This window comes from Entelurus aequoreus, linkage group LG26 (assembly GCF_033978785.1).
Source record: "Entelurus aequoreus isolate RoL-2023_Sb linkage group LG26, RoL_Eaeq_v1.1, whole genome shotgun sequence".
NCBI classification, from domain to species: Eukaryota; Metazoa; Chordata; class Actinopteri; order Syngnathiformes; family Syngnathidae; genus Entelurus; species Entelurus aequoreus.
This window is the reverse complement of record NC_084756.1, coordinates 32775073-33063430: the sequence shown is the minus strand read 5'-3', so window position 1 is coordinate 33063430 and position 288358 is coordinate 32775073. Positions and strand designations below refer to the sequence as shown.

At 39.1% G+C, this 288358-nt stretch overlaps 7 protein-coding genes across 19 annotated transcripts in view; all 7 read right to left on the bottom strand.

The window, feature by feature from the left end:
- Positions 1-1557, bottom strand: part of aldh1l1 (aldehyde dehydrogenase 1 family, member L1) — a 71155-nt gene extending 69598 nt beyond the window's left edge. The window contains exons 1-2 of the mRNA XM_062037873.1: positions 1425-1557; positions 1280-1359 (exon numbers count right to left, since the gene is read on the bottom strand). The gene's annotated coding sequence lies outside the window, so the exon portion shown is untranslated. The remainder of the gene's footprint in view (positions 1-1279; positions 1360-1424) is intronic.
- Positions 1558-8187: 6630 nt separating this feature from the next.
- Positions 8188-35175, bottom strand: LOC133643600 (Krueppel-like factor 15). Its single transcript, XM_062038269.1, has 3 exons — positions 35030-35175; positions 27080-28191; positions 8188-8978 (listed from the first exon to the last, which is right to left on the bottom strand). The coding sequence occupies exons 2-3, from the start codon at positions 28051-28053 to the stop codon at positions 8810-8812; spliced, it is 1143 nt and encodes a 380-aa protein (XP_061894253.1). The 5' UTR covers positions 28054-28191; positions 35030-35175; the 3' UTR covers positions 8188-8809.
- A 7662-nt stretch (positions 35176-42837) lies between these two features.
- On the bottom strand, positions 42838-66825 carry si:dkey-156n14.3 (zinc finger protein ZXDC). Its single transcript, XM_062037830.1, has 11 exons — positions 66361-66825; positions 64783-66146; positions 59823-59975; positions 57631-57709; positions 56824-56954; positions 53716-53886; positions 50517-51298; positions 50299-50383; positions 50071-50228; positions 46907-47008; positions 42838-43950 (listed from the first exon to the last, which is right to left on the bottom strand). Exons 2-11 carry the CDS (start codon positions 65963-65965, stop codon positions 43864-43866), a joined length of 2931 nt encoding a protein of 976 aa, XP_061893814.1. The 5' UTR covers positions 65966-66146; positions 66361-66825; the 3' UTR covers positions 42838-43863.
- Positions 66826-72497: 5672 nt separating this feature from the next.
- On the bottom strand, positions 72498-121416 carry mtmr14 (myotubularin related protein 14). Its single transcript, XM_062037831.1, has 19 exons — positions 120685-121416; positions 114749-114897; positions 112335-112443; positions 108663-108738; positions 106898-106958; positions 106145-106267; positions 103120-103193; positions 99685-99755; positions 99531-99605; positions 95980-96046; positions 93778-93863; positions 90756-90832; positions 88347-88383; positions 86389-86459; positions 86260-86318; positions 83136-83268; positions 82895-83071; positions 79427-79633; positions 72498-73409 (listed from the first exon to the last, which is right to left on the bottom strand). The coding sequence occupies exons 1-19, from the start codon at positions 120817-120819 to the stop codon at positions 73229-73231; spliced, it is 1968 nt and encodes a 655-aa protein (XP_061893815.1). The 5' UTR covers positions 120820-121416; the 3' UTR covers positions 72498-73228.
- An 11270-nt stretch (positions 121417-132686) lies between these two features.
- setd5 (SET domain containing 5) lies at positions 132687-244241 on the bottom strand. Of its 10 annotated transcripts, XM_062038204.1 has the most exons (26): positions 243835-244241; positions 187044-187326; positions 181446-181548; positions 177922-178184; positions 174427-174485; positions 172040-172227; positions 171913-171951; positions 169740-170009; positions 167554-167702; positions 165348-165465; positions 165118-165227; positions 164749-164998; positions 162925-163005; positions 162703-162843; positions 162266-162619; positions 160416-160676; positions 154855-154972; positions 154475-154707; positions 152232-152288; positions 151633-152118; positions 151324-151416; positions 143339-143619; positions 143131-143252; positions 137815-137885; positions 133172-133687; positions 132687-132912 (listed from the first exon to the last, which is right to left on the bottom strand). In XM_062038204.1, exons 2-25 carry the CDS (start codon positions 187112-187114, stop codon positions 133175-133177), a joined length of 4431 nt encoding a protein of 1476 aa, XP_061894188.1. In that variant the 5' UTR covers positions 187115-187326; positions 243835-244241; the 3' UTR covers positions 132687-132912; positions 133172-133174. The 10 variants fall into 10 exon arrangements, with proteins under 10 accessions (XP_061894188.1, XP_061894187.1, XP_061894189.1 ...); XM_062038203.1 differs by having other exon boundaries at positions 132687-133687; XM_062038205.1 differs by having other exon boundaries at positions 132687-133687; positions 177922-178154.
- Positions 244242-245174: 933 nt separating this feature from the next.
- Positions 245175-258026, bottom strand: si:dkey-19e4.5 (UBA_like_SF and PTH2 domain-containing protein). Its single transcript, XM_062037619.1, has 7 exons — positions 257844-258026; positions 255009-255122; positions 251985-252056; positions 251806-251880; positions 251612-251709; positions 250397-250511; positions 245175-248649 (listed from the first exon to the last, which is right to left on the bottom strand). Exons 2-7 carry the CDS (start codon positions 255114-255116, stop codon positions 248563-248565), a joined length of 555 nt encoding a protein of 184 aa, XP_061893603.1. The 5' UTR covers positions 255117-255122; positions 257844-258026; the 3' UTR covers positions 245175-248562.
- A 5494-nt stretch (positions 258027-263520) lies between these two features.
- plxnb1b (plexin b1b) overlaps positions 263521-288358 on the bottom strand; it is a 198064-nt gene continuing 173226 nt past the window's right edge. For all 4 annotated transcript variants that reach the window (XM_062037858.1, XM_062037861.1, XM_062037859.1 and 1 more), the window contains 9 exons: positions 283001-283104; positions 282851-282935; positions 282599-282765; positions 280149-280309; positions 278597-278744; positions 278379-278443; positions 272263-272338; positions 270213-270287; positions 263521-264456 (listed from right to left, as the gene is read on the bottom strand). In XM_062037858.1, the coding sequence (XP_061893842.1) occupies positions 264352-264456; positions 270213-270287; positions 272263-272338; positions 278379-278443; positions 278597-278744; positions 280149-280309; positions 282599-282765; positions 282851-282935; positions 283001-283104 (986 nt within the window). In that variant the 3' untranslated portion in view covers positions 263521-264351. The remainder of the gene's footprint in view (positions 264457-270212; positions 270288-272262; positions 272339-278378; positions 278444-278596; positions 278745-280148; positions 280310-282598; positions 282766-282850; positions 282936-283000; positions 283105-288358) is intronic.

Genomic DNA, 288358 nt, shown 5'->3' with positions numbered 1-288358 from the left:
TCACGTTTGTATACCTTGATCCTGAATTCCTTCGTTGCTATTTTGAGTTTTCTTTTTCTCCTCCTCGGCAGAGTGATTTTGTGTTATTTAGTTTTACAGCCGGAGTGGTTAGATTTCAGATTTTCTTATAGTTCTTTCTTTCCTCAAATTTTTGAGTGACATTTTTTGTTAACATTTATTAGATTAGAGAAAGTGTAGCCATTAATTTCTTCCTCCTGTTGGGAGCGTTTTGTGTTTATATAAGTTTCATAGAATATATGTCGCCAATTATAGTTTGTCATTGTTTTTGTGTTCTCCTCCTGTCGGAGTGATTCTGGTGAAGTTGGTAGAGTGGCCGTGCCAGCAATCGGAGTGTTGCTGGTTACTGGGGTTCAATCCCCACCTTCTACCATCCTAGTCACGTCCGTTGTGTCCTTGGGCAAAGACACTTCACCCTTGCTCCTGATGGCTGCTGGTTAGCGCCTTGCATGGCAGCTCCCGCCATCAGTGTGTGAATGTGTGTGTGAATGGGTGAAGGTAGAAAAGCGCTGTACAAGTATAACCCATTTATTTATTTATTATTTTCGGTTGTTCCTTTTTTTTTGGAACCTTTTCCACCGACTAGTTAAGTTATTGTAGATTTTGAATTGCCCTGATTCTGGAGGTGAAAGGAAGCTTTCAAAATAAAAGCCTGCTGATATATTCCCTGCTCTGCATCTGAGTCCTATCCTTTTGACCAAGCTTGACAGAATGAAGGCGGTTGCCTGCTCATTTGGGAAGGTGAGGGTACCCTTTTTGTCGTTAATGACAAAGTCCAGTGCAGCCAGCAGCGCCGACCAAAGAATGCAGTCCTGTGGATTTGCCAAACATGTCTTTCCTACCCCCAGAGTAACCACGCCACTAAACCTTCTCATTGTCCACCAGTTACTCACACACACAGTTACTCGCATTACGACACAAGCAGGTACAAGCAATACCGTAGTAGGTGGTAGCAGAAAAAAATGACAAAACCAAAGGACTAAGCAACGAGAGAGAACTGGAAAAAAAGCAACTGTCCCAGTCCTTTAGCATTCTAGCCAAGTATGACCTGGCGCCTTTTGCAGCCACTAACACCTAAACGGCTGGCGGTGTGACGCACCTGACCCACACAGAGTGGAAATCAACAAAACTAAGTAAAAAGTCAGGAAAAGTAGAATAAAACAGCACAGTACCTGGCTTATCCAGAAAACGTACTGTAAAAATCAGAAGGGAGGGAAGGATGGAGTATAAGGAAATCTAAGAACGTTCCTGAGGATCGTACCTAAACCGCTGGACCAGGTACTGGAATCCTTTCACGTGCAAAGCCAGTTTGATTTCAGTTTCAACAAACAGAGCGAGGCCCTAAAAATGAATGATCAAAAAGTTCTATTGCATTTTGACGAAGATACAAACTTTGTGTAACGTACCTTGTCCTTAGGTAGTCACGATGAACCCTTCATGTTCGTGTTGTTGTTGACTTTATTCCAGCAGCTTCAACCATTCTGCCTTTTGTCTTTCAAGTGGGGATATGATGTCATCGCTCATATTTGTCCAGTTCCTTGATGTCTTTTACAGCATGTACTATGGCTTCTTCTGGTCCTCCTTTCAACACCATGCACATTTTACAGCTGGCGCTGCAAGGGTCTTGAATTTTCTCCTGTTTGCTTGAAGGAAAACTGCACATTTTTTCATGCATTTGAGTACCCTTTCAGAAAAAAAGAGGAAAAACTGATGAAAAAAAGAGGAAAATTCTATCGGCAAAAAGTGCTGCCACGCAATCATGGAAAGAAAAGTTGAACAATTTCCCTTGTGGATTTGTCTAAGTCTAAATCTAAGTTTATAGTCGGAATAAATTACTTGCATTGTTAGATGCCTTGTAATAGCAGTTTTTCACTATTTAGAACGCAAAGAAAAAGGAAAGACGTGTGTTCTTGTCTCACGTAAATGGGGGTTACATCACCAAAATGATTACCGAGCGCGGCCACCGCTGCTGCTCACTGCTCCCCTCACCTCCCAGGGGGTGGAACAAGGGGATGGGTCAAATGCAGAAGGTCATTTCACCACAGCTAGTGTGTGTGTGACTATCAGTGAAGATGATGGGCAAAATAGAAAAAGTGCAGTTGTCCTCTGGTGTGCTTGTATCCAAGTCAGGAAAGGATTTGGAAAGAAACAAAAAGAATGATGAATTCCTTATTCGATTGGCCTGAAATTAGAGTCAAATTAGTTGAGATCAAATTTATTTGTAAATGCATCCCAGGTAGAACAAAGGAAAAATAGGTACAATATACAGTATATTCATATGTACTGATATATTCAATTATGTACATAATTAGGGTTTGCACATAAAACACTGGTTGTGTTTTTCAAATCTGGTACAGATAATATTCTCTGTAAATCCAGGATACAGCCATGCAAAGTGGTCCATACATACATATTGACATACATTCATAGGATGTGATAACAGAACCAAAGCTGTGTTCAGACAGGCATTGAAGATTGAACAAGTGAATAAAAGGAATGAAGTGCTGTTGGATAAACGTATGGATTGAGCAAGTAGGATTGATAGCTTAGTGATTACATTTAGCACCATGTTGCGTGTCCAATGTGCTCAACAACTGTCTGGAGAGAAAAACCCTCACAGGTTTTCCAGTAGCAGAGCTTAGGGTACCTGTTGTGTCAGCTAAAAATGTTCATAATAACAATAAAAACAAAACAATGCAAAGACTGAACCATATCCAAAAAGCAGTTTGGCTTCCAAATAAGGAGCCAGTGGAACAGTAAGGCTTGACAATAGAAATACAAAACCAACCAAATGCACTTTAGGGGTGTCCCCGTTCAACTTTTTCACTTCTGATACAATACAGATATGTCAGACGATTGGCTGATACCGATATCGATCCGATATCAGCACGGAAAATACATACTTTTTTTACTACCGGTATTTTGTAGTGTGGATTTGTTAAAAAAGGCTTAATCAAGTTATATGCTGTTGTGATATACATACTTGAGCAAAGTCTGCAATTGACTATATACTATTTTTTATATAGTTTTTTGTACACTTCTGAGCATCATTTGCAAGAATGCCATTACATCAAATGTGCCAGTCTTGTCTTTTGTTGTGTCCTACAAAGTTTTTATGCTGTACGCATTGTAATTATTACAGCAGCTGTTTGATTGGAATGTGCATCTTAGTTGAAGTTTTTTAATTACCAAATTTGGAGGGGTTGAAATCGCCATGTAAAATCGCTAATGGTAATCCGTATCATGTATATGGCAGAGCCAATAGAAATTAGCATCGAGCAACCACGTTTCTTTTCATGCATTTCTTTCATATTGTCATCCATCCATTTTTCTACCGTTTGTTACTTTTGGGGTTTCATATTGTCATGTATGCCACAAATAAGTTATTTTGTATCTAATGTAAGTTATATTGACATACTGTATTTTCCGGACTATAAGGCGCACTTTAAGTAATTTTTTTCCCTCAAAACTCGACAGTGCGCCTTATAACCCGGTGCGCCTAATGTACGGAATAATTCTGGTTTTGCTCACCGACCTCGAAATAATTTTATTTGGTACGTGGTGTAATTATAAGTGTGACCAGTAGATGGCAGTCAAACATAAGCAATACGTGTGAACTGCAATATGATGGCAATATGACTCAAGTAAACAACACCAACATTTTATATGTTCCATTGAAAATATAGAACATTACACACGGCGCTCAAAAATCTATCAAAATGTTTTAGTACGACTTTGGTAAGCTATGAAGCCGCACCACTTGGTGGATTGTCGGCGCATTAAACATTGGAGTATTATTATGGTGTGTGTATAAGGTAAGACATATCTGGCGTTTTGTTTCACAATATTACGCAAAACCAACTTTTCTTACCTTCTGATACCTGCTGATCTGTATTTGGGATCTGCATAAATCCTGAAAAGTTGTGCGCGTCTGCCTTTGTAGTCCGTGCCGAGACCGTAGTCGATAACCTTCTTCTTTTTCTCTATCTTCTTGTTATGTGACATTCATCCTACGCTGTTGCCATTTCTAATATAAAGTAGTGTAAAGTTCCTACTTAAATCTGTCAGTAAACTCACCATGAAAGTGCTAAAACATACCGGTGTAGTGAGTTTACATTATTCACCCGAGGAAATTTAGTTATTAGAGTTCCGGTCGGACAGTTTTTCACGGGACACATTTCCGATGTTGTTGTTTCCGGATGAGGAGATGCTGCTCCGGTATTGATTGAAGTAAAGTCTGAATGTCATTAAAACAGTTAGCTCCATCTTTTGACACTTCTTCCACTCCCGTCCTTGCACGCTACACCGCTACAACAAAGATGACGGGGAGAAGACGCTGTGGAAGGTGAGCCACGTAAATAAGACCGCCCACAAAACGGCACATCTTAAAGCGACTGTCGGAAAGCGACTTGAAGATGATCTGTAAAACATCATCTATGCAACATTTTGACCAAAGAACCACCATTACATGTTATGTAGACCACAAGGAAGTCTTTTACATTTAGAAAATAAATTAATAATATGACTCCTTTATTGCGCCTTATAATCCAGTGCGCCTTTTATATGAAAAAAGATCGAAAATACACCATTCATCGGCAGTGCGCCTTATAATCCGGTGCGCCCTATGGTCCGGAAAATACGGTACTTTACTTCTATATTGAAGTAAGGACTTCTATAAATGGAGACAACTTGTTATCTGTCTGCTAAGCTAGCAAGAGGAGATTTTGGGTAGCAGAACAGACTGCCTGTATTGGAGATTTTAGATGCAGGCTTATATAATCCAATTTTTTGCTGATATCGGGGAGATATCCGGTATCAATATGAAATCAGGACACCCCTAATACACATGACATAGAGTACATCAAAAAGACGATTCAACTCCAATCAGAAGGCAATTTTCACAATCAATAAATCACGTTTGCATTTTGTTGTGTTGCGCCGATATCCTTCCTCCTTCTTTTTCAGTAGCATTAACCCATAAGAAGCCACTTCAAGTCAAATGATGGTGGATATACAGTACAAGTAACATTAAACAGGTTACATAACTACATAAGTAGTTGAATAAATAGATGAATGTTGGTGTATAAAACCATATGTTGGCGCATACACACAATTAAACTTCCTCAAATTCTTCTTCTTCTCCAGATTTTGGCGCGCTCTACCTTCCACATTTTTCACCCGATTCAAAGCGTTCCAACTTCAAACTCTTCAGCCTAGTCAGGAATCGCGGGCTTTCCCTTGACAAATTCCAAAAATTCTGAGATTTTCCAAAATGTCAAGTTTTCCGGGACATTTTTCCCATTCAAAATAAATTGGCCATTTTTCAAACTTTCACCATTTCCACATTTTTCGACTGATTCCAACCATTCCACCTTCAACACATTCCACCATCCTGGAAATCTAAACTACCTTTTTTTCCAAGTTAAAAAAAAAAATCCAGGATTTTCCAGAGTATCCTGGTTTTCCAAAGGTCTATTTCTACCCTTTTTTCTGGAGACTACTCCTTCCACATTTTTCAACGCACTTCAACCGTTCCACTGTCCAAACATTCCTCTTAATCTTAAATCTTAAAAAATCCCAGTTTTCCAGAAATTCCATAATACCATTTCTTAATTGTTACTACTTCAACATTTCTCGACCGATTTGAAAAATTCAAACACCAACCATTTCAACTCATTCAGACCATTCAAGTTTTTTACCATTAAAAAAAAAAATTCCCTCTTTTCCTGAAATTCCCATTGAAATCAAGGGGACATTCTTCAAAGTTCCACAACTCCCACAGTTTTCATCTGATTCAAAACTGTATCAAAATATTCAGCCTGTTTGGGAATTGTGTGCTTTACTTCAGCAATTCTACAAAAATTCCAGGATTTCAGTTCAATGTCAGCATTGGAGCATTCACACGCAATTCCTTCAGGAATTGCCCCATTTTTTACAGATTATTTTAAAATTTTCACGCTTGTAAAAATATGGGTCCCTTGACAGCTAAATACGGAAAGCGTACTTCTGTTTCTAAATACAAGACGATTCCGTTTTTCAAGGAACAGTTGGCAACTCTAATTTTAAAGCTAAATGCTAGCTAACATACACTATATTGCCAAAAGTATTCGGCCACCTGCCTTGACTCACATAAGTGCCATCCCATTCCTAACCCATAGGGTTCAATATGATGTGGGTCCACCTTTACAGCTTCAACTCTTCTGGGAAGGCTGTCCACAAGGTTGCGGCGTGTGTTTATAGGAATTTTCCACCATTCTTCCAAAAGCGCATTGGTGAGGTCACACCCTGATGTTGGTCGAGAAGGCCTGGCTCTCGGTCTCTGTTTTAATTCATCCCAAAGGTGTTCTATCGGGTTCAGGTCAGGACTCTGTGCAGGCCAGTCAAGTTCATCCACACCAGACTCTGTCATCCATGTCTTTATGGACCTTGCTTTGTGCACGGGTGCACAGTCATGTTGAAAGAGGAAGTGGCCCGCTCCAAACTGTTCCCACAATGTTGGAAGCATGGAATTGTCCAAAATGTTTTGGTATCCTGGAGCATTCAAACTTCCTTTAACTGGAACTAAGGGGCCAAGCCCAGCTCCTGAAAAACAACCCCATACCATAACTCCTTCTCAACCAAATTTCACATTCGGCACAATACGTTTGGCAATATAGTGTATGTAGCATTGTTTTCTATGAATTCATTGTATTTTAAAAAGAAATGATAATAAGCTCGCTTACCTGACACGCTGGGGAATAACCTAAGGGGGTCACGTGACTGTGACATCACTTCATGAGTTCAGGCACAACACATTTAAAAGTGATTTTACGGCTTCTTGTGGGTTAAACTGTTGCAGTAAAATGTAGCTTATTACGTGAGTAGCTTATTGAGGTGACACAATACACGTCTCATTGTCAATACAGCAGCTGTGTTTACACCAGGCCAGATGCAACTTCTTCCTATAAATTGGACAGACAGCAAATTGACTGTATCAAGAGCAAAAAAAACATGACAAATACCACTCATAGTAGTGCTGGTATTACAGTACTCTGGTTCTTCCTCATTGATCCAGGTGAAGTTCAGTCCTTCTACATTTTGCATAACGTGAACAATGTCCAAAACACTGGCGGCGTCCCAGCAGATAAAAACTGACAGGTAAGAGAACAATTCAGAGCCACAAACTTAGCAAGAAAAAAATAAGTACATGATTACATACTGCTTTTTTGTACTATAAATTAGAACAATTGCAGAAAAGGTTATACACAGTGGAAAAATAAGTATTTTGTGGGTTTATTTTTACAAAGATATGAACAATAAATCCGTTTTAATGGTAGCTTTAGTTTAAAAGATAGACAGAATGTAAAACAATGACATAAAGGTCATATGATTTGTATTTGGCTGAGGTGAATAAATGTTTGAATGAGGTATTGTGACCCCACAGAGTGGTTCTGTGCCCACGAAACACACACACGAGTACTGTACCTTGAAGGAAGTACTTCCAAACTCAACTCATTATGTATTTAAAATACACACAAACACGTTCTTCATCCAAACCTCTACACCACCATGGGCAAGACCAAAGATTGTAGACCAACACAAGACTGGACTGGATGATAAGTACTAGGGATGTCCGATAATATCGGACTGCCAATATTATCGGCCGATAAATGCTTTAAAATGTAATATCGGAAATTATCGGTATCGGTTTCAAAATTATCGGTATCGGTTTCAAAAAGTAATATTTGTGACTTTTTAAAACGCAGCTGTGTACACGGACGTAGGGAGAAGTACAGAGCGCCAATAAACCTTAAAGGCACTGCCTTTCCGTGCCGGCCCAGTCACATAATATCTACGGCTTTTCACACACACAAGTGAATGCAAGGCATACTTGGTCAACAGCCATACAGGTCACACTGAGGGTAGCCGTATAAACAACTTTAACACTGTTACAAATATGCGCCACACTGTGAACCCACACCAAACAAGTATGACAAACACATTTCGGGAGAACATCCGCACCGTAACACAACATAAACACAACAGAACAAATACCCAGAACCCCTTGCAGCACTAACTCTTCCGGGACACTACAATATACACCCCCCGCTACCCCCTAACCTAAACCCAGCCCCCCCAACCCCGCCCACCTCAACCTCCTCATGCTCTCTCAGGAAGAGCATGTCCCAAATTCCAAGCTGCTGTTTTGAGGCATGTTAAAAAAAGTAATGCACTTTGTGACTTCAATAATAAATATGGCAGTGCCATGTTGGCATTTTTTTCCATAACTTGAGTTGATTTATTTTGGAAAACCTTGTTACATTGTTTAATGCATCCAGCGGGGCATCACAACAACATTAGGCATAATATTGTGTTAATTCCACGACTGTATATATCGGTTGATATCGGAATCGGTAATTAAGAGTTGGACAATATCGGATATCGGCAAAAAAGCCATTATCGGACATCTCTAATAAGTACTACAACTACACAACTACAAGAGACATGTAACCTTTATACTTTCTAATAATACTTCTACACCAAGTACTAATCACTGTTTGTATTTGCATCAAAAACTTGTTTACCTCAATCCAATGCTAACTACAGTAATTTGATTGATATCATGTTATTGTTATACATTCTGTCCCTCAGTTGAAATAACATATGTATTGTTCATACCTTGGAAAGGGTAAATGTACACAATCAGCAGTGGATGAAATACTTGCGGTGTAAGTAGTACGTAGTGTACTTCACACGTCCTTCACAGTGTACTTCACACGTCCTTCACAGTGTACTTCACACGTCCGTGACTTCATATTGCCGAGCGGACTGCACGACCGCTTCGTGGAAAACGGTGGACTTTGACGTGTTTTGATAGATGGTCGCTGCGGGCAAACTTCTTGTCACACACGGGACATTGGTAAGGCTTGACCCCCGAGTGCGAGCGCCGATGTCGCGACAACTCGTCTGAGCGGGAAAATCTGTGAGGGAACAAAAGGGAGAAAAGTTTGACATTTTTCAAAAGCAAATTTGCTGGAAGGGTTTTTTAATTTGGTCCGTTTTCATTGTGTCAACACTATGGACAAACTAGCATGAAGGACTGATTACAACACGGGTGTCAAACTCATTTTAGATCGGGGGCCACATGGAGAAAAATCTACTCCCAAGTGGGCCGGACTGGTAAAATCACGGCACGATAAATTAAAAATAAAGACAACTTCAGATTGTTTTCTTTGTTTCAAAATAGAACAAGCACCTTCAGAAAATGTACAAATCCTAATGTTGTTGGACTTGTATCACAAGTTTATCAAGAAGATTAGCCCACGGGTGCCCAGAGTCTCCTACGTCAGGCAATACCACTCTGTAGTGGGCAAAGCCAAAATGGACCGTCAATGACCACAAATTTGTATTGACATAGAGTTGAGCGCAGCATTTATATATATGACCCAATTCAAACAACTTTCCCCACTCATAGTCTAAATCAGGGGTCCCCAAACTACGGCCTGCGTCCAAAATCTGGCCCGCGGGAAGTCCAAAGTTTAAAAATAAAAAACAAATGTATTTTATTTAATTTTGCACAGGGGTTAGTGCATGTGCCTCACAATACGAAGGTCCTGAGTAGTTCTGGGTTCAATCCCGGGCTCGTGATCTTTCTGTGTGGAGTTTGCATGTTCTCCCCGTGACTGCGTGGGTTCCCTCCGGGTATTCCGGCTTCCTCCCACCGCCAAAGACATGCACCTGGGGATAGGTTGATTGGCAACACTAAATTGGCCCTAGTGTGTGAATGTTGTCTGTCTATCTGTGTTGGCCCTGTGATGAGTTGCGACTTGTCCAGGGTGTACCCCGCCTTCCGCCTGAATGCAGCTGAGATAGGCTCCAGCACCCCCCGCGACCCCGAACGGGACAGGCGGTGGAGAGTGGATGGATGGATGGATTATTTTTAAAAATCTGTCCTTTGTAATCCATTTTCAACCACTTGTTACTCTCGGTGTGTCCTAGACAAATCATTTTGTCTAAAAATGCATTTTCCCATTGATAACGTGACGTCATCAGCCGCAAATGTGCTCTGTTTCAGTCAATTAGTGCGCGAGGAATATATACAGTCGTGGTCAAAAGTTGACATACACTTGTAAAGAACATAACGTCATGGCTGTCTTGAGTTTCTAATCATTTCTACAACTACAATTTTTTTGTGATGGAGTGATTGGAGCACATATTTGTTTGCAATTTGTTTAATGAACAATGAAGACAGCAAAGAAGAAAGCTGTAGGTGGGATGGGTGTATTAGCGGCTGGCCGCAGCAACACAACCAGGAGGACTTTGAGTTGGATAGCAGACGCGCTACCGTGAGTACGCAGCTTTGGCTTCCAAACATTTGATCGCTTGCCCGTACGTGCGTGCCGCTATGTGCATGTCACGTACGTAACTTTGGGGAAATATATGTGCTGTATGAACTTTACGGAGGTGAACGGTACTTTGGGCTGTGGGATTGAGTGTGTTGTGCGGTTGTTTGAGTTGTATTGGCGGGTTATATGGACGGGAGGGGGGAGGTGTTTGTTATGCGGATTAATTTGTGGCATATTAAATATGAGCCTGGTTGTGTTGTGGCTAATAGAGTATATACATGTCTTGTGTTTATTTACTGTTGTAGTCATTCCCAGCTGAATATCAGGTCCCACCTGCCTCTCACAGCATCTTCCCTATCTGAATCGCTTCCACTGCCCTCTAATCCTTCACTCTCACTTTCCTCATCCACAAATCTTTCATCCTCGCTCAAATTAATGGGGTAATTGTCGCTTTCTCGGTCCAAATCGCTCTCGCTGCTGCTGGCCATGATTGTAAACAATGTGCAGATGTGAGGAGCTCCACAACCTGTGACGTCACGCTACTTCCGGTACAGTTTTTTAAAGTTGCAAACTTTATCGTCGATGTTCTCTACTAAATCCTTTCAGCAAAAATATGGCAATATCGCGAAATGATTAAGTATGACACATAGAATGGACCTGCTATCCCCGTTTAAATAAGAACATTTCATTTCAGTAGGCCTTTAAAGTCCCAAGAGCAACTGTGCAGACAATTGTTTGTAAGTATAAAGTGCATTTGTAAGTATAAAGTGCATTGCACAGTTTTGTCAACGCCAGGATCAGGAAGAAAACGCAAGCTATCACCTGCTACTGAGAGAAAATTGGTCAGGATGATCAAGAGTCAACCAAGAACCACCAAAAAGCAGGTCTGCAATGAATTGGAAGCTGCTGGAACACAGGTGTCAGTGTCCACAGTCAAGCTTGTTTTGCATCACCATTGACTGAGAGGCTACCATGCAAGAAGGAAGCCTTTGCTCCAGAAGCCACACCTTAAGGCTCGTCTAAAGTTTGCTGCTGATCACATGGACAAAGATAAGACCTTCTGGAAGCAAGTTCTGTGGTCAGATGAAACAAAAATTTAGCTGTTAGGCCACAATACCCAGCAATATGTTTGGAGGAGAAAAGGTGAGGCCTTTAATCCCAGGAACACCACACCTACCATCAAGCATGGTGGTGGTAGTATTATGCTCTGGGCCTGTTTTGCTGCCAATGGAACTGGTGCTTTACAGCGAGTAAATGGGACAATGAAAAAGGAGGACTACCTTCAAATTCTTCAGGACAACCTAAAATCACCAGCCCAGAGGTTGGGTCTTGGGTGCAGTTGGGTGTTCCAACAGGACAATGACCCCAAACACACGTCAAAAGTGGTAAAGGAATGGCTCAATCAGGCTAGAATGAAGGTTTTAGAATGGCCTTCCCAAAGTCCGGACTTAAACCTGTGGACAATGCTGAAGAAACAAGTCCATGTCAGAAAACCAACACATTTAGCTGAACTGCACCAATTTTGTCAAGCGGAGTGGTCAAAAATTCAACCAGAAGCTTGTGGATGGCTACCAAAAGCACCTTATTGCAGTGAAACTTGCCAAGGGACATGTAAGCAAATATTAACATTGCTGTATGTATACTTTTGACCCACCAGATTTGGTCACATTTTCAGTAGACCCATAATAAATTCATAAAAGAACCAAACTGCATGAATTTTTTTTTTGTGACAAACAAGTATGTGCTCCAATCACTCTATCACAAAAAAATAAGAGTTGTAAAAATTATTGGAAACTCAAGACAGTCATGACATTATGTTCTTTACAAGTGTATGTCAACTTTTGACCACGGCTGTATGTATATATACATACATATATACACATGCATATATATACATACATACATACATATATACACATGTGTATATATGTATATATATATATATATATATATATATATATATATATATATATATATATATATATATATATATATATATATATATATTCTATTCTTTGGCAGCTTAGTCACAGATGACCATGCTAATTTACGCTTGTGTCAGACACTTATTTCGATTTGATGTTTAATTTTTTATTTAATTTATTTTAAAAATATTTAATAATTTAAATCGTTTTGTCATTCTATTTTAGTCAATTATTAGTAATATCTTTTCAGTTTTAATGAGTGTTGTAATTATAAAATGCACATATTTAATTATAATTTTCACATTTTAACTTGATGTTTTGTTGATACGGTACATTCATGTTTGTTGACAACGCCTAGCATGGCTGTACAAGCCAATTCTTGAGTGACAGTCCCTGTTGCACTTAGTGCAAACATGTGTAGAGACTTCATCCCGCTCCTGCTGTGCGATGGTATTTGCAGTACGTTTCCTCCTGTCTCTCTTCTCCTCTGCGAGCTGGCCTCTCCTCAAATCAGCCTCTGCAATACCCCGTCTAACCGCTTGACGCCAGATATTTCGGTTCTCCGCCTGTATCTCCCAGCTGTCTAAGGGAATATTACACGCCTTTAGATCTCTCTTGCATGCGTCCTTGAACCGGAGGGAGGGACGACCAACATGTCTGGAACCAGCAGCCAGTTGTCCATACATAATGTCCTTGGGAAGCCGTCCGTCCTCCATCCGCCGAACATGTCCCAGCCATGGAAGACGGCGCTGGCTAAGAAGAGAGTTCATGCTATGGATATTAGCCCGCTGAAGAATGACACTGTGTGGAATATAGTCCTGCCAACTAATACCAAGGATACGTTTGATGCATCGCATGTGGAAAGCGTTAAGTCGACGCTCTTGTCTCATGTAAGTAGTCCAGGTCTCGCTTCCGTAGAGTAAAGTGCTGAGAATGCAGGCCTGATAAACTCGGATCTTTGTATGTTGAGTAAGAGCGTTGTTTTCCCATACTCGCTTTGCTAGTTTAGCCATGATGGTATTTGCCTTTCCAAGCCTCCTGTCAAGTTCAACATCAAGCGAGAGTTTATTGCTGATTGTCGAGCCTAGGTATATAACATTTTCTACTACTTCTAAAGTGATACCATTCATCTTGATAGCAGGATTTGCAGCACCTTGAACACTGACATTAGTTTTCTGCAGGCTAACTATAAGTCCAAACTGTTCACAAGCATTCGCAAAACAGTCACTTAGACGTTGTAAGGCTTCTTTGGTGTTGGTAACAAGAGCAGCATCGTCTGCAAAAAGCATCTCTCGGATTAACACTGACCTCCTTTTGGTTTTCGCACGTAATCTTGCCAGATTGAACAATTTGCCGTCAGACCGTGTGTGTAGATAGACACCCTCAATGGATGTGTCAAAAGCGTAGGACAGGAGTATAGAGAAGAATATTCCAAAAAGAGTTGGTGCTAAGACGCAGCCCTGCTTAACACCACTGTTGATAGAGAAGGAGTCCGAACAAGATCCATCATACAAGATTGTTCCCTTCATGTTGGAATGGAAAGAGATCAACATGCTGAGTAGTTTTGGAGGACATCCAATCTTTTGGAGTAGCTTGAACAGGCCCTTCCTGCTGACAAGATCGAAAGCCTTAGTTAGATCTATGAACGTCATGTAAAGAGGTTGACCTTGTTCTCTACTCTTCTCTTGAATCTGCCTGACTGAAAATATCATGTCGGTCGTCGATCTTCCAGCCCTGAAACCACATTGGGATTCAGGATAGATACGATCTGCAAGTATCTGTAGCCTGTTTAGGATTATGCGTTCATGAACCTTTCCAACGATGTTCAAGAGAGAAATTCCTCTATAGCTATTGCAGTCACTGCGGTCCCCTTTATTCTTATAAAGTGACACAATGGTGGCATCACGCATGTCCTGAGGTACTCCTTCTTCCTCCCAGCAAAGACACAGTAATTCGTACAGCGGTTTAAGCAGGGCAGGCTTCCCTTGCTTGATAGCTTCAGGTGGAATGTTATCGTTACCTGGTGCTTTGTCAGATGGAAGTGAATCAATAGCTTTTTCAAGCTCTACCATTGTAGGCACTTCGTCGAGTTCATTCATGATTGGTAGCTTCTTCGTATAATTTAGAGCAGCATAAGAGACAGTTGTTTCACGGCTGTATAGTTCTGAGTAGTGCTCCACCCATCTGACCATCTGTTCTTCTCGATTGGTAATCTTCTCCCCTATCCGAGATTTAATTGGAGTAGTCCGTTTTACAGCAGGTCCTACTGCTTTCTTTATACCGTTGTACATGCCACGGATGTTACCAGATTCAGCACTCATCTGGATATCTTCGCAGAGCTGCTGCCAATAGTTGTTTGCACACTGTCTGGCAATGCGCTATGTGGAACAACGAGTACTCTTGAGTGTTGCAAGTGACTGAGCATTTGGACATCTCTTGTATGCCAAAAATGCTTTGCGTTTGGCCTCAATTGCTGGTTCCATGATTGGTAGATAGGCATTAAACCAGTCGTGACTAGTTCTTTCCCTCTTCTCAAAAGTAGAAATAGCTGTATTGTAAATTGCTTCTTTCATGGCGTTCCATTTTGCTGTAGCATTATGCTCCGGCAGGTTTTGAAGAGCTTGGTCCAGGGTTGATACATAATCATCCACCTTGCATGAAATTGACATCTTTGATGTGTCAATGCAGGCACGACTCTTTGCATTGGAGCGATGAATTTTACGGGGCTGAAGGCGCACCTTGGCGCTCACAAGGGCATGGTCCGTATTGCAATCTGCACTATGATAGCTTCTAGTAATAAGAATGTTATTTAGTGACGACCGCCTAGTGATTATCAGATCAAGCTGATGCCATCGATGAGACCTGGGATGTTTCCATGATACTTTGTGTGATGGTTTGCTCTTAAAAAAGGTGTTTGTAATGCAGAGGTTGTGATAGGCGCATAGCTCCAGCAGCCTCTGGCCATTTATGTTCATCTTTCCGATGCCATGGTGTCCCAAGCAAGATGGCCATGATGCATGGTCTGCGCCTACTCTGGCATTAAAATTGCCAAGGACGATTAAGCACTCATCTTTAGGAAAACCCTTGATCTGCTCATCAAGTTGCTCATAGAATCTATCTTTAATCTCCTCAGTTGAAGAAAGAGTAGGAGCATAGACACTGAGAATGTTCACTGGACCTGTAGCAGTGCTGAGACGGATAGACAGCAATCGCTCGGTACCTCCTGATGGAGGTTCCACTGATGCCAAAAGTGTGTTTCTGACTGCAAAACCAACTCCTTGCTGACGAGGCTCCTCAGGTTCTCTACCTTTCCAAAAGAATGTATAGTTAGCCTCTCTGAGAGACCCACTGGAGGCTAGCCTAGTTTCTTGAAGAGCAGCTATGCTGACATCAAGCCTGGCAAGCTCCTTATCTATGATGGCCGTCTTTCTGGCGTCATCCACTTCACCAAGGTCATCAGAGATTCCTGTACACATTGTTCGCACATTCCAGCTTGCTAATCGAAGAGCTGGAGTCTTCTTTCTTTTCTTGTTTTGTTGGTCTGGTACATAAAATTAACCGTCTGCTTTTCATGCCTTTGCAGTACACTAAGCTCCAGGCACCCACTGAAGCAGGCAAACGTTGGCGGGACGACACCTTTTTGACCAGGGGCTGCCTGGCTTAAGGCGGACGGTAGTCGATCGATGAGACACGATGATCCCTTCCACCGTCGAAACTGACCCGTGGCGCCCCTTTCCTACGCCAATTGGATGGGGGCTTATAACCCGTAACTGTCAGAATCCGTGTTGTATCCACACTTGGCTGAAGTGAAGCTGGAGTGTCCTCTCCAGAGCGTAAGCCTGGGCATTATATACGGAGATCCTGGGTTGCCCAGTCGTCAGGATCCCCCTCTCGGCCTTGCTGATAAAATCCAAAGGAATGCTGAGCATGACGTTTGGCATCAGGTTGGCTGCAGGAGCTGCCGAAACAGTGTTTGCAAGGCACCAATCCGCCTTCGGGGCTCCACTCCTGATTTTGGAAGGTTTACTCCTTTACACATGGTCGTTGAGTCTATATATATGTATAGACCTCCTCCGCCCTGGCCGTTTGCTGTTTTGTTCAGCTCATCCGCCCAACGGTGCAGTGTAAACACCAAGTCTACGGGTATTACATACCCAGGTTTGTAGTCAGAGTTGTCCTTCTCCTAGGAAGACGTCCGGCCAAGGATGTTGAGCTCTTCCTACCTTGCTAGATGGCCGATGGGCGAGTGCCCTTTGGCCTTTGGCGAATCTTGTTTTTACTTCCACCAGGGTGTCTAGCCACCCACCTCAACAGCCCCAGTTGGGCACCGATGGGAGTGCCAGTTGAGTCGCCGGCAGCCCGACCCTGAAACAAGTTGTACTGGATTACAGGTTACCAGTAGCAGAAGTTTCAGATGAAAGTTCTCTTTTTCTGGCCATTTTGAGCGTTTAATTGAGCCCACAAATGTGATGCTCCAGAAACTCAATCTGCTCAAAGGAAGGTCAGTTTTGTAGCTTCTGTAACGAGCTAAAGTGTTTTCAGATGTGTGAACATGATTGCACAAGGGTTTTCTAATCATCAATTAGCCTTCTGAGCCAATGAGCAAACACATTGTACCATTAGAACACTGGAGTGATAGTTGCTGGAAATGGGCCTCTATACACCTATGTAGATATTGCACCAAAAAGCAGACATTTGCAGCTAGAATAGTCATTTACCACATTAGCAATGTATAGAGTGTATTTATTTCAAGTTAAGACTAGTTTGAAGTTATCTTCATTGAAAAGTACAGTGCTTTTCCTTCAAAAATAAGGACATTTCAATGTGACCCCAAACTTTTGAACGGTAGTGTACACATACACACATTTACAGCCCGGCCCCCGGCCAAATTGTTTTAACCCAATGCGGCCCCCGAGTCAAAAAGTTTGGGGACCCCTGGTGTAAATTAACCGGTGGTGTGCCGTCAGGGCCAGCATTCTCTGCTGGCCTAACATAATGAGAAATCATGATCATAATTAAAGATACAATTATTTTTTTATTTACTTTCCCTAAATATCAAAATGTATTCATATTCATAATATCTTCCATGTAATTTTATGCTTGTTCCAGCACTGTTGTTTTTAAGTTAAATTTTGTATCCATTAAGAATTCAGCTAGTTTATGTTGCCATGCTGTACCAAATCTGCCCGGGGCCTTCAGAATCAACAATGCGGGCGCCCGTGCACTGTATGTGAACGGGCACATACAGTTGATAGACAGTTGCGACAGCCAATCAGATCAAGAGTTGTTGTCAGTAAGGCCTTCTAGATGGCCTCACGTTGAACGTGACATTTACGCGTCCTGTGATTGGATACTCACCGGGATCATTAGCGGATACATTTTAGAACACATACAGTTGATAGACAGTTGCGATAGCCAATCAGATCACAAGTTGTTGACAGCTAAGTAGCCTGAGACTGTGATTGGATACTCACTTGTCACTCCAAAGTGAGTATTCAATCACAACTTGCAATTTAGCAGGAAGCAGGAAGCGTTGCGCCGTAGCCAGACCGGGATAGCAGAGAAGAAGAACAAAACGTTGATTAGGTGGCATATATATTATTGCAAGGCCATTTTCAAGAAGGATATTTAAAGAGAAACTACATCTTGTGAGACCATGTCGGCCAACCCCGGAAGCTAGCACAGCTGTTCTGGCGATGAAATGGGGAAATGCTCGCCATTTCTACTCGAATAAGCCGACGACGAGGGGTACCACTGGCTTATACGGCGTCCAATAGGTGCTACAAATACAAAGTTCAAATATTACATTTTTTCACTTTTAATATGTTTTTTGCAATTTCAATTTTGACAGTACCACATAAAATATGTTTTAATTGCTGATGCGTTTTAATTGACTTTTAAATGTGCCAGAAAATTATTTGTTTTCTACACTGTTGATGTGATCCAATGCTCAGTAGTGCGTAAATGTGTTCCTGTATAGTATTTCTCCAGCAATGGTCATGTGGTGACAGAAATGATGGTATTTTGAGAGGTAATCATTGAAGTTGGACATCACTGAAGGCCCAGGTGGGAAACGCACGGCCCGCCACTGAAAATGAACTATAATCAACAAATAAAGTCAACATACCTCCTGCTCATTGAACTTCACTTGAAGTCATTTAAAATTACACATATATAAATCCTTTACAGTGCATGATGGGTAAGACATGCAAAAGACCCTTCGGCGCATTTTAGCTGCTTGATATTTCTGATTGATTACAAAACTTTAAGTCGTCAGGGAAGTAAACAAGGTGCGAGTCGAACTTTCACATACTCTTAATATTCAATGTTTTATCGTTTATACTTCATATTGTCGTCATGGTCTGACGTGGGGGGGTTAAAGTGAAAGTAGTGTAAGTTATGTGTTGTTGTTCAGTCCTTTATAGCTTGCTTTAAGCAATGCAAACTGAAGTGTTATTTTGGTACGAAAGATTGTTGTTAAGTCACAATCAACGCTCCACTGTGTAGCAAAAAAAAGTGTCGTAATGTATGCTGCAATGTGTGTATTCGTGTATGTGTGCACACATTTAACAGCGTATTGGCGATTACCCTAAAAAATATGGCTTTATCGCAGTTTGTAGTGTATTTTTGCAAGTTTGGCAAACTTGCCTCTTCAATTTGATATGAAATTATAATGCAGACTTAAAGCATTGTGATCGCAGATTACGTGTGAAAAACAGATCACTCTGAGACGGCACATATAGTTGTAATAAATAATCATTTTAAAAAAACTGAAGTTAGTGTAGTAATTTCAATATCAAATTTATTTAGATGCTTATTTAAGTACATTACACATATATTTAATATCTACAGTGTATATAAATATAAATGTATCATATATGTATATAATATATTAATATTATGTGTGTATTCGTACACATATAGGCTATAAACTGTATATGTGTGTTTATGTTTATATATTGATATTTTACATGCAGTCGGCTTTCGGCCCCAGCCAAAATGTTATAGCCCAATGCTGCCCCAGAGTCAAAAGGTTTGGACCCCCCTGGTTCATCTTGTTTAGCACTTAGCAATACAGCTACTTGATGCTTAGTGTTTCACTAAAGCTGGATCTGTTTAGCACACAGCTTCTAAACCTTGCAGCTCATCCTCCTTATATTCAGGCTCAAAAATATAAGGGTCTGAATCATCATTTGTCTCAAAGTAGTCTTTGTTGTCTCTCGCGAAGTCTGCCATGATTAATAGTGTTGTTGTTAACGGAAATAGCGAAGGTTGGGATGCGTCTGTTAAAATAATACGCCGCTGTATGCTTAAAATATACAAAATATGTAAATGTTATTACATGTTATCGAATGTGCCTGTTACTACATTATATATATACTTACAAAAACAAGATGAAGGTTTTTGGATGTTTTTAAAGCACTTCATAAGCGGAATAGAGCGACTTCCATTGGCTCCATTGTTTATTGACTCTTGCTAATGTTTATTTACGTGTTAGAATGCATAAAAAAAGAAAAACATTTGTTCTTGTCTTACATAAGAATTGTGAATGATAAACAAAATTTCCCCCAAAAAGTGCAGTTCCCTTTTATTGGGTGAAACTACTTCACATTTTGAATATGTTCTTCTTTTGTATTAGTTCAAACATATGTTATATGATTATACAATGCTGATGAAATATTGTTTTAAATGATGCCATTTATTCATTAAAGGTACAGTAAGTAGTATTCTGTCTTCTCTTCTCGCGTCGTCTTCCGCAGTGAGGACGTTCTTGTTCCACAGTCATGGTAACTTTTCAAAACGCCCTCTTTGTTTTCCTTCCACTTCCTCCCTTCTCGCCTCATGTGATCGCATTCAGCGCCAGACCTCCCTTTTTAGCACCGCCGCCATCTTTGTACATTTGTAAAATAAACATGTCTGCGCTACACTTCTGTACTCTCTTCCAGCTTGTCTTTCATTTGGGCGACCTCATTAATTATGCACACACGCACGCACACACACACGCAGACACACACGCACACGCACACGCACTTCTATCCAAACAGGGTCTCAGCCTTCTGTTCAGACAAGAGTTCTTTGTTGATGAGAATACAAAGGCTGGCTTATGGCATCATAGAATTCCAGCAAGCTGTTTGTGTCCAGCATGGAGGCGGTAAAAGGTTTACATTAATGGAACTCACGGTATGATATTTATTATTCATTAACCGCTAAATGCAGGCTTGAGAGGCTTGCTAGTAAAGAGTGTGTGTACAAAGTGTACATGAATGATATTGGTATGAAAGTTACACGTTTTTCAGAATACAAGCTGTATTGTTATGCTTTAACTTGCCAGCAAAAATTGGGGTTACGAGTCTCCCCACCACTAGTTGGCGTAGCGAATGTCAGAGTGAACCCTGTAAGATCCAAACAAAATCTCAGTTTTACACATTAGCTTATAGCTAGAGATGGACATAACTTTGTTTTCCAAGCATGGGAAGGAAGAAAGTGAGTATGCAGGACGGTGCTGGGAAGCTGTGTACGATATTCACTGAATTAAAGAAAGAAATCATCAAAAACACGACAGAACGTGTAGCGAGCTGACGTTGTGAAGCAGTTGGAGCAGAGCGCTGCTAGTCTGCAACGTACTGAAACAAACTTAGTCAACGTCAGCCAAGGGTGTTAAAGTAATAAATAAACAGAGAAGCTGCTGATGGTGTGTTTGACGGAGAAGCATCTGGAAGGAGAGACCGTAGACGACCACTCTCCACTGTAAATAATGTACATTATTATTACATTACTTTAAAAAAAATACCGTAGTTGTCTGTATTACAGAATGTTGTTTTTATTTTTTTAAAATATATCCGGCTTCCTCCCACCTCCAAAGACATGCACCTGGGGATAGGCTCCTCCCACCTCCAAAGACGTGCACCTGGGGATAGGCTCCTCCCACCTCCAAAGACATGCACCTGGGGATAGGTTGATTGGCAACACTAAATGTGTGAATGTGAGTGTGAATGTTGTCTGTCTATCTGTGTTGACCCTGCCATGAGGTGGCGACTTGTCCAGGGTGTACCCCGCCTTCCGCCCGAATGCAGCTGAGATAGGCTCCAGCACCCCCCGCAACCCCAAAAAGGGACAAGCGGTAGAAAATGGATGGATGTTAAATGTTAAAATTGTTTTGGGGGGACCAAACACCAATTAAATTGGGTTTAGTTATTGTTCTTTTTTTTTTTTTCTTTTTTTTTAATGTCCTGTCCAGCCACTCAGACAAACCATAATGTTGATGTACAAAACCCAAAACCAGTGAAGTTGGCACATTGTGTAAATTGGAAAAAAAAAAACAGAATACAATGATTTTAAAATCTCTATATTCAGTTGAATAGACTGCAAAGACAAGATACTTAACATTCAAACTGGTAAACGTATTGGGAACAGGTGGGTGCCATGATTGGGTATAAAAGCAGCTTCCGTGAAATACTCAGTCATTCACAAACAAGGATGGGGCGAGGGTCACCACTTTGTCAACAAATGCCTGAGCAAATTGTCCAACAGTTTAAGAACAACATTTCTCAAGCAGCTATTGCAAGGAATTTAGGGATTTCACCATCTACGGTCTGTAATATCATCAAAAGGTTCAGAGAATCCGGAAAAATCACTGCAAGCGATGATATTACGGACCTTCGATCCCTCAAGCGGTACTGCATCAAAAAGCGACATCAGTGTGTAAAGGATATCACCACATGGGCTCAGGAACACTTCAGAAAACCACTGTCAGTAAATACAGTTTGTCGCTACATCTGTAAGTGCAAGTTAAAACTCTACTATGCAAAGCGAAAGTCATTTATCAACAACACCGCCGGCTTCGCTGGGCCCGAGCTCATTGATTTTTTGATTGATTGAGAAGTTTATTGACATTTTAAAGAATTTAATCCATGTAATGCTTTAAAAAGGCAAATGGATGGCACAAAAAGCCAAAAGGTTGTTTCCATTATGGTCCATCTAAGATGGACTGATGCAAAATGGAAAAGTGTTCTGTGGTCTGACGAGTCCACATTTCAAATTATTTTTGGCAACTGTGGACATCATGTCCTACGGACCAAAGAGGAAGAGAACTATCTAGATTGTTCTAGGCGCAAAGTTCAAAAGGCAGCATCTGTGATGGTATGGGGGTGTATTAGTGGTCAAGACATGGGTAACTTACACATCTGTGAAGGCACCATTAATGCTGAAAGGTACATACAGCTTTTGGAGCAACATATGTTGCCATCCAAGCAACGTTATCTTGGACGCCCCTGCTTATTTCAGCAAGACAATGCCAAGCCATGAATTACAACAGCGTGACTTCATAGTAAAAGAGTGCGGGTACTAGACTGGCCTGCCTGTAGTCCAGACCTGTCTTCCATTGAAAGTGAAGCCTAAAATAGCACAACAGAGACCCAGGACTGTTGAACAACTTAAGCTGTACATCAAGTAAAAATGGGAAAGAATTCCACCTGAAAAGTTTCAAAAATTGGTCTCCTCAGTTCCTAAATGTTTACTGAGTGTTGTTAAAAGGAAAGGCCATGTAACACAATGGTAAACATGACCCTGTGGCAACTGTTTTGCAATGTGTTGCTGCCATTAAATTCTAAGTTAATAATTATTTGAAAAAAAATAAATAAGTTTCTCAGTTGGAACAATAAATATCTTGTCTTTGCAGTCTATTCAATTGAATATAAGTTGAAAAGGATTTGCAAATCATTGTATTCTGTTTTTATTTACCATTTACACAACATGCCAACTTCACTGGTTTTGGGTATTGTATTATTGATTAATAATAACATAGATTTGTTTTCAAATGTACGTATAATATTTATTAGCCTTTTTAAAGACAATATATGCATAGTTGCAGATTATGCTAATTACATAATGATGTCACATTGCCACTGTTTTGTTGGCAATTTGGGGGGAAACCTTTTTTAGATATGAAAAAGTATGAATGTTTACCAGTGGCTAAGAGTAAATAAGGATATTTGTTCAGTGAGTTTCAGTGATAGATAGGCTCCAGCCCCCCGCGAACCCGAGAGGGACAAACGGTAGAAAATGGATGAATGAAAACACGTTGAAATAGTTCAGTTTTAGCTTTCAAACAATGCTCCAAGTTTTTTCCATTATTGTTTATTTTTATGAAATGATTCATGACATATGTTGCATTTTTAAAGCATGCTTGTTTTCTACATTTAAATGCTTATGTTTTCATCCAGCAGTTATTGTTATTGATGTTCTTGCAGGCATGTGAACATTTAATATGTGTGTGTGTTGATACAAGTGTTGTGCAGCAGTTACCACAGCAACACAAATGCAACCACGCTGCCCCCTGTAATCTAGTCTGGCGCCTTCAAAAGGAAAACTAATCTAATCTACTTCTACAAGTACCTGAAAGAGTTGACCTTGTAGTTCTATATGATATGATATGATACATTACGATATGATATCTAGGGTGTCCCAATACGATATTGATATTAGTCTGATATCAGCAGAGGCCTACAAGCAGTCCTGCAGAGTGTTTACTTGTGCTAAGTTTGACAGCCAGTTAACATCTAAATGTCATCCAATAGCACACTAAGTTGGTATGTTCTTCTATTTTAGTCAAGTCATTTACAAAAGGAAAACATGGTAGGCTATAGGTTACAATGAGCTGGCAGCTACACAACAGCTAAGTATACAATAGCCCACAAGCTACACATACATGTCTTAATTGAACAATATTGCAGTCTAAAACAGCACATTTGTTATCAAATAGTTGCATACTACTTACTCATACAAAGTCTCCAAAGCAGAAGCGTTCTAGAAAGTATCAAACGTGTCCGTATCATTCAACTTACTGCGTCATGAGCTTAACTCCCTCAATGATTGAAAGTTATTAAAAACTTTTACCACTACACTAATTAATAATAATAAATGGGTTAGTGTTTTTTATACCTAAAATTGTTCTCTGTTTGACTAATTTCACTTGATCAAAACTTTTATAACATTCCACACTGCAAAATAATAAAAGTATCAATCAATCAATCAATGTTTATTTATATAGCCCTAAATCACAAGTGTTTCAAAAGTAGGTATGATTCCTGCTAATTTAGTATCGACACAATAGGCTCCAATATCCGTACCGCATTGGAAGTGAAAATGATATAGCATGATTTGATACTGATATGAAATTACATTTTATACGTCACATGATATGATATTATGTATAATATGAAATACAAGGTATAATATACGACATATTTATAATGTATGACATGATATGATATGAGATAATTTATAATGTAGGGATGTAACGATTCGTTTCTAACAACTATTTGATTCAAATCCTAATTTGATGTTGCCGACATGATTCACGGATGATATTAGTTTATTAAGAACAGGGGTGTCAAACTCATTTTCATTGAGGGCTGCTTTCAGAGGGCCCTTTTTAAAAAAAATTATTTTACATTACGCATGCGGGTAATAACCTGTGATTAATCATGATTAATCGAAATGCATTTGATTATTAGATTTTTTTTTTTATGTATAATTTGCTTTAAATTCATAAATAAAGGTGACAAGCAGATATTTAACTATATGTTTTTATCTCACAAAATTGTTTTGCAATACAGTATATAATAATATAATTGGCATGATCAGATAATATTAAAGTTTAAAATATGCATATTTTTTCTGTCAAAATTGAAAGAACGAATGCATTTAGTAAAAAAAATAAAAAAAATAAAAGGATTTTATTCAAACCAACTTTTTCCAGGCTTTTGCGGGCCACATAAAATGATGTGGCGGGCCAGAACTGGCCCCCGGGACTTGAGTTTGACACCTGGGATTTAGAACGATTCAGTAACTTTTTAGCAAAACAAATCAAACAGTGTGGCTATGAAATAAATGATGGATGAAGTTTCCTATATTCCTGTTATTTCTTGTAAGGGCAATGTATAAATTAATCTCTTCAGGTTAAATAAAAAGTAGGTTTACTTGGGAAATGAATGCAACCCAGTCTTTTCAGGCAAAATGAGCAGTGATTTGACCTGCTACTTCTCTCATTTTAATAGCACAGCAAAGTCACAACAAATGCAAACGCCACAACACAACAACATAAAGCCACAACACCACTATAAGCCAAAACACAACAACTATAAGCCAAAACACAACAACTATAAGCCAAAACACAACAACTATAAGCCAAAACACAACAACTATAAGCCACAACACAACAACTATAAGCCAAAACACAACAACTATAAGCCACAACACAACAACTATAAGCCAAAACACAACAACTATAAGCCACAACACAACAACTATAAGCCACAACACAACTATTAGCCACAACACAACAACATAAAGCCACAACACAACAACATAAAGCTACAACACAACAACTATAAGCCACAACACAACAACTACAAGCCAAAACACAATAACTATAAGCCACAACACAACAACATAAAGCTACAACACAACAACTATAAGCCACAACACAACAACTATAAGCCAAAACACAATAACTATAAGCCACAACACAACAACATAAAGCCACAACACAACAACTATAAGCCAAAACTATAAGCCACAACACAACAACTGTAGGCCAAAACACAACAACATAAAGCCACAACACAACAACTGTAAGCCACAACACAACAACTATCAGCCACAACACAACAACATAAAACTCGAAGCCATTTTATTTGGTACATGGTGTAACAAGTGTGACCAGTAGATGGCAGTCACACATAAGAGATATGTGTAGACTGCAATATGACTCAAATAAATAACACCAACATTTTATATGTTCCTTTGAAAATATAGAACATTACACACGCGGCGCTCAAAAATCTGTCAAAATGTTGGAGTATAACTTCGGTAAGCTATGAAGCCGCACCACTTGATGTATTATACTGTACTTCAACATACGAGTATTATTCTGGTGTGTGTATAAGGACCGCAAAATGGCACCTATTAGCAGCCATTATCTGGCGTTTTGTTTCGCAATATTATGCAAAAGCAACTTTTCTTACCTTCTGGTACTTGCTGATCTGTATTTGGGATCTGCATAAATACTGAAAATATGCACGTGTCCGCATTTGTAGTCCGTGCCGACACCGTAGTCGATAAGTTCTTCTTTTTCTCTATCTTCTTGTTATGGGACCTTCATCCTCCACTGTTGCCATTTCTAATATAAAGTAGTGTAAAGTTCTTACTCATATCTGTCAGTAAACTCGCCATGAAAGCGCTAAAACATACCGGTGTAGTGAGTTTACATTATTCACCCAAGGAACTTTAGTTATTAGAGAGTTCCGGTCGGACGGTTTTTCACGGGACACATTTCCGGCGTTGTTATTGCACGGATGAGGAGATGCTGCTCCGTTATTGATTGAAGTAAAGTGTGAATGTCATTAAAACAGTTAGCTCCATCTTTTGACACTTCTTCCACTCCCGTCCTTGCACGCTACACCGCTACAACAAAGATGACGGGGAGAAGACGCTGTCGAAGGTGAGCCATGTAAATAAAACCGCCCACAAAACAGCGAAAACTGAAGAGACTGTCAGAAAGCGACTTGAAGATACTCTGTAAAACATCATCTATGCAACATTTTGACCAAAGAACCACCATTACATGTTATGTAGACCACAAGGAAGTCTTTTACATTCAGAAATAATATGACTCCTTTAATGCGCCTTATAATCCGGTGCGCCGTATGGTCTGAAAAATACGGTAATATGATATTATATATGACATGATATGATATAATGATATATGATATGACATTAGTACATACAGTAGAGTACAGTAGTACTCACCGCCATCCACATCCCTGCCAGTTGCAGGCAAAAGGTTTTTCTCCCGTGTGTCTTCTCAGGTGAGCCTTCAGGTGACTGCTCTTTGTGTACATTTTGTTGCACCCAGGAAACGTGCATTTATGCATTTTAATAAGTTCTGCTACCGGGTTCTTTAAGAACTTCTGTCCCCCGACAAGAATCCCCGCCGCTTGGCCGCCGGCCGCGTGGTCCGCACCGCCGACGGGCTGGGCGGCGATGGGCAAAGGAGCGATGCGTACGAACTTGGAGGCCACGTGGAAGCTGGTCGAGGGCAGGGCATGAGGCACCAGAGCAAAGGTCTGACCTTGGATGTTGACCAAGACCTGGACCAAAGAGGGGGAGGGCTGTTTGAGGTGAAGAGGCTGGATCTGAAGGACCGTCTTCCCGCTGTTGTCCTCGGATGAAGTTCTGCACGACTTCTTGGAAGCTACGGTGGAAGATGAAGCTTTGTTGACGCTAACAACGCTTTGGTCTGAACATGTGACCTCCTGCGCCGTCTCAGAGGAAGACTTAAGTCCAACGTCTTCTTGTCCAATCTGTGGACCGCCTCCTTGCTCCATGGTCACTGCATCCATGTTCTCCTCCAGGAACTCCTCGATTTCCTCCAGTGTGGGCTGGAAGGACACCCCATGTTGTTTGTCCGTCACCGAGTCGGACCAAGAAAACAGGTCCACGCCTTCCTTCTTCACGGATGGACATTTGGCGGTGGCGCCCCAGAGGACGGAAGACGGCGCCTTGTCCTGGGACAGCAGCTGGTCCAGGATGCTGGTCTCACTGCTGGAGGCGCTGCCCAAGCTGGAGCTGAGGACCTGCGAGTTGGGGCTGGGGCAAGAACCAGGACTGGAGGACTCGCTCACGTCGTCCTCGGAAAAGTGCGACGGCATCACCTTGTAGTCCAACTCCGTGCCCGCGTCAGACAGCTGATGGCCGTGGGTCTTCTGTGAACGATCTACCATCGCTGGCTCAGTGCACCTTTGTGGTTTTAGCGAGAGAATTGTTGCTTTAAGATTTTGTGGGACAGTCGACTGATGGATAAAATGTGGATCATGTCTTTAATGTCCTTTAGAGCGTTGAGAAGGTCCAGCCAGGACGGACTAAACACAAATAAAGGACAAGAAGTAAGAATCAGTTATCAGTCAACTCAAAGTACAACCATTTTAATGAGTGTTATGTCATTCACATGAAATATACAAAAAGTCCCCTAAGTCTGGACACACTGGCAAAAATACATACATTAAACAATGTTTGAAATATAATATACATGAATAATATATGATATAAATGAATAATGCATTGTCATAGTTTTTGTCATAGTTTTCATTTAATGTATTCATTTTTTAAACGATGACGTAATTAGTTATATATTTCCAATGACTGAAAGCTTTATGTGTGAAATGAAACACTGTTTCTTTAATGTATATCATTAGTGGTGTATAATGTATATTATATGTTTAGGGTATATTGTTTATCATAAGTACAGTATATAATGTATAAGTACAATGTATAACGTATAAGTATAGTGTATATTTATATCATAAGTACAGTGTATATTGCATAAATACATTGGATAGTGTATAAGTACAGTGAACAATGTATAGCATAGGTACAGTATATAATGTGTAAGTACAGTGTATATTGCATATAATAGGTACAGTATTTAATGTGTAAATACAGTGTATAAGGCATATCATAAATACAGTGTATAATGTATATTACCAGTACAGAGTGTATTATAAGTAGAGTCTATATTGTGTATCATAAATACAGTATATATCAGTACAGTGTATAATGTATATTACAAACAAGCACAGTGTATGATGTATATTATACTGTAAGTACAGTGTAGAATGCATATAAGTACAGTGTATAATGTATTTTAGAAGAACAGTGTATAATGTATATCATAAGTACAGGATATATTGTATAAGTACAGTGTATAATGTATATCATAAGTACAGGATATATTGTATAAGTACAGTGTATAATGCATAAGTACAGTAAATAATGTACAGTGCATAACGTATGTCATAAACAAGCACAGTGTATAATGAATATTATAAGTGCAGTGTACAATGTATATCACATGTACAGTATATAATGTATAAGTACAGTGTATACATGTATATTATAAGTAGAGTCTATAATGGATATTATCAGTACAGTGTGTAATGTATTTTATAAGTACAGTGTGTAATGTATATCATAAGTATGGTGTATATAATGTATATTACTGTTTCATAAATACACCTTACGGTGCAACCTGGACACATCATCAGTGATTCTCCCGGGGTCATAGGGTGTTTCGGGTCTTAATCAAACACCCTCTCCCGGGCGACCCAGCCGAGGGTGATCAGTCCCTCGACTCGTGTCCAGGTAGCACTCCACGCCACGCGTCCCCCCTCCGATGGTCTGCCCCGGGGTTGCGCAGGTGGTGCTTGGAGGTTCCAGGCACTGTGGGGGGTGTCCGGGCCTGGGTCCTCCTCCGTCTCATCAGGGCCGTACAAGGTACTGGCCCTGTGCGTTGCTGAGGAAACCCGTGGTACAACGCACAGGGCCAGTACCTTGTACGGCCCTGATGAGACGGAGGAGGACCCAGGCCCGGACACCCCCCACAGTGCCTGGAACCTCCAGTATACTTAACGTATATCATAATACAGTATATAATGTATAAGTACAGACAGTGTATAACGTATACCATAAACAAACACAGCGTATAATGTATATCATATGTATAGCATATAATTTACAGTGTATAACATATCATAAACAAGCACAATGTATAACGTATATCATAAATACAGTGCACAATATAAAACATAAGTATATAAAGTATAAGTACAATGTATATCATAAGTACAGTGTACTATGTACATTATCAATACAGTGTATAATGTATTTTATAAGTACAGTATAATGTATTTTATAAGTACAGTGTATAATTATATCATAAGTACAGTATATAATGTATAAGTACAGATAGTGTATAACGTATACCATAAACAAACAGTGTATAATGTATATCATAAGTACAGCATATAATGTACAGTGTATAACATATATCATAAACAAGCACAATGTATAATGTATATTATAAGTACAGTGCACAATATATATCATAAGTATATAAAGTATAAGTACAATATATAATGTATAACATAAGTACAGTGTACAATGTACATTATCAATACAGTGTATAATGTATAACATAAGTACAGTGTATAATGTACTGTATATACGTACAGTATAATGTATTTTATAAGTACAGTGTATAATTACATCATAAGTATAGTATGTAATGTATCGGTACAGACAGTGTATAACATATACCATAAACAGTCTGTAATGTATATTAGAAGTACAGTGTAAAATGCACATCATACGTACAGTGTACCATGTATAGTATCAATACAGTGAATAATGTATTTTATAAATACAGTGTATAATGTACTGTATATAATTAGAGTATAATGTATCTTATAAGTACAGAGTATAATGTAAATTATAAGTACAGTATATAATGTATTGGTACAGTTAATATATATATATAAGTACAGTGTACAATGTATATCATAAGTACAGTATAATGTATATCATAGTGTACAATGTATATCATAAGTACATAATAAAATGTATAAGTACGGTGTATAATGCATATAGTAGGTACAGTGTAAAATATACTGTATGTTATCAGAACATTATTAGTGTTCGTTCAGTATTTTTATTAAAGTTAAGTTAAAGTCAAAGTACCAATGATAGTCACACACACACTAGGTGTGGTGAAATGTGTCCTCTGCATTTGACCCAACCCCTTGTTCAACCCCTGGGAGGTGAGGGGAGCAGTGAGCAGCAGCAGTGACCGCGCCCGGGAATTATTTTTGGTGATTTAACCCCCAATTCTAACCCTTGATGCTGAGTGCCAAGCAGGGAGGTAATGGCTCCCATTTTGTTTAGTCTTTGGTATGACTCGACCGGGGTTTGAACTCACGGCCTACCGATCCCAGGGCGGACACTAACCACTAGGCCACTGAGCAGGTTATCAGTGTTGTTTATTAGTAGTAGTAGTAGCATTTTTATGTTATTTGCATACTTGCCAACCCTCCCAATTTTTCCGGGAAACTCCCGATTTTCAGTGCCCCTCCCGAAAATCTCCTGGGGCCACCATTCTCCCTCATTTTTCCCGGACAACAATATTGAGGGCGTGCCGTGATGGCACCGCCTTTAAACGTCCTCTACAACCTGTCGTCGCGTACGCTTTTTCTCCAAACAAACAGCGTGCCGACCCAGTCACATGTTGTATGCGGCTTTACAGACACTCGTAAGTGAATGCAAGACATACTTGATCAACAGCCATACAGGTCACACTGAGGGTGACCGTATAAACATCTTTAACACTGTTACAAATATGCGCCACACTGTGAACCCACACCAAACAAGAATAGAACAAATACCCAGAATCCTTTGCAGCCCTAACTCTTCCGGGCTACAATATAAACCCTGCTACCACCAAACCCCCCCCATCTCCTAAATTCGGAGGTCTCAAGGTTGGCAAGTATGGTTATTTGTAGTCTTATTATTATTTATTTTTATTGTTATCAGTTGTGTTATTTTTGGTTGACGTTTCAGCTGTGTTTATCCTCTTTTTGCCTTCTTTCTATCATGTTGTTTATCTGTATTATTACAAACCCCGTTTCCATATGAGTTGGGAAATGGTGTTAGATGTAAATATAAACGGAATACAATGATTTGCAAATCATTTTCAACCCATATTCAGTTGAATATGCTACAAAGACAACATATTTGATGTTCGAACTGATAAACATTTTTCTTTTTGCAAATAGTCATTAACTTTAGAATTTGATGGCAGCAACACGTGACAAAGAAGTTGGGAAAGGTGGCAATAAATACTGATAAAGTTGAGGAATGCTCATCAAACACTTATTTGGAACATCCCACAGGTGAACAGGCAAATTGGGAACAGGTGGGTGCCATGATTGGGTATAAAAGTAGATTCCATGAAATGCTCAGTCATTCACAAACAAGGATGGGGCGAGGGTCACCACTTTGTCAACAAATGCGTGAGCAAATTGTTGAACAGTTTAAGAAAAACCTTTCTCAAGCAGCTATTGCAAGGAATTTAGGGATTTTACCATCTACGCTCCGTAATATCATCAAAGGGTTCAGAGAATCTGGATAAATCACTGCACATAAGCAGCTAAGCCCGTGACCTTCCATCCCTCAGGCTGTACTGCATCAACAAGCGACATCAGTGTGTAAAGGATATCACCACATGGGCTCAGAAACACTTCAGAAACCCACTGTCAGTAACTACAGTTGGTCGCTACATCTGTAAGTGCAAGTTAAAACTCTCCTATGCAAGGCGAAAACCATTTATCAACAACACCCAGAAACGTCGTCGGCTTCGCTGGGCCTGAGCTCATCTAAGATGGACTGATACAAAGTGGAAAAGTGTTCTGTGGTCTGACGAGTCCACATTTCAAATTGTTTTTGGAAACTGTGTACGTCGTGTCCTCCGGACCAAAGAGGAAAAGAACCATCCGGATTGTTCTAGGCGCAAAGTTGAAAAGCCAGCACCTGTGAAGGTATGGGGGTGTATTAGTGCCCAAGACATGGGTAACTTACACATCTGTGAAGGCACCATTAATGCTGAAAGGTACATACAGGTTGTGGAGCAACATATGTTGCCATCCAAGCAACGTTACCATGGACGCCCCTGCTTATTTCAGCAAGACAATGCCAAGCCACGTGTTACATCAACGTGGCTTCATAGTAAAAGAGTGCGGGTACTAGACTGGCCTACCTGTAGTCCAGACCTGTCTCCCATTGAAAATGTGTGGCGCATTATGAAGCCTAAAATAGCACAAGGGAGACCCCCGGACTGTTGAACAACTTAAGCTGTACATCAAGCAAGAATGGGAAAGAATTCCACCTGAGAAGCTTAAAGGCCTACTAAAAGCCACTACTAGCGACCATGCAGTCTGATAGTTTATATATCAATGATGAAATCTTAACATTGCAACACATGCCAATACGGCCGGGTTAACTTATAAAGTGCAATTTTGAATTTCCCGCTAAACTTCCGGCTGAAAACGTCTATATATGATGTCGCATGTGCGTGACGTCAATCGTTGAAACGGAAGTATTGGTACCCCATTGAATCCAATACAAAAAAGCTCTGTTTTCATTTCATAATTCCACAGTATTCTGGACATCTGTGTTGGTGAATCTTTTGCAATTTGTTTAATGAACAATGAAGACTGCAAAGAAGAAAGTTGTAGGTGGGATCGGTGTATTAGCGGCTGGCTGCAGCAACACAGCCAGGAGGACTTTGACTTGGATAGCAGACGCGCTGGTTGACGCTAGCCGCTGACTGCACGGATGATCGGGTGAAGTCCTTCGTCCTTCCGTCGATCGCTGGAACGCAGGTGAGCACGGGTGTTGATGAGCAGATGAGGGCTGGCTGGTGTAGGTGGATAGCTAATGTTTTTAGCATAGCTCTGTGAGGTCCCGTTACTAAGTTAGCTTCAATGGCGTCGTTAGCAACAGCATTGTTAACCTTCGCCAGGCTGGACAGCATTAACCGTGTATTTACATGTCCATGGTTTAATAGTATTGTTGATTTTCTGTCTATCCTTCCAGTCAGGGGTTTATTTCTTTTCTTTTTGTCTGCATTTGAGCCCGATGCTATCACGTTAGCTCAGTAGCTAAAGTGCTTCACCGATGTATTGTCGTGGAGATAAAAGTCACTGTGAATGTCCATTTTGCGTTCTCGACTCTCATTTTCAAGAGGATATAGTATCCCAGGTGGTTTAAAATACAAATCCGTGATCCACAATAGAAAAAGGAGAAAGTGTGGAATCCAATGAGCCAGCTTGTACCTAAGTTACGGTCAGAGCGAAAAAAGATACGTCCTGCACTGCACTCTAGTCCTTCACTCTCACTTTCCTCATCCACGAATCTTTCATCCTCGCTCAAATTAATGGGGTAATCGTCGCTTTCTCGGTCCGAATCTCTCTCGCTGCATTGAAAACAATGTGCAAATGTGAGGAGTCCTTCTTCTGGTGACGTCACGCTACTTCCGGTACAGGCAAGGCTTTTTTATCAGCGACCAAAAGTTGCAAACTTTATCGTCGTCGTTCTCTACTAAATCCTTTCAGCAAAAATATGGCAATATCGCAAAAATGAGCAAGTATGACACATAGAATGGATCTGATATCCCCGTTTAAATAAAAAAAAATTCATTTCAGTAGGCCTTTAAAAAATGTGTCTCCTCAGTTCCCAAACGTGTACTGAGTGTTGTTAAAAGGAAAGGCCATGTAACACAGTGGTGAACATGCCCTTTCACAACTACTTTGGCACGTGTTGCAGCCATGAAATGCTAAGTTAATTATTTGCACAAAAAAAATAAAGTTGATGAGTTTGAACATCAAATGTTGTCTTTGTAGTGCATTCAACTGAATATGGCTTGAAAAAGATTTGCAAATCATTGTATTCCGTTTATATTTACATCTAACACCATTTCACAACTCATATGGAAACGGGGGTTTGTATTATTAATATTGTAAATATGTCCATAAGAAAGCGACCACCACTATCCACGCGCCACACTTTGGGCACCGGCCCCGAATGCACGTGAGGAGCCTCGTGGCAAAGAGCCAGGACTGCGCCCCGCGTCACGGAACGGTCCTCGTGCTACCGGAGCAGCGGCCACGCGTCTCGCCTCCCACTCGAGACACCGACGACCGTGTTTTACTCTCTCGCTGCCGCACTCACGACGTCTTACCGCCGCATCACGCCCGCACGTCACACACACACACACACACACACACACACACACACACACACACACACACACACACACACACACACACACAAACACACACACACACACACACACACACACACACGTCCTACCTTCCTTCCGCCGCATGTGTTCGGCGTTCGTCCTTGAGAATGTTCCAGAAGCAGCGGCGAGACTCCGCCAGCGACGTGTACCAAATGAGCGTCACATGACTGCCAGTGTGTTACATAGTGTTACAGTGTGTGTGTGTGTGTGTGTGTGTGTGTGTGTGTGTGTGTAGAGTAAAACAACATGGAGTAGCGCGGAAGGCTCGTCCCCTCTCTGCCTTCCTATTGGTCCTCAGCGGCGGGATCCTGTGGACACGTGACAGCATGTTCACATTGATCAACAACCACGCTATGTATTTATATCTCACTAACACGTGGCATGACAATACTCACGTATACAAATGTGAAACTTAATTTAAAAAAATAAAATAAAAATGTTTTATCCAGGGTGATTAAAAATGATCTGTAAAATGTAAAAGCTTTATAACTTTGTTCCGATTTTTTTGTTTGTTTCATTGTAAACATTGATTGATTGATTGAGACTTTTATTAGTAGGTTGCACAGTGAAGTACATATTCCGTACAATTGACCACTAAATGGTAACACCCCAATAAGTTTTTCAACTTGTTTAAGTCGGGGTCCACTTAAATTGATTCATGATACAGATATATACTATCATATATACCAGACCTGGGCATTCTGCGGCCCTTTGTGCGTCCCTGTCCGGCCCGCGTGAGGCCAATTATAAATTACAAAATAAATTTTAAAAAGTATCTATGTCGAGTGTGCAATACAACGGTGCTGCTTTTGTTTTGAAAATCGTTATTTGTATTACTTCCGTGTGGACGTATGCGTGATTGTGAGTGAATGTGAACAACTGCAATTACAAAATAAAGTTGAAAAAACATCTATGTCCTGCGCGCAATACAACTGTGCTGCTTTTATTTTGAAAAGTGTTATTTATGGCCGTGTGTCCGTGTGTAACCTGCGAGTGAAGGTGCACATTCAGCGACAAGTGATGCACGCTTTACACCCGAGACGCTAAAAGGAGAAAAGTTGATGAGGAATGGCGTGTTTCCAACAAGACATGAACTGCAAAGCAACGTTCCCTCTAAGGTGCGTGCCTGCGCAATTGCGCACTGCTCAAGCGTCCGCTGCGCGCAGCAAATATATGCCGCGCACCAAATCAAATCCCATCTGAATTCTAAACAAAATAAACATATTTATTCTATGTAATTTTGCAATGCAACTTTGAGTGACAGTGACAACAAGCGGCCCTAACGGTGTTCAATTGAACACCATTCAATTATTGTAACGTCTATCGAGATGCTTCGAGGACAGGAATTATATCGATCACTTTATTGAACAAAACTGTTTATATTCGGACATAACCACACCAAAAACATGAGTAAAACAATTCTATCTGGAAAAACTAGTCATTTTCTGCCGTACAAACCAGGCCAAAAGCAACTTGTCATCTGTCACCAACACACATAGCACTAAACCACTGGTGCGTTTATGGCCACACAAAAAGTCGGACAACTCAAACACCACACAAAGTTACACTATGACTCCTCAGTCATACGTGTGCTTATTTTACTGTCATTTATTATTAATGTTAATTTATTTATATTAGTCATGGAATGCTGTTACACACACTATGTTGAAGTATTACTATTATTATTAATTATTATTATTATTATTTTTATTATTATTATTTATCTTACGGTATATATCAAAAATAATATTGAGCAAAATTTAATTGAAATATTGTGGATGTGGCCCTCCAGCAGTGCTCGGGTAGCTCATGCGGCCCCCGGTAAAAATTAATTGCCCACCCCTGATATATACTATCATCATAATACAGTCATCACACAAGATAATCACATTGAATTATTTACATTATTTACAATCAGGGGTGTGGAGGGAGGGGGGGTGGGGGGGGATATGGACATCAAGTAGTGGACATAGAGAGAGAGAGAGAGAGAGAGAGAGAGAGAGAGAGAGAGAGAGAGAGAGAGAGAGAGAGAGAGAGAGAGATCAGAAGGCATAAGAAAAAGTATCTGCATTTGATTGTTTACATTTGATTATTAGCAATCCAGGGAGGGTGTTAGTTTAGGGTTGTAGCTGCCTGGAGGTGAACTTTTATTGCGGTTTTGAAGGAGGATAGAGATGCCCTTTCTTTTACACCTGTTGGGAGCGCATTCCACATTGATGTGGCATAGAAAGCGATACAGCATGCATAGCGTAATTTTCGGACTATAAATCGCTTTTTTTTTTTTTCATAGTTTGACCAGGGGTGCGACTTATACTCGGGAGCGACTTATAGAGATGCGCGGATAGGCAATTATTTCATCCGCAACCGCATCACAAAAGTCGTCATCCACCCGAACTAACATTTTATCAAAACCACAACCGCCCGCCACCCGCCCGTTGTTATATATCTAATATAGACGATGCAAGGCATTATTAGTGAGGTTAGAAAGCTTTTGCCTGTTAAAGAAAGGAGACTGATCCAATGCAGCAGAGACATTCAATGCGTGCCACGCATTAATATCTCTTGGCCATGCATTAGAGGCTAAGAGATATGAATGCGTGATAATCTTATTTATCATTATTATAATATTATTGTCATTTCCATTAAGAAAGTGTTGACTATTATTATTTTTTTCCCCTGGTCTTCAGTATTCCCTTTTTTAGTTTGCTGCTGGCGTTGCCATCTTTTAATTTTTTTCTTCTTCTTCTTCTGTTGTGCTGTGTCACGCCAAATGTCTTCCCCCTACAAACACCCCTCCTCCCCCATTTACTTCCGTGGTCATGTTTCCTCTTACGTCATTGACAGCGATCGATAGCACTTCAGCTTTGACTGCCCGTCGCTGGAAGGATACTTCGTCTTTGACAGCTGCTGGAATCTGAAGAAATCGATTTTTTTTTTTTTTTTTGTACAGGCGCGAAACAGGACAGTCGCATGTCGGTTAAGGACCCCCGGCAACTTTGTGACTTTATTGGACGCAGCCCCGGAAGTAAATGGGGGGTAAGGTTTTTGTAGGGGGGAAGAAATTTGGCGTGACAGCTGCAGCAGTGCCTGATGAATAATTGCCTGTTTCAAAGAGTGCTGCTCGTTTTTCCTATGTGGGTAACAACATTTAAATATGTATATATATTTTCGAATTGGTTCAACCACCACCCACCCGAATCTATTTAAAATCTATTTTTTTCGTCATGCATCCGCCCGACCCGCGGATTATCCGCGGTTGTGTCCACAAACCGCGCATCTCTAGCGACTTATGTGTGAAATTAACACATTACCGTAAAATATCAAATAATATTATTAAGAGACTAGACGTATAAGATTTCATGGGATTTAGCGATTAGGAGTGACAGATTGTTTGGTAAACGTATAGCATGTTCTATATGTTATAGTTATTTGAATGACTCTTACCATAATATGTTACTTTAACATACCAGGCACCTTCTCAGTTGGTTATTTATGCCTCATATAACGTACACTTATTCAGTCTGTTGTGTCACAAGGTGTAGGTGACAAACCCCAAGATGCAGAGACGGCAGGCTTGGTGCAGGAAAACATGATTTAATTTAACACTAAAACAAGAACAAACAAAAGGGTACAAACAAAAGGCGCGCACAAGGCGGAGAACAAACTTGGCTATGAGCAAAAAATAGCACAAAGGCTAACTGCGGACAAGAAACAAAAACACTTACTGTGACACGAAGGAACTATGACATGAGCAGAGTGAACAGAAGTAGACACAACTACAACGATAAGTATTAATGACATTGACAATCAATACTCCAGCACTGACTGGAGGGCAAAGCAGGACTAAATAGTAGCTGGCTGATTGACACCAGGTGTGGCCAGGTGCCAATCAGCCACAGCTAAGGGGACACAGCACTCAGGGAGACAAGCAGGAAATAAAACCAAAATAAGAGCGCTTACAGGAAATAAAGACAGACAGAGGAAAAACTCAAAACATAACTAAACTGTCAGTGACAAACCTGATATGTTGTTCACTATTCTTTATTTATTTTAAATTGCCTTTCAAATTTCTATTCTTGGTGTTGGGTTTTATCAAATACATTTCCCCAGAAAATGCGATTTATACTCCAGTGCGACTTATATATGTTTTTTTCCTTCTTTATTATGCATTTTCAGCCGGTGCGACTTAGTCTGAAAAATACGGTACTCTTACGGTGTGTAGTGTAACATGTTTAGCTATTCCTCGTCCTCCTGTGATAATAAAAGATAAAAAATGCTTTATTAAGGGTGAGTAAAAATGGTCTGTAAAATGTAAAAGCTTTATAACTTTGTTCTGATTTTTTGTTTGTTTTATTGTAAACAGCATGCTTTACTTTACTAAAGCATGCTGTTTACAAGCTGGAAGGGTTTTAGCAAAGCAAAGTTCCTCCAGCCAGTGTCAGTGTATTTGTTAATACAATTAATTTGTTAAGGTTCTCCAACACGGGGAACCTTACCTGGCCCGGACATGGAAACGATTGACAGATTGATGGCTCTTTCTCGATTCTGTTGTTCACGGTTTTTTAATAATGTCTTGACTTTTTACACAAAGCATACTTATAAAGGGTATTTTAATTCTAAAATCACATTTCTTTCATTTGAAGAAAATGAAATCCGTGTGTATGTATTATGTCACATACTGTACATCAAAATAAACATCTTTTTCTCACAACATCCAGTGTTGGGATTTTTTCAAATGTTAAACAGTAAATATTCATATCAATTTAAATGCATTATTTGATTTATAATAATTTAATTTTAAACTTGAATTGTTAAGTTTATTACATGAAAACTTCATAAAAAATGGTGAGTAAAAATGGACTGTAAAATCTAAAAGCTTTATAACTTAGTTCCAATGTTTTGTTTGTTTTATTGTAAACAGCATGCTTTACTTTACTCAAGTCATGTTGACGGTTTTTTAATCACTAACAAAGCATATGTATAAAGGGTATTTTAATTCTAAAATCACATTTCTTTCATTCGGAGAAAATGAAATCCGTTTATGTTCACCTATGTATTATGTCACATACTGTACATCAAAATAAACATCTTATTTTCACACCATCCACAGTGTTGGGATTTTATCAAATGTTAAACAGTAAATATTCATACAAATTTAAATGTATTATTTGATTTATAATCATTTAATTTTAAACTTGAATTTCCCTGAGGATCAATAAAGTACGGAGCTAACTATAATCTTAGAAAAAATGTAATTTAAAACATTTGTACGCACGTACAACACTTAAGCCCTTCAGTATATCAGTATGTGGGATTAAATGATGGAATGGATTAAGCAAAGAACTCAAACAATGTACTAATATGATCCACTTCAAGAAATTTAAAGAAGAAGAACCATGATAAACATTCTGAATTTATCTCATCCATCCATTCATTTTCAAGATAATCTTACTCATCTCACCATATGAAATATAACTTACTTCACCAATTATTATTTATTTTTTATTGTCATTACTTATGGAGTATATTGTGAATAAATTGAGAACAGGAAGTGAACAAAAGTTTTAGCAACTGCTATATAAAAGAAAAGGGGTAGGATTAAAAAAGCTCTGCTTCTTCCTACTCCTTTTCGAACATGTTGAATAGAGAAACTGGAAATTGTGATGTATCATGTTGTATGCATGCATGTTCCAAATAAACTCAAACTATATATACTTAAGTATTATATGTACTGAAAATGAAAGTGTTGTTGAAGAGAAGTCAACATATACTATTTAAAAAGTGTTTACTTATCATTCGGTCAACACCAAAAAAAGTATATCGGCTACATAATTAATATAAGCTTAAGTCATTTTACTTATCTTTCAGAAGTTTGGAACTTCTTTCATCTTGTTTTTTAATGTTTAATAACTATCTGTAACTAAATAACTTAGTCCAAAATAACAAGTTGTAGTTTATTGTTGTTGTTGATGTCTGTGGCGCTAACCTGGGAAGCCGGAAATGACGCAGTCAAGTCTGGTCTGGGCATAACTTCCGGTTTAAATTGGCGCCACACACAACCAATCATTCGCCTTCTTCTTGCGCTTCTGTGCAGTGATTGGTGCGCGTCATCAAAGTACTTCCTGCAAATGTCAAGAATGAATAACAGCGATGAAAAATATCCTTCTTTTTAAAAAATATATAAATCACTTATTTATTTACAAATATAAAAATACAACAACCTAAATACAGTAAAACAAACAAAAATAATAATTATTTGTACAAAGGTAAGCAACAGGAGTCGTGTCGTACGTGAGCCTGTGTTGTGATTCAAAGGTTGGCCAAAAGGGAGCAGTAAGGTTTTACCTACTATTTGAAAACGTGCTGTGTCATTTTGTAAAATTTGATTCGTGGGATGTGGACGCCAATAAAAGGAGGATTTTATTGAGTCGTTTCACAGTACCAAAAACGATCTTTTCTTTAAGATTTTCCACATAAAACATTTTAAGCAGTACGCATGCGCAGTTACAACTTTATAGCCCACCATTTATATGAGCTGATATTTGAGTTCCTAAATTCACTATATTGCCAAAAGTATGGTGTCCAGCCATCCAAATGATCAGAATCAGGTGTCCTAATCACTTGGCCCGGCCACAGGTGTATACAATCAAGCACTTAGGCATGGAGACTGTTTCTACAAACATTTGTGAAAGAATGGGCCGCTCTCAATGATTTCCAGCGTGGAACTGTCATAGGATGCCACCTGGGCAACAAATCCAGTCGTGAAATTTACCTGCTCCTAAATTTTTCCAAAGTCACCGGTCGGCTTTATTATAAGAAAAGTGAAGAGTTTGGGAACAACAGCAACTCAGCCACCAAGTGGTAGGCCACGTAAACTGACAGAGAGGTCAGCATAGTGCAAAGAGCTCAGTTGCTACAGAGCTCCAAACTTCATGTGACCTTCCAATTAGCCCACGTACAGTACGCAGAGAGCTTCATGGAATGGGTTTCCATGGCCGAGCAGCTGCATCTAAGCCATACATCACCAAGTCCAATGCAAAGTGTCAGATGCAGTGGTGTAAAGCACGTCGCCACTGGACTCTAGAGCAGTGGAGACGCCTTCTCTGGACTGATGGATCACGCTTTTCCATCTGGCAATCTGATAGACGAGTCTGGCTTTGGAGGTTGCCAGGAGAACGGTACATTTCAGACATTTGGTGGAGGAGGAATTATGGTGTGGGGTTGTTTTTCAGGAGATGTGAGTTATTGTGAGAATTTGTGTGTTAGGAGCGGGCCCCTTCCTCTTCCAACATGACTGTGCACCAGTGCACAAAGCAAGGTCCATAAAGACATGGATGACAGAGTCTAGTGTAGATTAACTTGACTGGCCTGCACAGAGTCCTGACCTGAACCCAATAGAACACCTTTGGAATGAATTAGAACGGAGACTGAGAGCCAGGCTTTCTCGACCAACATCAGTGTGTGACCTCACCAATGCGTTTTTCGAAGAATGGTCAAAAATTCCTATAGACACACTCCGCAACCTTGTGGACAGCCTTCCCAGAATAGTTGAAGCTATAATAGCTGCAAAAGGTGGACTGACATCATATTGAACCCTATGGGTTAGGAATGGGATGGCACTTATGTGAGTCAAGGCAGGTGGCCAAATACTTTTGGCAATATAGTGCATATTCACTATATAGTCACACCTTAAGTTTCTTAGCCTGGAAGTCCACATGTGCTTTATTCCACTTTCAATGTAGTAGTGTGTACTGTACGTGCATCTCATTTATATATGAAACATTTGGACACTGTCCAGGAGAAACAAATGTTCTCTTACAAAGCTTGGAAAATATGCTTTTTTTCATCATTCTGCTGCATGAAAGAACAAATGTGATTGTGCTTGAAATTATTTTATTAGCTTTCAACTTAGTATCACTCAAGATACAACACATGAATATATTAACTTTTTTTTAAGAAAGCTTTTACACAAGTCATGTCCAAAGTCCAGCTTTTGATTTATATTTTTGTTAACTGACTTACAGCTCATTCCTAAAATAAAATTAAACGTGGCCCGCATTCAGACGTTCCAAATCATTAAGGATTGGGGCCCAAATAAAAAAATTAAAAAAATAAAGGTTGCAAGATGCTGATGAGATAAAGAATCATACCTATATAAAAAAAAAAAACAGACTGAGATGTAGGTGTTTTTTGTCACTGTTTGAAGTATTTTGGTTTCATCCAACAAAAAAGAAAATAACTCCCCTTCTATATTTTCCGTATTGAAAAAGGTTTGCCATTCCTACCTTATACTCTCTGAAGCAATCTATTTCAACTGGCTGAAGAAAAACAGGATTCAGCCACATTGCAACCATCTGTGTCACTTTTAAGGCAGACAAGTAAAAAGCAAACAATGAAACGACTGTTAATCAATTTTTACAGAATTGAGCGTTATTTGTGTATTATAGGATTGAACAACTTGTTAATACATTAGCAAATAAGCTCATTTGATTAATTTCCACAGCAGGTCAGTGATGATCCTTCAAAGTATGTTTGGACGTAACAGCTGGCCAAAGTGCGTCCTTGCAGGTTGGTTTTTTTTAAATTGGCCCTCAGACTATTAAACAAAAGCAAATTGTGGGGTGTAAAAGTTAAAAAGCTCAAAATGGACTTGCATTCTATGATTCCTCAGACTTTTTGGACAAGAATTCAGTGCCTTCTCGTGTGATTCGGGCTGAAAAAGGAAAAAACAAAAGCACTTCCTGTACTCCAGGAGAAAAGGTAGCCAGATTCTTAAGGTGCATCATCAACAGGTTTGTACTTGGTCTCTCGGCCAAAGACGGCTTCATAAAGCATTAGAATTAAAAAAAGACCATTTAAGGTTGCAGCATTTTTCTGATGTAAACATTGAATGTGACGTCTGTCACTCCAAGTCTTGAAGGTTGATTGTGCTTCCTGTGAACTGGCAGTTGTCACACACATTGTTTTCCTCGATGACAACTGTGGGCTCCTGTGGGAAAATACAGTACAGAACATTAATTACTGTATTTGGGATGAATGATATGGCCTAAAATTGATATCAAGATATACATTTTATTCTCCTGCAATAACAATATACGTCACAGTATATTATTTGGCATATACTGTAAATAATAGAAGCATTTCAATTGACATTAGTGTTGGATGATGCAATACCAAGTAATTACAGTAACAGTGTTGGTCATACCAATGCTGATACATCATCATTTCAAGATCACTGAATGATCACATTTTGATCACAAATATAATCAGGAAAAAAAAAAAAAAAATTAAAAATATTAAATGTATTTCCGACTATTGGCTCTGGTTTAAATCTTTTGGTTTTTGCCTTTAAAGGCCTACTGAAATGAAATGTTTTTATTTAAACGGGGATAGCAGATCCATTCTATGTGTCATACTTGATCATTTCGCGATATTGCCATATTTTTGCTGAAAGGATTTAGTAGAGAACAACGACGATAAAGTTTGCAACTTTTGGTCTCTGATTAAAAAAAGCCTTGCCTGTACCGGAAGTAGCGTGACGTAGTCAGTTGTTCACCTCCTCATATTTTCCTATTGTTTTCAACGCAGCTAGAGCGATTCGGACAGAGAAAGCGACGATTACCTCATTAATTTGAGCGAGGATGAAAGATTCGTGGATGAGGTACGTTAAGAGTGACGGACTAGAGTGCAGTGCAAAACATATCTTTTTTCGCTCTGACCGTAACTTAGGTACAAGCTGGCTCATTGGATTCCACACTCTCTCCTTTTTCTATTGTGGATCACGGATTTGTATTTTAAACCACCTGGGATACTATAACCTCTTGAAAATGAGAGTTGAGAACGCGAAATGGACATTCACAGTGACTTTTATCTCCACGACAATACATCGGCGAAACACTTTAGCTACTGAGCTAACGTGATAGCATCTGGCTCAAATGCAAATAGAAACAAAATAAATAAATCCCTGACTGGAAGGATAGACAGAAGATCAACAATACTATGAAACCATGGACATGTAACTACACGGTTAATAATTCTCAGCCTGGCAAAGCTTAACAATGCTGTTGCTAACGACGCTGAAGCTAACTTAGCAACTTAGCAACCGGACCTCACAGAGCTATGATAAAACATTAGCGCTCCACCTACACCAGCCAGCCCTCATCTGCTCATCAAGACCCGTGCTCACCTGCGTTCCAGCGATCGACGGCACGACGAATGACTTCACCCGATCACAGATGCGGTTGGCGGCTAGCGTTGGCTAGCGCGTCTGCTATCCAAGTAAGTCCTCCTTGTTGTGTTGCTACAGCCAGCCGCTAATACACCAATCCCACCTACAACTTCCTTCTTTGCAGTCTCCATTGTTCATTAAACAAATTGCAAAAGATTCACCAACACAGATGTCCAGAATACTGTGGAATTATGAAATGAAAACAGAGCTTTTTTGTATTGTTTTCCGTGGGGTACCGATACTCCTGTTTCACTGGCTACGTCACGCGCATACGTCATCATCCAAAGGCGTTTTCAACCGGAAGTTTAGCGGAAAATTTAAAATTGCACTTTATAAGTTAACCCGGCCGTATTGGCATGTGTTGCAATGTTAAGATTTCATCATTGATATATAAACTATCAGACTGCGTGGTCGGTAGTAGTGGCTTTCAGTAGGCCTTTAAAGCTCACCTATGTCCAGGGACTAATTTCAAACATAAAAAAGCTTGTTGTAAAAATGAGTTGGAATTTCACAAGAAAAACATCACACTTTCACAAGAAAAACTTAGAATTTTGGCAGTAATATAATAAAAGTCGTAATTTTACAAGAAAAACTGAACATTTTTGCAATATGATAAAAGTTGGAATTTTACTCAACAGTCGCAATTTTACAATAAAAGCTTAAAATGTTGGCAACTATATGAAAAGAGTCGTAATTTTACTCGACAAAAGTCACAATCTTATAAGAAAACTTTAAAATGTTGGCAATATTATAATAGTCGGAATTTTACTTGGCAAAATTATGACAAAAGTCATAATTTTCACTATTTTACAGCAACAAAAAAATTGGCAATATTGTGATAAGTCACAATTTTATATGACAAATGTCACCATTTTGCATAAAAAAGTAATAATTTAACATAAAAAAGTAATACTTTTACAAGAAAATATTGCAATATTACAGAAAAAGAAAGAATATGAGAAATTGTTCCCAATTTTATAAGAAAAAAGGCGACAAATTGTGAGAAAAATACAGTTTTTATTTCTTTGTTGAATTTTTGGTTTGTAATTAGTTTCTAAACTTCGTTATTTACTTTAAGTTATTACAGTATGTCTCTATATACATATTTATTTTTAATACATTTTGGCCAAAGGGGACGCATTTCAATTTCTTACACACACTTATTACATATGTTGGCCAGAGGGGGAGCACTTTTAAAACAGATACACAGTCAATTTGAAAAATACCTCCTTTTTGGGACAACCCTCATTTTGATAGATTTCACCACCAGGGGTGCAAATGACACATTCTCTATTAGATGCAATGGTTTTCCGTATGGGGACTATGATTTCGGTCCTAACTTGTTCACCGGTCCTCATTTGGAAGGTACTTTTCCTTGTTGATGTCTCAACAAGAAGGGCGCGCGCACACACACTTCAACATGCAATATCACAAAATAACGATGGGAATAAAAGCTCTATCGTCGGCGAAAATGATATAATGTATATCAAATTCTGCACCAGAGCTGACAAAAAGGAAGAGTGTTTATAATCAAGTATGGTCTTCTCGCTCTCTGCATGCCTTGGTTAAACTGACACATAACAAACGTAACCTATGCTTTACCTTTTCACTTCTATCAGTCTTTCATTAGCAGTCAAAGCACTTTTTTAAGGAAAATATGTGTGTCTCCTACATGCTGTGAACACAAACAAATGCGATAGAACAAAACAGAAAGTACCTGTAAAATGTTGACTGGTAAGTCAACTGTGAGCTGAGAGTGAGAGGAGGATGTCTGCGAGCTGAGCTGAAAGGCCAGTTCTCCATCAGTGGCTGGATCATCCTGAATAATCAATAACACAAATACTAAACTACATACTAATGTTGTCTAATGCAGTAAATCTCAAACTGTGGTACGTGTACCACTAGTGGTCCTCGAGCTACGGCAAAAACTTGATTAAAATACAATTTTTTTTCTTTCTCTATTCAAACAGTGTTACTGTTAAAAATGTGTGGCCAAAATATTAAATATACTTGTATAATAAAACCTTTGCCTTGTTTTTAATTAATATTTTGGCCTACTACAGTACAGTTTGAGAACCAGTGGTCCAAAGTATCCATACTTCAATACCAAGTAAATACCAACACCCTAAAAATACATCAATACTTGCATTTCTTGGCATGTGAGCACTGGGTTGGTGCAGAAAAAGAAAGGGGTCTTAAAAAAATGATCCAGTGTTTCCATATATTTACTTATTTGTGAAAGCCTGTCATAAGTGCAGACGTGGCGCTTCCGGTTTGCCCTCGCTTATAAACAAATAATGGAAGTGGGACATAAATTGGCTTCACACATGCCTGGTTTACCAAAGAATAAAACACATAGCAGAAATGACCTGTGATACACTTTAGCCACTTTGTTGCTATGTTTAGCCAGTAGAGGTACATATCAAAAATGATAAAAGAGGTGTATCTTACATTTAGCATTTATTCTCTAATAAAATATGCAATCCTGAAAGTACTCGCCACGCAAGTGAGAGCTGAGTCACCACCACAGATAACTTGGAAAGGTTCATGTTTAACCGCAGTAGTTGATTGTGCTCCTCAGTTGTTAACTTAGTAGAGTTCAGGCCATGATATTGCATTACATTAGGATTGCACTATATATATATATATATATATATATATATATATATATATATATATATATATATATATATATATTTTTTTTTTTTAAGCCAATACAGAAAATAATATTTCTATCTATCATTTTTTAAAATGTACATTAATTGTTGTTTGTGCAGAACTTTCTTAACGGATGGCTTTAGGGCAGCTTCTTTAGGAGCAAGCAACTCTGTAGGTTTTCAAAACACAGTCAAAGCGATGCTGGCTGATAAGGTTTGATGTGGTTTACAGAACATTTGGTACAAAGAGCATGCAAAATATTTTCCTCTGAAACAGTGACCCACATAATCTACGCCAGGTTTGTTTACAATGAGCTAAGGAGAGGTTTACCGCTCGAAGAGGAGAAAAGAAGCGCTTCATTTGCCCAAACTAAACCCCCTACAGTACAGTACAGGTACTCTTGCCTCATTAAGTCGTTTCTATTTTAAATGTATTTATTGGTGCTACTTTTTAGTGTTATGGGATTTATCAGTAGAATGTCATAATTATCAGCCCAATAAATATCTGTCGTTGGCTATCTCAGAATTGAATCGCAAATTGGATAACATCTCGGAGAGGGTTTGCACTCTGCAAGGTAAAATTATGATCCATTTGGGAGCCAAAATGGACAATTAGAGCTGATAAATAATTGGAGTGTTGTGCTCGCTTTAACCAAAAACAATCCTTATCTACAATTCGACTTTGTCTGCAAACAACCACGGCAAGGTCGTGCTGTAAACTCCCCAGTGAGACCAGTGCAGCGAAAGATGCCCAGAAAAATCCCTTCCCCCTTCTTCAACTGGGATGTTGACTCTGTTCCGTGAACGCGGAGTAGAGCGATATCCAGGCCTACAGACATGACACACACCCATGGACTTCACACAGTTGCGGACACATACCCCCACCCCACGCCTTCGCCGCTTAACTTCTCGCAGTGGGATGGTTTACGGGGCATCTTCCTGATGGCTGCAGCTTCGGGTTTTTTTTGTGGTGACATGTGTTCATATGTGCCCACTGTTGCTCAAGGTTTGTTGGTCTGCTGTAGAGATGCGCGGATAGGCAATTATTTCATCCGCAACTGCATCACAAAAGTCGTCATCCACCCGCCATCCACCTGAACTAACATTTTATCAAAACCACAACTGCCCGCCACCCGCCACCCACCCGTTGTTATATATCTAATATAGACGATGCAAAGCATTCCTGTTAAAGAAAGGAGACTGATCCAATGCAGCAGAGACATTCAATGCGTGCCACGCATTAATATCTCTTGGCCATGCATTAGAGGCTAAGAGATATTAATGCTTGATAATATTATTTATCATTGTTATATTATTATTGTCATTTCCATTAAGAAAGTGTTGACTATTATTGTTATTTTTTTCCCCTGGTCTTTAGTATTCCCTTTTTTAGTTTGTCGCGTACCACGTTTGCAGCCGGCGTTGCAATCTTTTTATTTTTTTCTTCTTCTTCTGTTGTGTTGTGTCATGCCAAATTTCTTCCCCCTACAAACCCCCCCCCCCCCCCCATTTACTTCCGTGGTCATGTTTCCTCTTACGTCATTGACAGCGATCGATAGCACTTCGGCTTTGACTGCCCGTCGCTGGAAGGATACTTCGTCTTTGACAGCTGAAGAAATGGATTATTGTTTTTTTTTGTACAGGCGCGTGCGGGTTGAGGACCCCCGGGAACTTTGTGCCTTTATTGGACGCAGCCCCGGAAGTAAATGGGGGGGGGGCTTTTGTAGGGGGGGAAGAAATTTGGCGTGACAGCTGCAGCAGTGCCAGATGAATAAATGCCTGTTTCAAAGAGTGCTGCTCGTTTTTCGTATGTGGGTAACAACATTTAACTATGTATTTTTTTTTTCTGATTTGGTTCTACCGCCACCCGCCCGAATCGATATAAAATCTATTTTTTTCATCATGCATCCGCCCGACCTGCGGATTATCCGCGGCATCTCTAGTGTGCTGGTCTCAAACTGACCCCCAGCACCCAGCCATCTTAGCTTGGTTGACACGTGATGGAATAGAAGCAATTAGTGGCGACCCATTAGTTTTCTGGTTCTGTATAGCCCTGTAACTGTATTGTATGTCTGCTTTTTTACTCAAATTAAACGTTGTATTTTTTTTTGTGCAACAACAATAAAGCTATTCCATTCCATAATTCATGCTGCACCCCTGCATTACACAAAATGTGCTCAGGTAAATGACATTACACTGGTAATGGCATTAAATGTAATATCACCTGTAGCAGCTGAATTTGGACATATTGGGCCCCAGTGACAGGGTCACGCAGAGTGAGGCCCCCATTAGCAGGTGTGGCTCCTTCACCGTAGCGAGCACTTGACGGAGCGCAGGAAGATTTGGATCCTTTTGCTTTTCTCTGACTTGATCCCAAGACACCTGGATTTTGTTGAGAGACATACCAATGAATAATACAGCGAGTCAGCTTTTGTTTATCGGTTGGTGTTACCAGAGGAGCCGCAGGGCGCAGTCAGCTTCTTCTTCTTGGCCAGCTGAATAGCTCGGTAGTCTGTCCTTGCTGAGCCGCCACTATCCTGAAGGAAAAGACTTCTCATCAAATATTTTCTGTGCAAGGTATCACAGTCACTGCACCTCTTTTCATTTGTCTTCGGCCCATTAGAAAAACAAAAATATGAATAATATTTGGGTCAAAGCGGAGTGGCTTACCATGAAACTGCTGGGTGATACTGCAGGGATTTCAGTGTCTTTCTGCAGATGAAAGCTGTTGGTGTGACCAGGGAAAACAAACTGTGTGAGAACTTTGGCTCCTTCCTGACCACCCAGTACCTCCACACAGCTCAGCAGAGGCCCAGACCCCGCCGGGCCACCAGCCTCCACCCCCTTGGAGGGTGACGACAAAAGTTCAGAAATCGGGGCAGCTGCCAGGGTGGCAGTGGCCTCTGCGCTAAGCGCACTGGAGGAACTAAGCGGGTGCTGAAGGGTGGGCTCTATAGGGGTGCTGGGACCCTGCATGGAGAGAGACGATAGAGTTCCCAAGGCCTCTGGTGTGACACTTTGCACGTCGTCCAAGTTGAGGGTGCCCTGAGGTGGGAGAACATCTCCCACGGTGCCTTCCAAACTCTGGTGGGGAGCCATGTCGATACCGGGTGCCAGGATCAGAGGGTCCGCACTTTTGGTCAAAGCAGCACCAGTGGAAGTACAAAGAGCGGTGCCAACTGTAGAGGGGTCGATTGTGAGGATGCCTGAGTTAACCAAGGAGAGGTCCATGGTAAAAGTGCCAGTGGAGATGTTCCCACCAATAGGAAGTCCCACCCCAATGCCAGTGGATGTGGCGGATACAGGAACATTAGAGAAGAGTGAGCTCAGGTCCAAGTTCGTCAGCTGCTCGCTGCCTGCTATACCTGGCCCGGCAACCATCGCTGGGGTATGGCTAATCAGCTCACTGCTTGGGGTCAGGGTGGGCGTGGTCTCCATCTGGTTCAGAACATCTAGAACAGAACAGAGGAAGGTTAGTTTTTATTGAATGTGTAAAGAGCGACCAAACATGCAAAATAAGTTTTCTCCAGGTTTACTGTGTGTAATACAGCGAAACCTCGATTTACGAACCCCTCTATCTGCAAACTTTTCAATTTAAAGAATTTTAGATCTAGCCAAATATGCCTTGTGTGTGAACCATGTCTCTGTGGGCGAACGCTTCATTCAGTCATTCATTTTGCATCACGCCTGCAGGCAACAAGCAGGGCGCAGCATTTTTGGGAAGGCGAAGCCCTCCGCGTCACTTGCTGCCCGGGAGACTACGAGTCACTTCTCAGGGTTTCAAAGTGTGTGCCTTTTTTTCTGTGATTTTTTAGTTTTTTGACAAGTTTTGTTCATTTTGCTAATTTAAAATGGGTCTCAAAAAGCAACAGATAAGCGTAGAAAGAAGGGAATCGCTGTGGAGTAAAAAAAAAAGAAAAAAAAAAGAGACTATTAGCAAGGATTTGAAGATAGCTCTCTTTTAAGCTAAACACACTCAATAACTCAACAGTGACGTTTTGGTGAATTTACTGAGGAATTTGTGAAACTGAAACCAATACAAAAAAAAAAAGAAGCCATTTTAAGTTAATAATACTAACACAGACACTCGTGAATGGTCAAGAGTTTCCTTCTATTTTATTTCTCTACAGAGACATGGAAAGTGACACATTTCATTGGTTCTCCATCGAGTAAGCAAACGCTGCTCTTCTGCTTCTGTTGTGGCGGGTCACTCACAGACGAGGATACGGAAAAAATACACTGCGCATGTGCAATCTACCATACCTCCAAACATTGAACTGGTGATAAAAAAAAAAAAAGTTTTGACTCCTATTTTCGATTTTCAATCAATTCGGCTAATGGATAACGATCCATTTTTTACATAAAATTACACTTTCTCCGTTTTTTGTTATCAAACCCAAAAAACGGAGAAAATGGATTTTTATGTAAAAAAATATTTTTCTAAAAGAAAAACGGATGGCTGCACGTACACAGACCGTATTTAATACCTAGAAGAGTTTTTATTATTTATTTAGTATTTTGTTCAATCCCAGGCTGTGACTTAAAGTTTAAAGGCTTTGTAGATACACAGACAGAGTCTACAATGTTATGTGTTTCAAACTGCACCAATTTTCTTCCTCAGAATTTTCAACTTACTTCAAAGTGTTTTGTAAAGAGGATCATTTTTACATGTACATATTCAGAATGTGTGTGTTCTACTTTTGGCCAAAGTAAAACAAAGAAAACAATCTGAAGTTGTCTTTATTCTTTAATTATTATGCCATAATGTTAAAAAAAAAAAATCCATAAATTGGCGCACCGTTTTATAAGGGCTCAAAGCATAGGAAAAAAGTTGCGGCTTATGGTCCGGAATTTGCGGTAAGAGGAATTTACTTTCTTAAATGTTTATTATTGTAGCAATATGCTTGTTAAAGTTAAAGATTTTTGTGATTTCTGATCGTTTGTGGGTACCAAAGGGACTTCTGTGTGTGTGCGTAGGTAGGCAGAGAGGCATGTATTGCATAAATGAAATATATTAAATAGAAAGCTGATCCGTCACCCCCTTTTTAGGTTTGACTACTCAGTGGCCTAGTGGTTAGAGTGTCCGCCCTGAGATCGGTAGGTTGTGAGTTCAAACCCCGGCCGGGTCATACCAAAGACTATAAAAATGGGACCCATTACCTCCCTGCTTGGCACTCAGCATCAAGGGTTGGAATTGGGGGTTAAATCACCAAAAATTATTCCCGGGCGCGGCTACGCTGCTGCCCAGTGCTCCCCTCACCTCCCAGGGGGTGATCAAGGGGATGGGTCAAATGCAGAGGACAAATTTCACCACACCTAGTGTGTGTGTGACAATCAGTGGTACTTTAACTTTAATATACAGTACTGTATAGCAATTTATATTGTGTAAAAACCTTCATTAAAACATGGACTTTGGTCAAGACTGACTTAGACTTAAACTTCCTTTTTATTGTCATTCAAATTTGAACTTTACAGTACAAATAAGAACAAAATTTCGTTGCATTAGCTCATGGTAGTGCAGGGTAAAAAAGCAATAAGGTTCAGATATAAATAAATAGATTACTGTACAGATAAATATATTGCATTTCTGCATATGCATCCACGTTTATGGATGTATGTTGTATTGTCTTTTTATTCCAGCGAGTCAATCCGTTTTTGGGGGGAATTGAGGGGATTATTATGATGCGTTCAAGAGTCTTACTGGAACCCATTATTCATATCTACATTGTTTCTTATGGGGAAATTTGCATCAGTATACAAACTTTTCGATTTACGAAGCCTGTTAAAGAACCAGGTCCTACTGTATAATGGACATTTTTTTGTAGAAAGAACACATTAAGAGTGTTTTGAGAGCGTGAAGGCTACTCACCAGGGCTGAGCTGGTGTTGTTTCAGCATGTGGCTCTTCAAGCTGCTGCGGGAGGAGAAGTGCTTGGAGCAGCTGGCTACAGGACACCGCGTTCTAAGTGTGCTGCCATCCTGCTTGTGTTTCTTGGAGTGGATGTATAGGCTGCTGCGAGCTGAAAATCGAGCACTACAACCTATAGAAAATAAAAATGACAACAGTACAATTAACCTACTTAAAAATATATATTTTCAAAACTCATCAAAACTGTATTTAGCTAGTCAAGGGTGCAAAAGTTACTGACATGCTGCATAATGGAAAGAAGCAGGTTGTTCCTACCCATTAGGTAAGAAAAGTTTGTTTTGCATCACAGGTCCCCTTAAATATTTATTAATTTCCCCATTGGAGAATTACGTGCAGTTCTTCGTTTGTTTGGAAAAACGTTTTCTATTTTGGTAGCTTCAAGTACCTTTAAAACCATTTCATACTACTTATTTCCCTCTTTGCAATTCATCATCTTTATTGAATGGTATTTGGGAAAATAAATACACTATAAAAAATGTTGACTGTTCTTTGAAAGGGTTTCAATTAGGGCTGGGCGATTTGGCCTTTTATTAATACCTCGATATGTTTAGGCCATGTCACGATACACGATATATATCTCGATATTTTGCCTTAAAGGCCTACTGAAACTCACTACTACCGACCACGCAGTCTGATAGTTTATATATCAATGATGAAATCTTAACATTGCAACACATGCCAATACGGCCGGGTTAACTTATAAAGTGCAATTTTAAAATTCCCGCCACACTTCCGGTTGAAAAACTCCTTTGGATATGATTTATGCGCATGACGTCACAAAATCCACGGAAGTGGTTGGACCCCATCGACCCGATACAAAAACCTCTTGTTTTCTTCGACAAAATTCCACAGTATTCTGGACATCTGTGTTGGTGAATCTTTTGCAATTTGTTTAATGAACAATGGAGGCTGCAAAGAAGAACGTTGTAGGTGGGATCGATCGGTGTCTTAGCGGCTAAGTACAATACTTACAGCAACACAACAAGGACTACTTACTACGCCTAGCCGATGCTAGCCGCCAAACCCACGGATGAAGTCCTTCGTCGCGCCGTGGATCGCTGGAACGCAGGTGAGCACGGCTGTTGATGGGAAGATGAGGGCTGGCTGGCGTAGGTGGAGCGCTAATGTTTTTATCATAGTTCTGTGAGGTCCGGTTGCTAAGTTGCTAAATTAGCCTTAGCGTCGTTAGCAACAGCATTGTTAAGCCTTACCAGGCTGAGAATTTTTAACCGTGTAGTTACATGTACATGGTTTAATAGTATTGTTGATCTTCTGTCTATCCTTCCAGTCAGGGGTTTATTTCTTTTGTTTCTATCTTCATTTGAGAATGATGCTATCACGTTAGCTCAGTCGCTAAGTGTGTCACCGACGTATTGTCGTGGAGATAAAAGTCACTTTAAATGTCCATTTCGCGTGCTCGACTCTCATTTTCAAGAGGATATAGTATCCGAGGTGGTTTAAAATACAAATCCGTGATCCACAATAGAAAAAGGAGAGAGTGTGGAATCCAATGAGCCAGCTTGTACCTAAGTTACGGTCAGAGCGAAAAAAGATACGTCCATCACTGCCTCTCTAGTCCTTCACTGTAACGTTCCTCATCTACGAATCTTTCATCCTCGCTCAAATTAATGGGATAATCGTTGCTTCGAATCTCTCTCACTCCATTGTAAACAACGGGGAATTGTGAGGAATACTAGCTCCTGTGACGTCACGCTACTTCCGGTACAGGCAAGGCTTTTTTTAATCAGCGAGCAAAAGTTGCAAACTTTATCGTCGATTTTCTCTACTAAATCCTTTCAGCAAAAATATGGCAATATCGCGAAATGATCAAGTATGACACATAGAATGGATCTGCTATTCCCGTTTAAATAAAAAAAATTCATTTCAGTAGGCCTTTAACCTTGAATGAACACTTAATGCATATAATCATAGCAGTATGATTCTTGTTCATACTGCATTAATATATGCTCATTTTAAACTTTCATGCAGAGAGGGAAATCACAACTAAGTCAATTTACCAAAACTGTATTTATTAAACAGTTATTAAGCAGTGGCACAAACATTCATGTCATTTCCAAAACAGAACGCGCAAGATTGTCAGAGACATTTTTAAACAAGCTATTAGTGCACTTTTGTGCATGTCACTAAGATGGCATATGAAAACAACACTAAATTAAAGTGCACTTTTTGTACAGAACGCCACTACAATATTATAAAACAGATAAAGTGCACTTTTGTGCATGATGTCACACAAGCTATTTCAATAACTGTCAAATAAAAATGAGCTGCATAATAGGAAATCAATTAGTGTATGTCCTTCGCTATGTGGTAGGTTCCTGCGGACGTTATCTCCTTCTGCTGTTGACTATTTTTTCATACGGTGTTGATGTGGGAATGGAAGACGCCAGGCTCAATTGGGTCAGTGCTGGTTGCTTCGGCATTTTGTGGGTGTGGCACCGGCCGGAGATGTTGACATGCGGAGTTTCAAGCACTCTTCATTCTCTAGCGGGTGACTTTTCAAATGATGCTACATATTAGCAGTGGTGCTACTTTTCGTAGCAACGCTTCTGCCGCACACTTGACATATTACGATTGTCTGTTCGACATCTTCCCGCTTGAAGCCAAACCACCGCCAGACGATGGACCCCGTGCTGTTTTTCTTGGGAATTAATTCTTCCTTCATTTGTTACCAGATTCGCACCTTCTTTCTCTCGTATTACCGCTCCGCTAGCATCACAGAGAATGTTACCCATGCCGCTACCTCTCTGCTCCGCGAGGGCGTATACGTATGTGACGTCTGTAACAAGGTGCGCTTGTTTTATCTCTCTGTGAGAAGGAGAGACAAGAAAGAGTGAAAAACGCATGTAGTGTAATGCCCGCAGCTAAAAGCAACTGCGTGAGAATGTATACTCGAATATCACGATATAGTCATTTTCTATATCGCACAGAGACAAACCCGCGATATATCGAGTATATCGCCCAGCCCTAGTTTCAACTAACTAAATCTGCAGTGGATTTGAAAATAATGTACATTTCTCATTTGGGTTACCTTCAGCATGGCACTGGAAGGGCTTGGTGCCCAGGTGAGTGATGATGTGACCTTTGAGGTGCTCTGCTCGGGTGAAAGACTTCCCACAACCTTCCTCGCTGCAGATGAAGCGTCGGTCGTCGTCATGTTTTCTGTTCAGGTGAAGAATACAGTTTAAGTAAAACAAGAGTAAATGTTCTTCATACTAGATTTTTTTAAATTTTTTTAAGTTAACTAATGTGATTTTTTGAAATGCAAATGATACCGCTCCTCTGAGCAGCAGGAATAGACAAACATAATAAAAGGTGTTTGTGAAATCCCCTGCTGATTTTGGTGCTAAATTAACCACAATATTAGTGACACATATTTACCAACATATACTATTCATGTTTAGCTAACTTTTATTGCAAATACATGCAACACTGCTTGCACTATTTTTTTATTTATTGTTTCTTATGTCTGTGCAGCATTTTGGCCAACTAGGGTTGTTTTTAGATGTGCTATATTATTGAATAAACTGAACAAATTATTCTTGGTTCCAAATATTGGTTATTGGCTCATCGTTATTGGCCCTAAAAAAACATGTCAGTTGATCTCTAGTTAGTACTTGATTTCATGCATGTGTTGCAGCAGCATCACTTCCAGATGCTACAAAACTACAGGACATGCCAGGCATGTCATAAAGAAATGAGTACCACTAAAAAGAATAGATGGTGATATGTTAACGCAACTTCCAACAACCGTACTTGTGATTATCTATAATTACAAGGTGACTTTTGTGTCTTTCTATGGGCATTAACACGATACTGAAGGTGAAAGCTTACTTACCGTTTGTGACGAAGCAACTTTGACATGCTCGTGAAGGTCCAGCCGCAGCCTTCCCAGTCACAAACAAATGGCCTCTCACCTGCAAAAGGGGAAAATGTATGCTCATAAAGGACACGTATGACAAAACAAAATCAGCAATTACAAATTTAAAAAGGGTCATATTATGATTTTTTTTCTACATTTAAAACACTTCATTGTGGTCTAAATAAAATGTAATGGTGGTACTTTGGTCAAAATGTTGCAGAATACACTGTTTTGTGGGTGATCTTATTTTCGTGCTGAAGCCCTCCTCGAAGCCAAGCCTCCTTCGACCGCATCTCCACCCTAACAGCTATTTAGGGATGATGTTTGATAAGAAATTATCGCGTTCGAGCCTATTATCGAATCCTCTTATCGAACCGATTCCTTATTGATTCTCTTATCGAGTCCAGATAGGTTGTTGTATATGGAAAAAAACAGACAATATTTGGTTTAACAAAAGCTCACTTTTATAATATAAGAAAAAATAAAATCTAATAAATTAATAAATATTGACTGTTACCCCCCTAAAAAATAAAATAAATAAATATTGACTGTTGTTACCCAAAGTATATTAAGTGGGATTTTTCAGAAAAACAAATATATAAAGTAATACAAAAACAACCTTTCTCTGTGATCACTATAGGTGTATAAATAATAATATAATGTTAAATAAAATCAGTCCCTTGGGCACAAAACTGAAAATAATACAGCTCTCCAAAAAGTGCACTTCTGCTGCTATTTGACATAACTGTTTGTTATGATGCTTTGACATTTTTGCACTTTATTTATTTATTGAAATACATTCTATGAAGAGAACAGTTGTTTGCAAATGTGGTTACAATGCTAAAAAAAATGAAAAGTTAAAGCTAAAAAAAGAAATACACTTTATTGAGTTAACATTATTTCTTTATAGGGGGAAAGATGTGATGTTATGAGTTAGGGAATATATAAATTACACTACCCAGCATGCAACGGGAGTGACGAGCATGCGCTGTAGCCCCGAAAAGTGTTGTTGCATGTCGCCACCCGGCAGCTAAGAATGAGGTTATGAGCACGCTGTGAAAGTAAACGTCAAGAACTCAGCCAACACGCCTCGTCTGCATTATTTATAATTAGACAGACAACACATATACGGTGTGATTTTGTTTTGTTTACAAGGAAAGAAAAACAAAAATTAAAAAAGGGACATGTCATATATGTTGTATATATATGTATGTGCTGCGGTTGTTTTAAGAACGTTGCAACAGCTGCCGTAAAGGAGGTGCGTTGTTAGCCTGGTTGCTATGTTTCCGGTTGGTGGTAAAAGTGTTTGTCATGTGTTTGTACCCTGCTCAAATCTCTCAGTAAAGTTATTCATTGGATTATACCTTTGTTTTGAACTTTATTACACCTTGGAGCGCTTTTTCCGGTTCATTTTTTTCCTGCTTTCGCTATCTGCGCCTAATGACTGAGCTACTTGACGTCATTTCTTGTGACGTCACACGGAGCATTTCTGGTCGGGACGGGATTCGTTCCCAGGGATTCGAATAAAGAACCAACTTTTTTTCTTTACTATAGTGGTCTTGATAACGGGTACCGGTTCTCAAAAAGGGATTCGAGTCCGAGGACTCGGTTCTTTTCTTATCGAACAACCGGGGAAACCTGTTTCGAGTATCATCCCTACAGCTATTACTTTTCAGCACTTCCAAAACAAGTCGACTGACAGATACAAGTTAAAACTATACGCTACTATTAGCATGCATGTGCATGTATGGGTCAGTGTACCCCACAACAAAAAATTTTTGAAAAATAAGGAACTTATTAACTACAACTTTGGACTACAACTGAATAAAAATGGTGGACTTGCGCAAAGCTCTTCGGGTAATTTGCTACCATATATGAAGATATGCGCTGATGTAATTGGGGGAAAATATGTCACAATCGTCGCGAAGGCCAAACGACTTGTTTTGAAAAAGGCAAGTGTTTTATAAATTGTTTGGGTTCAATACCCTTATGAGCATTACATATATAGTCCGGAAAATCGGCGGAAAGCGATAATCGACACACTGACCGTAGTGCGATTAAGTCTGTCAATTTAAGCCACATTACTCTGATGTGGTCAATTTAAAAGACACAGGGATTTAATTAAATCAAATCAACAATGTGACAGTTCTTATGGAAAGTCAGCTTACCGGTGTGACTCCGCAAATGGATCTTGAGGCGACAGGCCTTGTCATACATCTTGCCACATCCCGGGTAGGTGCAGGTAAAGTGGCCCGTTAGTCTGAAGTGGGTGCGGTTGTGGGAGAAGGAGGCACTGAAGGTAATGAACTTTTTCTCACAGCCTTAAAGAAAGAAAAAACCAACAACATATTTTATAAAGACAAGTATATTCACAGGTGAGGGATATACAGTACGTACTGTACATACAGTAGGGGTGTAACGGTACATGAGTCCGTAATCGGATTTTTCGATAAGGAAATTTTGGTTTGATACGGAGGCACGCATCAAGTGTTTATATAATACTTTAGTGCTATCATTGATTATTTTCTAAAATCTGATTAATAGAAAATATAAAAGTTGACAGCAGTGTTGGCGCTAGGAATTTTCAAAATGGGGTACCATGGACCACATCACATCATAAAAATGAGGTCCCGCAGTACATTTTTGGGGTCCCACTTTTTTGTAAGCGTTTTGAAAACAAATGACAAATGTATGCATTGTCCTGTTATATCTCACATTCTATATTGTGTTTTGGAAAAAGGTTGTCATAAACGTTACTTAACTCATTAAAAAAAATAATAAAAAAAGAAGACAAATTTGTATACATATGTAAATGTATCAGTTATAAACATTCATTCACTTTCTTCTTTCTTTCATGGATCTAAACTTTACCGCTGCCAGTAGTTTTTTCTATGTTTTTATTTAATAAGTTGTAGGTGTATTTATTTCTGTATAAAAGTGTAAAAAGTGTTTTGCTTGGGTCATGAAATGATGATAATGGTGTGCCAGGGCATACATACATTTTATATTTAACGCTTAAATCTCTGGAGTCTACATCAACTTCAGATCTATCCCTCATTTCAAAATATTTTAGTTTTTTTTATGTTGTTTTTTTGTTTGTTTGTTTGCCGGCCTTTTTTGTCAAACAAAACTATGTTTTTTTATGGCAAACACACAAAATATGCAAAATCTTCCACCAAAAATATTTTTCAAAGTGGAATATTTGATGTGACATAATCGGAACATTGGATAGGTCAATAATTCATAATAACATTGATTTTGATTCAATATTATGTTTTGAGCAATGACAAGTTTGAAAGAAAAAAAAACAGCTTTGTTTTATTAGTCAACATTGCAACTTTTTCTAAATTACATTTCACCTTTAAGCTTTTTTATTTCACTTTTCTTATGTTTCTGTTTATTTTAATAGTATTTTTAGAATGTGCCGTGGGCCTTTAAAACATTAGCTGTGGCCTGCAAATGAAAAAAAAAAAAAATCTGTGTCCTTTCTGATTTCAATGCGTTAAAAAGACACAGAAAGTGCGTTAACGCCAACACTGCTTGACAGCATAACAAAATAAGTCACACTTATATTCTGTAACATTCACAGGTAGAAATATTCAAAATAACCTCTTGTATATAATGTAAACATAAATAATGCCTCAAAACAAGTTAATTAAATTCAAACAAAAAACAGCAGACGAGCTCTCGCCCTGCACAGCTGTTTTGCGTTTTGTAGTGTCTATATGGGCTTGTAGATCGTTGGCCCCTTTATTTGCCACAGATATACGTTCCTGCTTTGCACACAGTGCATTCTGCTTTCCATGTGTCACGGCCAGGACGAAAACACGGATACTTTTCCCGCAAATCATCCGTGAAGTTGCATTTACGTTTCGGCTTCTCTCTTGTGTTCTGTCTGTCTCTCCACTCTCTCTCTCTCTTGTGTCTGTCCCCCCCCAAACCCCTCTACATCCCACCCCCCGGATGGTAAATAATGTAAATAATTCAATGTATATACTCTGATGATTAACTTGTGTGATGACTGTATTATGCTGATAGTATATATTTTTTTACCATGAATTGATTAACGTGGACCCTGACTTAAAAAGTTTAAAAACGTATTCGGTGTTACCATTTAGTGTTCAATTGTACGGAATATGTACTGTACTGTGCAATCTACTAATAAAAGTTTCAATCAATCAATCCACTCCCTCGCTCTCTCTGTCCCTCCCTCACAAATGCTGCTGCGTGTGCACACCTTCACAATTTGTTTTCTTTTTAACCCCTTCTTAATCCTGAACGTACATTGAAAAGACACACAACCCTAACTCAAAATGCCGGACATTTGAGGCGGGGCGAAGTTGGTAGAGTGGCTGTGCCAGCAATCGGATGTGTTGCTGGTTACTGGGGTTCAATTCCCACCTTCTACCTTCCTAGTCACGTCTGTTGTGTCCTTGGGCAAGACACTTCACTCTTTGCCTCTGATGGCTGCTGGTTAGCGCCTTGCATGGCAGCTCCCGCCATCAGTGTGTGAATGTGTGTGTGAATGGGTAAATGTGGAAATACTGTCAAAGCGCTTTGAGTACCTTGAAGGTAGAAAAGCGCTATACAAGTATAACCCATTTATCATTTATTTATTTATTTAAGAAACCCAGCCCGGACAGCCCCGCAAAAGAGGACATGTCCGGGGAAAAGAGGACGTATGGTCAGTCTAATTAAATATTCAAACATAGTGTTAACTGTTCAAACTGTGTGTAATGTTACAGTGACCAAAAATATTAAATATACTTAGTAAATAAAACCTCTGCCTTGTTTTAATGAACACTTAGGCCTACTAAGCTACTGTATTTTTATGTTGGTCATTATGGTGGCTTTTGGAGAGCCAAGTGTTTTCTGAAGAGGTACTTAGTAAAAAATGTTTGATGTCAGAAAACACTTGGTTCTCCATGTTTATTGTTTATTGAGGATCCCCATTAGCCGACGCACAAACTCCAGGATAGTCTTCCTGGGGTCCTTTTCAAAAGTTCAAAGTAAAATAATACACAGATCCAGTTACAAAACCTACACAAATCCAGTTACAAATAAAAGAAAGGAAAAAGGAAAATACAATTCTCAAAATAATAAAAAAATAACAGATCCAGTTGCAGAACATACGCAAATCCAGTTACAATAAAAGAAAAGAAAAAGGGAAAGAAAAAAAAAAAAGTTCTCAAACTGATAACATGAAAGATTAAAACTCTTAAGTCTAAAAAGTGACTTTACATGTTTCTTAAAGGCCTACTGAAAGCCACTACTACCGACCACGCAGTCTGATAGTTTATATATCAATGATGAAATCTTAACATTGCAACACATGCCAATACGGCCGGGTTAACTTAGTGCAATTTTATATTTCCCGGGAAACTTCCGGTTGAAAACGTCTATGTATGATGACGTTTGCGCGTGACGTCAATGGTTGAAGCGGAAGTATTCGGACACATTGTATCCCAATACAAACAGCTCTGTTTTCATCGCAAAATTCCACAGTATTCTGGACATCTGTGTTGGTGAATCTTTTGCAATTTGTTTAATGAACAATGGAGACTGCAAAGAAGAAAGCTGTAGGTGGGATCTGTGTATTAGCGGTCGGCTGCAGCAACACAACCAGGAGGACTTTGAGTTGGATAGCAGACGCGCTATCTGACGCTAGCCGCCGACCGCATCGATGATCGGGTGAAGTCCTTCGTCACGCCGTCGATCGCTGGAACGCAGGTGAGCACGGGTGTTGATGAGCAGATGAGGGCTAGCGTAGGTGGAGCGCTAATGTTTTTATCATAGCTCTGACGAGGTCCCGTAGCTAAGTTAGCTTCAATGGCGTCGTTAGCAACAGCATTGCTAGGCTTCGACAGGCGGCACAGCATTAACCGTGTGGTTACAGGTCCAGTGTTTGGTTCGGTATCTCCTGATAGTAGTATTGTTGATCTTCTGTCTATCCTTCCAGTCAGGGGCTTATTTCTTTTGTTTCTATCTGCATTTAAGCACGATGCTATCACGTTAGCTCCGTAGCTAAAGTGCTTCACCGATTTATTGTCGTGGAGATAAAAGTCACTGTGAATGTCCATTTTGCGTTCTCGACTCTCATTTTCAAGAGGATATAGTATCCGAGGTGGTTTAAAATACAAATTCGTGATCCACAATAGAAAAAGGAGAAAGTGTGGAATCCAATGAGCCCTTGTACCTAAATTACGGTCAGAGCGAAAAAAGATACGTCCTGCACTGCACTGTAGTCTTTCACTCTCACGTTCCTCATCCACAAATCTTTCATCCTCGCTCAAATTAATGGGGTAATCGTCGCTTTCTCGGTCCGAATCGCTCTCGCTGCTGGTGTAAACAATGGGGAAATGTGAGCAGCCCTTCAACCTGCGACGTCACGCTACTTCCAGTACAGGCAAGGCTTTTTTTTATCAGCGACCAAAAGTTGCGAACTTTATCGTCGATGTTCTCTACTAAATCCTTTCAGCAAAAATATGGCAATATCGCGAAATGATCAAGTATGACACATAGAATGGATCTGCTATCCCCGTTTAAATAAAAAAAATTCATTTCAGTAGGCCTTTAAGTCTATAAAGTGACTTTACATGTTTCTTAAATGCTTTTTTACTGGGAATCCCACCATAACGACCAACATTATAAAATACCATAGCAGGTCTAAATAATCATTAAAAACAAGGCAGAGGTTTTATATAACAAGTATATTAATATTTTAGCCATTGTAACATTACACAACAGTAACGCTGTGTTTAAATATCTAATTCAGTGATTCTTTGGCGTACCAATTAATCAATCAATCATCTAGATCACAACAAATTGTTTTAAACGTAGATTCCTGTAAATCTGTTTAGTAATACTATTAGCTCAGGTTGTAAGGATTAAGTTTGGAAGTTTTTGGGGTTATTTGTGACCGGTGGCAGCTGATGACAACACAGCACGATTTTAATCACTTCATGCAGACCTGTGTGTGTTTTAACACTTTTTAGTAAAGGCCAAGAGGATGCCCATGATCAAAAATGTGCATTTGAAACCTTTAGAAATGAACCATACTTAGCTAACAAGCTTCATGGCTTCAAGAAGCTTCACTCGGCCATCACAAGGTCAATTAACGTGTGTTACCTGGAAAGTCGCATTTGTACGGCCTCACTGGCTCAACGTGGACTTTCTGGTGATTGCTGAGTCGGGTGGCACTGCGGAACCTCTCACTGCAGATCTCACAGATGAAGGCGTCGTCCTGCTGATGGACTTTGGCGTGGGCCTTAAGGTTGTAGATGGTGGTGAAACAGCGGCCACAGCCTTCATACGGGCAACTGTGTGGCCGCTGCTTATTATGAGACTGAAGGTGCCGTTTGAGTTTGTAGGAAGTGGTAAAAGACCAGGGGCAGCCGTCAACCGTGCACTGGTATGGGCGAGGGTCTTCATCGTGATCCAGGAGGTGGACCTTCCGTTTCTGCCGTGTGTCAAACGTACTGGAGCAGCCCATTACCAGGCACGGGTAAGAAACCATCACTTTCTTGGACCTGACAAGCGGTCCACATTGAGAGTTTGTGGCTTTAGAAGGGAGGGTCCCTACGTTGGTCTGCTTTACCTGCTTGGCCATTCCGCATGGGTGAAAGGAGCTACCGGAGAATGGCGAGGGTGTGTTGTCCCCCAGGGCCGGATCAGAGTCGCATCCGGACAACCCAGACCTGGTCTCCTCCTGGTAGCCGGAGCTGGACACGGCCAACGTGCTGATCTTCCCGATGGCCTTGGTGCCGCCGTCATAGTTGAGAAGAACAATATCCTCATGGTCCTTCATGCCTAAATGCTCCTTCAGGCTCACCATGTCGTCCTCCTTGTTGTCATACCCGTCCGGTGGGGCAGCGAGAGTCAAAGTTCCATTTTCTATGGTCACGATGATGCTTTGATTGTTGATCATGATGGTCCCGGAGAAGCTCTCGTTCTCTGGAGGACTCGCAGAAAGGCTGCCAGAGTTGGTGCTGTCCTCAAGCCTCGTAGAGTCCAGAATTAAATCCGCGTCCATAGTTGCCTCGACGTCTGGGTTTCTACACATTAGTTCGTTGGTCGGCTCGTTCCGGCCCTGAAAAGAAAGCTCCCGCCGGGCCTTGTTTTCGGTACATATCTGTCCGCATATCTTCTCGCCGTACTTGTTGGTCAAAACAACGTCTTCGACTGTGCGGTAGAAGCCGGCCTGCTTCGGCCACCCGCGGGCTTGATGTTCCACCTCGTCCGCTTTCTTCACGTCCTGCGTCTCGTTCGAAGCGCAAACAATTGCTTTATTATGTGCGCCTCCGAACTCCATGGGGCTCACGAGAAGTTGGCTTCGTTCGGTCTCACTTTCAGACGACGAGCCAAGTCGGCGGCTCCACTTCGTGTCATCCTGGAAGACGCTGGGAGGTAGTCGGTGTCATTCCTGGGCGTTCCTCTGCCGTCTTGTCGGGGATTCTCCGGCGGTGGCAACAATGGCGGCTGCCGTAACCCCGCTGTTTTGTACGGTTTCTGATTATTATTATGTCTTTGCTTGTATGGAAATGTTGCATACTATAAATAAAGGTTCATATAAAAAAACAAAAATAAAAAAATAATTTAAAAAAACATGGCGGCTGCCGTAAAGCTGCCGCCGCTAACGCGCACCTCTTCTTCCTCTTTTCAACATTCCAACAGTTTCGGTGCTTTTAGCTCTCAAACGGGACTTACCGAAGCCAACACGTCGTGTCTGTGTTCACGTCACGAAGTAACCCACTCGGTCTGTCGTCCACGCCGCGTTGCTGCTTTTGCCGGTGGGCGAAGCTTCACCCTCGCCACCATTTTACGCCAATGGCTCATGACTTTCATGTTGAAATGGAGGCGATCCCACTTCATGGTCGTGTCACACTAACAGCCTGCTCTTCAACAGACGAGGGGAAAAGAGTGAGGGGATGTTTGAGGCACAAAGAAGGAGCCCCTGAAAGTCCATGTTGGAATCCCTGTAGCACGCAGACCCGCCCTTGTCACCACCAGCGCCATTAAGTCCACCAACTACTGCCCTTACCCGCCAACGATGTCATCTAATCGGCCACGTCCTTATAGGAGTGACGTGCGGGACACATTTAGGAGGAAATGTTGTGGTTATCACAGGAGATAGCTGCCACATAACTATGAACTATGCTCCAAATGGCACCATACTTCCTTTGAGCGTATATAGGTCACAGGTGTCAAACTCAAGGCCCAGGGGCCAAATGTGGCCCGCTGCATTATTTAAATGTGCCCCACCACATCATTTAAATGTGCCTCTCCCACCACATCATTTTAATGTGCACCACCACATCATTTAAATGTGCCTCTCCCACCACATAATTGTAATGTGCCCCACCACATCATTTTAATGTGCACCACCACATCATTTAAATGTGCCTCTCCCACCACATAATTGTAATGTGCCCCACCACATCATTTTAATGTGCACCACCACATTATTTAAATGTGCCTCACCCACCACATAATTTACCCACCACATCATTTAAATGTGTCCCACCACATTATTTAAATGCGCCTCATCCACCACATTATTTAACAGTGCCTCACCCACCACATAATTTACCCACCACATCATTTAAATGTGTCCCACCACATTATTTAAATGCGCCTCATCCACCACATTATTTAACAGTGCCTCATCCACCACATCATTTTAATTTGCCTCATCCACCACATTATTTAAATGTGCCTCTCCCACCACATCATTTTAATGTGCCTCTCCCACCACATTATTTTAATATGCACCCCCACATCATTTAAATGTGCCACACCACATCATTTTAATGTGCCTCACCCACCACATCATTTAAATGTGCCACACCCCTTTTTTAAATTATTTTTTTTAATGTATTTTATGTATTTTTATCTATTTATCTATGTTATTATGAATTTGCACTAAATTAGTTTTGCATACAATTTTGTTGTACAATGTACAATGACAATAAAGATATATTATATTTTAATGTGCCTCTCCCCCCACATCATTTAAATGTGCCCCACCACACCATTTTAATGTGCACCCCCACATTATTTAAATGTGCCCAACTTACCACATCATTTTAATGTGCCTCACCCACCACATCATTTTAATGTGCACCCCCACATTATTTAAAAGTGCCCAACCCATCACATCATTTTAATGTGCCTCAGCCCCCACATTATTTAAATGTGCCCCACCACATCATTTTAATGTGCACCCCCACATCATTTAAATGTGAACCCCCACATTATTTAAATGTGCCCCACCACATCATTTTAATGTGCACCCCCACATCATTTAAATGTGAACCCCCACATTATTTAAATGTGCCCCACCACATCATTTTAATGTGCACCCCCACATCATTTAAATGTGAACCCCCACATTATTTAAATGTGCCCAACCCACCACATCATTTTAATGTGCACCCCCACATTATTTAAATGTGCCCAACCCACCACATCATTTTAATGTGCACCCCCACATTATTTAAATGTGCCCAAACCACCACATTATTTTAACGTGCACCCCCACATTATTTAAATGTGCCCAACCCACCACATAATTTAAACGTGGCATCCCACACAATTTTAATGTGCCCAACCACAACATTTTATAGTGGGCCCCCCAACATTTTAATGTGCACCCCCACATTATTTAAATGTGCCCCACCAGATCGTTTTAATGTGCCTCACCCACCACATCATTTTAAAGTGGCACCACACACAATTTTGTGTGGTGAAATTCTAATGTTGACCACCCCTTAATTTTAATGTGACACCCCACACAATTTTAATGTGCCCCACCACATCATGTTATAGTGACCCCTCAATAATTTTAATGGCCACCACCATATTTTTGCTGTGCCCAACCACATCATTTTATAGTGACCCCCACCATATTTTTAATGTACTCCCTGTCATTTTGATGAGCCCCACCACATTTTATAGTGACCCTCCCATCATTTGACTGTGGACCACTCCTTACATTTAATTTGGCCACAATATAATTTTATAGTGTGTCCCCCCCCCACCCCCCTTAATTTAATGTGCCCCACCACTTCATTCTAATGTAGGCCACCCCTTACTTTTAATGTGGCACACCACACAAGTCTAATGTGGCATTTTATGTGGTCTGCAACATCATTTCAATGTGGCACTCCACATCATTTTAAGTGGCTGACAAGGTCATTAAAGTGACCTGCCAAATGATTTTATGTGGCCCAACACTTAGACAACTTAGACTTAGACAAACTTTTATGATCCACATGATCACGTCACTTTTGTGGCCTGCGAAAGGATGGAAATAAAAAGGCCCTTTCTGGTTGTTTTTGTTTTTTCAATGTTTACAGAAAACTGTTGCATATGTTCTACACTCTAATACTATATGATGTTCCAGCCATTTTGTTTTGGTTTTCAAAAACAAACAATTATATAACTACTCATCAATTTGTCAAAAATATAATAATCAAAAAGAGTTGCATTTGTAAATTATGTCACAAGGCTATTATATGTTAATGTTCAGTGTTACATGTGGCCCAATTAGGGCAGCAATAATTGCGATGTGGCCCTCAATAAAAAAATGAGTTTGATACCCCTGGCATAGGTGCTTACGATGTGACGTTCGCGAAAATCATATATATATATATATATATATATATATATATATATATATATATATATATATATATATATATATATATAGGTATGTGTGTGTGTATATATATTTCTAACTACATTCCATTTTTTTGCTTTGTTATTTAAAAATACACAATTTAAAATGTTTGCAGACTCGTTAAATATATTTACACAAAGTATTAGGTCAATGTATCTGATACCAGCCGGAATTTTACTTAGTAAAATCGTAAAGTAAATCAGTGGTATCGCACTTTACCAGTGTTATGTATTAAGAATGTTAATTTTTGGATAATAATCATGAAATGCAGTTACTAGATTACATACATGCTAATAAAAAGTCTACAAAGATATATATATTTTACAGACAAAAAGTTGTCCAATTTATCCCATGCTTGTGCTACAGCTCATTGTGCAAAATGTGAATGTTTTAAGGTGAACTAAATGTGATCTCTGACCTCAGGACGCCTACCCAGACATTCAACATACAGCTCATGAAAAACAAGATTTTTTAAATTTTCAGTCAGTAGGGCCAAATCAATTATATTAGAAAATAATATAATGGAAATGACTGCTGTTATTTCATTATTATAATAAGAAATTGAACTTATGTCAGCCCTAGGACAGGTGTGATGCTGGTGTGGTGACAGTGTGCACGTCTGATGTTGCTCACTGAAAGCTCAGCGAGCAACAGACAGACACATGAAAAAATTAGAGGGAACATTTGCAAGCAGCATCATAACTATTCCCTTACCCGCCTGTGAGATGTGTGCTCAAAAAAGATCGAAAGTCCAAAGTCTAAAAATGTGAACACTCTGAATCAGCAGAAGTGCCATGTTTATTTGAGTAGTCACTTTTGGAGAGCTGGTGGGCAAATGAGAAAACATAAAAAAAAACAAAAAAAAAACAACAACATTGTAATTTTCCCAACTTTCAGAAAATGTCCAAATCTAAAAAAAATAAAAAATAGAAAAAATAAAAGCATACAAAGCCCTTTCTCATTGGAGTCTTGGCATGAGGAAGTAAGTGCATTTCTCCAAATAGTGACTTTCCTTCGGCCGTAAGACACACAAGCGATTGTGATATGATTATGATGTCATCAACCCATATTGTTTATTGCAAAGCTAACGATGCTACTGCTCAGTTCGGAGAAGAGAAAAAAAAAAAAAAAGATATTCGAACAATTCCTGAAACTAAACATTTCACATGAACCACGTGAGCGCACCTGAACCGTTGAGCCAAGGTCTCGAGAAGGGATCAGTCGTTCACGGACACGAACACAAAAAGCACCAAAAGCATCCTGAGGTACAAAAGCCATCAAAGCTGGTGACTAAAATTTGAGGAGAACATCAACAAAATGTCAAACAAATCATGTAACCCATACAGAGTCCTTAGAATACGAGTGTCTGGATGACAACCCCCCCCCTTCAATTTACACAACAGCTTTCCTGACGTACAGTAGCAACATAGGTATTTGATCCCCTGATGAGTTTGTAACGTTACCCCCTTACAAAGATATAAACATTTCTTATTTGTCACAGAGAGACAGAATGCAAAAAAAACTAAATTTGAGCCTCAGACCTCCACCAGGCCTTTACTTACCAATATCAAACAAGTCCTGAATGCAGACGGTGATCTGGATCAGCCCCGAAATCTCATCACGAGTTCCTTATCCCATTTCTGAGAGTTTCGTCAAAATTCAGCCATAACTTTTGGAGCCATCTATAGCGGAATGAAAGCTACAAAGTGAAGCCTCTCTTTGTCTCTGTGGGTGGAAACGGGATAGCGAGCGCACACACACAGAAGACAAACGTAAAGCAACACAGTAGAAAGTATTAGGATCAGGCCCAAAATCAAATCAGTTGTTCCTTATCCTGTTTTTGACATTTCCAGAAAGTTTAACGAGAATCCGTCCATAACTTTTTCAGTTACTTAAAGTGGAAAGAAAGAAACAGAGCAAACTCTCTTGTCAGCCATCCACAGAAACGTAGAAATGATTTGGATTGGGCCCAAAATCTAAACACTTGCTCTTGATCCTATTTCAAACATCTGGCCATAACTCTTGTGAGATATTTTGAAGACTAACTGACTAACTGACCGACAGCAAGGATGACATAACTTCCTGTAATGAGTAGCAAGCGCTGTGACCTCACAAAGTGGTACGTCCATGAAAGTGAGTCCTGTTCTTTTAAGAAAGTACTCCTGATCTTAAAGAGCTGTGAAAGGAGCTGGAGTGGATCATCAACAAGAAGCTTGGTAAGAAAGAGAACACTATTTGGGCAAGAAACGGTGAATATTTACTGTTAAACTAATTCTCTTTGACATTCTGTCCCTCTACTCTTCACATCTTTGTAAGGGTTCAACGCACTCAAGCAGCAGGGGGTCCAAGACCTTTTTGTATACGAGTATCCTCAATGGGATGTCCATGAAGACATGTCAGAATGAGGATGCCAATTTCGTCACAAGACAATAAGTGCTGAGTTGGTCTAAATTGGCGTTAAATCCAACAGAAGGCAATAATGGAGTCTGATCACACGCCCGTTTTGTTACATTAATGAAAACCATTCCCTCCCCAACTCTGAAGGCGGTAAACAGATGAAACAATCCAAGAAAAGGACAGACAAAGATTAGTGATTAAGAAAACCTGGATGTGGGGGAGGGGCTTTGAGGTGAGCGCCTGGTCAAATTCAATTCACAATCAAATTGTGATTCTTAATCATTCCAATTCTAAATCGATTCCTAATTTTAAAAACATCGATGGATTAAAATCATTTTTTAAAAAAAGGAAACATTTTTGCTTTTCCAACCTATAACCTCTTTTGAAAAAATTAAATAAAATAATTTATATATATACACATATATATATATATATATATATATATATATATAGTACAGGCCACACCTTCTCATTCAATACGTTTTCTTTATTGTCATGACTATTTACATTGTAGATTGACACATCAAAACTATGAATGAACACATGTGGAGTTATGTACTTAACAAAAGGTGAAATAACTGAAAACGTGTTTTATATTCTAGTTTCTTCAAAATAGCCACCCTTTGCTCGGATTACTTTTTCGCACGCTCTTGGCATTCTCTCCATGATCTTCCAAGCACACCTGTGAAGTGAAAACCATTTCAGGTGACTACCTCTTGAAGCTCATGGAGAGAATGCCAAGAGTGTGCGAAAAAGTAATCAGAGCAAAGGGTGGCTATTTTGAAGAAACTAGAATATAAAACACATGTGGAATTATGTACTTAACAAAAAACTGTGAAATAACTGAAAACATGTTTTATATTCTTTATATTCTACTGCTTTGCACACTCTTGGCATTCTCTCCATGAGCTCAAAGCACACCTGTGAAGTGAAAACCATTTCAGGTGGCGACCGCTTGACGCTCATCGAGAGAATGCCAAGAGTGTGCAAGCCAAGGGTGGCTATTTTGAAGAAACTAGAATATAAAACATGTTTTCAGTTATTTCACCTTTTTTGTGTTAAGTACATAACTCCACATGTGTTCATTCATAGTTTTGATGTGACAATCTACAATGGTCATGAAAATAAAGAAAACAAATTGAATGAGGAGAGAGTGTCTAAACTTTTGACCTGTATATATTCTACCAAATAATACATTGCGAGAATCGATTTGAATCGAGAATGAATCTGAATACAATCGTCACCCCAGAAATGGGATTGAATAGTTAGGTGCCTAAAGAAAAAAAGCCCCGCCCCCATAGAGCCACCATCCAATGGGGTAAACATAAAGGTGATTGGAACCAGACTCCATGAGAGGGTTTAGACCATGTTCAACTTGTTGATGGACTGATGAAAAGGTGACATAAGAAAAGGGTGATTTTAAGAGGAAAAGAACTTCCTGTATGAGGGATGTTTGGCACTTTACTGTCGTCCACAGTCGATTCCGAGAAAAGGCGGTCAGACGATGGCGTTGGTACTTCGAAGGCCGACGCCACGGGCAAACTGCTCGAGGAGGCCTGAGATTGCGGCGGAGGGGCTGGACACCACGGACTTCAGACCTACCGTGGAGCTGTAGGCTGCCAGGAAGGTTTCCCGTACCGCTTCTAGACGGGCCTGACGCTCGGAGGGCAAGCAACGCCTGTGTTGAGGAACAAGGAGGTTTGGTTAGCAAACACCAAGATGCAAACCACTGAAGAAGTCTAAATGGAATGATAAAAAGTGAATGAACAACATAAAAAGCAAAACAAATGTTTAAAATACAAATGATCGTTCTTCCGTCTTTTTGTTGTTCTTTTACGTCGCATACGAGATCTTAAAGATACTTTCAGATAGCATCCTTCTTCACAAAATACTCAAGTGAAAGTAAAGAATATGCTGCTTTAAAGGCCTACTAAAATTTTTTTTTTTTATTTAAACGGGGATAGCAGATCCATTCTATGTGTCATACTTGATCATTTCGCAATATTGCCATATTTTTGCTGAAAGGATTTAGTAGAGAACATCGACGATAAAGTTCGCAACTTTTGCTCGCTGATAAAAAAGCCTTGCCTGTACCGGAAGTAGCGTGACGTCACCGGAGGAAGGACTTCTCACAATTCCCCGTTGTTTACAATGGAGCGAGAGAGATTCAAAACGAGAAAGCGACGATTACCCCATTAATTTGAGCGAGGATGAAAGATTCGTGGATGAGGATTGTTAGAGTGAAGGACTAGAATGCAGTGCAAGACATATCTTTTTTCGCTCTGACCGTAACTTAGGTACAAGCTGGCTCATTGGATTCCACACTTTCTCCTTTTTCTATTGTGGATCACGGATTTGTATTTCAAACCACCTGGGATACTATATCCTCTTGAAAATGAGAGTCGAGAACGCGAAATGGACATTCACAGTGACTTTTATCTCCACGACAATACATCGGCGAAACACTTTAGCTACGAGCTAACGTGATAGCATCGTGCTTAACTGCATATAGAAACAAAAGAAATAAACCCCTGACTGGAAGGATAGATAGAAAATCAACAATACTATTAAACCATGGACATGTAAATACACGGTTAATGCTTTCCAGGCTGGCGAAGGTTAACAATGCTGTTGCTAACGACGCCATTGAAGCTAACTTAGCAACCGGACCACACAGAGCTATGCTAAAAACATTAGCTCTCCACCTACGCCAGCCAGCCCTCATCTGCTCATCAACACCCGTGCTCACCTGCGTTCCAGCGATCGACGGTGCGATGAAGGACTTCACCCGATCATAGATGCGGTCGGCGGCCCGGAGACGGAGGAAGTTAAGGTGAGTTCGGCGGCTAGCACGTCTGCTATCCATCTCTCAGTCCTCCTGGTTGTGTTGCTGTAGTCCGCGGCTAATACACCGATCCCACCTACAACTTTCTTCTTTGCAGTCTTCATTGTTCATTAAACAAATTGCAAAAGATTCACCAACACAGATATCCAGAATACTGTGAAATTTTGAGATGAAAACAGAGTTTTTTGTATAGGATTCAATGGGTCCGTATACTTCCGTACCAACCCTCAACGTCACGCGCATACGTCAGCATAAAAAAACGTTTTCAACCGGAAGTGTGACGGGAAATTTAAAATGTCACTTTATAAGTTAACCCGGCCGTATTGGCATGTGTTGCAATGTTAAGATGTCATCATTGATATATAAACTATCAGACTGCGTGGTCGCTAGTAGTGGCTTTCAGTAGGCCTTTAAAGCAGCACTAAGTAACTTTTCAACCATTTTAAAATAGTTCAATAACTTTTGGGATGATACAAAACCCAAAACCAGTGAAGTTGGCACGCTGTGTAAATCGTAAATAAAAACAGAATACGATGATTTGCAAATCAAAACCAAAACCTGAATGTCCCTTTCAGCATTAATGGTGCCTTCACAGATGTGTAAGTTACCCATGCCTTGGGCACTAATACACCCCCATACCATCACAGATGCTGGCTTTTCAACTTTGCGCCTAGAACAATCCGGATGGTTCTTTTCCTCTTTGGTCCGGAGGACACGACGTCCACAGTTTCCAAAAACAATTTGAAATGTGGACTCGTCAGACCAATCCTGCTTCATTATTTCGTCACTTCCTGTCTGGTTTATTGCAACTCCCTATTCTTTGGTCTCCCCTAAAAACTATTCCGTAAACTCCAACTAGTTCAAAGCGCTGCTGCCCGTATACTCACCAGAACTCCTGTCATCAGTCATATCCTCCCTGTTCTTTACCAACACCACTGGTCTCCCATCAAACACCGCATCAACTACAAGATCCTCCTTGATACAGTCAAGGCTATCTACAACCCCGCCCCGCCATACCTGTCTCACCACATACACATCAACATTCCTACCCGATCCCTCAAGTCTTCCTCCTCCATCAACCTGATGGAGAAGGAAGCCCGCTTGTCCACGATGGAGTTAAGAGCCTTCAGCCACTGTGCATCTCATCTCTCAAACTCCCTCCCCCCAACGCCAGGAACATTGACTCTATCATATTTTTTTAAACCAACCTCAAAACCCACCTGTTTAGGCAGGCCTATGCTTGACACAGGTGTCTGCTTTCAATGTTTTAATTTGAGTTTTGCTTTAAACTTTACTTTTTCATGCTGCTTTCATGTCATGTACGGCGACCTTGAGTGCCTTGAAAGGCGCCTTTCAAAATAAATGAATTATTATTATTAAATAATCAAATTAAAAATTCCGTATTTTCCGGACCATAGAGCGCACCGGACTATAAGGCGCACTGCCGATGAATGGTCTATTTTCGATCTTTTTTTCCATATATAAGGCGCACCGGATTACAAGGCGCATTAAAGGAGTCATATTATCATTTAGGGCACGTCCGACCGGTAGGAGGCCACGGGGAAGACCCAGGACACGTTGGGAAGACTATGTCTCCCGGCTGGCCTGGGAACGCCTCGGGATCCCCCGGGAAGAGCTGGACGAAGTGGCTGGGGAGAGGGAAGTCTGGGTTTCCCTGCTTAGGCTGCTGCCCCCGCGACCCGACCTAGGATAAGCGGAATAAGATGGATGGATGGATGGATGGATATTATTATTTATTTTTTTCTAAATGGAAGACACTTCCTTGTGGTCTACATAACATGTAATGGTGGTTCTTTGGTCAAAATGTTGCATATATGATGTTTTACAGATCATCTTCAAGTCGCTTTCTGACAGTCGCTTCCGGATGCGCCATTTTGTGGGCGGTCTTATTTACGTGGCTCACCTTCCACAACGTCTTCTCCCCGTCATCTTTGTTGTAGTGTGTTGAAGTGTCAAAAGATGGAGCTAACTGTTTTAATGACATTCAGACTTTACTTTAATCAATAACGGCGCAGCATCTCCTCATCCGGAAACAACAACACCGGAAATGTGTCCCGTGAAAAAACGTCCGACCGGAACTCTCTAATTACTAAAGCTCCTTTGGTAAATAATGTAACCTCACTACACCGGTATGTTTTAGCGCTTTCATAGGCGCTACTTTATATTAGAAATGGCAACAGCAGAGGATGAATGTCCCATAACAAGAAGATAGAGAAAAAGAAGAAGCTTATCAACTACGCGCAATTTTTCAAGATTAATGCAGATTCCAAATACAGATCAGCAGGTACCAGAAGGTAAGAAAAGTTGCTTTTGCATAATATTGCGAAAACAAAACGCCAGATATGTTTTACCTTATACACACACCATAATAATACTTATATGTTGAAGCACAGTACAATCCATCAAGCGTGCGGCTTCCTAGCTTACAAAGTCTTACTAAAACATTTTGACAGATTTTTGAGCGCTGTGTGTAATGTTCTATATTATCAAAAGCACATATAAAATGTTGGTGTTGTTTAATTTAGTCATATTGCCATCATAGTGCAGTCTACACTATCTCTTATGCATGTCCCATTCCACTGTTATGCCGATGATGTTCAGATCTATTTACCTCTTAAGGCCACAGGACAGGTCGCACTTCAACCACTCCTTGACTGTCTGACTGACATTAAAGCATGGATGAGTGCTAACTTCCTCAACCTTAATGAGAGCAAGACCGAGATCATCATCTTCGGCGATACATCTCCAGTCTCGTTTGTCAGTGCTCTAGGTCCTCTGGGTGTAAACATCCGGTCCTCCGTGAGAAATCTCGGAGTGATCTTTGATAGTGCCTTCAACTTCACCAAACAGGTCAGCTCAGTGGTTAGTACCAGCTTTTACCATCTCAGAACCCCAGCAAAGACCAAGGCCTATCTCTCCCAGAGCGACCTGGAGACTGCTATCCACGCCTTCATCACACACGGGCTAGACAACAACAACAACTCACTGTACGCTGGCATTGATCAGGCATCACTCCGCCGTTTGCAGCTTGTGCAAAACGCGGCTGCCCGTCTCCTCACCAGTACCAAAAAACGCGAGCACATCACCCCAGTCCTGGCCTCACTCCACTGGCTCCCTGTCCGTCACCGCATTGATTTTAAATTACTTTAAATTTTTTAAAAATCCTTAAATAGTCTGGCCCCACAATACCTGACCGAGCTGCTGCATCACCATACCTCGTCTAGAGCCTTGAGGTCAGCTGACCAAATGCTTTTGGCGGTCCCCAGATCCAGGCTAAAGACCAGAGGGGACAGAGCCTTTTCCGTTGCCGCCCCTAAGCTCTGGAACAGCCTTCCCCTCCACATTAGGTCAGCCCAGAGCCTGGGGGTCTTCAAAACCCTCCTTAAGACCTACCTCTTCTTGCTGGCCTTTGACCCGAGCTGAGTCCACCCACTAGGCCACCATTTCTAGTCCCCCCCTCCCACCCCTTCGCTTTAGTTTTATTTTTCAATTTGTCACACTTTTATTATTATTATTCTGCAAATTTTTACTTTTTATTCGACCCCTTTTACCGTATTGCACTATCTTGTTCAGCCCATTCATTGTTTATGTTCTTTGTTTGGTTTAGTTTTTTGCTCTATGCTTTTTTTTAACCTGTAAAGCACTTTGGTTCAATTTAAAAGTTGTTGAAAACGTGCTATATAAATAAAGTTGACTTGACTTGACTGCCATCTAGTGGTCAGACTTATCATTTCAACATGTACCAAATAAAATTGCTTCGAGGTCGGAAAGCAAAACCAGAATTATTCTGTACATTAGGTGCACCGGGTTTTAAGGCACACTGTGGAGTTATAAGAAAAAATACGATTTTAAGTGCACCTTATAGTCCGCAAAATACGGTAAATGAAAATGAATAACTTTAATTGAACAAGTGTTTTATTATTATTATTTTTATTCTGCAAATGTTTACTTTTTATTCGACCCCTTTTACCGTATTGCACTATCTTGTTCAGCCCATTCATTGTTTATGTTCTTTGTTTGTTTTTTTTGTTTGGTTTAGTTTTTTGCTCTATGCTTTTTTTTGAACCTGTAAAGCACTTTGGTTCAATTTAAAAGTTGTTGAAAACGTGCTATATAAAAAAAGTTGACTTGACTTGACTTGACTGCCATCTAGTGGTCAGACATATCATTTCAACATGTACCAAATAAAATTGCTTCGAGGTCGGAAAGCAAAACCAGAATTATTCTGTACATTAGGTGCACCGGGTTTTAAGGCACACTGTCGAGTTTTGAGAAAAAATACGATTTTAAGTGCACCTTATAGTCTGTAAAATACAGTAAATGAAAATGAATAACTTTAATTGAACAAGTGTTTTATTATTATTATTTTTATTCTGCAAATGTTTACTTTTTATTCGACCCCTTTTACCGTATTGCACTTGCACTATCTTGTTCAGCCCATTCATTGTTTATGTTCTTTGTTTGTTTTTTTTTGTTTTGTTTAGTTTTTTGCTCTATGCTTTTTTTTAACCTGTAAAGCACTTTGGTTCAATTTAAAAGTTGTTGAAAACGTGCTATATAAATAAAGTTGACTTGACTTGACTGCCATCTAGTGGTCAGACATATCATTTCAACATGTACCAAATAAAATTGCTTCGAGGTCGGAAAGCAAAACCAGAATTATTCTGTACATTAGGTGCACCGGGTTTTAAGGCACACTGTCGAGTTTTGAGAAAAAATACGATTTTAAGTGCACCTTATAGTCTGTAAAATACAGTAAATGAAAATGAATAACTTTAATTGAACAAGTGTTTTAGCACGCCTCCACCAGAGGAAGCAGCTGTACTCACATGCGCCCATTGGGACCCTCCTCCTGGAAGCTGAAAGGCAGGGGGGAGTCATAGGGAGCAGCCACGGCAGACGAGGTGGAGGATGCGCAGGCCAGAGGCGGCGGCAAGGGAGGATGATCATGGATGCTGCCGCAACCTGATACTATCTGCCAACTGCCGTACTCTGTCGACAGGGAAGACCCAGAGCGAGCGTAGTCTGCTGCTAACCTGCAGGAGGACGGGACAGAAAGCGCTTCCATCTGTGATTGGTATTTTGGCTTTAATGTATCAATTTAAGCAGAGAAAAGGTTGCTGCTCTTCGTTTTTAAGCCTGTCACACATCGAGTGGAGCCAAGTGAGAAACCCAATCGGAGTTTCCAGCGTTTACTTTGTCAATGTCTGTATGAACTTAAACTGTAAAAGCATGCTTATGATATACTTTTATTCTTCAAAACTTCCATATTTCCCCTTTAATTTAGGAAACTCACACGGAATGGGCATTGTTGACGCTATTGCCTCTTTGGTGCTATGTTTAGCAAGAAAATATCCTTAATAGTATTAATAAACTAGATTAATAATATAATTGCATATTCAATAGCATCACCATACTGTATCTCGATATTGCTAAATAATGTTGGAAACCAAAGACTGCTGAGCAAGAAATCTAACTAAACAACGAAACAAAATAGAACTTCACACCATTAAAACTGCAGACATGAACGGTAGAGGACAGCCACATATTTGCAACAGGAAATCAACTGCAAAAACTGAAGTAATTATTTTTCTCATTAACGTCATGATCACAGCAATACGGCACTTGTTATTCTCAAATCAAATACAATACCTAGCAATGCACAAGTAAGTCCAACATTGTTTTTCACAGATTAAGGCGTAATAGGTGGGCCCCTCCAGCTGTAAAGACATATTTTCTACTTTAAAACATTGTGAGAGTACAAGTGAGTAACTTGAATAGCCGACGTCGGTGAAGATGAATAGTTCAAATCAGTGGTTCTCAAACTTTTTTCACCAAATACTACCTCAGAAAATAATTGTCTCTCCAAGTACAACCTTAATGACCAACATTAAAATACAGTAGAATAGTAAGCCTAAGTATTCTACTACTATATATTCTAGTATTCTACCTAAAAAATAAAGTGTACGGGCTATAGAGCGTTTTCTATTCGGGCTCCAGTACTATGGAATGCCCTCCCGGTAACAGTTAGAGATGCTACCTCAGTAGAAGCATTTAAGTCCCATCTTAAAACTCATTTGTATACTCTAGCCTTTAAATAGACCCCCCTTTTAGACCAGTTGATCTGCCATTTATTTTCTGCTCTGCCCCCCTCTCCTTCGTGACCACAGATGAAGCGCTAGCTGTCCAAAGTCGGGACCCAGGGTGGACCACTCATCTGTGCATCAGTTGGGGACATCTCTGCGCTGCTGACTTGTCTCCACTTAAGATGATCTCCTGCTGGCCCCACTATGGACTGGACTCTCACACTATTATGTTAGATCCACTATGGACTGGACTTTCACACTATTATGTTAGATCCACTATGGACTGGACTCTCACACTATTATGTTAGATCCACTATGGACTGGACTCTCACACTATTATGTTAGATCCACTATGGACTGGACTCTCACACTATTATGTTAGATCCACTATGGACTGGACTCTCACACTATTATGTTAGATCCACTATGGACTGGACTCTCACACTATTATGTTAGATCCACTATGGACTGGACTCTCACACTATTATGTTAGATCCACTATGGACTGGACTCCCACACTATTATGTTAGATCCACTATGGACTGGACTCTCACACTATTATGTTAGATCCACTATGGACTGGACTCTCACAATATTATGTTAGATCAACTATGGACTGGACTTTCACAATATTATGTTAGATCCACTATGGACTGGACTCTCACACTATTATGTTAGATCCACTATGGACTGGACTGTCACACTATTATGTTAGATCCACTATGGACTGGACTCTCACACTATTATGTTAGATCCACTATGGACTGGACTGTCACACTATTATGTTAGATCCATTATGGACTGGACTCTCACACTATTATGTTAGATCCATTATGGACTGGACTCTCACACTATTATGTTAGATCCACTATGGACTGGACTCTCACAATATTATGTTAGATCAACTATGGACTGGACTCTCACACTATTATGTTAGATCCACTATGGACTGGACTGTCACACTATTATGTTAGATCCATTATGGACTGGACTCTCACACTATTATGTTAGATCCACTATGGACTGGACTCTCACACTATTATGTTAGATCCACTATGGACTGGACTGTCACACTATTATGTTAGATCCATTATGGACTGGACTCTCACAATATTATGTTAGATCAACTATGGACTGGACTCTCACACTATTATGTTAGATCCACTATGGACTGGACTCTCACACTATTATGTTAGATCCATTATGGACTGGACTCTCACACTATTATGTTTGATCCACTATGGACTGGACTCTCACAATATTATGTTAGATCAACTATGGACTGGACTCCCACACTATTATGTTAGATCCACTATGGAATGGACTCCCACACTATTATGTTAGATCCACTATGGACTGGACTCTCACACTATTATGTTAGATCCACTATGGACTGGACTCTCACAATATTATGTTAGATCAACTATGGACTGGACTCTCACAATATTATGTTAGATCCACTATGGACTGGACTCTCTCACTATTATGTTAGATCCACTATGGACTGGACTCCCACACTATTATGTTAGATCCACTATGGACTGGACTCCCACACTATTATGTTAGATCCACTATGGACTGGACTCTCACACTATTATGTTAGATCCACTATGGACTGGACTCTCACACTATTATGTTAGATCAACTATGGACTGGACTCTCACACTATTATGTTAGATCAACTATGGACTGGACTCTCACACTATTATGTTAGATCCACTATGGACTGGACTCTCACAATATTATGCTAGATCCACTCGACATCCATTGCACTGGTCATCCCTGATGTGGGATCTGATCCGAGGATGTCGTTGTGGCTTGTGCTGCCCTTTGAGACACTCGTGATTTAGGGCTATATAAGTAAACATTGATTGATTGATATTCATGAAAAACAAGACAGAGGTTCTATTTAACAAGTATATTTAATATTTTGACCACTGTAACATTGCACACAGTTCAAACAGTAACACGGTTTGAATATTTATTGATTATTTGGCGTACGACTCGATGGATGCCTGCGTACCACAGTTTAAGAATCCGTACTCTTTAGAACACTATTTCTCTTAAAAGAGTATAAATCCACTCCATCCTATTTCAGTATTTTTTTTTAAATAATTGACTACACTTGTGTGCATGTTGGCTTTAAAAACATTCTTGTCACAGTCCTTGTAAAGCAGTGCAATTTTCCCAGATTCTGTTGGTTCTACTCACCTTCGGCCAGGGACAGCCAACGGGCTGCTGCCAGTGCGTGTGACGGCATGTTCCGAATGGTTGGAGGAGGAGGAGCTGGAAGACCTGGCCTCACTGAGGGGGTTTGGGAGCGGTTCATCTAGAGGGTTCGGTTTGGCCCACACGACCATTTGAGGAGAGGAAGTGGTGCCTTTTTTCCTAAGGAGTCAAACAGTGAGCATAAGATGCCACAGAAGATCTAATACGAGTGTGTGGTACCGACCAAGTGGACAGTGGAGGCTGGCTGGTGAAGAGGTCCACAGTGTCGCTGGTGAAGCTGGAAGCTACACCTGCCTCTTCAGTGATTAGCGAAAACTCACTGCTCAGACTGGTTACACTACCACGATCCCTGGACTCTGGAACAACACATCAGGAAATGAAAAGTCAAGTTTTAAAAAAACAGAACAGCTATTTCAAGCCACAATAAAAACAGGTAGAAAATACCACAAAGAAAATACACAGGGTTTAAAATGTAGTTTTTAAGTTGTTATAAATGATAGACTAATTACACTCAGCCTATTGATGAATAAACATCATACAAAGCCAAATATGAAAGCAACATGTCTTTTTGTATGATGAATTGTATGTTTTAATTATTTTTTGTTAATGTCTAATGTTTGTGTACCAAAACTGTGTAATGTTATTCTGTATGCATGCATTTATCAGGTCAGGGACAGACGCGGAAGGAGATTTTTACAACAAAGTTGTAAAGCTTAGTGATACATCAGATAGTAGGTGGGTTTTTTTTAACCTTCGCGTTCATATTTCGCTGTGTTTGTTGCATTTCCTTGATTGTAAAATATGTGGATGGAGAGGGGGTGTGACGTTCATATGTTGTAAATATTCAGTGTTTTATCGTTCATAGTTAATATTGTAAATCCCACATTCTTTATTTTCATGTACATTCTGGGTGTCTCATTCAGTAAAAACAAAATTAAATGTCATTCAGTTTTTTAAGGCGGTCTGTCATAACAATTTTAGCATTCAGACATTATTGTGAGGTTTGTATTAGTGTTCCTAAAAATAGATATGCCGGCCCCAGACACATTTTTTCCTGTAAATTTGGCCCCGAGGCAAAATAATTGCCCAGGCCTGGTCTAAGCTGTCTATAGCCAACATTGAAGGGAAACAGCAAAGTGGCCACTATAGACAGGTGGCCACTATACGCAGGTTTGAACTACAGTTGTGCTCATAGGTTTACATACCCTGGGAGAATTTATGATTTCTTGGCCATTCTTCAGAGAATATGAATGATAACACAAAAACCTTTTTTCCACTCATGCTTAATGGTTGTGTGAAGCTATTTATTGGCAAACAACTGTTTTTACTCTTTTTAAATCAAAATGACAACAAAAAAAAAGTACCCATATCATTCATATGCTGAAAATTTTAATTTCCCCTCGGGGATTACCAGTAATAAAGTATTTCTGATTCTGATTCTCTGAAGAATGGCCAATAAATCATAAATTCTCCCCGGGTATGTATACTTATGAGCACGACTGTATTTTGAATTTTTCGACCATCTTGATTTTTTTTTACCAATACATGCGTTACATATAGAGTGTGTGATTGGGTAATACATATGCTTTGTAGACAGGCATAACAGCCAAATAATAATAAACACATAAATAAGTAGAAAAGCACTGGGAGAGCGCACGCGTGTGACGAACGTTCAGCACTATGTGTGAAAACGACACATTTATCAAGCAAGAAGTGTGTTGTGGTGCAGATTCACCAAGAAGAACACAGCATACAGGTCAGATTGAAAGGATCATACGTCTTTAGTCTTTTCTCTACCTCTCTCTCAGCCTTCTATCCTTTCCTCACTTTTGCTATTCTTTCCTCTCCTCTCTCAGGGCTCGAATTTAACCACGGCAACTGCGACAAAAGCCGCGACCGCCCTCGTCATTTGCAGTGAGCCCTAAAAAATGTACCAACATCTGCGGCAAGAACATGCCGTGACCGCCCTTGACTTTTTACTTGTTAACGGACGAGGGATGTAACAGTAAACAGTGTAATGAGAATTAGCGATAAAATTCCAGACGGTTAGTAATACCGTCTAGTTTTTTAATTACCGAAAAAACGTCATTTATTAATGCATTTTAGGCAACATGAAGTCAGGGGCATGCGCACTAGCGTGGTTTGGCTTGATAATCATGGCGGACAAGCGACACAGACTTTGCTGCGGAGATTTCCCCTCAAAGAGGAGCCAAGCACTTGTTTTAACGTCATTTTCCCTCGCTTCCCGCCGTGCATTTAAGAGCGCACAGCTGTGTTTAGATGGAGAGAGGTGTGGACAATATTGGAAACACTTGTCCCCACTCTAAAGGTATACAGCGAAAAAGAAAACTATTTGATATTTTGCAGCAGGCGATGTGTCGTGAATGTTGTCACAACTTGTTTATAAAGTCTTTACTTTGTTTACTGGCATGTTCACTCATCCTTTATTTAACTGCAAACTGTATCAGTGTTCAAATAACATCAATACTGGCTAAAAATGTTTTGTCATCTCATCGAACTGAACGAAGGCTGTGAAGATTGTGTATTCAATGTGAGAGGTGTCACTCTTTATTTTTGTCGGCCAAACTGTTGTACTGAACCAAGAGAAGAACAAAGCTTGTTTATTAGACTTCATCTTCATTAGCCAAACTGCTTTGTTTTTTATTTTAATATTAAAAAGTAAACACAAGGTTTTTATACATTACTTGTGTTTTTTTCACGTCACAAGGGTATTACTTCAAAAACCATTCATGTGACACAGCATTTTGTTAATGTGTTATTGTGTATAGTTAATTCCTATATCACATCTGCTCAAACTCTTAATGGATCTGTCTCGATACATCATCTACATGTACATATAAATGTACATAACTGAAAAATAAAAAAACCTCCCTCTATCAAAATGTAAAAATAAAGATAAAGGCATGCTTTGGAGCTCCTGCCTCCAAAGAAAATAATGATTGCCTTGGTGCCCTAAAATACGAGCCCTCCTTTAAGGTAACAGTTTCCTTGACCTTAAAAAGTTAAAATTCAAGGCCTGCAGAACTGATCAGGTGAACTATCTACACCTGGGCCCTGGTGCAGTGTTTTATTTGAAGTGTTTTTGTCACAGTTGTTTTGCCAATGAAAGTGTGTCAAGTGTGTAAATAGTCCAGTCTCCTTTGCTTTGTTGTTGCTTTAAAGCCGGGTCGTGACATCCTCACATTCATTCAACGACACATTTTACGTCTTTCTATAGTGAAACTAGTTTGTGAAATGTGTCTGTGGAGGGGCGATTGCAACATAATTGTTAACGCTGTTCACATGCATGTCTTTGTCCGAGCGGTGATTAACTTGAAGTGACTTACTTAACTGGCAGAGGTCCTCTAGGGTGAAGTCGCTCTCCTTCAAGTGGGAGTTCTTCCTTCTGCAAGCAAGGAGCACGATGAAAAACAGCAGCTCGACATCAGGATGGCATGCATGAACATACAACACACCTCTGTTTTCGAACAGCAGAGAATTTCTCTGAGACAATGTGCTTCAAAAAATTGAAGCAGAAAAAGAAAATCTGAAAGAGAAAGAATACTTTGGTCAAAGGGAGGAACACCAAATTAAATGACATACATTTAGGTTCATTGTTAGCGTTGAGCGGCCATTTTCATTACCAACCACAACCCTTCTGTCAAATATGTATAAGTAATTCATCAAGTCATTTTTTATTATTTTATTGTCTATTCTTGCCAACAAACTGAGAATGAGACAATGATTGACAGTATATGATTTCAAATGGTTTAGGAACAAAGACATTTGTTTTTTGTATTTTTAAATGTTCTGAACAACAAAATGTGTTAATACAGCCTTCAAATAACTTTTATACAATTTCATGTTTTGTATGTTTTAGTTTGAAATCTCGCCCCAAAGGCCGCATTTTCGAAAGTTTCCACCCTGCCTTTTTTTTTTTTTTAAGTGAAAGATATAAAGTATGCCAAATAAGTATTTGATCTAGGGCTGCAACAACTAATCGATTAAATCGATTAAAATCGATTATAAAAATAGTTGGCAATTAATTTAGTCATGGATTCGTTGGATCTATGCTATGCGCTGAGGCTACGTTTTTTTTATTTTTTTTCCCCATAAACCTTTATTTATAAACTGCAACTAGGGCTGCAACTAACGATTAATTTGATAATCGATTAATCTGTCATTTATTACTTTGATTAATCAATCTAAATCGGATAAAAGAGACAAACTACATTTCTATCCTTTCCAGTATTTTATTGAAAAAAAAAATAGCATACTGGCACCCTACTTATTTTGATTATTGTAAGCTGTTTGTACATGTTGCAGTTTATAAATAAACGTTTATTAAAAAATAAAAAATAAAAAATAAAAAGAATAAATTGCCTCTGCGCATGTGCATAGCATAGATCCAACGACTTGATGACTAAATTAATCGCCAACTATTTTTACAATCGATTTTAATCGATTAGTTGTTGCAGCCCTAACTGCAACATTTACAAACAGCTGAGAAACAATAATCAAAATAAGTACAAAAACAGCGCCAGGGCGGCGCTGAGGCCATGTCTCATGAGGTGGCAGTAAGCCAGCCAATGATGTGCCATGTGCAGCTCACGTGACGACGCCGTCTCCTTTGCCTGGAAAAATTTGAAAAATGGCGGAGGAAAACAGCTCAGCGGGGAAACATCTTCAGGTTATTGCTTCAATGGAGAAAAGTGTACGACCTAAGTCGTCAAAAGTGTGGGAACACTTCACTTTAAAGACTTCAAAAAAGACCGTTTCCTTTTGTGAGTAACGTTAACGTTATGCCTTTGTTGCAACGCGGGGCTGATAATGTGTCTCCGGCACTTTTGACTCCGTTTTGAGGGAGAAAACGCACGGTTACCAATTTGGAAATAAACGTAACGGACAGAAATATCTCAGGTTGGTTTCATAATGGATCAATGTAGCCAGGCCCGATAAAGCTATATAAATCTATTTAGATTTGAGTGACGCTTTACTATAACTAAACGTTATGAAGGTGCTGGAATATTTCATGCTATTATTCAGAAGCAGCCTAAAATGAATCATTTATTATTCACAACAGAAACGTGTACAATATCTGATTCAGTTCTGATTGATGAGTTACATTTCTGTGTTATTATTGGTGTATGCTGCATCCCCAATGTCTTATTTATTTGGCAAGTTGAAAGAACATGGTGCCAGTATGCTGTTTTTTTCCAATAAAATACTGGAAAGGATAGAAATTTAGTTGGTCTCTTTTATCCGATTAATAATCGATCAATCGAAGTAATAATCAACAGATTAATCGATTATCAAATGAGTTGTTAGTTGCAGCCCTAATTTGATCCCCCGTTTGTAAGCTGACCTCCTTACACTCAGTCCATCATTGTTATGGTCATACAAACAGAGAATGACAGAAGAAAAGCGAGTGTACCTCCTCCCCCTTGGAGAGTCGGTCTGGCAGCATGTGACTGCAGATAGAAACAGAACGATGGAACATTGTTAGGAGGAAGTGAAACAACATGGACGTTGCATTTGTAACAAGGTCCATGTATTTGAAAAGAAGAACTTTGTGAACATATGTAATGCATAAAGAGCTACATTACCGTTCAAAAGTTTGGGGTCACCCAAACAATTTTGTGGAATAGCCTTCATTTCTAAGAACAAGAATAGACTGTCGAGTTTCAGATGAAAGTTCTCTTTTTCTGGCCATTTTGAGCGTTTAATTGACCCCACATATGTGATGCTCCAGAAACTCAATCTGCTCAAAGGAAGGTCAGTTTTGTAGCTTCTGTAACGAGCTAAAGTGTTTTCAGATGTGTGAACATGATTGCACAAGAGTTTTCTAATCATCAATTAGCCTTCTGAGCCAATGAGCAAACACATTGTACCATTAGAACACTGGAGTGATAGTTGCTGGAAATGGGCCTCTATACACCTATGTAGATATTGCACCAAAAACCAGACATTTGCAGCTAGAATAGTCAATTACCACATTAGCAATGTATAGAGTGTATTTCTTTAAAGTTAAGACTAGTTTAAAGTTATCTTCATTGAAAAGTACAGTGCTTTTCCTGCAAAAATAAGGACATTTCAATGTGACCACAAACGTTTGAACGGTAGTGTATACGAACATCTATATTGTATAAAGAGCTACAGTATGTGAACATCTATATTGTATAAAGCAATATGGGCCCTATTCTTCAGTTTGTGCTTAAGTGATTTTTTTTGCACGGCTGAAGTTTTGCACCTTTTTCTTGTGTGTATTCTCCCTATCTAGCCCGCGGACTCGCCCACCCCGCGTAAATCATGCAAATGTGCTTAAGTCGTGAATGAAGGCGAGCTCACTACCAATGATGTGGATGCCTTTTTTTTCTTGGTTGCAGGAAAATTGCGGAAGTTGAAGTTTTTCCAACACGTGTGAAAGTCGTAGAAACCTGTGTAAAAGATAACACTAAATTTGAAAACGTCGTATTATTCCAGGCAGTGCTTGTCACTTGAACGTGTGTCGCCATGGTGATGTAGTGCGTGTATGCACACTGCAACAGCTTCTTCGTCCTGGCTGGATGTGAATAATAATCTGTAGATTAAACTTTGTTTACTTGTTATTATAAGCACCCTGTTATTGGTGATGTTACTAGTTCTGTTAAGTGTGAATATTTGTGAAGCCGTGACACGTCAGCTGTTTGTGTGTCCCCGTGTGCTTGCACGGGATGCGTGACAGCTGACAGAAACCGTCAAAAGAAATTAATGGAATCAATTGATAGAAGCTACATTATATTTGCGATTTCTATTAAATAGTCGCATAATTCAATGATCACAGATGCAGATGAAATCGCTGCATTGAACGTTTGTACCAGGATGTTGAAACATGGCAGATATACACGGAGTACCCTTCCACTGGGGTCGCACTCACAAGACTAAAGTGTGTATTTGTGCTTTGTTAGTTAATACAGAGTAGCATTATGGTCCCTTTGTCTTCATCTCAATGGAAGTTTCCAGGTTTGTCATTCAAAGCATTCAAAATAGATTTGATAGTTTGCTGAGAGTTTGGTAACATCATCATAGCTGTTTTTGGACTCATGTTTGCTTTTTCTCTATGTGTGTATTTCAGTTCCTTTCTTGTGACCTTATTTTGGAAGTTTCACTTCCTTGTGCCGTGCACAGGCTTCCACACCTGCTGCCTGATTGGCAACCAGGACGCACCTGTACCCGGTTGTCGATCAGTCTCCTATTTCAGACAGGGTTGGATCATTGCTTTGCTTTGCTTGACGTACACGTGTTGTTCCCTTGACAAAAGAAGCTCCGTGCCTTGTGCATCTACTTTTGCACTCGCCTTCTTTTTTCTTCCACCGATCATTTTGTGAGACAGTTTTCTGTTCATTTATCGCCTTCTGTTTATATTAAATAACAGTATTTTTTCCTCACAGTTTGCCTCCCGCCTCTTCCAGCTTCTGACAAGTTTCTTTTATAATGTTATTATGTGTGGTGCACACTGCATCCAACACTTCAAGTGCAATATAATAATACACCTTCAAGGAGCGCTGGACTTATTCCAGCCTAAGAGGCGTATAAGAACAACACTACTTAGGTCGATAGGAGAATACGTGGAAGGCCAGATTTGAAAGGCAATGCCCAAATTTGAGGGTTGCTCCATTCAAAGTGCACATCTCGAATGAAGGCGCGCACTGACAGACTAAAGTCGAGGAGAAGAAGGCTGTGCAGCCAGAATCAGAATTTTTTACTTAAGCACTTGGGAGAATAGGGCCGGAACTTAACATCTATCTATATTGTATAAGGTGCAATTGTATAGTGCAATTATATAGTGACTATTACTGATTACCCAAAGAGAAACCAGTCGTAAGCAATGGTCAAATAGAGGATCTGGGCCGGCTCCAGACTGGCGTGCACAGCACCATCCTGTGAAGATGACATTTAATTATTGACACCAGTTTGATTAAAAAGAGAGTAGAATGTATCATTCAATGAGACTACAAAGACATAGTAGAATACAGTACAGTATCATATAGCATAGTAGAATATAGTCACACAGTATAGTAGAATGTAGTAGTAGAGTAAAGTAGCTTATAGTATAGCAGAATATAGCAGTTCAATAAAGTAGAATATACAGTAATAGCACAGAAGAACATAGTAGTACATCGTAGCATTGTAGAATCTAGAAGTCCAATATAGAAGAATAGTAGATAGTGGTATAGTATAGTAGCATCTACCACCCTCCTGGCCTTTATTCTGACTTTATTAGCAAATCTTCTGAGTTTGATTCTGACTTGGCGACTAATGCAGATAATATCGTTATCATGGGTGATTTTAATATTCGTAGGAATAATCTGTTAGACCCTCCAAGCGTGCCGCTCCTGACTATAATAGGCAGTTGTGGTCTTACACAAATACGAGAACCCACTCATCGCCACGGTAACACCTTGGATCCCGTTTTAGTCCAGGCTGTTTCCACCTCTAAAGTCATGGTACTCCCATATACCAAAGGAATGTCCGATCACTACCTCATAAAAGTTGAAGTTATGAACCATTGTCAATGTTCTGATAATGAAAAATGATTTAGCATCCATAATATTAGCGCTAAGACAACCACAACTCTCTCAAGCCTACTGCCCTCAGCAATGGCACAGTTCCCCAATTATGTGGGCTCTATCGATAAATGAAAAAGAGGCGCACCTCCTGGTTCACAGGAGAAATCAGAGCTCTCGACCAAACTAAAGGTTTTCCGTCAAACTTGGAATGATAGTTTAATAACCTACACACCTTTGCCTTAGCTAAAACATATTACTACTCCAATCTCATCCGTCTCAATAAAAATGATCCTAAATATTTGTTTAACACAGTAGTATTGTTAACACAACAAGGACCGTCTACCAGTAGCTCCAATCACTCAGCTGACGACTTAATGTACATGTTTTCTAAGAATATTGAGCTCATTAGAAACAAGATTAAAGACACCACGTACAAGCTCCAACTGGATTCTATACATATATGCATTACGGCAAATGCTCCGCGAAAAAATCTCTCATTTTAAAGAGGTAACGTTGGAGAAACTCTTGTGACTCGTTAATGGGACAAAACAAACATGTCTACACGACTTACTTCCTGGGAAATTTATTAAGGAGTTGTTTGTATTATTAGGACCATCAGTGCTAAATATTATCAACTTATCACTCTCCTTAGGTACTGTTCCCCCAGCATTTAAAACAGCGGTTATTCGTCCTCTGCTTAAAAGACCTAACCTCGACCCTGACTTTCTTCTTAACTACCGGCCGGTGTTGCACCTCCTGTTTTAACTCTAATATCCTTGAAAAAATGGTTGCACGGCAACTAAATGAACATTTAGCGTCTAACAATCTTTTTGAACTTTTTCAGCCAGGTTTCAGAGCTAATCATTCTACTGAGACAGCTCTTGCAAAAGTGACAAATGATTTGTTGCTAACTATGGATAGCTATGGATGGCCTTGATACCATTAACCACAACATTATTTTAGACCGCATGAAATCTCGTATGGGTATGTCAGAATGAACTTTTTCCTAGTTTAGCTCCTATCTCATTGAAAAGACGCACTGCCTACCCCAGAACAATGTAACTTCTACGTACATTAAGGTTTACCTGCAAGATCCCTCAAGGATCGGTTCTTGGTCCTGTACACTTAAGCAACTATATGCTGTCGCTCGGCGTAATTATACGCAAATATGGTGACATCCAACTTTACATGCCATTCAGGTGCGATTAAGGTTTTTTTGTTTCTAATGCACAAAATATCAAAAAGTTCAGCACGGTCTTATGTTGTTGACTATATTGTGCCATATGGCTCGTACCGAAATCTACGTTCCAAAAACATCGGCTTGTTAGTGACCTCCAGAGCCCAAAAAAAGTCTGCAAGCTCGAGAGCGTTTTCTATTTGGACTCCAGTAATCTGGAATGTCCAACCAGCAATAGTTAGAGATGCTACATCAGTAGAAGCATTCAAGTCCCACCTTAAAACTCATTTATATGGCTTAGCTTTTAAATAGACCCCTTTTTGGACCAGTTGATCTGCCGCTTTTCTGCTTTGTCACCCTCTCTCCTGCCTGGAGAGGATAGCAGGTGGCCGTGGTTAATTTGTGGCGAGGTACCAGTCTGGAGGAGGTGTTAGCTGACCCAAAATGAGACCAGAGATGGACCACTCGTCCTTGCAAAGCTATGGACATCTCTGCGAAGCTGCCCGGATGAGACTGGAAGACGATTCACCGCCCCCATGACTATCTCTTGGTTTCTTGATGGACTGGACTCCCACTTAATTAGTTTATCAATGATTTAATTTAAAATATCTAGCGCAGCTGGGATAGGACAGGGATAAGGACAAGCAATAGAAAACTGATGGATGGAATTTTACAATTGGGGGCGGCGTAGCTCAGTTGGTAGAGCTGCCGTGCCAGCAACTTGAGGGTTACAGGTTCGATTCCAGCTTACGCCATCCTAGTCACTGCCGTTGTGTCCTTGAGCAAGACACTTTAACCATCTTGCTTCCAGTGCCACCAACACTGGCTTAAATATAGTTTAATTGTAGATAATGGGTTTCACTGAGTAAAGCGCTTTGAGAGAAAAAGCGCTCTATAAATATAATTCACTTCAATTCAACAACTGTACCCACTCAGCATCCGTTGCAGCCGGTCACTCTGGAAGGGGTTCCCTACTTCTGAGATACCTTTCAAGGTTTCTTATTTTTCCCCCATCTGGGTTTGTTTTTTAGTTTTTCCTTGCCCAGATGTGGGTTTGGATCAGGGGATGTCGAGACACTCCTGATTAAGGGCTACATGAATTCAATTTGATTGATTGATATAGCGGAATATAAACTTACTGCCCAAAGAGACAGCCTGAGAAGAGAAACAAAGAGAGGAGTTCGATCCCAGCCTGATATGCAGTGCACAAGAAGACCATTGTCATCTGTAAAAAAGAAAATATGTACGTTAAATCCAAATTTATATTTCAAATGTAATGATTTCATTGTATTAGCATTTTCTGTCATTAATCATTGTGACTCCCTGCAAATATTTATTATAGGCAACCCTGCTAGCCAAAAGTACCTTTTAGCAGCTACTTATTTGTATTAAATGTCAATGCATTCAGTCATGCGGCTGCCCATGTCCATGTTGAACATTGGATTACATGCTGACTTGATCATGTTTACAAGGATATCAACAGTACAGTGTACTCTCCTCACTGTGCGGTTCACTTGCTACAGTCTCAGGTATGTAATACAATTTCAAATGATACCACTATGGCAACAACTAAAGCTATTTGACCTATGTTTGCTCGCACACTATTGGATGATGGCGACCAACCTGAGCACCGTGTTCAATCCTGATATCTGACTGACCATTGCATCAGTCTCCTCTGTTAGCAGTGTTGCTCTGTTGTGTATTAGTGACATTTCTGTATAATAATCATAATTATTTATCTATGATGTCGCCTAAAGGAACTAGCTTTGGCAAGCTTCAAAGCCATTAGTCTAAGTTAGCGCTTTTGATTGATTGATTGATTGATTGAGAAGTTTATTGACTTCTTAAAGGATTGAATCCATGTAATGCTTTAAAAAGGGAAATGGATGGCACAAAAAGCCAAAAGGCTTGTTTCCAATGTGGTCCATTACATATTCATCACATTTGATAATTAAATAATAAAAGATATATAACCTGTAACATGTATATAAAAAATTACATGAAAAAAATGTATAAATTATGTACATATACACAGTGTACATGTCAGGTGATTTGAAAAACAATATATACAAAAAATGGAGGGGGGGGGGGGGTTATATACACTATGTACATGACAGTATGTACATGATGCACATGTTGACTCCAAGAGTGTGCAAAACAGAATGAGAAAATATATATACACTATAACCACATATAAACCTGTTTGACGCTTCGAAGAGTTGCTGGGGATCAATTTTGGTTCAGATCAGGTAGAGGTTGAGCTGAGCCATGATTTTATGGCAGTTTTAAAATTTAGTAGGGAAGTCCAAATTTTAAGGTCTGTTGGTAGTGCATTCCACTGTGTGGTGGCAAAATAGTAGAATGCATTTTTTCCACTATTGTGTCAATGATCAGCATATATGTTGCATATTAATGAAAACAGATGCAAAATGGATTGCACGCCTTTTTCTGCTCACTTAACGGACGCAATCCGATATGCACAGTAGATCAGCTTTGCGTGTGATAACAAGATGGCACGTGTTTTAGTACACGCAAACCTTTAGTAAAGCAGGCTCTTAGTGTTGGACTTGCACTTTTCTTAAAATACACACTGTAAACCAAGGGTGTCCTTAAATGGCCAGGGGACATTTTTGGCCCACAGTTTTTTTTAAATTGTGTTATTAATTAGATGTTTTATTTGATGTTACATTAATTCGCATTGCCACCTTTAATATAAAACATATATAGCTTATAATACAGTACATTGAGATAAATACAAACTTCAATGCAAATTTTATCAAAGTGGCCCCCACATTATGTTTTGCTGTTTCTTACCTAAAAATGAACTGAACTGTAACCTTAACACCGATGTACGTACCAACTTGTTTTAATGTTATTTTTATTCAAAACAAATGCATAAACTTCAACCTGGCTTTTAAACTTTTGGATTTCTAAGGATGCAGCCCCATCACAATGTATCGAGTACAACCAGCTTATAGGCTGCGATGTTACAACTGCGATGTTAACTTGCAATAGTTCAATGATTTGAGACTCCAGAACAAACTAATGCATGGTTGAGGCACAAGAAACCTCCTGCAAGAAAACTTGGAACATTCAACATACAGATATCGGAATGCTGAATGTGAAAGAGCAGTGAATAAATTCATATACTTTGCAAGTAATTACCCTTCTTCTTTTTCATGTATTTGTATTTTTTTCCTAAATTTTATTCCTTATGGTCTGAGAAATGTCTTAAATTTGACTCGTTTAAACTCTGAATTAATATTTTTATTTGATTGAGTGAAAAAAATAATAGTTTGTGACACAATTAGTCAGTAAATGTGTGACAAAACAAAGCATACCATCACTGTTGATGATATGCAGCAGCAGCTTCAGGTAGTTTTGTGTCTGCTCCACCAGATCCCAGGACTGAAAACACACAAGCAGGGAAAACATACAAAAGGCTCAAACAGGAGCAAGTGACATGTTTAATTAATCATGCATCAATAGAATTTTCCATTGATTGTTGAAATCCAATATAGATGTGGGATTGCATATTTAAAAGGGGTTATATTATGATTTTTTTCTATATTTTAACACTTTCTTGTTACATACATACATTACATAACATGTAATGGTGGTTCTTTGGTCAACATTTTGCATAAATCATTTTTTTACAGACCATCTTCAAGCCGCTTTCTGATTATCTCTGCAAGTTGTGGGTGGCATGGCTCAGATGGTAGAGTGGCCATGCCAGCAACTTGAGGGTTCTGCGTTCCGCCATCTTAGTTACAGCCGATGTGGCTTTGGGCAAGACGCTTCACGCACCTCGTGGTTAGCGCCTTGCATGGCAGCTTCCACCATCAGTGTGTGTGAATGGGTGATTGTGACATGTGATTTAAAGTGTTTTGGGTATCGTGCAGGCAAAGTAAAGCGCTATATAAATAGAGACCATTTACGTGCCAACGCTCCCCTCCAGGCTAAGCCTACTACCCTGTAAACTGTGTTGTAGTTTTTACCGCTTACATATGGAGTCTACTGACAGATTAAGTTAGAATCATACGCTACTTAGTATTAGAAATGGCAACAGCGGAGGATGCATGTGCATGTGCGAGCCAGTCTGCCCCACAACAAGAGGATAGAGAGAAGTAAGGAACTTATTGACTACACTATAACTTTGAACAACAACTGAATTAGAATGGTGGACTTTGCGAAAAGCTTTTAGGGTAAACCAGGGGTCACCAACCTTTTTGAAAGCAAGAGCTACTTCTTGGGTACTGATTAATGCGAAGGGCTACCAGTTTGATACACACTTAAATAAATGCCAGAAATAGCCAATTTGCTCAATTTACCTTTAACTCTATGTTATTATTAATAATTAATGATATTTACACTTAATTAATCGGTTTAAAAGAGGAGAAAACACGAAAAAAATGACAATTAATTTTGAAACATAGTTTATCTTCAATTTTGACTCTTTAAAATTCAAAATTCAACTGAAAAAAAGAAGAGAAAAACTAGCTAATTCGAATCTTTTTTGAAAAAATTTAAAAATAATTTATGGAACATCATTAGTAATTTTTCCTGATTAAGATTAATTTTAGAATTTTGATGACATGTTTTAAAAAGGTTAAAATCCAATCTACACTTTGTTAGAATATATAACAAATTGGACCAAGCTATATTTCTAACAAAGACAAATCATTATTTCTTCTACATTTTCCAGAACAAAAATTTGAAAAGAAATTCAAAAGACTTTGAAATAAGATTTAAATTTGATTCTACAAATTTTCTAGATTTGCCAGAATAATTGTTTTGAATTTTAATCATAATAAGTTTGAAGAAATATTTCACAAATATTCTTCGTCGAAAAAACAGAAGCTAAAATGAAGAATTAAATTAAAATGTATTTATTATTCTTTACAATAAAAACAATAAATTTACTTGAACATTGATTTAAATTGTCAGGAAAGAAGAGGAAGGAATTTAAAAGGTAAAAAGGTATATGTTTTTAAAAATCCTAAAATCATTTTTAAGGTTGTATTTTTTCTCTAAAATTGTCTTTCTGAAAGTTGTAAGAAGCAAAGTAAAACATTAATGAATTTATTTAAACAAGTGAAGACCAAGTCTTTAAAATATTTTCTTAGATTTTCAAATTCTATTTGAGTTTTGTCTCTCTTAGAATTAAAAATGTCGGGCAAAGCGAGACCAGCTTGCTAGTAAATACATAACATTTAAAAAATAGAGGCAGCTCACTGGTAAGTGCTGCTATTTTTAGAACAGGCCAGCGGGCTACTCATCTGGTCCTTACGGGCTACCTGGTGCCCGCGGGCACCGCGTTGGTGACCCCTGGGGTAAACCTATACCATATATGGCAGACCTGGGCAAATTAAGGCCCGGGGGGCCGCATGCGGCCCATTAAACTTTTCAATCTGGCCCGCCAGACATTCCCAAATAATTTTTTTAGATCTTTAAGATGGAAACTGTAGCTGCCACTATGATGTGCAGTGATGTTTTCAAATGACCGTAAGTCTTGAACTATATAAAGTATTTCAATGGTTGGAATCTGCACTTTTGCATGATATACTAGTTACTATGGTCATCTAATTAGTTATGATGGTCATCTAATTAGTTAGTATGGTAATCTAATTAGTTAGTATGGTAATATAATTAGTTACTATGGTCATGTAATTAGTTATGATGGTCATGTAATTAGTTAGTATGGTAATCTAATTAGTTAGTATGGTAATATAATTAGTTACTATGGTCATCTAATTAGTTATGATGGTCATCTAATTAGTTAGTATGGTAATCGAATTAGTTAGTATGGTAATATAATTAGTTACTATGGTCATCTAATTAGTTACTATGGTAATCTAAGTCATAGCAGCTCAGACGAGGCACCAAGCAGTGTGGGTGGGGAGCGTTTCCACAGAGTGTTTCCAGAGCAGCCAGCCTGAAATGTGGGTGTCAGGGACAGACACGGAAGGAGATTTTTACAACAAAGTTCTAAAACTTAGTGATGTATCAGATGTATCAGATTGTAGGTGGGGGTTTTTTTACCCTTCACTTTCATATTTCGCTGTGTTTGTTGCATTTCGCTTGATTGTAAAATATGTCGATCAGAGGGGGGGGTGACGTTCATATGTTTTCAATATTCAGTTTTTTATCGTTCATAGTTAATATTGTAAATCCAGCATTCTTTATTTTCATTTACATTCTAGGTGTCTCATTGGGGCAATCCGGTATAGCTCGGTTGGTAGAGTGGCCGTGCCAGCAACTTGAGGGTTGCAGGTTCGATCCCCGCTTCCGCCATCCTGCCGTTGTGTCCTTGGGCAAGACACTTTACCCACCTGCTCCCAGTGCCACCCACACTGGTTTAAATGTAACTTAGATATTGGGTTTCACTATGTAAAGCGCTTTGAGTCACTAGAGAAAAAGCGCTATATAAATATAATTCACTTCACTTCATTCAGTAAAAAAAATGTAAAATTCCATTCAGTTTTTTAAAGCGGTCTGTCATAACGTTTTTAGCATTCAATCAGACATTATTGAGAGGTTTTGTATTAGTGTTCCTAAAAGTAGATATACCGGCCCCCAGACACATTTTTTTTGTACATTTGGCCCTCCGAGTCAAAATAATTGCCCAGGCCTGATATATGGAGATATCCGCGGACGTAACTAAGGCACAATACGTCACTTAAGTCTTAAACTCCAAATGGCTCGTTTAGAAAGAGGCAAAAGGGTTTTAATAATATCCCCGCCACACCTTCATGGTCTGGATTAAAAGTTGCGGATAGCAAACACACAAAAACAGGCACCAACAAGTAAGAAAAGTTGGTTCTTCATAGTATGACCCCTTTAAGCCACATGAAATTAATGTTTAGCTTGCTGAAAGAACAAAAGAGGTCACCTGGTACTGAGCCCAGTCGATGTTTAGGTTTTTAGTGAAGCATGGCGGGATTGTCAAAGGAGCGTCCACAAAGTCCTGCCAAGGACAAACAATGATTGGTCATAAAAGTGTTCCAACTGCTACCAGGAGGGTAGAATACATGTGCACTGGTTACCTGGTTCCAGTTGAACACCAGGCCCTCAGCCGTGTAGTCCCTGTCCTTGTAGTCCTTAAAAAACTCACATCCTGAACACAAATTGAACACATGCTTATGAAGCAACAACAAAGGAACATTCAACACAAATACTCAGCTCCACTAAAAAGAAAAAAAATTCACAGGACTGAAGTTATACTAAACCAGGAGTTGGCAACCCAAAACCTTGAAAGAGCCATATTGGACCAAAAATACAAAAAAACTCATCTGTCTGGAGCCACAAAAAATGAAAAGTATTATAATGAAGGCAACACATGATGTAAGTGTCTATATTAGCCTACTATCAAAATGACTTTAAAAGCCTTACATAAGTGTTATAATGAAGACAACACATGATGTAAGTGTCTATATTAGCCTACTATCAAAATGACTTTAAAAGTCTTATATAAGTGTTATAATGAAGGCAACATATGATGTAAGTGTCTATATTAGCTATATTAGCCTACTATCAAAATGACTTTAAAAGTCTTATATAAGTGTTATAATGAAGGCAACATATGATGTAAGTGTCTATATTAGCCTACTATCAAAATGACTTTAAAAGCCTTACATAAGTGTTATAATGAAGACAACACATGATGTAAGTGTCTATATTAGCCTACTATCAAAATTACTTTAAAAGTCTTATATAAGTGTTATAATGAAGGCAACATATGATGTAAGTGTCTAGGGGATGGGTCAAATGCAGAGGACAAATTTCCCCACACCTAGTGTGTGTGACAATCATTGGTACTTTAACTTTATATTAGCCTACTATCAAAAAATGAGGCATAATGATGCCATATGTACATACAACTAGCCTGAATAGCATGTTAGCATTGATTAGCTTGCAGTCATGCACTGACCAAATATGCCTGATTAGCACTCCAACAAGTCAATAACATCAACAAAGCGCACCTTTGTGCATTCACGCACAGCATTAAACGTTTGGTGGACAAAATAAAAGACAAATAAGTAGTGGAAGATTTTACATGTAAACAAACTGTTGCGTCACAGTCCACACTATGGTGAGGTGAAATTAGTAGGACAAAACTATGTTCACCAAATAGTGTCATCAGTGAAGCATACACACAAACATTAAACAGTGGGCTTTCTAGCGATTGGGAAGGTTTGTGTCATGTTTGTCCTCAAACAAAAAACATACTAAAACAAAAAAAATATTTCCCCCCCCCATCTTTTTCCATTTTCAATCCTTTTTTAAAAATGCTCCAGGGAGCCACTAGGGTGGCGCTAAAGAGCCACGGGTGGCTGACCCCCGTACTAACCCAATTTTATTGATTGACACGGCCTAAAATGACAGATTGATTGATTGATTAAAATGTTCTTAACGTGCGGTGGTAAATGTGTTGGAACATAAATAAATGTTTAAGATGGATAAATACTTTTCAAGTGTATTTCAAGTGTGTGTCTTTGGCAGTGTTACTTTCTGTTATCATAATTATTTACAATCATTATTAGTTATAATGATTTAAAACAGTAAAGCAATTTCACAGTGAACTCTGAGTATGTGATTTACTACCATTTAGTGTCTAATTTTAGATCTGTGTGGTATGAAACGAGTAAATCATCAATACAGTATTTGTTTTCCAATTCTTGTTGAAATTCTGTTCTTTTTGAGGTTACAAGGAACTCTTTAAACATTAAAAACAATTCATAGAATCACATGTTGATTCAATATTATTGAAAAAAAAAATCAGCCTCAAAACCCTGCAACTTTTGCTGCTGCTTTCTGAAAAAGCTGTTCATTTTAAGTTCATTTCAGCCATAACTATCACCAAAAAAAATTCTCAATTCTGAGCAAAATATGATCTAATCACAAAAAATAAATAAAAAATACAATACTAGTACTTTGTTTTTCCACCGCTGGCTTTTACAACATTTTGCAGTCTATGAGAAGATGGACTTAACGAGTGACAAACATTACTCTTCATCAATCTTGATCCAACTTTCTCTGATTGCTGTTGTCAGATCAGCTTTGTAAGTTGGAGTCTTGACATTCACCATTTTCTTCAATTTACAACCCTACATTTTCAATTGGATTGAGAGCCGGACTATTTCACCTTATGTATCTTTCTTCAAGGAAAGTTTGCTTTTAATGAAGCTGTAATGACAGTCATCTCCACAGTGCCATCACCTGACATACAGCTCCATATTATCAATGACTGTGGAAATGTGCATGTTTTCTTCAGGCAGTCGTCTTCAAAAATCTCATTGCAACGGCACCAAACAAAAGTTCCAGCATCATCACCTTGCCCAATGCAGATTTGCCATTCTTCACTGAATATCACTTTCATCTAGTCATCCATTGTCCACGATTACTTTACTTTAGCACAGGGGTGTCAAACCTAAGGTCCGAGGGCCGTATCAGGCCCGCAAACAGCTTGTATCCGGCCCGTGGGATGAGTTTGCTAAGTATAAATATTAACCTGAAATTTTTGAATGAAAGAAACAGCTGTTTTAAATGTGCCACTGGATGTCTCAATAGCAATTCTTTGTATCTTTGTAGAGGATGCTACATATGTACAAAATAACCACACGATGTTAGTACATCAGTCGAGGCAAATGATCAAACTACATAAATAACATCCTGTAATTTGATTTTGATATCATTTTTGAATCTTGATAGATTGAAAAATAACACCAATGAGTTGACTGATGAACATTATCACATAATTTATTCAGAAAATATAAATAACGACGATTTAATTATTAACCGCAACATGGTAAGTGTAAAAAAAACCCAACAACATTTGATTTGTACATTTTCAGAATGTGCTTGTTTTTTTTTTAAACAAAGAAAACAATTTGAAGTTGTCTTTATTTTTAAGTTATCGTGCTGTGATTTTACCAGTCCGGCCCACGTGGGAGTAGATTTTTCTCCATGTGGCCCCCGATCTAAAAGGAGTTTGACACCCCGGCTTTAGCCCATTGGAGTCTTTTTTTATGTTTAGGTGTTGATGACGGCTTTCGTTTAGCTTTTCTGTGTTTAAATCCCATTTTCTTTAGGTGCTTCCTTAAAGGTCAGTCACAGACGCTGATTCCAGTTTCCGCCCATTTGTTCTTCATTTGTTTTGCTGTGCATTTTCTGTTTTCAAAACATATTGCTTTAAGTTTTCTGTCTTGGCGCATGGATGTGTTCCTTGGTCTACCAATATGCTTTCATTTTGCAACCTTTTTAGAACGCTCTTTTGCATAATAGAGCGACTCCCATTGGCTCCATTGTTAGCGGACTTTTGCTAACGTTTATTTACCAGTTAGAATGCATTAAAAAAAAGAAAAACATATGTGTGCTTGTCTCACTGAGGATTGTGAATGATAGGCAAAATTCCCCTAAAAGTGCAGTTCCCCTTTGAGAGCGTACAGGAAGTTATGAATGACATTGCCTGCTTATTTTACCTGGGTAAGGCACAGAGAGCAAAGTGAAGTCTGCATAGCGTTGGGCTTTGTCTGCCTTCTCGGAAGACGTCACACTGTGGCAACATAAAAGGAGAGAAATGGCTTCATATCAATATACAATAACGATAGTTAATATCACATTTGCTGATCAAGGATTCCAGACTTGGTTCTGTAGAACGCTGTATTTGATTACTCAGAAGTTTATTCTTGTAACTTCATTTTAAGAACCACATTGCTGTAGTCATCCTGTTTGTTGTCGTTCTTCTTTTACCAGTGATGACTTGTGGAAACACAACACATGAGCATGACTACACAAGTCAGATAAACGTAAATGCTGCACTGAAAATGTGTAATTACGATGCAATTGTTCATATACAGTTGTGGTCAAAAGTTAACATACACTTGTGGCCAAACAGCTCAATTGACAAATGACATCACATGGACAAAGATAAGATCTTCTGGAGGAAAGTTCTGTGGTCAGATGAAACAAAAATTGAGCTGTTTGGCCACAATACCCAGCAATATGTTTGGAGAAGAAAAGGTGAGGCCTTTAATCCCAGGAACACCATCCTACCGTCAAGCATGGTGGTGCTAGTATTATGCTCTGGGCCTGTTTTGCTGCCAATGGAACTGGTGCTTTACAGAGAGTAAATGGGACAATGAAAAAGGAGGATTACCTCCAAATTCTTCAGGACAACCTAAAATCATCAGCCCGGAGGTTGGGTCTTGGGCGCAGTTGGGTGTTCCAACAGGACAATGACTCCAAACACACGTCAAAAGTGGTAAAGGAATGGCTAAACCAGGGTAGAATTAAGGTTTTAGAATGGCCTTCCCAAAGTCCTGACTTAAACGTGTGGACAATGCTGAAGAAACAAGTCCATGTCAGAAAACCAACACATTTAGCTGAACTTCACCAATTTTGTCAAGAGGAGTGGTCAAAAATTCAACCAGAAGCTTGTGGATGGCTACCAAAAGTGCCTTATTGCAGGTAAACTTGCCAAGGGACATGTAAGCAAATATTAACATTGCTGTATGTATACTTTTGACCCAGCACATTTGGTCACATTTTCAGTAGACCCATAATAAATTCATAAAAGAACCAAACTTCATGAATGTTTTTTGTGACCAACAATTATGTGCTCCAATCACTCTATCACAAAAAAATAAAGAGTTGTAGAAATTATTGGAAACTCAAGACATTATGTTCTTTACAAGTGTATGTCAACTTGTGATCGCGACTGTAGGTTTAGAAAAGATGGTAACTTTTAGAAGGGAATTCTGTAAAAAACTAAACTTTTTGGAAAGTTCAAAGCGGAGTGGTACATCAGGATACGAGTGCCCCGGCTTACGTTAGCTCGTATCCCTAAAAACTAATTGTTAAGGGAATGTCACTGTGAACCCTATAAGAAAAAGTGCGCGTGTGACGTGGAGCTTTGTGCGCAGGCGAGTCACTCCACCGACCAATTCTGATCACATTTTACGTCACACTTTTTTGTAATGTGAACAGCTCCATAAAAAGATCAGATTGAACAAATAATGGGAATTGGGCATAATGTTCTGCAGTGTGAATGTACCCAAACAGTGTGAAAAATGTGACATGTTGGCATTAGAAGGCAAGCATACACCTGTATACAGTGCTTGACTTTACCCACATTCTTTTATGTTACAGCAGGAGTGCCTATTACGTCGGTCGCGAGCTACCAATCGATGGCGAGGGTGTGTCAGTCGATCTCCAGCCAGGCATTAAAAAAATAGACATAAAAATGAGCGATCATCAATCTTCACCAAGACGTCATTATCGTCACTTGATTGACATTCACGGCACCCGAGGGTCTTGTGAGATGGCGCACCTGAAGGACTCTCAGAACATGGGAACCAAAATTATCTGATTGAACTCTTTGGCGTGAATGCCAGGCGTCATGTTTGGAGGAAACCAGGCACCACTCATCACCAGGCCAATAGCATCCCTATAGTGAAGTATGGTGGTGGCAGCATCATGGTGTGGGGATGGTTTTCAGCGGCAGACTAGTCAGGATAAAGGGAAAGATGCATGCAGCAATGTATAGAGACATTCTGGATGAAAACCTGCTCCTGAACTTGTACTGGGGCGACAGTTCATCTTTCAGCAGGGCAACGACCCAAAGTACCCAGCCAAGATATGAAAATAACGGCTTTAGGACAACTCTTTACAGAGTCCTTGAGTGGCCCAGCCACAGCACAGACCTAAATCCGTTTGAACATCTTTGGAGAGATCGGCAAATGGCTGCGCAACGACGTTTCCCATTTAACCCGATGGAGCTTGGGTAGGTGTTGCAAAGAGGAATGGGCGAAAGGGCCAAAAGATGCCAAGCTTGTGGCATCATATTCCAAAAGACTTGAGGCTGTATTTGCTGCCAAACGTGCATCAACAAAAGCTGTGAATACTTATGTAAATGTATTTTTTTTAGAGTGTTATTTTTAGCACACACACACACACGGTAGACTACTTGTTATCGTATTTTTTTATATACTATGTTTGAATTTTGTTTGTTAATTTACTGCTTTAGGTGAGAACCTTGCATACGCCTTTTTGGGTTTCTTTTGTCACCTGCACTTATTTCTTATTACGTATTTCTCATTACTTGTCTCTGTTTTTTTACATTTTTACAATGTTACCTTTTGTACTGTTTATATTGTGCGAATAAATAAATACAAAAAATCTAATAAATAATACATTTGCAAAAATTTCTAAAAAATAAAAGTTTTACATTATTATTAAGGGGTATTGTATTTAGAATTTTGAGGAGAAAAATGAATGTATTCCATATTGGAATAGGGCTGTAACAAAATAAAAGGAGGAAAAAGTGAAGCACTACGAATACTTTCCGGATGCACTGCAGCTGGCCATGTAGTGTGTGTGTGTGTGTGTGTGTGTGTGTGTGTGTGTGTGTGTGTGTGTGTGTGTGTGTGTGTGTGTGTGAGTAAGTGTTGCACACATTGTGCACTGTGCCAAACATATGATACACATGTGGGAATTCTTTCTTACTTTAGGCCAAACTTAACCTTCTTATTCTCCACCATGAGGTCGCAGATGTAGCCAACTGACAGGTAGCGCAGCAGCTTGATGTCGTGACCTCTGACCTTGTCAAAGAGCTGGGAGTCCCCGTTCCTGAAGACGAGGAAAGACGTGTGTGACGTGCATCAGTGTGACTAGCAGCTTCCTGGAATAATAACAATAATACTGTGGAACGTGTTTATGTCCACACACATCACACCATATGCGTCGACATAAACGGTTGTTGCCAAAACCAAAACATTCACTTGTGACTTTGTCTAGACATAATGACAATGAGTTCTATTAAAGTGTTTTTCTTGACATGTTTCTCCATGTATTTTCATATTTTAAGCTTTTTATGGGATGTTTCGACTTCAGTGATAATAAAGTTAGTTAGTTATGGTACATGCGCAAAATCTTTCATCGAAAATAAATGTTGTTACTTGTTAGTTGCCATGCTTTTATTTTGCACTAAACAGGAAGTGAGTGTTTGCATGTTGTAACGTTGAATATTTACACAGAACCGGTAGTTATGTTGCTGCTTAGAGATAATGATGAAGTCACTAATTAATGGACCATTTTTTCATTGACTCTCACATTTTATGTCGACATAAGTGGTGGACCATGTATGCCGACGTCGATTAAAGCGGGTACTTTTTAAGACAAGATGGAGCAGGACTTGGTGAGTTTCACATAGACGGGTTGTCGACATAAGCGTGTTCCACTGTATATTGTTTTGTTTACCTGACGGCGCTCTCATCCTGAGGAACCTCCTCTGACTCCGCCCATGTATCATCACTACCTCCTACAGAATATACATGAAACACGTTAGTCAGTATACAGAAGAAATACAAGTGTGTGTGTATGTATGTATGTATGTATGTATGTATGTATATATATATATATATATATATATATATATATATATATATATATATATATATATATATATATATATATATATTTAAAGATATCTATCTATATATATATAGATAGATATCTTTTTATATATATATATATATATATATATATATATATATATATATATATATATATATATATATATATATATAAAGATATCTATATATATATATATATGTATATATATATATACATAAAATATGAAGTACATAATTGTTATGTGCATTTTTAAGAAGAAAGGAGAAATGTCATTGGAAAAATCATTGTTTATTTCCCCTGAAAGTCGCATTGAGGCTAGAAAAGTATTTTTTTTCGATTACTTGATTAAATGAAAACATTTATCTATAGATTTCTCTATTACTAAAACAGTAGCTGCAGCCCTACATTGTATATGTGAGTGTGACAGAGTGGATGAACTTGGTACTTGGGTGGTATTTATGTTGTTACAAAATGCCATTTTATTTGAATTGTATATGTCATGCGCTTGTGACAGTTTTGTTGGAGATCAAATAAGAGCTGCACAACTTTAAGAAAAAACCTAATTGCGATTTTTTTCTCCAAAATTGCGATTGCGATTCGATTATTGATTTTATATTTTACACATAAAAATGCATACAACTGCAAAAATAATGAGCAAAGGAATACTTTTAGACTGTCAATCAACATCTTCTTGACTCAAGGTGCCAAACATCAGAACAATATGCAATAATTTACTTTCAAAAATATTAGGCTGTATGCAGACAGTTTGAGCTTTTGTCTACATCAAGCTTTTCAACTAAATAAATATTTGATTTAAACTATACAGTGATGATAAGGTCATGTAATCATAATATAAAATAATTCAAGTAACCATTTAAAAGGATATAAACTTGTATTTTCCATTACTGTAGAAATGTTTACCTTTGTACTGTCATTGAAAAGTAACTTAACTTTTGTTATCCTAAATGAATAGAAAAAAATGGACTAATTTATGTAAGCAAAAATGTAACCTGAAGAGATACTGAACATCTTAAAAGTGCTTTTTTTTTTCCCAGATGGAAAAATTAGGTCGGACGATGTCTTTTTCTTCATTGCTATCACGTGATCGCAACGGTATTTTCGCTCATTCGTCTGTGTAGATGGGCTCCTAGCACCCATCCGATTTAAAGCTGGAATATTCCCACAACAAGACATTTGGCTTTATAATCTTTTTCCTCTTCATTTGGGTTATTTTTGCAGCACGTCGTCTAAACGGTGAGTCGCAATTCTGATTGGCCAACATGTCTGTCACTCAAATGCCGAGAAAAAAACAAAACCTCAACCGCACTAATTAAAACCTTAATGTCGATTCGGTTTTGATTCATCGTGCAGCCCAAGTTCAGACACATTTTCAACATAAATAAATACATCTGGTATTATAACCATACAATATCATACCACCAGAAAATTAATTTAATACAACATTTTTAGAAAAATAAGAATATGACAAGTAGAAAGAAATGGGGGGACTTACTACATTAACAAACTATCATCATGTTGATATTTACGTGTCAAAAAAGAAGAACCCATTTGTGTTATTTATGTGTGTGTGTGTGTGAGTGCGTGTTACCAGAGAATATGTAGTTATATCCTGTGCGTCCATAGAGCTCCCCCCAGCCTGCCAGAGTAGATGAACGACAAATATGCTGCAGGGAGAAAAGACAGGAACTAAAAACACAATCAAACATATTGGAAAATGTGCTTTTCTTTCTGTAGATGCGACTCATAACATTGGTGTTTCATATATTTTTTACATCATTTTAGGTTCATTGAATAGACTAAATAAGACTGGTGGAAGTATTTCTTGCCAGGAGCTTTAGCTTTTCAGATAAATGCACTTTACAACAGATGTACCTTCTTGGAGACAGAATGAAGGTTTTGGGTAGCAATTAGAGATGTCCGATAATGGCTTTTTTGCCGATATCCGATATTGTCCAACTCTTAATTACCGATTCTGATATCAACCGATACCGAGATATACAGTCGTGGAATTAACACATTATTATGCCTAGATTTGTTGTGATGCCCCGCTGGATGCATTAAACAATGTAACAAGGTTTTCCAAAATAAATCAACTCAAGTTATGGAAAAAAATGCCAACATGGCACTGCCATATTTATTATTGAAGTCACAAAGTGCATTATTTTTTTAACATGCCTCAAAACAGCAGGTTGGAATTTGGGAAATGCTCTCCCTGAGAGAGCATGAGGAGGTTGAGGTGGGCGGGGTTGGGTTGAGGTGGTGTGTGTGTGTGGGGGGGGGAGGAGGGGGTATTGTAGCGTCCTGGAAGAGTTGGTGCTGCAAGGGGTTCTGGGTATTTGTTCTGTTGTGTTTATGTTGTGTTACGGTGCAGATGTTCTCCCGAAATGTGTGTCATTCTTGTTTGGTGTGGGTTCACAGTGTGGCGCATATTTGTAACAGTGTTAAAGTTCTTTATACCGCTACCCTCAGTGTGTGAAAAGCCGTAGATATTATGTGATTGGTCCGGCACGCAAAGGCAGTGCCTTTAAGGTACGCCTCCAATATTGTTGTCTGGGAGAAATTCTGGAAAATCGGGAGGGTTAGCAAGTATGACTGGGAGACGCAACTGCTCTGTACTTGTACCTACGTCCGTGTACCACTCCGTACAGCGGCGTTTTAAAAAGTCATACATTTTACTTTTTGAAACTGATACCGATAATTTCCGATATTACATTTTAAAGCATTTATCGGCCGATAATGCCGACATCTCTAGTAGCAATGTTTGTGGGGGTGTGTCTGCAGGCTTGTAGGGAGGTGTCGGGCATGTGTGCATGGGCAGGGGTCTGTCTTATACATACAGGAAGTATTTAAAGGACTGGCATGTGCCTGTGCAGGGAGGAAAAAGGAAGTAAATAGGAGAGAGGAAGGAATAAATTGCCATATTTTTGATGAATGCTATAATTCACGCTTACATATATCCCATTGTCCACACTGCCTTATGTAACACAAAAGGAGTGTTCTCATAAATACACAAAACACAGTCGGGATCTCTGCATTTTTGTACAGCAAGCGTGTCATACAAGCTCCAAGAATTAATTTCCACCTCTCAGCGACCAGAAGGAAAGGTTGGTCGCAACATACCTCTAACGTTTTCATGTAAGAAGAGTTAGCAACAATATTCTATATCAGGGCTGTCTAACTATAAAATGTGCAATCAAAGGGTTAGTTATAAGTGGAAGACAGTAAATGTAATGCCAAATAAATAACTACACACATGTTGAATAACTGTTAGTATATTTATGACTTATTCAAATTATGTTCCAAACATAACATGCATGGTGTGTGATGACTAGATAACTATAATTTGTAGTGTGGAATGTTGGAAAAGGTTTGATTAAGTGAAATTAGCCAAACAGAGAACAATGGTAGGTATAAAAAAAACACTAACATATTTATTATTAACCATCTGGAATGTACCTATGCTGTCTTTAATTGAAAGTGGAGCGGTACATTTTTTTTGGCGACCTACAGTGGCCACAATAAGTTGATGCAGTTAAGTTGAATAATGCAGACACGTTTGTTACTGGATACTTTCTGATATGCTTATGTGGAAGTAACATGCAACTATAATTATTTGATACTTGTTCATATTGACACATTTTAGACTGCAATACCCCTTATAACATACACTATATTGCCAAAAGTGTTTGGCCACTCATCCAAATGATGAGAATCAGGTGTCCTAATCACTTGGCCCGGTGTATCAAATCAAGCACTTAGGCATGAAGACTGTTTCTACAAACATTTGTGAAAGAATGGGCCGCTCTCAGTGATTTCCAGCGTGGAACTGTCATAGGATGCCACCTGTGCAACAAATCCAGTCGTGAAGTTTTCTTGCCCTTAAATATTCCAAAGTCAACTTCATTATAAGAAAATTGAAGTTTGTGAACAACAGCAACTCAGCCACCAAGTGGTAGGCCACGTAAACTGAGAGAGGGGTCAGTGGATGCTGAAGCGCATAGTGCAAAGACTTTCTGCACAGTCAGTTGCTACAGAGCTCCAAACTTCATGTGACCTTCCAATTAGCCCACGTACAGTACGCAGAGAGCTTCATGGAATGGGTTTCCATGGCTGAGCAGCTGCATCTGAGCCATACATCACCACCTTCTCTGGACTGATGAATCACGCTTTTCCATCTGGCAATCTGATGGACCAGTCTGGGTTTGGAGGTTGCCAGGAGAACGCTACATTTTGGACTGCATTGTGCCAAGTGTGAAATTTGGTGGAAGAGGAATTATGGTGTGGGGTTGTTCTTTCAGGAGTTGGGCTTGGCCCCTTAGTTCCAGTGAAAGGAACTTTGAATGCTCCAGGATACCAAAACATTTTGGACAATTCCATGGGATGGCACTTCAAGTTCATAGTGGTTAGAGTGTCCGCCCTGAGATCGGTAGGTTGGAGTTTAAATCCCAGCCGAGTCATACCAAAGACTATAAAAATGGGACCCATAACCTCCCTGCTTGGCACTCAGCATCAAGGGTTGGAGTTGGGGGTTAAATCACCAAAATGATTCCCGGGCGCGGTGCCGCTGCTGCCCACTGCTCCCCAAGGGGATGGGACAAATGCAGAGGACAAATTTCACCACATCTAGTGTGTGTGTGACAATCATTGGTACTTTAATCTTTAATGTGAGTAAAGGCAGGTGGCCAAAAAATGTTGGCAATATAGAGTATGTCTAGCTGTTGTGTAGCTGCTAGCTCATAGTAGCTTATAGCCTACCATGTTTACCTTTTGTAAATGACTTAACTAAAATACAAGAAAAGACCAACGTTGGGTGCTAATTAGAGGACGTTTAGCTGACAACTAAACAAATGAGCTATTATGGCTACCACATTAGTTATTATTAAGTATATTTGCTTCGATGGTTAAAAATGTTCAGTTATGTGCATATAATATACAGACATGAAGTTTATTTCATTAAATGACAAAATAAAAACATCTTGTAGTTGTGTATTTCACATAAAAAAGTATGCAGCTTGTGTACATTTCAAAGTACACAATAAAAGTTTGTGTTCTCTGACAGATTGTTCAATACGTCAGTCCATACTCTACACTTCCTGTTCATAAACACATTCTAATGGAACCTGTTGGGAGAAGGGATTGCCCTCATTTTGTGCCCATATTTATGTGTATGGTCGATTATGCATTATGAATGTGGAATCCTAACTTCCTGTGTGTGGTTTTGGCAAAGTTCCTAGAAAGCGTCAGGAGTGTGCAGTCGTACCTTGCCATTGTAGAGAATGACTGGACAGACGAACCTCCCCCTGCAGCGAGCCAGCTTACTGCGATTCACCAAATCTTGCAGTTTACTGATCTGCACTGCACTCTCAAACCTACAAACATATGGAATCAGAATCAGCTTTATTGGCCAGGTATTTTTAACCTCGACAGACTGTGTTCTTTGTTCAATGTAAACAATAAATATTAACGATTAACTAAAAATATAAACAAGTACTTAAATATTAATGTGCAAGGCTCACAAATAATAGAGGTAAAATTGCGCAAAAGCAAAAAGATGATGCAGCGAACATGAGTAAGTACATTCAAAGTGATGGATTAGTTAGAGTTATTTCACAGCATTAATTAAAATGTATTTATTTACAATTTGTTCAACCAATCTTTCCCAACAAGAATGTTCAATTTAGGAAAACTTCCATTATATTTCCTAAGAGTCAGTGGTGAGTAGTCATATTTGATTTATTTTTAAATATTTATTATTTTGTACTGCTATTATCCATCCATCCTTTTTCTACCGCTTGTCCCTTTTGATTATATATTGTTCATATTTAATTACTGTTATTTCTGACAGGAATAAACAACACATTAACAGTGTTGGTGTTAACACACTTTTTGTGTCTTTTTACGCATTGACGCGCGGATTTTTTTTTTTTTTACCGCCCGGTTGGCTTGTTTTTTTTAAATTTGATCGATTATTGCTTTCCGCTGGTGTTTTGTTTTGTTTCTATTTGCCGGGTCAAATGATTAATTATTATTAATTATTGGTCGACTTCAAAGTAATTAGCTTTCCAGTACAATTTCTTAAATTTGGATTCGCCAAAAGTTATATCAATGACAAATACTGCCTCAGTTTGCACTCGGACAACTTTACCGCGAGGGGCTGTCAAAATAAAGACTTCATGGTAAACACTAAGGTGAGTGTAAATTCAACCTTTTTAACTTCATCCTGTGCCATGTCTCCAGTAAATGAGTTTTTTTAGTCATTGTGAGTTGATGGAAACTTCACTTTTATCTACATACAAAGCTTTTTTTTTTTTTAGTTTAAAACTGTCATTGCACAAAACATAATATTGAATCAAAATCAATATTTTTATGAATTATTGACCTATCCAAGTATTCAAGGCTCCGATTACTTCACATCAAATATTCCACTTTGAAAAATATTTTTTGTGGAAAATTTTGCATATGTTGTGTGTTTGCCATAAAAAAACAGTTTTCTTTGATACAAAGGGCAGAAAAGTGAAGTGAAGTGAATTACATTTATATAGCGCTTTTTCTCAAGTGACTCAAAGCGCTTTACATAGTGAAACCCAATATCTAAGTTACATTTAAACCAGTGTGGGTGGCACTGGGAGCAGGTGGGTAAAGTGTCTTGCCCAAGGACACAACGGCAGTGACTAGGATGGCGGAAGCGGGGATCGAACCTGCAACCCTCAAGTTGCTGGCACGGCCGCTCCACCAACCGAGCTATACCGCCCACAAAACAAACAAACAAAAAAACTATTAAAAAAATAAAAATAAAAACTTAGAATTTAGGGATAGATCTGAAGTTGATGTAGACTCTAGAGATTTAAACGTTAAATAATCGTCATTATCATCATTTCATGACCGAAGCAAAAAACTTTTTACACTTTTATACTGAAATAAATACACCTACAACTTCTTAAATACAAATATAGAAAAAAACTATTGGCAGCAGTAAAGTTTAGATCCTTGAAGGAAAGAAGAAAGTGAATGAATGTTTATAACTGAATACATTTACATATGCATAAAAATGTGTTTACTTTTGTATTATTTTTTTCATGAATTAAGTAACATTTATGACAACCTTTTTCCAAAACACAATATAAAGTGTGAGATACAACAGGATAATGCATACATTTATCATTTGTTTTCAAAACGCTTACAAAAAAGTGGGACCCCAAAAATTTACCGTGGGACCCCATTTTTATGACTTGATGGGGTCCTTGGGACCCCATTCTGAAAATTCCTAGCGCTAAAACACTGCATCAACATCTCTAAGGAATATGTGATTTCATACATTTTCTGTTGTGGAATGAATCAATACATAATTGCTCAGACGACACGTACAATCAAAGTCTCTAATCGTTGCATAACTATTACGCACATGTCCATCTTCATCTTAGCAGCCAATGAGGACGGTGCAAACACTCTTATCAAGCTAGAACATCAGGTAGAAACACAGACATAGATTATGTGTAATCATTGCTCCTTGTTATGATGATGTGCTTGAAAAGAAGTTGACCTTTGCACTCTGCAGCACAAGCGAGTGTAAAGAGTGAGTGAGGAACACAAACAAGAGGTAAATGATAAGGGAATGACCTACTTTTCCTACACATGAAGGTGATCACAACACACAGGTACACAGTCAAGTGGTACCTGTCACGGTCCAGTTCGGTGCATTCGTACTCCAGGAAGACGATCTGTCGCGGGTAATGACCACAAACTTCTCCGTTTGTGTTGTGGATGACACTGTACTTGTAATCTTTGGCAAACAACTCCAAACAACGCTTTTCAATGGCCTCCATCTGAAAAGAAATGTACCGGTATGCTTTATTCATGGTCTACTAGTGTTGTCCCGATACCAATATTTTGATACCGGTACCAAAATTTATTTAGATACTTTTTGGTACTTTTCTAAATAAAGGGGACCACAAAAAATTGCAATATTGGCTTTATTTTAACAAAAAATCTTAGGGTACATTAAACATATGTTTCTTATTGCAAGTTTGTCCTTAAATAAAATAGTGAACATACTAGACAACTTGTCTTTTAGTAGTAAGTCAACAAACAAAGACTCTTGATTAGTACATATTGTGTCATTTATCATTCTATTATTTTGTCAACATTATTAAGGACAAGTGGTAGAAAAGGAATTATTAATCTACTTGTTCATTTACTGTTAATATCTGCTTACTTTCTCTTTTAACATGTTCTATCTACACTTCTGTTAAAATGTAATAATCACTTATTCTTCTGTTTGGATGCTTTTCATTAGTTTTGGATGATACCACAAATTTGGGTATCAATCCAATACCAAGTCGTTACAGGATCATACATTGGTCATATTCAAAGTCCTCATGTGTCCAGGGACGTATTTCCTGAGCTTATAAACAGAATACACAATTTAAAAAAAACAAAAGATGTTGTGATGCCAAAACATATCGATGTAATCATAGTAGTATCGACTAGATACGCTCCTGCACTTGGTATCATTACAGTGGATGTTAGGTGTAGATCCACCAATAGCGTTTGTTTACATTTTGACATTGGTGAGCTACGGTGTGTAGTGAAGCATGTTTAGCTATTCCTTGTCCTGCAGTGATAATAATACTTGTCAGAAACGTACTTTATTTGTCACCATGGAGACAAGGATTAGTGATTTAGAAGTAGCTAAAACACTGCAGACTGCGGATGGACTTAGTCGCTAGCTAGCTAGTCATGTCTTAAAGCACCTCTTCCTGAGGGCGTTTCAGTGTTATAACTTCACCTTTATCTTTACTTTTTAAGCCAAAATGCGTCCGTTCTCCCTTTTCTGTCTACACACTGTGTCTGCTTGCAAGTACTCCGAGATTTTGCGCTGCCAAACATGCTCGTCTGCTCGTAAAACCAACAATGTCACGACGTGACGACGACGGGGGACCGGTACTTTTTAGAGACGGTATAGTACCGAATATGATTCATTGGTATGGCGGTACTATACTAATACCGGTATACCGTACAACCCTATGGTCTACCAACTCAGCATATGGACCTGATCATAAATATTACATTTATACGTGTCAATGGACAACATTTAATTCTGAGGAGAATAATGTCCAAAACAAACTTGTATTTTGTAAAGTGAGAATAAACATTCAAATATGAAGATATAAAGAATCCACTGTCCCGGTCTGCTTCAACACATTGAGTTCCTAAGTGACGTAAAGGAACAGTTTAGGAGTGCTTGTCATGTGACAATCATGTGAGAATAACAGTGTGTCATTTAAACTTCATTATTTATATGACCATTGAAGTTCCTTTTAAATCCATGAAACCATGGTAATTATGGGTGCACAACAACATCTGATGGATCATTATCGTCCTAATGATGTCATACTGATGAATCCAAAAGTATTTTCTCGTACACTTCCAAGAAGATTATTGTAAACAAACATGGCGTCGATCATGCGGGTTTGTTGCAGCTTCTTTAGCAGCAGGCCTCTTCGCAGGCTTTCAAAACACCGTTGTGGCGATGCTGGCATTTTAGGTTGTTGATAAGATTCGATGTGTTCAAACTCAATGAGCTTTTTTTTCCCCTTGCGGAATGTTTGCAGATTATTTTGGTGCAAATAGCTAATAAGATGGTACCACTTGTCAACATCATGTTTGTTTACAACAAGCTCAGGGGAAGTTTATAACCTCTTTGAAAATGAGTGCTTGATTTACTTGTCCTAACTAGTCGTCCTTTGTTTATCGCTGTTAATTGGTTCCCGACACGACCGCGATAAATGGATTCCTGCGACATAGTAATCATTCTTTTTAAATCAAATGTTTTCATAGCTTGAGCATAACATTGTGAGAAACTCTAGACATGAAATAACATCCTTTGACCACATTTATACTATTTGAATCCATTATAGTCATGCTGCCTGTGCCTGAGCCAACCAGTGGTCACGATACTGAACAGCGTGATCTGATTGGTTTTGTCTCCTCCAGTGGCCGATACTACTGCAGTATTGATATATTTTATTTTTCGTTTTTGCCATTCTTATGCTTGAAAATGCTTAACAATTTTTTTTAAAATATGCTGTTAAAAAAAATAAAAAAATAACTGATGTGGTGGAGTCGCAATATTTGAAGTGCCATGTAGCAAGGGGCGCCTTTACACCACTGTATTGGTCATTTCGCCTAACTAGGGCTTTTTTCCCCTTAAATCAGTTATTGGAGATTTATCGTGTGATGTAATAATTCCTCATATTCATATCTAGTGTCAAAAAGGAATAAAATTTATGATGAAACATTTTACATGTTATAACATATTTTATATCAATTAGTGGTATTTGACAAAAACATCACACATATACTTTGTGTGTTATATTCATCATCATTTGATTGGTTACTTTAGATCAAGGGTGTCCAAACTTCTGCCCCGGGGGCCGCATTGGGCTAAAAAAATGTGGTCGAGCATCGAAAGCTGACTGCATGTAAAGTAACTATATCATGTAAAAAAAATAAAAAAATAAAATATATATATATATATATATATATATATATATATATATATATATATATATATATATATATATATATATATATATAATTAATAATATATCCATTTAATTTTTTATTATGTTATTATTTTATTATTTATTATACTATATAAAAATATAATATAATGATATATCAGTATATATAAAATATACTGTATATATAATATGTAAATATTACATATATGTTATGTAAATATTACATATATGTTATCATTTATATTGCGACTATGGTAAATTTTTAGTAGAGATGTCGATGCCGATAAATGCTTTAAAAATGTAATATGGGAAATTATCGGTATCTGTTTTTTATTATCAGTATCGTTTTTTTATTTTTTATTTAAATCAACATAAAAAACACAAGATACACTTACTATTAGTGCACCAACCCAAAAAACCTCCCTCCCCCATTTACACTCATTCACACAAAAGGGTTGTTTCTTTCTGTTATTAAAGGCCTACTGAAAGCCACTACTAGCGACCACGCAGTCTGATAGTTTATATATCAATGATGAAATCTTAACATTGCAACACATGCCAATACGTCCGGGTTAACTTATAAAGTGACATTTTAAATTTCCCGCGAAACTTCCGGTTGAAAACGTCTATGTATGATGACGTATGCGTGTGACGTCGATGGTTGAAGCGGAAGTATTCGGACACATTGTATCTCAATACAAACAGCTCTGTTTTCATCGCAAAATTCCACAGTATTCTGGGCATCTGTGTTGGTGAATCTTTTGCAATTTGTTTAATGAACAATGGAGACTGCAAAGAAGAAAGCTGTAGGTGGGATCGGTGTATTAGCGGCTGGCTGCAGCAACACAACCAGGAGGACTTTGAGGATAGCAGACGCGCTATCCGACGCTAGCCGCCGACCGCATCGATGATCGGGTGAAGTCCTTCGTTGCGCAGTCGATCGCTGGGACGCAGGTGAGCACGGGTGTTGATGAGCAGATGAGGGCTGGCGTAGGTGGAGAGATAATGTTTTTATCATAGCTCTGACGATGTCCCGTAGCTAAGTTAGCTTCAATGGCGTCGTTAGCAACAGCATTGCTAGGCTTCGACAGGCGGCACAGCATTAACCGTGTAGTTACAGGTCCAGTGTTTGGTTCGGTATCTCCTGATAGTAGTATTGTTGATCTTCTGTCTATCCTTCCAGTCAGGGGCTTATTTCTTTTGTTTCTATCTGCATTTAAGCACGATGCTATCACGTTAGCTCCGTAGCTAAAGTGCTTCACCGATGTATTGTTGTGGAGATAAAAGTCACTGTGAATGTCCATTTTGCGTTCTCGACTCTCATTTTCAAGAGGATATAGTATCCGAGGTGGTTTAAAATACAAATCCGTGATCCACAATAGAAAAAGGAGAGAGTGTGGAATCCAATGAGCCAGCTTGTACCCAAGTTACGGTCAGAGCGAAAAAAGATACGTCCTGAACTGCACTCTAGTCCTTCACTCTCACGTTCCTCATCCACGAATCTTTCATCCTGGCTCAAATTAATGGGGTAATCGTCGCTTTCTCGGTCCGAATCGCTTTCGCTGCTGGTGTAAACAATGGGGAAATGTGAGGAGCCATTCAACCTGCGACGTCACGCTACTTCCAGTACAGGCAAGGCTTTTTTTATCAGCGACCAAAAGTTGCGAACTTTATCGTCGATGTTCTCTACTAAATCCTTTCAGCAAAAATATAGCAATATCACGAAATTATCAAGTATGACACATAGAATGGATCTGCTATCCCCATTTAAATAAAAACATTTCATTTCAGTAGGCCTTTAATATTCTGGTTCCTACATTATATATCAATATAGATTAATACAGTCTGCAAGGGATACAGTCCGTAAGCACACATGATTGTGCGTGCTGCTGGTCTACTAATAGTACTAACCTTTAACAGTTAATTTTACTAATTTTCATTAATTACTAGTTTCTATGTAACTGTTTTTATATTGTTTTACTTTCTTTTTTATTGAAATTAAATTAAATTATTTATCTTATTTTATTTAATTTTTTTTTATTTTTTAAAAATGACCTTATCTTCACCATACCTGGGTTGTCCAAATTAGGCATAATAATGTGTTAATTCCACAACTGTATATATCGGTATCGGTTGATATCGGTATCGGTAATTAAGAGTTGGACAATATCGGAATATCGGCTATCGGCAAAAAAGCCATTATCGGACATCCCTAATTTTTAGTCTACTTTATACCCGCATTACCCTTTCCATCCTTTGTAACTGAGCTACTGTGTGGAACAATTTCCCTTGTGGATCAATAAAGTTTGTCTAAGTCTAAGTTAATATAATTGGATATTAAGAGTATGTGAAAGTTGGACTCCTACCGTGTTTACTTCCGTGACTACCTCCTTAAAAATGTGCAATTGATCAGAAATATCAAGCCAATAAAATGCGCCAAACACGGATATGTGTGGAAATAGTGTTTTGCGTTTTTTCCCACCATACCTTGGATTTAAATGGGTGTAATTCTGAAATGTTTTTATAGTGCATGGACATTTTTTTTATAATACCCACAAATAGTATTACATTGTGTTATGTGTGACCATGTCTAGTGGCTCAATTTATTTTTTGCACCATGACTAGGAAAGGTTGTTTGCATTGGGTCATATAAAGTAAATGTTGCACTTGGTTTCATACAAAGCATGATAAGTGGTCATAGACCTGAATTACTCTTGTTACAAAGCATACAAATAGACTTTTTAAATGAATTAAAATCTCCCTGCGGCCAAACTCATGACATCTCCCGTGGGCCCAATTGAAGACGCTGGCGGGCCGAAGTTTGGACACCCCTGCTTTACATGCAAAAATGTACAGCTTATTAATGTGTATATTGGTGCATATTTAAGGCATTTTGTCAATGCAACAATACATATTGTAGAAGAAGTACTTTCGGCTGCAGAAAAGACTTATCATCTATAATATGGATGAATGCATGGTGTATCATATATTTGCCAAGACATTCGAACACGTCAACAAATATGAGAGTTTTGCAGATTTACTCAGGATTTGTTATCAGAATTGTAGGCTGAGCGTGTGTGAACTCACCCGAGGAGTGACTTCCTTCGCTCGGTACTGGGCCTTGGAAAAGACGTCTATCAAATCCGCGATGTCCTCGCTCTTCCTGGCCGACAGCCCAGCGTCCGTCAAGCCGCGGGCCGCGGAGGGGGAGGCGGCCATCATGGTGCCTCGAACCGCGGCGGCGGACTCTAACCGGACTCGACCTCCTTCAAACACCGCAGCACCTTGTCCGCTGGGGCGGGAAGACCGACCAGGCCATCCCTTCCTGGCTGCCCTCTTGAGGGGGCCGGAGGGTCTTCCTGAATTCAGGGCACCGGCGGTGTTCCCCTGTCCGGAACGGTAGCACTCCAGCCCGCAGGGGCCAGCCGCCTGCGCCACGGAGACCCCGATTACTGCTAGCGTGTCGCGGCTAGTTTGTTCAGGCTCATTAAAATCCCTCCAGTCGTTAAACACAAGTCTTTTACTGTTAGCTGGGCACTGACGCGGCAGCGGACAGCCGACACGGAGTGACCGCTCACCGGTCAGCTGCAGTCAGGAAACACCGGGGATCCTCCACGGCCTGCGGTTGTCTTCTCAATGTCAAGTCCTCATGACTCTTCGTGTCAAATATCCTCCCACGACAACACGCGGCATAGACTAAGCCACACAACTGATTAATGAAACGAGTGTAAAGTGGGCATGTACTAGCGTGGATGGAAAAACGCAGCGATGTTGCAATCCACAAACCTTCAATTGGTAAACAGGAAGTTGGTGCAACCACGTGACCACCATTTCCTGTTTAATTGTGTAGCGTGTCCCTTAAGTAGGGACATGCAAAATAAATACATAATATACTAAATAAATTATACAACAAATGTATACATTTGTAAATATTTAATTATTATGAACATGTATTATTGACAAGCACAAAATGATAATATGCTTCTCTCTGTATAGTAATATAAATATGAATATATTACATTACATACATATTACAACAAATTAGTTAAATATAAAGGAAACTATTTATATTGTTCACTCATATGTATATATATATATACATACATACATACATATATATATACTGTACATATATATGTATATGTATATATTTATATATATATATGTATAAATATAAATATAGTTAAATATAAAGGAAACTATTTGTATTGTTCACTCATATATATACATATATATATATATATATATATATATATATATATATATATATATATATATATATATATATATATATATATATATATATATATATATATATATATATATATATATATATATTAGGGGTGTGGGAAAAAATCGATTCAAATTCAAATCGCGATTCTCACGTTGTACGATTCAGTATCGATTCTCATTTTTCAAAAATCGATTTTTATTTTTTTATTATTATCTTATTTTTTATTAATCAATCCAACAAAAGAATACAAAGCAATACCATAACAATGCAATCCAATTCCAAAAGCAAACCCGACCCAGCAACACTCAGAACAGCAATAAACAGAGCAATTGAGAGGAGACACAAACACCACACACAACAAACCAAAAGTAGTGAAACAAAAATGAATATGATCAACAACAGTATCAATATTAGTAACAATGTCAACATAGCAGTGATTAAAAATCCCTCATTGACATTATCATTAGACATTTATAAAAAAAGAAAAAAAAGAACAATAGTGTCACAGTGGCTTACACTTGCATCACATCTCATAAGCTTGACAACACACTGTGTCCAATATTTTCACAAAGATAAAATAAGTCATATTTTTGGTTCATTTAATAGTTAAAACAAATTCACATTATTGCAATCAGTTGATAAAACATTGTCCTTTACAATTATAAAAGCTGTTTAAAAAAATCTACTATTCTGCTTGCATTTCAGCAGACTGGTGTAGATCCTGCTGAAATCTATGTATTGAATGAATACACAATTGTTTTGAATCGGAAAAATATCGTTTTTGAACCGAGAATCGCGTTGAATCGAAAAAACCAATTTATAATCGAACCGTAACCCCAATAATCGATATTGAATCGAATCGTGGGACACCCAAAGATTCGCAGCCCTAATATATATATATATATATATATATACTGTATATATATGAGTGAACAATACAAATAGTTTCCTTTACATTTAACTAATTCATTGTAATATGTATGTCATGTAATATATTCATATTTATATTACTATACAGAGAGAAGCATATAATTTTGTACTTGTCAATAATTCATGTTCATAATAATTAAATCCCCCCCTCCCCCCAAAAAAATTCTAAATACAGTCTTGACAATACACACACGTTTGATTGATATTTACTTCATAAATCAAAAACAGATACAATGATCATTTAGAATGGGATTTATAATGATAAACAGGCGTAAATCAATTTGTGTTGACTGTGTGTAACAGTGCTATATAAATTAAGTTTTAAAAGATATATGTAAGAAAATATAATATTAATAAAGAATGTAAAATAATAAAATGTGTATATTATTTAATAACATCATACATGCTATAAATGTACAATAATAGGTTTAAAATATGTACTGTAATTATAGATGTATCATGTATATAAATATATACAAATAAATATGTATAAATGTACATAAACATGTCCAAAGTTATCTATACATATATACTGTATATACATATGATTTATATACCCATACATATGTATATACAAACTATTGGTACATATATCTATATTAGACATACATATTATATACACATATATTTATGTCATATATATACATACAGAAATACATATTTATATTATACATATACGAACATATATTATATACACAAATATGTATATCATACATAATAATACCTGGGATTTATATAGCGCTTTTCTAAGTACCCAAAGTCGCTTTACATGTTAAAAACCCATCATTCATTCACACCTGGTGGTGGTAAGCTACTTTCGTAGCCACAGCTGCCCTGGGGTAGACTGACGGAAGCGTGGCTGCCAATTTGCGCCTACGGCCCCTCCGACCACCACCACTACATACAGATACATAATATTTATATGATACATATATAATATATACACAGACATATACAGTATATATACATATACAGTATACACATATACACCCATATACACACACACACACACACATACATACGTATGTATATGTATACATATATATACACATACATACACATATAGATATACACATACATACATACACACACATATACATACATATATATATATATATATACACACACATATATATACATACATATATATATATACTTATATACATACAGTACATACATATATATACACACACATATATATATATATATATACATATACTGTACATACATACATATATATATATATACATATATATATATATACATATACTGTACATACATATATATATACACATATATACATACATATATATATACAGTACATGTATATACATATACACACACAAGCTCTACACTCTCAACGTTGTCCCTCGGGTGGCCCTGTAGGGAGTTCTCAGTGAGTAAGGAGTATTGGACCGTGTGATGTGGTAGTTGGTTCTCTGTATGATTGGCTTGATCTGCATTACCGGTAGTAAGTCAGTCCCGTTTCCAGTGAGGGTTGCACTCTGCCAAGGCTGCCCTTTGTCACAGATTCTGTTTTATGGACATCATTTCTAGGCGCAGTCAGGGCGTTGAGGGGATCCAGTTTGGTGGCTGCAGGATTAGGTCTCTGCTTTTTGCAGGCATCTGGTCAGGATGCTCCTGAACACCTCGGGAGGAACTGGACAAAGTGGCTTGGGGTGAGGGGAAGTCTGGGCTTCCCTGCTTAGGTTGCTGTCACCGCGACCCAACATTGGATAAGCGGAAGAAGACGGATGGGCAGATATATATACATATATATATAAACATACAAATATATTCATAGATTAATACTGTATATATATACACAATACATACATAATATATATACACCAACATATATAAACATAAATACAATACATATATACACACATATTTTTCTATACATTTTTTTTTTTTTTTTTACAATGCCGTTTTAGGCCATCTTCATGCAACCAGAAGGAGCTTTTCTGACCTGTAACCTGATTTGAAAAACAATCTACGAAATAATACATTGTGAGAATCGTATTGAATTAGGAATCTATTGTGAATGGAATTGTCAGGCCAGGAATTGGAATGGTTAGGTGCCCAAAGATAAACACCCTAGTTAGTGAACATCTTTATCACAGACATGAACACACTCAGACAACACACTGCTCATTTTCAAAATACAATACCATTATGATTATTTTATTATCAAAATGCATTACATCTCTTCGTAAATCTTTTCCGAGGGGGCAAATGAAATAGTTACTATCATGATCTGTGTAAAAATAAAACTGAAAGAGTGTTACAGAACAGAAAGTAACACTGTCGGCGCTTTTGAAGGGAAGTGGAGAACAAAGGCGACCGTTTTGACATCCATCCAGCTCACACAGACCCTAACAACAAGAATCATGCCATTCTCCATAAAAGTCTCTGATATTTCTTTCTATACATGTTGTCTTTCTACTTGTAAGGTGCTGCTTCATTTTGGCGCACAACTTGTGGAAACATTCATTGTTGCGCGTGTCGCTCCCTCCTCCATCTCCACAAACGCAGCAGAAGTTTGGGGCAACAGAACGCAGGATCGTTGAAGTCGTCGGGACAAGCGGCTCTTCCAAAGTTCGCTTTTTGGGGATACTTTTAAAAAATACAGCGAGGGAGGCGGGTTCTCGCAGGAGAACGTAGCAGCATTGTATGATTCTCCTTTTCAAGAAATGTACTTTCTTTCCAACACTGACACAAATACTCTCCTGGTGTCAACACGGAATGCAAAGATTGGTCAGAAAAACGACAAAATACAAACAGTTTTGGAATAAAATGGAACAGGTGGAACCAAGAAACTGGTCACACACCATATGTGTGTGTATGTATGTATATATATATATATATATGTACAGTACAGGCCAAAAGTTTGGACACACCTTCTCATACAATGCATTTTCTTAATTTCCATGACTATTTACATTGTAGATTGTCACTGAAGGCATCGAAACTATGAATGAACACATGTGGAGTTATGTACTTAACACAAAAAGGTGAAATAACTGAAAACCTGTTTTATATCCTAGTTTCTTCAAAATAGCCACCCTTTGCTATGATTACTGCTTTGCACACTCTTGGCATTCTCTCCATGAGCTTCAAGAGGTAGTCACCTGAAATGGTTTTCACTTCACAGGTGTCATAGTTTTGATGCCTTCAGTGACAATCTACAATGTAAATAGTCATGAAAAGAAAACACATTGAATGAGAAGATTTGTCCAAACTTTTGGCCTGTACTATATATATATATATATATATATATATATATATATATATATATATATATATATATATATATATATATATATATATATATATATATATATATATATATTTATTAGGTGTGCACAAAAAAAAAATTCACATTTAAATCTCTATTTTTATTCATCCTGATTTTTAATCGATTCATAATTAAAAAAACAAAAAAACAAACATATTTTTTATATGAATACATTTTTAAAAATACATTTTGAGGCCATCTCCATGCAACCAGAAAAATCTTTTTTTAACCTGTAGCTGTTTTGAAAAAGTTTCATTCATAATAATACATTGCGAGAACCGATTTTAATTAAAAATTGCACTGAATCGAGAATTGATTCTGAATCAGATTCACACCCCTAATATTCAGGGAATTTGGATTCATCATGATTGATTACAGGTGATACTTCGCTTGCATGATTCAAGTTTGCTTGTAAAAAGACCCCAAGTTTTGTACACAAATGCAATTTTGCTAGCAGAATGTCATCCAGGAGCGTTTTTAAACGTTTTACTTGAATGCATGTCATTTATTTGTACAAAACTTGGTAACTTTTACCTAAAGTTCTTTCAGGCTGAAATGTTCACCGGTAGGGTCTCCTCCTCCTCCTCCTCATGTTTGTACTGCACATGCATGGGTCTGATCACTGACCGTGTAGCGACTAAGGTAAAAGAGTTTGTACAGTCAAAATAAATTGCATGATTAATCTGTTCACGATTAATGTGATAATATTTTGTGATTAATCACATGAGTTAATTTTGACAGCCCTAATTATTCAGCATAATAATTATCCATCCATCTTCTTATCCAAGGTCAGGTCGCGGGGGCAGCAGCCTAAGCAGAGAAGCCCAGACTTCCCTCTCCCCAGCCACTTCCTCCAGCTCCTCCCGGGGGATCCAGAGGCGTTCCCAGGCCAACTGGGAGACATAGTACCCACAACGTGTCTTCCCCGTGGCCTACTCCAGGTCGGACGTGCCCTAAACACCTCCCCAGGGAGGCATCCAGGGGACATCCTGACCAGATGCACGAACCACCTCATTCAGTTCCTCTCCATGTGGAGGAGCAGCGGCTGTACTTTGAGCTCCTTCCGGATGGCAGAGCTTCTCACCCTATTTCTAAGGGAGAACCTCGCCACCCGGCGGAGGAAACTCATTTCGGCCGCTTGTACCCGTGATCTTGTCCTTTCGGTCATAACCCAAAGTTCATGACCATAGGTGAGGATAAGGATGTAGATCTACCAATAAATTGAGAGCTTTGCCTTCCGGCTCAGCTCCTTCTTCACCACGACGGACTGATACATGGTCTGCATTACTGCACTGCCTGTCGATCCACTCTTCCCTCACTTGTGAACGAGACCCGAGGTACTAGAACTCCTTCACCTGGGGCAAGATCTCCTCCCCAACCCGGAGATTTCCGGGAGAGAACCATGGATCCGGATTTGGAGGTGCTGATTAATAATTATAATGGGAATTTTTCAAAACAGGTTAACAAGTTAGGAAAAACTTTTTCTGGCCGCAGGGACATGGCCTAAAAACTTCTTTTAAAAAATGTATTATTTGCATTTATTTTTAAAATGTAATAATTGATTTAAAATCAGGATTAATAAGAATCGCGATTTGGATGTGAATCCATTTTTTGTGCATCCGTACATAATATGTTAATATTTGCACAGGGCATATATGCGTTACTTTACATACTCCCGCCAATCAGCGTCCTCTGCCATGCACACATTACAGGCCCAAAGTTTGGACACACCTTTTCCTCATTCAATGAGTTTTCTTTATTTTCATGACTATTTACATTGTAGATTGTCACTGAAGACATCAAAACTTTGAATGAACACATGTGGAGTTATGTACTTAAAAAAAAAAAGGTGAAATAACTGAAAACATGTTTCATATTCTAGTTTCTTCAAAATAGCCACCCTTTACTCTGATTACCGTTTTGCACACTCTTGGCATTCTCTTGATGACCTTCAAAAGGTAGGCACTTGAAATGGTTTTCACTTCACAGGTGTCATAGTTATGTACTTAACAAAAAAAAGGTGAACTAACTGAAAACATGTTTTATATTCTGGTTTCTTCAAAATAGCCACCCTTTTGTAACGAACGGGCCCCGCATGGTGATGCGGAGGTCGTTCTCCCAGAATGCAGACGGACTACGGACACAGCGTGCAGGTAGGAAATGATTTATTCTCATAAATCATGCATGAAACAGCAGGAACACAAAAGCATGCTGATAGCACGGGTGCAGGTAGAGAATGTCGTTAGCTGTTGCGTAAAGCAAACTAGGAAGTGAGTGGCGAGCAACGTGAATAAATAGTACTCTGATTAGTGCCTGCCAGCAGGTGAGCATGAATTGATTAACGAGGACCCCGACTTAAACAAGTTGAAAAACTTATTCGGGTGTTACCATTTAGTGGTCCCAAGTGGTACTAATAAAAGGGTCAATCAATCAATCAAAAAAAGCATCCCAGACGCTAATGAGAGGCAGCTGCAACCAATCAGCACCCATGGCAACTGAAACACAAAGCCAGGGGTGCACAAAACAGAACTGAGGTAGGCAAAACTAAACGACGAAAACGTCAATCAATCAATCGATGTTTATTTATATAGCCCTAAGTCACAAATGTCTCAAAGGACTGCACAAGCCACAACGACATCCTCGGTTCAGAGCCCACATAAGGGCAAGGAAAAACTCACAACCCAGTGGGACGTCGATGTGAATGACTATGAGAAACCCCCCCCCCCCGCAGATGTGGGTGACCCCCCCCCCCCCGGAGACTGCATGCAATGGACGTCGAGTGGGTCTAGCCTAATATTGTGAAAGTCCAGTCCATAGTGGATCTAACATAATAGTGTGAAAGTCCAGTCCATAGTTGATCTAGTTAATAGTGTGAGAGTCCAGTCCATAGTGGATCTAACATAATATTGTGAAAGTCCAGTCCATAGTGGATCTAATATAATAGTGTGAAAGTCCAGTCCACAGTGGATCTAACATAATAGTGAGAGTCCAGTCCATAGTGGATCTAACATAATATTGTGAAAGTCCAGTCCATAGTGGATCTAACATAATATTGTGAAAGTCCAGTCCATAGTGGATCTAACATAATATTGTGAAAGTCCAGTCCATAGTGGATCTAACATAATATTGTGAAAGTCCAGTCCATAGTGGATCTAACATAATAGTGAGAGTCCAGTCCATAGTGGATCTAACATAATATTGTGAAAGTCCAGTCCACAGTGGATCTAACATAATAGTGAGAGTCCAGTCCATAGTGGATCTAACATAATAGTGTGAGAGTCCAGTCCATAGTGGATCTAACATAATAGTGAGAGTCCAGTCCATAGTGGATCTAACATAATATTGTGAAAGTCCAGTCCATAGTGGATCTAACATAATATTGTGAAAGTCCAGTCCATAGTGGATCTAACATAATAGTGTGAAAGTCCAGTCCATAGTGGATCCAACATAATATTGTGAAAGTCCAGTCCATAGTGGATCTAACATAATAGTGTGAGAGTCCAGTCCATAGTGGATCTAACATAATATTGTGAGAGTCCAGTCCATAGTGGATCTAACATAATATTGTGAAAGTCCAGTCCATAGTGGATCTAACATAATATTGTGAAAGTCCAGTCCATAGTGGATCTAACATAATATTGTGAAAGTCCAGTCCATAGTGGATCCAACATAATAGTGTGAAAGTCCAGTCCATAGTGGATCCAACATAATATTGTGAAAGTCCAGTCCATAGTGGATCTAACATAATAGTGAGAGTTCAGTCCATAGTGGATCTAACATAATAGTGTGAGAGTCCAGTCCATAGTGGATCTAACATAATATTGTGAAAGTCCAGTCCATAGTGGATCTAACATAATATTGTGAAAGTCCAGTCCATAGTGGATCCAACATAATAGTGTGAAAGTCCAGTCCATAGTGGATCTAACATAATAGTGTGAGAGTTCAGTCCATAGTGGATCTAACATAATAGTGTGAGAGTCCAGTCCATAGTGGATCCAACATAATATTGTGAAAGTCCAGTCCATAGTGGATCTAACATAATAGTGAGAGTCCAGTCCATAGTGGATCTAACATAATAGTGAGAGTCCAGTCCATAGTGGATCTAACATAATAGTGAGAGTCCAGTCCATAGTGGATCTAACATAATAGTGTGAGAGTCCAGTCCATAGTGGATCTAACATAATAGTGTGAGAGTCCAGTCCATAGTGGATCTAACATAATAGTGTGAGAGTCCAGTCCATAGTGGATCTAACATAATATTGTGAAAGTCCAGTCCATAGTGGATCCAACATAATAGTGTGAGAGTCCAGTCCATAGTGGATCTAACATAATATTGTGAAAGTCCAGTCCATAGTGGATCTAACATAATAGTGTGAAAGTCCAGTCCATAGTGGATCTAACATAATATTGTGAAAGTCCAGTCCATAGTGGATCTAACATAATATTGTGAAAGTCCAGTCCATAGTGGATCCAACATAATATTGTGAAAGTCCAGTCCATAGTGGATCTAACATAATATTGTGAAAGTCCAGTCCATAGTGGATCCAACATAATAGTGTGAAAGTCCAGTCCATAGTGGATCTAACATAATAGTGTGAGAGTTCAGTCCATAGTGGATCTAACATAATAGTGTGAGAGTCCAGTCCATAGTGGATCCAACATAATATTGTGAAAGTCCAGTCCATAGTGGATCTAACATAATAGTGAGAGTCCAGTCCATAGTGGATCTAACATAATAGTGAGAGTCCAGTCCATAGTGGATCTAACATAATAGTGAGAGTCCAGTCCATAGTGGATCTAACATAATAGTGTGAGAGTCCAGTCCATAGTGGATCTAACATAATAGTGTGAGAGTCCAGTCCATAGTGGATCTAACATAATAGTGTGAGAGTCCAGTCCATAGTGGATCTAACATAATATTGTGAAAGTCCAGTCCATAGTGGATCCAACATAATAGTGTGAGAGTCCAGTCCATAGTGGATCTAACATAATATTGTGAAAGTCCAGTCCATAGTGGATCTAACATAATAGTGTGAAAGTCCAGTCCATAGTGGATCTAACATAATATTGTGAAAGTCCAGTCCATAGTGGATCTAACATAATATTGTGAAAGTCCAGTCCATAGTGGATCCAACATAATAGTGTGAAAGTCCAGTCCATAGTGGATCCAACATAATATTGTGAAAGTCCAGTCCATAGTGGATCTAACATAATAGTGAGAGTTCAGTCCATAGTGGATCTAACATAATAGTGTGAGAGTCCAGTCCATAGTGGATCTAACATAATATTGTGAAAGTCCAGTCCATAGTGGATCTAACATAATATTGTGAAAGTCCAGTCCATAGTGGATCCAACATAATAGTGTGAAAGTCCAGTCCATAGTGGATCTAACATAATAGTGTGAGAGTTCAGTCCATAGTGGATCTAACATAATAGTGTGAGAGTCCAGTCCATAGTGGATCCAACATAATATTGTGAAAGTCCAGTCCATAGTGGATCTAACATAATAGTGAGAGTCCAGTCCATAGTGGATCTAACATAATAGTGAGAGTCCAGTCCATAGTGGATCTAACATAATAGTGAGAGTCCAGTCCATAGTGGATCTAACATAATAGTGTGAGAGTCCAGTCCATAGTGGATCTAACATAATAGTGTGAGAGTCCAGTCCATAGTGGATCTAACATAATAGTGTGAGAGTCCAGTCCATAGTGGATCTAACATAATATTGTGAAAGTCCAGTCCATAGTGGATCCAACATAATAGTGTGAAAGTCCAGTCCATAGTGGATCCAACATAATATTGTGAAAGTCCAGTCCATAGTGGATCTAACATAATAGTGTGAAAGTCCAGTCCATAGTGGATCTAACATAATATTGTGAAAGTCCAGTTCATAGTGGATCTAACATAATAGTGTGAAAGTCCAGTTCATAGTGGATCTAACATAATAGTGAGAGTCCAGTCCATAGTGGGGCCAGCAGGAGAACATCCCGAGCGGAGAGGGGTCAGCAGCGCAGAGATGTCCCCAACCGATGCACAGGTGAGCGGTCCACCCCGGGTCCCTACATGAATGATCCGGGCTACGGATCATAACACCTTTGCTCTGATTACTGCTTTGCACACTCTTGGCTTACTCTCCATGAGCTTCAAGCACACCTGTGAAGTGAAAACCATTTCAGGTGACTACCTCTTGAAACTCATCGAGAGAATGCCAAGAGTGCGCAAAGCAGTAATCAGAGCAAAGGGTGGCTATTTTGAAGAAACAAGTTCAGTTATTTCACCTTTTTTAGTGAAGTACATAACTCCACATGTGTTCATTCATAGTTTTGATGCCTTCAGTGACAATCTACAATGTAAATAGTCATGAAAATAAAGAAAATGCATTGAAATGAGAAGGTGTGTCCAAACTTTTGGGCTGTACTGTACGTTTTTACGTTTCTTTTATCAGAGGAACACATTTTGGAGAAACACCAACGTCCACTGCAGGGGATGCTGGTTCTCGGGGTATTTTACATATGCACACATACGATATGTACATACATGTGTGTGTGTGTGTGTGTGTGTGGTGACTTTCATGGTGAAATCAATGTGGGCATGTCTTAAAGATGAGATGAATGAAGTCATGTGTGAGGAAGGTGTCTGGATGGGACATTTATTGGGTGAAAAGAAGATTGCAGCACCATGAAGGATGGGAGCTGTATGGCTCAAGTACAACAGTTACTAACGTCTGCGGTCCAACGGTCAGCCGGCAGGCGACAGAAGGTCCTGGGAGAAAGACAACAATGGAATGACCCAACTCTGCTTCTCCTGTCTGCACAGCAACACTTCACGACTGCAGCACACCTTCTTTTGCCTAATTCAATAAACAAAAAAAAAAGGAAGGAAAAAAAAAAATCCTTTGTGTTTACTTTCAGACACTCCAAGGTCTGCTCGTTAAAGTCCAGCACAAATAAACAATTTCAAGTTACAAGTGATTTCTTTCGTATTGTGGGCGTGCGCTTCAAAGTGTTCACCATTGTGTCCAAAGTGTGCAAGAATGTTGCTGGAACAGAAGAGAAGGAAAAGAGCAACAAAAAAGGAGAAAAGTTGTGGTTTGTACACGAGTCGCTTGCCTGCTAAAAGCTTCCAGACTGTGTTCGTACTCCTGGATTCTGTAGCGGGGGGTTCTGGAACTGGCTGATGCTCGCCGCTCGCTGCGAGTAGTTTGTTGGTCCGGAGGTGGACAGCAGCCTGGCGCCGGCCTGCCCGGAACTTGCTGACCTGGCGTTTTGTGAAAGCTGCTGCTGACTCCCTCCGACGTCGCTCACGTCAGTCTTAGTCTGTCCGTGGGCCCACGGTGCAGCGGCGGACGCCACCGGACCGCCGCCACTGCTCAAACGGCCCGCCTTTAAGTGGGCGCCGTAACCGCGGCTTCCGTCGGTGTCGCCGCTCGGCCGGTGTAGCGACTCCGCCGCCAGCTTGCTTTCTGACGAGGTTGTGGGCGTGTGAGCGGGGAAGGAGGAAGGAAGGAGGTCCTGAGACGGGCCTGTGTAGAAGCCGTGTCCTGGTGTGGGACTGTAGCAAGGTCCAAACGGCGACGCGGGGGTTTGTTGAAGCAGCGAGGGACTGTCGGTGCGCAGGTCCGATGCCTGACACACAAGCAAACGTTAGCAGCAGACAGCAACTCGGACAGTGTCAAAAAGGATCAACTTTTATTGACAACCTTTTTCTAATTTTTAATTAAACTTGAGTTTGACACATTTTGTACTAAAACATCTCAGATCTAAACCACAGGTGCATCCATTCGACTGGCAAACACTATAGTCCAGGATTTGACTCACCCACTACACCAAATACATCATCCCACTACCATCAGGGCGCAGGTACAAAACTATAAAACTCATCCTTGCAGCTATAGCCGCCCTAAACAGCAGGCCCGGCGGACCTGTCTGACAAGACTGTAAATGTGTTGGTCATGTATGATGTCTTTTTGTTATTTTTGTTTGTGATGTGTAATGTCTATTGTTCAAATGTACGGCAGTGAAAATGAATTTCCCCAACGGGGACCAATACATCTAAATCTAAATCAAATCAAATCAAATCCATCCATCCATTTTCTACCGCTTATCCCTTTCGGGGTCGCGGGGGGTGCTGGAGCCTATCTCAGCTGCATTCAGGCGGAAGGCAGGGTACACCCTGGACAAGTCGCCACCTCATCACAGGGCCAACACAGATAGACAGACAACATTCACACTCACATTCACACACTAGGGCCAATTTAGTGTTGCCAATCAACCTATCCCCAGGTGAATGTCTTTGGAGGTGGGAGGGGCCTATCCCCAGGTGCATGTCTTTGGAGGTGGATCAAATCAAATCAAAACAAGGTAATGGGAAAAAAATGGTACCGATATTTTCTTGTGCAAAATTACAAATCCAACATAATTCAAATAAAATCATTCTGACACACTGGGATTCTATCCTAGTAACACTGCTTGCACAAAGGACTGTGATAAGTGACAAGAATATATCTATCAGTGACAAAGCAGGAAGGGGCTAGTTTTGTAGTAATTTTTCCTGAGACAACTTAGACCTGGTACGATTGCCTTACAAGACCAGCACTAACTGTTCGCTACAGGGGACCGTGGTAAGTCGGGACAGGTACCGAATCTGGTAATTTTTTTAGCACCAACTCAATCTCTCTGGTCCTACCAGGCACCGATTCAAGTTAAATCCAACGATTCATTTTTTTCAGTACCTGGGTTGCGCGTAACGTCAAGCTCAACCAGCTCTTTACGATCACTATAGCAGCACTGAGAGCGGACTCGGCCAAACCACTTCAAGATGATGTTGCAATTTTAATGCCAACAAAGAAATTGACTCAAAAAACCATACTTGCCAACCCTCCCGGTTTTACCGGGAGACTCCCGGTATTCAGCGCCTCTCCCGATAACCTCCCGGCAGAAATGTTCTCCCGACAAACTCCCGGTATTCAGCCGGAGCTGGAGGCCACGCCCCCTCCAGCTCAATGCGGACCTGAGTGGGGACAGCCTGTTCTCACGTTCACTTTCCCACAATATAAACAGCTTGCCTGCCCAATGACGTCATAACATCTACGGCTTTTAGAGAGTAGAGTGCACAACAAGGAGAAGAAGCAGAAGAACGAGGAAGTTACAGACATGGCGACGCCGTCGACGAGCAAGATGAAGAAATACGCTTGCAAGTTCCAAAACGAATGGAAACAAGAATTTCAGTTAATCCAGGACAGTTCGAAGGGGAAGGGGTATGTAATTATGTTGCCTGTACATTTTGTAGAACAGACTTCTCCATTGAACACGGTGGCCGAAATGATATACTCAGTCATGAATGGAGAAGTTAAACAGGACAATACTGCCATCTACTGGATAGCCTCCGGAACACTGAAATTCAAGTATTTATTTTATTTATATGTATAATAAAAAAAATATTAAAAAAAAATATATATATATATATATATATATATATACACACACATATAGCTAGAATTCATTGAAAGTCAAGTATTTCATACATATACATATATATATATATATATACATATATATATATATATATATATATATATATATATATATATATATATATATATATATATATATATATATATATATATATATATATATATATATATATATATATATGTATGAAATACTTGAGTTGGTGAATTCCAGCTATAAATATACTACTCCCCTATTAACCACGCCCCCGACAACCACGGCCCCCCCCACCCCCCACCCCCACCTCCCGGTATCGGAGGTCTCAAGGTTGGCAAGTATGCAAAAAACACTCCAACGTAAGTTAAGTAAGGCTTCACTTCTCCAAAAATGCACTTGCTAGATCCTACTATACATTGGCTTTGCTACTGATTGGCATTAGCTATTTGGCATAATTTCAACCCCTTCAAATGTGTTAATGAAAACTACAACTAAGATGTACGTTACAATCAAACAGCTGGTGTGTAAAGTACAAGACTTAAAGTATTAACACTCTGCAGGGCGCAACAGACAGCAAAGACTGAAATGACCAACACAACTTAAACTATACAGTACTGCCATCTAACTTCTTGCAATTGCAACTGCAACTTTGTGTCATACTTGCAAATGGCACTCAGAAGTGTGATAATGAGAGAAAATATAACAACTTGACAGCAGTAGAAAAAAAAAGGCCCAAAACATCATAAGGGACCCATCTCACCCTGGACATCACCTTTTTGAACTGCTGCCCTCGGGCAGGAGATACAGGGCAATAAAATGCCAGACAAACAAATTTAAGAACACTTTTTACCTGAGAGCAATAGTGTCGCTGAACACGAGACAATAATGACTGTGCATGTGAGCTGTGTGCTTGGTATTTTTATGTATTTTATGTATTTTTATCTACCGTATTTTTCGGACTGTAAGTCGCAGTTTTTTTCATAGTTTGGCCGGGGGTGCGACTTATACTCAGGAGCGACTTATGTGTGAAATTATTAACACATTACCGTAAAATATCAAATAATATTATTTAGCTCATTCACGTAAGAGACTAGACGTATAAGATTTCATGGGATTTAGCGATTAGGAGTGACAGATTGTTTGGTAAACGTATAGCATGTTCTATATGTTATAGTTATTTGAATGACTCTTACCATAATATGTTAGGTTAACATACCAGGCACGTTCTCAGTTGGTAATTTATGCCTCATATAACGTACACTTATTCAGCCTGTTGTTCACTATTCTTTAATTATTTTAAATTGCCTTTCAAATGTCTATTCTTGGTGTTGGCTTTTATCAAATACATTTCCCCAAAAAATGCGACTTATACTCCAGTGCGACTTATCTATGTTTTTTCCTCTTTATTATGCATTTTCGGCCGGTGCGCCTTATACTCCGGAGTGACTTATACTCTGAAAAATACTGTATTTATCTATGTTCTTTATGTTTTTTATGTGTTGTTATGAATTTGCACTAAATTAGTTTTGCTTACAATTTCGTTGTACAATGTACAATGACAATAAAGATATATAAAATTCTATTCAGTTATCATAATCAGCTCATTTTTAAATGTTACAAAAACATTGATTTTATTATCAAACACACAAAAGTACCGGTATTGGTACCAGTATCAATTCCCAGGTACCAGGAATCAGTATCTTACCAGTTCAAATGTGAACAGTACCCATCTTGAGTGATAAGTGATGGAAGTGAACTTAATTGTCATTGCACTTAAAAAGTACAACAAAAATGACATTGTCAGTAATAAATATATAATGGCAACTTTTCCTATTCGTGACAGAGCAAGAAGGCGCTAGAAATACAACATTTTACATGCAGTTCTTCAAGCAGCAGCGCAAGGAGCGGACCGGGGCCCTACGCACAGCACGTGGTCTGCGTACAGCGAGGTAGTCGACATTAGTCCAACTATGCATTGCTTGCTTGCACGTTTACTCCTGCCTGACTTTGTCCAGAAACTTCAGGAGAATGACTGATGAAAAAGTAAATTGTTCTCCTTCAAAGTCTGTTTATTTCCATGTTTTACACACTCGTATCTCACTTTTGACTTCAGCCATGCACTAATCAATGGAAAATAAATATAAATAAAATATGTATTTTGTTAGTTGTGCTTTTATTTTGGTGCTGAACAGGAAGTGAGCGTGTTTCAACTAGACATTCGGGCTATTCTTTCAGTGCTAAGAAGACGAGCACATATTGTGGACATAATCCAGTGTATGAATGATGATGTTTAAAGGAGTACATACCTGATGGGAATACATAGATGGGCTGTATCTTTGTGCTGGACTCTTCATGGGGGACTGCAGGTGATCTGCATCTACAAGGAGGAATGTGTTTGTGTATTTATTCAAAGTATTATGATCATTTTGATCATATATACACAATCAAGGAGAGGCCAGTGTCACTCACAAATCAGCATGAGCGTAGTGTGCTTGTTTTTAGGAAAGCTAAAAGAAGTTCTTGGTTCAAATGGAATACTTCAAAAAGAATACCGTGTGTACTTAGTTCCTCATGGATGTCGGCAATGTAGTACTGATCCAAATCTGTTATTATACACTTCCTGTTTATGAGGGTCGCGATGTTTACCTTCTTTTTTTCACCACGCCTCCATTTAAAGTTAGCCCCGCCCCTTCTGCAACGTAGCCAAGATGGCGAGTCTTTGCGACTATTGAAGGTGCTAAGCATTTTAACCTTGCCAATCACAAAATTCTATGCACAAAAATAAATCAAAGAACGGAATCTTTGCCATTGCTATTGCGTGTAAGAGATAGTGAGACAGTTAATTGTTGACTGAGTAAGTGTTTGGGTTCAAAGGTTGGATTAGGGGTTAAGGGTTAGGGGTTAGATGTTTTAGTGTTCAGTCTTCATCCACAATCATTATGTGAGGCAAGGACACACGTTTTTCCCTTTTCTGTGCGTTGTAAATAGTGAAAAACTGCTAGTACGCCCTGGCTAACAATGCAAGTAATGGGGATTATCTATTGCAGTGTTTTTCAACCTTTTCTGAGCCAAGGCACATTTTTTTCATTGAAAAAATCCCGAGGGCCACCACCAGTAGAAAACATAAAAAATAAAATTCAGTAGCTGATATTGACAATAAAAAGTTGTTCTCGCAATTGTTGGATATAAATCAAACCATAACCAACTATGCATCACTATAGCTCTTGTCTCAAAGTAGGTGTACTGTCACCACCTGTCACATCACGCCGTGACTTATTTAGAGTTTTTTGCTGTTTTCCTGTGTGTACTGTTTTAGTTCTTGTCTTGCGCTCCTAATTTGGTGGATTTTCCTCATTTGTTGGTATTTTCCTGTAGCAGTTTTATGTCTTCCTTGAACGCTATTCCCCGCACCTGCTTTGTTTTCGCAATCAAGACTATTTAAGTTGTGCGGACGCTATCCTTCTTTGTGGGGACATTGTTGATTGTCATGTCATGTATGGATGTACTTTGTGGACGCCGTCTGCTCCACACGCTGCAAGTCTTTGCTGTCGTCCAGCATTCTGTTTTTGTTTACTTTGCAGCAAGTTCAGTTTTAGTTTAGTTTTGCATAGCCTTCCCTAAGCTTCAATGCCTTTTCTTAGCGGCACTCGCCTTTTGTTTATTTTTGGTTTAAGTGTTAGATACCTTTTTACCTGCACGCTGCCTCCCGCATATTGTGATCACGACAAACCATGTTCCCGACATCTAGAAAGCAATTATCTACCTGCTGCCACCTACTGATATGGAAGAGTATTACACGGTTACTCTGCCGAGCTCTAGACAGCACAGACACTCAACAACAGCACATTTGCAGATCATAATTACTGGTTTGCAAAAAATATTTTTAACCCAATAAAGTGAAATTCCACAATCTCTCACGGCACACCAGACTGTATCTAACTGCACAGTGGTTGAAAAACACTGATCTATTGCACCGATAAAACACTTTAGAAAAACGTTCAAAAACCTCCAACAGGGTTTTATATACATGCTGTAAGTATGTATGTTATACAGTAACAGGCACATTGGTGATAACATGTAATATTTACATATTTTGGTCTTTACAAGCATTACCATTACTTCTTTCCTGGGCGTATTGATGTCACAGAGCAGATTACAACAGCAAAATGGACGTACTGGGAGGGAGGGGGAAGAAAAATCCCCTCCATCCATCTTATTCCGCTTATCCGAGGTCGGGTCGCGGGGGCAGCAGCCTAAGCAGGGAAGCCCAGACTTCCCTCTCCCCAGCCACTTCGTCCAGCTCCTCCCGGGGGATCCCGAGGCGTTCCCAGGCCAGCCGGGAGACATAGTCTTCCCAACGTGTCCTGGGTCTTCCCCGTGGCCTCCTACCGGTCGGACGTGCCCTAAACACCTCCCTAGGGAGGCGTTCGGGTGGCATCCTGACCAGATGCCCGAACCACCTCATCTGGCTCCTCTCGATGTGGAGGAGCAGTGGCTTTACTTTGAGCTCCTCCCGGATGGCAGAGCTTCTCACCCTATCTCTAAGGGAGAGACCCGCCACCCGGCGGAGGAAACTCATTTCGGCCGCTTGTACCCGTGATCTTGTCCTTTCGGTCATAACCCAAAGCTCATGACCATAGGTGAGGATGGGAACGTAGATCGACCGGTAAATTGAGAGCTTTGCCTTGCGGCTCAGCTCCTTCTTCACCACAACGGACCGATACAGCGTCCGCATTACTGAAGACGCCGCACCGATCCGCCTGTCGATCTCACGATCCACTCTTCCCTCACTCGTGAACAAGACTCCGAGGTACTTGAACTCCTCCACTTGGGGCAAGATCTCCTCCCCAACCCGGAGATGGCACTCCACCCTTTTCCGGGCGAGAACCATGGACTCGGACTTGGAGGTGCTGATTCTCATCACAGTCGCTTCACACTCAGCTGCGAACCGATCCTGATGATCCTGGCCAGATGAAGCCATCAGGACCACATCATCTGCAAAAAGCAGAGACCTAATCCCGCAGCCACCAAACCGGATCCCCTCAACGCCTTGACTGCGCCTAGAAATTCTGTCCATAAAAGTTCAGAACAGAATGGGTGACAAAGGGCAGCCTTGGCGGAGTCCAACCCTCACTGGAAACGTGTCCGACTTACTGCTGGCAATGCGGACCAAGCTCTGACACTGATCATACAGGGAGCGGACCGCCACAATCAGACAGTCCGATACCCCATACTCTCTGAGCACTCCCCACAGGACTTCCCGAGGGACACGGTCGAATGCCTTTTCCAAGTCCACAAAGCACATGTAGACTGGTTGGGCAAACTCCCATGCACCCTCAAGGACCCTGCCCAGAGTATAGGGCTGGTCCACAGTTCCACGACCAGGACGAAAACCACACTGTTCCTCCTGAATCTGAGGTTCGACTATCCGGCGTAGCCTCCTCTCCAGTACACCTGAATAGACCTTACCGGGAAGGCTGAGGAGTGTGATCCCCCGATAGTTAGAACACACCCTCCGGTTCCCAGAAAAATCCCCTGCACTATTTAATGTCCAAAAATAATGTAACTCTTCAGTGGAGACAAGTCAAACACTTGTGTCAGGTGGAAAACTGGCATTCAGACTGAAGCCAGTTAGTTTAGACTGCCCACAAGCTCATTGATGGTGCTGCCTTTTTGCCAACGTGACACTGATTGACAGCATACAGAAACTTACCAATCAGCGGTCAGATGCGAGATAAGAGCAAGTCGCGATCATTCACAGGAGAAAGATATATATAGACTTACAATGTGAGCTTTTGTTTTCTAGAGGATCTTTTTGCTCTGGTGTGTCCTCCTTTGTGTTATTGATGTTTCCGTCTTGTTTTCATGTGTTTTTTGCCTTTTAGTTCGGGCACCTTAGGGACTGTTCAACAAGGGGTGCCACTTTCGTCAATTCTGCACTGCTTTTTTGTGGATTTGGGATCTGGCCATGTTTGCACCAAAGAACAGCTACTGGCTCTTTGACACACCATGGAGAGACCGGCAGGGCTGCGGCGCTGGCGTTGAGCGTTGGGATGGACGAGTTTCACGGAGCCCTGGCTGAAAGAGCATGTATCAGACTGGACGGATTCTGGCTCATCTGCGTGGACAGGACATTGACCGAGAGCGAGTGTGCAGCCTAGGATGGAGTCGGCTCACTTGGTTTCTTTGTTGGGTCTGTCCCGAACATAATGTGTATTATTTATTGCTCATTTGTTCTTATGTTTTACTTTTCTAGCTGTACGTAGAAATGGCACCGCTGAAGTGGCAGCTGGTTTCATCAGCTCTGTACTCCTTTCATGTATTTTATGTCCTTTCATTTTCCCTTTTGTTTTAATGTGGGTTTTTTTACCTTATTTGTTTGTGAAATTTTTGTATCTGCACTGCAACCACATTATTTCCCCATTTTGGGATAAATAAAGCACATCCTATTCTAAAAGTGTGAAGTTGTTCAATCAGCTCTGTTTCAGTTTATTAGGAACATGCATACAATACAATTACAATGTAATGTATCACATATTTCCAGTTGTTTCATTACAGCACGTACGGAAAGGAGTAGAAAGAAGCAGGTCTTATTTAATCCTACCCCTTTTCATATCATAGCAGTTTTATCTCATTTCTTTGTTCTCCGTAACAGAACAGTGAATAAAAAAATAAATACATATACAATAAGTAAGCAAAAAAATATTAAATACTTAATCATTATTTCTCTTTTTTTTTTAAAGGTTAAAGATGTTTATGATAATTCTTCTTCTTTATACTTAGTTTGAACAGTCTCTTAAACTGAATCATATTGATGCTTTGTTTGATTTCCTTGCTTAATCCAACTTAATTCCACATACGGCTATGCTAAAGGTTTTAAGTGTTGTATGTGCAAAATTATGTTTTAAATTAAATTTTCCTCTAAAGTTATATTTTTCCTCTTGTGTTTAGAAAAATTGTTGTACATTCTTGGGTGTAGCAAATAATAGTTTGCTTTGTGGAAAATTTTAGCTGTTTGCAAATGCACCAAATCGTTGAATTTCGATATTTAGGATTATATTTGTGATTCAATAAATAAAGGGTTTGTATGTTCTCTACATCCAATATTATGTATTATTCTAATACATTTTTTTTGTAACATCATTAGTTAATAAAGTGCACATTTGTAGTTATTTTCCCATATTTCTACACAATAACTCGGATATGTAACACTCGTGAGCAGTAGAGAATATGGAGGGATTTTTGGTCTAGAACATGTTTTGCTTTATTTATTATTGATGTGCTTCTTGCTGATTTATGTTGTATATTTTTTACATGAGGTTTCCAGTTCATTTTATTATCTATTATTACACCCAAAATGTGCTTTATTTAACTCTTTCAATATCTACTCTGTCTATTTGTATTTGTGTTTGACTTTCTTTTCCACTGTTACTGAACAGCATTATTTTACTTTTACTGAGATTGAAAGATAATCTGTTTTTGTCAAACCATCTCTTTAATTTGTTTATTACTTCTGTTATTATTTGCATTATCTTCTGTGTGTTCTCTCTTGAACAAAACACAGTTGTGACATCTGCAAATAATAATAAGTTGTGTTTTTTAAGTTGTCTACTATTGCCTACCAGATTCTTTCTCAGTAGAACTATTGCTCCTCTTGTACATTCGCTCCATCTTGATGCTCCTGAGCACTCGCTCCAATGCTCCCTGACCTTCTCGTAGACGTTCAACAGTGGTGGGGACCATCCTTAAAAGCGAGAAAAAGACAGTTGGTCAGTGTTGGACTTCATGAGAAATGTGCAAAACGGCTCTGAGCTGTAGCAGTGCACTCACCACTGATTGTTGTTCTCCTCATGTCTGGCCTGCACTGAAGAGCCATGGTGGTGCGGAGGACTGACCTCCTCAATCTGAGGAACAGAACTGCCGTGTCCCGATGAAGATGTGGAATTGTGCGGGGAGGCGAGGGGCTGCATCAGGTAATGGGGATGGAGGCTCTCCTGGCTGTAGTGCGTACCAGGCTGAGTGGGGGTGCTGCCCAGGGATGAACTACAGCTGGACAGCTCGGGGTCGCGGCCGACAACCTGCTTCCGCTTGCGGTACTCCAACAAGGACACCTGAAGCAGCAGAGGGAGCACCAGCTATGTGACACCTGCCGATACTCGGTCCGACGAGCACAACGCAACAGAAAAGTCATTCATGTTGACACAGGACAGTTGACTGATCGGCACCATGAGGACAAAAACAACATGCACCACACCAAAGCACTCACCTGGGAAAATAACCTTCAACTAACACAACAGCTTCAAATTCCACGGATGGCATCATCATAATAGGCAGGAAACATGTATAAACATAACTGCAGATCACGTCTCAATTCTGTATGCATAAGATTATATGCATAAAATGAACCCATAAGAAGCCAGAGACATTTAGCACACATTTTGGTCCAATACTACTGATTGATGGACAGATATGTTAGATATATATTACATTGTTCATGGTAAATGTAAAATGAACCAAAGAACACATTGATGTAAAATCACCGAAACCCTGACATTTATTTAGTCTTATCATTTTTGCTCTGGTGACAAATACGTCAAGTTGGACTTGTCATATCAATTTGAAAGCTAAAAACGAATAGTGATATTTTGCTTTCTCTAAATTCATTGCTTAAATATAGTAAGAGGAGTTAAATTGTGATATGTGACACACCATTAAAACATTACAATTGTTACATGGAGTTAAAAGGAATGAGCTTGTTAATAGGGGTGTCAAGACCATACCAATATTGGAGCCTTGAGTATTGGTTGATAGCGATACTGATCCGATCATACGGACGTATCATTTAGTAGAGTGGAATGTTAAACAAGGCTTGATGAAGTGAAATTAGTCATAAGAGAACAATGGTAGGTATGAAAAATGCTAACTTATTTATTATTAACTGTTTGGAATGGACTTATCATGCCTTTATTAAAAGGGGCTTTCCACATTGCACACAGTTACATTTTTCCAACCCCAAAAATATGACAACATCGCCGGCTATCTTATGTTACTATTGGTGGTTTAACAGAACATATATATTTAAAAAATGTTTCATAATGACTAATTACATTAAATAAAAATTGCTTGGCGGTCCGAGGAACAAGTTTTGTATTTAGGCCGTCATGTGCACACAAAAGCAGTGCCAGAGAAGCAAACTAATAAATCGCAGGCCTGTTGTTATCATAGAATATACATTTAATGATAAATAATGTTAACAGCTAATCTTTTGCCAAATCACTATCATAAGCTGACAACAAACATACGTGGAGCGTAGTTTTAGTGCTCAAAGCCAGAAGAAGGTTAGCGCCCTCTAGGCAGCCGTTTAGGAGTGCAAACGGTTCCTTAAATTTGGAGTGATAATTACTTTTTGGCAACACCTAGTGGCCACAATAATTCATGTTAAGCTCATTACATAGTAAGTTGAATGATGCTGATACGTTTGTTACTGAATACTTTTATACACATCTGCCTTGGAGACTTTGTGTGCGTAAGTAATAGACAACCCTAATTATTTGATACTTGTTTGTATTGACAAATTTTAGACTGCAATATTAGTCAATAAGCGTTGAACAATATTCAACAATTATTACATATGTCTAACTTGTGTGCTATTGCTATTGGACTGCTTGTATCGGAGATGATATCACATGCTAATATAATCCCATACTTGTTTTTTGGCGGCTATCCGACAATACCCCCTGGTAGTTTACCGGACACTGTTATTTTGAGGAATAGCCCGAGATAGTCACATGACTGTCACTACCAAAGGTTTCCTATACAACACCTGAGAGAGTTGAGGAGTCTGAGTCAAGCACAAAGCCTTACAGAACACTTTTGAACACATTCAAAGTAGTTTGGCTTCTTATGGGTTGAACGTTTGATAATGCAGCAGGCAGAAATGAAGGCAGAACACCACGATGCAACAGTAAAAAAAACACAACATCCACGGAAGGTTCAAGCAAACAAAGTAAAGACCTGTTGATGAACATGAGAGCAGTCATCTCATCTTAGTGTTATGACACAGAAAGAGGGGGTACACGGCAGAGGAGGAGGGATGATGAGCACACATCTGCTGACATAGAGGACCTCGCTCACCTGGATTCTCACCATATCAGAACCTCATGACATGACGTGCATGAGAGACAAATCTACATGGCAGTACTACTGTATGTTGCAAACATCACTGGGGTATTCATTGATTAAGATGTCAAAGTTGTTTGGCAACAACAGAGTATAGTTTCAATATGTTCAAGATGTTTGGCGCAGGAAATACTTTCTCTTGAACCGGACTGAGGAGATTAGAGGTGGGAATCTTTGGCTACCTCAAAATACGATTACAATTACAATTCAGGAGCTGCGATTTGATTAAAAAGCGATTATTGATGCATCTTTAATTTATGTATATTGATGCAGTTTTCACTAAATAAGCATTTATCACATGCAACTTTTAAAAACAGTGCATTTGTAATAAATTCCCACCACATTTATTAAATTCATGGAAATGTGGGCAAAACTGGAACATGAGCGTCCTATAATATAAGAACTGGTCGGATCTCTCGGTGAGGTGGCTTGCTGAAGACAGCCAAATTTTCATTACTTTATCATAAATAAATCAAATATCAACGTTTACTAATCGATTTTATAATCGTCCTAGTCTGAATTGCGATGCATCTAAAAATCAATTATTTCCCCCACCTCTAGAAGAGATTAGCATGAATCGCTAGCCATTGTGGTTCATAGGATAACTTGGAAGCGGTCAGTATTATTGGGTGAGACTTGAACCAAACAACAACCTGAAATGATCGAGGAACTATAGAAACTCTCGTGACATATCGCAGTATGTGGAATTGTTCTGAAAAGTAATGTGTCATGTGACTTAAAACTTCATCTTTAGTTGGCTTAGCTATGAATCAACATTTCACAACTTATGAATCCCACACAGAGGAAAAACTCGTAAAACTTTCAACATTAGTTCCAATTGGAAGGCAAGAACATTCACTAGTTGGAACTCTGGCTTCAGCTACTTGAAAATAGAACGAAGGCCCGAATCTCAAAAGGACTGAAAACATTTGCAGTCATACCTATCATGGGCATGAATGTCATATTGATATTCATGTGTCACCTTCCTTCTCAAATATTTGGTTGGAGCATCTTCAGCTTTGATTAGGACACACATTTGCTGTGTCATCATTTCCACAAGCTTCTGCAAAGGTACAAGATTTATTTCGCACCACAGCTGCGTTCATTCTTGGACCAGAACTGGTATTGATGACGGGAGATTAGGACTACGGCGCAAAGTTTCTTTACGGTCCTTAATAACCCCGTTTGAGTAGTTTTGACAATCTGTTTTTGAAACACATAATCATCTTGTTCAACAATTGAGAAGATACTCACTGCAACACCATAGCTTGTTGCTCTTACCTATTTGCGGAGTTAAATACAGGTGCTATGCAGTGTGTATAGTTAATAATACATACCGTCACCTTAACCTGCAGTGGTGTAGAATGTTACAGACGGTCTTATTAACATGACTGACTAACTGCAGCTGGGCATTTCATTAATTGATTTAACAGACAATACTCACTGGATGGAGAATGTCCAAGAAACTTAGTGATAATGGAATGATGGTAGATTGACACACGTTGGTAAAGACTATTGGAGACATTTCTAAACAAGTGTAGATTCCAACGTCATCACTTTAAGAGAAACAAGTTATTTTGACGTATCAGAACTTTACCAATGTCTTTAAGTAAACCTCAAACAAAAGGATATTGGCTGGCAAGTACAAAGGCTTAAGTCTGCCACAAAGTGTAAACTTGTGAAACACTTGTGTCACTGTCCACAGTGAGGACACTTGAAAGAAAAAACAGGTCTGATATCAATGCCTGTTAGTTCCCCTGAAACCTGAAGCTGCCCACATGGACAAGCCGATGTCTTCTGGACAAAGGTTTTTCATTCAGACGAGACAAAGACGGAGAGGGTGTGTTCCCATAAGACAAACATCCAAGCACATCAAATATGTTTTTAAAATGGATAAAACGAGCTAACATCAAACTTCCCTAAGATCAGACTTCAATTCCACTGAACTGACATTTGGGAATTAAGCTTAAAAGTCCAGCGTGTGCCAGGAAACCAAACAATTTAAATGAAGTCCAAAAAAATAGATGAAATATTCAGCCATAATTGTGCTAGCGGTTTGAAGACGACTGCAAAGAGCAGTTGCTTGTGGTGAAATGTGCTATTGCTAAAGGACATTACACCATAATATTCAGAATCAGAATAATAAAGTGTATGTACATATGGAATGGAACAAGATGCAGCAAAATAACACCTTAATCCACAGGAAGCATGCTGAAGTAGTCAAGGAGTACAAATAAATCTTTGAAAACCTGCTAAAATTCTCCTCTAACACGGAGGATATTCTCAAAAAACGTCAGCAACGGAAATAGCTTCTTAGAAAGCTCAAGTCCTTCAAAGTCAGCAAGAACAACAACCTGACTTTCTACTACTCCTTAATTGAGAGCATCATTACATTCTCTATAACCTGCTGATTCCACTCTACTAGCCTCAAGTACAGAAACCGGTCAAAGTCTGTTCTAAAATCACTGGACTTCCTGTAAGGACTCGGTCTACAAACTACGAGCAGCAGACAGTCAAGTTAGCGGGTCGGATCATGCAGGACTCCTCACACGCTCTCTTCCCAGCGTTTGAGTGGATCCCTCAGGACGTCGGCTTCGTTGTCCCGACTGCAGGACACAGACAAGAAGAGCAAACTTTGTCCCCTGTGCTGTTTAACTCCTCAACTCTTGATCCCCAACTCCCCCACCCGCCTGATCCTAACTAACCCCGAAGACTTTTTCTTATTATGCTAACAGCAGACTTCATGCACTACAGTCACTTGATTATTATTCTTACAGTATACCATTTATATATCTCAAGTATACTTTTAATCAATCTTCCTATTATGTGCCATGCACCACAATCACTTTATTATCTACTGCCTACTTGCTCTTAGCTCTGTATGTGTATGTTTTCATTTAACTATCATTTTGTGTTTAACTTGAAATTGTCGCTCATTTACTGCTCTGTGTGCCTCTAAATTGCCCCCCGGGGACAAATAAAATTTTTTTAAATTGAATTGAATATTAGGCTTGTAGAAATGAACGCTTTAATCTACCATCATTATTACTTTGGTCAAAACTATCGCAATTGACCCATCTGCATCACAAAATGACTGACTAAAACTAGAGATGTCCGATAGTATCGGGCTGCCGATATTATCGGCCGATAAATGCTTTAAAATGTAATATCGGAAATTATCGGTATCGGTTCGGAAATTATCGGTATCGGTTTCAAAAAGTAACATTTATAACATTTTAAAAGGCCGCTGTGTACACGGACGTAGGGAGAAGTACAGAGCGCCAATAAACCTTAGAGGCACTGCCTTTGCGTGCCGGCCCAGTCACATAATACCTACGGCTTTTCACACACGCTAGTGAATGCATACTTGTTCAACAGCCATACAGGTCACACTGAGGGTAGCCGTATAAACAACTTTAACACTGTTACAAATATGCGCCACACTGTGAACCCACACCAAACAAGAATGACAAACACATTTCGGGAGAACATCCGCACCGTAACACAACATAAACACAACAGAACAAATACCCAGAACCCCTTGCAGCACTAACTCTTCCGGGACGCTACAATATACACCCCCCGCTATCCTCTATGCCCCCCCTCAACCACCTCATGCTCTCTCAGGGAGAGCATGTCCCAAATTCCAAGCTGCTGTTTTGAGGCATGTTAAGAAATATAATGCACTTTGTGACTTCAATAATAAATATGGCAGTGCCATGTTGGCATTTTTTTCCATAACTTGAGTTGATTTATTTTGGAAAACCTTGTTACATTGTTTAATGCATCCAGCGGGGCATCACAACAAAATTAGGCATAATAATGTGTTATAATTCCACGACTGTATATATCGGCATCGGTTGATATCGGAATCGGTAATTAAGAGTTGGACAATATCGGAATATCGGCAAAAAAGCCATTACCGGACATCTCTAACTAAAACTAAAGGAAATCCAAATGATGTAACGGTCTAGCAGTTGTTCCTCTCTGCCAGAGCTATTCAAATGAGCTATTCAGTTCCAAACTTGGAAGACAAACATTTTTGCCGCAAATTCCTAAAATAACCACTGGAGTGCTCCTGTTGTATAGAGGAACTTGGACAGGAAACACATTGGCAGATCCTTGCATTGACATTTTAACCCTGTTAGCAAACGTGGAACATTGGGGTCCAAACTTGTGATTTCATTTACATAACTGAGGTGTTCCTCAAGGCACCAGTTTAAATCCTCTCTTTTTTGGCTGTTACACATTTATGTGTTTCTGTGGCACGTGTACTTCAGATGCAGTCAGTAGTCATGTGTTCAACTTCTTTGGTTGTTCTTTAGCTGTATGTTCCGTCCTCAAATTTGCGCTCCACGAGCCAAAAAAAAAGTCTGCAGGCTCTAGAGCGTTTTCTATTCGGGTTGCAGTACTATGGATGCTACCTCAGTACAAGCATTTAAGTACCACCTTAAAACTAATTGATATACTCTAGTGTTTTGGTAGATTATGTTTAGACCAGTTGACCTGCCCCTTTTCTTTTCTGCTCTTTCCCTCGCTCCGCGATACCAGTAGGTCATGGATAATTTCTGGAGAGGTACCATTCTGGAAAAGGCGCAAGCTGTTCCAAGTCGTGACCCGGGGTGGACCACTCTTCTATGCATCAGTTGGTGACATCTCTGTGTTGTCAATTTGTCTACATGGAAGAAGATCCCCCTATGAGCCTCTGCTGGCTACCCGATGGATTAGACTCTCACACTATCTATTTATGTAACAATTCAATAACTGTACCCACTTGGCATCCATTGCAGCCGGTCAACCAGGAAGAATGTTCCCACATCTGCTGCCCCTCTCTAAGGTTTTAGCTTTGGAGTTTTTCCTTGCCCGGATGTGTGTTCAGATAAGGGGATGTCGTGGTTTGTGAAGCCCTTTGAGGCACTCGTGATTAAGGGCTATAAAAATACATTGGGATTGATTGATACCAGTGGTGTTCCTCAAGGTTCCATTTTAGGTCCTATCTTTTTCATAATTTTGGCTATTCAACTGGTGGTCCACAATCGTAGATCCAAAAACTTGTGAGACACATATTTGCAGCAGATTCTTAAAAACACAGGAGTGCTGTCACAGAGATGATCTTTGACTGGCTTTTTTCCAGAAGATCCTAAAGAACAGCAGAGCACTGCTGCAACTAGGGACAAAATTAATATAGAGCAAAATCAAATGTCTACTGTAGAGGTCGCTAGTTCTCAGGAAAATACAAAAAAAGACTAATAGTGAAGGACGAAAGGAAGAAGTCTTCCCCCCAGTTCTTAGCTTCCTGGAAATGTAGTATAGAATATCCCTGCTCTATACATTTACATCAGAGTTGTGATAACATACAGTAAGAGGAGGAGAACATTGTCATTCATGCCCATGATGTGTGAATGTACAGCTCGGACTGCAGCTGTAAATTGCAAATTGTGGCTCCCAGAGCTCTGAAAATAGGTCTAGAAAAAACACCGCTCAAGTATTTGGAGTGAGAATCTAAGCTAGGTTTAAGGGGCAGAGCTTTTGGTACATGGGGTGGGGATGCTTTATGCAGATGGACCAAAAGTAAATCAAAAGAAACAATATTGACATGCACACTTCTAAAATGTAGTTGTCGGGAGAATAGTCACCATATTTTGAACAGCCTTGTATTGACTTCTTAGAGCTATAGCCTGGTAATCTGGCCTCCCTGTCAGCAGACTAAGGGTATGCTGGGTGGCCCTCTGCCTTGGAAGAAAAGTGGAAGAGAGACTTGGCAAAAAGTATCAAGTAGGGAGAAACTTAGGGAGAAAAGGGGAGTGGAGGGGGAGGAGGGCTACATCATTTCATATAGTCACACAAATATATATTCATACTGCTCTGGGTATCAAGCACCACCTCTACCTGAACAGGTTCGCACACTATATATATAGTCAGTGAATTGAAAGTAGTCAACTTGCCTTCTTTTTTTGTGGCGGGTTGCTGGTGTGTGGAGGTGTGCCACTCTCTGGGTAGCCTCCCCCATAATGAAGTTCATTAAAAGGCGACGTACAGCTGGGCCCAACGTCCCCATGTAGCCCCTGGCTACTCAAAGAATTGTGGAACGACTGTGCGGGGGAGAGACCTTCCTCCGAGAGAGAGAGACGTCGGTCTGCGGCAGCATGGTTTGCCAAGTTAGCGTTGAGGGGTGAGCACGTGTATATGAGGTTGAACTCTGTCCTGAAGGCCTGCTCCCTGCTTTTCAGGGCTCGGTCTGAGGTGGCAGTGGACACTTGCTTTAAGGAAGTGATTCCTGCAGACAGGGATTCCTGGGAATCATTGCCTAAAGATGTTCCGGGGATGGAAAAGTCCTCTGAGGGTCCAGCCATGGGGCTCTCCAAACTAGAGGGCAGTGAAAGATCTGGGAACTGACTCCGAGGGATGTCAAAGTCTGTCTGGAGACATGGCTGACAGCGGTGAGGTAGGACAAAGGAGACAGGAAACAGTATTGTTAAAAAAACTATTAAATATATAAATACGCGCTTCATTGGGTATGTCAACTTCCAGCAAATGTACATACCTCAGGAGATATGGATTCTGGCCGGTGAACGGGTGATGCCTCGGGGGATGATATGTTCTAAAGATAAATGCAGTCACTGTTACATACTTCAGTCACACACACATATATATCTCACATAATATTTGATTGATGACTAGTTTTCAACACCAATGATAAATTGCACATTTGTGAGATGACAGGCAAACACATGCTTTGACGTTTTTGCGGTTATTTAAAAAGTGGATTGCATACAGTAGGAAATTATTTGTTTTTTCTAAGTGTGCCTACTAACAAAGATATGACCAGGCCACCATTTCTAGGATATATTTATTTTAACAAAGAAAGGCGGAATGTACAACGAAACAGTACAAAGGTTTGTAGGTGAAAAAAGTATTTGATTCCCTACCAATGATTACAGGGAACTACACTTTTTGGGGGGAATTTTGCCAATCATTCACAATTCTTATGTAAGACAAGAACACGTTTTTCTTTTTTTATGCATTTTAACTCGTAAATAAACGCTTGCAAAAGTCAGTTAACAATGAAGGTAATGGAATTAGCTTAAATCCACCTATAAGATGCTCTAAAAAACATCCAAAAACATCCATCAACGTTTTATTTTCAAGCTGTAAGTTTATATAGTACAGGCCAAACGTTTCGACACACCTTCTCCTCATTCAATGGGTTTTCTTTATTTTCAAGACTATTTTCATTGTAGATTGTCACTGAAGGCATCAAAACTATGAATGAACACATGTGGAGTTGTGTACTTAACAAAAAAAGGTGAAATAACTGAAAACATGTTTTATATTCTCGTTTCTTCAAAATAGCCACCCTTTGCTCTGATTACTGTTTTGCACACTCTTGGCATTCTCTCGATGAGCTTCAAGAGGTAGTCACCTGAAATGGTTTTCACTTTACATGTGTCAGTTTTAATGTCGTCAGTGACAATCTAAAGTCATGAAAATAAAGAAAACGCATTGAAATGAGAAGGTGTGTCCAAACTTTTGGCCTGTACTGTATATATATATATATATATATATATAATGTAGTAACAGGAAGATTCATAATAACATGTAATATTTGCATATTTTGATCCTCTTACGCATACGGCGGCGGATTAATTTCACAGACGCATCACAATATTCACTTTTCCCTTTAACAACAAACACTTACCATTCAGCACAAAGTGCTCAACAAGAAATACAAACTTTGAAGAAAATAAAACAATCACTGTACAAAGTCTGCTCTCACCGGGATGCCGGCTGGTGGGATGTTCATATATTCCCCCAAAAGATAAAGAATTATTCATACGTGTCACAAAGGTTAAAAAAAAAGAAGAAAAAAAACGACCAAACGAGCGTATTTTCATGACTTTCTCACAATGTTAATTTACAAGTTGACTGTCAAAGTTGACCAACTCCTCGGTTTATTGCAACAACCTTCTACTATCCAGGTGAGACGTATGATTTATAATCTAGAATTAACTTTCGCCAGCTCAGAGGTGATGCAGCAGCTCCTGGCTCAATATGTCAATACAGCAGTTAGCTCTCTGTGAGTCATCACGGCGCCGCTAAAAATAGATTGTCTGCAATAGCATGTAAAATAAGAACATCGCTAATACTTTTTGATTAATATTCAGGTCATGAGATGTAAACGGAGTATTGTTGGCAGTTTTTGGAATATTTTTTAAGGGCTTTATGGGTGCAAAAAGTGTACTTCCATAAGCATTGACATACATTTATTATTGCACTATGGTTATACAGTTAACAGGAAAGCATCGAAAAATAACTCAAATGCTCTGAATAACTTGCATTTTAAGTATGACATGTTAGATAAATGGCTAGTGGATAAGAGGCACACACAATATTGACAATAACAAAACATTGCACTAAGGATTGAGAAAAAAGGCATCCACACCGAAGAATAACAAAAACTTTATGTCATCCAAAAAAATATTAAATACATTTTGAATTATATGTAAAAAATAAAATACAAATAATAAATTAATATAAATATAATGAGAATATTAGTAGTAATAATTGCAATAAAGTAGTATTAAGTCTCTTATATGTATAACATACACCATCTACACCACCACGGGCAAGACCAAAGAACTGAGACCAAAATGGAGCTGTGACTAAGTCTTTTCCACCAAATACAATTTAATGTATTACCTTTATTAAATGTTATATTTTATGGATTGTGTTCTTTCTCTGTTAAAATAAACACACTTGAGTGTGTGCGTGTGTAGTCATACGTACTTCAAATTGCAGAGGTGTGTTGCAGCGGCTGGTGGGAAGTGAGGGCATGGGTGAATATGCGAGGCCGTTGGGTAGCAAGGAGCTAATAAAAGTGTTGTGAAGCAGGGGAAGTATGGGGTCCTCAGGGAGAGGCGGCGTGATGGGCGACAATGGGCGAAGCAGGTGGTCAGACGGCGTCGACGTCGTCTCGGTCATATACTTTGCATGGCGCTTCTTGAAAGGTGCGTTCAGTTCTGTCATTTGAAAACATAAAGTTAGCAATTTTCATTACACTCGTTTTATTCTTGTGTGCACTAGTTACTCCTTTTGCAGAATCATTTTCTCCTGCATACAAACCACAGTAGTGGGAGTCAAATGGAATATGAAAATGAAATGTGTACCGCTGGACAAGGGATTTGGGGTGGATCTGCTGCTGGTGCTTTGCTGGGAGGAAGTGGATTCTGTACCGTCCTCCACACTGGCTGAACAGCTCTCGTCCTCCACTTGCTTGATCCATCTCTGCATGACCAGAACATTATGACAGCCATACTTTAAACGGACATCCACAAAGTGTACACGCATGCTGTCATGTACTACTTACAGTTCACGGGCCTGAACACACAATTTAAAAATACATATTACGCCTATAATTTGTCAGGATATCAACAGTCAAACATGTTTGATTGATTTCAGCAGACAGACCAAATGTAAAAACATATATATTAAAATAACATCGGATAGTAATAAATTAATTATTAAAGCAAAATAAATATTTGATGCCAATGAAAAAGGGGGTTAAGTACTTGATGTAGAAATAATTATTGGCAAGCACAAATGTTTCTTGTAGTTGTACTACTTGTAGTAGTGTATTAATGTATTGTAATGTCCTGCAGATGTAGTAGTGTACTTGTAGTTGTACTACTTGTAGTAGTGTATTAATGTATTGTAATGTCCTGCAGATGTAGTAGTGTACTTGTAGTTGTACTACTTGTAATAGTGTAGTAAGGTATTGTAATGTCCTGCAGATGTAGTAGTGTACTTGTAGTTGTACTACTTGTAATAGTGTAGTAATATATTGTAATGTCCTGCAGATGTAGTAGTGTACTTGTAGTTGTACTACTTGTAGTAGTGTATTAATGTATTGTAATGTCCTGCAGATGTAGTAGTGTACTTGTAGTTGTACTACTTGTAGTAGTGTATTAATGTATTGTAATGTCCTGCAGATGTAGTAGTGTACTTGTAGTTGTACTACTTGTAATAGTGTAGTAATGTATTGTAATGTCCTGCAGATGTAGTAGTGTACTTGTAGTTGTAGTACTTGCAACAATGTACTTGTAGTTTCTTATAGTTGTACTAGTGTACTTGTAGCAGTGTATTTGTAGTGTCTTGTAGTTGTAATAGTATATTGTAGCATCTTGTAGTTGTAGCAGAGTGTTGTAGTACCTGTAGTAGTCTATTGTAGTTTCTCGTAGTGTGAAAAGCGTACTTATAGTTACTAGTAGCTGTAGTAGTGTAGTGTAGTTGTTTATAATTGTATTAGTTTCTTGTAGATGTAGTGTATTGTAGTTACTTGCAATTGTATTTTCTAGTTTCTTATATTTGTAGTAGTATATTGTAGTTTCTGTAGTGCATTGTAGTTCTAGTAGTGCTGTAGTGTATTGCAGTTGTAGCAGTGTGTTGCAGTTGTAGCAGTGTATTATAGTTGTAGCAGTGTATTGTAGTTGTAGTAGTGGATTGTAGTTGTAGCAGTGTATTGTAGTTTTAGTAGTGCATTATAGTTGTAGCGGTGTATTGCAGTTGTAGCAGTGTATTGTAGTTGTAGTAGTGCATTGTAGTTGTAGTAGTGCATTGTAGTTGTAGTAGTGCATTGTAGTTGTAGTAGTGCATTGTAGTTGTAGTAGTGCATTGTAGTTGTAGCAGTGTATTGCAGTTGTAGCAGTGTATTGTAGTTGTAGCAGTGTATTGTAGTTGTAGCTGTGTATTGTAGTTTTAGTAGTGTATTGTAGTTTTAGTAGTGTATTGTAGTTGTAGTAGTGCATTGTAGTTGTAGTAGTGTATTGCAGCTGTAGCAGTGTATTGTAGTTTCTTCTAGTTGTGGTAGTGTATTGTAGTTTTAGTAGTGCATTGTAGTTGTAGTAGTGTATTGCAGTTGTAGTAGTGCATTGTAGTAGTGTATTGTAGTTTCTTCTAGTTGTGGTAGTGCATTGTAGTTTCTTCTAGTTGTGGTAGTGCATTGTAGTTTTAGTAGTGCATTGTAGTAGTGTATTGTAGTTTCTTCTAGTTGTGGTAGTGCATTGTAGTTGTAGTAGTGCATTGTAGTTGTAGTAGTGCATTGTAGTTGTAGTAGTGCATTGTAGTAGTGTATTACAGTTGTAGCAGTGTATTGCAGTTGTAGTAGTGCATTGCAGTTTTAGTAGTGTATTGCAGTTGTAGTAGTGCATTGCAGTTTTAGTAGTGTATTGTAGTTGTAGTAGTGCAGGGGTCGGCAACCTTTACCACTCAAAGAGCCATTTTGGCAAGTTTCACACATTAAAGAAAGTAATGGGAGCCACAAAATATGTTTTTAAAATTTAAAATGAAAAACACCGCATACAAAGCTTAAACGCTTTGTGCTATGTTAACTAGGGGTCTCAGACACACGCACGCACTTTAATGTGGAAATTTGATGTTAGTGCAGCCCGCGAGTTTTGAATGAATGTCGCTTGCGTCACACTTGCCAACACTCTCATTTTTCCCGGGAGACTCCCGAATAACAGAGCGTGATGACACTGCATTTGGCGCCCTCTACAGTCTGCCCAATCAGTGTACCTGCTCGGCCACAAGTGGAAGGCAGCTTTGGCTTGATAGCGTTACAGACAGCAAGGCTACTAAGTCAACAGCCACACATCTTACACTGACGGTACCAATACCCAGAATCCCATGCAGCCCTAACTCTTCCGCTCAACCAACGCACGGAGAGGGGGGGGGGGGGGGTTGATGTGTGGGGGGATTTGGTGGTAGCGGGGGTGTATAATGTAGACCGGAAGAGTTAGGGCTGCATGGGATTCTGGGTAATGGTTGTGTTGTGTTTATGTTGTGTTACGGTGGGATGTTCTGCAGAAATGTGTTTTTCATTCTTTTTTGGTGTGGGTTCACAGTGTGGCGCATATTTGTAACGTAACAATGTTAAAGTTGTTTGATACGGCTACCGTCAGTGTAAGCTGTGTGGCTGATGAGTAAGTATGCTTTGCTGTCTCCTGTGTGAGCAAGTAATAACAACATGCAACATGTGGCTGGACTGGCACGCTGTATGTAAATGCTATAGAGGACAATTACTGCAGTGCAATTAGGGCACGCCTTTTATTTAGCAATTAGAGTGTAAATAGGATTATATTTTCCTGGGAGTAGTCTATGAGAGACACTGACATCCATAAGTCTCCTGGGAAAATCGGGGGGGTCGGCATGTATGTAGCTGAGCCGCATCAGAGTGGTCAAGGAGCCGCATGCGGCTCCGGAGCCGCGGGTTGCCGACCCCTGTAGTAGTGTATTGTAGTTGTAGTAGTGCATTGTAGTTTTAGTAGTGTATTGCAGTTGTAGTAGTGCATTGTAGTAGTGTATTGTAGTTTCTTCTAGTTGTGTTAGTGTATTGTAGTTTTAGTAGTGCATTGTAGTTGTAGTAGTGTATTGTAGTTTTTCCTAGTTGTGTTAGTGTATTGTAGTTGTAGTAGTGCATTGTAGTTGTAATAGTGTATTGTAGTTTTTCCTAGTTGTGGTAATGTATTGTAGTTGTAGTAGTGCATTGTAGTTGCATTGTAGTTGTAGTAGTGTATTGTAGTTTTTTCTAGTTGTGGTAGTGTATTGTAGTAGTGCATTGTAGTTTCTTTTAGTTGTAATAGTGTATTGTAGTTTCTTCTAGTTGTGGTAGTGTATTATAGTTTCTTCTAGTTGTGGTAGTGTATTGTAGTTTCTTCTAGTTGTGGTAGAGTATTGTAGTTTCTTGTATCTGTAGTGTATTGTAGTTCTAGTAGTGTATTGTAGTTTTTTGTATCTGTAGTGTGTTGTAGTTCTAGTAGTGTATTGTAGTTTTTTGTATCTGTATTGTGTTGTAGTTCTAGTAGTGTATTGTAGTTTCTTGTATCTGCAGTGTATTGAAGTCGTGGTGGTGTATTGTAGTTTCAGCAGGGTTGCAAACAACGTTCCCTCTAAGGAGCGCGCCTGCGCAATTGCGAACTGCTCAAGCGTCCTCTGCGCACAGCAAATATATGCCGCGCACCAAATCAAACCCATCTGAATTCTAAACAAAATAAACACATAATTTAATCTGTATAATTTTGCAATGCAACTCTGAGTGACACCGTTAAATTGAACACCTTTCAATTATTGTAACGTCTATCGAGATGCTTCGAGGAAAGGAATTATATCGATCACTTTATTGAGCAAAACTGTTTATATTCGGTCATAACCACACCAAAAACATGAGTAAAAAACTTCTCTCTCGAAAAACTAGTCATTTTCTGCCGTACAAACCAGGCCAAAAGCAACTTGTCATCTGTCACCAACACGCATAGCACTAAGCCACTGGTGCGTTTACGGCCACACAAAAAGTCGGACAACTCAAACACCACACAAAGTTACACTATGACTCCTCAGCCATACGTGTGCTCATTCTACTGTCATTTATTATTAATGTTAATTTATTGATATTAATCATGGAATGTGTTACTAGAGAAAGTTCCAGGAATGCACACTTCATCCTATGCTTACATCTCATTGTGCAACATGAGGATGTTTAAGGGGAACTAAATGTGATCTCTGAAAGGAGTACAAATGATTTCCAAGGCAGGACCCCCACCCAGACATATTGTACAATACTAATCCATAGCTTATGAAAAACAAGATTTCTTTTATTTTCATTACAAGTGGGCCAAATCACTAATATTACAAAATAATCTCATGAAAATGACTCCTGTCATTTGAGTGTTATTATAAAAGATTGGTTTGAGACAGGTGTGCTGCTGGTATTGCCACGTGTGATGTTGCTCACATGTGCTCCACTGAATGCTCAGGGAGTTTTTGTGTTTGCTCACACACATGAACAATTAGAGGGAACATTGGTTGCAAACATGTCAGTCTGGATTAAAATGAGCCAAAAATTAACGTTTGCACCTCCTTGTTTGACAGTAATGATGTTTATTATTCATAATCAACATTTATCTGCAAAACAAACACGTTCAGTTCCCCTCCATTTTGCGGTTATGTGACCTCATCACACCTTGTGGTCTTCTTGTGTGACTCATTCAGGTGTTGAGTGTCAAACTAGTAAATGATAAATAAATGATAAATGGGTTATACTTGTATAGCGCTTTTCTACCTTCAAGGTACTCAAAGCGCTTTGACAGTATTTCCACATTTACCCATTCACACACACATTCACACACTGATGGCGGGAGCTGCCATGCAAGGCGCTAACCAGCAGCCATCAGGAGCAAGGGTGAAGTGTCTTGCCCAAGGACACAACGGACGTGACTAGGAAGGTAGAAGGTGGGAATTGAACCCCAGTAACCAGCAACACTCCGATTGCTGGCACAGCCACTCTACCAACTTCGCCACGCCGTCCCTAGTAGTCTTGAGCAGGTGACAGGTGTATTTTAAACACATGATGAGTTTAGTTTAAGAGTACTTTCTGAAAGGGACATAACTCATTTCTGTGTTTCATAACCACTCTGTGGAGTCACCATGCTTGCTGCTTGCTTGGGGCTCAAATACTATTTCACTCAATAATTAATACACTTTATTGAATGCTATTTTTGACATTGTGTCTTTGTTAAAATAAAGGTAACCTACAAATATTTAGAAAATCTGCAGGGATCGAATACTTCTTTTCCACAATAGATTAGACCGTACTTTATATTTCATGTGTTTTGCGTTTGCATTTAACAAACCTCATCCTGTCTACAACCTCTTGCTGCATTGCATTGCTCACCTTTTTAAAGCAGCCATAGGTGCCGTCCATCTGAAGTGGACGTGGACGGCGTCTCTCGGGGTTGAAAGGTGAGCCGAAGCGCACATAGTGTCTTGGCGCTGTGCAGATAACAGATGAGTGCGAGAGGCCTGGCAACATGTTGAGGGTGGTGGCCAGCACCGTTGGGTCAGTGGTAATACGCAGCGGCCGCTCAATAGGTGGCTCCTGTGGGACCTTCTCCCCTCCGGGAATCTTTTCATTCAACCACTCTGTCACCAGATACTGAATGAAAACACACCACATTCATGATTAAGTGTAAATAAATGTGTGTACACTAGCCTATATAAATCAACCATTTATAAATACACATTAGTAGGCTAAATGAACCTCTTTAACATATAATGTGTGTACACCATTCAACATATGTAAGCAGACAATAAAAAACAGTGTTTTCCATTTATTGGTGGCAGCCTGCCACAAATAAATTTGTACCGCAACAAATATATATTTGGTGCTACCTGTTAGCCCTCTCTTATAATGGTACTGTTTATGAATGTAGCTTGTCATTACAAGATGGTGTTGTCTCCCTGCTACTTAAAACACCTCATATGCACCTGGTCTGCCAGAGAATAAGAAGACATAGCAGGGATCAGTGTTGCCCACTTAGTGACTTCAGGCCCTTTTTCACCGCAGAAACTTTCACATTACGGTTCAATTTGTGTTTCAACCAAAAAACTATCCGGGTAGATTTAGTTCTTTGGGAACTATTTTTAATCAACAGTGAGGTGGGACCTTCGAATAGTTCCAGGTACCTTCGGGTGGATGGGCTGTGTGTCGACCACTGATTGGTTGAACACAGTTGGGGGCGTTCCTAAAACTTCGTATTATAAGTTTCAGCCGGCAGTATGCGAGATGACTTGTTCATTTCAACTGTAAACTAATCGGACAGTTTAATGTTGTTTATTCATTTTTACAAGCTTCATTTCAATACCTGAAGCTACAAGATTTGGACAGACTCTTTTAAATGTATTTCCAGAGAAATTTAAGTATTCAGTCAGACTTCGAAGCAGCGGCTCAAATATCACAGTTTAAAGAGAAATGTGAAATAAATGACAAGAAGAACAAATGTAAAGCACATCAAATATTTACTATTTACTTTGTTACATGCCGAGTGAACTGAATACTAATGCTAACAGGCTAACCCTACATCTGATGTTCATGTTGTCGCCGTGAGATAAACACTGACATTTATTCTTTATAGAAATGTATTTACAGCTCGTTTTGTATAGTATTTCTTTGTATATTTTCTTTACTTAGAGTTTAGAAAAATAAAAATGACCTAATAATGTCTGTGTATTTACATGGTATTAGTGTAGAAATATACTGTAACACTCATCCAAACATCAGCAGCCTAATTTCTATGAACTACCCTGAACTGTGAAATAAACTCTACATGAACCTATATAGTTCCAGGAACTTACAAATCCTGAAGTTTTGGTGGAAAAGAGCCATTTGTTGCTATATATAGCGAATATTCAAATTCCTCTAGCTTGTCTTTTACAGAAAAAACCCCCAGACAAATCTTGTGACTTTTTCTGGTCTTATTGGAGTCTTTGGAAGACAAACATAAAAGCCCGCAAAGCCCTTCTCAAACAAGTCAAGTATGTGTTTTGTGTTAGAAATGAACACAAAAAGAAGTATTTCTAACTTCTGTTTGTTTGCCTTTCATATATATATATTTTGCTTACTTTTAGTCTCTCCCACAGTATCCATGACATGTATTGTACATGCGTCATGGCCAATTATTCAAATGAGTACATTCTGTCGTGTATTCCCATCTCAACTTGTTCAGCAAGTCAATGCCCTCTCACCTTTTTGGTCTTGGGGTAACGTAGGTTGCCTCTGCTTATGCAGTTAAGATTCTGTCCATCTCCATCGAGGAGGCCACCAGGGCCGAGCCCGCTGTCCCCTTGCCCCAGATCAGAACCGAACAGGCCATGAGGAGCCTCCTCTTCCGGACCGGTGTTTTGGTCCGGTGCAGGAGCTGCGGCAGCCGCCTGCTGGGCTAGCGCTTGACGCTGTCGTCGAGCACGCTGGGACGAGCTGGAGCGGTAGCGTGAGATTCGGCTCTTGGGACGAGGCTTGGAAGGCCGTGCGGGTTTAGGAGGGGCAGCTGGAGCAGGCAGGTTTGGTGAGGAGGTCTTTTCTTCAATAGATGGTACTTCCTAAGGCCAGCGGAAGGAGAACACAATGTATGAGTAAATATATGTGCCAGAGGAAAAAAAACATTCTTCATACGGATACTGACCGTGACATAGGTAGTGCGTCGTGTGGTGATCCCTACCCCAGTGTTTTGGGCTATGGGGGGAGTTCCTGTACCCTCTTCTGCTTCCACGCTGTCCTCCTTTACGTCTGCTCTCTTCCGTCTTCTTTCCAGACTGTTGAGTGTCTGTAGATCAACACACAACGTCCCAACATGAGTGGGAATGGTTTTCAACGTCCAACTTCTACACGGAAATAAAATGCATACTTTTTTACTGGAGATGGCAATCCCATTTTCATCCACCTCTCCTTCCTCCACTTCTTCCAGCTTCACCTCATCTGGCAGCCCCTGGTATAACAGACACAGGCTTTGATGAAACCATAGCTTTTATAACATGCTTGACTTGATGTAGTCAATCACCCACACGCTTTCTTCCCACTTGTGTTGAAAGTGCAGCCGTCAAACAATATAACTGTTTTAGATCATGTGTACTCAAGTCAAAGCAAACTCAAATAATAATGTTTACCATTATTTTTCCTCTGTTGCACTGTTGGTGGGGGATGAATCGCTGCCACCATGTGGACAAGTCTAGTTTTTCACAGTCCTACAAGACTCCTTCTTGGCTGTTATTCATGTTCTATCATCTCTATGGATTTTTATATCATCTATATCCTCGGTGTCAAAGTCAAGGCCTGCGGACCAGATCCGACCCGCGAATGAATGATCTATGTCCCCCGGGAGGATATCTGATTAGTATTAGAACTGGCCCGCAGGCCACAGCCGCCTGCTGCTGTTTTGCAGCACCGATACTCCATCAGTGTTGGCGCTAGGAATTTTAGAAATGGGGTACAAGGGACTCCATCAAGTCATAAAAATGGGGTCCCACAGTAAATTTTTGGGGTCCCATTATTTTGTAACTGTTTTGAAAACAAATGATAAATGTATGCATTTTCCTGTCATATTTCACATTCTCTATTGTGTTTTGGAAAAAGGTAGTCATAAACGTTAATTCATTAAAAAAAAATAATACAAAAGAAAAAACATTTTTAATGCATTTGTACATTTATTCAGTTATAAACACTCATTCACTTTCTTCTTTCCTTCATGGATCTAAACTTTACCGCTGCCGGTATTTTTTTCTATATTTTTATTTCAATATTTTCAGAATTTGTTTGTTCTATTTTTGGCCAAAGTAAGACAAAGAAAACAATCTGAAGTTGTCTTCATTTTTTAGTTTTAATGCCATGATTTTAATAGTCCGGCCCACGTGTGCACAGATTTTCCTCCAAGCGGCCCCTGAGCTAAAATTAGTTTGCCACCCCTGATCTATATTGATGTTCTATCACCTATTTTGATATTCTACCGTCTATATTGGTGTCCCATCACCTCTATTGGCGTCCTGTCATCTCTATTGGTGTTATATAATGGTTATCAAAATGATAAAACATGGAATTTAGATAAAAAATGAAATTAATTTGTTGCGTACATAGTATGTTAGTAGCTTTCTATGGTCTCGTCCAACGATTTCATTGATCGTTGATGTTGTGTTGGGTTTTATCAAAAACATTTCCCTCAAAAATGTGACTTATACTCCAGTGCGACTTATATATGTTTTTTTCCTTCTTTATTATGCATTTTCGGCCGGTGCGACTTATACTCCGGAGCGACTTATAGTCCGAAAAATATGGTACACAGAAGCAGGTACTAATAAGGAATACAAGTTGGGTTTTCCCCTTTAAAATAAATAAATGTATTTTTTTCGGCTTTTCCTACTAGTTACCTTCCTGTTACAATTCCGGCCGGGGATTGAACCTTATAAGATAGAAGAAGCATATAACACGACAGCAGAAACTACAAGAAAAGCGCAAATAGTGCCAAATATTCTCTTTTTAGTGACAGAAAAAAGGCTGGGAATTAGTTTGCAGTATAAATCACCTCATTACTCACTCACTGATATTTTCAAGATATTTTTAATTCTCATAAGAAGACGTCCCGTTGAGGCACAGTGCAGGGCACAAATTTGTTTGAACTATTGCGTCATTCAAGGAAACCTATGTGGTCACCAAATATGTGAGATCATCGGCCTCATACCTCAGCATCACTGTTTCCCTGGAGCTCTTTGGCCTCCTGCTGCTGGCTTGGGGTCTGACTGCTATCTCCGCCCAGGCTTCCCTCCAGCTCTCTCCGGCGAGCCTTTCTCTGTCGGGTCTCGGCACCAACCAACGGTGAGGGCGGCGGTGCAGACGGGGGGCTCAGCAGGGTCTCCCTGGGGCTTAAGTTGTGTTTCTGCACAGGGCAATTTTGGTTCCCCTTATGGCAAGCACAGTCCACCTTGTAGATACTGAAGGATCGTTAGGAGAGAGGGAGAAGGTGGTGAAACAAATCATTTAATTATTTACAGATAGATGAAAGCGGTAGGGATCACTGAAGGTGTATGGTATGCTGAGAAGCAGTACTGACCAGCTGTTGAACTCATAATCAAATCCAATAGTGACCTCAGCATCTTTAGTGATCTCACTGACGGCATAAATACACAGGTGGATCATCCCCTCAGCAACCATGTGTCGCACCTGGAAAGTAGCAATATAACTCACCAAGGACGCAGGTAAGCGCAAAGCTACTCTTTCAGGCAATTAAAGTGAAAGGCAAACAAACGTTGACGTCTGATTTCGAGCCTATTAATGACTGACCTCTGCGTTTGGTGTACAGGATCTTCGAATGAAGCGGGCGTCATTTCCAAAAGTCCTGGCATCCACACACATCTCCACGTCATTAAACTTGGAGTAGAACAGCACAAATGGGTAGGGCCTAGGAGACATGATTAAAAAAGAATCAAACACAGTTTGTTGCTTATTGTCACAATAAAACTCAACACTTTAGAAGACTACAGACAAAATGACCCGCAGAACAAATGAGTTGACAAGGTGTGAGTTTTACAGGATTATGATCCTTCATGATTGGTGTGCGCCCATCTGTCATTATGAACACCATTTTCGAGTGGGTTAAAGGAAAACTGCACTTCATTTGGAAATGTGTCCATTCACAATCTTAATGACAGACAAGCACACATACTGTGTTTTCTTTTTTATGCATTCTAATTCATGAATTAACGCTAGCAAAAGTCAGCTACTAATGGAGCCAATGGGAGTCGCTCTAAAAAACGTTTTATATACATGCTGTAAGTATATACAGTACAGCCCAAAAGTTTGGACACACTTTCTCATTCAATGGGTTTTCTTTATTTTCATGACTATTTACATTGTAGATTGTCACTGAAGACATCAAAACTATGAATGAACACATGTGGGAGTTATGTACTTCACAAAAAAAGGTGAAATAACTGAAAACATGTTTTGTATTCTTGTTTCTTCAAAATAGCCACCCTTTGCTCCGATTACTGCTTTGCACTCTTGGCATTCTCTCCATGATCTTCAAGAGGTAGTCACCTGAAATGGTTTTCCCTTCACATGTGTGCTTGAAGCTCATCGAGAGAAAGCCAAGAGTGTGCAAAGCAGTAATCAGAGCAAAGGGTGGGTATTTTGAAGAAACTAGAATTTAAAACATGTTTTCAGTTATTTCACCTTTCTTTGTTAATAAGTACATAACTCCACATGTGTTCATTCATAGTTTTGATGCCTTCAGTGACAATTTACAATGTTAATAGTCATGAAAATAAACATAACGCATTGAATGAGGTGTGGCCAAACTTTTGGCCTGTACTGTATGTAGTAACAGACACATTAATAACAACATGTAATATTTACATATATTATTAATTTCACAGACTTATCACAACGTTCGCTTTTCTCTTTAACAACAACACATACCGGTACTGATCATGACAAATTTCATGAGAGCCAACAAAGACTACTATGGGGCTAATGATGATCCAGAAGCTTATATTTTTGAGCATGAATATAAGAAGAATGTGCTACAAGTTTTAGAAGCAGTGTGCTAAATGGATCCAGCTTTAGTGAAACACTGAGCATCATGTAGCAGTGTTGCTAAGTGCTGAACAACAAATCCAAACTACAACCATAATAAAACAATCACTTACTCTACAGTGTCTGCTCTCAATGGGATGCCGAATGACGGAATGTTAATTTCTTTACATTTAGATGAAAAAGTGCAGTAAACGATCGACTTTTTGTGTCTTTCTTGTCATCTCCGGTTATAAGTTGAATGTCAAAATTGACCAACTTCTCGGTTTATGACAACAACCTTCTACTATCCAGGTGAGCGACATGATTTATAATCTAGAATTAACTTTCACGATTCAGCAGCTCACCAGCTCAATCATGTCAATATTGCAACACAAGATAGTTAGCCCTCTGTGAACACGGTGCCTCTAAAAATAGTTTTTCTGCGTTAGTGCTTATAATAAAAATGTTGCTAATACTTGGTTATTTTTTAGGTCACAAGACATAAATGGAGTATTATTGACGGTTTTTGGATGTTGTTTTAGAGGGCTTTATGGGCAAAACAGTGTACTCCCATTAGCTGCATTGTTAACCACCTCATACAAGTTAGAATGTTAAAAAAAGAAAAAACTTGTGTCTTGTATAGGGATTGTGAATGATAGGCAACATTTAAAACAAAAAGTGCAGTTCCCCTATAAAGCCATCAAAAAGGTGATATAGCGGCCATTATAATAATCATGTTAGCACTAAATAATGCAAAAAGTCAACTCTACCACACATTTTTTCTTTTCATTGACTTCATTAATTAGCACATGTTGATGCATACGGGCTAGATTTTAGCGGGTTTAATTAATTCAAACGTATCCAGTAAATCCTTGAAAAAGTCTGGACACCCCTCTTACATTTGATGCAACATAGGCCTCTTTAAACATACCATTCATTCAGGCTTGATTCTTAAACTTTCATCTTGTCTTACTTCTTAAAGAAGTGCCCGTTGACCTCGAACTGCTGCTTGAGCATGACCTTCCCTCGATACTCGATGATCAGGGCGTCTGGGTCCAGGTTCTTGGCTGCACGAAGGATCTTCCTGTGCTTCTGCACTCGTGTTACTCGTCCTAACTGCAGCTAGAAAGAGCAGAAACAAATATTTATCTCAACACACAACGTGCCCACAAAGTCCTGACAGTTTAAAAACATTTAATTCAAATGCAAATTAGATATGTAAGGCGAAGTTCTCTGGCACCAAACAAAATGTAAAAAAATATATACTTGGGGGTCATTTTATTGTTAGATTTGTGTTGACCCGATTATTTGTTCAAATGCTGAGTAAAGCTTTTTCATAAATGTGCACTTTGGTATCAACGTGTGACCAAAGTCACATCCGAGCAAATCCAAGCCCATGTCAAGCAAAACAAACATGTTAAGAAATGTTTTAATTTTATTTTGCAAATGTCTTAAAAAGTAAAAAAAAATACACATGTACATAAGTATTCACAGCCTGTGCTCAATACTCTTGTTGACGCACCTTGGGCAGAAATGATAGCCTCAAGTCTTTTGGAATACGATGCCACAAGCTTGCCACACCTATCTTTGGGCAGTTTGGCCCATTCCTCTTTGCAGCACCTCTCAAACTCCATCATGTTGGATGGGAAGCATTGGTTGTCATCCAGGATGTCTCTGTACATCGCGGTATTCATGTTAATCTAGTCACCAAGAACCCGATGGTGACTCTGTCAGAGCTACAGCTTTCCTTTGTGGAGAAAGGAGAACCTTCCAGAAGGACAACCATCTCTGTCGCAATCCACCAATCAGGCATGTATGGTAGAGTGGCCAGACGGAAGCCATTTCTGGGTTAAAAAGTTTGCCAAAATGCACCTGAAAGACTCTCAGACTATTAGAAAAAAAATGGTCTGGTCTGATGAGACAAATATTGAACACTTTGGAGTGAATGCCAGACGTCATGTTTGGAGGAAACCAGGTACCGCTCATCACCAGGCCAATACCATCCTTACAGTGAAGCATGATGGTGGCAGCATCATGCTGTGGGGATGGGACTGGGAGACTAGTCAGAATAGAGGGAAAGATGAATGCAGCAATGTACAGAGACATCCTGAATGAACACCAACGCTCCCCATTGGGATGGACCAGATTCACGGAGCCCTGGTTGAACAAGCATGTATTGGACACTTTGGCCTACTCGACGGATTCTGGATTACCCGTGCGGACTGGACATTAGCCTGGAGCTAGTGGGCAGTCTAGGACAGAGTCGGTCGGCTCTCTTAGTTGCTTTGTTGGGTCTGCTCCTGTCTACGGCCGTGCTGCCCTGGCCCCCGCAGAAGATGACGTGGAATACTGCAGAGGCCATCAGGGTGTAATGATGAGTTTTTTTTTTACATTTCTTTGTTTGTCTGCATGGTACAATCATATGCTCTTTTTTTCCGTTGTGTTTTACGTTTGTAGCTGTATGTAGAAATAGAGCCTCTGAAGTGGCAGTTGTTTGCATCAGCTCTGTCCTCCTTTTAATAACGTCTGTTAGTCCTTGTGTTTAATGTTTCTCTCTTGTCTTTATACCAAGATGGCGCCGCAGATGGCCGCCCCGGTACTGTGCTCTCTCGTAATTTTTCTTTTGTTTCTTGCATTGAAGAAAGAGAGCACAGTCTACTAAGGCAAATTCCTTGTGTGTTGAACATACTGGGCCAATAAATCTGATTCTTATTTCTTAGGTGGTCTCCGTCCACTTGTTTGGTTTGGGTATATTATGTTTGTACTTGACCAAACAAACGGAACTAGCTGAGCAAACACCATAATTCATTGTAGCAGGGCAAACTATAGCAAGAGTATTCAACGTATTTAAATCACATCGCATTTGAGTGTATATTTGTTGATGATATACGTTTTTTTAAATAATCCCCTAAAAATGTCTGCTCCAAGAAAAGACACAATGTGTATCGTAGATACGCAGACTCAGGATGGAGTATGGAATACATCCACATATTGGGTTTGACTAATAATGCACAGCACAAGAAAGGTATAAAGATGGCAGAAAATGCAGTAGTCTTGGTGTGTATATAACTTTTAATGAGACATTATGCCTTCATCTCTTGCTCAGCTAATATATATACACTTGAATCCTGACAAAAAGAATTGGATTTTGGAGCTGACCTGCATCTGAGAGCCCAGAACTGTGTTGTTACAGGCCAGCTCGGTGCGGTTGATGGTGTCCATGCCTTCCAGTGAGGTCTGTGCGGCAGGCTGAGCCTCTGCGCTCGGATCAGAGGTGCTGACGGTTCGATGAAGCTTGAGCAGCGTCTGGATGTCGGCGCTGTACTGGTTGGCTAAAGCCTCCTCGTACTGGTCCGTCCACTGACGGATTTTACTCTCCCACCCCTCTGCTGTGTTTTCGTCCAACACGCTCGCATCCGTCGTCGAGTTCTTTGCACAGGAGACAAAAGGTGATAACAGAAATGGCATGCAAATATTCAGTGTTTAACTGCAACAGTGTTTTAATATTTTTTACTTTACTATATCATTCACATAGAAGTAAAAAGTAAAGAAATACAGTTTGTCTGGGTGAGTGGTTGCCTCATCCCTCAAATCATGAGTGAAGAATGCACTAAATGGTACAGTATTATCTGCTCACAGATGCTACCTGGTGGTTGTTTGAGCACACTGCAGCTTGTCCGGGATAAATTAACCCACCCTCACTAATTAATGTTTCAATCACAAGCAAGGTTTCTCACAAAAATGAGGCAAAAACTAACCCCAACCCACTGTACTTTGGTACTTCTGCTCCTTATTAGTGTAAAAGGAGGAGTATGGTTGACCAGATTGATTAGTTTGAAAAGTCTACTTCTGTGTTACTAAATATTTTAAATCTATTTATCTATCTATCAAATACACACACACACACGTATGTATAGTATATACATACACATATATATACATACATACATGTATTTATGTACACATTTGTATAGACATGTATATATACATGTATGTATGTATGTATATACACACACATATATATATATATATATATATATATATATATACATACATACATGTATTTATGTACACATTTGTATAGACATGTACATATACATGTATGTATGTATGTATGTATATACACACATATATATATATATATATACATATACATGCACACTTATAAATCTTAAGTATTTATGGATCCACTACAACTATTTTCTACACACACAGATTGCTGCACGCATGCAAAAATCTGCCACGGTAGAAGTATAGCAAAAGTCACAAGTAAAAAAAGAACAGCCAATTGAGGGGGTTCCTGCTTCACAGAGGTGAAAACAAACGCACAGATATTTCTTTACACACATACAAATCTCAACACAGACACATACGGTAAATTAAAACACTGACATAGATTTCATTACTCACACACACAGATTGAGATACACGTTTGCGACAATAGTACATCTATAGATGTCAGTAGTGTATAGCCTGTTGTGAGGAAGTAGTCTTAGCCATTATGTTGAATGTGCCAGTTTTGTCTTTTGAGTCCTATGAAGTGTTTGTACTGTAAATATTGTACTTACTACACACCAGCTGTTTGATTGGAACGTGCATATTAGTTGTAGTTATTCATTACCAAATTTGGAGGTGTTGAAATCGCCATAAAAAAATCGCTAATGCTCATTGGTAGCATGTATACGGCATATCCAATGTAAATTAACATCGAGCTAGCGTATTTTGAAAAGTGGCGCCTTACTTTTGAGTACTTTCTTTCAAAAATGCTTGCTTTGTTGACATGGAAAATGACGACATTACCTACATCTGTTTTTCCAATAAGTGCTTGAGCCGGAGCCAAGTCTACATTCGGACATGACATGACGTGCAACAAAGGTATGTGAATAAGTACGCGGTAGTACCAACAGAATTTGGTCGGTAAATAAAAAAAGTAGCAAAGTCGATACCAATCCGTAATTCTGATTTAACAGTCCTATCCTGTAAATGAGTCTTCTTTGTTACTACTATAGGCTTTACATTGAATGATAGCTAATGTTATTAGACAAATTACTGCCAAATCGCTATCATTACCTGACAAAAATAACATGTGTGTTCCACATGGCGTAAGATTACCTCCTCAAAGCAGGACGAAGGCAAGAAGGTATAATGGATGAAAGTTAGTACCCCCCCAGGTAGCTGTGTAACCATAGCAACCACTTTAAACACAATAAACAATTACTCAAGTCAAAAAACTTTGACGTCCACTAAAGTCATTTTCCTGCAAGATATTGTTACTTTTCCTCAAGTATGGCTTTGTGTACTTTGTACAAGACTGCAAATACTTCAAACTAACCTTCATCCTCATAGACTTCCTAGAACCTTCTCTAAAGGCCTGGAAAAAAGCAAAAGAGATTAAACATAAAGTCTGATTGGTTGAATTCTACTCTGAGAAATGCTGTGAAGGTGAGGATGAAACCTACTTTGACTTTCTTGCCCTTCGGTGTTCCACGGGACTTCTCTGTACTCTTCTTCCTCTTTTTGGATTTACTCCTTTTGACTCTGTTGACGGTGAGCTTGATGCTGGTGGGCGTGTGCTGGGTGGCGGTGTAGGAGATGGTGGATGGTGACACCTCTTCATCGCCACTCTCCGTGCCACTGCTCTCTCCAGCTGAGGAAACAACATGACCAACATCAACGTGGCCCAAAAGGCAAGCAGATTATTTAACCCCTTTTCCATGACTATTACTGATCATTCAAGTCTTCTACATACAATTATCATGGGGTATTATTATAATGTGCTTATATTTGATCATTAAAACCCTTGTTTATCACCTTTGTCTCCATTTACTAATTAGTAGGAACAAGAGTGTGCAGAAATACAAAACACAAAACTAAAATAAAATAAGCTCAAATATATATGTTGAACTGGGGAACATTTTATGATAAAGAATGTGGAATATACAGTAAATTAGTACCGGTACTCTCAAATTATGAATTTAAAAAAAATCAGGTTAATCACAATTTTGGATTTGGATTCAACATCACAGGTTGGTTGCATAATTCAACTTGACATAAAAAAGCCCGATATTAGGACACATGCAATTTTATTGTCAGAATGTCATACAGAATTATTTTTTATGTTTTACTTGAATGCACGTCAAAACCTGCAAACAGTTCTATCTAAAGCTGTCAGGGTTTATTTTAAGTGAGAATTTACCAGATTCTTCTCCTTCATCTTTGCACTGACCGTTTAACAACCCCTCAGCCTTGCAGGTAAACCATCCTGGGTATGGGTAAAGGAGCATGTGCGATATAAAATAAAGTATGTGATTAATCTGTATATATACATGATTAATAAAATGAATTATGGTTAATCACATGAGTTAACTTCATATATGACTACCTCCGAAGAAAAACAATGTTTTCAGAATCAGTTTGAGATGTACTACTACCCAAAACTGTGCTCTTGTGTAATGTCTTGTTTGAGACATTTGGAAATAAAAATACATCCAAAATCTCTGACAAATACATAAAATTACAAATACATAATCGCGAATAAAGCTTTGTGCACGTCAAATAATTACCAACTTAAAGTATACACATTTTTTTTTGCACACTCTGTCTCTGTGTTAAAATAAAGCCAGCATAAAAAATATTTACTGTTCATATCTTTGTCAGGGGTTAAAACTACATTATCCAATACTTATTTCTTGCACTGTATTTATAACTTTGTAAATCAAAGTGTGTCTTATTGTGAAATATTGCTTGTACATATCAATATGCATCATAACAAAAACAGTAATATAAAATAAATGGATAGATGTTGATAGTCCAAGTCATACTGACTGGTATACACAAGCTATGGAGATGATATCCGTAGAAAAAACTTGCAGTTAGTTTAGATAATGAGTCTTATATTGGAATATGGGATCCATTATTTAAATGTGTTTTAACTATTAAATGAACCTAAAATAGGACTTTTTATCTTTGTGAAAAATATTGGACACAATGTGTTGTCAGCTTGTGAGATGCGATACAAGTGTAAGAAGCCACTGTGACACAATTGTTCATTTTTTAAATGTTTTTATACATTTTTTTATATATGGCTATGATGATAATGTAAATTGCTATGTTGGAATTGATACTGTTGTTGATATCATTCTTTTTTTTTGACTACTTTTGAATTGTTTTGTGTCATGTTTGTGTGTCCTCTCAATTGCTCTGTTGATTGCTATTCTGAATGTTGCTGGTTTGGTTTTGGAATTGTATTATTATATTATATTATATTATATTATATATATATATATATATATATATTATATATATATATATATATATATTATATATATATATATATATATATATATATATATATATATATATATATATATATATATATTTAAAAAAAAATATTATATATATATTATGTATTATAATGTAATATATTGTATTATTATATATACATTATATTATATGGAATTGTATTATGTATATGTGGGCTCTGTACCGAGGATGTCGTTGTGGCTTGTGCAGCCCTTTGAGACACTTGTGATTTAGGGTTATATAAATAAACATTGATTGATATTATGGTATTACTGTGTATTATTTTGTTGGACTGATTAATAAAAAAAACCTGGTTAAAAAAAATTATGAAAATAAAAAATTTAAGGTGTGTCTTATTGTATAATTCAAATACATGCTTTTGCTGTCAACATTGATTGTTAACTTTAATGTTGCTGCTGTGTTGTTTTTCCACGTGTCGTAAAGTCATTCTCCAAATGCTGAAAAGATTGTGCCTTTCACATATCTTGCTTTTCTCTTAGAGGCTTTGTCACACTCCACAGTTCGTTCATGGAACCATAATTACCTGAGACATTTTCATTTTTCCTGTGCTGGCCGTCTGTTCCTTTCCTTCTATCAAGACCCCTGAAACAAGAGGAGGGGCAACACTTCAGGGGACAATTCAACATTCAACTACACGACTTTGGAAGTCATGAACACACAAAAACACAAGGTGGCTACTAGTGACGGGTCAAACGATACAGAAGCATCGGCGCATTAGGAAAACACGAGTGATACTGTGTCCCTTGATGCCACTTTAAGACAAAAAACATGTGACCTGCTGTGTCGTCTGACTGTGAAGCGACAAACTGTATTTATCAGGAAGTGCTTCTTTAGGTTCACAGGTGACAGCTCATACTGAAAAAAGGAGAAGTGGCGTGCCGTATTATGTAAATGTTATTCACTATTTGGCTCAATGACCAGAGTTGCATCTTTCATATTTCTCTCCATGCAGCTACGTGTTTACAAAATTAAATTAAACATATTTAATTTACAGGTCAAATGTAGTGCCTTTTTTTTAATCCAGCAGATGGCGCCAATATGAAACACCAACACAGTATCAATGCAGTGGTAATACAGCCAGTGGCTGTGTCACCAACTCAACTTACATATGCTAAGCAGTTTAGCTCAATATTCAAAGGAAAACATTTTTTTTTAAAATTGGCAACATACTGTAAATCTCACAAGAATTGTATGCAGGTCTGTGCACTCAATGAAAGTATGTACAACTATGAGTTTTATTCTGTATATATGCTAAGAAGAATGTATAAGTACTATCTATCTACAGAGAAAACACTCAACAGTGTGTTATAGGTGGCAAACACTAATATTACAATATTAGATATGATAGGCTTATAAAAAACAGAAAGGCCGCACTATGGACTCGGAGTTGGTATATCCAGCCAAATATTTCTAATATCCATATCAGTAATAATAATATTATTATTAATTAGCAATATTTTAATTGTTTGCCTAAAATATGTTTTTTTTCTGGTTATCATTATGATCAATAAATTAAAAGAAAAACTGACAAAAAGTTCAGTTAATGATCAGTGCACGTTAAATATTGGACAATTTAAAGAATTATGACGACATACAGTAGAGGCCAAAAGTTTGCACACACCTCATTCAATGAGTTTTCTTTATTGTCATGACTATTTACATTGTAGATTGTCACATCAAAACTATGAATGAACACATGTGGAGCTATGTACTTAACAAAAAAAGGTAAAATAACTGAAAACATGTTTTTCATTCTAGTTTCTTCAAAATAGCCACTCTTTGCTCTGATTACTGCTTTGCACACTCTTGGCATTCTCTCCATGAGCTTCAAGCACACCTGTGAAGTAAAAACCATTTCAGGTGACTACCGCTTGAAGCTCATGGAGAGAATGCCAAGAGTGTGCAAAACAGTAATCAGAGCAAAGGGCGGCTGTAGGAGCCTAGAGCCTAAATGCTGTTTAAGTTAATTTACATTTTATGGAAGGTGCTTTATGTTTATTCAGCCAAAAGGAGACTATTTACTTTATTTAAATAATACGAAAATGTATATATTGCATACTTAGAATAATTATAAAGGTACACTTTATTTGTAATTATTACATTTGTCTGAATAATTTCATGACGTACTATTTTATACTGATTTAATACAGTGAAGATTACGTAACTGTTAGTTGCATACACCACCATTCAAAAGTTTGGGGTCACCCAAACAATTTAGTGTTCGAGCCTTCATTTCTAAGAACAAGAATAGACTGTGGAGTTTCAGATGAAAGTTCTCTTTTTCTGGCCATTTTGAGCTTTTAATTGACCCCACATATGTGATGCTCCAGAAACTCAATCTGCTCAAAGGAAGGTCAGTTTTGTAGCTTCTGTAACGAGCTAAAGTGTTTTCAGATGTGTGAACATGATTGCACAAGGGTTTTCTAATCATCAATTAGCCTTCTGAGCCAATGAGCAAACACATTGTACCATTAGAACACTGGAGTGATAGTTGCTGGAAATGGGCCTCTATACACCTATGTAGATATTGCACCAAAAAGCAGACATTTGCAGCTAGAATAGTCATTTACCACATTAGCAATGTATAGAGTGTATTTCTTTAAAGTTAAGACTAGTTTAAAGTTATCTCCATTGTAAAGTACAGTGCTTTTCCTTCAAAAATAAGCACATTTCAATGTGACCCCAAACTTTTGAACGGTAGTGTATATGGCGGAAAGATCTGTGTGGTAATAAGGTTTGGACACAATGTATTATGGGTAATGGCAGTCAGGTATGGGGGAATCGAGCCACACCTTTTTTTGTTAGTACGTAACTCCACATGTGTTCATTCATAGTTTTGATGTGACAATCTGTCACACCTGGGTGAAGTCTGGTCTGGATTTCGCCTGGTTTCATGTTGTTTTGTCATTTCCTGTTTTATTTTGAAATGCTGACTCTCCCTCTCGTTTCAAGTCACTTGCTCTTCCTCCTGTTTCACTGGTCTGACGTCTTTCCTGATTGCGCCCACCTGTGTCATCCTCCCTCATGTGTATAAATGTCTCATCCTCCTTCTGTCCTGTGCCAGTGTTTCGTATCTTCATGTGCGTACCTCCTGCGTTCCTTTGCCAGTCTTGTCTCCAGCCATAGCCATGTTTTGTGTACCTTTTGGATCCACGGGAGTATTTTGGTTTGTAAGTTTTCTCTAGCTTCCTAGCATCACCTACATTGGAGCGCCTTATGTTGTATTTGGTAGTTGTTGTTCTTAGCCCCTTTTTCCCTCCATAGCCGGAGTGTTTTGAGTTGTTTGATATTTTTGTTAGTTTAGTGGTCAGGTCAGATCTGTTTTGTTCCTCCCGTTTCTCGACCCCTCCCCTTGTGAGAATAAACAACTGTTTCTCAAATCTGTGTTCAGAGTCCTGTTCTGGTCATGACACAATCTACAATGTAAACAGTCATGAAAATACAGAAAACGCTTTGAATGACGAAGGTGTGTCCAAACTTTTGGCCTGTACTGTATAAATCTGACAACATTAAAAACTTGCTACGATAAAAAAGAAAATAAATAATGCTAGAGTGAGGCGCAATTACTTCTACTTTGCTGTAGACAAATTGGGGTGAGCAAATAGAGTGCTATTTGCTCCACATGTTCTGTGAACATTTTTCAAGGATGGAAAAAAACATTGAGCTTTACCACAGCAAACTTTATTAGCCACCTAAAAACGCCAGGATTGCAATGGTAGTGTTTTGGAAGCCTACCAAAACACCTGCTACTAAAGGAGCTGGCCCAAAGCCAGCTGCAAAGAAAGGTGAACACTGAAATCTACATTCAAAAAATATCGATGTTATTAATAAGTTATCAGTATCGGTCTTGAGAAGCAGGAAGTTATCGGTTTCGGTTTGAAAAAAAATCTCTAAAATATGTGATGACAAAAATATCGGTACCGACAATACTGACCCTGATTTTACTGGCATCGGATCCATTAGGGTTTGTGTTGTTGGAGCAGACAAAAAGGTGCTAGCGTCCTGATTGGGTGCTCACCTGCAATTGTCACATTTAATGAGCAAGCCGTCTGGCATCAGAGTGCAGTGACACCAGCCGGCTACAGCCCCATCCTCCTCGGACGAGCTATCGCTGTCCACCGAGTTGTCCTCTGTGGTTTCAAGATAGCGAGAACTGCGTACCACGCCATTGATATCCAGTCGGGGGATGATGGTTTGAGAGAGTGGGGAAGCGGGTGGGGTGGGAGGAGGGGGCGCGCCGTAGTTGTGATCCTGACAACACACAACGGAAGACTGTTGCATCTTCAAACAACGGGTGTTCAGGCAACAAAAAAGGGAAACGGAAAATGGAGACGAATGAAAATGAGGGCAAAAAACAGGTATGTGAAACAGTACAGCTGTTAATAACAGAAGTAGACTGTGGTTATAACACAATACACAGTGCAATCACAGAGGTCTTTACACACCAAGGTGGTCTTTCATTGCGACGTTAGTTTACACATACACACAATCACTCTAACACAATAGACCAAACACTGACATATTTTTCCGATTGACGTTTAATAAAAACCTAATTGGGACCACTAGCATAAGAGTGCAGTGTTTCCCATAGCACTGCCATCTATTAGCGCAAGGATGGAGGAGGCGGTGTTAAATTGGCCATGACTTAGATGCACTTTTAAAGGTGAAGAGCAAAACAAATCTGTTTAGGCATAAGAAATAAATGTCTTTTTTTTGTGATTTTTTATGACGAAGACAAAGCTACTTGTAAGAATGTGTGAGGTGTGTTAAAGCAGAGGTACGATGCCACCTGCTTGGGATGCAACGGTACACGGTAAAATACCGGAATGTATGTTTCGACCTGCAAGGGAACATTTCTATCCGCACAAAATACTGCCACACAAACCCAAAAAGAAGAACATTTTGAAAATCAAGACTACATTTCCTGCAATTGGATGCATTATATTTTACCTTTAGATTTATTTTCATCCAGCAACTTCTTTTGGCTTTCTTTTTGACCCTTAAATGTAATGTACCACTGATTTTTTGTTTTTTAGTATATAATTTACTATTATTATCATTGATATGTCATGTAAAATTCTTTAACATGCATGTAAAATTATTTAACATGCATGGAAAGAAGTCAAGAGTACGTTTCCCATTTGGCAACTATCCTATAGTAGTATACAGTACAGGCCAAAAGTTTGGACACACTTTCTCCTTCAATGTGTTTTCTTTATTTTCATGACTATTTACATTGTAGATTGTCACTGAAGGCATCAAAACTATGAATGAACACACGTGGAGTTATGAACTGAACAAAAAAAAGGAAATAACTGAACTAGTTTCTTCAAAATAGCCACCCTTTGCTGTGATTACTTTTTTGCACACTCTTGGCATTCTCTCGATGAGCTTCAAGAGGTAGTCACCTGAAATGGTTTTCACTTCACAGGTGTGCTTGATGCTCATCGGGAGAATGCCAAGAGTGTGCAAAGCAGTAATCAGAGCAAAGGGTGGCTATTTTGAAGAAACTAGAATATAAAACATGTTTTCAGTTATTTCACCTTTCTTTGTTAAGTACATAACTCCACATGTGTTCATTCATAGTTTTGATGTGACAATCTACAATGTAAATACCGGTAGTCATGAAAATAAAGAAAACGCATTGAATGAGGAGAAGGTGTGTCCAAACTTTTGGCCTGTACTGTACTTCCGGTGTTGTGACCTTTGTTTACAAACTGTCACATCAAAAATATACCTTCTCGCTGGCTACTAATAAATACTCTAAAACTACAACTGGTTCAAAAGCTAACATTGTTGGGATCGTAATTATCCAAATATGATTAGCAGCAAAGTAGACAGTCGTCATCAACGTTGTGGCTTGGAGAGCGAATGGAGTCGACAACAAGTAAGAAAGCGAGGTTAGCTAACAAGTGAGCTTTTGTCAGTGCTCCTGATCGTATCCCGGTCATGCAACTCAGTGTGGCATTTAGACAAGAGGGAGAGCGAGTACCTGCAGCGGAGGCGAGCGTTTAACAAATTTGATTAAAATCTTTTTTATTGATATTTCATTGAAAAAACGCACAAATGGTATTTTGATGCGAAAATTCATGTTTCAAAATGCGGGTTTCTGCGTTTTTGCAGAATATTCACAAGTCTGTAAGTAAGTAGGGATTTTCATTTGTTTTATCACTTAGCAGACAGCTCCACTTCTCACGTATCTATTCTTTCAAATATACGGTACAGGCCAAAAGTTTGGACACGCCTTCGATCCGATTTCTTTATTTTCATGACTATTTACATTGTAGATTGTCACTGAAAGCATAAAGTTATGTAGTTAACAAAAAAAGGTGAAATAACTGAAAACCTGTTTTACATTCTAGTGTCTTCAAAATAGCCACCCTTTGCGAACCTCTTGAAGCTCATAGAGAGAATGCCAAGAGTGTGCAAAGCAGTAATCAGAGCAAAGGGTGGCTATTTTGAAGAAACTAAAATATAAAACATGTTTTCGGTTATTTCACCTTTTTTGTTAAGTACGGTACGTAAAGTAACTCCACATGTGTTCATTCATAGCTTCGATGCCTTCAGTGAGAATCTACATTGTAAATAGTCATGAAAATAAATAAAACGCATTGAATGAGGTGTGTCCAAACTTTTGGCCTGTACTGTATGTGTGTGTGTATATATATATATGGTGTGCACTGCATTCCAAACTTTTATACACAAAAAAAGTCCCAAAACAGAACTGATTAAACGAATCGTACCACCTTTACCGTTGCACCCCTACCACCAACTGTACAGAGTTGAACCAAAAAGCTACATCCACACACAGTCCCAATAGAATGTGTTAATGAGCAAGAGCAACAAATAGGGCCAAAACAATTTATGGTTTACTGAATGTATCTGTGGCGGGCCGCCACAAATAAATGAGAACATGGGAAACACTGGCCCCATTAAATATGTAAGTGGGTAATCCGCATGCAGTAACGGATTGTTTGATTTGTTTGAGTCCAGCATGGTGCGGAACGGACTTATAAAATGTTTACATTTGTAATAATTGTGTGCATGTAAACATAGTAATATTACGATGAAGTAAAAAAAAGTGACTATATTGTACATACGACATGAATATTGACTGCATGTAAATGTGCTGATTGTATTTACATATTGATCACCACAGACTTTAATTGAACCACTGTGTCAAAACATGTAATGTGAGTATTACCTACATTTACATTGCTGATATTGGATTCAAGAGTCACAATATGACACTGATAGATTTCCCTCCGTTCACAACCCCTTGTAAAAATCAGGAAAAAAATGACATGATTAGAATCAAGGCAGGATGAATGATGTCAACATCGAATACTGTGCAGATTTGATGCGCGGGAATATTTGAATAACAGTTCTGAAACCATCCCTGGTGTATAAAGACCTTAACTTTGACTCTTACTGTCCATTTGAATACAAACATACACTTAATACAGTTGAACAGTTCACACAACTGAATGGTACATGTTTAACATTTTAGTTGTAGATAGCAAAGTATTCATGTGTACTCACAGCATATGGTAGTCCCCGATACCCATGACTCTGTGCACTTCCACAGCTGTGGCTGTCGAAGTTTTTCTCATTTACTGCAGGGCTTGCTTCAACTGACTCAGGGCTAAAACAGTCGAAAGGATTGTGTCAAAACACTCATAATAATAATAATAATAATAATAATGCAAACACTATTGATACGTCATGTAAAAAACTGTCAATATTACATTTCCACATTCTGAATAAAAAAGTTGAATGTGTTTGCCCTTCGTTTACAGCTTTAGAGTGGCAAGCATGACCTATTAATATCGCACAATGGCACCCACACATGCACACAAGCTGCCGAGCCAGCCGGCTGTAACATGATCACTACTCTAGTTACATTTGGGCGCTCACATGAACATGCACAGCGTGCGTGCGTGTATTTGACCATCACCGTCACAAACGTGTGGCGACCACCAGTTACATTTCACAAACCTCCATAATAGAAGGGGGTCACCCCTCCTCTCAATGTCACCCCAGCATAATTCGAATGACACTTCTTGAGTCTTTCTATTGCTTGAAGTTAGTGAAGAGTTTCATTTTTGTAAAGGCCACAAAAAATATTTGTTTGTTCAGTATAGGGTTGTACGGTATACCGATATTAGTATGGTACCGCGATACTAATGAATCATATTCGGTACTATACCGCCTTTAAAAAGTACCGGTCCCCCACCCCCCAGCCCCCGCTGTCGTCACGTCGTGTCATTGCTGGTTTACTAGCAATCGAGCATGTTTGGCAGCGCGTACACACGGAGTACTTACAAGCAGACACAGTGTGTAGACAGAAAAGGGAGAACGGACACATTTTGGCTTAAAAACTAACGATAAAGGTGAAGTTATAACACTGAAACGCCCGCAGGAAGAGGTGCTTTAAGACATGGCTAGCTAGCTAGCAGTTAAAGTCCATCCTCAGTCTGCAGTGTTTTAGCTACTTCTAAATCACTAATCCTTGTCTCCATGGCGACAAATAAAGTACGTTTCTTACAAGTATTATCCCTGCAGGACGAGGAATAGCTAAACATGCTTCACTACACACCGTAGCTCACCGGCTTCACAATGTAAACAAACGCCATTTGTGGATCTACACTTAACATCCACTGTAATGATACCAAGTACAGGAGCGTATGTGGTCGATACTACTATGATTACATCAATATTTTTTTAGCATCACAAAATCTTCTTTAGTTTTTTCAAAATGTATATTATGCTTCTAAACTCAGGAAATATGTCCCTGGACACATAAGGACTTGTGACCAATGTATGATCCTGTAATGACTTGGTATCGGATTGATACCCAAATTTGTGGTATCATCCAAAACTAATGTAAAGTATCAAACAACAGAAGCATAAGTGATTACTACATTTTAACAGAAGTGTAGATAGAACATGTTAAAAGAGAAAGTAAGCCGATATTAACAGTAAATGAACAAGTAGATTAATAATTAATTTTCCACCGCTCGTCCTTAATAATGTTGACAAAATAATAGAATACAAAATGACACAATATGTTACTGCATACGTCAGCAGCTAAATTAGAAGCCTTTGTTTGTTTACTTACTACTTAAAGACAAGTTGTCTAGCATGTTCACTATTTTATTTAAGGACAAACTTGCAATAAGAAACATATGTTTAATATACCATAAGATTTTTTGTTAAAATAAAGCCAATAATGCTATTTTTTGTGGTCTCCTTTATTTAGAAAAGTATCGAAAAGTACCGAAATACATTTTGGTACCGGTACCAAAATATTGGTATCGGGACAACACTAGTTCAGTATACAACAAACACAAACACTGTTTCCCAAAAAGACTGAGGTATGAGAGTTATTGACAAACTACATTAAAAACCTGCCAAACATTTTGGCCAAGACTGAAATTATGGAGGCACAATTGCAAATGTAAGTCTGCTACGCTTTGTACATGTTTGTTTGGAGTACTGTCTAAATAAGGTTTATTTAACTTGTAGCCCGGGGGCCAAATGAGTTCAGTTCAAAACATGGAAGACAAACATTTTTGCAGCAAATTCTGTAAAAATATCAGAGTGGTCCTGTTGTATAGAGGAACTTAACTGTAAAGTTAAAGTTAAAGTGCCACTGATAAAACAAGTATGGTGTAGATTTAATTTAATTAAACATGCAGAAACAGCATATGCGATTTTATGTGGCGATTTCAACACCTCTAAATTTAGTATCAAACTACAACTAAGATGCACGCCATAATCAAACAGCTGGTGTGTAATACGTACAATACTTACAGTATAAATACCTCGTAGGTTCTCAACAAAAGGCAAGACTGGCACATTTAACTTAATGGCAAAGACTACTTCCTATTTAAGGTTAAAAGTTAAAGTACCACTGATAGTCACACACACACTAGGTGTGGTGAAATTACTCTCTGCGTTTGACCCATCCCCTTGTTCCACCCCCTGGGAGGTGAGGAGAGCAGTGAGCAGCAGCGGTGGCCGCGCTCGTGAATTATCTAGGTGATTTAACCCCCAATTCCAACCCTTGATGCTGAGTGCCAAGCACGGAGGTAATAGGTCCCATTTTTATAGTCTTTGGTATGACTCGGTCGGGGTTTGAACTCACGACCTACCGATGTCAAGGCGGACACTCTAACCAATATGTTTAGCCACTGAGCACACCTTCAATTGGTGTTTTAACCTTTCTAGCAAACATAGAATACTGGGATCCAAACTTGTGATTTACATAGCTGAGCCATTCCTCACAGCACCCCTTTATATCCTCTACTTTTTGGCAGTTACTTATTTTTTCGTAATGTGATTTGTGTAACTAAGGTGCTGCTGTAGCTTTTCTTTTTTTCTTTTTTTTTTAACTTCAGATGCAGTTAGTAGTCATTTGTTAAACTTTTAAGTTATACTAGTAGTGCTCCTCAATATTAATCCCGATTATTTTGATTGATATTGAAATCACAATTAATAAAACGCTTATTCAGTAATTTGAAATAAATATACCAAAAGTCAACTTTAAATATAATTTAAAAGAACAACTTAATATACATTAGTAACGAATAAACAGTAAGTGTAAAAAAAAAAATTAACAATACATTTCAACAATAGCTATAAAAAAAAATTCCCTTTTTTTCCGTTTACAATTCCTTATTTGTACCTTTTACTCTTATTATACCACCATAGAGTGTGTGCTATTTGTGTCATAATATTAATTATATAAAAAAATGTCTGTTAATTAAATGCAAAAATCTTCACAATCACTGGCGCAATAAATCTTTGGACAATTTTGACCAGTATTTACAGTCAAAGCATAATACTTGTAAATGAGTCAAAAACAACATTATGCTTGTGCAAGGCACTGTTTTTAAAACCTTTATTTTCTTAGTGCTGTCAGAACGGATGTTGTGCATAACGCTGTTATTGTGAAGGAGGGAAGTGTGCTGCTGTTCTGAGCTTGACGAGGTTGGAGACGACTTGAAACTGTTTGTATATCGTCCTACATTGATGATGTCGTTCACAACAAGACAAACACATGTGATGTGTTGTAGCTAACTTTAGCTTCATAGTTTACTAGGTGTTTCAGTTATTAGTTCAGGACGAGGCGGTTGAGTGTTTTGGAGATGAATGAGCGATCTTGGACACATTATTTTCCCAAACAAATGTACCTTTTCCTCACAACGACTCACTCACATTTATGTCACACTGTAATATCCTCAGTTCGGTTTGGTTACGTGAACGCGGAAATCATATGGCCTTACTTTTTTTTGTTGAGTTTAGTGATTATTGATAAGGCATACTGGCGCTATGTCAAATAAAAAGCAGCAACCATGGACAGATCCCAAACTTCTAGTAGACGTGGTCTTTTTTCCACTCATTCGCTCCTCATTTGTTTCATTGTTACGAGCTTAGGAATTGGCATGCATGTTGCACGGCCTATTAACCATTATTTTCAATTATGATATTTTTTTGACCATGAGAAGCCAAAATCGATTAATTTGAGGTCCTCTCTTTCTATCATTTGGGCTATTCAACTGGTAGCCACTGAGTTCACTTAAAAATAACTTGTGAGAAACGCACATTTTTTTCAGCAGATTCTTAAAAACGCTTGAGTGCAGTCATAGATATATTTAACTACCGCATTTTTCGGACTATAAGGCGCACTTAATATCCTTTCATTTTCTCAAAACTCGACAATGCGCCGTATAACACGGTGCGTCTAATGTACGGAATAATTTTGGTTGTGCTTACCGACCTCGAAGCTATTTTATTTGGTACATGGTGAAATGATAAGTGTGACCAATAGATGGCAGTCACACATAAGAGATACGTGTAGACTACAATATGACTCAAGTAAACAACACCAACATTTTATATGTTCCATTGAAAATATAGAACATTACACACGGGCTCATAAATCTATCAAAATGTTTTAGTAGGACTATGGTAAGCTATGAAGCCGCACCGTTTGATGGATTGTACTGTACTTCAACATAGGAGTATTATTATGGTGTGTGTATAAGGTAAGACATTATCTCGCAATATTATGCAAATGCAACTTCTCTTACCTTTTGGTACCTGCTGATCTGTATTTGGGATCTGCATAAGTCCTGAAAATGTGCGCTGTCCGCCTTTGTATTCCGTGCCAACTACGTAGCCGACAAGCTTCTTCTTTTTCTCTATCTTCTTATGGGACATTCATCCTACGCTGTTGCCATTTCTAATATAAAGTAGTGTAAAGTTCTTACTTTTATCTGTCAGTAAACTCACCATGAAACTTTAGTTATTAGAGAGTTCTGGTCGGACAGTTTTTCACGGGACACATTGTTGTTATTGCACTAGTGAGCCACGGATGAGGAGATGCTGCTCCGTTATTGATTGAAGTAAAGTCTGAATGGCATTAAAACAGTTAGCTCCATCTTTTGACACTTCTTTCACTCCCGTCCTTGTACGCTATAACAAAGATGACGGGGAATAGACGCTGCCGAAAGTGAGCCACGTAAATAAGACCGCCCAGAAAACGGCGCATCCTGAAGCGACTGTCAGAAAGCGGCTTGAATATGGTCTGTAAAACATAATTTATGCAACATTTGGACCAAAGAACCACCATTACATGTTATGTAGACCACAAGGAAGCGTTTTCAATTTAGAAAAAAATCCTAATGACCCCTTTAATGCGCTTTATAAATCGGTGCGCCTTTTGTATGAAAATAGACCTGACTAGACCGGTGCGCCCTATGGTCTGGAAAATAGGGTAGCTTTTTTGCAGAAGGTCCTTAAAAACAGCACAGCGCTCCTGTAACTCTGGCAAAATAAATAGAGTACATTTAAAGGTCTACTGTAGAGGACTCTGGTTCTCAGGAATATACAAAATAAGACTAATAGGTCCTTAGCTTTCTGTAATTGTGGCCCCTGAATATCTCTCGTCTAGTTATTAACCCAATCTCAACCACCCCAACCCACACACGCGGCCAGCCCATAACAGTTGAGAAGTGATCACGAGAAGAAACATTTGGTTGCATCTGTCAAATAAATAATGAATGAAATCATTTTTTGTAGAGCGCTTTTAGGGTAGAAGTAGATTAGGGCGTGTTTGAAGTGACAACTTACTCTGATCCAGCAGCCATTTCTGTGTAAGACGTCTCAGGTGTGTTGACTCCAGGAGCGATTACTATGCTCATGACGTCCAGCACGGCGATGCTTGGGGTGGAGGGGAAGAGGGGGGACGGGGAGGGGGGGCGGGGGATGGAAGGGACAGGATGGGAGGGGGGAGGGGAGGTGGTGGGGTTTCACCGGTGGATAGAGAAATCACAGGGCTCCCACTACAGTGACAAACCACTCCAATGGTGGGGCGCCGCTGAGCCGTAGCCCACGGCTTACGGTCATGGGGGACCTGAGGACAAAAGAACAGGGACTTGAAAGACTGATAGACATATGTAGGATAGATAAGGCTGTCACCACTATAACAACATTAATATGGGACAATCGCTTTACCAGTTTTTTTGCGATACGAGCTTTCGCTCAGCTAATTGTTATAGGGTGCAAGCAAAAATTGGGCTAACGAGCCTCCCCAACGCTTGTTGGTGTAGCGAATGCCACAGTGAACCCCATAAAAGCCAAACAAACACCTGTTTTTTCTTGCAATCATTAGCTTATAGCCTGAGATGGACATAAGTTTGTTTTTCATAGCATAGTAAGAAGGAACACTACTGTGAAGGACAGTGCTAAGTAGGCATGGATGGTATTCATTGAATTAAATAAATAAATAATCAAAAAACGTGGAGCTCGCCAACTTGTTGCCGCAGTAAAGCAAGTACAGTTGGGCATTGTTTCAATTTGGACAATTCTCGTTTCTTGTTTCGATTCCAGTTCCCAACTATTCTCGATTCCAATTATTTTCAGAAGCAAGGTGAAAATATTTACAGTGAATTTCTCTGGGGGATATTTTCAATCAGTATATAAATATCACTCCTTTGAACTTGATACAAATGTTAGAGTTTTTTTTCTGGAGGAGTACAAAAATTTCCCTTTAAAACTTTTTTTTAAACATTTACACATATCTTGTTTAAGTATAAGACATAGGGATGTTACGATCAGGGTTTTGCCTGTTAAGATACATATATGAGTGGAATATGCCGAAACAAATTCCAATAGTGGGTCTAGGGCAGGGGTCGGCAACCTTTACCACTCAAAGAGCCATTTTGGCAAGTTTCACAAATTAAAGAAAGTAATGGGAGCCACAAAACAAATTTAAAATGAAAAACACTGCATACAAAGCTTTAATGCTTTGTGCTATGTTAACCAGGGGTCTCCGACACACGTACCGGCACGCACTTTAATGTGGAAATTTGGTGTTAGTGCAGCCCACGAGTTTTGAATGAATGGCGCTTGATAGCGTCATACTTGCCAACCCTCTCATTTTTCCCGGGAGACTCCCGAATATCAGAGCGTGATGACACTGCATTTGGCGCCCTCTACAGTCTGCCCTAACAGTGTACCTGCTCGACCACACGTAGAATGCAATTTCGGCTTGCTCACCTAAGTGACAGCAAGGCTACTACTTCAGCAGCCACACATCTTACACTGACGGTACCAATACCCAGAATCCCATGCAGCCCTAACTCTTCCGCTCAACCAGCGCACGGAGAGGGGGGGGGGGGGGGGGGGGGGTTGATGTGTGGGGGGATTTGGTGGTAGCGGGGGTGTATAATGTAGACCGGAAGAGTTAGGGCTGCATGGGATTCTGGGTAATGGTTGTGTTGTGTTTATGTTGTGTTACGGTGGGATGTTCTCCAGAAATGTGTTTTTCATTCTTTTTTGGTGTGGGTTCACAGTGTGGCGCATATTTGTAACGTAACAATGTTAAAGTTGTTTGATACGGCTACCGTCAGTGTAAGCTGTGTGGCTGATGAGTAAGTATGCTTTGCTGTCCCCTGTGTGTGCAAGTAATAACACCATGCAACATGTGGCTGGACTGGCACGCTGTATGTATATGCTATAAAGGACAATTACTGCAGTGCAATTAGAGCACGCCCTTTATTTAGTAAGTAGAGTGTAAATAGGATTATTGTTTCCCTGGTAGTAATCTATGAGAGACACTGAGATCCATAATTCTCCTGGGAGAATCGGGGGAGTCGGCATGTATGTAGCTGAGCCGCATCAGAGTGGTCAAGGAGCCGCATGCGGCTCCGGAGCCGCGGGTTGCCGACCCCTGGTCTAGGGGGACTAGTAATTTAAAAAAATATATATTATTTTTTTCTAACGCTTTCAATGTGAATGTAAACAAATATGTTTCCTTACTTTTGTTATGGTTTTGATCTATTATTTCTGCCATTTCCAGAGGTGCACAAAAGAAATCGATTCATTTGAATCGCAATTCTTTTTCATCCTGATTCTAAATTGATTTATGATTTCAAAATTCGATTTAAAATTAAATTAAAAAACACTAATAAATAAAAAATACATTTCTTTTGCTATTTACATGCCAGAAGTAGCTTTTCTGACCTGCAATCTGTTTGGTAAAAGTTTTATTATAATTATGCTACCAAATAATTTATTGCGAGAAAAATCAAGAATCAAGTTTATTTTCTCGAATTAGTGATTGTACTGTTTAAAAAAGATTACTCCCTATATGTTTATAGTTTTTTTCTATTTATTTATTTACTCATTGTTTATATTATTTTATTTTGTATTATTATTATTATTTATTATTATTATGTATTTGTTAATATTATTACTACTTTGTTTTTTTGTTGTTGTTATTGTTTTTCTCTTTTTGCTTTTCTTTTGGGGGGGGGGGCATCGTTGGGATATAAACATAAAAAAGATTATTTTGACATTTAGGGCAGACAATAGATGTGTGATGTATGCAAGTATGATGTAATGGATAGGAATGTCTAATGCTGGATGTCAATAATAATAAATAAAAAAAACTCAAGAATCAGTTTGAATCAAGAATCGCATTGAATCAAATTGTTTCTGAACAGAATCGTCACCCCAGGAATCGGATCAAATCATTAAGTGCCCATAGATTCACAAGCCTTGGTCATTTGTACTTATTGTTTTGTAAAAAAAAAATCGGAGACTTTATCTTGAAGCGACATTGCCCAGCCCTTAATTCCTATTTTTGCAGAGTGTGTGCACATTTTTCTGGTTGGTGTTGACAAGGATAGAAGACAGAATAAAAACGAGCATGGCTTCAAAAACTGATCGCATCGGTTGAGAAGAGGTATTAAAAGGCAGCGGAAAATTCAAATGGCAACAAAATTTAATTTCCAGTCAATAAATTAGTAGAAAACCAAAACAATCATCTTTTTTTCAAACAAACGTTATTTAGCTGCACTAACAGGGACAACCAGCAGGAGGAGCCTAAGTCTTAGCTGCCTGGAGAGATGAGTCATCCAACAGGAGGTTTGGCTCTCTGTCATGTGACACCACCTCCACTGTGAAACACTGACCCACACTCCTCCAGCTACATCTTCCACTCCAGCAAGCACACAATATGACCTCCTCCTTCCCATTCCACCTTGTACACGGTTTGCCTCATCACGGTGCTCATAATGATCACACGTTCACAACGTGAAGCCATAAGAAAGCAGTCAAATGATGGTAAATACCACAGGGCAAGTGGTGCACATAGAAAACATTTGGGATGTTTTTGGTTGAAATTCAACTAATTGAGGATTTTATTAGTGGTTTACATTCATTTCCTTCAGAAAATAGGCTGTTTTCTGACAGAAAAGCTCTCATATGCTCTTAAGTCGGTATTCATTTAAAAATACATGATAATAAAGCATACAAAGTAGTGCATAATAATACAGCATACATTATTTCATATCCAACATCCTATTAAAGCATTACATTTGTTATATGGATTTAAAATGAACCTTAATGGTAAACTAAATGAGGCAATTCCTTAAGGAATTGCATGTGAATGCTCCAATGCTGAAGTTGAACTGAAGTCCTGGAATTTTTTTAGAATTGTTGAAAAAGAGCACACAATTCCTGAACAGGCTGAATATTTTGAAGTTGGAACGGTTTGAATCAGATGAAAAATGTGGAACTTAGAAGAATGTCCCATTGATTTCAATGGGAATTTCAGAAAAAATTGGGATTTTTTTTTTTCTTTTTAAATGGTAAAAAAAACAACCTTGAATGTTCTGAATGAGTTGAAATAGTTGGTGTTGGAATTTTTCAAAACGGTCGAGAAATGTTGAAGTAGTAACATGTTGAATTGAGAAATGGTATTACGGAATTCCTGGAAAACTGGAAATGTTTCCAGTTCAAAAATCAACTTTCTTTTTTTGTCCTGATTAAGAGGAATGATTTGACGGTGGAACGGTTGAAATGCATTGAAAAATGTGGAAGGAGTAGTCGCCAGAAAAAAAGGGTGGAAATAGGGCTTTGGAAAAGCAGGAATTCTGGAAAATCCTGGAATTTTTTTTAACTTGGAAAAATGATAGTTTGAATTTCCAGAATGGTGGATGGTGTTGAAGGTGGAATAGTTTCAATAGGTTGAAATTTGTGGAAATGGTGGTTTGAAAAACAGGCAATTCATTATGAATGGGAAAAATGTCCCGGAAAACCTGGAATTCTGGGAAATCTGGGAAGTTTGGGAATGTGTTAAGGGAAAGCCCGCGATTCCAGAATAGGCGGAACAGTTTGAAGTTGGAACTGTTTGAATCGGGTGAAAAATGTGGAAGATAGAGCGCGCCAAAATCTGGAGAAGAAAAAGTTTAAGATGAATTTTGGTGTAGAAAACCATGTGTGTGAACGTTTTGGAGCATTCACACAGAAATAATGAACTAGTTGATATTACACACTGATATGGGAAATATGCAAGGATAGTCACATGACTGTCACTTGGGTTGTGCGATACAAGTATAAATAATATCATTTTAGCCAATTATGGTTAAATTGGTTTTGCATAACAGGTCCCCCTTTAAGTCTTCTGTGCTGGATTCCCACTGGGGGATTTTAGATATGCTTCCATATTCGACCTCTTTGGCCATGAACCATCATGGAAGAGGGCTGACCTTTCTCCTGTGAACTTTCCAAAAGGAAATACTATTTGTGCCACTTGTAAAAAAAAAAAAAAAAAGTTAACGATGGAAGTTTTTCCACAAGGGAAGCATTTCTTCAGCACTCGTGCTCCTCTCCCCCGTCTTTGTTCATTGCTCTGGCCTTGAACAGCAGGCTCAAATTACCAGCAGGCCCAACAGATTCTTCACTTCCAATAGAACAGAGCAGCCATTTTGCAGTCCAGGAGGGAGGGGCGTCCACACAAAATGAAAAAGCAGGGACGCCGGTCTCTCAAGAAGCTGTCTTGCTCGGTCTTCTGGACACACCTGCTGACATTGTTACCTTTCTGTTCAAGTCAAACCATCTTCTGCAGAACACGCTCTTTCAACAATAATGTCTATGAGCTTTTCAACATGTTGCTTTTTCATGCGACAAAAGCAGGAACTATATACACACATGTATACACACACATATATATATATATATATACACAGTATATATATATATATATATATATATATATATATATATATATATATATATATATATATATATATATATATATATATATATATATATATATATATATATATATATATATATTTGTATTGTTTTGTCATACTTTAGATTGTTGCTGCTTATTGTACAGTGTTTTTTTTCAAGTGTCTAGAGACTTTCGATAACTTTTTTATTAAAAACAACTATCAACAAATCTAGCATCTTTTTCTGGTGCTATTATAGAATGTACTTGTCTTCTCCCCGACATTTTTGTTGTAGCGTGCAAGGACGGGAGTGGAAGAAGTGTCAAAAGATGGAGCTAACTGTTTTAATGACATTCAGACTTTACATTAATCAATATCGGAGCAGCATCTTCTCATCCGTGGCTCACTCGTGCAACAACTACGCTGTAAATGTGTCCCGGGAAAAAACGCCCGACAGGAACTCTCTAATAACTAAAGTTCTGTGGGTGAAATATGTAAACCCACTACACCGGTATGTTTTTAACGCTTCCATAGCGAGTGTCCTGACAGATATGAGTAAGAACTTTACACTACTTTATATTAGAAATGGCAACAGCGGAGGATGAATGTCCCATAACAAGAGGATAGAGGAATAAGAAGATGCTTATCGACTACGGTGTCGACACGGACTACAATGGCGGACGCGCGCAGATTGTCAGGACCTATGCAGGTCCCAAATACAGATCAGCAGGTACCAGAAGGCAAGAAAGGTTGCTTTTGCATAATATTGCGAAACACAACACCAGATAATGTCTGCTAATAGGTGTCATTTTGTGGTCCTTATATACACACACCATAATAATACCCGTATGTTGAAACACAGCATGCCTGACTACGGTAGCAGTAATGCGCCGACAATCCATCAAGCAGTGCGACTTGACAGCTTACCAAAGTCGTACTAAAACATTTTGACAGATTTTTGAGCATCATTTGTAATGTTCCATATTCTCAATGGACCATTTAAAGTTTTGGTGGTGTTTACTGGCATCATGTTGCAGTCTACATGTATCTCTTATGTGTGTGACTGCCATCTACTGGTCACACTTATCATTACAGCACGTACCAAATAAAGTAGATTTAAGGTCGGTAAGAACAGCCAGAACGATTCTGTACATAAGGCGCACCAGGTTATAAGGCGCACTGTCAATGTTTTAAAAAATGAAAGGATTTTTAGTGCACCTTATAGTCCGAAAAATATTGTATATTAAAACTACGTCCACATTGCAGACATGCTGACAATGCTCCAGATAATGGCGTGCATTTTATTTACATCCGGTTTCGGCAGCGCTGTTTTCGGTACATCCCTGGTCAATAAAGCGCACAAAATAAGCTATATACTGTATATGTACAAATGTATACTGTAACCAGCTAGTGTTAAAGTTTTATGTTTGTGTGGTTTGGATTAGATGTCAGCTTTTCCCATGGTCACAAAACCTGTTGGAATTGTGCTGTTATCATAATATTGGTAGTAAAATATAAAAATACCGTTGGACTTTGTGTGATTTCTTCTAGGAGCTACAATATATTATATTACTTTAATATGTTTTCAAGTTAAAAAAAATTAAAAATTCAAGCTGTGGCGGTAATGAAAATGCTGTGGCGGCCACAATAAGGGGAAACCCTGTGACCGCTAACTTTTTACTCCTCAATGGGTCTCTTGCTCCGTGTGCGTGCAGACTAACTACAGAAACCTGTTGTTTAGACCTCAAACTCTTCATTTTAAAATAAACATAGTTAATGTTTTGTGGAACATGATTGCAGGAAATGGAAGCAGTTCTATAAGCTGGAAGCCTAAGTGTTACTGTATTGCAAAATAAAATAAAAAATAATACAAATATATATATATATATATATATATATATATATATATATATATATATATATATATATATATATATATATATATATATATATATATATATATATATATATATATATATATATATATATATATATATATATATATATATATATATATATATATATATATATATATATATATATATATATGTGTGTGTGTGTGTGTGTGTGAGAGAGTGTGTGAAACTCCAAAAATGTGAATATCGTGTGAAGGTTCGTAAATGAAGTAAAAATACAAAACCCAAAACCAGTGAAGTAGGCACCTTGTGTAAATCGCAAATAAAAACAGAAAACAATGATTTGCAAATCCTTTTCAGATCAGAATCAGAAATACTTTATAATCCTCGAGGGGAAATGTTCAACGTGTATTTAATTGAATAGACTGCAAAGACAAGATACTCAACGTTGGAAGTGGTAAACTTTGTTTTTTTTTTGTAAATGTTAGTTCATTTGGAATTTGATGCCTGCAACATGTTTCAAAAAAGCTGGCACAAGTGGCAACAAAGACTGATAAAGTTGAGGAATACTCATCAAACACTAATTTGGAACATCCCACAGGTGAACAGGCTGATTGGGAACAGGTGGGTGCCATGATTGGGTACAAAAGCAGCTTCCATGAAATGCTCAGTCATTCACAAACAAGGATGGGGCGAGGGTCACCACTTTGTGAACAAATGCGTGAGCAAATTGTCCAACAGTTTAAGAACAACATTTCTCAACGAGTTATTGCAAGGAATTTATGGTCTGTAATATCATCAAAACGTTCAGAGAATCTGGAGAAATCACTGCACGTAAGCGGCAAGGCCGAAAACCAACATTGAATGCCCGTGACCTTCGATCCCTCAGGCGGTACAGATTCAAAAACTGACATCAGTGTGTAAAGGATATCACCACGTGGGCTCAGGAAGACTTCAGATAACCACTGTCAGTAACTATAGTTTGTTACTACATCTGTAAGTGCAAGTTAAAACTCTACTATGCAAAGCCAAAGCCATTTATCAACAACACCCAGAAACGCTGCCTGCTTCGCTGAGCCCGAGCTCATCTAAGATGGACTGATGCAAAGTGGAAAAGTGTTCTGTGGTCTGACAAGTCCACATTTCAAATTGTTTTTGGAACCTGAGGACGTCGTGTCTTCTGGACCAAAGAGGAAAAGAACCATCCGGATTGTTATAGGCGCAAAGTGATCAGTGATGGTATGGGGGTGTATTAGTGCCCAAGGCATGGGTAACTTACACATCTGTGAAGGCACTATTAATGCTGAAAGGTACATACAGCTTTTGGAGCAACATATGTTGCCATCCAAGCAACGTCTTTTTCATGGACACCCCTGCTTATTTCAGCAAGACAATGCCAAGCTACATTCTATACGTGTTACAACAGCGTGGCTTCGTAGTAAAAGAGCGCGGGTACTAAAAAATGGCCTGCCTGTAGTCCAGACCTGTCTCCCATTGAAAATGTTTATTATGAAGCCTAAAATACCACAACGGACACCCCAGACTGTTGAACAACTTAAGCTGTACATCAAGCAAAAATGAATGGGAAAGAGTTCCACCTGAAAATCTTCAAAAATTGGTCTCCACAGTTGCCAAACATTTACTGAGTGTTGTTAAAAGGAAAGGCCATGTAACACAGTTGTAAAAATGCCTGTGCCAATTGTTTTCCACTGTGTTGCTGCCATTAAATTCTAAGTTAACGATTATTTGCAAAAAAAAAATAAGTTTCTCAGATGGAACATTAAATATCTTGTCTTTGCAGTCTATTCAATTGAATATAAGTTAAAAACGATTTGCAAATCATTGCATTCTGTTTTTATTTAACATTTACACAACATGCCAACTTCACTGGTTTTGGGTTTTGTATATATGGGAAAAAACTGAATCTGTACCCCCCGTTTCCACATTCCCTAGATTCATACACGGAAACAGGGGGTGGATGAATTCCAAAAGGGCACACGTCTCGCCAGAACACTGGCTTTTGATGGAAAAGTGTTTCCAGACTCTATTTAGCAGGATGGCTAAATAGTAGTGCGACTCCAAGGAGACAAGCAGAGCATAGTCAATGTAATGTCAGTGCATGTAAATTATCTTTAGAAGAATCAACAAACACACGGTGCCCAAGAAACATTATACATGTTTAATTGCGTTAAAAGCATGTGCATTTACCACTAAACCCGATGAAAGGATCACCAGTCAGTCAATATGTTTTTGCTGTCGTTAGATAATATTCAAAAAGGTGAGATAATGGGAACAAATACGACCCAAACCGAAAAGCTCAGTTTTACCTGTTCACAGACAAACACTTACATTTGCATGTTAAACAAAGTCAAATAGCACCACTACTCAAGGTGGTCTTATACTGGCTCACACCAACATGTGACTTCATTTCTAAATGCTGACCACTTTTTTATTTTGCATAACATACACATCAAACAAACAAACCATTGTATTCCAATTCCATTGTCGACAAGGACTCACGCTGCATGGCGACTGACACTTCCTCCTCATTAAGGATGGGAATCGAACAACCGCTGTGAGCGCCACAAACACCAGAGTAGGGATGTTCCAATCACAATTTCAGGCTGACGATTACAATGCCAATCATCCATAAGGAAAATTGGCTGATACCAATACCAGTACCAATCACATGTATTAACCGTCATTTTTTCAATGTAATTATGGTGAGTACTATTGACAGTAAAAAAATCTAATTTTTAAATTAGTTCTTTATTTTCCTTCATTACATACAATTGTTTGATCCAAATAAAGTCAATAGTACATAACTAAACAAAACCAAAAGCCACTTAACATTATAAATTAATTGATTCAAAAATATTGAGGATCGATTATTTGGTAAAATTGCAAACAGCTAAAATTACGTACAAAGCAAATTACAACCTGCTACCCAAGAATGTACAACAATTCTTCTCAACTAAAGAGGAGACATATAACCTTAGAGGAAAATCTAATTTAAAACATTTGTATGCTCGTACAACACTAAAAACCTTTAGCATATTAGTGAGTGGAAATAAATTATGGAATGGATTAAGTAAAGAAGTTAAACAATGTACTGATATGATCCAGAGGTTGTTCAAATTAATAGTGCTTACAAAGTACAAAGAAGAAGAATTATGAGAAACACCGTCAAACTTATTGAAAATGGGATATTTTTCATCTCAGTATGTTTATCATGACTGACTTAATTATTTATTACAAAAACTGCTGTATTAATTATTCACGGATGTCATTGTGCTACAAAAAGAAGTCCGTAAATGAACGTATGTATTTGTAAACGCTCTGAAGTGGGGAAGGGGTAGGATTAAATAAGCTTTGCTTCTTTCTACTCCTTTTCGGACATAATGTAAAGTGAAATGATATGAAATTGTGTGATGTATTATACTGTAAGTGTGTCCATGTTCGTAATAAAGTAAAGAAAGAAAGAAAAAAAGAAATGCACTTTATGAGGCAGCATTGAATGACAATGGGGATGATGACAATTTGTGTAGCTATTTTACTGTTTTTATTTATTTATTATACTGTTTTGTATGAATGTCTCTCACTGCGAGCCAAATTTACCTCTGGGTACAAATAAATAAATTTAATCTAATCTAATCCTTTTGTTTTAGCCCTCCAAGTCCTCCTGTGTCCAGCATTTGTAAATGTTAAAAAAACAACAGAAAAATGATGTTAAGAAAATGAAAATATCAATCTAATCAGTAGTATTGATCCTATACTACTACTACCCTTGGTATCAACACAACTAATTTATGGATCGAGCCACCCTCTTAGTATTGGCCAATTTCACTCATGGGTGATCGAAATCGGCAGTGTGAAACTCTGATCGGAACATCTTTATCTTGAACAAAAGGATATAAATGATAAATGATAAATGGGTTATACTTGTATAGCGCTTTTCTACCTTCAAGGTACTCAAAGCGCTTTGACACTATTTCCACATTCACCCACACATTCACACACTGATGGCGGGAGCTGCTATGCAAGGCGCTACCAGCAGCCATCAGGAGCAAGGGTGAAGTGTCTTGCCCAAGGACATATGTGTAAATGTTTTTTTTTAATGAGGTTTTCAAAAATGAAGGGAAACTTTTGTAAAAGTGTACTCCTGCGAAAAGAACGTCATAACATTTATATACAAATTCAAAGGATTGATATCTATAAAACCCAAAACCAGTGAAGTTGGCACGTTGTGTAAATGGTAAATAAAAACAGAATACAATGATTTGCTAATCCTTTTCAACTTATATTCAATTGAATACACTGCAAAGACAAGATACTTAACGTTCGAACTGGAAAACTTAATTTTTTGCAAATATTAGCTCATTTGGAATTTGATGCCTGCAACATGTTTCAAAAAAGCTGACACAAGAGGCAAAAAAGACTGAGAAAGTTGAGGAATGCTCATCAGTTGAAAAGGATTTGCAAAAAGTTTTGGGTTTTGTATATACTTCTTGAAAATAGCCCCTTGAGGCTAGTACATTTTAGAACTGCACTTCTTTCCGGGAATTTTGACCATTTTTTACAATCTATATGTAAGACAAGAACACGTGTTATTTTTTATGCATTCTAATTTGTAATATACGGCAAGGACAAGGTGGCTAACAATGCAGTTAATGGCAGTCATCTATTGTGCCCTTAGAGCACTCCCCAAAAAACGTTTAAAAACCATCGATATTATTCCATTTACATCTTGTGACATCTCACTTGGGGCAAATTTCAAACTGTTTGTTCGGCAGAAGTATGAAGGAAGGCAAGGTTTTTTTTTTATAAATATATGCGCCATGTCACCATGGATTCAATTTCCAATTTTAGGGACTTACGCAGATCCAAAATACACAACAGCAGGTACCAATAGGTAAGAAAAGTTGGTTTTGCATAACAGGTCCCGTTTAAGCGAGCCTCGGTTCTACTCACTTCTCAACATTCATCAGCAGCAATCTTATCAATTAATCAACTTTATCTTTATCAGGTGCATGAATGTATCGTGGAGTGAGCGAACAGCCCATGTTTTTAACTGAAGGAACAATCATTATTTTAGATTTCCATACATTCATTTATTTGTGGCATCCTCTGTATGTCCGTAGTGTATTGTTACTTTGTGTTTGCATCGTCCATTTTTAGACTTAATAATAGACGAATAATCAGTCATTGGAGACACCTCTTTTGTTGTAGGGAATTGTGCTTGAGACAATCTAGTACTTTGCCATTGTGTAACTTTTGTGTCTCAACTTGCGTGAGAATCAAACCCAAACAAACATTTGGGGGTTTTCAGTTCATGGTAGCCACATGGCTGTGACAATAGTGTTTTGGGAAAGTAAACATCTCTCTGTATTACAAAACACAAAGTATTTATATAATTAAGGATTGGTAACACATTCGGTACTTTTATGGACCCCTGCCGAATTCCATGGGTACTGCCGGGTATCGATTCACGTAAAATCAAACGGTGCCATATTTCCATACCTTTAATGCACGTGCACGTTCCAGTTGTGCTGCTCTGCTGGCGACCTGGACTCGTGCTGCTACCATTTCTTAGGCCATTTACATGTTTATTTGAAGTGTTTAATAGGTGTAAGAACACAATTGAGGAGCAAAGCTTGTTTCGAGTACAGGGGATCAAGCGTGATGGTGTTCACAGAAACATGGCTCCATCCATCCATTTTCTACCACTCGCGGAGGTGCTGGAGCCTATCCCATAAAGACATTTTGCGGACTCTCATGAACTGTTTCCATTGCATAGTTTCACAAAATACCGTATTTTCCGGACCATAGGGCGCACAGACTATAAGACGCACTACTGATGAATGGTCTATTGTCGATCTTTTTTCATATATAAGGCGCATCGGATTAGAGGGCATAATATTAATTTCATTTTTTTCTAAATGTAAAATACTTCCCTGTGGTCTACATAACATGTAATTGTGGTTCTTTGGTCAAAATGTTGCATATATGATGTTTTACAGATCATCTTCAAGTCGCTTTCTGACAGTCGCTTCAGGATGTGCCGTTTTGTGGGCGCTCTTATTTACGTGGCTCACCTTCCACAGCGTCTTCTGCCCGTCATCTTTGTTGTAGCGGTGTAGCGTGCAAGGACGAGTGGAAGAAGTGTCAAAAGATGGAGCTAACTGTTTTAATGACATTTAGACTTGACTTCAATCAATAACGGAGCAGCATCTCCTCATCCGGAAACAACAACAACGCCGGAAATGTGTCCCGTGAAAAACTGTCCGAACGAAACTCTAATAACTAAAGTTGCTTGGGCGAATAATGTATACTCACTACACCGGTATGTTTTAGTGCTTTCATGGTGAGTTTACTGACAGATATAAGTAAGAACATTACACTACTTTATATTAGAAATGGCAACAGCGGAGGTTGAATGTCACATAACAAGAAGATAGAGAAAAAGAAGAAGCTTATCGACTACGGTGTTGGCACGGACTACATAGGCGGACGCGCACAATTTTTCAGGATTTATGCAGATCCCAAATACAGATCAGCAGGTACCAGAAGGTAAGAAAAGTTTCTTTTGCATAATATTGCGAAACAAAACGCCAGATAATATGTCTTACCTTATACACACACCATAATAATACTCATATGTTGAAGCACAGTACAATCCATCAAGCAGTGCGGCTTCATAGCTTACCAAAGTTCTACTAAAACATTTTGATGGATTTTTAAGCACGGTGTGTAATGTTCTTTATTTTCAATGGAACATATAAAATGTTGGTGTTTACTTGAGTCATATTGCAGTCTACATGTATCTTTTATGGTCACACTTATCATTACGCTATGTCCCAAATAAAATTGCTTCGAGATCGGTAAGCAAAACCAAAATTATTCCATACATTAGGTGCACTGTCAAATTTTGAGAGAGAAAAAAAAGGATTTTAAGTGCGCCTTATAGTCCGGAAAATACGGTAAATGCGATATTCCTAAATTTTCGGCAAAGTACATTTGCGACATGTAGGTGTTTAGATTAAAGGGTGTTTTGCGTCGTGAGCCGTAATTCTCGTAAAATCTCGTCCCGCAAGACTCCATTTTGAGGAAGATGGACGCATTTGGAGCTGTGATTACAATTGCAGTCACTGCTGTTGTCAATAGAAGACAAAGGCAGCGGGTGATCGCTCAAAGGAAATATAGGTGCTTCCATGAGCAGTTTCTTATTGCCATCTTCAGGTTTTGCGCATTTCTAGGGGTAATGGAAATGAAGCTATTGAGTTGGAGGTTTATCTGAGCTGAGCTGTCAGGAAAAGCCGAGGGAGCGGGGTCTGTCTGTGAATGTCAGCTGGTGTTGGAATTACACTGTGAGAAAGACTATCTACGGCCAATATAAAACTACTTTGCCTGTCACTCGATATGTTTCCATTACCTCGAGAAATGTGCAAAGCCTAAATATTGCAATACGAAACTGTTCATGGAAACACCCATATTTTGAAAGTACTATGAAATATCGTTAAAACATTTTATGCTCTTAAGAGGTGTATTTTCCCAGACGTTTCGATATCAGAGTGTGTCGCAAAAGCATGATGATGGAAACACCGCACCGAGTGAAATCACCATAAAACAGGAAATAGTAGTAGAGTGAAAAACTACTTGATAGATCCTCAATCCGTCCATCCATTTCCTACTGCATGTCTCTCTCAATGTCGCAGGGGGCCTGGAGCCCATGGAGCTGCACTCAGGCCACGTACACCCTGGACAAGTCGCCACCATAAAAACTCACCCAGAAAATATATAAATACTGCTGCCCTCGGGCAGGAGATACAGGACAATAAAATGCCGGACAAAAAGATTTAAGAACACTTTTTACACGAGAGCAATAGTGTCTCTGAACACAAGACAAGAATGACTGTGCATGTGAGCTGTGTGCTTGGTATTTTGATGTATTTTATGTATTTATCTATGTTTTTATGTGTTATTATGAATTTGCACTACATTAGTTTTGCTTACAATTTTGTTGTACAATGTACAATGACAATAAAGATATATTCTATTCTATTCTTCTATATATTGAAAGCTAGCGAAGCTAGACATCAGTTTGTGCGGTACTTACATTATTAACAGTTAAATTGTTAGTAAACTATTTTGAAAAACAGCATTTTCTCAACTGATAAACATGTTCAGTGTGGAAGACACTGCTTATCATAAAGTTAAAGTTGAAAGTAAACATTATTGTTTTACACTGGATGTTTACACTGTCACTTTAAAGACACTCAACTGTATGTTTTTTTAATAGATGTCCTTGCACAATTCTTGCACTTACAAAAACATGTAATAAACATGATTACAACATTTTAGCATCATGTTTAGCCTAAACATTCCTGGCACTTAATACAGACTATGGTATTTTCAAGTATTTTTTGGGACATATACCACAATAATATCGACCGTAGCCTTAATACAGTGATAAAATCGTACTGTGATATTTTGATACCGCCACATCCCTTCTAATAACACAGATATGTTTTTAAATGTGGATAATATGTGGGCTCTGTACCGAGGATGTCGTTGTGGCTTGTGCAGCCCTTTGAGACACTTGTGATTTAGGGCTATATAAATAAACATTGATTGACATTGACATTGATTGAAAATCGTACCGTGATATTTTGATACCGCCACATCCCTTCTAACAACACAGATATGTTTTTAAATGTACGTATTACATTTATTTAGACGTTTTAAACAAAAATGCACCTTTGCAGTTAATTCAAACTACTGTATTTTGCAGACCATAGGGCACACCGGATTATAAGGCACACTGCTGATGAATGTTTTTTTTTTTCATACATACGGCGTACCGGATTATAGGGCATATTAAAGGAGTCATATTATTTATTAATTTTTTTTCTAAATGTAAAACACTTCCTTGTGGTCTACATAACATGTAATGGTGGTTCTTTGGTCAAAATGTCGCATGGATGATGTTTTACAGATCATCTTCAAGTCGCTTCAGGATGCGCCGTTTTGTGGGCGGTCTTATTTACGTGGCTCACCTTCGACAGCGTCTTCTCCCCGTCAGCTTTGTTGTAGCGGTGTAGCGTGCAAGGACGGGAGTGGAAGAAGTGTCAAAAGATGGAGCTAACTGTTTTAATGACATTCAGACTTTACTTCAATCAATAACTGAGCAGCATCTTCTCATCCAGAAACAACAACACCGGAAATGTGTCCAGTGAAAAATCGTCCGACCGGAACTCTAATAACTAAAGTTGCTTGGGTGAATAATGTAAACTCACTACACCGGTATGTTTTAGCGTTTTCATGGTGAGTTTACTGACAGATATAAGTAAGAACTTTACACTACTTTATATTAGAAATGGCAACAGCGGAGGATGAATGTCCCATAACAAGAAGATAGAGAAAAAGAAGAAGCTGATCGACTACGGTGTTGGCACGGACTACAAAGGCGGACGCGCACAATTTTTCAGGATTTATGCAGATCCCAAATACAGATCAGCAGGTACCAGAAGGTAAGAAAAGTTTATTTTGCATAATATTGCGAAACAAAACGCTAGATAATATGTCTTACCTTATACACACACCATAATAATACTTGTATTCTCGTATCAATCGGTGCGGCTTCATAGCTAACCAAAGTCGTACTAAAACATTTTGACATATTTTTGAGCGCCGTGTGTAATGTTCTATATTATTAATTGAACATATAAAATGTTGGTGTTGTTTACTTGAGTCATATTTCCATCTACACGTATCTCTTATGTTTGACTGCCATCTATTGGTCACACTTATTACAAAATAGAACTGCTTCGAGGTTCAAAACCAGAATTATTCCGTACATTAGGCGCACCGGGTTATAAGGCGCACAGCCGAGTTTTGAGAGAAAAAAAAAAAAGGATTTGAAGTGTGCCTTATAACCTTGGGTGAAACTCTGTATAATCTTCTCCCTAACACATTTTAACGTACTTGCTAAATTCCTGTTATCTGCTCCAACAAGGTTCCATATACAGTTTTTAAACTTTATTCAGCACGTATTTCTTCTTCAAGCTAGCTTAGCTACATTGGCATGCCTGTTGAGCCTTGTCGTCCAATGAGAATGACACATAAACTACTGAGAAATGCAGTCTCTTTGCCTAAATGGAAGTGATTATTATTAACTTAAGGGAGCGGCTCCACATTGTATATGGAGAAGCATAATTAGATGCTTGCCGCTTGTCAGCTTTGGGACTAAAATTAAATACAGTGTCAGCCAGAGGGGATCTGCGCTTCTGATCTTCACTAAAAGGCATTAATGGCAATCACATACTTTTTCATGAAAATAGTCTGATACTGATCAGTGGCCGATCGACTGGCACATCCCTACTTATGTGGAGCAGCTCAACTTTGCTGGTCATTTTGAGACATTAAAGTTAAAAAGTTAAAGTACCAATGATTGTCACACACACATGAGGTGTGGCGAAATTATTCTCAGCATTTGACCCATCACCCTTGATCACCCCCTGGGAGGCGAGGGGAGCAGGGAGCAGCAGCGGTGGCCGCGCCCGGGAATCATTTTTGGTGATTTAACCCCCAATTCCAACCCTTGATGCTGAGATGCAGGGAGGTAATGGGTCCCATTTTTATAGTCTTTGGTATGACTCGGCCGGGGTTTGAACTCACGACCACTCTAACCACTAGGCCACTGAGTACCGGTAGGTTATTCTCTCTCGGTAGCTTGCAGTAGGATGTTTTTCCACTCTGAGGCTAAACAAAGAAAATGACCACTCCAAACAACACGTGTCATGGAAGGAGTCCCTTGCAATAACGCAATAGTTTTAAACCGCATAGAGAATTCCTTTTGGACAAAGTATATTTTTCAGCATTCATTAAATCAAGTGAACAAATGTACCTGCCTACTATTACATTTTATTTATATCAGACCAAACAATCAAATTCCTTTCCCACAGCAAAAAACCTGTTCCTATTACATAACGTGTGCTACATAAGGAGCCATAAGAAATAAAACTTCTTTTAACCAAAATGATCCGCCGTTTTCTCTACAGATTCCGGTACTGGCAAGTTGAATACAAAACAAAAAGCCGATTTTGTTTGTTCAGAAAAAGAAAGAAAAAAAGACTAACAACCTCTCAGCTATGTGTAGTGTTGACTGACTGCTTCTGTGGTCGTGAACTGTGTGTGTTGGTGAAAGTGAGAGAGGACAATTGAGTGTGGAGGAAACAGAGATGGTTTCCGTTGCTGTTGTTGCTGTAGCATGTTTATGGCCAACGCGATTGTGGATCCACCACACGGTAGACGCTACAATACAGGCTCTGCCTTAAAATTGTCTGGATGGCTTTTTTTTTCTTTTCAGACAACTTCTGGATAAAGCAAATGTATTTATATGATCTTGCTATCATGAAAAATGATTGATTAGGTAATGGATATTTATGATCACATGCCGCATTGCAACGCATTTAAAACAGATTTTTCAGCACACCTCTCTATAACAACAGTGGTAAGAAGACAGAGCCTGGAGACACTCTTCTGTCATTTTGTAATATGTGATAGCCATCGACACGTAATCTATGGGGTGTCCAACGTGTGGCCCTAAGGCCATTTGCAATCCACAAATGGATAGTTAGAGCTTAAGTACCATAATTTTAGGACTAGACACCAACATCTATTTAATAATACCACCTTAACATTTGACAACCAAACAATTACACAAGGCGACTCGCTAAAGAATCTGTGTATTATCTTCGACCCAACTCTCTCGTTTGAGTCACACATTAAGAGTGTTACTAAAACGGCCTTCTTTCATCTCCGTAATATCGCTAAAATTCATTCCATCTTGTCCACTAGCGACGCTGAGATCATTATTCATGCGTTCGTTACGTCTCGTCTCGATTACTGTAACGTATTATTTTCGGGTCTCCCTATGTCTAGCATTAAAAGATTACAGTTGGTACAAAATGCGGCTGCTAGACTTTTGACAAAAACAAGAAAGTTTGATCATATTACGCCTATACTGGCTCACTTGCACTGGCTTCCTGTGCACTTAAGATGCGACTTTAAGGTTTTACTACTTACGTATAAAATACTACACGGTTTAGCTCCAGCCTATCTCGCCGATTGTATTGTACCATATGTCCCGACAAGAAATCTGCGTTCAAAGAACTCCGGCTTATTAGTGATTCCCAGAGCCAAAAAAAAGTCTGCGGGCTATAGAGCGTTTTCTATTCGGGCTCCAGTACTCTGGAATGCCCTCCCGGTAACAGTTAGAGATGCTACCTCAGTAGAAGCATTTAAGTCCCATCTTAAAACTCATTTGTATAATCTAGCCTTTAAATAGACCCCCCCTTTTTTAGACCAGTTGATCTGCCGTTTCTTTTCTTCTCTCCTCTTCTCCCCTGTCCCTTGCGAGGGGGAGTTGCATAGGTCCGGTGGCCACGGATGAAGTGCTGGCTGTCCAGAGTCGGGACCCCGGGGGGACCACTAGCCTGTGCATCGGTTGGGACATCTCTGCGCTGCTGACCCGTCTCCGCTTGGGATGGTTTCCTGTTGGCCCCGCTGTGGACTGGACTCCCGCTGATGTGTTGGATCCACTGTGGACTGGACTTTCACAATGTTATGTCAGACCCACTCGACATCCGTTGCTTTCGGTCTCCCCTAGAGGGGGGGGGTTACCCACATATGCGGTCCTCTCCAAGGTTTCTCATAGTCATTCACCGACGTCCCACTGGGGTGAGTTTTTCCTTGCCCGTATGTGGGCTCTGTACCGAGGATGTCGTTGTGGCTTGTACAGCCCTTTGAGACACTTGTGATTTAGGGCTATATAAATAAACATTGATTGATTGATTGATTGACTATAAGGCGCACTTAAAATCCTTTTCTTTCCCTCGAAACTCGACAGTGCGCCTTATAACCCGGTGAGCCTAATGTACGGAATAATACTGGTTTTGCTTACCAACCTCGAAGCAATTTTATTTGGTAGATGGTTTAATGAAAAGTGTGACCAGTAGATGGTAGTCAAACACAAGAGATACGTGTAGACTGCAATATGATGGCAATATGACTCAAGTAAACAACACCAACATTTTATATGTTTCATTGAAAATATAGAAAATTGCACACGGCGCTCAAAAATCTATCAAAATGTTTTAGTACGACTTTGGTAATCTATGAAGCCAATCTGCTTGGTGGATTCTCGCCACATTAAACATAGGATTATTATTATGGTGTGTATAAGGTAAGACATATTATTTGGCGTTTTGTTTCGCAATAATATGCAAAAGCAACTTTTCTTACCTTCTGGTACCTGCTGATCTGTATTTGGGATCTGCATAAACCCTGAAAAATTGCACACTTCCGCCTTTGTAGTCCGTGCCGACACCGTAGTCGATAAGCATCTTCTTTTTCTCTATCTTCTTGTTATGGGACATTTATCCTCCACTGTTGCCATTTCTAATATAAAGTAGTGTAAAGTTCTTACTTATATCTGTCAGTAAATTCGCCATGAAAGCGCTAAAACATACCGGTATAGTGAGTTTACATTATTCACCCAAGGAACTTTAGTTATTAGAGAGTTCCGGTCGGATGGTTTTTCACAGGACACATTTCCGGTGGTGTTGTTTCCTGATAAGGAAATGCTGCTCCGTTATTGATTTAAGTAAAGTGTGAATGTCATTAAAACAGTTAGCTCCATCTTTTGACACTTCTTTCACTCCCGTCCTTGCACGCTACACCGCTACAACAAAGATGACGGGGAGAAGACGCTGCCGAAGGTGAGTCACGTAAATAAGACCGCCCACAAAACGGCGCATCCAGAAGAGACTGTCATAAACAGACTTGAAGATGATCTGTAAAACATCATCCATGCAACATTTTGACCAAAGAACCACCATTACATGTTATGTAGACCACAAGGAAGTATTTTACATTTAGAAAAAAATAATAATAATAACATGCCCTATAATCCTTATATATGAAAAAAGATCGAAAATAGACCATTCATCAGTAGTGCGTTTTATAATCCGGTGCGCCCTATAGTCCAGAAAATACGGTATGTCAATACACAGTCCGGAGACACTCCTAAAATTACTAATTGTCGCCTCCATGGCGGCACTTATTTCTCCGAAAAACATTATTACTGCAGGATCGGAAGAATAACTTCATAACATGTGACACATCGAGCAAGAGAGTGCAGGAAGAGACAAAAAGACAGGCTAACTGCAAAGCCAGCGTACATGTAAAGGAGCAAAACAACAAAATAATAAATGCTTAGTCTAACTAGACCTACTCAGTGGCCTAGTGGCTAGAGTGTCCGCCCTGAGATCGGTAGGTTGTGAGTTCAAACCCCGGCCGAGTCATACCAAAGACTATAAAAAAAAATGGGACCCATTACCTCCCTGCTTGGCACTCAGCATCAACATTTGGAATTGGGGGTTAAATCACCAAAATGATTCCCGGGCGCGGCACCGCTGCTGCCCACTGCTCCCCTCACCTCCCAGGGGGTGAACAAGGGGATGGGTCAAATGCAGAGGACAAACTTCACCACACCTAGTGTGTGTGTGACAATCATTGGTACTTTAACTTAACTTTAACTTAAGAGTGTTACAGCTGAGAGTACACAGCTGAACAGGAAATTAGAAAGTACCCACTCTCGAGAGAATAATACAAAAAAGTACACAAAGTAACTACAATGTGTGTACAGGAAAAAAACGATGATGACAAATGATCGTACCAAAAGCTTAAAAGGACAGTATTTTAAGCAAACATAGTACATACCTATTTCACATTGCTCAGCATTATAAAACATGACCACAGACCGTGTATGGTTACTGTACGTTCATAATGTAGTTTCTGCTTTAAAAGGGCCCTATTATGCAAAAAACTACTTTTCTCATCTATTGTTACCCATTGTGTATTTGGGATATATATAAGACCCGGAAATGTTCAATCAAACAGTGGAGGCACTGGGAGATATCTATAAAACAAACTGTCCTTCCTTCATGCTTCCGCAAAACGAGCCGTACGCTTGTGCCGTTGGTAACACCAGCGAATTATCCATAAATGGTAGAGATTTACCCAAAGTGCTTTGCTCCTATTTCTCTATTCTCTCATTGTGGGGCTCGGCTCGTACATGCACATGCATTCTCCGCTGTTGCCCCTTCTAATACCAAGTAGCGTATAGTTTGTACTTAATCTGTCTGTAGACTCGCTATGGAAGTGCAAAATACTACAACAAATCGGTGACGCCAGGGCGAAGAACAGATACTATTCTATTCTGATAGACCTTATCAGAAGCGGCTGCAATATACATCACAATATGCCTTTTAAGGAATATTACACTCCTCTAATTTGGATGTGAAACAGGTTGGGAATATTTTCATGCTGCCACGCACACATGTAAACATTACATGAGAGCAGCGTAGCTATGTGCCTGCTTTCAGTGCAATTTATTATTAGGCACAGCCTACGATATCAACTTTTTTTTTTTTAACTTGTTGCATAGATTAGTTGACTATTCCAAAATGTGATTTAATGGCAGCACTTAAATAGATAAGATAATGTGTGCGGTATGTGTGTGTGTATACATATGTATGTATGTGTATAAGTAGCATGACAGATCCATAACTCAAATTTAGGCCTCAGTGATATGGCCTAAAAATAAAATCCCAGATTTTTTCACAAAAAAAATTCATTAACAATTTTTCCCGTTTTTCCCCCTCTACTTTTTAAAGAAACCACTGAATACAAATGACTGAGATAATTCAAAACAAGTTTTTATTTTATTTATTCAAAAACTAGTCAATTAAAATGACACAGCATACATAGCAAAATTCTAATTTGTGTAAAGTTGTACTTTTTAGACCAGACAAATTGTACTTTTTATGTAATAATAAGAGCTTCCCTTTGTGAAGCAATACTTCTGCTTGAATAGAATAATTTTGTTAACAAAAACGTAGCATTGCACATTGCATTCAAATAACCTCCAACTTTGAGATCAATAAAGTGCAAACTTCAAATTTCTGTCTTTAATAAAAATGTGGTATTATACATTGTATCCAAATAAATAATGAAGTAAAATATTGAGAGGACCATAGTTTGTTTCAGTAAGTATAGATAAAGTCAACACAGCCGTTTTCATTCTCACATCTTGGCGATGTGCAGAGCAACTGCTTCAATGATCGCTCTACACATTGTGCTTCTTTCTCATCATACCTAGTGGTGTAAATGATTCCACCAGACTATTTAGCCCGTAGTTAGTTTGTTGCGTCTTGTTCGCCTCGTAAAGAGTTGTATTTCCCGCACTCGGCTGGAGGCTTCTGTTTCAGATGCTGGAACAAGTTAGTTGTGCTGATGCCTTTTTGAAACAAACTTTGCACCGTGGAATCACTTTTCTTTACACAGGAAAAAATGTCTCGCTCTCATTAGCATTGTCATTGGCCATGTTTTGCTGTGTGTGCCGCTAACGAAGTAAGGGGAAGGCGCAAGCTACGGAAGCTCCTGAGGGGCAAAAAGTATTGTCGCAAATCGTCTGCAGCAAAAACTTGGATATATGGATAAAATCGATATATCGCCCAGGCCTAACGGAACTGGACCTATAGTCCATCCATCTATTTTCTACCGCTTGTTAGTCCTGGGCCGATAACTAATTTTTCTTGACGATATTTGACGAACAAATTATTGCCGATAAACGATATTGTTGCAATGATTTAATGATAATACATAATAATAACACATGTATATCCTTTCAAATGCAATCAACTTGTTCTGTATTTGAACCTTTTAATTAGAATGAAAAATGTTTAAATCTCCAAGTTAAATAAAACAAACAAATAACAAATTATACTTTGCTAGCAAAATTTTGCACTTAAATAAAAATTACAACTAAAAGGAATAACATACCTTAAGGAGAGGATAGGGGGCTCAAATATACAATAATTAACAATAAATACAATAGCTAAATAAAGTATTGACGAACAAAGTTGCACTTCAATATTGAATATAGAGGCAGAGGTGAAGTTGTACATTAGACTCAGACTTCGTTTTTATTGTCATTCAAATTTGAACTTTACAGCACAGATAAGAACGACATTTTGTTACATAAGCTCATGGTAGTGCAGGATAAAAAAAGCAATAAGGTGCATATATAAATAAATAAATATATATAAATAATATATAAATATATATATATAAAATAAATAGATTACTGTACAGATAAATATATTGCACTTTTTCACATGCGTCCACGTTTATGGATGAATGTTATATTGTCTTTTTTATTCCAGCGAGTTAATCCATGTTGGGGGGAGTTGAGGGGATAATTTAATTATGATGCGTTCAAGAGACTTACGGCCTGAGGGAAGAAGAAGTTACTTAACTGACAATCAAGTTAGAACCTTTTTAAACAAAAGTGCAAAGTAACAATACAAACCCTACAGTTTAAACAGATATATTAAGAGGTCATATGCAAAACAAAACTAAGTTTGGCAGATTCCGAGTGAGGAACACCAAGATGACATGACAACATGACAGCACTTTTAAAAATTACTTTTTTTATAAAGGTATTAACTGGCAGCATGTATGTAACCACACTTTCTGTGAGTGCACACTATTTTGCACCGTTTTGTTTAATCTGACCTGTCACTTGGCTTCTTCACCAAACGCAAAGTGAGTGCCAAGTAGGTTTGGACTGTGGAGTGGTTGTATTTCAAGTGGGCGTTGTTGTAGTCGCGCCCATTCGGGAAAACTGGTTTACTCTGAACTATTCCCACATTGGTGCGGTGGCAGTTGGTTTTGTGATCATTTTGTCCATGTTAGTTTCTACATGCTAAGTAGTTGCATCGTGTTATGCTAGCCACGCCGCTGCACAAAGAGTCAAAGACAGTTAATGAGTAGGGCCGGGCGATATGGACGAAAAAGTATATCTCGATATATTTTTACTTAAACTCTGTATTCGATATATATCTTGATATATTTTCCGGTGAAAATATTTATATAAAGATATTCAATTTTGAGCGAGATTCATTGAAATTGAAGTGAATGACAACTGTACTGAAAACACTTTTATGAACCCAGTTAGTCAAGATGGGTATTAACAACACAGAAAATAAACTGCTTAAGTAGCACAGAATTACATAACATAAATAAAATAGAAAAAAATATAATTTCTACGTAAAATAAATAACATAGCTGTGCAAAAAATACAAAATGTATCAAACTCAGATACAAAATACATTTGCAGGCAGGCACTTTTTAATTCCCAGTGGACGATGTAATGGACTGTCACACACGTACGGTTCTGGTCAGCGCCAAGTAAGTGACTTGACTTAATTGTGCGGCTATGATCTTCCTCACTTCGCCATACATTTTTGGCAGCATTTTCTCGTGCGAAATATGCCCGGCTTGGCAACTGGAGAAAAGTTTTGATTTGGGCTTACATGGTAAACAACTCAAATGAATGTTTTATCCAGACGCATTTGTCCAAATGTGGCCAAGTAGACGCATTGTGGGTTTCCTGGACGTCGTCTACATCGCTAAAAGAACAATCTAAAGAAGAGAATCCCTCTGCCATCTTCCACTAGTTTTTTTATTATATAAATCGCCCGCTTGAGTATTTCCTCTTCTCTTCTACGACTCTCTCGTCGTCATTTGGGATGTCTGTTGTGATTTCCCTTCCTAGTTCCATGACCCGCCCTATTTTGCCTCTGATTGGCCTGTCCCTAATGTTTTGCCCTAATCTTAACCGATGGTGACTCATCATAGTAAACAACCAACCAATCAAGGATGTTCTTATACATGCAAGCACATCTTTGGAAGGAGGAAGGGGAGGGGTTTAGTAGCCCATGATAGGGAGAGGGAAGCGGGGGAGAACAAGGAACACAACAAATAAGCTGTGTTTGGTCATTTTAACGTGAAATAAATTATATCGATATTACGATATTTTTTTAATTCATATCTTGTTTAAAAATATATCGATTGATCTTACAAACTCGATATATCGCCCAGCTCTACTAATGAGAACAAGATAATTCCCCCCCTTCTTTTCATTCCACTATGGTACAAACCGCTAAAAGCGACGAAAAGCGTGAATGCTCTTTAAGCATGCAGATGGCGATTTACTGACGCTGAAAAACTTACCAACGTTACTTTTCATTTATCGTCGGTTAATTGATTATTGATTATTTTACTTTTATTCTTAAAAAATAAAAGTGAGCTTTTGTTAAACCAAGTACCGTAATTTCCGGACTATAAGCCGCACCTGACTATAAGCCGCACCAGCTAAATTTAGGGGAAAATACAGATTGCTCCATATATAAGCCGCACCTGACTATAAGCCGCAGGGTTTTGATGTGTAATTAGCGTAGTATATAGGGGTTCCTGCTACCACGGAGGGGATTGTCGGGACAGAGATGACTGTTTGGGAACGCAAAGCGTCCCATTTATTAACAATAAATCTTTCAATCATTCAATCAAACTTTCACATCTTTGACATGGCGAACAGCATTCGTGCAGAGTACAAATAATACAACGGTGCAAAGTAATACAAAGTGCTCGTCTGTACGTTATCAAAATAACCAGCCTACCGGTATATGAAAAGTCAGTCTTTAATCATTGTGTCATCGTCTTCCGCCTGCGTACTAAAACCACCGAAATCCTCTTCGTCGGTGTCGGAGAAGAACAGGCCGTAAATAAGCTGCACCGTTGTATAAGCCGCAGGGACCAGAACGAGGGGGAAAAGTAGCGGCTTATAGTCCGGAAATTACGGTATTGTGTTTTTTTCCATATACAACAACCTATCTGGATTCGATAAGAGAATCGATAAGGAATCCGTTCGATAAGAGGATTCGATAATGGGCTCGAACTCGATAATTTCTTATCAAACATCATCCCTACAGACAACCATTCAATAAAGTTTTACGTTTTGAGGACGCACTTCTGATTTGACTGGCAAAGCTCCTATTGACTTTAAGCCACTTGATCTGATGGAGAAATACACAGACCAACTCCATACAAGTTAATCTATACCACATGACACCACTCAGCCTATCAAACTTTTGCATTCCAGGCGCTAAACATGGTTACTCTAAATGCAGAGACGGATGAAAAATAATATAAGTGCAGAGAGGGACACAAAAGAACAAGTGATATCCAGGGAAGGGGAAAACCTGTCCACAACTTCTCTAAAGGAAATGGTCAGTATCTGGACGACGGGTGCAACAATTCGTCGACATTGTCGAGAAATATCGACAATGAAATTTATCGTCGACAAATTTGTCGTGACGTCTTCACTCGCCGTTTTTCCGTAGTAATGCAAGTCAGCACGGCCACTCGAACAACATCGCACGTGAAAACGTGTTAAGTGTGGGAACATTTCCACCTATTCTTGTTAAAAACATACACCTTGCTCATTTTGGAAAACAGATTTTGTTTTATGACAGTGCTTCTGTGATACGGAAGCATTTCAAGCGGGAGAATGTCGGAGATCTGGAGGATGCGGTCTCAACTCGGTAAGATAGTTAGCTTGTTACCTTGCTAGAGCTAGCTAAGTACGAGACTAATTGTGTGAAAAATTTCAGCCAAAGTCTGCCAGCTAAAAAACTGTAGGTACTAGGGTTGTACGGTATACCGGTATTAGTATAGTACCGCGATACTAATAAATTATATTCGGTACTATACCGCCTCCAAAAAGTACCGGTAGGGCTGGGCGATATGGCCTTTTATTAATATCTCGATATTTTTAAGCCATGTCACGATACACGATATATATCTCGATATTTTGCTTTAGCCTTGAATGAACACTTGATGCATATAATCACAGCAGTATAATGATTCTGTGTCTACATTAAAACATTCTTGTTCATACTGCATTAATATATGCTCATTTTAAACTTTAATGCAGAGAGAGAAATCACAACTAAGTCAATTGACCAAAAGTGTATTTATTAAACAGTTATTAAGCAGTGGCACAAACATTCATGTCATTTCAAAACAGAAAGTGCAAGATTGTCAGAGACATTTTAAAACAAGCTATTAGTGCACTTTTGTGCATGATGTCACAAGATGACTTATCAAAACAACACTAAAATAAAGTGCACTTTTTGTACAGAACGCCACTACAATAGTTTAAAACAAATTAAGTGCACTTTTGTGCATGATGTCACACAAGATATTTCAATAACAGTCAAATAAAAATGAGCTGCATAATAGGGAATCAAATAGCGTATGTCCTTCACTATGTGGTAGCTTCCTGCGGACGTTATTCAATTATGTTATTGACTAATTTTTTCATACGGTGTTGATGTGGAAATGGTTGCTTGGGCATTTTGTGGGTATGGCACCGAACGGAGATGTTGACATGCAGAGTTTTAAGCACTCTTCAATCTCTAGCGGGTGACTTTTCAAATGATGCTACAAATTAGCAGTAGATGCTAGTTTTTGTAAAAATGCTTTTGCCGCATACTTGTTCGACATCTTCCCGCTTGAAGCCAAACCACCACCAGACGATGGACCCCGTGCTGTTTTTCTTGGGAATTAATTCTTCCTTCATTTGTTACCAGATTGGCACTTTCTTTCTCTCGTTTTACCACTCGCACCACTCCGCTAGTATCACAGCTAATGTTACCCATGCTGCTACCTCTCTGCTCGGCAAGGGCGTATACGTTTGTGACGTATGTAAGAAGGTGCGCTTGTTTTATGTCTCTGTGAGAAGGAGAGACAAGAAAGAGTGAAAAAAGCCTGTAGTGTAATGCCCGCAGTTAAAAGCAACTGCGTGAGAACGTATACTCGAATATCACGATATAAACATTTTCTATATTGCACAGAGACAAACCCGCGATGTATCGGGTATATTCCATATATCGCCCAGCCCTAAGTACCGGTATATTTATTTAAGAACTAACTTGCAATAAGAAACATATGCTTAATGTACCGTAAGACTTTTTGTCAAAAATAAAGCCAATAATGCAGTTTTTTTTGGTCCCCTTTAATTAGAAAAGTATCTAAATACATTTTGGTACCGGTACCAACATATTGCTATCGGGACAACACGAGTAGGTACTTATTATTTGTCAGGAACTTCAGGCTTTAACAACGTCAATTTGCAGTGTAATTAAAAAACCACACACACGCACACTCACACACGCATACACACATTCATACACGCAGACACACAAAAGATTAGGCACCAATGTGCATAAGATTAAACATGCAATCTATTAGATAGCTAAAATGTTAAGAATTATTCTGTGAAACAATTCTATACATTGAGTCTTTTAGATTGCTAAAAATGCCAGGAGTTAATCAGTAATCAATAATATACTAGCGTGCAGCTTTTTAAACACATCATCACAAAAGGCTTGTGTTAGATAGTTTTGGTGTTTTATGGTTGGTTGTTACTGCTGGTATTTAAAGTGTCCTTTTTTACATTTGTCATCTTACAGGGTTGACGCTAGGAATTTTCAAAATGGGGTTCCAGGGACCCCATCAAATCATAAAAATGGGGTAAATTTTTGGGGTCCCACTTTTTTGTAACCGTTTTGAAAGCAAATGATAAATGTATGTATTACCCTGTTTGTTTTGGAAAAAGGCTGTCATAAACGTTACTTAATTCACGAAAAAAACAAAAACAAAAGAAAACCAATTTTTATGCATATGTCAATTTATTCAGTTCTAAACAATCATTCACGTACTTCTTTCCTTCATGGATCTAAACTTTACAGCTGCCGCCCCAAAATCAAAGTTCTCTGGCTGACGAGGACCACTGACGCATCTCATCTCTGCATATTTTACTAGAATAGCATTATGGGCAATGTTCCCTCTAATTTTTCATGTTTGTGAGCAAACGCAAAAACTCCCTGAGCATTGAGTGGAGCCCATGTGAGCAACATCAGACATGCACACTGTGGCTACACCAGCAGCACACCTGTCCCAAACCTGACTAAATAACAAGCTCAATCTCCATCCATCCATCCTTTTTCTACCGCTTGTCCCTTTCAAGGTTGCGGGGGGTGCTGGAGCCTATCTCAGCTGCATTCGGGCGGAAGGCGGGGTACACCCTGGACAAGTCGCCACATCATCGTAGGGCCAACACAGATAGACAGACAACATTCTCTTATTATTATAATCAAATGACAGCAGTCATTTCCATGAGATTATTTTCTAATATAAGTGTTTAGGCCCACTTACAATGACAATAACAAAAAATATTGTTTTTCATGAACTGTGTACCTGTATTGTTTGTCTGGGTGGACGTCCTGCTTTGGAAATAATTTGTACCCCTTTCAGACATTGCATTTAGTTCCCATTAAAACATTCACATGTTGCACAATGAGATGTAAGCAGGGGATCATGTGTACATTCCTGCAACTTCCTGTTTGTAAAAAATATATTTTTATTAGTATTTATTTAATATACTAACAGCATTTCATGATTAATATTTATAAATTAAGATTCCTAATAAATGACACTAGAATAAGCACACATTTGATTGGTAAATCATAGTGTAACGACCTGGTATAATATTTTATATTTTTATATATTTACATATTGTTTCTTGCATGCACACATCGCACTGTATGGAATGGGCTCAATCTCGTTACCCTGCGTAATAACAATAAAGCTGATTCTGATTCTGGTATTACACTTTATGTGTGGTGTTGGAGTTGTCCGACTTTTTGTGTGGCTGTAAACGCATCACTGGCTAAGTGCCATATGTGCATGTGTTGGCGCAAGTGAGAAAGAGCGAGCGGCTGCTGTTGATATAACAAAGTTGCTTTTGGTCTGGTTTGTACTGCAGAAAATGACCAGTTTTGCTGGATATAATTTTTTTTACTAATGTTTTGGTGATGTGTTTATGGCCGACAATAAAGAGTTTTGCTCAGTGATGGATGGAATTCATGTCCTCAAAGCGTCTCGACAGACGTTACGATATTTGAACAATGATGACAAAAACTGTTTTCTCTGTCGTGTCCGTGTGTCGAAAATTGTTATGCGCTTATTTTTTTATTTGATTTTGTGCGTGGCATAGATTTGCCGTGCGCAGAGGACGCTTGAGCAGTGCACAATTGCACAGGCGCGCACTTTAGAGGGAACGTTGCTTATGGGCATTACATTTATCAAAATCAAGTACGTACTGTACTGTTTACTTGTTGAAATACCCTTTACAAAGCTAAAATCTACCCAAACGACCACTTTGCTGCTGCCAAAAATTGATTTCAAGTAATATTTTGATACTGACATCTTATCTCTGCATATTTTACTAGAATACCCTTATGGGCATGGCATATATTAAAAACCAAGTACCTACTGTACTGTTTACTTGTTGAAATACCCTTTTTAGAGCGAATATCTACCCAAACAAGCACTTTGCTGCTGCCAAAAATTGATTTGAAGGGTATTTCAACAAGTAAATAGTACAGAGTTGACATTCACTTTATACTCTGAGATGGCGAGAAAGACACGAAAAGACGCCTGTTTGTTTTAAACCCTTTTTGAGGATTGTGATTAATTCTTCATTTAAAAGATATGGCTGGATCTGTTCTGCAAACAGCAGGATTTTCCTTTATTGTAACGAAAAGTGTGTGTTTGCGATCATGGAGAAAATAAACATCAAATCAAAACCACACAAACATTACCACCAATAAGTCGTTACAGTATGAAGAGATATATCAGTGTTTCCCATAAACTGCCAAGATACATGTGGCGGTGGGGGCGTGGCTATGGGCGTGGTCACCATGACATCATCGAGTAATTTGCATAATTTACTACAATGATATGATTTTCTCTAAAAAGGTTCAAAAATTTTATACTTACAAATTAATAATAACAGTTTTGTTTTAAACGTCCATCCATCCATCTATTTTACAATATAATTACAACACTTTATGTACATATTTATATACAGATTTGAACAATGTTATTCACTGAAATATATTTATTAATTGTGGTTCTTACAAAAAAAAAATCTTATAAAATATAAAAGCTAAAATGTCTCTTAAAGCTCTGCCCCTTTAATTAGTGCATACTAACCATATTATTTACCAGCAACATAAAGTGAAACAGAGGCAGAGGTGTCCTGCCACAGTCAGTAACAAATAAACAGAAAACAGTAGTGGTCAAATACAAATAAGGCAACAAGAGAAGTATCCTACACTTCTCTTTTGTAAAGTAAATCTGAACAGCCTATATGGGCATCTACATCAACTATATGATTTGCCTGAGAAGCTGGACAGGACAAAAAAATTTAAAAAAAATAAAATAAAAAAAAAAAAAAAAATATTATTCTTTTTATTTTATTTGTGGCGGACGTAATTCTTTTGTGGCGGGCCGCCACAAATAAATGAATGTGTGGGAAACACTGTATATATAACCTATTAATTGTGCACTACTGACTAGTGATGCACCAAAAATTTGGCTGCAGAAAAAATACTTTGACCACCAAAAACAGCGCAGCCGAAACCGGATGTTGTGACGTAAACAAGACACACGTGATTGTCTGGAGCGTAGTCGGCATGTCTGTGATGTGGACGTAAGTTTAATACATCCCAGATATACCTGCTGACAGCGATCTATAAAACTCGCAAATATTAAGAGGACAGTGGTGGCTTTTAAGGAGAGAAAGTCCAACTAGAGCAGCAGCGCAAAGCAAGTGTGACGTCATGTTCGCTGCAGCTCGTTTTTTGTCGGAAACATCGAGGAACAGAAGTATGGAGTCTCTAAACATGAGTACATTCCGTAATAACACCAGAAAAAGATGCTAGATTTGTTGCTAGTCGTTTCTAGTGAAGAAAAAGTCACTAAAAGTCTCTAGGCACTGGGAAAATTACATTGTACCATAAGCAACAATTGAAATGAGAAAATAGAGCAAAACAATATAATATAAAAATATATGGTAATACTAATTAATAACACAGAATTGTTTTTCTCACAACAAGTTATTTGAATATGTCATAGTTGCCACGTCTCCAACCACGCCCCCACCGTCACAGGTATCTTGGCAATGTAGGGAAAACCCCGCACAGCTTCTTAAACTTCAGCTCATTCTTTCTTATATTCATTCAGGCCTCAAAAATAGAACCTTCTGGATCATCATTAGTCCCAGAGTAGTCTGTGTCGTCTCTCAAAGTCTGCCAAGACTGGCAGTGTTTGTTGTTGTTGAACGGAAAAGCGAACGGTGTGATGAGTCTGTGAAATTAATGCACCACCATATGCTTAAAATTAGCTAAATATTACATTTTATTATGAATGTGCCTGTTATTACATTACATTACATAGCGCATGTGTATAAAACGATAGGTATTTGGTGGTTTTTAGAGCGCGTTATAAGCGGAATAGAGCGAATCCCACTACCTCCATTGTTAGCTGACTTTTGCTAATGTTTGTTTACGAGTTAGAATGCATAAATGCATAAATGTGTGTCTTAAATAAGGAGTGTGAATGATAGACACAATTCCCCTTCAAACAGCCCAACACACTTCCTTTTAATGACAATTGTGGCATGCAAATTAAACGAAGTAGGAATACCATAAATATCAATAAAATGATAAATAAGTAATACAGTCAACAATTAATAAAAATTCAATCCACAAGAAATTCAGCAGCAATCAAGAACACAGAATGTGCAATAAAACAACCTGCTTGAGTTGTAATGTTAATGTACACAACTGTTGTGTTGCTACAGTGAAATGTGTGGTCGGTAATAAAGTTTAAAAATAGCAACATACTGTGTGTGACACAGTCAGTCTGCTACATTATTACTTGCACAAAATCACCTTCAAGCACGTGTTGCAGGTGGCGGAGTCTGCATTCATTTAGCACCGGTGCCATTATGGAACCGACTTGGCACTGCTGCACTTTCATCATTTCAGTCAGACATTTTCTACACACAGTAATGTCAATCATTGATTTATTTAGCCTGCATGCAACAGCCACACTGTGCTACTGAAACTACTCTGAACTTTTGACTGACCCCATGACAGTGTGTTAAAAAAAAAAGAAGTACTAGTTCTCTTTTAACAAACATAGCTGAGGCTAATTATAGCAGATCTTAATGACAACTGACACGTTGAAAAACCAATGAAATAGTGAAAACAAAGACAGATTATGTTTACACTGCAGGCAAACATGGCCCAAATAAAAAAAAATTCGGAATCTGTTTTTTTTCCAGCTGACTGTTTACACTCTGCAAGTAGGGCAGGGCGATATACTCGATATATCGCGGGTTTGTCTCTGTGCGATATAGAAAATGACTATATCGTGATATTCGAGTAGAAGTTCTCACGCAGTTGCTTTTAGCTGCTGGCATTACACTACAGGCGTTTCTCACTCTTTCTTGTCCCTCCTTCTCACAAGCGCACCTTCTTACATACGTCACATACGTATACGCCCTCGCGGAGCAGAGAGGTAGCGGCATGGGTAACGTTAGCTGTGGTGCGAGTGGTAATACGAGAGAAAGACGGTGCGAATCTGGTAACAAATGAAAGAAGTTAATTCCCAAGAAAAACAGCACGGGGTCCATCGTCTGGCGGTGGTTTGGCTTCAAGTGGGAAGATGTCGAACAGACAACCGTAATTTGTCAAGTGTGCGGCAAAAGCGTTGCTACAAAAAGTAGCATTACTGCTAATATGTAGCATCATTTGAAAAGTCACCCGCTAGAGAATGAAGAGTGCTTGAAACTCCGCATGTCAACATCTCCGTTCGGTGCCACACCAACAAAATGCCCAAGCAACCATTTCCACATCAACAACGTATGAAAAAACTATTCGACAACAAGGAAATAACGTCTGCAGGAACCTACCACATAGCGAAGGACATACACTATTTGATTTCCTATTATGCAGCTCATTTTTATTTGACTGTTATTGAAATATCTTGTGTGACATCATGCACTAAAGTGCACTTTATTTGTTTTAAACTATTGTTGTGGCCTTCTGTACAAAAAGTGCACTTTAATTTAGTGTTGTTTTGAGTTGTCATCTTAGTGACATCATTCACAAAAGTGCACTAATAGCTTGTTTTAAAATGTCTCTGACAATCTTGCACTTTCTGTTTTGAAATGACATGAATGTTTGTGCCACTGCTTAATAACTGTTTAATAAATACACTTTTGGTAAATTGACTTAGTTGTGATTTCCCTCTCTGCATGAAAGTTTAAAATGTCATAGAATCATCATACTGCTGTGATTATATGCATCAAGTGTTCATTCAAGGCTAAGGCAAAATATCGAGATATATATAGTGTACTGTGACATGGCCTAAAAATATCGAGATATTAAAAAAAGCCATATCGCCCAGCCCTAACTGCAAGTATAACGGGATCTTTATCAGACTCAGGCTCCAATATGGCCCCAATGTGGCCTTGACGTCGCTTGCGTGCGCAGTCAAGTAAAAAAAACAACAACCTTATTTTGAAGGTGTGGCAGTAATAAAAATGCCGTGGCGACGCACCACGTTCAGTTACATTAAGGGGAAAGACTGATATTAATGTAGGGTTTTCCCCTGCTTGCTAATATACTTGTGGCGGTGGCGGCGAGGGGCATGGTCATATAATTTGCAAAACAGTCAATGATGCATATATTTGCTATAAAAAGTCTAAAAAATTTACATATAGTTGAAAACAAATCTGTTATTATAAATTGGTATTAGTGTATTTTTCCTATATTATATTGTTTTGCTCTATTTTTATAACAATTATTCTTGTACAATGTAACACAGGCCGTATACCAGTGGCGGCTGCTGGTCTTTCAAGTAGTGGAAGCTAATATTTAGTTATTGTCTAAACAGGAGTACAGTCTCCAATAACATATTGAAGATATACAGATGCTATTTTTTTTATTTTTTTTTTACAAAGAAAGTCACTCAAAAGACTGTAAAATCCTCCATATCTCTTGTATTCATAATATTGTTTGTTTATTGAGGATCTACATTAGCCGACGCACAAACGCCAGGCTAGTCTTCCTGGGGTCCTTTTCAAAAGTTCAAAGTAAAATAATAATACACAGATCCAGTTACAAAACATACACGAATCCAGTTACAAATCAAAGAAAGGAAAAAGGAAAAGAAAATTCTCAAAATAATTAAATAACATAACAGTACACAGATACAGTTACAGAACATACGCAGATCCAGTTACAATAAAAGGAAAAGAAAAAGAAAATTCTTAAAATAATAAAAAATAAACTAAAAAATAACAGTACACAGATCCAGTTACAGAAAATATGCAAATCCAGTTACAATAAAAGAAAGGAAAAAGCAGTTAAACTAGCTAGCAAGCTAGCGCTGGCTTGCTTCTCCAAGAAATGAGCATTGTCATCGGTCTGTGAGTTTATCAAATTGCATTTATCAATCATGAGGATGAGAATTTTATTTTAAAACGATAATAGTAATTGTCGAAAGATTTACCGTGGTTTATCGTTACATCACTACTTGTGTCACACATCGACTCTCTACTATGGCGGCACAATTTTGCCCGGCCTGTTTATATTTAGATGGTGGTCGGCGATACTAACATTTAAAAAGCAGGCTCTGCATCATACCAAATCAGGTACTTTCACAACCTACAGCCAGCCAACTACCAGGGGGGAAATGGAAGATTAGAGCTTTATTGAAACAACAAGCATTTTTAACAGTGGTCTCATGTACTAGTGAGATGTGGCAGCTTTTGTTCAGGGGTGGCAAACCTAGACTGCGAGCGACCAGTCGATCTTTTGGCCTTTACAAGTAGATCCCAAAATTATTTGGAAAAATAAATGCTTAATCATATCAGTGCCCTGATAGGAGTTCATACCAAAGACTATAAAAATGGGAACCATTACCTCCCTGCTTGGCACTCAGCATCAAGGGTTGGAATTGGGGGTTAAATCACCAAAAATTATTCCCGGGCGCGGCCACCGCTGCTGCCCACTGCTCCCCTCACCTCCCAGGGAGTGACCAAGGGTGATGGGTCAAATGCAGAGAATAATTTCACCACACCTAGTGTGTGTGACAATCATTGGAACTTAAACTTTAACTTAACTTTAATGTTGTGATCGGGTGAATCTATATAATGGTTAAAACATTTATTTTGGATCCGAAAAAAAATTGCAGTGACGACTTCAAGATACAGTCGTGGTCTAAAGTGTACATACACTTGTAAAGAACATAATGTCATGGCTGTCTTGAGTTTCCAATACTTTCTACAACTCTTATTTTTTTGTGATGTAGTGATTGGAGCACATACTTGTTGGTCACAAAAAACATTCATGAAGTTTGGTTATTTTATTAATTTATTATGGGTCTACTGAAAATGTGAACAAATCTGCTGGGTCAAAAGTATACATACAGCAATGTTAATATTTGCTTACATGTCCCTTGGCAAGTTTACCTGCAATAAGGCGCTTTTGGTAGCCATCCACAAGCTTCTAGCAAGCTTCTGGTTGAATTTTTGACCACTCCTCTTGACAAAATTGGTGCAGTTCAGCTAAATGTGTTGGTTTTCTGACATGGACTTGTTTCTTCAGCATTGTCCACACGTTTAAGTCAGGACTTTGGGAAGGACATTCTAAAACCTTAATTCTAGCCTGATTAAGCCATTCCTTTACCACTTTTGACGTGTGTTTGGGGTCATTGTCCTGTTGGAACACCCAACTGCGCCCAAGACCCAACCTCCAGGCTGATGATTTTAGCTCGTCCTGAAGAATTTGGATGTAATCCTCCTTTTTCATTGTCCCATTTACTCTCTGTAAACACCATTTCAATTGGCAGCAAAACAGGCCCAAAGAATAATACTACCACCACCATGCTTGATTTGATTGTAACTTTTCTACATCACCAAAATTGGTAATGTATATTGCTGTATGTATACTTTTGACCCAGCAGATTTGGTCACATTTTCAGTAGACCCATAATAAATTCATAAAAGAACCAAACTTCATGAATGTTTTTTGTGACCAACAAGTGTGTGCTCCAATCACTACATCACAAAAAAATTAAAGTTTAAAATGAAATTATTGGAAACTCAAGACAGCCATGACATTACGTTCTTCACAGGTGTATGTAAACTTTTGACCACGACTGTATATATTTTAAACAGTGTACATTTTCAAACATGAATTGAGATATTTTTGGAGAGGGTAGGGTATGGTTTCATCTGTAATCTGGGAACGCCTCCAGAAACTAAAATCTTGCAAACATTCGAAAAACGGGTTATAAAAGTGACTGTGGAGCAGAATTTACACCAAAGCAAATCCAATACAACTTATCTGGACTACAAGAAGTGTTTCAAATGTAGATTAAAATCATCATCAAAACAAACTGCTAAAGGCAAAATGAAAAAAACGCCAGAATGTTGACATCGACAATCAATATAAAATAAAGGTTTGTCCGTAAATAGAGTTATTTTTCAAGCCTTTCTACAATAAAGTCAGTGTTTCCCCCACATATAATTGATTGTGGCACTCCTCCATGGCAAGATAAAAGCCGTTACATCTTAAAAATGGGGGAGGTTTTTCTGGGTAATATATTGTATGAATGGATATATATATACTAGCCTATTATTTGTGCACTATTGACTCGGGATGCACCGAAAAATTGGCCACCGAAGAAAGACTTTGATCACCAAAACAGCACTGCCAAAACAGAATGCTGTGATGATGTAGACAAGACGCCCACAATTGTCTGGAGAGGAGGCAGCATGTCTGCAATGTGGACGAACTTCAATAAAACGGAGATATGCCCGCGGACAGTGAGCTGCAAAATGCAGAATGTGCAAATATTAAGAGGACAGTGGTGGCTTTAAGGTGAGAAAAATGCAGCTGGACCAGCAGCGCAAAGCAAATGTGACGTCAGGCTCGCTGCAACTCTCACTGTTCGTCGCGGACATCGAGCGACAGAGGTAAAGAGATTTTAAAACACGAGTACAGTCTAAAATAGTTTTGTTTCTAGTTGCTTTTATTAAAGAAAAAGTCACTAATAGGATTGGAGAAATCTCTACAAAGTTAAAATATTCTCAACCAAGTACATTGCACAATAAGCAGCAACTACTGAAAAATAGAGTAAAAAAAAATGAGAAAAAATTGTTGTTAATATGAATTCATTTTTGTTTTACAGATTTGTTTTTAAATGTATGTGTAACATTTTTGAAAGAAAATATATGCATCATCACAAATTATACAAATTATATAATGACATATTTACTTTGGGTCGTTGGAAAGTCATGAATCAGTCGACTGGAGATCTGTTATATAATATGGCCGTTCTAATCTTGCCAGACTTCTGTGTTAACGTATAATAAGAGTAACATTGTCATTTGTGAATGGCCGACAGCACCGAAAGAGTTAACAAACCGTGCTCCCCCAAATAGGGATGTATACAGACTACCAGTAATTTTGGGTACCGGCTTCCAACTGCGACCCAGTTGGAAGCCGGTGCCTAAAATTACAGGTGAGCAAACTTTTAAAATTCTTGACTAATGATACTGCTAGCCGTACCTTTTTATCCAACTACCTGTTTATAATTATGACACGTTCATTCAGGTGTCAATGCAGAGCATAAAAAGAGACACAGTGGAAACACCCATTGTAGTCAAACTTTTACCCTCCCACTTCTGGGTACACGGAAGTAAACAGAATCATAGATTTGCGCTAAAAATAGACTCCAAATGCGGAAAGTCACAGAAATTGGCGCAATGTGATTGAGACGCGGCCATTGAGAAGGAAAGGGTAAATAATTTTTACCGTGCACTGCACACTCACTCGGTGTATAGAGTGCCAGCCAGGGGCCAGAACTCTATACACGGCAGCCCAGCACGGTGCACCTTTCTGGGGCCATTTCTGTGCTTGCCTCTAGAACACACGGCCCCCTCAAACTACCAAACTAACTCCAAAATACAGAGCCGAATATTTCCCATGTTACTTCTATGTGACAGGTGATATGTTTTTTTGCAAAAATGATGAGTACTTGTCGCCATGAAGCTGTGTGAAAAACACCAGCTACTACTGCAGCCAGTTGTGGGCGCGACCACCAATTAAACATCTTCATTGGTAGGTTTATGATAACTTGACAACTTCTAATACTATAGTTGGACTACTGTGGTGTTATAACACTTCTATACTTGATGCACAGCTTGCTTCTCTCTGTATTTAATTGTTGCTACTTGAGCAAACAACAGCAATTACCTGGTAGCTTTCCCAAAAGTGTTTTGTTTACATCTTCTTCTTTTAAAAAAGGCCTACTGAAACCCACTACTACCGACCACGCAGTCTGATAGTTTATATATCAATGATGAAATCTTAACATTGCAACACATGCCAATACGGCCGGGTTAACTTATAAAGTGACATTTTAAATTTCCCGGGAAATATCCGGCTAAAAACTTCTCTGTATGACGTTTGCGCGTGACGTCACGGGTTGAAGCAGACATTTTGGAATAGCACGGTGGCCAGCTTAAGTCGTCTGTTTTCATCGCAAAATTCCACAGTATTCTGGACATCTGTGTTGGTGAATCTTTTGCAATTTGTTTTATGAACAATGGAGACTGCAAAGAAGAAAGCATTTGGTGGGATCGGTGTATTAGCGGCTGGCTACAGCAACACAACCAGGAGGACTTTGAGTTGGATAGCAGACGCGCTATCCGACGCTAGCCACCGACCGCACCGATGATCGGGTGAAGTCCTTCGTCACGCCGTCAATCGCTGGAATGCAGGTGAGCACGGGTGGTGATGAGCAGATGAGGGCTGGCGTAGGTGGAGAGCTAATGTTTTTAGCATAGCTCTGTCGAGGTCCCGTGGCTAAGTTAGCTTTAATGGCGTCGTTAGCAACAGCATTGCTAGGCTTCGCCAGGCTGGACAGCATTAACCGTGTGGTTACAGGTCAAGGGTTTGGTTCGGTGTCTCCTGATAGTAGAAGTAATAATAGTATTGTTGATCTTCGGTCTATCCAGTCAGGGGCATGTTTCTTCTGTTTCTATCCCCAGTTAAGCACGATGCTATCACGTTAGCTCCGAAGCTAAAGTTCTTCACCGATGTTTTGTCGTGGAGATAAAAGTCACTGTGAATGTCCATTTCGCGTTCTCGACTCTCATTTTCAAGAAAGTAAAATGAATCCGAGGTGGTTTAAAATACAAATCCGTGATCCACAATAGAAAAAGAAGAAAGTGTGGAATCCAATGAGCCCTTGTACCTAAGTTACGGTCAGAGCGAAAAAAGATACACCCTGGCGTCCTGCACTGCACTCTAATCCTTCACTCTTACTTTCCTCATCCACAAATCTTTCATCCTCGCTCAAATTAATGGGGTAATCGTCGCTTTCTCGGTCCGAATCGCTCCCGCTGCTGGTGTAAACAATGTGCAGATGTGAGGAGCTCTTCAACCTGTGATGTCACGCTACTTCCGGTACAGGCAAGGCTTTTTTTTATCAGTGACCAAGAGTTGCAAACTTTATCGTCGATGTTCTCTACTAAATCCTTTCAGCAAAAATATGGCAATATCACGAAATGATCAAGTATGACACATAGAATGGATTTGCTATCCCCGTTTAAATATGAAAATCTCATTTCAGTAGGCCTTTAAAGTTTATGGATTGCAGTGCACTGAAGTTATTCATTCTACTATTTGTTCATAATTAATACAGCAACTGTCTGTTTTGTAGGTGTCTATTTAAGAAAATAAACACATGACATTGTTCTGACCTGATACACCATTTTTTTTCTTCCACCATGCAAAGTTTCCATCTGCATCAAATCGCAATGTTTTAAAATGTATTGTTATTTACCACACCCCTAGCTACGCCCCAACCGGTATGTTGGCAAATTGGGGGGAAAAAACGGTGGACAGTATGTATAACATTTTAAGCCTTTTTAAAGAAAATATATGCAGCAGCGCTGATTATGCAAATTATAGGATGACTTCAGATTGACTACGCCCCCATGGTTACAGGTTTATTGGCAATCTGGGGGAAGTAAATACATTTGTACATTACCAACAATTGTGCCTATGCGTTTATTTGTTGAGTAATCTGATTATTTAGCCTTTCTCCACCAGAGTGACAATGCCCCATGCTTGGTTAGTGTCACTCAATGGTAGCCATTTAGACCTGCCGTTTGTTACATTCAATTAAAGGCCTACTGAAACCTACTACTACCGACCACGCAGTCTGATAGTTTATATATCAATGATGAAATCTTAACATTGCAACACATGCCAATACGGCCGGGTTAACTTATAAAGTGACTTTTAAAACTTCCCGGGAAATATCCGGCTGAAACGTCGCGGTATGATGACGTATGCGCGTGACGAAGTCAGAGTAACGGAAGTTATGGTACCCGTAGAATCCTATACAAAAAGCTCTGTTTTCATTTCATAATTCCACAGTATTTTGGACATCTTTTGCAATTTGTTTAATGAACAATGAAGGCTGCAAAGAAGACAGTTGTAGGTGGGATCGGTGTATTAGCAGCGGACTACAGCAACACAACCAGGAGGACTTTGTTGGAGCGCTAGCCGCGCTAGCCGCCGACCTCAACTTGACTTCCTACGTCTCCGGGCCGCCAAACGCATCGGGTGAAGTCCTTCGTCCTTCTGCCGATCGCTGGAACGCAGGTGAGCACGGGTGTTGATGAGTAGATGAGGGCTGGCTGGCGTAGGTGGAGAGATAATGTTTTTAGCATAGCTCTGTGAGGTCCCGTTGCTAAGTTAGCTTCAATGGCGTTGTTAGCACAGCATTGTTAACCTTCGCCAGCCTGGAAAGCATTAACCGTGTATTTACATGTCCACGGTTTAATAGTATTGTTGATTTTCTATCTATCCTTCCTTCTATCCTTTATTTTTTTGTTTCTATATGCAGTTAAAGCACGATGCTATCACGTTAGCTCGTAGCTAAAGCATTTCGCCGATGTATTGTCGTGGAGATAAAAGGCACTGAATGTCCATTTCGCGTTCTCGACTCTCATTTTCAAGAGGATATAGTATCCCAGGTGGTTTAAAATACAAATCCGTGATCTACAATAAAAAAAGGAGAGTGTGGAATCCAATGAGCCAGCTTGTACCTAAGTTACGGTCAGAGCGAAAAAAGATACGTCCATCACTGTCTCTCAAGTCCTTCACTGTAACGTTCCTCATCTACGAATCTTTCATCCTCGCTCAAATTAATGGGGTAATCATCACTTTCTCGGTCCGAATCTCTCTCGCTCCATTGTAAACAATGGGGAATTGTGAGGAATACTAGCTCCTGTGACGTCACGCTACTTCCGCTACAGGCAAGGCTTTTTTTTTATCAGCGAGCAAAAGTTGCGAACTTTATCGTCGATTTTCTCTATTAAATCCTTTCAGCAAAAATATGGCAATATCGCGAAATGATCAAGTATGACACATAGAATGGATCTGCTATTCCCGTTTGAATAAAAAAAAAATAATTTCAGTAGGCCTCTAACTCCACTGTTAGCTTCTGCTTTACACTCATTCAATGTAGGACACTTTCAAAACGTTAGTAAGACCATGCCAAAATCTTAATTCGCACTACCATGTGATCTAATATGTCAAAATGAATCACAAACGCTGTCACATAACAGCCGACACTTCCTCTTTACCCTTCTGTCTCTCATCCAGTCTCCCCAATGAAGGTGAGTTGGCTCTACCGCACTGGTCCTCCCACTGACAGCCTGTGTCTGTTACATTTTTACAAGCATCGCAAAGGCCTAAAAGAGACAACACTAATGAAAGGGGAGGCAACACTGCATGTGTGCAGTTGAAAGGAACTGAAGTTTACAGAAAACAAATGTGTTACAATAATTTAATTAAAAATTATTTAGAATAAAATGTGATCGTCTACATAAAAGTGTTCCTGAATAACCAGCATCCCCTTCTGGCCTTGTTTTTTTTATTACCCCTCATGCATTATTCTCCCAAGAAGCAGTGCTTCTCGACACTAAACAGAATCAACCAGCACAACTGCCCTCCCCCCAACTCAGAAGAAATTCTACGCCCTGTTGGATGAGCTTCGCAACTGTTGCACCAATAGGATGAGGAGATGAAACAGGCGTCACTGGGGCTTGTTTTAACCCCATCAACAAGCAACACAAGTTACCACGGCAGCTGCAGAGCTGGCGCTTCACGGAGAGTGCTAAATCCCCAATATGCATAATATATCTTGGTTGTCAAAACACTGACCCGTGCCATTGTCATGGCGAGGAAGCTCATTATCTAGTATGAAAGATAATGTTTTACAAATAGCACTGTCAGAGCTTCATTGAATCATTTGTTTATTACTGTGGCTCTAGTTTGCACAGGTCTATCATTATTAAAGGCCTACTGAAATGATTTTTTAAATTTAAACGGGTATAGCAGATCCATTCTACGTGTCATACTTGATCATTCCGCGATATTGCCATATTTTTGCTGAAAGGATTTAGTAGAGAACAACGACGATAAAGATCGCAACTTTTGGTATCTGATAAAAAAAAAGCCTTTCCCCTACCGGAAGTAGCGTGACGTAGTCAGTTGACAGGCTCCTCACATTTTCCTATGGTTTTCAATGCAGCTAGAGCGATTCGGACTGAAAAAGAGACGATTACCCCATTAATTTGAGCTTGGATGAAAGATTTGTGGATGAGGTACGTTTGAGTGAAGGACTAGAATGCAGTGCAAAACATATCTTTTTTCGCTCTGACCGTAACTTAGGTACAAGCTGGCTCATTGGATTCCACACTCTCTCCTTTTTCTATTGTGGATCACGGATTTGTATTTTAAACCACCTGGGATACTATATCCTCTTGAAAATGAGAGTCGAGAACGCGAAATGGACATTCACAGTGACTTTTATCTCCAGGACAATACATCGACGAAACACTTTAGCTACGGAGCTAACGTGATAGCATCGTGCTTAACTGCACATAGAAACAAAATAAATAAATCCCTGACTGGAAGGATAAACAGAAGATCAACAATACTATTAAACCGTGGACATGTAAATACACGGACGGTTAATGCTTTCCAGCCTGGCGAAGGTTACCAATGCTGTTGCTAACGACGCCATTGAAGCTAACTTATCAACCGGACCTCACAGAGCTATGCTAAAAACATTAGCTATCCACCTACGCCAGCCAGACCTCATCTGCTCATCAACACCCGTGCTCACCTGCGTTCCAGCGATCGACGGTGCGACGAAGGACTTCACCCGATCACAGATGCGGTCGGCGAGATGGAGGAAGTTAAGGTGAGTTCGCCGGCTAACGCGTCTGCTATCCATCTCTCAGTCCTCCTGGCTGTGTTGCTGTAGTCCGCCGCTAATACACCGATCCCACCTACAACTTTCTTCTTTGCAGTCTCCATTGTTCATTAAACAAATTGCAAAAGATTCACCAACACAGATGTCCAGAATACTGTGGTATTTTGAAATGAAAACAGAGCTTTTTTGTATTGTATTCAATGGGGTACGAATACTTCTATCAACCGTTTACGTCACGCGCATATGTCATCATAACTAGACGTTTTCAACCGGAAATGTGGCGGGAAATTTAAAATTGCACTTTATAAGTTAACCCGGCCGTATTGGCATGTGTTGCAATGTTAAGATTTCATCATTGATATATAAACTATCAGACTGCGTGGTCGCTAGTAGTGGCTTTCAGTAGGCCTCTAAGACATGTTTTGATTATTTTGTTGTACAGTATCTCACAAAAGTAAGTTAGAAATTAGCTATCTGTACTGTAATGAGAAATTAGCTATCTGTACTGTAAAATTCAAATTTGAATGACAATAAAAAGGAAGTCTAAGTCTAGAAGCAAGAAGTTACTATCGGTATCAGCTAAAAAAAATTGTGCAGTCATAAAAATGATGGTTGATGGTTTATGTCTGTATTTGTTTGTCATCACTTCAGTATTTAAGCATGCCAATTACTAAAAGGTAGACACCTTAAAATTTGATTCAGATTCAGGAGATACGATTCGATTATAAATAGATTTATAAATCTATAACTATTTTATTGTATATTATCATTATATTATTAATATATTGTATGAGTTCAATCCCAGGCTCGGGATCTTTCTGTGTGGAGTTTGCATGTTCTCCCTGTGACTGTGTGGGTTTCGTCCGGGTACTGCGGCTTCCTCCCACCTCCAAAGACGTGCACCTGGAGATAGGTTGATTGGCAACACTAAATTGGCCCTAGTGTGTAAATGTGAGTGTGAATGTTGTCTGTCTATCTGTGTTGGCCCTACGATGATGTGGCGACTTGTCCAGGGTGTACCCCGCCTTCCGCCCGAATGCAGCTGAGATAGCCTCCAGCACCCCCCGCTACCCCAAAAGGGACAAGTGGTAGAAAATGGATGGATGGATGTATTATTATTATTACATATTCTCAATGTATTACTTGTAATTGTTAATATGTCTACAAGTCTCCTACTTTAGCTACTGAAGTATGCAGTAATGCGTCATTAGGTTTTTGGATTTAGTGTGTACAGCACAGATATATTTGGAAGACTAGATATGTGAGAACTGTAGTAGCCTGCTAAGGGAACAAATAAATAAAATGTCCCTACCTGGCCAGCAGGCACCCTTGATTTAGTTCCCGGGCTTTCTATAACCACAGAATGTTCGGCCACTTTGACCCCAGTTGCCATAAACTTGTAGCTCAAAGACGCGTGTCGTCTCTCTGCTCATTGATATCTATGGCTGACAGATGTGTGGATATTATTGTCTCTCCTAACTTATCTATTGCTAATTTTCTCTTCTTAGCTGGTTACTCTCTGCTGTAACGCGATTCCTATTGGCCTTCCGTTGAAGTGTACAAAGCAGTAATTATTTTCTTGTTTCAGAAGTTAAAACATTCAAGCTACCTTAGCGCCGCGACTAGCATAGCTTGTCCTCTTCACCTCTCTCCTCCCTGTGCTTCTGTGCTAATCCAACTAACACATAATGTTCAAAGAATGTTAGCTAATGTTTCTCCATTGGTTAGTAAGAACTAAACCTACAACTAAAGTTTAGAGAACAGCAGCATTATTGCCACGATTTGGAATCGTCAGTAACACTTTTATTTAACATATGTAAACAATCGATGTTTGGACATTTGTCCATCGACTGAACCTCCCATGTTCTAGTTGTGATGCATCCAAGAATTAAACAATTCTCTCACCTCCGACGATTACCACACAGTAAATATGTGATATGGCCGAAAATCCATATCACCATATATATTGCACCCCAGTGATGATGATGTCGACTACAATATACTGTATTGTTGGCATACAAATTCTAAGGGAAGCATTTAAAACAAGTTACAGGTTGCTGCTTCCTTGGCTGCGGACATATGATCGTAGACTATCGTATTTGTACAATAATTTCACCCTCAGTAAAATCAATCATTTCAAAAATCCCATAATGCAGGATAAATCAGGCTCTTTACGAGATGAATACTAAACACCTGATCTAGTGCATAGTCTCACGTCCTTAAAGACAGGTAGTGGCGCTGTTCTGCTAGTGACATTATTTTCTAACAATGCTTTTTAGGGCTGCACCAGTCGACACCGATACAGATAAATTCCTGCTGCTCAAGACCGAAAACGTATTTAAATTCATTACTTATTAAATGTATATTTAAGTGTAGTTTGTACACCTGAATGTAAGAAAGAAATACAGGTGGATTTAACAAACTGTACCTGTAGATTTTTCCTAAATAGAACATCACTACTATTGACAAAACAAAATCGAGAATAGTTTGAAAAAAGGCAGTGGCTAAGAAGTACAAACGGGGGCTCCAAGTGGCTTAGTGGTAGACAAAAACCAGTACTGTCAATGATGGTAAAGGGTTGGTCGTTCAGCACCATCATGTACATAATGAAATCACAGCTTTAGCCCTCGGTTTGTTTCTGGCAGCAAACTTTCTGCACTTTTCAAACGCAGCGATAGGACCAAGCACTGGGCCTTACTTTGCTGCTGGCTTTGAAACAGCTCCTTTACATTCAGATGTCTCTGTGGACTTTCAAAACACTGCCGTAGTGATGCTGGCGTGTCTGGTGCCTGATAAGGGTTTATGTATAGAGGAGAGAAAAACACACCAGCTTCAAAACATCAAAACTCACCAGCATTGCCATGACTGATCTCAAAGGCCCAGGAAGAAAAAAACTGTGCCGCCAAAAAAGCTGCCTAAGGCCAGCCGCAAAAGAAGGCCTGTGGTCGTTCCCACCGTCATTGCGTCTGAAAAGTCAAAAATAGTTTGCCAGAGCGGACCCAGGGCCAAAGCCACCTGCGATTTCATAATGGAAATGATGGCGCTAGACAACCAGCTCCCCACTATAGCTAAAAACACCAGACATTGTCTACCAGCAAACCACGCAGAGCCACAACTGGTGCTTCTAAGCCTACGCTATCTTGGAATTTGGGTTTGCCCGTAATATTGACACGATGGCCACACTCCTGCCCACACTGACAGATTGGAATTAAAACTAAATATTTAATTTTGATTCATGGACGTGTGATGTTGGCCCCATTACAATAATGTCATATTTGATTAGGACAAATCTACAGGTAGAGTTCGTCATACCCACCTTTGTTTGAGTCTTTCTTGCTTCCAAGTGTACACAAGTGTATTGCGAAGTGAAATGAATTATATTTATATAGCGCTTTTCTCTTGAGACTCAAAGCACTTTACATAGTGAAACACTTTATCGACATCTTTAAGCTACATTTAAACTAGTGTAGGTGACACTCTGAGCAGGTGGGTAAAGGGTCTTTCCAAAGAACACAACTGCAGTGACTAGGATAGCGGAAGCAGGTATCAAACCTGGTACCCTCAAAATGCTGGCAAGGCCGCACTACCAACCGGGCCACGGAGCCCCATAAACCACACTGAAATCTAAAATATAGAAAATGAGAGACATAAAAAAGTTATCAGTGCGGGTCTTGAGAAGCAGAGAGTTAACAGTATTGGTTTGAAAAAAATAATAATGTGCACCCGATCTAAAACCAAGGTACGTGCCAAACCATGACTATGGCATACCGTTAGACCGCTACCAATCATGTAGGTAAAGGTTAACTTACTTTATTTAGGCCTGGGTCGATAGTTAATAAATCAATTAATTAAACGATAAACGAAAATGAACTCAATAATTTTGCTGCCGTTGATAAATTGCCCTGTTTGTGCGAGTTTGTTTTCTTTGTCTCTCGCAGATTGCACACAGGCTGCACTAAGAGCTGCAATCAGTAAAAAAAATAAGTAACTGAAAAGGTCATTTTCTGAAATGGGAGCGTCACACAGCATTTCTTTTGTAAACACAAGCATGGGCCAGGCTGGGTTTGCAGGTCTGCACATTCCTTACATCTGAAAAGTTTTAGGAGGCCCATGTTTGGAGAGAACCATCTCAATAACTATTCCAAATGTAGGGACGTAACGATAAACCGTTTGATGATAAACAAATCAATTTAAAGTCTGTGCAAAAATATGTTTAAGCACAGTGATCTTAAAATTTGACACTTTGAAACACTTAAAGTAGCAAATTCAAGGAGGAACTGCACTTTTTTCAGAATTTTGCCCATCACTCACAATTCTTATTTTGCTCATTTTATTTCACTTACGTATCGTAATGTTCGCTTTTCCCTTCAACAACAACAAAACATACTAATCACGACAGACTTCATGAGAGACAGCAAAGGACACTTTGGGACAAAAGAAGATCAAAAACCTTGTATTTTTTAGCCTAAATATAAGGAAGATGAACTCCAAGTTTTAGAAGCTGTGTGCTAAACAGATTAAGCTTTAGTGAAACGCTAAGCATCATGCAGCAGTATTGCTAAGTTCTGAACAAGATATACAAACTACAAACATAATAGAATAATCACTTACTGTACAATATCTGCTCTCACTGGGATGCCAACTGATGGAATGTTCATATGTACCCATTTAGATGAAGAATTATGTATAATCCTTGCGAAGAACAAAAACGGTGGGTGCAAACTATCATCTTTTCGTGTCTTTCTCGCCATCTCGAGGTCTGAGTTGAATGCCAAAGTTGACCATCTTCTAGGTTTACGGCCACAACCTTCTACTATCCAGGTGAGAGGTATGATTTATAATCCAGAATATAGATAGAAGATGATGCAGTAGCTACACCTCAATATGTCAATATAGCAGCATATACTAGTTAGCACCCCGTGGTCGAAGCACCGCTAAAAGTTTGTCTGCAATAGCGCTTATTAATACAAGTATCGCTAATACTTTCAGGTCACAAGATGTAAATGGAGCATAGTTGGCGGTTTTTCAGAGGTTTTTATTGGCAGAATATTTTACTCCCAATAGCTGCATTGTTTGCCATTTCATACTTAAAATAGAATGCATTAAAAAAAAAGAAAAACATAGGGATTGTGAATCATTGGCAAAATTCACAAAAAAAATGCAATTCGTCTCTACAGGAATGTGAGCACCTTTTGAGTAAAAAAAGAGAAAGATTGAGAAAACAAAGAAGAAAATGTCTATGAGCACAATGTGCTGCCTCTCAAACACCAAAAGCAATTTTCGAAAATCAAGATTACATTTCCTGCAGTTGGGTGCATTTCTACACCATATTTTACCTTTAGATTTATTTTCATCTACCAACGTCTTTTAGACGCTTACATGCATTTTCAGTAGATCATTCACTAACATTATTATCGTACAAAATGTAATGTACAATTCTATAACATGCATGCAAACAAGTCAGAAAATGTTTGACATTTGGCAACTCAATCCTGTAGCCACGCCCCCTTTGGTAATATACTTCTGGTGTTGTAACCTCTGTTTACTTCCGTCACGTCAAAAATATACCTTCTCGCTGGCTACTAATAAATGTTCTAGAACTACAACTGGTTCAGAAACAACAGTGTTCGGATTGTAATCTTCTAAATATGATTAGCAGCAAAGTAGAAAGCTGTCAACGTTGTGGCTCGAAGAGCGAACAGAGGCAACAATAACATTAAGCCGGATAACCCCTTAAACAAAAAATGATTTAACCTAAGCCCCGTGTCAGCCACACTAAACCATCGTTTAAGGTTCCCCTCCTTGGATAATTTTTTACACGGGTACCGTATTTTTCGGACTATAAGTCGCTCCGGAGTATAAGTCGCACCGGCCGAAAATGCATAATAAAGAAGGAAAAAAACATATATAAGTCGCACTGGAGTATAAGTCGCATTTTTGGGGGAAATTTATTTGATAAAACCCATCATCAAGAATAGACATTTGAAAGGCAATTTAAAATAAAGAATAGTGAACAACAGGCTGAATAAGTGTACGTTATATGAGGCATAAATAACCAACTGCTATGTTAACGTAACATATTATGGTAAGAGTCATTCAAATAACTATAACATATAGAACATGCTATACGTTTACCAAACAATCTGTCACTCCTAATCGCTAAATCCCATGAAATCTTATACGTCTAATCTCTTACGTGAATGAGCTAAATAATATTATTTGATATTTTACGGTAGTGTGTTAATAATTTCACACATAAGTCGCTCCTGAATATAAGTCGCACCCCCGGCCAAACTATGAAAAAAACTGCGACTTATAGTCCGAAAAATATGGTAAGTGCGCCGTGTATTTCTTGAATCTCCGGCTCTTAGCTTTGTATGGACCCATTGATCGTTTACAAACTGAGTTCGGAGAGGAAGTGATGTCAGAAAGAACGCGCCGCAGCCAGCTTCATAACAACCGGAGCTAACCACTGGAAAGATGGAGGCGAGTTATCCAGACATGCCCGTGTTTCTCATTCTTCTACATGCTTGTGGAAATTACACATGAGAAGAAAACGCAAGATTGCAGCTATTCTGGATACAACACATCTCAGACGGCAACATAGCAATGTTGAGCGACAGTTTTGGATAAAGCCTGGAAGAACGGCAGCCGGGTGGGATATGTTTGTCAACGAGTGTGTTGTGCCATCGGAACGGCAAGAGAATGTCCAGGTCAGCTATGATTCTACTTAGAGAAAAACTTTTGTCCATTTGTGGAAGGGGAGACAACGAGAATACGGGCTCCCGTGGACGAGGGAGTACTACGGAAAACAGCGAATGCATTTGGACTGGCAAAGCAGACTGTCAGTTATTGTCCGCCACGTATGTCGAGCGATTACTCAACGTCTAGTTTTGTACTTCATAACTATTGTGAAGCCATAAAGTGGTTGCGGCCATCAAGTACGACCGCCAATTTCAGCCTACAAGCACAGTGTCCTGACCAGATATCTAGATTGTTTGTTGTAAAATGTTATTTATCACATTGTTTACTTTCACACGTCCATTAAATATATGATTCATGTATGATGGCTCAGGTGTTGACTACAATAGGGCCAGTCTAGCAGCTGCTGATGGTGAGGCAAGCAAGGTTTACTGTTAAGAGAAATGTGGCAATAGTCTACATTGAAACACAGGGTAAGAATACACTTCCAGGTCAGAGGTGACTATGACGTTCGCATTTTTTTTCATGCATGCGTACTAGGTCGCATTACGGGGAGTGGGCCTTAAACGGTGGCATTGTGTGTGTGGGTGAACAAGGATAAGGTTAGGTGGGATATAGCCTGGATAACCTTAGGCCCCTTTTACACTAAGGTTATCCAGGGTAAATCCCACTTAACCTTATCCTTGTCTACACACACAATGGTCGTTTAAGATCCCCCCTCCCCCTAGTACACATGCGCGGAAAATGCGCACGTCATAGTCACCTCCAGTGTTGCTTTGTGTGCAAGTTCTTAAATTTAACTTATCTGTACAATATCCAGTGTTGTGGTATTTGAATAACTGGAATCCAGTGTGCTGTGGGGCCCTATTGTAGTGAATCACACCTGAGCCATCATAAATTAATCAAATCTTTAATAAACATGTAAAAGTACACAATGTGACAAAGAACATTTTACAACAATCAAACTAGGGATCTAGATATCTGGTCAGGACACTCTTTTGTCTTCATCTTCATAGTCCATTCGTTTTTGGTGACTTTATATACTCTGGACATAGACGTTGAGTCCGCGACATACATGGCGGACAATAACTGATACAGTCTGCTTTGCCAGTCCAAAAGCATTCGCCGTTTTCTGTGGTTTTCCCTCGATGGCCAGGTAATACAAAGCACTTGCTACCTTTTTTATCACATCCACGGTAGCCCACATTCTCGTTGACTCTCCTTCGACAAATGGACAAAGTTTTTCGCTAAGTAGAATCACAGCTGACCTGGACATTCGAAAGTTCTCTTGCCGTCTGAGATGCGTTGTATCCGAAGTAGCTGCAATCGCGCGTCTTCTTCTCTTAAGGTATTCATGGCTAACACGGGGCTTAGGTTAAATAATTATTCGTTTAAAGGCTTATCCGGCTTAGTGTAGACATGGCCTTAGTCTAAAAAGGGGCCTAAGTAAGCTAGCTGAATGGATAGCTAACTAGTGAGCTTGTTTCGGTGCTCCTGGTTGTTTCCCTGTCCTGCAACTCAGTGCAGCGTGTAGGCAAGAGGAACAGCGAGTACCTGCGGCTGAGGCGAGCGTTCAACACATTTTGTTTAGATTGTATTTTCATTGATATTTCATTAAAAAATTGCGGGAATGTTTAAGGCAAAGCTCTCAATTTACCGGTCGATCTACGTTCCCATCCTCACCTATGGTCATGAGCTTTGGGTTATGACCGAAAGGACAAGATCACGGGTACAAGCGGCCGAAATTAGTTTCCTCCGCCGGGTGGTGGGTCTCTCCCTTAGAGATAGGGTGAGAAAAGCTGTCATTCGGGAGGAGCTTAGAGTAAAGCCTGCTCCTCCACATGGAGAGGAGCCAGATGAGGTGGTTTGGGCATCTGGTCAGAATGCCACCCGAACGCCTCCATAGGGGTTACAGTGCCCGCCCTGGGATCGGTAGGTTTTGAGTTCAAACCCCGGCCGAGTCATACCAAAGACTATAAAAATGGGACCCAATATCACCCTGCTTGGCACTCAGCATCAAGGGTTGGAATTGGGCGCGGCCACCGCTGCTGCCCACTGCTCCCCTCAACTCCCAGGGGGTGAACAAGGGGATGGGTTGAATACAGAGGACAAATCTCACCACACCTAGTGTGTTTGTGACAATCATTTGTACTTGAACTTTAACTTAAGGTTAGGGCTGGGCGATATGTCGATATACCGCGGGTTTGTCTCTGTGCGATATAGAAAATGACTATATCATGATATTCGAGTATACGTTCTCACGCAGTTGCTTTTAGCTGCGGGGCATTAAACTGCATGCGTTTCCCACTCTTTCCTGTCTCTCCTTCTCACAGAGACTTAAAACAAGCGCACCTTCTTACATACGTCACATACTGTCACGTGAGCAACGTCACACGCTCCCGCGGAGCAGACAGGTAGCGACATGGTAACGTTAGCTGTGATGCTAACAGCTAACGGTGTGGTTTGAGTGGTAATATGAGAGAAAGAAGGTGCGAATCTGGTAACAAATGGAGGAATAATTAATTCTCAAGAAAAACAGCACGGGGTCCATCGTCTGACGATGGTTTGGCTTTAAGCGGGAATATGTCTTTACATGTCAACATCTCCGTTTGGTGCCACACCAACTAAATGTCGAAGCAACTATTTCCACATCAACATCGTAGGACATATACTATTTGATATGCAGCTCATTTTTATGTGACACTTATTGACATATCTTGTGTGTCATCATGCACAAAAGTGCACTTATAGCTTGTTATAAAATGTCTCTGACAATCTTGCACTTTCTGTTTTGAAATGACATGAATGTTTGTGCCACTGCTTAATAACTGTTAAATAAATACAGTGTTGGTCAATTGACTTAGTTGTGATTTCCCTCTCTGCATGAAAGTTTAAAATGAGCATATATTAATGCAGTATGAACAAAATGTTTTAATGTAGACACATAGAATCATCATACTGATGTGATTATATGTATCAAGTGTTCATTCAAGGCTAAGGCAAAATATCGAGATATATATCGTGTATCACGATATGGCCTAAAAATATCGAGATATTAAAAAAAGGCCATATCGCCCAGCCCTACTTAAGGTGTTTAGGGCACGTCCGACCGGTAGGAGGCCACGGGGAAGACCCAGGACATGTTGGGAAGACTACGTCTCCCGGCTGGCCTGGGAACGCCTCGGGATCTCTCGGGAGGAGCTGGACACAGTGGCTGGGGAGAGGGAAGTCTGGGCTTCTCTGCTTAGGCTGCTGCCCTCGCGAAACCGAACTCGGTTAAGCGGAAGAAGATGGATGGATATTTAAAAACGCAGATTTACGCATTTTTTTCTGTCATCTCACATACCAGCCTTTTAAAGAAAAAGGGTGCAGTTCTCCTGTAAATGTGGTATCAAATAAGTATTGAGAATCGTGGAAATTCACAGGTATCGACTACTGAAATCGTAGTAACGTGACAACCCTAATCACGCAAGGAAATTCTTGGCACGGATGACACTCTTGGGATTAGACAATGGCGTTCCAACCATTTATAGCCGGATCAATTAGTGCCTTTTCACAACATGACATCGGTGAGAACATACTGCAAATATTGTGCAACACGTATGACCTCATTTCAGGAAACGAGCTGGACTGTCTGTCCTAAAGATGTTATCTCGTCAACGTGCGTCCACGCCGGAAGCAACTTTGACGGCGCTTGTCCCGGAAACATTCCTGTTCCAACAATTTGCTCCTCGCACTCAGACATCGACATAAAAAAAAGTGAGGCTAAAAAAGGAAACAAGAGCTCCCCTTCTAAAATACCAACCATTTCTCCTGACCGCCACCGAGGCTGGGGGTTGTTCGGTGGGGGAGGAGAACATCACCAAACAAGCCGACTGCCCACTCATACGGAGGAAAAAAAAAAAAAAAAAAGACAGCCCAGCTTTCACACGCCCGAGCAAAGTTCCAGATAAATGTTACAACACGCGAAAGACTGAATTCGTTAGTTTATTCATTAAAAATGCACCTAAAAGGTTAATTAACATGTCAGCTAACTACAGCAGCTTAGCTACAACTAGCCACATTCATGCTAGCGAGCTAGCATCGTGGATGTTTCACAGGAAACTCGATGCGGTTTGTGCGAGATATGTTCGCTTTTATGTCCACAACGTAGCCTGCAAAGCTACATATTCAACACAAATGTCCATTCAAGTTACATCTTGGAAAAAAAAACATTAAATGCAGCAGAATTTCGATGGTTAAGTAAAGTTAGGTGTGATTGGCTCTTGCTTGACTGACACTAAATCAACCATTAAACGGCAAAAAGGTTGCGTTTAAATCGTTTCAGGGCATAATGATGATGACATATACAAACATTTGGGCGTTCACAATGTGTCTTAATCTCCAAAAAAAAACCACGAGGATGTCATGAAGAAGCAGGCAAAAACTGGAAAATGGTGGAGTAATGTTGGAGGGGCATTGAGGTCATCAACACGGCAAAGAATAGGGAGGACAAGTGGGCCGTATCGAACTACTTTTTATTAAACTTGAGTGTGCCTAGCTAACTTGGTTAGCCTTCTAGCTTGGGCTGGCTTGGCGGAAAACATGATATAATGCTTGTTTACTGTCTTATACGTGAACGTAACGTTGCGCGACACTCACCTAAAGATGCATAACAAACTTGCACAAGCGAGGCGAAGAAATAGAATCCCTCGGAGTAGCCCAACATCAAACCAGTAGGCCCCTCCGTCGGCCTCGGCGTTTCCTGGATTGCTAGCCCCTAAAAGTAGCTCCCTCTCCAGGGGTGGCAAACAAACTTCTCGGCGTCTCCCAGAAATGCAGGGAAAGTTAAATCCCCCGTCGCCTTCAGGTGCACTACATCCATGTGGTGTCTCCGGTAGATTCCATGTGGAAGTGGTGGCGGATTTATTTAAGGGTGTAATGTATTAATGTGTGTTTATGTTTGGCTATAGTGCTGTGTATGAAACAGGGCTCTGCTTCTGTGTCGGATCTTTGCATTCGAGAGGCGCCCATCCCCCCCACCCCCCTTTGCCGGCATCGACCGCGAGTCCAAGCGAAACTGACATACAACCACGCCATGGGGTTTCCTCGGCCACAGTGCAGGGGCTCTCTATTGGGCGGGGCTTGCGCCCTTTTCTCTGATTGGCTACTGGCGTGTCAGTCACCGCGAACGCGGACATCCGTGCGTGTGATTGGCTGCGAGCGTCCGGCGTCACCGGTTTTTTTCCACCACCCAAGCCACAAAGAGGCGTGGCTTTGCTAGGAGGAGAGACGAGAAGAACACGGTCTCCCACTACAGAGAGTTTGCTGCTGTTGGCACATGGCAGGAGCGACCGTCGAAGGCTGGATAACTAACAGACGATCTCAGGAAATTAAAGTTGTACTCAAACGGATTTCACTTTAATCTCGACCTTAGTGGGATTTATTACTTCCATTTTATTACGCGTCGTGTCTGCTTTGGAGGGAGCGCTAGATGCACAGGGTCTCCGGGGCCCATTTCCAGGGACATCAGAGTTAGCCCACGGGTCAGCCCCTCCTACCTGTACGTCAGGTGAATGTCCGATCGGAATTTATTTGCGTGGGACAATCCGTAATCATGGGGGCTGTTTTCCCCAGTCACGGAGGAATATACGGCTGTGTCTCGATGGAATACTTCCGTCGGTACATTTGAATAAGTACAGAACTTACTTCCTGTCAGTGTGGTATGGTCCCTATTAATTAACTGCTCTGTCGAAATAGGTGCATTTTCGTGTTGTATTTTTTAGTAAGTCTGGTAAAATGCGGCGATTGACCGAATGTTGCACTCAACACGCCCTAAATGTGAGTGTGTGGCGAGGGAGCTTTGTCACCATGTTTGTCACTGTCCCGATTGGTTTGCGCATGCGCAACTACAACTTCCTGCTGTGCTATTCATAGTCTTGACCACTTTTGTGTCGTACAAAAGTATGCGCAGTCAAACTTTTTTAATGTATTTATTTCGGACAGTCATAGGCTATAAGATCAAAACGACATATTCAAATTTGAATAATGAACGTTTCGGGTGTATTGTTTTTTTTTATATATGATTTGAGATGATCAGTTGATACTTTTGCGGACCGTTAAAAACAACTGCCGTCAAGGAGGGACCCAGCATTTTGCATATATTTTTGGCGCATGCGCAAACGGATCGGACAAAGGCCAGGCTGACGACATTCAGAAAATTCTTTATAATCATTTTGTGATTGTAAACAAAGGCTCTATTTTATTATCGCCCCATGTTGTTCTTATAGTTCGTATGTATGCTTGTTGTTTTTGTCTGGATTGGTTTACGCTTTAAGTGTCACGTTTGGATGTAAATAAAGCTTTGAAGAAAAAAATAACCTCAACTCGCCATCTTGTGTCTATGCAAAGCCGAAACACTAAATACCCCGTCACTGCAAGATCGGTCCACGCATGCGCAAAGACGTCACTTCCTGGATTTGGAGCTTATTTAATGGCGGAGCTTCTGCGACGTCATGTTCTGATATTTTAATGTCTTGTTTTGTACAAAAAACATTGCTTACCTAGGAGTAAAAGGGAACAATAATATAAACATGAACAATCAGTCAATAAAAAAAAATCGGAGTTATCGTCACTTTTTCAACCACTTAACTTTTCTGTCATTGCAATAAATGAAGCACGGACTACCATCGCTTACTTACTATGACAATTTATATCTGCGGCCTGACAAAAGTATAGTTTTAAAATCAGTATTTTGAATTGGTGTAAATAAAGTAGTGGGGGGGAAAAAAGGTTGCTTTCTTGCCATTTAAGGCTGCCGAGCACATCGTTCAGGTTTCTGTACGGCTCTGTAGTTTTAAAAACAAATGCTATATTCTTGTTTTCATTTGTTTTGTATATCATTTTTTATATGACATTCATATTTAAATAAAGATTACGAAACTATGGTAACTGTGACTGTGGGCACGATTATAACTGCCGGAAAAACAAGTTAGGAAAGTGGCGCGCATGCGTGGACCGCTCGCTTAGTGACGCCTCAATAGTAACTCATACTTATATACAAAGCCAGAATTATGAGGAAAAAGTCACAATTTCGAGATAGAAAGATAAATTGTGGGGGAAAAATATCGAAATTATGAGACGAAAAGCCAAAATGAGAATTATAACTTATCTCATAATTACAATTGTTTAATCTTTTGTGACAAAATACACAAACAGCATTGGTGTTAGAATACAGCAGTAAGTTTTTTAAATTGACTTAAAAATGTAATATTTTTTCTGTAGCTTTAATTTGTTTTCTTGTTGGTTAAAACGTGCTTGGTCTTCTTTTATGGATTTAATGTTATTGTTCTACCATTCGTCCTCCATGTACTGGTTCATAGTAAAGTCAGAATACACAAGATCATCTTTAGGCTGTATAATGTTGCTGTGCTGTCTTTCTGCCGAGTAGTGAGTACACATGTGATACATGCATGACAGTTTCATCTGCAAAAAGGTACATTGAGTAAGCCCATCAGTTCACATATAGCAAGACGAGACGATATGTTTAGCAAGTATGCAAACATCACTACACGGTCAGGATCATTACAACACAGGAGAGTAACATGTACATGTTGACACATCTGTACTCAAAGGTGCATCTTCGTTAAATCAATATTTACAGCAGTGGTGTCCAAAGTCTGGCCTGGAGCCCATTTGTTGCCGCAGCACATTTTCTATCCATGAAAAGGGAAGTGTTTCGTTACATTATGGGGGACGACTAGACATACACTAAAATATTAAACAAAAATGTGCAAAAAAAAGTATCTATAGTATCTATATCAGCTATTCATTAATATTTTTAAATAACACTGCAAATTACCTTCTATAAAACAGAAACCTGTCATCTACAATTAAATTAGCTTTCGATTGTGTAATCAAAATATCAGCAGTGTAACAAAAATGTATCATGGTCAATTGTCATCCCTTATATTTGACTTCACTGTAAACAAAAATAATTAGAGATGCTTCGATCAGGGTTTCATGCCGTCTGATCATCCATAAGTAAAATCGGCCGATGCCGATCACAAGTATTAACTGTTCATTTTTAAATGATCTATGATGAATCTGACAGTTGAACAATATCAACTCAACATTTAAACTAACTCCTTATTGTCTATTGTGTGTAATATGTTCAGCCTTGTCCTCAATGATAATGACACTGTAGAGACTCATAAATGCAGTTTATTTGCCGTAATGGAGGTGATTATCATTAGCCTGGAGGAGCGGCTCCACACTGTGTATGGAGACACATAACTAGCTGTTTGTCAGCCTGGGGACTAAAAATAAATTGTGTCATCAATATGGGATCAGCAATAAAATGCATTAATTACATACTTTATTATGATCTGCACATCCCTATGAAAAAGTATTTTAATAGTATTTGGATACTATGGAATCTTTTATTGAAGCATTTTAATTGTGAATAAGGCCACATTAAAACTATTTTTAGTTGAGTAACTTAAACTTCTTGTCCTTTTTTTACTTACAATAGATTAGCGTGTTTAATAAACAAAAGGCGAAATACTTTTGAATGTTCTCTACATGACTCTCAGAGGGAGAAGTTTGGACACCGCTGGCTTACACAGAAAAGTGAAATACATGCAATAAAAAAGGTAAACTACTGCCCATGTAGCATCAGTGCTAACTCTTTCTATTGTATGCTAGCAGACATACATGTAGTCAGAGCGGCGACCATATGACTGGGCGTTAGTGAAGATGGATTAAGATGGTTCCGAAGAAAGAATAGCGGAGTGCAAAAGCCACCGCCAACAAAGACGAAAGCAACACAGGGGTGCTAACCAACAGTCATGCAAAAGTTGTAATTTTGTGTGACAAGAGCAGCTGAGCTATGCACGAGCACGTGAAGATAAACACCTGGTGCAACATTTGGACGTGGCTGCTCAGCCAAGTAGCATATTATATGATGTGAATGTATGTCTTTGCACAAGCAGCAGTGTTACATTTTTCAATGAAAGGGCTGAGTAAGACGGTTTTAGGTCCGTGAATGATTTGACAAGACAGTCGTACATGCGTGTATATAAACCAGAAGACGGGTCTTCAGGGGAACATTGCATTTTTCAAAGTGGAAAGACTTGACCCGCTACTTCCAGAATCCTAACAGCGCAGCACACAAGCTACACTCTAATACACACACAAGCTACACACTAATTCAAAAAGAACGACCAGTTGGAAATGTTCATGTTTTAAGACTTAGTGTGGGGTTACTTGTCTTCTGTCTGGCATGTTAACGGTTAAACACGTGCTAGCTTCTTGCTTTCTTTGGGAAATTGTGCCCTCTGCTTGTTGCTGTCAGACATTACACCTTTGCGTCTTGTGGTCTGGAGGACATCACAGCAGCTTCAGACTCCCGGTGACATTGTTTACCATTTCCTCCTCACCCATTACAGCCAGGACAGTACGGGAGCCAGACTCCACCTAGAAAAACAAAACAAATAACAGTTAGGACAAATTCATTCTGCGTGATGGGGCCAAAACTCAACATAACAGATTGATTACCGTTGTCTCTCACCTAGGGGTGTAACGGTACACAAAAATTTCGGTTCGGTACGTACCTCGGTTTAGAGGTCACGGTTCGGTTCATTTTTGGTACAGTAAGAAAACAACAAAATATACATTTTTGGGTTATTTATTTACCAAATTTGCAAAATCTTCCACCAAAAATATTTTTCTTAGTGGAATATTTGATGTGAAGTAATCGGAACCTTGGATAGGTCAATAATTCATAATAACATTGATTTTGATTCATTATGTTTTGAGCAATGACAGTTTGAAAGAAAAAAAAACAGCTTTGTTTTATTAGTCAACATTGCAACTTTTTCTAAATTACATTTCACCTTTTAAGCTTTTTTATTTCACTTTTGTTATGTTTTTGTTTATTTTAATAGTATTTTTAGAATGTGCCGTGGGCCTTTAAAACATTAGCTGTGGGCCGCAAATGGCCTCCGGGGCACACTTTTGACACCCCTGCTATAGATAATACAAAATTAAATGTGATAAATCTATGGATAAAAAGCAGAGCCTGGCGACGCATGCACGTTTATCATAACTCTCTCTCTCTCTCTGCCCCTCCCTCACCAATGCTGCTGCGCGTGCACAATTTGTTTTGTTTTTAACCCCTTCTTAACACTGAACGTACATTGAAAATACACGCAACCCTAACTCAAAATGCCAGACATTTGAGGCATTTAAGAAAGTCCGCCCTGACAGCTCCGCAAAAGAGGACATGTCTGGTGAAAAGAGGACGTATGGTCGGTCTATTGTAGCCTGTTAGCTGCTAGCATGCCGTGTGTTGTGCCTCAGTGTGCATTGTTTGCACAACGTGCGTTACGCTACTTAATATGTCCGCGTGGAAACTCGTTCGGTACACCTCCGAACCGAACCAGAACCCCCGTACCGAAACGGTTCAATACAAATACACGTACCGTTACACCCCTACTCTCACCACAACACACTTCAAATATTGCGGCTTCACTACACTGCACTTTATTTTATTTTTTGGACACATTCTACAATTTTTTGGGCCAAAACTAAGTCTTATATGTGTTACAGTTCAGTATTTGTCTTATTTGCTATCATTATGTGTAACCGATGTCGCCACTTAATGCTAATGCGATGTGGAATGACATGCAGTGCTGAACTATTGCAAGAACAACTTACACACGTGGTTTCAGCACAAGGAAGCCCATCTCTAACTTAGAGCAATCACCAAGAGGATTGTATTAAAGTATTTCCACATTGTGGTTGTGTTGTACTGGCCGGGTGACCGCCATAGCAAGGACGCGTAGAGGAGCTTGCAGAGTGCTGCTTCAGTGTTTATAGCTCCATCTTTATTGTTAGTTTTTAAGCCAAAATATGTCCATTCTAGGCAGTATAGTACGGTAAATGTTTTAAATTTGTTAGTACAGGTATATCGTACAACCCTTGTATATGCATTATGATTTAAATATAATAGGATAGAAATAGTGAAAAAATAGCAGTACTCATTTAGCATATAACAAATAAAATACATTCCATATGTCAAGAATGTCGACAATAAGCAGCTAAAATAGTGAAAAGGTGACCAGGACACAAATGTCCACATAAAAGGCAGACAGAAGTTATGCTTGTGTACATGTGAGTGATGCTGAACAGACAGAAAGACAATGATGTCATGTTTGCTCACCTGAGTAAGGCCAGCATCCTGGACCAGGTAAGTGGGCAGACTGAGGCTCATGGCCAAAGCCTGGAGCTCCAACAGATGAGACACATTGGTGCCTTGGACCACAATCTTCTTAGCTCTGCATCCACATAACAACAATGCGTGTTTTCACAGTATATTTCATCAACATACTATCCAGAACTATTTCCTAACCGTCTTCTAGGTACTTTTGGGCATATATTTCAAGTTTACATGGCAAATATTAGAATTTATAACTCGTAGCCCAATGCCAACAAAAGCAGGAAGAGGTATAGAGAAACATTTCAAACAAAAGCAAGAAAAAATGTCTGCAGTATCCACAAAGGAAATCCAAATATGTATAAATATATTAAACACCAACTCCTCCATTGTACAATCCTTCAAAATAACTGAGGCAGAGATTAAGCCTTTTATTTGGTAGTCGTTCCCCTTCTGCTGCATAGACGAGATGGCGACTATCACTGCACAGTGCACACTCACCATTCTACATGTGCAACTTCCAGGTACTGACATTGCACTGCAAAGACAAAAGGCTAAAATATGCTCTCCCATCTTGCTCCTCCCTTGCCCCCCGCAGACCCTGACGTGTACTTCCCCTAGCTTGGTGTCAGCAGCGACGTTGACCGCAATGCTGTGATTGGTCATCTTTTGCTTTTTATTAGTATCACTAGCTGCTAGGTAACAATTAGCACCACTAACTAGTGATTAGTGCCACTAGGTAGCAATTAGTTCAGATTGTGTTATGCTTGCCATTAGCAAGCTACCGGTAGTTCACTTTTCCAGGAAATGAGCAGTATCAACAGTCCGTGAATTTTCAGGGCGTTTATCAATTACGGTTTTACGATAATTTTCATTTGAAACAATAATACCAACAGTCAAGAGTTTTATTGCAGTTTACTATTAATACCAGTGGTATGTACATCCCTTAAAAAGTTGAAGTGTACCAAACTGATGTAGTTCAGGCAGATGTAACTGCACTGAAGTCATACGGCATACTTAGACAAACTATTACTACTACAATGTGTAACACTTACAGTAATACTTGTTATACACCTCATTAACAAGAGGTGAAACAAAATAAATGTCATTTTGCAAATGACTACAATGACAAAATGCTTCAATTGTGTTATTGATTCAGAATGTCCCTACATTTATTGTAGTACATAATTATGAATGTACAGTAGCTACATGATGTCTTACCCACTGTGGTCCCACTTCCAGGCCATCTCCCTCCAGCTGCTTTTCTCCTGCAGGGTCTGGTATAATCCCACAGCGGCATGGCCCACCTGAGCAGCTACCTGCGCAGGATGTCAACAACTCTCTGAGCTATTTTTGCTTGAGTAAGTTTTCCCAAAACACAACATCTGCAGTAATTCTAAGCAGGGAAATCATACCTTTCCTACACCCATGGCAAGGTCCATGTTGACCACAAACACCATTTTGAACATCAGGTCATCATCACCCTCCTCCTGCAGAGGACACACATGCAAGATTGAGATGTGGCTTTGGACTAACTCTCTGGCTCTTATGTGACAACGTGTACCTGTTGAGACTAAGGCTATCTTAAGGGCACCTCATTCTCCAGTTTGTTGAAGTAGTACATGGCCGCCTCCTCAGCAGAAACATTCAGAGTATGCAGGAGTGCCTGGAAATAATGAAGGAAACAAAACATAATAAGCACAGGTTCATGTTCGAAATAAACTAAAAGAAAGAAAGAAAGAAAAGAAAGGCTACCATTGATGTCTGATAAAAGAGCAAATGAACCTTGAAAGTAGGGCTGTCTTCAAATAGTCTTTAGATTCTATTCTGCCATTTGGATTAGACAACTTTCAACCTCACAGTCTAATTGTCTGTATCACCCCAAATTTCCACTAGATACAGAACAGCACCACCACGGCAGCGAACTCTTTCTGTTTACATTCTAGTCATATGTGTCCATTTCCATCGCCCCTGCGCACGGTACCGCATTCCTGCGCTAAATATAAGCAGATCATCTATTTTTGCCCGTTGCTGCCAGACAGTGGATCAAATTAGCTAAAATCTGCTTGTGTGGGAAGTCATGCACAAACACAAAATAAAATATCCGATTCACTTTCAAAATAATACAGGCGAATATTTTAATATTTCAAACAAAAGCAATTAAATTAGTTTGCAGTATCCACACAGAAAATCTAAATATGTATACAAATATTAATCCCCAACTCCTCCATTGTACAATCATTCAAAATAACTGAGGCAGAGATTATGTCTTTTGTGTGATACCTTCTGCTACATAGACAAGATGGCGACTAACACTGCAAAGTGCACACTCAGGAAGGCGGATCGTATTTACACTTTGAAACATCCTAATGTGCAAAAACGGAACTGAAGTCAACTTGTCAAAGGTTTTCAGACGTAATTTTACCTCGTTGACACAAATGGATGAGGAAATGCTGATTCTGGAGGTTTAAAATCAAACAATCAAATCACCGGCACATCCTGAACAGCTATTTGGTGTACTGCATCAAATACTAGCTGATATGGGGCCAGGGAAACGGTTAGCGGGAGTTAAATGAGATGTGTGTCTGTGTACGCCTGCCAGGGATGATGTTACTGGTAATAAAGTCAAGTTAGTGTCATCACAGACAGTCTGTGGGTATTGATGGACGGCAACACTTGAGACGTTCCACAGTGTTGCCGCATTTTGAATGGAAGGACCACATTTATTTGAATTTGCTGCTCTGGAAGGATACAGTTAACTGTTTACTTTACTACAATGCCCCTTATCACATAACACACAAATTTGCAAGATCTCGTAAATATCTGCACGACTTCGCTGCACGGCGGAGCCAAACAATGCGCATCAGAATGGCAGTAGGGATTGGCAGACAGCAGAGACACACAGTGGCGCAGTTCAGGCAGCTGTTACACATTTGGTGGAAATCCAGGGTAAATATTAGAGCTGGGTCAATAAAGTGTTATGTAACGCGATCATCATCATCATCATCATAGTAGTCTGTCGGGCACGACAATGACTGTTTCATTTTGGTCGGATCATAGTCCTCCACTCAGCCCGGTCTTTTGACTTCAGCTGCCAGGTTGCAGTGTCGATCTTCAGTTCCCTCAAATTCCGTTTAACGGTGTCCTTGTACGGTAGCTTTGGCCTCCCTCGGTTTCGTTTCCCTTCCTCCAGCTGTGAGTAGAGCAGATGCCGAGGGAGCCGCTCGTGACTCATTCTCTCTACATGCCCGACCCATCTCAGGTTCGTTTGGGTTAAGATGTCATCCATCAATGGCAGTCCAGCACGACTTAGGACTTCTGTGTTCGGGATTTTGTCTCTCCAGGAGATGTCCATGATGGTCCAAAGGTGGCGCATCATGTAGGCGATAGACACGTAATAAATATCAATTAAAAATGTGTTTGATAAATATAAATATTTTTTGGTCGGAAGAAACCGGAAGTTACGACGCAAGGTTAGTTGCATGAACACAGGCACTCGTGCCCGAGCAATGGTAGTGACACGCCCACAGCCAATCAGATAATAGTATCAATTATCAAGTTTGGTTGCGCCATCTTGCTGTTGATTCTCTGCATGGAGTGAGAAGAAAAACTGAAATTTGAAGAAATTGTCATTAAAACAGGAAAGGTCACCTCAACAGTATTGCAGTGTTTTTGGATTTTTTCAAGCTGATCGTAGACCTTATACATATCCCAGTCCTAGTAAATATTCCTCCCTCTCAGTGGGAGGGAGGTCAGTTTGTACCTGCCGGGCGCCCCGAGTATAGCAGTGTTCATCATGTCTCCTTTAAGTATCTTTTTTTTTTTAGAGAGTAAGAAATAAATCTTAGTTTGTTGTCATTTCAGACTTTCTGAAAGCGGTCGCTGCTTCCTGGTATGACATCACATCTCTAGAATCAGTTGGCATGTTTTGACCTCCCACATCTTTTATTATATAAAAACTATTTGTCTGAACACAAGAATATTTTTTTACATGTTGAAAGGATGTTTCTACATTGGAGATGTAATAGAAGGTCATCTGTACGCGCTGTGGAACTCGTATATTAAATGATCATGACTGGGACACACCGCCTTGCTCCGGCGGTGTAGTTCCCCTCTTGAAAAAGGTAATTATCCTTTCACTTGTTTACGAATTTAAACTTTGTTACGACTTATACATCCTCTATTTAGTCAAGTTTGATGTCTTCTTGGTGCTGCGCCAGAACAGACCTTAAAAACTGTGGTTTAGCCTTTTTTTGAGTTGGAAAAAGTCACAAATGGGATCTTTGTTTTGTCACTTTGGTGAAAGCCTGCATTTCTTTAATAAGTATCTTTGATTAACTTGGAAATATTCACGTGACATTATTGACACCTAGTGACCAGTCAGCATGTTCCTCATCGGTTTATTTCCATCCATCCATCCATTTTCTACCGCTTGTCCCTTCCGGGGTCGCGGGGGTGCTGGAGCCTATTTCGCATTGGGGAAAAAACATGCCACAAATAGGACTTATGGTGGATGATGGGCAAGATCTAAATCAGATTTGACTATTTAATCCTTAATTGAAGACAGCCCTACTTGGAAGCTACAAGAGCTAGCTTGCACATTAGTGCGCTGTTCTACCTGTTTAGCTGCCTCTTCTGGAATGTCCAGCTCTCTGAGTTGTTGCAGAAACACCGGGTTCACTTCCTGGGAACCGCAGTCTGGATTTGCTTGCTTTGGGGGCTCCATATTCTTCTGCAAAAAAAAAAAAAAAAAAGGACAAGCCAGAATTCAATGCCACATTTCAAAGTGCAAAGGATGCAAGTGAACCAACAGACACAGCAGCTGTAAATCTCATGGTCCTTATGCGTAATTGTTTCAAACAATGCTCTTAAGTTAGGGACGACAGTGGTCCAACATTGTTAGACACTTAACAATTCTTACTTGAACACAACACCCAAACACTAGATATTTTTTGATCAATTGGTCGTATTCCTGGAGTCCGCCACTAAAGCCAGAAATGATCATAACATCATGAAATAGGAGAGCCTGTGCCTCTGCCGCACCCTGACCTTCCTGTAGTAAAACAACGTCCTGAATCCAGAGTGTGATACAGATCAGCCCCAAAATGTAATCACTCGTTCCTTATGCCATTTCTGGCATTTCCTGAAAGTTTCATCCAAATGTGCCAATAACTATTTTAGCTATTTATAGCAGAATTTAAAAAAAAGTGAACCCTTCTATGAGTCATCCATCTTTGTCTCTGCAGGGCGTTAGTGACCTCAAAGAACAGGCTTTATCAGTATCATGTAGTATCATGCTTCATACCCCGCTTTGAAAAGCTGTGCCCTGCAAAACATGCTCATTGTAGCCATTAATACTGACTTCCTCATTTTGATTGAAATAAATCAGCACAAATGGTTTGATTTATTTTTGTTTTGTAGGTTAAAGTGTTTTGAATATTATGATTCTGACTTAATGTTGCTGATCAATTTGAATGTATTATTTATTTTTTGTAATTTTATTTTTCACTATCAAATTGTTCAAGTTTGTAAATTTTTTAATAAGTTTAATTAAGTTTAAATAAATGTAAGTTGATACATATATTTTGTATTGTTAAGGATACAATGTTATGCAGAGCTGTACTTATAAAAATGTATGGACAAATAATACTATGGAGCAAAACCGAAAATAACTGAGAAGCACAGAGGACGTAAGTTAACATAGTAGAAATGATCCAGATCAGGCCTAAACATCAAATTAGTTGTTCCTTATCTTTCTGATACCTCCTAAAAGTATAATGAAAAACCGACAAACGTTTTGACTGATTAATAAAACAACTGAATGATTACATAACTTCCTGGCAGAGGTCATACAAATGCAATAGCGAGCTTCGGTTATGTTGACAACCGTTCACGTCGACGTCAGTCAGCCACTTCAACGCACTGAATAATTAATCACAAAGAATTGGAGTCTTAATATCGATTGAGCGATGGAATCCAACACTTTGATAGTTGCATTATTTAACAAAACCTCCATAATGAAATGGGTAGTGCTTTCTTAGTCGTGTTATTGAAGAACAGTAAATGGTATTTTGTGCTTAATTAGGTGTAGTATTTGTTTTAACAAAACTTCTACGATGAAAAAAAAAATATTGTAGCCTCTTCAGTATTTTTGTTATAACAAAATAGTATGCTTTATCAGTTGTTGTTTTTTAACAATTTATTAGCCTATTTATAAACCTTCAAAATGCTTGGACACCTCCATCCTGTACCATGGCTGATATTCTATTCCATAGCATCGACACAATAAAATGACAAAACAAATTCAAATTTATAAGTGAATTCTAACTTTTTATTTTATTTTTTATAAATACTTTTGTTTATGATCAAGCTCTAGTCCAGTGGTTCTTAACCTGGGTTCGATCGAACCCTAGAAGTTCGGTGAGTCGGCCTCAGGGGTTCGGCGGAGGTCAAGACACACCCGACTCATCGTGTAAATAAAAACTTCTCCCCATCGGCGTATTATGGATACCCCTAAAAAATGTCCCCTCTAATTTTCCATCTGATTTGCAGGTGTGTAATTCGTTGTGGTTCATTTTGTGCATATTCCTAGATCTGGAGTAAAGTGGCCTAGTGGTTAGAGTGTCCGCCCTGAGATCGGTAGGTTGTGAGTTCAAACCCCTGCGGCCGACTCACCGAACCCCTAGGGTTCGATCGAACCCAGGTTAAGAACCACTGGACTAAAGCTTATTCGTAAACAAAAAAAGTATTAAACAAAAAAAAAGAAGTTAAAATTCACTTATAAATTTGAATGCATTCCTCTGTTTTATGTCATTTTATTGTGTCTGTGCTATGGGATATAATATCGCATAGCATGGCCGAGTCATGCCAAAGACTATAAAAATGGGACCCATTACCTCCCTGCTTGGCACTCAGCATCAAGGGTTGGAATTGGGGGTTAAATAACCAAAAATGATTCCCGGGCGTGGCCACCGCTGCTGCCCACTGCTACCCTCACCTCCCAGGGGGTGATCAAGGGGATGGGTCAAATGCAGAGGACACATTTCACCACACCCAGTGTGTTGTGTGCCAATCATTGGTACGTTGACTTTAAATAGTTTTCTTTTTTTAAGAAAAAAAAAAAAATCATTTTGCAATGTTTTCGATTTTTCAATGTTGACATTTTTCTCCGTACCCTTAATCAGATGTTGACAATCAAACAATCCTCATATGAACAAGACTACGATGACGCAACTGTTAGCGGTTAGCAAAGCAGATGAGCGCGTCATTGTAAGAACAGCGTTATCAAAATGTTTTCTTAGCGGACAAATGTAATTGAGGAATTATGATTTCAAGAAAGACATGACATATTATTGTGTTATTAAACGCTCCTACTGCGTGCTTGCGTCAAATATGTAACGTGACGTTAGCATTAGCCCGCTAGCACTAGCCTAGCTCTTGAAATGTGATTTACCTGAAGAAGACGCTTGTGAGCTGGAACGTCAGTTAATTGAGAGGAACTTTCTTGACTAATGCTCTCGTTTTTTATCACGACGGACAGATTTGTCCTAATTTTTCATTCAAGAATTCCTTCGTGCCTTTTGTCGTCGGCCGTGTTACTCCTTCTTCTTCTTCTTCTTCTCTGCAAGCAGCCTTATTAAGCATTACCGCCACCTTCTGGTATGGAGTGTGGACCGAGATGAAACCCTACTCTATATTATTTTATTTACCTCAGTCTTTTTAAAAAAAAATGTATGTCGACAGTATAATACAATTAAATAAAACCTGCTGGTGAAATTAAGAAATATTTATGATGCAGTTTTATTGTAAAAATATATATATAAAAAAATCACATGAAAGATCCAACCTACGCATTAAAGTTATATAATGTGGACTTCAGGAACACGTTCGTTTTTCAAAATAAAACTAAAAATAAGACATAACAACTAGGGCTGTAAATCTGTAAACAGTTTTCTTACCGTAAAATGTATCATTGTTATTAAAGTGCATTATTGTCAATGGAAAAAGGATACCACTTTTATTTGTACGCAAACATTCTAGCAACTGAGCCGGCATTTGTTTATTGTAAAATGTACTGACTTATTTTACGGTGGAAGTCGTAGTGAGAATATTTGGCATAGTGAGTGTACAGTAATACACTTATACTAGTCGTCTTGGCTAAGTAGACTCTAAAAAAGTGACGGTTTGCTTACTCGACCGAGCAAACGGTGATACGTCAGCACCGACAGGACACAAATGTTTATTTACCTTCGCTTCCTTGTGTGGGACCCTTAATCGTTGAAAATATCAAAACAACACCGCCTGTCATGTGTTGTTTACTCAGGTCACATGACAATACCGGAACCATTGTAAGGGGAAGTTAAGGGCGGGGCACACCGGATATGAGGACCTGGGTTGTGTGTTGGACACCTGGAAGTGGAAGAAGGAAGAGCGGGAATAAAAGGCAGAAAAAGACAATAAGCTTTTTTGGTGTATTATTAAGATGAGAGTAACTAATAAATGACAAGTTGGGCACACAACACCATCCATTTGTGCTGTACATTGTTAAAATCTCCCCATTCGTTTATGCTGCATTTTTTTGGGTCTAACTCGTGGGTCTGCAACCTGCGGCTCTAGAGTCGCATGCGGCACTTTAGCGCCGCCCTAGTGGCTCCCCGGAGCTTTTTCAAAAATGTATGAAAATAGAAAAAGATTGGGGAAAAAATATATTTTTGTTTTCATAAGGTTCCTGTAGGAGGATGAACATGACACAAACATTACTAATTGTTAGAAATCACACTGTTTGTATTAAACATGATTCTCTGATGAGAGTATTTGGCGAGCGCCGTTTTGTCCTACTAATTTAGGCGGTCCTTGAACTCACTGTAGTTTGTTTACATGTACTTTTTCCGATACGGCCAAAGAAAGACATGTTTTATGCCACTCCTTCTTTGTCTCATTTTGCCCCGCAAATGCTTTATACTGTGCGAGAATGCACAAAGGTGAACTTTATTGATGTTATTGACTTGTGTGGAGTGCTTATCAGGCATATTTGGTCAGTGCATTACTGCAAGCTAATGGATGCTAACATGCTATTTAGGCTAGCTTTATGTACATATTGCATCATTATGCCTCATTTGTAGGTACATTTTAGCTAATGTAATTTCCTTTACTTATGTCCGATGTGTGTTTAATTTATATTTGTTATCTGTATGTAATTTTGGCTGCGTTTATCATAGTTGTTTGTGTGCCATGTTGTTCCAGACCACAGCAAACGTTACCCAGCTTGCAAAGATTGTAATAAATCCATTAGAAGAAGACAGCCTGCTGTTTCCTTTAACTTGGACACACACATCTATACCTTTGGCCATTAAAAGCCAGTCATTTCCAGGAGTCATCTCACCTTCTGAGTCGCCTCTGATTTACTAATGGTTTCTTATGTTGTAAAAATGTGTAGAATAAATATTACATTTCAAAATTTCTGTCAACGAAGATTTGCGTCAGCCTGCGACACATAGTCATTTTGATAGTAGGCTATTATAGCTAATATAGACACTTACATCATGTGTTGCCTTCATTATAACACTTATATAAGACTTTTAAAGTCATTTTGATAGTAGGCTATTATAGCTAATATAGACAATTGCATCATGTGTTGCCTTCATTATAACACTTTAGTTTTTTGTATTTTTGGTCCAATATGGCTATTTCAACATTTTGGGTTGCCGACCCCTGACCTAACTATTATAGTTTTTATGTTATTTAGGTTTTATCACTCATAACCGAACGTTTTGGACAAAACGAGGGAGATTTGAGGAGAACATTGTGCTGCAATTTTTGATGTCTGTTATAGTTTACATGTTAATGTTTTTACTTTTTACGTAATTAACTTTTTATAAGTCTCACCTCGATTTTTCCCATTTTTTATCTAACTATTATAGTTTTTATATTATGGGGCTGATTACAAATAATAATAGGTTAATAACATAAAAACTATACAACGTTAACATAAAAAACTACAGACCAAAATATTTTGCAGCACAAACAAATGGGACAAGTTTGGGGAGATTTTCACACGGTCTAGGGCACTGGTGTCAAACTCAAGGCCCGGGGGCCAGATCTGGCCCGCCACATCATTGTATGTGGCCCGCAAAAGCCTAGGGAAAATGTGTGTTAATAAAATACTTCTTTTTTTTTTACTATATGCAAATAATTATTTCGATTTTGACAGGAAAAAATGCGTATCTTCTAAACGTTATCTAATCATGCCAAATACTACATTATTATATAGTGTATTACAAAAATATGTTAGTAAAGATAACATTAGTTTGTACACGAACAATCTATTTATGGAGTGCATAGGCAATGGTGTAATAATATAAGGTGATTACTGGTACATATTTATATCAATGCTGTTAAATATTTTTTTTTTTTAAAATCAGATCAATTTGAATTTTGATTAATCACAAGTTATTGCATCATTTTAATTAAGTTAAAAAACACGGCCCTCTGAAGGGTCCATAAATTACTGCGATGTGGCCCTCAATGAAAACAAGTTTGACACCCCTGGGGCTGGTTATGAATAATAACACATTATGAACAAAAACTATAAAATGTTAACATAAAAGCTATAACAGTTAGACAAAAAATATTTGCAGCACACTTTCAGGAGCGCGTCAGTCCTGCTGCAGCCCGCAGCTGCAATCAATCACCAGCAATCAGCGCACCTGTGGTTGATCAGAGGTCCTGCCTTCAATAGCCTGCACAACCTGCCGTACCGCGCCAGAACATAGTCATCTGTTCGAGTACCGTAAGCGATCATCTAGCTCTCTGCAACCTTGCTCTCTCTGTGTGTTCTCCACTGTCGTGTTTGATTGTTCTCGTGTCTTCCTTGTCATCCTTCCTGCAGTCTGCCTTCGTTCCACGTGACGAGCTGTGCGTCTCGTCTCCCCTGTGTTTTTCCCTTCTGGTTCTCTGGCTGCCCCTTGGATCTCGACCTCCCGCCTGGACACGGATCTTTTTGACGCCTCGCTATACCCCCCCACATTCGAGCATGCCTTTCCCCTCCGGGACTTCCGACCCTCGCTCAACACTCCTGGTAACACACAACAGTTAATTCACGCATAGTTGCGCACTATACACACTCTTGGAGTTAGTCACACTCCATACCATTGTTTATTAATATTATTATTTGTTATTTATATATTTAGTGATTATATATAAATAAATCATAGAGCTAAATACGGCTCCCTTGTTGTCTGTGCCGTCAACTCCCCCTGTACACAACAATAATAGACAAAACATTTTTGAAGCACAAACAAATTGAATAAGTTTGAGGTTTTGACAAGGGGGTGCTAAACAATGTTACTAGTCAAAAAAATAATTTTTGAATAAACCAAAAACTGTAAATTTTTACAGCAGAAATGACTGGCAGTGTTATTTCAATATTTGAAATAAGTGGGCCAAATTCACAGAAGTGCTTCCCAGTTTCTTTCTATTTGCTCTTCCTCAGATGGAAAAAAAATATTAGTTCCAGGAACAAACTATTCCTTTTATCTCACAAAGAGTCGGCTTTAAAAAAGAAACAAAAACCGCGAACAAAACACTAAGAATACTTTATTGCGTCAGCATCTGTGAGAAAGTCCACTTGTTAACAGGTTGAATGACTACAGTTAACACTTGAAAAGAGTATGTACAGCAATATTAACACGTAGAATTAGAAACATCTTTAAAACTGCTCCTTGCAGAGCTCTGCTCTACAGCCTAACAGTTCATCTTCTCCCTCGGCAGATATCTTCTCAGGCGACGACTCAACGGTCATACCCAGAGGCATGTTGTTGTAACAAAAAGGTATTTAGAATGTTGGAAATGTGACGGTGTTCCTTCCTCAAACCAACGTAGCGAACCTACAGTCGTGGTCAAAAGTTGACATACACTTGTAAAGAACATGTCATGGCTGTCTTGAGTTTCCAATCATTTCTACAACTCTTATTTTTTTGTGATGTAGTGATTGGAGCACATACTTGTTGGTCACAAAAAACATTCATGAAGTTTGCTTCTTTTATGAATTTATTATGGCTCTACTGAAAATGTGAGCAAATGTGCTGGGTCAAAAGTATACATACAGCAATGTTAATATTTGCTTACATGTCCCTTGGCAAGTTTACCTGCAATAAGGCACTTTTGGTAGCCATCCACAAGCTTCTGCTTGAATTTTTGACCACTCCTCTTGACAAAATTGGTGCAGTTCAGCTAAATTTGTTGGTTTTCTGACATGGACTTGTTTCTTCAGCATTGTCCACACGTTTAAGTCAGGACTTCGGGAAGGCCATTCTAAAACCTTCATTCTAGCCTGATTTAACCATTCCTTTACCACTTTTGACGAGTGTTTGGGGTCATTGTCCTGTTGGAATACACAACTTTACTCCAGAAGGTCTTATCTTTGTCCATGTGATGTCAGATGAAACAAAAATTGAGCTGTTTGGCCACAATACCCAGCAATATGTTTGGAGGAGAAAAGGTGAGACCTTTAATCCCAAGAACATCAGGCCTACCGTCAAGCATGGTGGTGGTAGTATTATGCTCTGGGCCTGTTTTGCTGCCAATGGAACTGGTGCTTTAAAGAGAGTAAATGGGACAATGAAAAAGGAGGATTACCTCCAAATTCTTCAGGACAAGCTAAAATCATCAGCCCGGAGGTTGGGTCTTGGGCACAGTTGGGTGTTCCAACAGGAGAATGACTCCAAACACACGTCAAACGTGGTAAAGGAATGGCTAAATCAGGCTAGAATGAAGGTTTTAGAATGGCCTTCCCAAAGTCCTGACTTAAACGTGTGGACAATGCTGAAGAAACAAGTCCATGTGAGAAAACCAACAAATTTAGCTGAACTGCACCAATTTTGTCAAGAGTGGTCAAAAATTCAAGCAGAAGCTTGTGGATGGCTACCAAAAGCGCCTTATTGCAGGTAAACTTGCCAAGGGACATGTAAGCAAATATTAACATTGCTGTATGTATACTTTTGACACAGCACATTTGCTCACATTTTCAGTAGAGCCATAATAAATTCATGAAAGAACCAAACTTCATGAATGTTGTTTGTGACCAACAACTATGTGCTCCAATCACTACATCACAAACAAATAAGAGTTGTAGAAATGATTGGAAACTCAAGACAGCCATGACATCATGTTCTTTACAAGTGTATGTACACTTTTGACCAGGACTGTAGGTAGGGCAGAGCAAGGTGACAAAGTGGTTTGCTGAGAACCAGGAATGTAGAAAAAAGAATCATAATAGGATAAAAGGTGAGGTGAACATTACTCGTCCGGCAGGTGAATTCTGTAACAAGTATTTCTGTGTACTTAGTACCACTAACATCAATCAGTACACCTACGGAAAAAAAGACCTTGGGGTCAGCGAGCGTGATTTCAATGTCTTGCGGCCGAGGGTGGAAACGTGCGTCGGGAGAGAGGCGACACATTTCACGACGAGCACGGTTTTGCTGAGGTAGGCGGCAGCAGCAATCTGGGAATCGAACACACGGGCAATGTGGACGTACGAACGGCGTGTGAGCGGATTTCCAAACCGGACTTTTCTGGCTGTGATCTGCTACTGGAACACGAGGTGATTGACAAGCAACAAACACACACACAGTTACACACACACACTTGCAGACACACACACACACACACACTTGCAGACACACACACACACACACTTGCAGACACACACACAGAGCAGCAACAAGCTAATCCAAAGAATGAAGATGGCCGCAGCACTTCTGTATGTCAGTCGTATTATTTCAAATAGTCAGATTCCTGGGCCGACGTCAGTCTTCAGTCAGATAATAAAAAGGTAAAAAAAAAAAAGTCCTAAAAGTCGTGTCTATCTTCAGTGCTCTGCAGCATGAGGGTCCACCCAGCAGGGGGGGCACAAGTCTCCACTCCCACTCTCCCAGTGCCACACTTTTGACTGTCCTCTGTCACAAGTCGGTGACTTTGTTCTCCACGGCCGCGGCGATCTGTTGGAGTCTGTAGCCCAGCTGCATCTTCTGGGCCGTGGGGTCCTCCTCCAGCGCCGTGATGATCTGTGGGCGAGACCACGCCTCATCGTCAGCTTCATGGCAAAAGGGAGATTTGTAGTCCTTTCACAAACACCACTCTAACGCGGGGATGTTCAACTCAATTTTTTGGTGGGGTCCGCACTCCACACTGCAAAAACTGAAATCTAAGTAAGATGAAATATCTCAAATAAGGGTGATATTTACTTATTTTCTGTCTAACAAGAAAATTCTTCTCACTAAGCAGATTTTATGTTAGAGTCTTTTATTTGTTTTAAGGGTTTTGGTCCTAAATGATCTCAGTAAGATATTACAGCTTGTTGCTGAGATTTGATGAGCTATATTGAGTAAAACATGCTTGAAACTAGAATATCAACTGTTGTGTCATCAACACTCACAAGTAGAAAACCACTTTTTTAAAGTAATTTCTCATTTCAAGCATGAAAAAAAAAAAATCATGATTTTGACACAATTGTGTCTCATAATTAAAACAGATGACAGCCAAATGGACTTTGCTGTTTTATTTTCAATGAAACAATAGAAAACACGTACTCATATAGTAGTACAGTTGGATCAGTACAGTAAACTGACAGTTAATATTTAAACATTTAACATTTCTAACTATTTTGAACAGAAATAGTTCATGCATTCAGATAAATTCCTCAAAATTACAATAAAAAATATGGGCTGTATATATGCACACTAATTGACTGAAAGAGCACGCACTTGTCGCGATGATGTCATGTTATCGATGGAAAAATGCATTTTTAGACCAAATGATTTGCCTGAGCGGCTAGGACACCCCGAGAGTAACAAGCGGTTGCCTTGTTGACTTTCCATTAAGAACAATAAATTACTTTTTAGTACAAGTTTGCTGGTTTCAAGAAATGTAAAGCCGAGCGCATATCATTATGTCAAGATAATGGCACTAGCATTTACTTCATTTTGAGTTGAGTTGAGTTTGTGTTTATTTGGAACATGCAAGCATACAACATGATACATCACAATTTCCAGTTTCTCTTTTCAACATGTTCGAAAAGGAGTAGGAAGAAGCAGAGCTTATTTAATCCGACCCATTTTTTTTACATAACAGTTGCAAAACTTTTTGTTCACTTCCTGTTCACAATTTTTTCACAATAAACTCCATAAGTAATCACAATAAAAATAAATAAATAAATAATAGTAAGAATTTAATAATAATAATTGGTGAAGTAAGTCATATTTCATATGATGAGATAAGTAAGATTACTTTAAGAATGAATGAATGGATGGATGAAATAAATTGAGAATGTTTGTCATGGTTCTTCTTCTTTGTACTTTGTAAACACTTTAAGTTTGAAGAGTTTCTTGAAATGTATCATATTAGTACATTGTTTGATTGCTTTGCTTAATCCATTCCATAATTGAATTCCACATACTGATATACTGAAGGTCTTAAGTCTTAATTTAAGAATATTTTTCAACACATTGAGAAAAAAGTTCTCTTTTTTTTCCTACCAAGAAAAGTGCACTTGTTATTAGTGAGAATATACTTATTTTAAGGGTTTTTTTGGGTTCATTGAAGTTAGCTAATTTGACTTGTTTTGGAAATTCTTGACAAGCCGAATTTTCTTCTTCTATTGGCAGATAATTTTGCTTAGTTCAAATAAAATACCCCTCATTTTTGTATTTTGTTTTCTTGTTTTTGAACACTGACTTTTTGCAGTGCACCCTTCACTATTAGTCTTATTTTGTACACTCCTGAGAACCAACGTCCTCTACAGTAGACATTTGACTTTACTCCATTTAGTTTGTCAGAAATACTGAAGTGCTCTGCTGTTTTCAAAAAGCGAGTCAAAGATCATCTCTATGGCAGCACTCCGGGGTTTTTAGGAATCTGCGGCAAAAAGGTGAATCACAAGTTTTTTGATTTTAGTTGAATAGTCCAAATGATGAAAAAAGAGAGGGCCTAAAATGGACCCCTGAGGAACACCACTGGTATCAAGTGTTCGGAAAATTACTTTCTAAAAGTAATTAATTATAGTTACTCGTTACTTTCGCAAAAAAGGTATTGCATTACTAACAGAGACTCTTTAATAAATGTACAAAACCCAAAACCAGTGAAGTTGGCACGTTGTGTAAATGGTAAATAAAAACAGAATACATGATTTGCAAATCCTTTTCAACTTATATTCAATTGAATAGACTGCAAAGACAAGATATTTAATGTTCCACTTTGCTAATCATTAACTTAGAATTGAATGGAAGCAACACATTGCAAAAAAGTTGTCACAGGGGCATTTTTACCACTGTGTTACATGGCCTTTCCTTTTAACAACACTCAGTAAACGTTTGGGAACTGAGGAGACACATTTTTGAAGCTTTTCAGGTGGAATTCTTTCCCATTCTTGCTTGATGTACAGCTTAATTTGTTCCGTTGTGGTATTTTAGGCTTCATAATGCGCCACACAGTTTCAATGGAAGACAGATCTGGACTACAGGCAGGCCAGTCTAGTACCCGCACTCTTTTACTATGAAGCCCCGTTGTTGTAACATTTGGCTTGATATTGTCTTGCTGAAATAAGCAGGGGCGTCCATGAAAAAGACGTTGCTCCAAAAGCTGTATGTACCTTTCAGCATTAATGGTGCCTTCACAGATGTGTAAGTTACCCATGTCTTGGGCACTAATACACCCCCATACCATCACACATGCTGCCTTTTACACTTTGCGCCTATAACAATCCAGATGGTTCTTTTCCTCTTTGTTCTGGAGGACACGACGTCCACAGTTTCCAAAAATTATTTGTGTTTTTTGTAACCGTGTTACAAAAAAGATCAGTTAGAATAATACATAATGTTGGATATAGAGAACATACAAACCCTTTATTTACTGAGTCAAAAATATGAAAGTTCGGTGATTTGGTAAAATTGCAAACAGCTAAAATGATTTACAAAGCAAACTATAACCTGCTACCAAAGAATGTACAACAATTCTTCTCAACTAAAGAGGAGAAATATAATCTTAGAGGAAAAAATAATTTAAAACATTTATATGCACGTACAACACTTAGAACCTTTAGCATATCAGTGAGTGGAATTAAATGATGGAATGGATTAAGTAAAGAAGTTAAACAATGTACTTATATGATCCAGTTTAAGAGGTTGTTCAAATTAATAGTGCTTACAAAGTACAAAGAAGAAGAATTATGAGAAATACTTTCAACCTTATTGAAAATAAGATATTCTTCATCTCAGTATGTTAATAACGACTGAATTAATTAATTACATATTACAAAACTGTTGTGTATACTAATTCACAGATGTTATTTTATTACATAAAAAGGTCAGTAAATTATGTATATATTTGTAAACGCTCTGAAGTGGGAAAGGGGTAGGATTAAATAAGCTTCGCTTCTTCCTACTCCTTTTCGGACATGATGTAAAGTGAAATGATATGAAACTGTGTGATGTATTATACTGTAAGTGTGTCCATGTTCCAAATAAACTAAAGAAAGAAAAGAAAGAAAGAAATGTGGACTCATCAGACCACAGAACACTTTTCCATTTTGCATCAGTCCAACTTAGATGAGCTCGGGCCCTCCGAATCCGGTGGCGTTTCTGGGTGTTGTTGATAAATGGCTTTGGCTTTGCATAGTAGTTTTAATTGTTGTTCCCGAGCCCATGTGGTGATATCCTTTACACACTGATGTCGCTTTTTAATGCAGTACCACCTGAGGGATCGAAGGTCCGTAGTATCATCGCTTACGTGCAGTGATTTCTCCAGATTCTCTGAACCTTTTGATGATATTACAGAGCGTAGATGGTGAAATCCCTAAATTCCTTGCAATAGCTGGTTGAGAAATGTTGTTCTTAAACTGTTGAAGAATTTGCTCACGCATTTGTTCACAAATTGGTGACCCTCGCCCCATCCTTGTTTGTGAATGACTGAGCATTTCATGGAAGCTGCTTTTATACCCCATCATGGCACCCACCTGTTCCCAATTAGCCTGTTCACCTGTGGGATGTTCCAAATAAGTGTTTGATGAGCATTCCTCAACTTTATCAGTCTTTTTTGCCACTTGTGCCAGCTTTTTTTAAACAGGTTGCAGGCATCAAATTCCAAATGAGCTAATATTTACAAAAAATAACAACGTTTTCCAGTTGGAACATTAAGTATCTTGTCTTTGCAGTCTATTCAATTGAATATAAGTTGAAAAGGATTTACAAATCATTGTATTCTGTTTTTATTTACCATTTACACAACATGCCAACTTCACTGGTTTTGGGGTTTATAAATGGAGAAGCATTTGCGGCTACGCTATAGGACGTGGGCGGGGCATGGCGATAAACTATGACTGTCGGTCTGACAATCCGCCATAAAAATGTTCACGTTAATAACTGGGCCCGCAAGGTCAGGGGCCTCATTTATAAAGCTGTGCAGGGATTCCAACGTCAAACATGAAGCAATAATCGAGGGTTTGCTGAACACTCGTTTCTTTTTTAGCTAATAAGTAAATGTTTGTCCAGATAATTCAGCATTGCATTGCTTTTAGTGAGGGTGCTGGAAAATAAAAAAATTTGCGATTCTTTATTGATTCTCAAAGGACTCATAAAGGACCACCTCAAAAGGAGCATCAGACGTATTGCTAATGGCATTGTAATGTAAATGCAACTCATTTATCCATCCATCCATCCATTTTCTTCCGCTTATCCGAGGTCGGGTCGCGGGGGCAGCAGCCTAAGCAGAAAAGCCCAGACTTCCCTCTCCCCAGCCACTTCGTCCAGCTCTTCCCGGGGGATCCCGAGGCGTTCACAGACCAGCTGGGGGACATAGTCTTCCCAACGTGTCCTGGGTCTTCCTCCGTGGTCTAGTGCCGGTCGGACGTGCCCTAAACACCTCCCTAGGGAGGCGTTCAGGTGGTATCCTGAGCTGATGCCCGAACCTCCTCATCTGGTTTCTCTCCATGTGGGGGAGCAGCGGCTTTACTCTGGGGGCGGTATAGCTCGGTTGGTAGAGCGGCCGTGCCAGCAACTTGAGGGTTCCAGGTTCGATCCCCGCTTCCGCCATCCTAGTCACTGCCGTTGTGTCCTTGGGCAAGACACTTTACCACCCACACTGGTTTGAATGTAACTTAGATATTGGGTTTCACTATGTAAAGCGCTTTGAGTCACTTGAGAAAAAGCGCTATATAAATGTAATTGACTTCACTTCACACTCTAAGCTCCTCCCGAATGACAGCTCTTCTCACCCTATCTCTAAGGGAGAGACCCGCCACCCATCGGAGGAAACTCATTTGGGCCGCTTGTAGCCGTGATCTTGTCCTTTCGGTCATAACCCAAAGCTCATGACCATAGGTGAGGATGGGAACGTAGATCGACCTGTAAATTGAGAGCTTTGCCTTCCGGCTCAGCTCCTTCTTCACCACAACGGATCGATACAGCGTCCGCATTACTGAAGACGCAACTCATTCATTGGGTTACTAATTACGAACAAATGTAATGGCGTTAGTACGAACACTGGATGGGACAATTTGCAAAAAGGATTTTGAGCTCTACCACAGGAAGTGGGAGGAGCCTTTATGCTTGTCTCAGCAGCATGAAACTTGAATAGGTAAAAAACACTTTGATTGTAATCGGTGTGTGTGATGAAGAGGAGAGCGCTACCTATTTATTATTATTATTATTACTTATTAGCCACGCAGCAGTTGTGTCACTCATTTTTAAAACTAAAGATCTTCACTTTTTACAGAAACAATATGGGCTCTTATGTTACATCCTCTGTATATACTGTACACTGTGAGTACCTGATCGTAGTATTTGTTGATGTACTTGTACAGCTCATGCAGTGCCACCAAGTAGTTGAGTTCTCCAGAATAGTTCTGAAACAAGCAGCCAGAGTCACAGAACCATAGAATTAGGATCAGAGAGTGTGGACAATTGATATCTTACAGTATGTCAACTACATAAGTCATATCAATATATATAGACACTGATATGAAAAACATACTGTATGCACCATGACTCACCTGCAAAGGTTCATGATATAAAGACTTTTTAATGGACACCTACAGAGAAGTACTCATTGAACAACATGTTTAGCCATGCTAGTGTTGCTAACATACAGTAGGTGTCCTCCTGTCCTACTTATCAATGTTACATTGTTGTATGTGATGTATGTGCACAATTAAAGCCTATAATTCATTAGAGTGCTTGTTTGAGCCGCATTGGAAAAATATACACAATTGATTTTGAAAATCAATTCCACTGGATACGCTTCCTTTTTTTAATTTTGAAAATAAACTCCACTGGAAATGATTTTGAAAATCAATTTGTCTGGAAGTGCTTGTATTATTCTATTTTTAAAATCAATTTCATTGAAGCACTTATTGGATTTTTTTTTTTTTTTACTGGAGACGCTAATGTGATTTTATTTAGAAAATTGAATCCCCAGTAAGTAATTGAAGTATTTTTTTTGAAAATACATTACACTGGACAGGATTTTATTCTGGAAATCTACTTCACTGGAAGTCCCTTAGTGATTTTGTTTTGAAAATCAATTCCAATGGAAGTGCTTAGGTGATTTTACTTTGGAAATCAATTTCACTGTACGTTCTTTCACGATTGTATTTTAGAAATACATTTTACTGGAAGTGCTTCCGTCATTTTATTCTAAAAATCCATTCTATTGGATATGCATATGGGATTTCATTTTGAAAATCAGTTTCACTGGAAGTGCTTCCATGATTTATTTTGGAAATCGATTTCACTGCATGTACTAATAAATATGTATGTTTATTTTGAAAATCAAGTCCACTGGCAGTATTTAAAGGACTTTATTTTGAAAATCAATTCCATTGGAAGTGCTGACATAATTTTATTTTGGAAAACAATTTCACTGGATGTACTTAAGGACTTCATTTAAAAAAAATATATATTCCACTGAAAGCGCTTATGTGAGTTTATTCTGAAAATCAATTTCACTGGAGGTAATTATAGAACTTTATTTCAAAAATCGATTTCAACTGGGATACTTATAGGACTATTTAAATGAAAAACAATTGTGGTGTTTATGGGACTTTATTTTGAAAATCAATTCCACTGTAGGTGTTTATGGAATTTTTATTTTAAAAATCAATGACACTGAACGTGCTTTACTTGGACAATTGATTCTACTCAAGGTGTTCATAAGACTGTATTTTAAAAATATATTCCACAGGAGAAGCTGATGTGATTTAATTTTAAAAATCGATTCCACTGGAAGTACTTGTAAGATTTTATTTTGAAAATAAATTACGCTACACATGCTTGAGGCGTTTATCTAAGAAATGTATTTCACTTGGAGTGTCCACGTGATTTTATTTTGGAAATCAATATAAGTAAGTGCTTGCGTGATTTTATCTTAAATGTCAATTACACTGGACGTGCATGTGGGATTTTATTTTGAAAATCAATTCAGCTTTTGTAATTTTACTTTGAAAATCAGTTCTCCTGGGGGTGCTTGTAGGACTTTATTTTAAATATATATATATTCCACAGGAGGTGCTTTTGCGATATTAGTTGCACTGGAAGTGTTTATGGGATTATACCTCGGAAATCAATTTCACTGGCTGTGATTATAGTATTTTATTTTGAAAACCCATTTCACTGTTAGTGCATAAAGGCATTTTTGCACTGGAAATCCATTCAGGTTGAAATGTTTCTCAAAGGACAATCCTGCTTTTAAGATGAGGATGTATTCAGAAGTGTTTTGTTGGACTTTAGAGGTTGAAGGAAGGTTGCATTTATAATCAATGCGCACGTCTCAGGTGTGTCATCAGAGCAGGAAGTTGAGTTGAGCTAAATGTTTCTACTTGCCCTGGAAAGTTCGGCCAGAGCAGAGTTCATCTCCTGGTCGCTGGCTGAGATGGTCTGCCTGATGTCAGCGTAGTACCTGCAGAAACATGCAGCGTTTAAGCACGAAGTACACTGTCAGCACTCTCAGGGTGTTGGACTTCAAACACTTCATATGGTGAGTGTGCAGTGGTAGTCGCCATCTTGGCTACCTGGCGGAAGGGGAGGGTGTTCCTGAAGGTGAAAGATGTGAGTGGTTGGCTTGCTGCATGCAAATTAGCATCATTTAACCCTTGTGTGGTGTTCATATTGTTGTTACTCAGCCAGTGTTTGTGGGTCTGATGGACCCGTTGCATTTTGTGGCTTTTAATGCCTCACAATCAAACACTTTTATGTTAAAATACTGACTTATACCAAATAACATCTGTAATGAAGTGCTTGGAGAGGCTGGTAAAGGAATACATTGTCTCCAGACTTCCCCCCACATTCGACCCATACCAGTTTGCTTATCGCCCTAACCGCTCCACAGAGGACGCCATCTCCTCTGCACTCCACCTGAGCTTAGCACACCTGGAAGGAAAGGACACACATGTGCGGATGTTGTTTCTGGACTTCAGCTCGGCATTGAACACCATCATCCCGCAGCACTTGGTGAGCAAACTGTCCCCCCTTGGATTCAGTACCCCCCTATGCAACTGGCTGCTTGGCTTCCTCACAGACAGACCACAATCTGAGGAGGAGAGTGGCAACAACACCTCCAGTGCCATCTCCCTGAGCACCGGCTCCCCCCAGGGCTGCATCCTGAGTCCACTGCTGTTCACGTTGATGACCCATGACTGCTGCGCCAGGTCCACTACTAACCACATTGTGAAGTACACAACAGTAGTGGGATTCATCCGTGACAACAACGACATGGACTACAGGGAGGAGGTGAAACATCTGGTTGACTGGTGCAGAACCAACAACTTGGTCCTGAACGTCGACAAGACCAAGGAGATCATTGTCGACTTCAGGAAGCACTAGTCCAGCCACGCTCCACTCTTCATCAACGGCACAGCGGTGGAGATGGTAAGCAGCACCAAGTTCCTGGGGATGCAGATAACTGACAATATAACCTGGTCCCTACACACCGGAGCTCTTGTAAAAAGAGCTCAGCAGCGCATGCACTTTTGGCGTGGGATGAAAATAGCACAGCTCCCTCCCCCCATTCTCAGCACATTCTACAGAGGCACTATAGAGAGCCTACTGACCAATTGCATCTCTGTCTGGACTGGAGACTGCAGTGCCTCAGACTGGAAGTCTCTCCAGAGAGTGGTGAGGACGGCGGAAAAGATCATCAGGACTCCTCTTCCTCCTATCCAGGAGATGGCAAAAAGCCGCAGCCTGACCAGGGCTCAGAAAATCTGCAGAGACTCCTCCCACCCCCACCAAGGACTGTTTTCACTGCTGGACTCTAGAAAGAGGTCCGCAGCCTCCGTAGCAGAACCTCCAGGTTCTGTAACAGCTTTTTTTCTCAGGCCGTAAGACTCTTGAACGCATCATAATAATCCCCTCAATTCCCCCCAAAAATGGATGAACTCGCTGGAATATAAAGACAATATAACATACATCCATAAACGTAGATGCATATGCAAAGGTGCAATATATTTATCTTTAAAGTAATCTATTTATTTATATCTGCACCTTATTGCTTCTTTATCCTGCACTGCCAACCAGCTAATGCAACAACATTTCGTTCTTATCTGTACTGTAAAGTTCAAATTTGAACGACAATAAAAAGTAAGTCTAAGTCTAAGTCCAAGACCCACAAACGCTGGCTGAGTAACAACAATATGAACGTTGCATGGAAATTTCTCTGCCAGTTTCTGCATACCACAGGGATTCTTCTTTTGTGTTTCTGCACCTGCGGTTCCTACACAAGGTTGCAACATTGTTTGTCAACACTGTCTGCGCTCATTTTGTCTCACATTTGACCCTCTGATGTTCTGTGTACCTACACTCTGTCCTCCTCCTGTCTAGGCCTGCTGTGTGTGTGTGTGTGTGTGTGTGTGTGTGTGTGTGTGTGTGTGTGTGTGTGTGTGTGTGTGTGTGGTACACAGAACATCAATTTCCACACTTCTATTAGCCCGGGTCCAGTGGACCCCGGACATCTAATACGTAATATAAATGTGTAGGGGGGGTGTATGGTGTGTGGTCATTAAATATGTATTCTGATATATGTTCTTCACAGAAAATGAGCCAAAGCCAGCGAGTCTCAGTTTGAAAAATTAATTAATTGTATCATTTTTCTTTGAATAAAAATCGAAAACGGGTCCCACAGACCCGAACACCACACAAGGGTTAATAATAATATTATTAATAAGGCATACTTTGGAGTCCATTCAAGTACCGTATTTTTCCGACTATAAAGCGCACTTAAAATCCTTTCATTTTCTCAAAAATCGACAGCACGCCTTATAACCCGGTGCGCTTAATGTACGGAATTAATCTGGTTGTGCTTACCGACCTCGAAGGAATTTTATTTAATACATGGTGTAATGGTAAGTGTGACCAGTAGATGGCAGTCACACATAAGAGATACGTGTAGACAGCAATATGACACCAGTAAACGTAAGTTAAAGTTAAACTACCAATGATTGTCACACACACACTAGGTGTGGTGAAATTTGTCCTCTGCATTTGACCCATCCCCCTTGTTCACCCCCTGGGAGGTGAGGGGAGCAGCGAGCAGCAGCAGTGGCCGCGCCCGGGAATCATTTTTGGTGATTTAACCCCCCAATTCCAACCCTTGATGCTGAGTGCCAAGCAGTGAGGTAATGGGTCCCATTTTTATCGTCTTTGGTATGACTCGGCCGGGGTTGGAACTCACAACATACCGATCTCAGGACGGACACTCTAAGCACTAGGCCACTGAGTAGGTGGCCTTGATGGATTGTCGCCCCATTACGGCTACCGTAGTCCGAGATACAAGTATTACTATGGTGTGTGTGTAAGGACCGCAAAATGGCACCCATAGCAGACATATTATCTGGTGTTTTGTTTCACAATATTATGCAAAACCAACTTTTCTTACCTTCTGGTACCTGCTGATCTGTTTTTGGGATCTGCATAAATCCTGAAAATTTGTGCACATTTGTAGTCATAAGCTTGTTCTTTTTCCCTATCTTCTTGTTATGGGACATTCATCCTCCGCTGTTGCCATTTCTAATATAAAGTAGTGTAAAGTTCTTACTTATATCTGTCAGTAAACTCGACATGAAAGCACTAAAACATACCGGTGTAGTGAGCTTACATTATTCACCCAAGGAACTTTAGTTATTAGAGAGTTCCGGTCGGACGGTTTTTCACGGGACACATTTCCGGCGTTGTTATTGCACGGATGAGGAGATGCTGCTCCGTTATTGATTGAAGTAAAGTCAGAATGTCATTAAAACAGTTAGCTCCATCTTTTGACACTTCTTCCACACCCGTCCTTGCACGCTACACCGCTACAACAAAGATGGCGGGGAGCCACGTAAATAAGACCGCCCACAAAACGGCGCATCCTGAAGCGACTGTCAGAAAGCGGCTTGAAGATGATCTGTAAAACATCATCTATGCAACATTTTGACCAAAGAACCACCATTACATGTTATGTAGACCACATGGAAGTGTTTTACATTTAGAAAATAATCATAATATGACCCCTTAAATGCGCCTTGTAATCCGGTGTGCCCTATGGTCCAGAAAATACAGTATATAAGTATAGAGTTCTATATTAAAAGTAATATATCCCTAAAACCCCTGAGTATTTTTATTTTTCTAACCGAATAAAGTGCATCACATTTCGGTGGTGTCTTCTTTGTTTTTATGATCGTTTCTAATTATGGGGTGGTTTCCATCTGCAACACTAAATATAGTCATTGCAGCCGAAGGTTGGAAATGAACATGACTGTTTTCAAAATAGCAGACTCGTAGTGTGCCAGACATTGGACAGGACCAGAACTTATGGGTTCAATAAGCAGGAGTGTTATGACATTACTGCAGCTTGCGTCTGTATTTGGGTTCCCACCATCCCATATGAATGAGGCGAGGGCCTTTTTTGTTAAGAAGGACCACACATTGGGGTAGACTAAAACAGTGGTGTTAAACTTGCGGCCCATATTTTGCAGCCCATCTTCAAACCCCAAAACCAGTGAAGTTGGCACGTTGTGTAAATGGTAAATAAAAACAGAATACAATGATTTGCTAATCCTTTTCAATTTATATTCAATTGAATAGACTGCAAAGACAAGATACTTAATGTTCCAACTGGTAAACGTTGTTATTTTTTGCAAATATTAGCTCATTTGGAATTTGATGCCTGCAACATGTTTAAAAAAGCTGCCACAAGTGGCAAAAAAGACTGAGAAAGTTGAGGAATGCTCATCAAACACTTACTTGGAACATCCCACAGGTGAACAGGATAATTGGGAACAGGTGGGTGCCATGATTGGGTATAAAAACAGCTTCCATGAAATGCTCAGTCATTCACAAACAAGGATGGGGTGAGGGTCACCACTTTGTGAACAAATGCGTGAGCAAATTGTGCAACAGTTTAAGAACAACACTTTTTAACGAGCTATTGCAAGGAATTTAGGGATTTCACCATCTACGGTCCGTAATATCATCAAAAGGTTCAGATACTTTGGAGAAATTACTGGACGTAAGCGATTATATTACGGACATTCGATTCCCTCAGGCGGTACTCCATGAAAAAGCGACATCAGTGTGTAAAGGATATCACCACATGGGCTCAGGAACACTTCAGAAAACCACTGTCAGTAACTGCAGTTGGTCGCTACATCTGTAAGTGCAAGTTAAAACTCTACTATGCAAAGCCAAAGCCATTTATCAACAACACCCAGAAAAGCCGCCGACTTTGCTGGGCCCGAGCTCATCTAAGATGGACTGATGCAAAGTGTAATAGTGATCTGTGGTTTGCGAGTCCACATTTCAAATTGTTTTTGGAAACTGTGGACGTCGTGTCCTCCGGAACAAAGAGGAAAAGAACCATCCGGATTTTTATAGGCGCAAAGTTGAAAAGTCAGCATGTGTGATGGTATGGGGGTGTATTAGTGCCCAAGACATGGGTAACTTACACATCTGTGAAGGCACCATTAATGCTGAAAGGTACATACAGGTTTTGGAGCAACATATGTTGCCTTTCAAGAAACATTATCATGGACGCCCCTGCTTATTCCAGCAAGACAATGCCAAGTTACATGTTACAACAGCGTGGCTTCATAGTAAAAGAGTGCGGGTACTAGACTGGCCTGCCTGTAGTCCAGACCTGTCTCCCATTGAAAATGTGTAGCGCATTATAAAGCCTAAAATACCACAACGGAGACCCCCGGACTGTTGAACAACTTAAGCTGTACATCAAGCAAGAATGGAAAATAATTCCACCTGAAAAGCTTCAAAAATGTGTCTCCTCAGTTGCCAAACGTTTACTGAGTGTTATTAAAAGGAAAGGCCATGTAACACAGTGGTAAAAATGCCCCTGTGACAACTTTTTTGCAATGTGTTGCTGCCATTAAATTCTAAGTTAGCCAAAAAAAAAAATGTTTCTCAGTTGGAACATAAAATATCCTGTCTTTGCAGTCTATTCAATTTAATATAAGTTGAAAAGGATTTGCAAATCATTGTATTCTGTTTTGATTGACTATTTACACAACGTGCCAACTTCCCTGGTTTTGTGTATATGAAAAAAAAATGCATGTTTACCCCTCGTTACAACATTCCCTAGATTCAAACGCAGGACAACAGGGGGTGGATGAATTCCAAAAGGGAGCATGTCTCGCCAGAACACTGGCTCTGGATGGAAAAGTGAGTTTGACACCCCTGCTCTACTGGAAAACACCGCCTCCTAGCGTTTTAGAAGGGTATTGCAAACACATGCTCAACACAGATGAAGAGCCTTAAATGTTTAAGATGGCGATGCCTCTAAGCACAAGTATAATCCTTTATTTAGTAAAGAGATGAAGAAGAAGGTAAATATTGTGATATTAGGTAAGTTTACAATGACAGTAATGGATTTGGGACAGTAATACACTGCCAAATATAACACGTAATACACATGTTGAAAAGTACTTAGTTTAAACACTGATGTCATCTCATACCTTTCTACCATCTGTTTGTAGCGCGGGATATCTCTGGCATACAGCAGCTTGTTGATAGGAGAATCCTGTTAAAAGACACCGTTGTACATTTAGTACATATATTCAAGTATGTAATATATACATTTGAAGGATATAGAATAAAGTATATGCATTTGAAGTATATAGATTTAAGTATACACTTAAGTTTGTTTAGAGCAAGCATCAATTTGCTGTCATACCCGTCCCAGCTTGTGCTCAGCAATGGTGCAGGAGTCCATGAAGGTCTGGGCAATGACTGACAGCACCGCATCTACGTGGTCTGAAGCTTGCACGTCGAAGATGAACTGAGGGTTCTTCACAATGTTGATCCAGAAACGCAGTGGGAGACTGGAGATACAGAACTTGGATTAAACAAGTCCTTCTCACGCTGGGAGCTCAACTCAAATTTGACTTGTACTAGAACTACCAGAAAATACAGTACATAATAATAACTAGAAGAAGAAGAAACGAAAAAAAAGAATAAAGAAAATAGAAAAAGGAAGAAGGACAAGAAACAGAACAAGAACATGATGAAGATGAAGAAAAAGAATGAGAATGAGGAGAAGGAAAAATGAAGAATAACGAGAAGAGTGAGGATAAAGAATAAAAACTAGGAGAACAAGAAGATGAAAAAGAAAGGAGGATAAAGAACAACAAGAAAGAAAAAGAAAGAATAAGATAGAAAAAGGAAGAAGTAGAAGAAACAGAAGAAGAACATGATGAAGATGAAGAATGAAATGAGAATGAGGAGAAGGAAAAATGAAGAATAACGAGAAGAGTGAGGATAAAGAATAAAAACTAGGAGAACAAGAAGATGAAAAAGAAAGGAGGATAAAGAACAACAAGAAAGAAAAATAAAAAATAAGATCGCAAATAATAGGGAGAATAGGGAAAAAAAAGACGACAAAGAAGAAGCAGAAGAAGAAAAATAAGACGTCGAAGAAGAAGAATAGGCAGAAGAAGAAGAACATGAATGATACGAATAACATGAAGACTAATAACAGGCAGAACAAAAATTATAACAAATAAGAAGAACAAAAGAAAACAAATAAGAAGCAGAAGAAGAAAAAGATAGAGAAGAAAGAGAAGAATAAGAAGAGGACAGAGAATAAGAATAAGAAAAAGAAGAAAGAGGAGATGAAGAAGAAGAGGACGAAAAAGAAGAAGACAGAGAAGAAGACATAGAATAAAAATAATAATACGAAGAAAGAGTAGAAGAAGAAGGAAAAGAAGACCGAGTAGGAGAAGAAGGAGACAAAGAAGCAGAAGAATAAAAAAAAAGAAGCAGGAACAATACACATAACATGAAGAAGAAGGGGTTGCAGCAGAGGCAAAAGAAGAAGAAAAAGAAGGAGAAGAAGAAGATGAAGAAGAAGAAACCAAAGGAAAAGAAAAATAAGATGAAGACTGAGGAGAAAAAGAAGAAGACAGACAATAAAATGAAGAAAAAGACAGACGAAAGAGAAGAATAAGAAAGAGCAGAAGAAGAAGAGCAAGAACAATACGCATACCATAAGGAAGAAGGAGAAGAAAACGAAGAAAGAAAGAAAGAAGAACAACCTGTTGGTCTTCCAGATGTACATGGTTTCTGGGTCAGAGATGGAGTGATGAGAATAATACGCATTACATGAAGACAAAGAAGCAGAAGAAGAAGTAGATGATGAAGCAGCAGAAGAAGAAGAAGCAGAAATGAAGCAGCAGAAGAAGAAGAAGAAAGAAAGAGTGAAGCAAGACTAAAGCAAGAAGAACAACCTGTTGGTCTTCCAGATGTGTATGGTTTCTGGGTCAGAGATGGAGTGATGAACAGCTTGGTCATCCAGCAGGTCAAAGAAGTATTTGACAGCCAGAGGAACTGGTCTGCTGGTGCTGAGGATGACCGTGAACAGATCATCTACAAACTTCTGCAGCGTCCCCTGAACACCACCAAGGACAAGACTGTATTATCACCAGCACAACTAACAATCACCTCTCTTTACCTAAACCTAGTATCATCTTCATCCATGTACTAATAATATTACATGCGCTTTTATTTTGAAAATGCAGACTCTGCATTAAAAGTAGTGAAGCACGATGATGCAGACACAAACTCAAATATTTAAATGGCACAATTCAAATCAGATTTGAGATGAATAAAAAAATATATGTTTTTCTCACTATGTTGTCATTTGCAGGTAGGCACAAACTTTCAAAGTAAAAGTATGCATCACAGCACCCTTCTTTTGGTGCAAAAAAGCTTAACAATCCATTAAAGCATGAACAACCGTTTCGTTGCAACCATTTTGCATTTTTGCAAGGGGGTGTATGTTGTGTCACACATTCACCATTTCATTCAGACATTATTATTGTGCAAATACATTTTATATTCAATCGTTTCTGGAACAAAAATTGAAAGGGGAACTGCACTTTGGGAATTTTTGCCTATCATTCACAATCCTTATGTAAGACAAGAACGTATTTTGAATATTAAATAAATACGATCAAAAGTCTGCTTATAAATGTAGCCTATAGGAGTCGCTCTATTCTGCCTACAGAGCCCTTAAAAAACATCCAAACACCTCCATTAAGGTTTTATATACACACTGTAAGTATATATGTAATGCAGGAACATTTATAATAACATTTCATATTTACGTATTTTCATAATTTTAAGCATACGCGGCGCATTAATTTAAAAAATGCATTACAACGTTCGCTTTTTTCAACTCCATCACTGATTATTACTCACTGCAGACTTCATGAGAGCCTATGAACATTAAAAAAAATAACTTACTGTACATTATCTGCTGTCATTAGGATGGCGACTGATAGAATCTTGTTATATTCCCGTGTAGATGAAACATTACTCGTAATCCTCGCGAAGAAAAGAGAGTGTGTAAACAGCGTCTTGTCGTGTCGTTCTTACCATTGTCGGGTCTAAGTTGGCTGTCAAAGTGTAACAACATGTCGGATTACATCCTCAATCTTCTACTATCTAGGTGAGAGGCATCATTTATGATCTGCCATAAACTTTCCCGAGCAAAGGAAGCGAGGAAACAGCTGAGACCTCAATGATGTACAGTCGTGGTCTAAAGTGTACATACACTTGTAAAGAACATAATGTCATGACTGTCTTGAGTTTCCAATCATTTCTACAACTCTTATTTGTTTGTGATAGAGTGATTGGAGCACATACTTGTTGGTCACAAAAAACATTCATGAAGTTTGGTTTTTTTATGAATTTATTATGGCTCTACTGAAAATGTGAGCAAATGTGCTGGGTCAAAAGTATACATACAGCAATGTTAATATTTGCTTACATGTCCCTTGGCAAGTGTCACTGCAATAAGGCGCTTTTGGTAGCCATCCACAAGCTTCTGCTTGAATGTTTGACCACTCCTCTTGACAAAATTGGTGCAGTTCAGCTAAATGTGTTGGTTTTCTGACATGGACTTGTTTCTTCAGCATTGTCCACACGTTTAAGTCAGGACTTTGGGAAGGACATTCTAAAACCTTCATTCTAGCCTGATTTAGCCAATCCTTTACCACTTTTGACGTGTGTTTGGGGTCATTGTCCTGTTGGAACACCCAACTGCGCCCAAGACCCAACCTCCGGGCTGATGATTTTAGCTTGTCCTGAAGAATTTGGAGGTAATCCTCCTTTTTCATTGTCCTATTTACTCTCTGTAAAGCACCAGTTCCATTGGCAGCAAAACAGGCCCAGAGCATAATACTACCACCACCATGCTTGACGGTAAGAGTGGTGTTCCTGGGATTAAAGGCCTCACCTTTTCTCCTCCAAACATATGGCTGGGTATTGTGGCCTAACAGCTCAATTTTTGTTCATCTGACCACAGAACTTTCCTCCAGAAGGTCTTATCTTTGTCCATGTGATGTCAGATGAAACAAAAATAGTATATACTATAAATAGTTGGTCTGCGTTAGCGCTTATAATAACAATATCACTAATATTTGGTTAATATTCAAGTCACAAAATGTAAATGGATATTGTTGGCACTTTTTGTATGTTTTTTAATTGGGTTTTGTAGGTGGAATACAGGACCTTTACTTACGTTTATTTAGAATGCATTAAAAAAAATACATCTGTTGTTTTGTCTTTCATAATGATTGTGAACAATAGGTTAAATTCCCCCAAAAAGTGCAGTTCCCCTTTAAATGAAAAAAAGAGCACAGAGTGTTTATGCCAGGGGCCGGCCCTGACTTACCTTCATAGACAGCAGGCGGGTCAGGTAGATCTCAGGTATGGCCTTGGCTCTCTCTCTTTCCCTCAGGCTGCCTCTCCGATGTTTGGGCAGCTCGGGTTCTTCGCCGGCCTTCACCAGATGCCAGAGTCTCACCCCGCCCTCGTCTGCGTCCTCCAGCATGGGCGTTTCTGTCCCAGACAAAGCTTGCAATGAAACTGAGGAGGAGCGATTGCGTTACGGTGAGGCGTGTGGTGACGACAGGAAAGTACTCACTCTCTCCAGCCACGTAGTCGTGGTTGTCATGGTGAATGTGTTTGCTGTGGCGAGGGACCAGAGCGACCGTGGCACCGTCGGGGACCTGAGGTGCGGGGCAAAATGCCAAGTCAGCACATGGCGGTATTTCTAGTTAGATGAAGAGCCCACCTTGTAGTGCTGCACCGTGTTGAGGCGTTTCCAGTTGCCCTGTACCACAGACGTTAGGTCTTCGTCCGACAGGATGAGATGTCCAGCATTACCAGACCTCCACTCTGAACAACAACAACACAAGTGTGTCAACATGATTTATATGCATCTATAGCAGTCTTTACACTGGTTACTCTTAGCATTTCCCCCCCACTAATGTTCAACTCACTAAAATGAAATGAACTAGGAAAGCACAGACTTTTGCCAAGCTCAAGGGTCGGCAGCCCAAAATGTTGAAAGAGCCATATTGGACCAAAAATACAAAAAACTAATCTGTCTGGAACCGCAAAAAATGAAAAGCCGTATATAAGTGTTATAATTTCAAGTTCAAGTTTATTATTCTTCGGTCAATCGTCAACAAAATAAACAAACAGTTGTACATTCATAAATTGAAAATGAAAATGTTGCAGACCGAAAGGGTTTAGGCTGGAGTTGAACACTTATTGCGCCTAACCCTATAAACAATGTCAAGTACAAAATAAACTTCCGAAAATTATTGAATGTCCATTGTACAACATATTATAAATACACATTATACATAACATAAACACAGTTCAATTATATACACAGTAAAGGCATGTGAAATATCCTTGTAGACATGTTAAACCTTTGTACCAATTTATATACTATATACAAACAATTGTACTTCCATTATTATTTATAACCCACATTTAGTATTTGAATTAACATTGATCATAGTATTAACTACTGTGTTGATTCAAGAGTGATATATTTTTTCAAGACATTGGTCTTAAAGTGTTTTTTAAATGTGTGAATAGAACTGGAACATTTGAAGGAATAATCCAAGCTGTTCCACAGTTGAACCCCCCTGACAGAAACACATCTACTTTTTAAGCTTGTTCTTATCTTAGCTTTCTGGAAGACAGCTGAACCTCTGAGGTCATAGGGATTCTCTCTGGGTTTAAAGCTCTCCTGTAGACACCCAGGCAGCATGTGGTTATGAGCTTTGTACGTCACAATAGCAGTGTTGAGGTCAACAAGATCGTGCAGTTTTAATGTTTTTAATTTAATAAACAGAGCATTGGTATGGTCATGATAATCTGCATAATTTAAAATTATAATCGCTTTCTTTTGAAGTAAGAATATAGATTTAATGTTTGTTTTGTAATTGTTACCCCAGATTTCGACACAATAATTAAGATAAGGGAGTACAAAAGAATTATATAACATGATAAGAGCCTTTTGATTTACGGAGTTTTTGATTTTATGTAACATAGCAATATTTTTTGCCATCTTTGTCTTAAGTATATTTATATGCAGTTTCCAATTTAATTTATCATCTATATGGATTCCCAAAAATGTTATTGAATACACCCTTTCTATCTCCATATCATCAATTCTTATATGACACTGTTTGTTATTTTTCCTATTTCCAAAAATTATATATTTTGTTTTATTTAGGTTGATTGATAGTTTATTGGCATCAAACCATTGCTATAGTATGTGGAGTTCACTCTCTACAGTCCCTAAGAGATGGCCAAGGTCTTGCCCAGAACAGTACAGACTTGTATCGTCAGCAAAGAGAATACAGTTGAGTTTTTTAAAGATTTTACAGATATCATTAATGTACAATAAAAACAATTTTGGTCCCAATACAGAACCTTGGGCTACTCCATGTGTTATAATCTTTTTATCTGAATCTACATTATTCATATGCACGTACTGTTCTCTGCCACCAAGATAACTTTTCAACCAATCATGAGCAAGACCTCTAAAACCATACCTCTGCATTTTGTTTAAAAGCAATGTATGATCGATTGTGTCAAAGGCCTCGCTCAGGTCAATAAAAAGGCCAACAACAAACTCCCTCTTAACAATTGCAGTGGTTACCTCCTCAACTAGTTCCATCACTGCCATGGAAGAGGACCTGTTTGGTCGAAAGCCGTATTGGTGTTCACTTAGCAAGTGATACTTGTCAATAAAACTGTCTAATCTTGACACAAATAATTTTTCAAGGATTTTTGAAAATTGTGAGAGTATAGAAATAGGCCTATAGTTGGTGAACTGATGCTTATCTCCACTTTTGAAGATGGGAATAACTTTTGCCGTTTTCATTTTCTTTGGGAAAACACCTTTTATAAAAGAAATATTACATACATAAGTGAAGGGAACAGCTATAAAATCAACAATTTCCCTGATCAGAGAAAAGTCCAAGTCACAGCAGTCTGTTGACTTCTTGTTTTCTTGAGAATTTACAATTTCTGTGATTTCACTTTCATGAACGGGGGAAATAAAAAACGATTCTAAGTTGCTTTGAATGGTATGTTCATTAAATTTGACACTGTTTTTGGGTTGTACAATTTCATTTGCTAAATTAGGTCCAACATTCACAAAGAAGGTGTTAAAAGCATCCGTTATTTCCTTAGAGTCATTTATAGTTTGATTATTTTCTATGAAATAGCTTGGAGTTTTTTTTAATGATACCATTCAAAACTTTCCACGTACCCTGGATGCTATTTTTATGTTGTTCTAAAAGGTTACAGTAATATGTTCTTTTGCTGTGCTTTATTATTTGTGTCAACTTATTTTTATACGTTTTATATTTGTGTTCAGTTTCTTTGGTTCTGTGCTTTAAATGTCTTCTGTAAAGATAATTTTTGTTTTTGCAGGACTTCAACAGTCCCTTTGTGATCCATGGTTTGTCCTTAACAGTGCTGTCCTTAATGTCATGTTTTTTCATTGGACAGTGCTTATCATACAATGTTATGAAAATGTTGAGAAAATGTTCGTATGCCTCATCTGGGTCTGTGGAGGTGTAAACCTCCCCCCAGTCTTGAGCACATAACTCAGACTTGAATGCTGCCATAGTTTCTGGCGTTTGATGTCTAACAAATCTATATTGAACTGCTTTTTTGGTCCCTCTCTGATGAAAGAAATTGTGTAAAATACTGAATACAGGTAGATGATCACTTATGTCATTGAGTAGTAGTCCTGCTGTTATTTGATTCTCAGGTGTTATCTATCAGTGTGGCAAAGTCTACTGTTATTCTGGTAGGTTTTATGATAAGGGGAAAAAAATTATTACTGTACAATCCTGTTATAAAATCGGTTGTTTTGGTACTGTCCATGGGATTCAGAAGATTAATATTAAAATCACCGCACACAATATGGAGCTTGTTTGACTTATTAAACAAATTTTTCTACTTCAATTTCTACAGTAATACATTCAAAAATTCCAGCTATAGCAGTTGATTTGCTGTCAATTTTCCAACATTTTAAATCTTGATTTACAAAAAGTGCTACTCCTCCTCCCTTTTTTCCAACTCCGTTTGTGGTGAATAATTCATAACCATCCAATCTCATATCACAACACTTGTTCTCATCGAGCCAAGTCTCTGAGACTGCAACAATACAACATTTTTTGAACTTGCTCAGATATTCACTAATATTGTCAAAATTGTTATACAAGCTTCGGCTATTTAAATGTATTACAGTAAAAGATTTGTCCATATTCACACATTTAAATTGTTCGTCTGTGTAGTACTCACAGTTTCTGGTAATGTTATTGTAAAGATTACAGTCTGGATCTATATCATATATATAATGAAGGCAACGCATGATGTAAGTGTCTATATTAGCTGTAATAGCCTACTATCAAAATGACTAGCAAATCTTCGTTGACAGAAATGTTGAAATGTAATATTTATTCTACACATTTTTACAACATTGGAAACCATTAGTAAATCAGAGGCTACTCAGAAGGTGAGATAACTCCTGGAAATTACTGGCTTTTAATGGCCAAAGGTATAGATGTGTGTGTCCAAGTTAAAGGAAACGGCAGGCTGTCTTCTCTTAATAGATTTATTACAATCTTTGGCAAGTTAGGTAATGTTTGCTGTGGTCTGGAACAAAATGGCAAACAACTATCTGAAATGCAGCCAATGTTACATGCAGATAATGTGTCATCCGCCGACAACAACTGGTGATCTGATTGGCTATGGCAATTATCTATCACCTGTGTGTCCCCGTCCACTTCCAGTGCACAGACGCCCACATTGTTGATTCTGAAGGCCCCGGGCAGATTTGGTACAGAATGGCAACATAAGATAGCTGAATTTTGATTGGATACAAACTAAAACGAAAAACAACAGCACTGGAAGGAGCATAATATGACATGAGGAGAATATGAATACTTTTAGATATTTAGGGAAAGTAAATAAAAAAATAATTGTATATTTAATCATGATTTGTGGTTATGTTAGGCCAGCAGAGAAGGCCTTGCTGGCTTGGATGGCACACCACTGCTACACTGTGATTTGGAAGTGAATACACTGTATGTTAGGGGTGCACACAAACATCGATTCACATTCAACTTGCGATTCAAGCTGATTCTAAATTGGTACATATTTTTCAAAAATCGATTTGAAGAAAATGCAAAAAAATAAAAAATAATTTTTTTTTGTACTTTTTGTTCAATAAGAATACATTTAAAACATCTTTTTTAGGCCATCTCCATGCAACCAGAAGGAGCTTTTCTAACCTGTAACCTGATTTGAAAAAATATATATAATATTATTATTATACATCTATTATATTATATAATACATTGCGAGAATCAGTTTGAAGTAAGAATCGTGTTGAATTATTTTTTATTTTTTTCAAATCCCAAATCAATTCCGAATTGAATCATCACCCCAAGGAATCTGAATAGGATCAAATGGTTAAGTGCCCCAAGATTCAATCCCCTACTGTATGTAATTGTTTTATCAAGCTGCAGATGGCGCCAGAGTTCAATAAAACATTTAGGAGCAAATACATTTGCTGAAAAGTCATCATCATCATTATTATTATTATTATTATGGGCCTGCTGCAGTGCAAGCACCCATCACTGATGCTTTCTGAGAATGTTAGCATGCTACTTTCTATGTTTAAATATTGTGTGTGAATGTGAGTGTGAATGTTGTCTGTCTATCTGTGTTGGCCCTGTGATGAGGTGGCGACTTGTCCAGGGTGTACCCCGCCTTCCGCCCGATTGTAGCTGAGATAGGCTCCAGCGACCCCCCGCGACCCCAAAAGGGACAAGCTGTAGAAAATGGATGGATGGATGGTATTTCTTCTCACCCAGTCATGTGCTAGCATTATAACTAACCAACTTTTCCTGCAAATGTTACACTTTTTTTTCTCTAATTCCACTGCCATACACCTTAGAGTCATATAACTTTGCTGTTAGCATGCTAACATTAGCATGTTAACTTTTTCAGTTAATTTTACACTTTTTTTTGTCTAATTCTAATGCTAACTGTTAGCATGTTAACATTTGCATAATAGAATACAGTTAGCACGTGTCGTGCATTCTAA

What these genes read in the sequence shown, in the direction of transcription:
- LOC133643600 (XM_062038269.1), bottom strand. Translation starts at nt 28,053, where the DNA reads ATGGTAGATCGTTCACAGAAGACCCACGGCCATCAGCTGTCTGACGCG. An exon ending in TGGCAGGGATGTGGATGGCG is followed by an intron (nt 8,979 to 27,079) that starts GTGAGTACTACT and finishes GTTCCCTCACAG; the next exon opens with ATTTTCCCGCTCAGACGAGT.
- si:dkey-156n14.3 (XM_062037830.1), bottom strand. Translation starts at nt 65,965, where the DNA reads ATGGAGTTCGGAGGCGCACATAATAAAGCAATTGTTTGCGCTTCGAAC. An exon ending in AAGTTGCTTCGTCACAAACG is followed by an intron (nt 56,955 to 57,630) that starts GTAAGTAAGCTT and finishes TCACCTGAACAG; the next exon opens with AAAACATGACGACGACCGAC. An exon ending in TCCAAATTCAGCTGCTACAG is followed by an intron (nt 47,009 to 50,070) that starts GTGATATTACAT and finishes TTGATTATTCAG; the next exon opens with GATGATCCAGCCACTGATGG.
- mtmr14 (XM_062037831.1), bottom strand. Translation starts at nt 120,819, where the DNA reads ATGATGGCCGCCTCCCCCTCCGCGGCCCGCGGCTTGACGGACGCTGGG. An exon ending in TCGACTGGGCTCAGTACCAG is followed by an intron (nt 96,047 to 99,530) that starts GTGACCTCTTTT and finishes GTGTGTTTTCAG; the next exon opens with TCCTGGGATCTGGTGGAGCA. An exon ending in GCATATCATCAACAGTGATG is followed by an intron (nt 93,864 to 95,979) that starts GTATGCTTTGTT and finishes TCTTTTTTACAG; the next exon opens with ATGACAATGGTCTTCTTGTG.
- setd5 (XM_062038203.1), bottom strand. Translation starts at nt 187,114, where the DNA reads ATGAGCATAGTAATCGCTCCTGGAGTCAACACACCTGAGACGTCTTAC. An exon ending in TTCTGGGCTCTCAGATGCAG is followed by an intron (nt 167,703 to 169,739) that starts GTCAGCTCCAAA and finishes TGCTCTTTCTAG; the next exon opens with CTGCAGTTAGGACGAGTAAC. An exon ending in GATTATGAGTTCAACAGCTG is followed by an intron (nt 164,999 to 165,117) that starts GTCAGTACTGCT and finishes ACGATCCTTCAG; the next exon opens with TATCTACAAGGTGGACTGTG.
- si:dkey-19e4.5 (XM_062037619.1), bottom strand. Translation starts at nt 255,116, where the DNA reads ATGGAGCCCCCAAAGCAAGCAAATCCAGACTGCGGTTCCCAGGAAGTG. An exon ending in TCAACAAACTGGAGAATGAG is followed by an intron (nt 251,881 to 251,984) that starts GTGCCCTTAAGA and finishes TGTCCTCTGCAG; the next exon opens with GAGGAGGGTGATGATGACCT. An exon ending in AGGATGCTGGCCTTACTCAG is followed by an intron (nt 248,650 to 250,396) that starts GTGAGCAAACAT and finishes TTGTTTTTCTAG; the next exon opens with GTGGAGTCTGGCTCCCGTAC.